The 247,703-nt window shown below is 49.8% G+C and overlaps 5 protein-coding genes and 1 long non-coding RNA gene across 17 annotated transcripts; 3 read left to right on the forward strand and 3 right to left on the reverse strand.

Moving 5' to 3' along the window:
* Positions 1 to 9,919: 9,919 nt before the first annotated feature.
* Positions 9,920 to 19,521, reverse strand: AP2S1 (adaptor related protein complex 2 subunit sigma 1). Its single transcript, XM_027978526.3, has 5 exons — positions 19,234 to 19,521; positions 16,681 to 16,830; positions 10,994 to 11,107; positions 10,484 to 10,543; positions 9,920 to 10,293 (listed from the first exon to the last, which is right to left on the reverse strand). Exons 1-5 carry the CDS (start codon positions 19,504 to 19,506, stop codon positions 10,192 to 10,194), a joined length of 699 nt encoding a protein of 232 aa, XP_027834327.2. The 5' UTR covers positions 19,507 to 19,521; the 3' UTR covers positions 9,920 to 10,191.
* An 11,040-nt stretch (positions 19,522 to 30,561) lies between these two features.
* ARHGAP35 (Rho GTPase activating protein 35) lies at positions 30,562 to 145,593 on the forward strand. 5 transcript variants are annotated; one of them, XR_003591585.3, is made up of 8 exons: positions 30,562 to 30,660; positions 69,593 to 73,469; positions 86,365 to 86,509; positions 132,235 to 132,312; positions 133,814 to 133,945; positions 140,539 to 140,644; positions 141,235 to 143,381; positions 145,220 to 145,593. XR_003591585.3 is itself a non-coding variant. In XM_004015332.6 (7 exons), the coding sequence occupies exons 2-7, from the start codon at positions 69,786 to 69,788 to the stop codon at positions 141,590 to 141,592; spliced, it is 4,503 nt and encodes a 1,500-aa protein (XP_004015381.1). In that variant the 5' UTR covers positions 30,562 to 30,660; positions 69,593 to 69,785; the 3' UTR covers positions 141,593 to 145,593. The 5 variants fall into 5 exon arrangements, 3 of the variants coding, with proteins under 3 accessions (XP_004015381.1, XP_060254125.1, XP_060254124.1); XM_004015332.6 differs by having other exon boundaries at positions 141,235 to 145,593; XR_009596227.1 differs by lacking the exons at positions 140,539 to 140,644; positions 141,235 to 143,381; positions 145,220 to 145,593 and having other exon boundaries at positions 86,365 to 86,567; positions 133,814 to 133,927.
* A 14,926-nt stretch (positions 145,594 to 160,519) lies between these two features.
* Positions 160,520 to 178,422, forward strand: NPAS1 (neuronal PAS domain protein 1). Of its 2 annotated transcripts, none has more exons than XM_060398143.1 (12): positions 160,520 to 160,651; positions 161,700 to 161,861; positions 162,333 to 162,568; positions 170,388 to 170,461; positions 170,780 to 170,869; positions 172,759 to 172,933; positions 174,313 to 174,428; positions 174,608 to 174,765; positions 175,433 to 175,539; positions 176,012 to 176,112; positions 177,143 to 177,237; positions 177,839 to 177,949. In XM_060398143.1, exons 2-11 carry the CDS (start codon positions 161,761 to 161,763, stop codon positions 177,203 to 177,205), a joined length of 1,221 nt encoding a protein of 406 aa, XP_060254126.1. In that variant the 5' UTR covers positions 160,520 to 160,651; positions 161,700 to 161,760; the 3' UTR covers positions 177,206 to 177,237; positions 177,839 to 177,949. The 2 variants fall into 2 exon arrangements, with proteins under 2 accessions (XP_060254126.1, XP_027833743.2); XM_027977942.3 differs by having other exon boundaries at positions 160,521 to 160,651; positions 175,965 to 176,112; positions 177,839 to 178,422.
* A 103-nt stretch (positions 178,423 to 178,525) lies between these two features.
* TMEM160 (transmembrane protein 160) lies at positions 178,526 to 180,995 on the reverse strand. Its single transcript, XM_027977587.2, has 3 exons — positions 180,769 to 180,995; positions 179,358 to 179,450; positions 178,526 to 178,872 (listed from the first exon to the last, which is right to left on the reverse strand). Exons 1-3 carry the CDS (start codon positions 180,974 to 180,976, stop codon positions 178,607 to 178,609), a joined length of 567 nt encoding a protein of 188 aa, XP_027833388.1. The 5' UTR covers positions 180,977 to 180,995; the 3' UTR covers positions 178,526 to 178,606.
* Positions 180,996 to 193,491: 12,496 nt separating this feature from the next.
* On the reverse strand, positions 193,492 to 232,339 carry ZC3H4 (zinc finger CCCH-type containing 4). Of its 7 annotated transcripts, none has more exons than XM_042232222.2 (15): positions 232,263 to 232,339; positions 230,968 to 231,130; positions 216,266 to 216,485; positions 215,875 to 215,985; positions 213,515 to 213,737; positions 211,961 to 212,115; positions 211,224 to 211,320; positions 210,970 to 211,109; positions 210,382 to 210,489; positions 208,693 to 208,804; positions 207,760 to 207,869; positions 201,969 to 202,333; positions 201,499 to 201,842; positions 198,395 to 198,643; positions 193,492 to 197,307 (listed from the first exon to the last, which is right to left on the reverse strand). In XM_042232222.2, the coding sequence occupies exons 1-15, from the start codon at positions 232,336 to 232,338 to the stop codon at positions 195,788 to 195,790; spliced, it is 3,993 nt and encodes a 1,330-aa protein (XP_042088156.1). In that variant the 5' UTR covers position 232,339; the 3' UTR covers positions 193,492 to 195,787. The 7 variants fall into 7 exon arrangements, with proteins under 7 accessions (XP_042088156.1, XP_042088157.1, XP_042088160.1 ...); XM_042232223.2 differs by lacking the exon at positions 232,263 to 232,339 and adding an exon at positions 231,256 to 231,670; XM_042232226.2 differs by lacking the exon at positions 232,263 to 232,339 and adding an exon at positions 229,474 to 229,535 and having other exon boundaries at positions 230,968 to 231,099.
* On the forward strand, positions 231,062 to 234,915 carry LOC114118012 (uncharacterized). Its single transcript, XR_003591586.3, has 2 exons — positions 231,062 to 232,015; positions 234,612 to 234,915. It is a non-coding gene; the product is annotated as an uncharacterized LOC114118012 (long non-coding RNA).
* Positions 234,916 to 247,703: the final 12,788 nt, after the last annotated feature.

Raw genomic sequence — 247,703 nt, forward strand, 5'->3', positions numbered from 1 at the left:
GATAAATGGTGATACCATGGAGGAAGAAAAAGATAGCTATTTTCTTTGGTGAGGTCAGGAAGGCCCAACTGAGGAGGTGATGTCTGAGCAGAGACCTGAAGGAGGTGAGGAAATGAGCCACACGGAAGTCTGGGGAAGAAGGGGTCCCAGGCAGAGAAACAGCAAGTGCAAAGGTCCTGAGGCAGGACTGGGCCTGGTAAGGTCAGAGCAGAGCAAAGAGGCCAGTGTCTGGGATAGAAAAAGCAAGGGGGAGAAGGAGGGAAATGAGCTTAGAAATGGGATGGGGGCCTCGTGGGTCCAGCTGAGTGAGGCAGAAGCCACAGGAGGAATTTGAAGAGGGAAGTGACATCATTCACTTCCTGTAAAAGGATTCAGCTAGCAGGCAAGGAAGGACCTTTCTGTTGGCGGCAAGGGCAGAAACAAGTGAGGAAGGGAATGCAGCAGTCTGGGTGGGAGATGCTGGCAGCTGGACCAGCGTGTAGTGTGGCAGTCAGACTTTGGACACACACTGAAGTTCAACCCAACGGGATCTCCTGCTTGCTAAGATGTGGGCTGTGAGAAGCAGAGAAGGGGCATGAATCCCTTCAAAGTCCCTCCAGCCAGAGCAGCTGGAAGGATGGTAGTTTGTATGTTGCGGAAGGAAATAGGGTACTCAAAGCGCCTAGCACACAGCCACACCTGGGAACATGCCTGACCTGTACTAAGTCAGTTTAAGAGGATGTTGTCAGCCAAGTGTTGGATTGCATCACAGGGAAGGCAAGGCAAGGCTGACCCAACCTCGACAAGACTCCTCGGGCAGGTGTCAGGCACAGAGCCAATTTTCCACCCTAACCCTCTCCCTCTGGGCTGGGCCAGCCTCTCCCTTCCCTGGGCCACAGAGAAATAAGCTCTCCCATCTCCACCTTGAATTCACTCTCAGCCAGGTTACTGAGACTCCTTCTTCTTTCTGCCAGGCCTGTCTTCACTCAGGCCACTGATAGCTACTACTAATAGCCCACACTGCAGCTGTTTCGTGTGTGTGTGTGCGTGTGTGCACGTGCGTGTGTGTGTGTGTGTGTGTGTGTGTGTGTGTGTGTGTGTGTGTGTAGCTAGAGACAGCGATTCAGTCTCCCGCCCCAGGCACATGACCTGCCCCCATCCCTCTCTTTCAGGACTCCTGAAACTGTTTTCTCCTCCTTCTTTTGCACATTTTCCTCTTCCGCTTTCTTGTTTTTTGACCACTCTCCCACTCCAGTACTCTTGCCTAGAAAATCCCATGAATGGAGGAGACTGATGGGGTGCAGTCCATGGGGTCGCTGAGAGTTGGACATGACTCAGTGACTTCACTTTCACCTTTCACTTTCATGCATTGGAGAAGGAAATGGCAACCCACTCCAGTGTTCTTGCCTGGAGAATCCTGGGGACGGTGGAGCCTGGTGGGCTGCCGTCTATGGGGCCTCACAGAGTCAGACACGACTGAAGCGACTTAACAGCAGCAGCAGCAGCAGCAGCAGCCACAGCAAGTGGGATCTTAGTTCCCTGACCCGGGATCAAACCCACATCCCCAGCACTGGAAGCACTGGACCCCTTCAGGGAAACCTCTCTTTGTCTTTTTCTCTTTTCTTTTATAATAATTTACTGTTTAAAAGATTGATTGATTGATTTTTGGCTGTGGCGGGTCTTCATTGCTGCGCACGGCCTTTCTCTAGTTGCAGGGAGCTGGGGCTACTCTTTAGTTGCAGAGCACAGGCTTCTCATTGGTGTGGCTTCTCTTGTTGCAGTTCCCAGGTTCTAGGCACTCGGGCTTCAGTCGTTGCAGCCTATGGGCTAGGTTTTCTGACTCTAGAGCGCCGGCTCAGTAGCTGTGATGCACAGTCTTAGTTGCTCCCAGGCATGTGGGATCTTCCCAGGTCTGGGATTGAAGCAGTGTTCCTTGCATTGCCAGGCAGCATCGTAACCTCTGGAGCATCAGGGACGTCCTTATTTGCATTTTTCTCATTGATTTGTAGGAGCTCTTTATATACTGTGGATATAACACCCTTTGTCAGTCACATGTGTCCCAAACATCTTCTCACAACTTGCAGTTCATCTTTCCGTTTTGTTGATGGGATCTTTTGATGCCCAGAGATTTTACTTTTAATGTAAAGTCAATGGTTAGTACTTTTTGTATCCTAAGAAATCTTTCTCTACCTCACACACTGCCATAAAAAGGAGTAACAGAGGATTTTCACATACTCCTTGGGAATCGTCTCCAAGGTGAAGAAACTGTGTGATCAACAAGCCATTGTTTGCATTAAGAGAGAGGGAGAGCGGAGGGGCGGGAGGGTCAAAAAAAAAAAGTGAGAGGGAGAGGGGTGGGTGTGTGTGTGGGGGTGGGGGGGTTTATATTGCTTCTCCAGGCATAAGGTATATCAGCAAGATAACAAGTAATTAGTTATACCAGTTGACTCCAAGGAAGGGAACAAGGTAGTTGGGGGAATCAAGGTTGAGGAGGCATAAATCTTGAAATATAGGAAAGCATTCTTTAAAAACGGAACCAATTACAATTTTTTGGACCACATGGCATGTGGAATATTAGTTCCCTGACTGGGTTTGGAACCCATGCCCCTCCAGGCGAAGCACAGAGCCCTAACTGCTGGATTGTCTGGGAAGTCCCATAATTACAACTAGTCTAAATGCAGAATCCTTCTTAACCTCAGGGTCATAAAACTATTCTCCCATGTTTTCCTCTAAGCATTTTGTCTCGCAGCCTACTGGGGATGACTTTTGCGTATGAAGACACACCCTGCCCCATGACCTGCAAGACAACCTCTTTTTTGTATCCAATATCCCCGGATTCGTGGGTCTGTTTCTGGGCTCTCTGTACTTTTTGGTTAATCTGCTCGTCTAATCTTATGTAAATATCATGTTCCCTTAGTTGGTAAGGTTGAATAAAACTTATCTGGATGACTGCTGAGGCCAGCCCTCTTGTATTCCTCCTCAAGATCCTTTTGCCTTTTCTTGTCTCTCTGTTTCCCAACATGAAATCGTTACCTAGGGCTGCTTGAGGGAAGTCCCACAAACTGGGAGCTTACACAACAGAAATGTGTTGACTCATGGTTCTGGAGGTTAGACGTTCAAGGTCAAGATGTGGCAGGATCGGATGTCTCTGGTGGTCCAGTGGTTGAGACTCCACACTTCCACTGCAGGGGGCACTTTGGCCACCTGATGTGAAGAACTGACTCATTGGAAAAGACCCTGATGCTGGGAAAGATTGAGGGCAGGAAAAGAAGAGGTCGACAGAGAATGAGATGGTTGGATGGCATCACCACACTATGGACATGAGCAAGCTCTGGGAGCTGGTGATGGACAGGGATGCCTAATGTGATCCCTGGCTGGGGAATTTCAACAAACTGTGCAATGTGGCAAAAATAATAATAATAGTAATAATAACGAGGGCTGGAAGGGAGAATCTGTTTCAAGCCTTTCTCCTTGGCTTGTATATGGCCATCTTTCCCCTGCGTCTCTTCACTTCATCTTTCCTCTCAGCCTGTCTCCCCTTCTTTTTGGGGGGGGGGGCTGGATACAGCGCTTGCAGGATCTTAGTTGCCTGAACCGGGTCACAGCAGTGAAATCGCTGAGTCCTAACCACTGGACTGCTAGGGAACTCCCCAAATCTTCCCTTCTTAAAGGATACCTGTCCTATTGAATTAGGGCCCACCCTAATGGCCTCATCTTAACTTAATCACCTCTGTAAAGACCTGATGTCCAGGACTTCCCTGGTGGTCCAGTGGTTAAGAATTCTTCTTCTACTGCAAGAGGGCGTGGGTGCCATCTCCGGTTGGGTAACAAAGACCCTACATGCCACTGTCGTGGTTCTTCAGTCGCTCAGTTGTGTCCAAATCTTTGAGACCCTATGGACTGCAGCACCCCAGGCTTCCCTGTCCTTCACTATCTCCCAGAATTTGCTCAAACTCATGTCCATTCTGTCGGTGATGCCATCCAATCATCTCATCCTCTGTTGTCCCCTTCTCCTCAGTTGGGAAAAAAAAAAAAAAAAACAAGAGAAAAGAAACCAGAACCCCCAAAATCTAAAAATAAAGTTATATTCTGAAGTGTTGGTGGGGAGGACTTATGTTTTGAAGGGGGGACACAATCCAACCCGCAACACTACGTAAACTTGATAATCAGTTTCACAAGCATGGAAAGTTTTTTTTTTTTTGGCGAGGGGTGGGGTGGCTACTGAGCGGAATTACATTCTCACTGCATCTCCTAAATTGTTTCCTACTTCATTTCTTACCTTTTGGGGGATCCCTCACGAACATCTGTCCCCTTAAAAAGAACAGAAGCATCCTGCCTCCAGCATTCCAATCTCATCTCACTGTGTGTCTTTGGGCAAGCGGTCTTCCCTCAGGGAACCAGAATTTCCTTATCTGCATAGAGAAGCTCTTCCTGGCAGCAGCAGTGATAACGCCGGCATCTACTGGGTAGCCTTGTTCTGAACATTATAGGAGGATGTCTTTAAAAACGTTGGAACCTATGGGGGTCAAGAGCAGGCCAATCACATTTCATCAGCTTGCTTTCCTGACTTTTCTCAAGTTCCTCTTTGTTTTCGTTAAACACTAGACTTCCTCAAAAGCCCATGGTTGCTTCAGTCCACTCGCACCAGGGACTGCAAACACGTGGCTCTGACCAGTCTGACCGCTGGACGTGTTTTCTTTGACCTAGTGTATTAAAAAAAAATTTTTTTTAAGCAAACAGTAAAACAGAGAGGACTTCACATTCAAATTAAAAAAAAACAACTCTAGGTTGTCATAAATCAATTATACTTCAGTTTAAATTTTTTTAATTAAAAAAAAACAAACACCTCTAGGGACTTCTTGGCAGTCTGGTGGTTAAGACTCCACAGTGCCAATGCAGGGGCACAGGTTCGATCCCTGGTCGGGGAACTAAGATCCCACCCGCCAAGTGGCATGGCCTCCCACCCCCAAAAAACAAAACAAAGAAACGAAACACAAAATCCTCTAGACTGTCAATGTCCCTTGAAAAAGCAGATACAGCCACACTAGGCCCACATTTCCACATGGCAACAAAGAGCCTCTGTGCCTGGCTTCTTTCACTTGCTGCTACTGCTGCTAAGTCACTTCAGTCGTGTCCGACTCTGTGTGACCCCATAGACAGCAGCCCACCAGGCTCCCCCGTCCCTGGGATTCTCCAGGCAAGAACACTGGAGTGGGTTGCCATTTCCTTCTCCAATGCAGGAAAGCGAAAAGTGAAAGTGAAGTAGCTCAGTCATGTCCGACTCTTAGCGACCCCGTGGACTGCAGCCTACCAGGCTCCTCTGTCCACTGGATTTTCCAGGCAAGAGTACTGGAGTGGGTTGCCATTTCCTTCTCCAATGCATGAAAGTGAAAAGTGAAAGTGAAATCATTTAGTGGTGTCCGACTCTTTGCCATCCCATGGACTGCAGCCTACCAGGCTCCTCCGTCCATGGGATTTTCCAGGCAAGAGTACTAGAGTGCCATCGCCTTCTCCAGCACCTTCTAGCTATCAACCCCCAAATACCAATACCTCAACCATTCTCAATCATTAATCTACTCTTGTCTACATGGATTGGCCTAGGGCTTCCCGGGTGGTCGAGTGGATGAAAATCCACCTGCCATTGCAGGGGATACAGGTTTGACCCCTAGTCGGGGAAGATCCCACATGACACAGGGCAACGAAGCCCGTGAGCCACAACTGCCGAGCCCTCTCTCGAGAGCCTGTGCTCCGCCACAAGAGAAGCCATTGCAACGGGAAGCCCCTCCACCACAACTAGAGAGCGGCCCTTGCTCCCTGCACCTGGAAAAACCCTCACACAGCTACGAAGAGCCAGTGCAGCCAAAAATAAATAAATAAACACACACAGGAGTTTCAAAACAAAACATGGCCTATTCTGGAAATTTCCTATGATACAGAATCGTGTAATATGTGGTCTACCACTGTCTTCTCTCAGTCATCATACATTTTTAGAGTTCATCCATCGTGCAGTACGTATCAATGTTTCATTCTTTTTACACAGTTAATAATCATCCAGGTAGACACAGAATATCTTATTTATCCCTTCATCGGTTGACAAGTCTCTGGTTCGTCTCCATCTTTTGGCTAAGGCGAGTAATGCTGCAGGCTTCAGCAATACGTGAACCGTGAACTTCCAGATGTTCAAGCTGGTTTTAGAAAAGGCAGGGGAACCAGAGATCAAATTGCCAACATCTGCTGAATCATCGAAAAAGCAAGAGACTTCCAGAAAAACATCTATTTCCGCTTTATTGACTGTGCCAAAGCCTTTGACTGGGTGGATCACAATAAGCTGTGGAAAATTCTGAAAGAGACAGGAATACCAGACCACCTGACCTGCCTCTTGAGAAACCTACATGCAGGTCAGGAAGCAACAGTTAGAACTGGGCATGGAACAACAGACTGGTTCTAAATAGGAAAAGGAGTACGTCAAGGCTGTATTGTCACCCTGCTTATTTAACTTATATGCAGAGTACATCATGAGAAACGCTGGGCTGGAAGAAGCACAAGCTGGAATCAAGATTGCCGGGAGAAATATCAATAACCTCAGATATGCAGATGACACCACCCTTATAGCAGAAAGTGAAGAGGAACTCAAAAGCCTCTTGATGAAAATGAAAGAGGAGAGTGAAAAAGTTGGCTTAAAGTTCAACATTCAGAAAACGAAGATCATGGCATCTGGTCCCATCACTTCATGGCAAATAGATGGGGAAACAGTGGAAACAGTGTCAGACTTTACTTTTTGGGGCTCCAAAATCACTGCAGATGGTGACTGCAGCCATGAAATTAAAAGACGCTTACTCCTTGGAAGGAAAGTTATGACCAACCTAGATAGCATATTCAAAAGCAGAGACGTTACTTTGGCAACAAATATGCGTCTAGTCAAGGCTATGGTTTTTCCTGTGGTCATATATGGATGTGAGAGTTGGACTGTGAAGAAAGCTGAGCACCGAAGAATTGATGCTTTTGAACTGTGGTGTTGGAGAAGACTCTTGAGAGTCCCTTGGGCTACAAGGAGATCCAACCAGTTCATTCTGAAGGAGATCAGCCCTGGGATTTCTTTGGAGGGAATGATGCTGAAGCTGAAACTCCAGTACTTTGGCCACCTCATGCGAAGAGTTGACTCATTGGAAAAGACTCTGATGCTGGGAGGGATTGGGGGCAGGAGGAGAAGGGGACGACAGAGGATCAGATGGCTGGGTGGCATCACTGACTCGATGGATGTGAGTCTGAGTGAACTCCGGGAGTTGGTGATGGACAGGGAGGCCTGGCATGCTGCGATTCATGGGGTCACGAAGAGTCGGACACGACTAAGCGACTGAACTGAACCGAATGCTGCTATGAACATTCACGGACAAGTTTCTGCATGAATCTACATCTTCATTTAACTTGGGTTCATGTAGAAATTTTGTACATCAGTTTTTATTTCCCTTGGGCAAACAATTAGGAGATTGCTGAGTCATAAAGTAAATGTAATGTTTAACTTTATAAGAACATGCCAGATCCTTCCAGAGAACCCGCCCTGTTTTCCATTCCAAGCAGCAATGTACAAGAGTTCTGGTTGCTCTGCAAGCTTGCCTGGCACACTCTGCATTCTTTTTAAGTATCTATTTTTTATTTAACTATGCCAGGTCTTCGTTACAGCATGCAAACACTTCAATTGCGGCGTGTGGGATCTAGTTTCCTGACCAGGGATCGAATCTGAGCCCCCTGCATTGGGAGCTTGGAGTCTTAACCACCACACCACCAGGTAAGTTCCTTTGCACTTGGTATATTTAATGAGCCATTCTCATAGAGCTGTGGTGACCTCAACAGCATTTAACGTGTGAATACTCTTCCTGAGCACGCTTTTTTCTCTGATTCCAGGGTGCTGCAGTCCATGAGGTCGCGAAGAGTCAGACATGACTGAGCAACTTCACTTTCACTTTTCACTTTCATGTATTGGAGAAGGAAATGGCAACCCACTCCAGGGTTCTTGACTTGAGAATCCCAGGGACGGGGGAGCCTGGTGGGCTGCCGTGTATGGGGTCACAGAGTCGGACACGACTGAATCGACTTAGCAGCAGCAGCAGCAGCAGCAGGTTGACTCAGGGCTGGGGCGGGGGGAGGAGGGGATGGAGGGATTGAGGGGTGATAGCTAAGGGTACAGGTTTCTTTTGGGGTGATGAAATGTTCTGGAAAATATTTTTAATTTTATTATTCACTTATTTAGGCTGTGCTGGGTCTTCCGTTGTGGCTCTTGGAAATGACCTCATCTCCCACCCTGTATCACCCAGCTGCAGATCCAAGCCACAGCTGGCTGCCCCCCACCCATGCTCTCACACCTCACGAGTGATCAGAGTCCTGTTGGTTTAAGCCACTCAGCTCGTGATAGCATTACAGCAGCAACAGGAAACAAATACACTGCTGGAACAATTTATCTATAAAAAGAATTCACCTCCCCAAGCCTCAGTGTCCCAAGTGAAATGAGGATGGTTATGTGTTCACCATCCACGTTTATAGACGTCTTGTCTCTCATAGGGCTGTGCACACAGAAGGCACTTAACGTCTGTGCAGTGAATGCGTGCCGACCGATGCTAGGTACTACCCAGCATTAATTCATTTACTCTTCAGGGACACTCCATGAGAGTAAAAACTATAGTCGACCCACTTGCCAGGTGAAGAAACAGAGGCAAGAGTACAGCGTGCAGCGTGTACAGCGTGCTTGTGACTGAGCTGGGACATGCCTGCCCCCTGCAGGTGGGACAATGACATGAGGCTGGGTCACAGTAGTAGGAGTGGGTGCCGCAAGCCTGCCGTTCTCAGCTCTACCAAGGCTGGCGGCCATGGCTGCAGCTGGCGGCCACCACTCTGTTCTCAATGGGCATGGGGGGAGGGGGCACAGCTGCTCCAGAGGGCACTAGAAACAGGTGCGGGGGAGTTCCCTGGTGATCCGGTGGTTAGGACTTGGCACTTTCACTGTCATGAGCCCGGGTTTAATTCCTGGTCGGGGAACTAGGATCCTGCAAGCTGAGCGAGGTGGCCAAAAGCAAACAAAATGCGCAGGAGTGCCTCCTGTTGCCAGAAGGGCTGAGGGCCACTTGCTGCTGGCACCTGGCAGCCGGGGGCGGGCAGGCCGGCCACGCCCGGGACAGCCCCACACAGTGAAGGCCTGAGGGCCGGCCGCGGCTGGGAGCCACTGAACACGGACCCGGAGCCTGCACCTCAGGCCTCGTTTCTGAGAACCAGGATTCTGCAGCCGCCTGCCTGGGCTCAAAACCATCCTGGTTCAGGACGTCCCTGGTGGTCTAGTGGTTAAGAATCCACCTGCCAATGCAGGGGACACAAATTCGATCCCTGGTCTGGGAAGATGCCACGTGCTGTGGGGCAACTAACGCTGTCATGAGGACTGAGCCTGAGCCTCATGGCGAGAGAAGCCACTGCGGTGAGAAGCCGGTGCCCCCCACTTGCTGCAAGTCCCTGCGTAGCCACGAAGACCCAGCATAGCCAAAAATAAAATAAACAAGTAGAATTTTTTTAAAAAAGAAAAAAACCTGGTTCAGCTGCAGACTCGCTCTGTGATCGTCTGAGTTGAGTGAGCCCCTCTAACCATCCCTTCCGCATCCTCTTTTGAGGGTTAACAAAGGCACGTCACGGCTTAGAACGGCCTGAGCGATGTCGGCGTTGGCTCTGAGTGTCATTATTTTAGGAGCGAGAGCTCAGTGTCTAAATCTGTCACCCTTCCCAGTCCCCCGGGGCCGTCTGCGGGCAGCAGCAGGTATGAACCCCGCTCCCCCCACCCCGCTCCCTCACTCAGCCCGAGGTGTGCTTGTTGACTGACTACCTGACGTACCAACGGCAGGGCCCCTGGAGCTGCCCGCGGTTCCCAGGCAGGACAGGCAGAGGCGCAAGGACACAAGGCCAGGCGGGGACCACAGGTTTATTGGGGGCTCCACGCGCACGCTCACGGCATCACACGAGGACGGCACGGTTACACGGTACACTCGAGGCAGCCTCCGCCCACAGCTGGGGCCCCGAGGCCGTGGGATGTGGCCTCCTCCCCTCCGCCCAGACCCAGCTGGGTGCCTTCCTCCTGGCCAGCTGAGGGAGGGGGCCGCTGGGGCGGACCCCGGGCCAGAAAGGGGAAGCGAGCAGGCTAGTCCGGGGAGGGACTGGGGCAGGAGGGCACGGCCGCCCTCACTCCAGGGACTGCAACATCAGCAACTGTTTGAGCACCTTCGTCTGGCTGGTCTCACGGATCTCGCCGGCCAGGAACATCTCATCCACGACCGTGTAAACCTGAGGGAAGGGAGGGCATGGGGAGACCCTGGGGTGAGCAGTGGGGGGGACCCCCGGGGAGCTGGGGAGTTCTGATGCCCAAGAACCAGCAAACAGACCCCAGCGGAGGCACCAGGGTGGCTGCGGGCTTCTGGCCCCCTACTGACCCCCTCCTCTGGCTCCCTCCTCCTCATCTTCCCCAGGAGCCCACCTTATAGAAGTTGAACACCAGGTCCAGTTCACAGACGTTATGGAAATATTCATTTAAGACCTAGGAGAAGACAGAGGTGCTGCAAGATGAGCAAGGACACACACACACACACACATACACACCCACACGCAGAGGCATCAGAAAGAGGTGGCACAAAAATGAGGCAGAGGGGACTTCCCTGGTCCAGTGGCTAAGATGCCATGCTCCCAAGGCAGGGGGCCCGGGTTCGATCCCTGGTCAGGGAATCAGAAGCCACACACCACAACTAGGGATCCTGCATGCTGCAATGAAGATCGAGGATCCCAAGCACTGCGACTAAGGCCCAGTGCAGGCAAAATAAATAAGTAAATAAAGAAACAAGGCAGAGGGAAAGTGAAGGGAACAGACACCGGAGGAAACACCAATGTGGGCAGAGAAAGACAGTGTCCCCTCCCCCAGGCTGAGGGCCCCGCACCCTAACAGACGGGATCCGGGCAGCGCCCGCCGCCCACCTGCCCCCAGCCCATGCACCTCCACAAAGTTGTGGATGGCCTCCAGGTAGGCCAGGTTGTTGTCGTTGACGTCCACGCAGATGCAGAAGTAGAGGCCGGCATAGCGTCGGTAAATGATCTTGAAGTTCCGGAACTGCGGGGCAGAGAGGCGGGAGGTCAGTGACAGGGCGTGCCCAGGACCACACATACTGGGCAGGATGGCACCAACATGTGCAGTCCTGCGTTCCACACTTGGTCCCAGAGGCCCTGCTCTGTTGTCTGACTCTGCGCTGGGGACAGAGGGGTGGCCTGGCTCTCCCTGCCTCGGGCTCACAGTCCAATGGAGCATGATCCTTAGTTACCCCCTGAGTGGGCAGCGAGGGGCTGTGGGTGCTCAGAGGGGACAAGAGGCTGACCCACCCTGGGAGTCCAGGAGGGCTTCCTGGAAGAGGGGGCATCTGCACTGAGATCTGGAGGATGAGCAGGAGTGATCAGGCAGGAGTGCTTTAGGCAGAGGGAATAGTACCGGGCAAAAGCCCAGAGTCAAGAGGTGGGGGTGCTCCAGGGTATCCATCTCCCCCTTTCCGTGACCCGCTGTTGCCTCTGGAAGGAGTCGAACTCCTCAGCCTGGAACTAAGCTAGCAAATTCTTCCACAAACACTGCCTGAGCACATGCTGTGTGGCAGGATTTGTGCTGAGCAGTACAGGCTCACCGCCTCCTGTAACCAAGACAATCCTAGCCCTGCCCTTAACTGAACCGTAAGATAAATATTCCTACCATAACGCATAAATACAACCCAGGAATAAATATTCATGAGCCAGGGATGCAGACTCTAATTTTATACCGTGTGTAAGTAGATAAAGCCATAGACAGAGATCCATGATGTCCCGGCGGGCAAAGCAGCTGAAAAGTCCAGTCCAGCGTGTGTGTGTGGCGCCATCTGCTGGCAACTGCAAGAGCCAACTCAAGCCCCTGATTTTTCTTGATTTCCCCCCTCCCAGCTTATCTTTGTGAATGCCTATACTTTTGATCTTCACCACCAAGATAATCATGATGGTGCGATCACTCACCTAGAGCCAGACATCCTGGAATGTGAAGTCAAGTGGGGCTTAGAAAGCATCACTACGAACAAAGGTAGTGGAGGTGATGGAATTCCAGTTGAGCTATTTCAAGTCCTGGAAGATGATGCTGTGAAAGCGCTGCACTCAATATGCCAGCAAATTTGGAAAACTCAGCAGTGGCCACAGGACTGGAAAAGGTCAGTTTTCATTCCAATCCCAAAGAAAGGCAATGCCAAAGAATGCTCAAACTACCGCACAATTGCACTCATCTCATACGCTAGTAAAGTAATGCTCAAAATTCTCCAAACCAGGCTTCAGCAATACACGAACCGTGAACTTCCAGATGTTCAAGCTGGTTTTGGAAAAGGCAGAGGAACCAGAGATCAAATTGCCAACATCTGCTGGATCATCGAAAAAGCAAGAGAGTTCCAGAAAAACATCTATTTCTGCATTATTGACTATGCCAAAGCCTTTGACTGGGTGGATCACAATAAACTGTGGAAAATTCTGAAGGAGACGGGAATACCAGACCACCTGACCTGCCTCTTGAGAAACCTACATGCAGGTCAGGAAGCAACAGTTAGAACTGGACATGGAACAACAGACTGGTTCCAAATAGGAAAAGGAGTACGTCAAGGCTGTATTGTCACCCTGCTTATTTAACTTATATGCAGAGTACATCATGAGAAACGCTGGGCTGGAAGAGGCACAAGCTGGAATCAAGATTGCTGGGAGAAATATCAATAACCTCAGATATGCAGATGACACCACCATTGTGGCAGAAAGTGAAGAAGAACTAAAGAGCCTCTTGATGAAAGTGAAAGAGGAGAGTGAAAAAGTTGGCTTAAAGCTCAACATTCAGAAAACGAAGATCATGGCATCCGGTCCCATCACTTCATGAGAAATAGATGGGGAAACAGCGGAAACAGTGTTAGACTTTATTTTTGGGGTCTCCAAAATCACTGCAGATGGTGACTGCAGCCATGAAACTAAAAGACACTTACTCCCTGGAAGGAAAGTTATGACCAACCTAGATAGCATATTCAAAAGCAGAGACATTACTTTGGCAACAAAGGTCCGTCTAGTCAAGGCTGTGGTTTTTCCAGTGGTCATGTATGGATGTAAGAGTTGGACTGTGAAGAAAGCTGAGTGCCAAAGAATTGATGCTTTGGAACTGTGGTGTTGGAGAAGACTCCTGAGAGTCCCTTGGACTGCAAGGAGATCCAACCAGTCCATTCTGAAGGAGATCAGTCCTGGGTGTTCATTGGAAGGACTGATGCTAAAGCTGAAACTGCAATACTTTGGCCACCTCATGTGAAGAGTTGACTCATTGGAAAAGACTCTGATGCTGGGAGAGATTGGGGGCAGGAAGAGAAGGGGACAATAGAGGATGAGATGGCTGGATGGCATCACCGACTCGATGGACGTTTGAGTTTGAGTGAACTCCGGGACTTGGTGATGGACAGGGAGGCCTGGTGTGCTGTGATTCATGGGGTCGCAGAGTCGGACACGACTGAAACGACTGAACTGAACTGACTGAACTGATACCTTTGCGGAGAAGGCAATGGCACCCCACTCCAGTACTCTTGCCTGGAAAATCCCATGGACTGAGGAGCCTGGTGGGCTGCAGTCCATGGGGCCACGAAGAGTCGGACACTACTGAGTGACTTCCCTTTCACTTTTCTCTTTCATGCATTGGAGAAGGCAATGGCAACCCACTCCAGTGTTCTTGCCTGGAGAATCCCGGGGACGGGGGAGCCTGGTGGGCTGCCGTCTATGGGGGCACACAGAGTCGGACACGACTGAAGCGACTTAGCAGCAGCAGCATATTGAGGTGTTGTTTAGTCCTTTAGTCCCTAAGTTGTGTCCAATTCTTTTGAGACCCCAGAGACTACAGCCCGCCGGGCTCCTTTGTCCATGGGATTTCCCAGGCAAGAATACTGGAGCAGGTTGCCATTTCCTTTCCTTTTCCTGCTGGGCGGGATCTTCTCTGCCCATCGAACCCCCATCTCCTGCATTGGCAGGCAGATTCTTTACCGCTGAGTCACCAAGGAAGCCCAATATTATTACAGTAGCTCCTGCACATAATCCATGGATTAGAATATATCAGGATGTTAACTCTACTTAAAAAAAAAAAAAAAAAAGGTTCACGATCAAATGATTGAAGGCCCCTGCTCTGGAGGGGCGGATTCGAGACAAGAACCCACGAAGGCAGGAAGACTTGAGCTGGAGAAGTTACCCACCGGCCGTCACAGCTGGTGTGGCCTTGGCAGGCTCTGACCCTCAACAGTGCTCTTTTCTCTCCTGCTATCTCCTGCCTGGCTCCTTCCTGTCACCGCTGTGTCACCAGTGATGCCCTGCACAGGGCTCCAGTCTGGAGTGGGCCTGGGTCGGGAGCAATCTAAGATGGTCCGGCCCCCTTGTGACGTTCTCACCTGGCATCAAACCTTTCTGGGTCCTCCTAATCCGCCTCCCTGCCCACTCCCGGTCCCTCAGCTGCTGTCATTTCCAGCACTCAGTGTGGGGCCGGCCCTGCGCTGGCAGCATGGTGCCCCGGGAGAGCCGACATCCCTTATGCTCCGGCTCCCCTCCCTTCATCATCCCGCCCCCCACGTCTCCACTGGGCTGGGAATGGACACTCCACTGCTGATCTTCCCCTCCACCTGTTCTTTGCTAAATCAGCCCATCTGGGAAAATGACAGCGCCCCCTACTGGTGGCTCCATTCTCTTTCCCATACCTCCTCCAATCTTTGGCCCTTCAGTTGGCTCTCCTTTCAAAATGCTTCTCGCCACCCTCACTGTTTCCATGACTGTGAAAGTCACGAGCATCTCTCACCTGGGCTGCAGTGGTCACCTCCTGAGCAGTCCTCTGCTTCTGCTCCTGCCCCTTAGAGAGGGATCCCTAAAGCCTAAGCTAGCCTACCTCCCTCCTCAGCTCAAAAGCCTCCTGTGGCTCCTTCCTTGCTCAGAGTAAAGGCCCAAGTCCTCATGACAGGTCACAAGGCCCTGAACCTCCTACTTCTGTTATATCTTCAATCTCATCTGCTCCCACCTTCCTCCCTGGCTTACTCCACCTCAGGTACACTGGCTTTCTTGCTATTCCAGGAATGCCCTTGTACGCCCTGCTGCCTCAGGGGCCTTTGCACTTATTGTCAGATATCATCTCCTTCCACTTCTCCATTCCTTCAGGTCTGGGTTCAAACGTCCCCTGTTAAACGAAGACTTCCTGATCAAACCATTTAAACCCACGATCCACTCCCCACCCCCCACTGTATACATCCTAGCCATTCCATCCCCCACAGCTGCTTCCTTTTTCTCCCTGGCATCTATCATTCCTGATACACTATATCTTCATTATAATAACAACCTCCCATCGACTAAAACTAAAAACGTCAGCGGTCAGCTCTCCGAGGGAAGGGGCTGGGTCTGTTTCATTTCCTGCTGTATCACCAGTGCCTAGAACAGTACTCGGCACATAGTGAGCCACCAATAAGTATCTCTTGAACTCCACATGGATAGAGGAGCCTGGCGGGCCACAGTCAACGGGGTCACAGAGAGTCAGACACGACTAAGCGCGCATACACACACACAGGACAATCAACCTGGTCTCTTGAAAGGCTAATACCGTGGGAATTAAAGCTAGAAGCATCTTAATAAAGAGACCAAAACCAATGCCAAGATCCTTGACTGGCTTTGGACAATCAGTTTTGATGATCTGTGCTATGCTAAGTTGCTTTAGTCATGTTTGACTCTTTGTGACCCCCTGGACTGTAGCCTGCCAGGCTCCTCAGTCTGTGGGATTCTTCAGGCAAGAATGCTGCAATGGGTTGCCATGCCCTCCTCCAGGGGATCTTCCTGACCTAGGGATCGAACTTGCATCTCTTATGTCCCCTGCATTGGCAGGTGGGTTCTTTACCACTAGGGTCACCTGGGAAGCCCTCTGATCATCCGGGGGAAATTTAGATATTGATCAGGTTTAGAGTACTATTAGTAAGGAAGTATGACTCCTTTTATCAGGCCTGATGATACTGTGGTCATGGAAGGCAGTGTCTTTTTTTTCTGAGATGTACCCTGAAATATTTAGAGATGAAATGTCATTATCTCTATACCTTTTTGTGACTGCAATACATGGCTTATGCAATCTTAGTTCCTCAACCAGGGACTGAATCTGCACCTTTGGGAGTGACAGCACGCAATCCTACCCTCCAGACTGCCAGGGGATTCCCCCATGATCGCTCTAACTGAACTGAAAACACGACCGCCAGGGATGGTTCGGTACACCATTCTCTACGCTTATGTGTTTGAGCATTTTTGTAGTAAGTTTTTAAAAGGCATCAGGGAAAAAAAAAAAAAAAGGTTATTTGGCCAAAAAAAAAAAAAAAGAAGAGAGAAAAAAAGAACAAAAATGCAAACTCTTAATACTGATGAAATCTGGGGGAATTTTCAGTTGATGTCTCATTGTACTAACCTGTATGTCGGAAAATGTTCACCCTGAAAAGTAACCCACTCTCCTCAAAGGAAGAGGATGGCAGGCAAGTTGAATAAATGAATGGCAGGGAGGAAGGAGAGTCTGAGAGGTTATCGCCATCTGAGGCTGGGAAGGGGGGCATCAGAACAAAGCGGGGGAGTGTGGGAGGCACTGGCAGGGGTGGGGGTAGCTGTCACCTCCACAAAGTTGGTGTGTTTGGCGTCTCGGACAGTGACCACAGCATGCACCTCCTCGATCAGCTTCTGTTTCTCGTCATCATCGAACTGCATGTACCACTTGGCCAGGCGCGTCTTGCCTGCTCGGTTCTGGATGAGAATGAAGCGGATCTGGGGATGGCAAGAGGAGGAGGCAGGGAGAGAGGTGGGGTGGGCGAGCCAGTGCAGGGCGGCCCTGCCCAACAGCCCCACCCTGCCCCATGGGGAAGATAGGGTCCATGTGTCCCGGCTGCCTGCCTTCCAAGGGTCTCCGCCACTCCCCTGAGCCCAGCCAGGCTGACCTGGCCACCTGCTCTGGTCCCAGGTCCCTCCAACACCCCGTGGAGTGATCTCTCATCCACTGGCCAACTCTGCAGTCATTTCTAGGGCGCTGAGTCCCAAGCTCCACCAAGTCTTGTCTCCCTGACCTTGGACAAAAGATCCGCCCTTCTACGCCTCAGTTTCCCCACGGTGAAACAAGTTTTCCTTAGAAGACTCACCTTGTCAGGGTGTTTTGAAGGTTAAATAAGTTTATAAATTTAGTCAGTGGCTGGCACTAACAGGCAAGCCAGGTGTCAGCTGCAATTATCATCAGTGATGCCTAGGAGACCTGAGGTGTTTTTAAGATTTTGAAACGCCAGCTCAACTGTCACAGGGCTACTGTGAACACCGAACAAGTTGATCTCAGAAGTGTTTTGTATAGTCCCATTTATATACTGAGTGTTCAATAAAATTAACTATTATGACTGATGCATTTGACCAAGTGGCTAAAAACACAGACTCTAGAGCCCATATGAATCCTGGCACTGTTGGCTGTGAGTCTGTAGGCAAGTTACTTCACCTCTCTGGACCTCAGTTTCACTGTCTGCACAATGGGTATAATGAGAGCACCTCCCTCATGAGACTGTTGCACGAGTTCATGAACACAGCAGGGATAAAACAGTGACCAGCACATACTAAGCATTATACAAATATTAGTTCTTAGCGATATAATTCATTGTTATTTGACTTTAAGAAAATCATGGGCCAAGTGCATGCAGCTAGGAAGTCTGTCTTTGAGCCCAGTTCTGTTGGAGATGGGTGTGCTCATGTCCATTTTATAGATGAAGAAATCGAGGCTCAGAGAATGGAAGTCTCACAGCCAGAAAGCAGAGCTGGGAATCCAAAGGCTTTGCTCTGAATCTCCTTATCCTGACTTGTGGAAGCCTCCACCGGGTCATGAGGGGTTGCTCTCTTTCGTAAGCCTCATTCTCCACACACTCCATCCCTCCTCCCGCAACTCATCTGAGCTGGACGGGAACAGGATATTACACTCTCCTTCCAAGAACCCCTTCTGCTGAGCCAGGGAAAACCACTTCCTAGCAAGGCAGGGGTCCTGGCAGGCAGGCAAAGGGCATGGGGTGGGGGTGGGACTCACACCAGGCAGCCGCAGCCTGGGGGCCAGAGCCAGAGATAGATGGAGGAGATCGGAGGAGAGATGGGAGCAAGGCTATAGAACTAAGGGAGAGCTCTGTCTCTGAGTCCTGAACTCCCTCATACACTTCTTCCTGTTTCTCCTTCCAACCAGAGTCTCTCCATCCCAGGGAATCCACACTGAGAAGTCCCATCCTTTCTGTATCCTCGCCCCTCTGATGTCCCCTCTCAGTGCCCACCTCCCCCCCGGCCCCCCGCCAGCCTTCTCTACCTCCAAGTTCCCCCGGCCCCCCCGGAGTTGCTTTGACTCCTGCTTTCCCAGTTTCAGGGCTCTCTGTCAGGGTGCCCCATCCCTGGGGATTGGCGCCAGCTCCAATGCCCAGTCCTTGTTCCCCAAACCCCCTCTCCACCTCTCACTTCCATGCTTACTCCCTACCCTGTGAGAACCCTCCTCTTGCAGAGACCTGTTCCATTGCTCCCCATTCATGTGTAGTATTCACTGCCTACTCCAAGCCTTCTTCCCTCTTACAGCACACTTTTCCTAACTCTAAAGCCCCATTCCCTACAGTACTTCCTGTCTCCAGGGTCCAGTCTCTTATCCTTGAGACTCTCTCACCAGCAGTATCCCACCCAGTTCCAACACCCTCTCTCCGCCTGCAACATCGGCTTCCTGCCCCTAGAGACCCCCTCTCTCCTATCTCAACGTCTCCCATTTTTCTCCAGCTCTTCTGACGCACTCCCGGAAAGCCCTCCGCTTGGGACGCCCCCTCCCCACCTCCAGTTCCTTCTCCCAGCTTCTGAGATCCTGCCTCATGAGTAGCCTCCCAGTTTCAAAACCCTCCAACCATCTCGAATATCTCCCTCCCGTACAGGCCTCTCCCCTGGCACCTGGTCTTCAAAAGCTCCCCCCTAGCCTCGAGAACCCCAGTACACACTCGCGCCCAGAACCACCCCCAGTTGCCTCCTTCGCCGGCCTTTGATCGGCCCCAATCCCGAGAGCCCGCGCCCGGCCCAGACCATCGCACCGCTGCAGGGGCGGCTTGTCAGTATCCCACCGAGCCTGGAGTACCTGCACGTGGACCCACCCTTCGCCCGTCCCCAGCGTAGGCGCGCCCTCGTTACCATGGCGACCCCCGTCCGGACCCCAGTGGCCCCGGTCCCGCGGCTTCTGTGTGGCTCCGGCTCCGGCAGCTGTTGGGGGACCCAAGCGTAGAAGCGGACTTCCGGCAGAAGAACTCGCCCGCCCTCTCGCGCACAGCCCACTGGGAATTGTAGTCCTGAAAAAAAAATAGGCTCGCTCGTCGGGGAGGCAACCCGGGAAAAGAGCCGGTCGCGCTTCCCAGCATGCCGCGCGACTGGGCTTTTCCTACGCCAAGGTTCAGGCTCCAAATGCATGTTGGGAGCCACGGGTTATTATCTCCTCAGAGGACTACAGTTTCCGACATGCCTGACAGCCAGCGAGACGAGAGTTGCATCCTGGGAAAAGTAGTTCCGTCAGCCCTCCCTCCACCTCCCAGCCTAGGCGAGAAGGACATGCTGGGAATAACTGTTTTAAATAAAACAGCGTTGGGAAATGTAATTATGTTTCCGTGCTTACCTAGTGCTCTGTTTAAAATGTGTTGAGTGTTTCTCTGGGAGACAGACAGTGGTTTAATAGCATCAATTTGGAAGTCAGAACTGTGTGCAAATCCTGCCGTCGCATTCCCTAGCTCTGTGACTTTGGGCGAGCAGTTTCACCTCTTAACTCAATTTCTTCATCTGTTAAAGAGAAGTGGTCAAGGGGTCACCTCACTGGGGTGGCTTTAAAGCTTCGGCCAGTTTCCCAAGTACTTAGCATAGTGCTCAACACATGGTAAGCGCTCAATAAACGTGAGTTAAAATCATGAATGTTCACTGTTTATATCATGTAATAGGGGTCTTCTTGCTTCCTATTCACAGGTACACCTGTCTTCTTACACGGCCCAGCTGTTGGGGACCCCTTACTAGAACACGGTGGCACATAGTAAGCACTCAATAAAGGTATTGCTACTGAGGGCAGACTTGCCATAATAAAAACAAAACATATCCTGGATGTAAATTAAAAGTGTGGTATTCGCAGAAGAACTAACACATAGGTGTTGAATAACTGTAGGGGCAAAAAGAGGTAAGAGATCATTTTCAGTTCTTGCACTCCTCTATCATCTACAGGGTTGGGACCAGGATAAAGTAAGCAATGTGCCCAAGGTACAAAAATTTAAAAGGCACTCACTCTTAGATGTTGACCCTTGCAAGGGCCTGAAAGTGAGCAGCTGGCTTGCCTCCCCTTGGTCCAGCCCTGTTCTCTAGCACTCAGCTAAGTGCCTGGCACAAGTCTGGTGTTTGACAAGTTTCCTGAATGAATGAATAGGAATCAAGGAAACAGACACCCTTAAGGCTAAGTAAAAGAAGTTTTACAGGAATGAGTAGTTAGTATGTAATTTGTTTGAATGACCATGAAGACCAAAGTTGGTAAAATTGATCTATGATGTAAAAACAGGAGCAGTGATTATCTCTTTGGACAGGGGGCTAGGAGGCACGGGTTATGCTGGATTTGGCATAGTAATATGCTGTATCTTGAAAGAGGTTTTAGTTACATAGATGTAGATACACACCAAAAATCAACAAACAATACACAGGATTTGTGCATTTCATATTACATAAAATTTACCTAAGGGGTTTCCCTGGACTGCGACCCCACCCCAGAATTTTTTAACTGAACAAAAAAAGTCAAAAATATTGAACCGTAGTTGATGATATGCATGCTGTTTTGTTTTTTGTATTTTGGCTGTGCTGCACAGCATGAGGGTCTTAGTTCTCAGACCAGGAATTGGAACCATAGACCCCCACAGTGCAAGCGCCGATTCTTAATCACTGGACTGCCAGGAAAGTCCCTGCAATTAACCTTTAAATACATCAGAAAAAGAAGTCAGGTTAGTGGATAGAGAGATTAAAGAATAGAGAGGTGAAAAATAACCAAAATTATAGACTCTAGACGCTGAGTATATGGGTATACACTGTGTAAAGCGCCTTGGAAGGAAACTTATGACCAACCTAGACAGCATATTAAAAAGCAGAGACATTACTTTGCCAGCAAAGGTCCGTCTAGTCAAGACTATGGTTTTTCCAGTAGTCATGTATGGATGTGAGAGTTGGACTATAAAGAAAGCTGAGCGCAGAAGAATTGATGCTTTTGAACTGTGGTGTTGGAGAAGACTCTTGAGAGTCCCTTGGACTGCAAGGAGATCCAACCAGTCCACCCTAAAGGAGATCAGTCCTGGGTGTTCATTGGAGGGACTGATGTTGAAGCTAAAACTCCAATACTTTGGCCACATGATGCGAAGAGCTGACTCATTTGAAAAGACCCTGATGCTGGGAAAGATTGAGGGCAGGAGGAAAAGGGGACGACAGAGGATGAGATGGTTGGATGGCATCACCAACACAATGGACATGGGTTTGGGTGGACTCTGGGAGTTGGTGATGGACAGGGAGGCCTGGCGTGCTGCAATTCATGGGGTCACAAAGAGTTGGACACGACTTAGCGACTTAACTGAACTGAACTGCGTACAGCTTTCAAACTTTATGCTTGGAAATTGCCATAATAAAAAAAGGAAAAGAAAAGAAAACAGACACCGTCCCCAGCCCAACAGCATTCATGGTCTAGCAGAGGAAATAGACATATGCAGTAGACTTACGCATATAGATTTACATGACAATATGCGATAGACTTGAATGACATATGCAAACAAACAAACAATTGCTGAGCAAACAACGATAGATATTTCTTATCTTCCGTGGATTGGGAATTTGGAAGCTGCTTACCTAGGTGATTCCGGGCGGTGTCTCTCCCAAGGTTGCAGTCACGACGTCAGCGGGGTTTGCAGTCATTTGAAGACTCGACTGGCACTGAAGCATCTCCCTCCCAGGGGCTCCCTAACAGCGTTGGCTGATTGATGCTGGCTGTTGGCAGGAGGCTTCAGTTCCTCGCCAGGTGGCCCTCTCCATTAGGACACATGAGTGTCCTCACGTGACAGTGGTTTTCCCCCAGAGTGAATGAGCCAAGAAGGGACAGGTCAATAGCTGCCCTATTTTTTATGACCTGGCCTCAAAGTCACACCCTGTGATTTCCACAATATCTTATCAGTACACGGAACTGCCCTATCCAATGTAAAAGGGGACCCGAATACCAGTGAGAATCAGTAGGGGCCGTCTTGGAGGCCCAGCTACCACAATCGTTTCAAGTAGAAGCACCTGGCCCAGATGGGGTGTTAGGGCCAAAGCCAGGTGAGTGTGCAGGGAGGGAACAGACTTTGTCTCTGCTCTCAAGAATCTCATGGCTTGGGTGGTTTGGAGTGTGAGTCTGTCTATATGTATATAATATGTGTGTATGTGTGTGCATATATATGTATACATATATCTGTATGTATACATACGTATACATTTATACATATATAACAACATATGGGGGCTTCCCTCATGGCTCAGTTGGTAAAGAACCCACCTGCAATGCAGAAGACACTGGAGACTTGGGTTCGATCCCTGGGTCAGGATGATTCCCGTGGAGAAGGAAATGGTAACCTGCTCCAGTATTCTTGCCTGGAAAATCCCATGGACAGAGGGGCCTGGGGGCTACAGTCCATGGAGTTGCAAAGAGCCGAACACAACTGAGTGACTAAGCACAAGCACATAACAATATATATGTGTATATATTACTATATATAACAGGCATCTAACAATATATCTATGTATTCTGTAAATATAGACAGAAATCTGTCTAGAATATATATCTATACTCTTTTAATCTTTTTTTTCTTCTGCACCTCACAGCATCTGACATCTTAGTTCCCCAACCAAGGGTTGAACCTGCACCCCCTGCGGTGGAAGCATGCAGTCTTAACCACTGGGAAGTCCCTATCTATTTTCTATAGCTATAGACAGAAAGGGCCAGTCCCAGCCCTTCCTCTTTAGAACCGAGAAGGATCCTCTCCTTTTGATCCCATTACAACGTGCTTGCCATAGAGAGAAACTGGAAAGAGACAGAATGCACGTTGATGGGGGGGAGTCAACCAGTGCATATGCGGTCACAACAAAATACTCGCATTCAGGCAAATATATAGAGAAGTCTAGAAGACAACACATTTTGGGAGAGGCAAGAGGATGGGGTTGGGTTGCCCAAGGAGCTTCCATCTTAGCTGGAGTACTTTTTTCAAGGATGAGAAATTCATGTATTATTAGGTATTAAAAATAATTAAAAGTATACAGCAACAGTAAAATGGGCAAAGATTTGAATAGCAGTTCACAAAAGCTGCTATTCAGATGGTTCATGTATATAGGAAATGATGTTCAACCTCATTAATCACTGGGGAAAGACAAATTAAGATCACAACGACACCACTACACAGCCATTAGAATGGCCAACGTTAAAAAGATTGGACAGTATCAAGTGTTTGGGGAAACATGGAGCAGCTGAAATTTTTCTAAATGTCTCTAGGAATATAAATAGCATCCACTTTGGGAAACTGGTTAGAGTACTCACGTACACCTTATGACTAGCAATTCCACTCTTCAGCACGTACCTAGCAGGAATGAGTGCACATATTTACCAAAAGACATGCACTATTCATAATAGCCAAAAAGTGGGAACTACTCACCAACAGTAGAATGAGTAAGTACATTTTGTGTGTGTGTGTGTGGGGGGGTGCGTGTTCACGCACATGTGCTTGCGCTCAGTCATGTCTGACTCTGCGACCCCATGGACTGTATGGCCTACCAGGCACCTCTGCTCATGGAATTTTCCAGTCGAGAATACTGGAGTAGGTTGCCATTTCCTTCTCCAGGAGATCTTCCTGACCCAGGGTTTGAATCCGTGTCTCTTGTGTCTCCTGCATGGACAGGTGGATTCTTTACTAGCTGAGCTACCGGGGAAGCAAATACATACTGGAGCCTTCGTTCTGTGGAATAGTACACAGCACCAAGAATGAACAATCTCCATTTATTTAAAATAATATGGGTAAATCCAACGAGCTATGTTGATCAAAAGAGGTAACTTAATTCACTTTAAGTAAAATATTAAAACAGGCAAAACTAAAAAAGGCATAGAAATCAATGACTGGAGAGGGACATGGAGGGAGGTCTTCTCAGAGATTGGTCATATTCTTTTTTTTTTTTTAACCTCGGTGCTGGTTACAGGGGCGTGTTCTTTTGGAATATTCATTGAACTGTACACTTGTGATTTGTGTTCTTCTTAGTATGCGTGTTATCAGTTCAGTTGCTCAGTCGTGTCCAACTCTGCCACCCCATGAACCACAGCATGCCAAGACTCCCTGTCCATCACCAACTCCCAGAGTCCACCCAAACCCATGTCCATTGAGTTGGTAATGCCATCCAACCATCTCATCCTTTGTTGTCCCCTTCTCCTCCTGCCCTCAATCTTTCCCAACATCGGGGTCTTTTCAAATGAGTCAGCTCTTCGTATCATGTGGCCAAAGCACTGGAGTTTTAGCTTCAACATCATTCCTTCCAATGAACACCCAGGACTGATCTCCTTTAGGATGGACTGGTTGGATCTCCTTGCAGTCCAAGGGACTCTCAAGAGTCTTCTCCAACACCACAGTTCAAAAGCATCAATTCTTCTGCTGCGCTCAGCTTTCTTTATAGTCCAACTCTCACATCCATACATGACCACTGGAAAAACCATAGTCTTGACTAGACGGACCTTTGTTGACAAAGTAATGTCTCTGCTTTTTAATATGCTGTCTAGGTTGGTCATATTGGAGAAGGAAATGGCAATCCACTCCAGTGTTCTTGCCTGGAGAATCCCAGGGATGGGGAAGCCTGGTGGGCTGCCGTCTATGGGGTCGCACAGAGTCGGACACGACTGAAGCAACTTAGCAGCAGCAGCAGCAGCAGGTTGGTCATAACTTTCCTTTCAAAGAGTATGCGTCTTTTAATTTCATGGCTGCAGTCACCATCTGCAGTGATTTTGGAGCCCAGAAAAATAAAGTCAGCCACTGTTTCCACTGTTTTCCCATCTATTTCCCATGAAGTGATGGGACCGGATGCCATGATCTTCGTTTTCTGAATGTTGAGCTTTAAGCCAACTTTTTCACTCTCCATTTTCACTTTCATCAAGAGGCTCTTTAGTTCTTCTTCACTTTCTGCCATAAGGGTGGTGTCATCTGCATATCTGAGGTGATTGATATTTCTCCTGGCAATCTTGATTCCAGCTTGTGCTTCATCCAGCCCAGCGTTTCTCATGATGTACTCTGCATATAAGTTAAATAAGCAAGGTGACAATATACAGCCTTGATGTACTCCCTTTCTTATTTGGAACCAGTCTGTTGTTCCATGTGTGTTATATTTCCATTTTAAAACATAGTATCTATCAAGACTTTCCCTGCAGGGTGCGCTGGTCTGGAACATGCCATGCCTCAGGACTAAAATAAATTGATTAATTAAAAGAGAAAGACTTTTAATAAGAAAAAAATAGGATCAATCTTTTCTTTCTATTTTTTGGCCACGCTGTGTGGCATGTGGTATCTTAGTTCTCTGACCAGAGATCGAAGCGGCGCCCCCTGTAGTGGAAACGTGGAATCTTAACCACTGGACTGACAGGAAAGTCCAGGATCTGTCTCTTTTTAATTTTATTTTTTAAGTTTTAAAAATTTATTTTATTTTCTTGGTCCAGCGGAACGGCTTGTGGGATCTTAGTTCCCTTATCAGGGATTGAGAGCGCCAGGGAATTCCCTCCATTGTAAAGCTGATAGAAATTGGGATGTTCATCATCGATCTTTCCATCAGACGTTTATCTTGTACCCACCATGCTGGGATTTTGCAGTGAATCCCTGCATCCCCGCTTCCTGTTCCTTCCTCGTTATTGGCTGCTCTTCCGGCCAATGGCAGAAGAGTTCACCCTTCTCGGACATCCCTAGAAGCATCCGCTAGCTGCAGCTTCCCCAGTTCGGTTTGTAGGCGGCGCTGTGAGCTCACTGACTCTTTGGTCAATCTGAGACCTGGTCCCCACCCTTTGATTCTTTCAGACTCGGAGGAATGGAGAGAATATGCCCTAGCATTTACACTCTGCGCAAAACTCTTTTGCAGACTTTTCTATCTGTGCATCTCTTGAATGCGGATCTAGATTCTCGGGTCCCTCTTCTGACCTACTCCAGCTCCACGATTAGTGAATCCAATCCCAGCTATTTGGGCCTCTAGAGCCATGCTGGGTAAATTTTGACAACTTGACAACGGCCTGCGTTGACAGTCGGCACCTCTGTCAGCTAAATGTTTTCTCGCTTATCTGTTTATCCTGCAGTGGAGGTTAGCTGGGTGCGCGGGAGGCGACTGCCCCCAGGGAAACCCGCTTCCGGTGGTTGGCTTGCTTAGCTAACACCCGCTCTCTTGTGCACTGGAAAGAAATGCAGAGCTGGGAAGGCCCTCCTTGATGGTTCTCTTCCTTCATCCACAGAAACACTGCCTGAGCCCCTGCCTTGTGCCTGGACAGGTGCTAGGAACATTAGCATCAATTGAGACAGCCTCAATTGAGTCCTGTCCTCGTGGGGCTCACAGTCTGGTGGGAAACACCTATCAGTATATTGGAAACCCAAGGTGGTCAGGGCTTGGTTGGAGGACCCAAAGGTGCTGTGCAAGCCTAGTTCAGTGGCTCAGTGGTGTCTGACTCTTTGCGACCCCATGGACTACAGCACATGGGTTTGCCCTGTCCATCACCAACTCCTAGAGCTTGCTCAAACTCATGTCCATCGAGTAGATGATGCCATCCAACCATCTCATCCTCTGTCATCCCCTTCTCCTCCTGCCTTCAATCTTTCCCAGCATCAGGGACTTTTGTAATGAGTCAGTTCTTCACATCAGGTGGCCAAAGTATTGAAGCTTCAGCTTCAGCATCGGTCCTTCCAATGAATATTCAAGACTGATTTCCTCTAGGATTAACTGGTTTGATCTCCTTGCAGTCCAAGGGACTCTCAAGAGACTTCTCCAACACCACAGTTCAAAAGCATCATTCTTTGGTGCTCAGCTTTCTTTATGGTCCAACTCTCACATCCATACATGACTACTGGAAAAACCATAGCTTTGACTACATAGACCTTTCTTGGCAAAGTAATATCTCTGCTTTTTTTTTTTTTTTTTCCAGTAAACAACTTAGTCTTTCATTTGCCCAAGGCCAGTTGTTGCAGGCACTGAGGCCCCAAGACTTCCAGGAGGGATGGGGGAGGGGGCGAGCCATCCTGCCTCCCAGGTGCTGCCTGCCTCATCCTGCTTCTTGCAGGAGATGGGAGAGTAGATAAAGTGTACCCTTGCACCATCAAGCATCTCCTCAACTTTGTGTATGTATCAGTCATTCAGTTGTGTCTGACTCTGGGACCCCATGGACTGTAGCCCACCAGGCTCCTCTGTCCAAGGGATTCTCCAGCCAAGACTACTGGAGTGAGTTGCCATTTCCTTCTCCAATGTCTCTGCTTTTTAATATGCTGTCCAGGTTTGTCATAGCTTTTCTTCCAAGGAGCAAGCGTCTTTTAATTTCATGGCTGCAGTCACTGTCGGCGGTGATTTCATAGCCCGAGAAAATAAAGTCTCTCTCTTCCAGTGTTTCCCCATCTATTTGCCATGAAGTGATGTGACCTGATGCCATGATCTTAGTTATTTGAATGTTGAGTTTCAAGCCAGCTTTTTCCACTCTCCTCTTTCACTTTCATCAAGAGACTCTTCAGTTCCTCTTCGCTTTCTGTCATAAGGGTGGTATCATCTGAATATCTGAGGTTATTGATATTTCTCCTGCCAATCCTAATTCCAACTTGTGCTTCATCCAGGCAGCATTCTGCATGATGTAGTCTGCATATAAGTTAAATAAGCACGGTGACAATATACAACCTTGACTACTCCTTTCCCAATTTGGAAACAGTCTGTGGGAGGGCGTCTTGGAAGAGGGGACATCTGAACTAGTATCTGAAAGAGGATTAGAGTTAGTTATAAAACAAGGATTGTGTCTTGGCTACCATGCCCTCAGTGCCGGCCATCACTCCCTTTGTTCACCACTGGATTCATTCATTTATTCATAAGCAAGTATTTAGTGTGGGTCATCTTTCAGACTGAGAATCTAGCCAGAGTTCCTGGTTTCAGAGGGTTCCCACATAATATGGTGATGCCAATACAGAACTTCAACCCCTGATGGAGTGCTATGAAAAAGAACAAAGTGTGTGACTATCTGACCCCTGTTGTCTGAGTTTAAATCTCACATTTGCCACTCACTAGCTGTGTAACCTCTCTGTGCCTTAGTTTAGTAGAATAATAACAACCCCAAACTACTTGTAAAGTGTGAGGATTAAGTGAGTTAATGTTTGAAGTGCTTTAGAATGTTGCCTGCATAAAGTGCCCATTTTTATAAAGTATGAGGGGTCAGGTCAAATCTGGGAGGCCACCCAGAGGAAGTGACCTCAAGCAAGACTTGAATAAGGCAGAGTTGATAGGCTCCAAAAGAAGGGAGGAGGGGCATCTGGATCCAGAGTGAGCCCAGGCTTCTCTCTTCTCTAGGTGCTGCCAGTTCAAAAATTTCCCAATATTCAAAGGACCTAGAACACTGCATTGGAGTTATAAACACATATTAATTTGAGGTAGGGGAATCCGATGTCCCTTCTCCCCAGGTTTTTCTGGTTTTCTCAAGTAATAGATTTCAAAATCGCTTACAAATCAGGGCTTGCAGTGACATGTAGAGAAAATCTGGCCCAGGCACTGGATTTGTTTCGCCCACAATGCTAGAAAACAAACTTCCACTAATCAGAAAATCTTTATTTAGTGAGATGCTTTAAAATTTGAGCGCATCTAGCACAACATTGTAAATTAACTATACTTCAATTTTTAAAAAGCAATGACCTCCAAAAAAAAAACACCCCACCGAAAAACAAAATTTGACCGCATGTAATTTTATCAATGTTTATAGAGCAAGGCATGATTTTCAGCACAAGTAGAATTCATTCAATTCTCCCAACAAATCTTACTAAGAGATAAGATTGTCATTCTACTTTTAAGATGAAGAGACTGAGCAAAGAAACGAAAAATGCAATAAGAAACATAGCTTTTCTTCATGCATTCCTTAAATATTGACTGGGTTCCCAGAACACTCATCTTCCACGATCCGTACTTCCGGAGGGCTCCCAGAGGAACCCCTCTTCAGTTCAGAGGAAGGAACTCAGGGGTTACAGCGGTGCCCCTTCCCATCACTACTATTTCCCCTCTGGGCGCCCAAACTGACATTTGATTTGCAGTCATTGGCACAATGTTGACTTGGAGGCCAGGGATGTATGCGGGACCAGGCCCTCTCCCGTCTCCCGAGATTTGGGGATCACGGAACCCAAAGCAACTTGTAATAATGCGCGCGTTGCCTGCAAATTTTCTTCGCTGCCAGGGAAAAGAGCACGCGCTTCGCAGCCCCGCCCCTTCTTCCGGAACGACGAATTTCGAGGCTCCTATTGGGCTGGGGAGGGCCACGCCTCCCCGTGTCCCCCAATCAGCTCCCCACTGGGTGCACTCCCTCCTCCTCAGCCCCGCCTCACCGCCCCACGTTACGTCGCTCCTTCTCTCCTCCTCCGTTATCCCGGGGGCTGCGCTCGCGCGGCAAACCCACCTCCCCTTGCCTCTTATTGGCTGGTCAGGTCCCGCGCGAGCGGGATCGCGCCCTTCGCCCCCGCCCCCAAAGCCGGGCCATGCCTCTCCCCTCCCGCTTTCTCCAAGAGCCGGCGCGAGAAGGGTTTTGGTTGCTTCTGGTGCGCGCAAGGGTGCGCGCGCCTCTCGAGGACCACTCCCTCCGCCTCGCGCGAGTAGCCGCAGCGGCTGGCAGTCCTACCCGCGCACGCGCTCTTGTCCACTCCAGTCCTCTGCTCAGTCGCGGGTCTCGCGCTCTGTCTGGCGCTGCAGCCACCGCAGTAGCGGCATTTTGTGTGTGTGTGTTGCGGGGGGGGGGGGTGCGGGGGGGAAGAGAGCGCACGCGCACTGCGCCCTCCGCGCCGGTTCCCTGGACGCGGCCGCTGCGGTGGCAGTGAGTCCCTCGGGCGCGCACGCGCTCTCGCTTCTCCCCGCCACGCGCCGGTTATCCCCTCGCGGCGCGCGCTTCAGGGGCCGTTATCCCCCTGCAACGGTCCCCGCGCCACGCACGCGCAGTAGAGAGGGGGAGCGCGCGCGGGAGCGGCGGCCGCAGGAAGGAGGCGCCGCCGCCGCCATTGCGAGGGAGGGAGGGAGCGAGCGAGAGAGGCTGGTCCGCCCTCCCCCTGGTTCCCGCCCCTCCCCCCTTCCCCTCCCCGCCCCCCCGCCCCGAGGGAGAGCCGCGGAGCGGCGGGAGGAGGTGGAGGAGGCGGAGGAGGGAGCCCGCGAGGGAGGGTCCGCCCGGCCCCCCGCCGCCGGAGCCGCCGCCGCCGCCGCCGCCGCCTCAGCCGCCGCTGGACGAGGAGCAGCAGAACATGGCGCCGGGGCCGCCGTCGCCGCTGCCGGGATCCCGAAGGCCAGGGCGGCGCTGAGGGCGCCCAGCTGGTGAGTGCGCGAGCTCGCGGGCCCGGGCGGCGAGGCCGGGCGCCGCCCCACTGCGGGGTCCAGGGGGAGGCGGGGACGGCGGGGCCCGGAGCCCGCGAACAATGGAGGAGCCGGAGGGGGAGGGGAGGGAGCGGCCCCCCAGCCCCCGGGCTCCGTCGGCCCCGCCGCCTCGCGCTGCGGCCCGGCCAGCCGGGGCCCGCCTGCCCTTCGGACTTGCCCCTGCCCGCCGCAGCCCTGCTGTCGCCGCGTCTGCCCCCACCCTCCAATCCATTGAGATCTCCGTGTCTGCCTCGGCTTCCCCCCACCCCCCGACTCCAGCCACTCTGCTCCCAATTCTGCGCCTCCGCCTTCTCTCTTCCGCCCCTCAGTAATGCCTTTCGCCCCCCCCCCCCACCCCTAGACTCTGCAGTGCTCTTGGGACCCTCCCGCATCCCTGAATTCTGGACCCCCACGTTCAGATTCGTGACCCTTCTGCCTCCTCCGATCCCGCTCTCAGCACCCTGGGTCCGTCCCCTATGTCCTGTTCCCCTCCGCTGCTGCACCCCCAGGAGCTGTCCGTCTAGGACCTGCGGTTCCACCTCCTCGGTGATTCATCCGAGACCCTGTTCATCTTGGCACTACTGCCCCCAGGTCTTCTCCTTGGGCTTAATTCCACGTCCCTCTTGGGCCCTACTGCCCACTGACAAAACCTGCCGCCTCCTCCCGGCCCCGCTCCCCATGGGATACCCCTGGACTCTGACCCCTGCCGATCTCGATGCAGTCCCCTGCCCCCTCTTGGACTCCAACGCGCCATGCTCGCCTCCTCCCCTCCGATCTTACTCCATTTTTTGCCATTCAGATCCTTGCCTCTCTTCCAGACCCTTTTGCCTCCCCACTCTGCCCCTCGTCCAGTCTAAGATCTTGCGGTGCCCTCCAGCCTGCTTGCTTTCTGACTTGGCTTTCCTTGAAGCAGCCTCCACCCCCTTCTCCGACCCTGCAGCTCTCTCGTTCCTGCCGTTCAGTTCTCTGACCTTTCTCCCTAACTCAGCCTCGCCGCAGCCTGACGCCCTGCAGTCCTCGGTTGAGGTTTCTTCTCTCCCCCACCTCCTTATTGGCCCTCTTTGGAGCCGTTGCATTCATTTGTTCCCGCTTCCTTTGCCCTGTCTCCCCTTTATTTCTTCTTTGCTGAAGACCTGCTTGCAGCCTGTTTCTCCAAGGCATGTCCTCTCTATTTGGGCCCTTACTGAAAGACTGGGAATTTCTCTCTGATCCATCACCTCCCTTCCCTTCCCATTCTGCATCCCAGACCTGCCCCAGATCCTTTTTACACCTGCTCTTGGCACTTGTTCAATTCCACCCCATCCCCTCTAATGTTTTCCTCCCAGCTCTGCCCCTTTGGGAGCTGTCCACAGTTGTCCACCTATGTTTTGGACCCATTTTAATTTTCCTACTGCTGTCTCCTCTTGAAGTGGTCCCCTTTAAGTCTGGTCATCTTGTGACTGCCTCGCCTCTCTGTTGCCTCTCAATTCTAAGTTTTCCCCCTGATCTTCTCCCCCCACCCCATTTTGATTCAGCCCTCAATCTCCACTCTCTCCTTTCTTGAATGGGTCCTCCCCCTTTTACCCTGCCTCTTACCTGGTTTTTTGAGTCTCCTTCCTCTGGGTCTGCTCAGTATAGAGATGTTTCCCCAAGCCTTCCTACCTGTCACTCCCCTCAGCCCAGCTTCCTCTTGAAGCTGTCTCAGTTCTTGACTAGAATCTCCGTCCCTTTTGTGATCCCTCTCGCAGTTCTGGTCTTCATTGCCTGGGTTTCTCCCTCATCTTTTCTTTCCTGTTGTATCTTGCTAGACTGCTTCTCTTCCCTTGTAGTTCCTATCAGATTTGCTTCTCCCAGCTCCTCTCTTGACCTGCCTGTTCCCCACCGGGTTACTTCACCTCTTCAGGTATGCCTTTCTGTAGTCTCCATCTCACAGCTTTGGGGAGGAAGGGACTGGGTTGGGCCTAGGATGCTTATGTTCACATTTAGACTACAGATTCGCTCAGCACTCTGACTCTGAGGGTTTTATCTCCAGGGATCCTGTGAGATCTGGGTAAATAGCTGGGGTTGGTTGATTAACAAGTGCTCTCTCGAGTCGGGGAGTGTCGCCCCTATTTCCCCCACTTTGACCAAGCGAAGTGATGGTGGAGGTAGTTCTCTTTCCATTGCCCCGCTTTTCTTTCCCACTCCCATTTTGCTTCCCCGCCCCTTTGAGTCCTGAGGCTTTGCAGTTTTGTGTCCTTTGGAAAAGGAGAATGCAGCTGCTCACAGGTCAGTCTTCTCTCTCTCACTTTGCCTCCCTCCTCTTCTCAGCTATCATAAAGAGGCAGTTGTACCCTCTCCCCCTTTCACCTCCAAGCCAGCATCTTTTAGGAGAACTTAGTGTGTTTTTTTGTTTGTTTGTGTTTTCCAGCTGACAAGTCCTATTTTTATTTCGCCTTTAGCTGGAGAAATGCCAGTTCTCAACTTCTCCCCAGCCCCACAGAGGTTATGGCCACACTTGGTGATTACTGTTCTGGGTCTGCAGAAGCTGCCAGTCTTGCTTGGCTTCCTTGATGGCCTCTGGTTTGCTCTGTGACCTTTGGGAAGGGTTGAAGGAAGGTGGGCTTGTTTCTTTTTCACCTCTGCCCCAGGAAGGATTCAGCTTCCTGGTCTTCAAAATGGTGAGGGCCTGGCTTTGGAAAGCTCTTTGCGGTTGTTTGTTGAAACAGAGAGTGCCAAGTGTCACTCAGATTTCTGCCCTCTGGTATTGCAGGCGCTTCCAGCTGCAGAAGCTGAATTCCTCTATGTAGCTGCATGCTTGGGAGAAGGAGGGAACTCATTGGTGAACCAGGAGTATGTGGATGGGCCCTGACACTCCCAGGCCTTTTGACCGCCGTGATTTGGTAGAGAAATGAGTGCCAGGGACGGGCTGATATGATTGGATTTTTGGTTTATTACCTGAAAAATGTACCTTGCTGCCTTTCCCTGAGCTGTTTTCTCCAGTGATCTTCTGTCGGAGGTGGAATATAGGAAATTCATTCAGAGGAAGAGGTGGTTTCACAGAAAACCATCCAAGCATTCTCCTTCCTTAATTTGGAAGAGGGAACCTTTTGCATGTTCTAGGTTCATTTATTTTATTTCTTAAGTAGATCAGAAGCCTGATTTTTTTTCCCCCCTGTGCCCTAGGGCAATTGCATATTAAAGCAGCCATCCAGCTGTGAAGGAGCATTTACTGGAAGGACTTTCTTAACTGAGCTATGATCAAACTTTGTTTACTTCACCGCTTAAATTTAGAAATAGTTCTGTATGAATACATGTGAAATAAAAACCATTCGTTGTCATCTACAGAATTAGACCACTGACTCATCAAACATTAGGGCATTTGTATATGAGACAGTGAGAGGGAATGAATAGTAGATCCTTATGGCTCCTTTTGCCTAAGTTCTCAGGACTTTAAATTTTGTGACAAGCAGAATCTGGTAAATTATCTTTGACATTTGTTTTCACCATTATTGACTTGAAGGTTTTGGTTCATTTTTGTTCATTTCTGTTCGTTTGAGGAAAAGAATTCTGATGAATTCTCTGAATTTATTTGAGTTTTTATGTTGCCTATGTTGGTATAAATAGTTGTTTTGGTTTTTATTCTTAATGTGCAAGTGACAGCTGATTAAGAATAAAAACAACTGTGTATGCAATACTGCTTAAATTTGTGTTCCAGGTTTTCACTTCACTGGCAGCATAGGAAGTTTCTGCGTGCCCAGAGCCTAAGTTTACATAATAGGAGGAGAGGAGACAGAAGAACAAAGAGCTGTTTTTCTTCTGAGACTGGGAACTGATGTTCCAGAGATTGTCAGATTTCTCTGATGGTGACAGAGGCTCCAACCCCTGTATCAGCATTTGTTTTCATGATGGAATTGGGTGCTGCAGAAATCTGAGGTGATAGCCTTGGCCTTCTGGAACATTTAATGTGCCAGTTGGGGGTGGGGTGTGGAGTGGGGGCAGGCAGTAGGTGACTGTTTTCAACCTAGTAATGTGTCTTCAAGGGCTCTTGCCCTGCTTAGAAAATCTTTGTTATTACTGGCCTGATTAGGATTGTCTTCATTTTTTTATACTAGCCTTAATTTTTGGCTATGTCCGCCCTCCCTTATCTGTTGCCCCTTTTTTCTTGCCATGATGAAGGCCAAAGATTTAGGACAATAAAAGGATGATAAAATAGTCATTCCTGGGATTCCCTGGCAGCCCAGGGGTTGGGATTCCACACTTCCACTGCAGAGGGGTGCAGACCCCTGGTTGGGGAACTAAGATTTCATAGGCTATAAGGCCTGTGGCCACACACACAAAAACAATCATTTTTCTTGATCCTAGACGCATGGAAGGAGTTGTCTGTGTGCATATCCATGGACCTGATGGTGACTTGTTGACAAAGGACAGTCTGGGGAGTGTGAGGGTTGTATAGGTGACTGTGACCTACAGCCTCACAGGTGTGGTCAGTCTGTATATAAGGAGGAAATGCACTGGGCCAGTGCAGTTGGAGATCGAAAAGGTGAGCCTGGTCATCTCCCTCTAGTCTTGCCTGCTTTCCCCTCCTCCATCTGCTGTGCTGTTCTGAGAGGTGCTGGGCCTCCTGTAGGGCCTTTTGGTGGTAATGTGCTCTGACTATTGTCATTCACCCACTGACAGTGTAAACAGTGTGTTAATATACCCAGTCTCTGTGACAGTTCATTGACCTTCCAGTTCAGTCACTTAAAATTGCTTTTCCACACTATATGAAATAACCTTGGAGAGTCTCTGTTTGAAGAGGGAAGTGACCAGCAGAAACCCTTGGCTTTGAAACAGCAGTTTGAAGATCAGTGCCTAGTCTAGCCTCCTCAGTTATATTGGGGAAATGGAAAGCTTGCAAGGGGCATGATGACAAGGCTTCCTGTCGTAGCTGAAAGAGTATCAGACATACAGGTAGGAGACCTGGTCTAGGCTCCAACCTGTTAGATGGACTCTTGGACAAAGTGCTTTACCTCTCTGGGCTTCTCATTCCCAGCCTGAAGTCTTGTGTGCCAACCAGCTCTAATTGTAGATTCTTGTTCTGGATCACAGACGACAGGACACCTGGGATTGTCCTCTTGGTACTACTCTTAACCCCCCCACCCCCAACCCCGTCCTGCCCCCATCAAATCCTGTGACCCAGAATGGGCCAGGCAGTGGTGGGGCAGGGGGCTCTTTCCCCAGGGGATACCGTAAAATGAATTGCGTTATCTCTGTTGTATGCTTTTTCTTCTTCTTTTTTTTTTTTTTTAATATTTATTTGTTTTTGTTTGTTTATTTATTTGGGTGCATTGGGTCTCAGTCACGACGTGTGGGATCTAGTTCCCTGACCAGGAATTGAACCTCTGGCCCCCTGCATTCAGAGCTTGGAGCCTTAGCCATTGGACCACCAGGGAAGTCCCCTGTTGTATGTTTTTTCAAATATAAAATAAACACTTGCCTCTTTTTCAGCCATTCGCATGAAGGTAGTTTATAATTTGGGGAGAAAGGAGCATCCAGATTGTATTAACTACATAACTGAAACCATATACCTCCTAAAAAACAGTATGAAAATTTTCAAGCTGAGTCATTGTTGACCTAGGCTCTCAAATAGCAGTGGTTTGAATAGCACTTGAATTGCTGGTATTAAGAAATGCAAACAAATCTTTCATGTTCATCTTCTCCCAAATTTATTTCTTTTTAATTTTTGATAGAATGCTTTATCAGACTTGGTCTATGAGGAGTTCTTGAAAATAGTATTGGGCATCTGTCAGGCTCATCTTCATTGCTTTGCTTTGCTGATGTTCAGAGACACCATTAACTTGATGTACTAGCAGAGAACCAGCCGTGAAGCATCCTCACAGGAAAGTGATATTTGTTTTAGTCAAAAGTAGGCAGCCTTGCCTGTGTGCTTTATCTTCCTTTGTTGGGATGGACACGTTGTCGTTTTGTGAAATTTGCAGCAGTTGTGAGGTGCATTGTGCATCTGTAGGTGCTTCAGACTGTTTCTGCTTCCTTAGTGTCTGCATTCTTTTTTGGAAACTGTTCTCTTGCTGGTCACCATTGTAATACTTGTGCTTGGTAATCAAACTTGAATAATTGAAAGACAGCTTCCTATGGTAAAGAATGTTGAACTGATCATGAAGAAACCTGGGTCCTAGCCCTGGCTCTGCCGCTTACCAGCTGTGTGACTGTGGCCAAGTCATTTCACTTCTGGGCTGCAGTTTTTTCATGAGGAAAATGAAGGGATTATACTAGTTGGTTTCCATCATTTCCAGTCTTACCTAAATACCTGTGCCCTCACTACTGCTGACTGAAGCCATGCTGCTGCCAAAGACTTTTTTCTTTTTGGGGGGCATGCCTGCCGCTTAAAGAGTTTCAAGCCTAAAAGTGGCCGTTACGGTTAGTATACACATCTCCCCGACGTTTTTGACATGCCCTCCTGCTCAGCACTTAATCCCTATACACACACACACACACACACAGCCACACACATGCACACATATCATAAATGTCTTGACCAGGGCTACGCAACTAATATATGATCTAATTTATGGTAAGCTCATGTTACGAATCCATATCTGTCTGACTCTAAAATCTGTCTTTACTTTATTAGACTGTCTTGCCTCTCTGGGCTATAAGAATAAGCTGTAGTTCAATTCCTTGAGGAATTGTAGTCAGTTATAAACAATTAACTATATATGTAATATGGGGTGGGGTGAGGGAAGTAAATGTTGAATAGACTATTCTTACTAATTTCTAGCTGTTCCGGAGGCGGTCCCATAGTAATCTGAAAGATTCTCATATTCAGAGACTGAGCAGCATCAGGTTCCATATCCCAATATTTTAAAAGGAATCCCAGCCACAAGTACCAGCTTATCTTTGTAGTCAGTATTGAAGAAGTTGAGCATTTTATTTCTGACCTGGATTCACACCTGAGGTAGCAAAACTATAAGTAAATTTATCTAACAGAAATAAGGTAGAAATGTTTGGTTATGGAGTGGCCTTAAATCCGTTTTTTCTTTGGCAAATAGAAAAGTGTCTGAATAGCTCCTAATTGAGAGATTTTATTCTGAGAAAACTGTCTGTGCAGCTAGAAATGTATATATGAAAATATGCTTTGCCCCTTGACTTAGTTGTATGGAGCTCCCTATAATATATATTTTTTTAAATTCCAATTCAAAAAGTTCTTAAACAATGTTGAGGTGCAAGAATGTTTCCCAGCTACAGCTAATAGCCCCCTGAAGTGTAAAATACTATTGTTGCATGGTACTTCTTCCTGTCTCCATTTAGAGATAGAAAGGTCAAAACCAAGGCTTCTCTATTTCAGCCTGCTCTACTTAAGAGTAAGATAAAGGAAAATGAGTACTGTTAATTGCCACGGGCAATTAAAAAGGATTCTTTGTTCAGTACCAAATTGATTGTGTACAAATGAAAGTCAGCACTGCATTAATACAAGATTATTAGATTCTTGAAATCAGCATCTTCAGCCGGAGTGGCTTTCACTTCAAGGGAATTGTTTCACTGGGAATAGTGTACCTAAATGCTTGGTCATTTAAAGTATCACTAGGTCTTTAGTTTTCAAAAATGCTTATTAAGTTTGTTGGTGGAAGACTGATGGGTGCCTCTCTTGTAATACTATTTTTAATGGACTGATATCATTAAATACTTTAATGCTACTGACATATAGGGAATTTATTCCACTTTGGGCAGTCAGTTGAAGAATGCAGATAAAACCTTTGATAGATGAGGAAAAGGGCCTCTTAACTGCTGCGGGAGTGGGCTGTTGGCATATGCCTGGTGTTAGTAGCCACAAGGCTTAAAAATGGCCACTTTAGCTAAAGTGGTTATAATTTGACGTGTATACAAGGAAGATATATTTTCTTACATACATGTTGTGGGCTTCCCTGGTGGCTCAGACTGTAACTCGTCTGCCTGCAATGCGGGAGACCCGGGTTCGATTCCTGGGTCTGGAAGATCCCCTGGAGGAGGAAATGGCATTCCACTCCATACATGTTGTACAGACCCCTTTTTCATATGCTGAGGCATAATTTTCTTTTTCACAGATTTTCTTTTCCCCTATTCAGTTCTTCTTTTTTAATTTTATTTTCTCCCACACAGTTCTTAATAAATTGAAAACTATTTGAGAGTCTCTATCTATAAGGTACTTCTCAGGACTTTAATATACAAATGTGAATGTGTGGGATCATATTTTTAACTTGTACAAGTTTGTTCACAGTCACATACCTGATGATGAATGGGTTACTAGTGATCTCATACAAATTAGAAGTGTCAGAAGCATCTTGTACTTACAGATCTCTTCTATGTGTGTTATAATTGCAGATTTTTGGGGTCTCTGTTTACTTGGAATTAAAAGAAAATAGGTATGGTCACTGCTCTGCCTTCACGATGGGACTGGCAGACAGGCAGACTGGGGCAAACTTTCTGGAAAACAGTTTGGCAAGAGATACAATCCTTGGTCTGGTTATAGGTATCTGTATTGACCAAGAACTGGAGATGAGGACCAAAATTTGATATGAATATGTTAATTATAGTGATGCCTATTGGGGGAAAAAAGAAACAATCTAAATGTTTTAACTTTATGGGAATGGTCACTTTATGGAAAAGTCTGGAGTCATAAAAAAGGATGCTTTTGGAGAATTCTTGACATGGGAAAGTACACGCAAAATGAAGTTAAGTATGAGAGAAAAGCAGGATATAGAACTATAAACAGCATGATTCCAGTTATTTTAAAACATATATGGGAAAAAGTGGAAGAAGCCTGCCTGCGTGCTATTAGTATTTGTCTCTGTGTTGCAGAAATTTGAGTGATTGATTTTTTTCTGAGTTTTCCCAACTTTTCTAAAATGATTTGCTATTTTTGATTCAGAGAAAAAAATTAAAAATATTTTTTGCAATGTGTTTGTATTATATTTGGTTTTTCTTGAAAACATGAAAGAAAAATTGAGCTGAAAAGCAGGAACTTAGTAATCATGGGATCTGTTGGAGTTTAGTACCTTTGAGGGTAAAGGCAGATACACATCTTAGAGCAGTAATTGAGTTAATGATAGCAGTATAGCCTTCCTGGGTGCACTAGTGTTGAAGAACCCACCTGCCAATGCGAGAGATGCGGGTTTGATCCCCGGGTCAGGAAGATCCCCTGGAGGAGGAAATGGCAACCCACTCCAGTATTCTTGCCTGGGAAATCCTGTGAACAGAGGAGCCTGGCGGGCTACGGTCCATAGGGTCACAAAGAGTTGGACACGACTGAAGCAACTTAGCAGGCATGCATGCATAGCAGCATTACCACGCAGTAGCAACAGTTGCTTCCTGAGTGCCAGGAGGTTCCTGTGTGTTCCCTCATGTCCTCCTCACCATAATCCTCTGCCCTGAGGTAGGTGGTAGAACAGTGCGGGGACTGAGGCTCCTAAGGGCACTTAAGGCCACCAGGCTGACAGGTCAGCAGTCTGGTTCAGAGCTTTTGCTTGGAGCCCTTACATTCTAGCACTTTCTCTGGTGTGCCATATACTTTACAGAACTGATTTCATCCCAGAGATGAGAAGAATAAAAGTCTTACTTCCTTACTGATAGCTATACGCTAGTCACTCAGTCGTGTCCACCTCTTTGCAACCCCATGAACTATAGCCTGCCAGGTTCCTCTGTCCATGGAATTCCCCAGGTAAGAATCCTGGAGTGGGTTGCCATTTCCTCCTCCAGGGGATCTTCTTAACCCAAGGATCTAATCCAGGTCTCCCGCACTGCAGGCAGACTCTACCATCTGAGCCACCAGGGAGGCGCTGTTCTCTTCAGCATGATATCCCCCTGCCCTCAGCCATGCTTGTTTTAAAGGAGCCATTTTCTCGGTCACAATCAGAAATGGACATGGAGCTAGTTATGTCCTCCTCTTTATGGGCCAAAAATCTTTAAGAGTTAAATTATTTCACATTTGATTAATTGTACTATTAAATTAAGGACTGTAAAGCAGAAGAGGAAAAGAAGAGGGAACATACTAATTCTTTGTAGCTCCAGCGGGTAGAGGTGTAGGGAGACAAGTAGTTTTCCTTTATCCTCCCCGTTGGATTTATACCATGTAGAGTACCAGTTGTACAGAACAAGTCTTCTCTCTGAGAGTTGACACACCGTTTATAAAACAAAAGCAGTTTTTCCCTTATAGGTAACACAAGGAACACCCTGTTTCTGTACCAGAAAGTAAAAAATGTAGAAGACCAGTGGCCTAATTTTTTTTTTTTTTTTTTTGATCTTGAGGAATTAAGTGTGACTGAACATTCAAACACAAGAATGCATTGACCAGGAAGGTAGATGTCATCTTATTATGAGAAAGAAAGTGATCTAAGTTCATGTTTTGTTTTGAATAGGGAATAATTTGGAAATTTAAATTCTCACCTTCTTTGTATTGTTGTTACCAACAAGACATTTGCACACAAGACACCACCCTTATGGCAGAAAGTGAAGAGGAACTCAAAAGCCTCTTGATGAAAGTGAAAGAGGAGAATGAAAAAGTTGGCTTAAAGCTCAACATTCAGAAAACTAAGATCATGGCATCTGGTCCCGTCACTTCATGGGAAATAGATGGGGAAACAGTGTCAGGCTTTATTTTTGGGGGCTCCAAAATCACTGCAGATAGTGATGGCAGCCATGAAATTAAAAGATACTTACTCCTTGGAAGAAAAGTTATGACCAACCTAGATAGCATATTGAAAAGCAGAGAGATTACTTTGCCAACAAAGGTCCATCTAGTCAAGGCTATGGTTTTTCCTGTGGTCATGTATGGATGTGAGAGTTGGACTGTGAAGAAAGCTGAGCGCCGAAGAATTGATGCATTTGAACTGTGGTGTTGGAAAAGACTCTTGAGAGTCCCTTGGACTGCAAGGGGATCCAACCAGCCCATCCTAAAGGAGATCAGTCCTGGGTGTTCATTGGAAGGACTGATGCTGAAGCTGAAACTCTCAATACTTTGGACACCTCATGCGAAGAGTTGACTTACTGGAAAAGACCCCGATGCTGGGAGGGATTGAGGGCAGGAGAAGGGGACGACAGAGGATGAAATGGCTGGCTGGCATCACCGACTCGATGGACGTGAGTCTGAGTGAACTCCGGGAGTTGGTGATGGACAGGGAGGCCTGGCGTCCTGCGATTCATGGGGTTGCAGAGTCGGACACGATTGAGCGACTGAACTGAACTATACTGAACCTATATTTTCACTGGCTGTTCTTTGTTTCACCAGGGAGAGCACTGAAGACCTGATGTGCGTTTGTAGTGGGGGGGTTGATGGTTAGGTATCAGGAAGAAATTGGAAAACAGCTCGGAAGCGCCACAGGACTTTTCCTTTTGTTCTCTCATTTATCCTGTGAACCCATCGCTTTTATCCTAGAACAAACACATCAATAGGAGCACGGTATTTGTTGAATTAAAGATAGGACTTTTGAGAGAAACCAGGAAAACTAAAGCCTCTGAAGTCTTTCAGTCCTTAGACTCTTGGGTTTCCTCTAGTGACGTAAAGAACCCTTTCTTTTCATTTTGCTTCTTACCAGCTTTTGACCTTGGACGTCATTTATCTCGCGTTCTTATGTGTAAAATGGGCCTCAGTACTATTCTGCCTGCTGCAGAGACTTTTTGTGTTCAGATTTTTTTTTTTTTTTTTGAGTGCTAAATGCCAGCAGTGGATGTGGAAATTCTGTCACATTGGACAGCCTTTCAGTTTTCTGGGAGGATGAAAAGGAGCAGTGTGATTAATGAAGCTGCTTAGGTAAGCCAGCATGTTCGAGTGCCTCAACGAGAGCCTGGAGATGTTTTTGGATCCGTGGAGCAGCAGTGCTGTCGATGGGCATCTTGTAATTGCGACCGCAGCAGCCAGTTTTGGGGTCTTCCCAGGGTCTCACCCATCTCCATGCTGTAGGTCACAGGCCACAGAGCAGCATTAGGACTGAAGCCGCAGCTGCTCCTCCCGTGGTGACGCGTGACGGCGGCTGCACCCCAGTCCTGCCTCCTGGCAGCTCTGACCCCCTGACATTGTTGCCTTCGGGCACCTCGTCCGTAAGAAGGGGGAGCAGTGTCTGCTCACAGGTTCACTGTGCAAATGAAACAGTGCCTGGCCACAGTAAACGCTTTGTAATGTCATTATTTGTGCCGTGGTCTTGACTTTTACAGGTCAGTTGACAATATGGTGGTGAGGCAGAAAAAGTGTTAATTTACCAATTTTTAGTTTTGCCAAGGAGGACGTTTTAAAAACGGGCAGGGGGGAGCTACTCACTATATTTTGTTAAAAGAAAAGGGTCCACTGTCAGAGTAAAAGAGTGCCATTTTCCTTTTTTGGCGGGAGGCACACTTCTGGCTTGCAGGATCTTAGTTCCCCGACCAGGGATCAAACCCTGGTCTGCCTGCAGTGGAAGCATGGACCTCTATCCCCTGGACCACCAAGATTGCCCAAAAGATAGCCTTTCTCAAGGAAGTTGGCAGCTTTATACAGACACACAGGTGTATGTTTCTAATTCTCAGTTTTACATAGACTGGGAAAACTGCCACAGGCCAGCACCAGTTGTATGTAGACAGGCATTAGGTAGATTCCTGTCCTAGTTCGTCCATTTATTGTCACCTTAAATAAGCTCTTTGACTTCTCTGAGCCTTCTTTTTCTCGTGTAAAATAAAGATACCAATTGCTATCTCACAGGGTTGTAAGAAGCCAGGGGAACTTATGAAAAACGTGTGGCATATGGTAAGTGTTGAGTTGATAGAGACTGTCACTCTCAAATGGTTGGTTAAGTATTAAGCCAGGTAAGCGAAATCCCCTGTGCTTTGTGCCACTGGGAATTCCAAGAAGTAGGGTGTCAGGCTCGATGGCAGAAACGTCTGCAGGGGTGTCTGTCTCTCCATTCTTCCCTCTCTCGTTTATTCTCAGCAAGCCTCTGGAGACGCTAAGCAGAACCTGACTGTTAAGTAAGTCCAGATCACTGGTGTGGTCTTGTGTATTCCTCTACGGTTTGGCCATCCTGCCTTCCCAGCCTGGTCACTCCTGGTCTCCTGTTCTTTCTCTGCCTCTGTTTTTGGTGAAGCTGGTTCCTCTTGAGAGTTCTTTACCTTTCCTCCAGTTGGTGAATTTCCTGTTCACCCTTCCACATCCTCTCAGGTGTCCACTATTCTGAGGCCTTTCTTCCAGGGGTTTTCCTCAGCTCTGTTCCATTAGCACTTTGCTGGTGACGTTAGACACATCCCTTGTTTCGTGTAGTGATGTGTTTGTGCAGTTCTGAGTCAGCAGTCGCAGAACACCCCTGTTGTTTCCTTATCCCTGCGCCGCCCCCAGCCCAGCCATACAGTTGTTCTCTTTGGAGACATCAGTTTTCTACCAGGGTTTTCTTTTCCCTTCCAGAGTTGCTTTTTGCGCACGTAAACAAGCAAATAGAAATGATACATGCATTCCAATAAAAGCATACTGTGATTACTGTTCTGCGTCTTCCTTTTTTTCACTTAATATTTTGGGAGATGGTCAGTGTTAACACAAAGGAAGCTTCCTTGTTCTTTTTCAACAGCTTCATGGTATTCCAGCATACAGATACACTAATCAGCTAATCTCCTAGTGATGGACATTGGATTTGTTTCCAGTTCTTTGCTCTTGCAATCAGTGCCGTAGGGGAAACTTGAAAATAATTTGCACAAGTGAGATTATTCCTGGAGGTGAAATTCCTAGAAGTAGAAAAGTTCTTCTCTTTTGGCTGAATGGCTTGTGAGATCTTAGTTCCCTGACCAGTGATTGAACCCAGGTCACCGCAGTGAAAGCGCTGAGTCTTAAACACTAGACCGCCAGGGAATTCCCGTCTCCTACCTCTTCCTTTTTTAAGAAATTTCTATTTTTGGCTGTGTTGGGTCTTTGTTGCTGTTGCTGCGCGGGCTTTTCTCTAGTTCGATGAGTGGGGGGCTTCTCATTACGGTTGCTTCTCTCGTTGTGCAGCACGGTCTCTAGGGCACACAGGTTTCAGTAGTTGCTGGTAAGCCAAGATGGATTTTTGAAAACCATTTTGATACCCTGAGTCCTGATGTCGGGGATGTGTGGCTAGATCCTAAAGCTTGCTGAAGTTCTGGCGGCAGTCCCCTGTGGCTTTGTGTATTCTGATGGCCCATAGGACACGGTTGGAAGATGACTGTGTAGCTCACTCAGCTTGGGACAGATTGGACTTTTCAAAAGCCCCCTCCCCACATGACAGTTAGTGCAACATCCCTTTCCCCTGTGAGCTCACTCCTGGGGAAATCCTTTTACCCTTCACCAAGTGAAACTAGCTCCTCGGAGACTCCTGCACTAATAATAGCCAGTACTTCCTTAGTCTTGTGTATTCTAAGCACTGTCTTATGCATTTTATGTGTGTTAACTCAAGGAATCCACCTAACAACGCTCAGAAATAGGTGCTGGTAATATCCTTGGCCCGTTTTACAGATGAGGAAACTGAGGCATCTTGTGTTTAGGTAATGTAGGTAGATTCGGAGAAAAGAGAGTAGGAAAACACCTGCCTTTAAAAAGTGCCCAGTTGCACTTCAGTTTTACCAGACTGGTTTTGTGTGTGTGCTGTTTTCTCTGTCTCTGCAATTTCACCTTAATTGTTGACCTTGATTATTGGGAAATGTTTTTCCCACTGAAGGGTATTTGGATGAGCATAGTGCATTCTTTTGTTTGTCCCCTTGATCCCTAGTTTAACTTACCTGTTAAAGATTTCCAGAATGATCTAGCAGTTAATTCCACTTCCGTTTCCCACTCCTTTTTAGTGAGGTCCTAACTGGACTTTATAATCCAGTTTTTTCATCAAAGCTTATCTTAGCAAACTACAGCCAAAGCTTGTTATTACTCAATTCTTTCGGTAATGCCGTCTTGAAACACTTTGCTTTTGGTTTTGGGGGAATAGCCCTGGAAATTCTGATATTGCATGATGCTTAAGGGGAGGGCCAGCGGCATGTGTTGTGTGTCATCAGCCAGCCTGGAATGCTCACTTTAATAACCATGTCAGATGCCTGTCTCCCCAGAAACCTTTCCCCGATCCTTCCTCTGCTTCCAGGATCTGAATTAGCATCAGGTCTTCTTTTAGATCAGCCCTGTCTAGCCAGCTTTGTCCTTTACGACAGCTCCTAGCCGCATGTTTCTACTTGACATGTAACTAGGGGGACCAAGAAACTGAATTGTTAATTTTACTTAATTTTGATTAAACTTTAAATAGAAAAAGTATCAGGGAGTGCAGATGTAGACAGTATCCTCCACAAGGGAGAGGTTTTTCTTTTTCTACTTTTAATTCTGACACAAAATTTGACGAACGTTTGATCAATAGCCCTCAGTGGCTGAAATACACAAGGGAAGTTAAAATATTCCTTAAATTCTACTTCCTAGGGATAGCCATTTTTACAAATTGTGTTTTAGTTGTATAAAAAATTGCCAGTTTTCATTGACATTTCAATGATTTTTGCACAGGATTGATCCTTACTTCTAGTAATTGACATTAATCAGGGTTGTTTTAGGTTTAGGAATTTTAGGAGATGGAGGCTTAGAATAAATGTAATAGATTGGGTCATAAGTTTAATAGAAATATGACTAATATTGGTCAGGTAGCTTTATGAAGATTGTTGTGATATAATGGAATTCTGTCCTCAGAATTCTGTGATTCAGGTCCTTAGTGAAAGTCTAAGAGGATAAATCATCAGTCATCTTTCCACTTCCACTTTCTACATGATTTTGCTGGCATTTTGTTTTAAGGATAAATTGGATGTTTAGGTGTTCTGGCTTGACTCCTTGGGGTGGTTGGGCTCTTTAGAGAGAAAGGTTAAAGGGTCCATGACTTGGTAGCAAGGCTAGAGAAGCAGAGGTGGGTCTGCTAGAATTTCTCCTGTCTTTCATAGTGGGAGCAGCACCGCAGGCCAGGTTCTTTTTGTAAAGGGGAGGATGGAATGTGCTTCTTGCCCGTGTAAAGCTGTCACTGATTTAGTTTTTTATTACATTTCTTTGATTCCCTAATAGTTTTCTCTAAATGATTTGTTTTTGAGAACTTCTCTTCTGAAATGATGTTGTATTTACATTCTAAGTGGGCTGGTGATGTTCTGGCATAGCAAGGCATAGATAAAAACGAGTAATGAAAAATGGCGAACTGTGGTGCTCAGAAGTAAAGGAAGGAATTTTATAAAAGTCTTTGAGTTAATGGAATATGGCATTGAATCCTGGAACAGAAAGGAGAATTAATGGAAAACTGAAATGCAAATAAAGTCTGCAGTTTAATGTTTTTGTACCAAAGATGATTTCTTTGTTTTGACACGTGTACCTTGGTTATATTAACGTTAGGGGAAGCTGGGCGAGGGCATATGAGAACTCTAATATCTGAAGTTTTTCTAAAATTATTCCAGACTAAGTTGTTTTTTTTTAAGAAGCCCGGAAGAGCTTGAGCATTTAGGGCTGTGACTTCATTAAGGGGGTGGGGTCTGTATAAATTTAGATTATATAAGGGCCCTCTGGGAGCTCTGCTTGTCTCCCCACTTCCCTCCTTAAACTCCGTGTTGCAGCCACGTTGGATGCCTGCAGCTCTCCCAGAGACCCTTGCTTCTGACTCTTTATGTACTGTTTTCTCTCTTATGGTATGTTTTCCTGCTACCCCCAACCCAACCAAAAATAAAATAATAAAAACAACTCCTAAAAACAAAAAAAAACCCAAAACAACCCACTTAACTAATTCCTGTTAATTCTTTAGGTCTGCCTTATTTTCCTCAGAAAGCTGCCCCTGACCTGCAGTGGTCAGCCTCTTGCCTGAGTTTATTCCTAACGTGGTACTTAGCATTCTGTATTCTAATTGCCTCTTTTTTTTTTCCCTTTATCCAGCTACATTTTAAACACCTTAAAAAGACAGGGGCTGGTATGACCCAGGAATATAGGCATCACTGATGTTCGGGAAATATTTCTTGAATAAATATCTTTACAATGAGAAGCAAGACACCTGCTCACATCCCCTCAGACCTCTTCAGTGAGGCAGTTTCCCTTGCTCCCTTAGGGAATGGTGGCTGTAGCTGGATGTATGCTGGCATGTATACCGGCATGTATACCATAGATGGCTAGATACCTGCCAGAAAGAGAAATTAGGACTATGGAGATGAGAAAGTCCTTTTTTAACAAACTTAGTCTTTTATTTCAAGCTCCCAGGAGTCCAATTTAGGAGAATATTTTGTTTTAAAATCTGCTAGTTATGTACCGTGTTATCTTTTCCTGTACTACATTAATTTATATCTCACTTTACAATAAGAAATAATGTGTAGGTTATTTTAAATCTGTTCTTTAAGTAAACCATTATCTAGATAATTAAGACTGTCAGATATGGACCCTGTTCTTGAGTTTTTTGCATTCTATTTGGAGGAGAATAAGCATGCTTATCTCACAGTTTATTGCTGTGGCGCAGTAACAAGACTCAGGTGGTGAGATGAGCAGGGGCCCTTGGTCGTGGTGGGCAGTGAGACAGTGCCAGGGTAAGCGGGTGCCTCTGTCTTCAGTTCCCTTATGTTGGTGTGACCTCTGATGGACAGAAAGGCTGATGAGTTGGGGTTGCCTCTGGCACAACTTCCCTGGGGGCTTCCGTGGGGGCTCAGATGGTCAAGCGTCTGCGTGCAATTCTGGAGACCTGGGTTCGATCCCTGGGTGGGGAAGATCCCCTGGAGAAGGAAATGGCACCCCACTCCAGTACTCTTGCCTGGAAAATCCCTTGGATGGAGGAATCTGGTAGGCTACAGTGCATGGGGTCGCAAAGAGTCGGACACGACTGAGCAACTTCACTTTTCTAGCACAACAGGGATTAGACATGCAGATTCTAAGGAAAAGTTATGAACTCAAGGGTCTATGGACCCTTAAGTGATTGAAATGGGGGAGTGTCCATGATAATGTCAAGAGTATGTGCTGAATTTGGTTCTGTTTATTTTCTGTGAAGAGAGGATCTGTAGCTTTCATTTAGTTCTCAGAGGACTCCATGACCCAAAAAAGATTAGAACCCTCACTGGTCTAGAGTAACAGAGACCCGTGACCTCATTTTGTCTCTCTTTTGTTTGACCATTTTAGCTGGAGCACTGCATTTTGTTTTTCCCTGAGAGTTATTTGGAGGAGTCAACTGTTGAACATCTAAGGGAGGCGTGTGTAAATTTTCTTTTTGGAAACTTGGCTTATGGCTCTTAAGCCTTCATCTGTTCTCTCATGGTTTAGTAAAAATGGCTTTGTATTTGAAATATGAGCACCGCTTTCCCGGCTCTGAGTAGCTGAGCAGTGGTCATGTGAAGATGAAAATGACTGGGCGTTCGGTGATGTACAGTGTCAGTGCTCTGAAATGGGAGCTGGTAGTCTCCTGGGAGCAACTCTCATAGTGTCACGGCCGCAGTCTTGGAAGATGTGCAGGGTAGAATAGGACATGCGGGAAAGGTTATCTTGACTTTGTTTCATTGAGATTTCACTGTTGATTTATTTCATTACCTCACTGGTATTTTGCAAACGTTTGCATGAGAGGCTGTAACGTAGCTGAGGTACATAGGGTCACTGACAAGCCGAAGAGGCCCAGTTGGAAATACAACAGTGACTGAGGTCCACATGGCAACACACACATTCATGTGGCACTCTTAAAGACTTTTGCCACCATTTCCCCCTTCTGTGCACAGGGCTCTCATCGCCCTTAGTCACTCAGCAGGTGCTTATTGGCCAGCCGCAGGGTGTGTAACGCTGGACTGGAACCTTGGACTGGACTGTTTACTTACCTGGAGATGGCAGTGTCTTCTGGTTGCTCCCTGTAATCAATATGGTGACAAGGTCCTTTTTGCTGGGAGGCAATATAGATGGACTTTGGAAGTCAAAATGCCAGAGTTTTAACCCTAACTTTGCCATTTTTCAGTTAAGTAGCCTTGAATCAGGTCAGTTGACCCCTCTGAGCTTCTGTTTCCTCATGTGTATACAGAAATATAACTATTATATAGGATTTTTTATTATATACTGCATATCAACTGTTTTACAGAGGACCTGTCATGTATCTGGGCCCAATAAGTGGAAGGTATATTGTTGGCTGATGGGCATTGTAAAACTGGAGAAATTCTCTCATTTTATTTAGTCAGTAAGGATAATTACTATGTCGTTCGAAAGAAAGATTCTGCATGTGTGAATAGGGAGAACTGGGTACTCCTGGTCAGTATTAGAAACAGTGGTGATGTCTGGTTTTTTTTTTTTTTTTTTTTGGTTGGTCTTGTTTATTCCATTATTTTTAGTAGGGAAAGGTTCTGGATTTGGGTTCCTGAATTTTTGTGTGTTAAATGCAGTTTTCTGAGAGAGGGTCCATGTTTTCATCAGATTGTCAAAGAGATCCTTAACTGTCAAGTGATTGAGAATTAGTTAATTGACCTAAGTCACAGTCAGTACCCTTGATCTGAAATTATCCATTAAAGTAAGAACTGAGAGAGAACTTCTCCACATAAAAAGAATGTCATGAGGCTACGTAGTGAATATGCAAAAGCTTTTATGTGCTGCTCTTTTTGATTTTTTAGGCTGGGAGGAAGTGGGACAAGTAGGGAGGGAAGAGAGGTGTCAGGGAGTAGTAAGGAACCCCCTGAGGAATTAAATGCCAGCCTCTTGCCCGCATATTCCCCAGACTGACTCTAGGTTGTCGCTCAGCCTCCTCTCCCGGTACTCTAACTTCCGATCAGACTGGATCACTTGTTTTCTTCTGAACGTGCTTTAAAGTTTTATCTCATGCTGGTCCCTCTGTCTAGACTTTCCGTTCTCCTATAATTCGCTGGTCCAGTTCTCTGTGCTTCAGAGCCTCTTTCTGACGCTGCCTTTCTTAATTGTCATCAACTTCTAAATCCCTTAAAAGCACTCACTCATTCATCTTTTGTCCATCAGAGGCACTGTTCTTTGCGTAGAGTTAGGCACTTAATAAAAGGGTGTGGAACTAAAGTGAAGAATGATGCCTAAGATGGAACTAAGTCTGTGACCCCCACGGACTGTAGCGTGATAGGCTCCTCTGTCCATGGGATTCTCCAGGCAAAAATACTGGACTGGGTTGCCATTTCCTTCTCCAGGGGATCTTCCCGACACGGATCAAACCCGGGTCTCCTGCAGATTCTTTACCATCTGAGCCACCAGGGAAGCCCATAGGTTAAAATGATTGAAAACAAACAAAAAAAATGATCAGACGCCAGTGTGAGTTCTGAGTTCTGGGAGAGAGTTTGGGGAACCTTTTTATAGTCTCAGTGACAGTCTGGCTACCCTGAATTAGGAAGCAGGAGTGTGCGGAACTAGTAGCCAGCATTATAGACTTGGCCAGGTGGTATTTTTATACTGGGGTTACCTTCCCTGGAAGGTGGGTTGGACTTTCTGAGTATGTAATAGCGATGATATTGATGAGCATCTGCTGTGTACCAGGTGCTGTGAGAGTATCATAGGGAACAACCAGGCAAGACCCCTGCTTCTATTCCAGGAGGGGATATTGGCTAGGCTAGTCCTTCATCAGCCTTTAAACTCTGTGATCTGGAGAATGGGGCACCAGCCCCTGCTTGGGATTGTTGTGAGGATTAAATGAGAAAGTGCTTTGAAGAGTATATAAAGTGCTCTTATTTATTTTGAGTACCCTCCACCTCCTCCCCCCATCTTTGAGCTATAACTTACACAGATTAAAAATGTTTAAAATGTGTATGAAGGTCATTGGCAGCATTTTTGCATTAGCCAATCCCCAGTGAGGTTTTCATGCCATATTGTAAGCACATTAGCATAGGAAGATTGGTAGAAGCTTTTTGCACCAGTAGGAGTATGAACTAATGATCCCAGGGTTTAAGTAGATTCAGACACTTAATTCTTTCCATTATAAGTGAATCCCTTAACAGGATTGAGGTACAGATTTGTAATACCATCTTCCCCCAACTCTGAGGAGTACATTTATTTATGAATGTTTTTGGCTGTCTCTTAAATTCTTAAATGCAATTTCATGCTGGTGAAGGCTGCGTGTTGGGGAAAACCAAACTTCTTTACTGATTTGGGGCTTTTTTGGACCATAAATGGGGGCTACAGTTATTCTGCTTCCATTTTGTGATTAGGATGAAAATTTTAAAACACACCTCCCTTGTCCCCAGAACCCTTCAACAAAGAGCAAGTGATGCAATTAGGACGCAATCCACTGCCTGTGGGTTTCAAGGGAAATTATTTTCTCCATAACTCGGAAGCTCATGCATAAAGTCACGCTTCCTTTTAGATGTGGTGAGTTTTGTCAAAACTGACCTGGTAAGGTGAGACTCCTACCTTGAGGTTAGAGTTCTTGAGTGTTAAGCAGTGCTGTGAAATTTCTAAGGTAGCTTTGATTGATGAATAAAGTGTCACTTCTGATTCCTTCTTTGAATTATTTTTATTCTTTTTTCCTTGAAACTGTAAATGGAACTGACTTTGTTCACACTGTATTCTGGTGTTCTCATTTCGGTAGAAGCAGAGGCTTCGCTCCCTTCCCGCTGCCTCCTGTGTTAGGCCTACTCTGCTGTTCTGTGAGTCTTGGGATTGAGGTAAAAGATGAATTTTTACCTACCCACTGGTTTTTAGTACAGGTATTTTAATTTCTTTAAATTTGAGACTGACTTTCTTTCCATAGAATTTAATTTGATGATTGTCTCTATTTGGGGCCGAACCCCTCAGGATCCATATGAACACTGCTCTCTGATCAGTAAGAGATACTTTTTCCAGAGTCTTGAAAGAGTATTTCTGTAATAGTGGAGTCACAATATTACTTTTTTTGGCGACTTTTCAGGTGTATTTTCTGTATGAGTAGAATTGAATTTTTACAGTGGGTTGAGGGAAAAAATGAGGTTAAATTTAAGGGCAGAAGCTTAAAGCATCTTCTCCCTTCGCTGGTTTGAGAACCAAAGAAAGGTGCAAGTTTGTGTTTTTTCACAATTTAATGCTCAGTTGACTGAAGTCATAGTAATTCTTAATTGCAAATTACTTAAGTTTCAAAGACAACATTTCCCATCAAATTTCATTTTGGAAATGGTCTTTGTGGTTAAAACCAAAGGAGACACTATTTCTGCTGTGTCTTGGGTGACATCTGTGTGCCCTTTGAGGAGACAGCATATTGAATCCTGACCTACCTTCCCTTCCCAGCTGGGTTTGAAGAGCTTTAAGACAAGATATGTAATAGTACTTTGAGCAGCTTAAGGCACACACACATTTTTATGGGGAGTATATTATTAAAGTTTTACCTCTAGGTAAATAAGTGACTGCCCCCCTTACCATGGAGAGCTCTGCTGAAAGAGGCCATGGATTACAGGGCGAGTCTGTTTTCTCCAGAAAACGCATGCTGCACCACTGGTTTTGTTCATTCTGTCTTTGCTGAGGGCAGCGCTGGGGGTAAACCATGGACTTAAGTTTCAGAAGCAGGCAGCTAGGGCCACATGAAGCTTGGGTGATCTAGAATGAGTCACTTGACCTCTCAGAGCCGGGTTTTTCTTATCTGTAAAATGAGGATTATAATAATACCTGACTTGGGTTATTGTGAAAAATGAAATGAAATCACATATGCATATTTTTTATTTGGTACCATGCCTGACTCATGAATATTTGCTATTATTACTTACATAAAAGAGATGACTAAATGGGAAAACAGCTAGCATAGGCGTGTGTGTGTGCGCGCGTGCGTGTGTGTGTTTGAAGCCAGCTCTAGGGCATCTTCTGTTTGGTCATTTACTTACTGTGCAGTGGGAAGGCTTTACGTTGGCATGGAACTCCTGCTCTGACAGGCCTCTCATTTCTCATCTGGCCCCAAGAAGACCTTCAGTAAATGTTAAATAAGGGATGTACTTGAAGCCCTTCCTTGAAAAGTGCTGGCTTATTTATCAGAGAAAGGTGCGGTTCTTATGGTACGTGCTAGATATATTTTTGTTTATTCCAGTTTGTTGAGAGTTGATTATCTATGAAACATTCAGCAAATCCCATCTTACCAGCCTTTGTCATTTTGCAGTCTCTGAATCTGTTGTGCCTGACACTTGGAAATGCCTCTCTTGGGTTGTGCAGCATGGTTTCCTGTGGCAAGGTTGTTAGAAGCAGTAATGGCCTAGCTAAGAGTGCTCAAGCATTTATCTGTGAGGCATATTGGCAAATGAAGTATGAAAATGGCAACAGCTGATGGCCCAGTTTCATCAGTCAGCCTGGAAATCAGTGAGACTCAAGCTTCTTTGTGCTCTGGTTGGAGGTTATATCTTCTCTAAGGTTTCCATTTCATGGAACTTTTTGTTGTTGTTGTTAATGGAAATCTGGGTCCCCAGATGATGTGATGAAGCGCCATAGGTGTGGTTTTCATAATCGTTAATCGCTGGAGTTACTGGGTTTTTCTTTAGCCTTTTAAAAAGTTTATACTCTGCAGCCCTTCTTATGCCTGCCCTTATCTAGGTTTAAAATAATACTTGAATTTGAATTTAAGAGAAGACTTAGAGATGTTTAAGTGATCTCTGAGCAGGTTGGAAACCCACACACTTTCAGGAGCCAGAGATTTGCATCTGTTCTAGATTGATTCAGTTCTTCTTTCTAAGAAAGGTATTTTCAGGATAGATGTTTAACAACAAAAAAAAATAGAGACCCTCATCACAAATACAAGTTCAGGGGTGGCTTCAGCAAGGAAGAGGTGAAAAATCCTGCCTCGTCTGCCAATTGAATTCCTCTACCTCCCCTCCTTAGTGGCTGCGTTTCAGGACTTGAAAGAGCTTTGGAATCCTTTCTTGAGTGCTTCAGATGAGATTTGTATTCAAGTTGCTTCTTAGAACTAGGCTGACTGTTTGCTTGGCCTTCATCCCCAATTTCTGAATTCCAGCGCTACATAACAGACATCAGTTTTAGACACCAGATACCTAAGAAGTACCTCCTGTGTGCGAGGTTCTGGGAAAACAGAAGCAAACACATAGAATAATTCTATTCCCTAGAAACTCAATGAGTCAAAGAGAGAAGCAATACTGACTTCCTTTAAAAAAAAAAAAAAAAGGCACAGCTAAACTACACCATAAATATACACCAAAGTAAACTAGCATTTTAATCTTGAGAACTCAAAAATGATGTTGTGTAATACACTTTAGGACACATTTTCTAGGATTTCATTGTATGAAATTAAAAGAAATGGTGGTCTTCATCTTGTGCTGTTTTATATTTTCATTTTTGTTTAGCTGCTATTACTATTTTTATTTCCTCATTATCTTCTGTTGTATCAGCTATTGTCCAATCCGGTGGACAATAATTGGTGGTCCAAGCGGAAACCACTCTAGATACTTCAAGGAGAGAGGGATTTAAATGCAAGAGATTTGTGCAGAAATAGAGACAGACAAACGTTTGGATACCAAGGGGGAAAGGAGGGGGTGGAAGGAATCGGAAGATTGGAATTGACATATATACACTATTGATACTATGTATAAAATAGATAATTAATGAGAGCCTATTGTGTAGCATGGGAAATTCTGTGGTTCTCAGTTCTCTGTGGTGACCTAAATAGGAAGGAAATCCAAAAAAGAGGGGATATATGTATAGCGAATGCATACATTTCACTTTGCTGAGCGGTTGAAACTAACACAACATCGTAAAGCAGCTATCTGCCAATAAAAAATTTTTTTTTGAATTAAAAAAAAAATGCAAGGGATATGTTATAGAGGTGGTAGGAGGGCTGAAGGAGCAAAACGAGGTATGGTATGTGTGGAGGAGCACAAGGGCGCCGGGAGTTCTAGCCAGAAATCAGAAAGCTGCCTTTGGGCTGAAGTCCAGGCGTCTGCGCTCACAGATGCGCTGGGAGCCACGTTGCCACGTTGCCACAGTTCAGCGGGAGCCCAGAGGGCTGTGCTCCACCAGTGCTGCGGGCCCATGGTGTGTGTAGTTGCCTGCGTCCTCCACGGTTGCTGGCAGCTGCTGCAGGTATGCCAGAAGCAGGAAAAACAGTGTTGCACCCCTCTTCCTGCAATCCAGCCTCCAGCAGAATCTCACCTGGAAGCTAGCTAGCAAAGGAGTCTGGGAGATGTATTTTGCAGGCTTTCAGTTCTGATGATGCAGAGAACAGTATAGGAAGTGCCAGGTGTGGCCAGTGAGTAGGGATGCACTGCTTGGGCATGATGAATTTGTCACGGGGCCCTGAGCGGAGAAGGCATTATTTTAATAAACTGATAACATTCAGACGGGTGGAGAAGTGGAATGGCATTCCAGCTGACGGGCATGGCCTGGGTAGAGGTGGGAAAGCAGGAATGCACATGACACGTTCAGGGAATAGTTTCTCCGGAGCTTGAAATTCTTAGTGAAGGAGAGTCGGAAACGAGGTTGGAAAGGTAGGTTAGAGTCAAGTTGGGGAGGAAGTACTGTGACAGGATTGTCTTAAAATTAACACGGAGCAGTGATTTGGCCTTGGAGAGACCATTGAGGAAGCCCACGGGATAGTTCCAAGCTTTGTGATGAAAAGGACGCAGCTAAGGCCACAGTAGTGCTGTTGGAGAGGAAAACGCAGTCCAAGGTAGGTAAACTTTCAACTGGTGTATCTGTCAGGGGCCTGGGGACAGCCATGGGAGTAAAAAAATGAATTCTGATCGTCTCAGTTTTTCCACATAAATTGATGGTGTTGATTGCTTCGCAATCATTGAAGGCCTCTGTTCTCTACTTGATATGCTTTTCCCTCCCTGGGATGATCCTTTAGTGAGTAAGGGTCTTCATAAGTTGTATGGATCTCTGTCAAAGTGGCACTTCATTAGTCATGACCAAAAGCTATATTAGTAAGTCTGAAACCTGTGTAACCTCTGCAGGGGCCTGGATAACTTGAGGGGACACTTTCATTACTTGGGGACAGCTTTTTGGCCTTTTCTTTAGACAGGAATTCACTTATCCCGTTTAGCCAGTAATTATTGAGCCCTCTGCTATATGTGGTGCTGAAATTGAATGAGGAGTGGGATGGATAGGACACTTGTCGCCCTCTTCTTGGAGTTAACAATTTTAACACACACTTTAAAGGGAAAATATTGCTCAGCCTTAGAGCCTTTGCATTTCCTGTTCACTCTGCCTAGAACACTCTCCTCTCAGCCTCCCACCTTGTTAACTCCCTCACTTTTTTGTTCTGTGATTTTTTTCCCCTTTGTTGGAATATGAACTCCATGAGGGCAAGGATCTTCGGCTCTTTTGTTCATTGCTGTATCCCTAGTGCCTAGTGTAGTGCCTGGCGCAACAGTAGGTGATTGACAAAGCCACAGTATTTATTTATTTATTTATTTATTTTAATTGGAGGCTAACTACTTTTACAATATTGTGGTGGTTTTTGCCATACATTCGCATGAATCAGCCATGGGTGTACATGTGTTCCCCATCCTGAACCCCCCTCCCACCTCCCTCCCCATCCCATCCCTCAGGGTCATCCCAGTGCACCAGCCCTGAGCGCCCTGTCTCATGCATCAGACCTGGACAGGGCTCAGTATCTTTTTTGTTGAGTGGTTGAAGAAGTGAATAGGGGCATCTCGGGAACTAAATAAAGGCCACAGTAGTTAGAGCCTAGTGAGAAAGAACTAGAATGGCAGGGATGAGATCCCACAGGGCTGGGTAAGACTTTGGGGTTTCATTAGAAGGGCGGAGGGACGTTCTGAGGGGTTGTAAGCAGGAGGTCAGCAGGGACAGATCTGTACTCTTAAAAAGGTAATCTGCCCCTCTGCAGAGTACGGGGTCGCACAGAGCAGTAGACTGGGAAGGGCATTTGAGGCCGTGGGGATCTAGCTTCCCTGCCAGCGGGTGTTTTCTTTCTCAGCTGTTGAATTGAGTGTCTGTTCCAAGGGTAGGGGTTGATCAATATCGGTCTGATTATGGTTGCATGCACTCAGGTTATCATTTGCCCCGAGAGGCCTGCCTGTCTCCTTGAAGAACGTCGTTGTCCAGTGAGCCTGCTGACAGACGAAAGCTGTCAGGATAGCTTGGTTGTGAGATGCCATTTAACTAGTTTGTATCTGTGTGCGCCTCCCCTTCCTTCTGTGAGATTTAATGACCTAGTTGGGGAGAAAGTCCAGGCCTCTTGGCTACTCTCCAAGTGTTCTACCTCTAAAATGTTGGTATCACCTTTCTCAGAATTCTTCTGAATCACTTGCAGGCATGGTAAGTGGTTTTCTAAACTTTGATTTTGCCGCTTTAAAGACTGTGTGTACTAGTACTTCTCGCTGTAGGAATTTGAGTTTCTTTGGTTACTGGAAGAAGGCCTTTTCACTTGCCTCTGCTGTTTAGAATGGAGTTGAGTAGCCCATGATAGGTAGGAATGTTTCTGCCTCCTGACACGGTAGTTGGCAAAGTAGGAGAGGCAGCTCTTTATAAAGGTCACTTTGGAAGAGTATTATTTAGGTACTTAGCATTCCTGGCATTCTTGTGGAATGATAAAGGTTTATGGCCTTTTTATTAAGTTCTTAAAATTGAATGATCTTTAATTAGAAGCAAGCACATACAAAACTTTGTGACTCCAGACAACACTGGCCTTACTGTATTAGCGTATAGAGTGAGGTTTGCGCCTGTAGAAATATGGGCTTTGGAGGAGGAATCAGAAGGGGTGTGAGAAGGGTATATTGAACACATCCTAGCCCTGTCCAGGCCATCAGCTCACTACAGCCTTGACTGTGTGGAATGTGGAACATATACCTTTAAAGCTCGATTGCCTTTTGATTGCTTCTGACTAGACTGTTAGCTCTCATGATTCAGCTGGTTGAGTTGAACTTTTGTTAATACTATGGAAAATGGCATTCAGTAGCTTAAAAAAAATTTTTTTTTAACTCATGTTACTATAAGACTTGACAAACCATGATACATAGATTTGAATCATCATCTTTGAAATGGTCTGCTCTTATGTTTTAAATAAGACAGTGGAGGAATATATAAATTCAAGGACTAAGTTATTACAACCCCCTTCCCACCCCTAGCACCGCCCCCTCCCCCCCAAAAAAAGAGACAACAGCAAGAGAAGTCCCACCATACTTTTGTGTAAGATTCTTCACTGGACAAAAAGGACTCAGAAAGTGTGTATCATTGCTTCATCCAAGTTTAGCTCAGGATGGTCCTTAATGAGGAGAACTGACCGGTTGGTGTATTTGGCAGAGCATTTTGGTCTAAACAAGTTGTGTATAAGTTTATCTACTGATTCCTGTGCTCTTTAGGGAAGTTGGTAGCCAGAAGGGGTCATCCTGTTGTGGACAACAAAATTAAGCCTTTGATGGGCTCTTTTAATGGTGGGTTTTCTGAGCAGAAAGTCGAAATAACAGTTGGATTGCAGGAGCGAGTGAGTGGTCTGAGGATTTGGGGAGAAAGCCCACTGGATGCTGAAAGTGAAGGGGCTGAGCTGAGTCGCATCTGCTCATCACCACACCCTCTCTTCCTTCTGCTGATTGCAGTAGTCACATAGCCGTGTCATAAACGTTTTCGTTTAAACATAGCTGGTGCTGTAGGTAGTTAAAGTAAGTCTACTGGTAGGATTGTAAAACGTTGCTATATTTTTCTATTTTGTTTTTTCAGGTGTGAGTTAAAAATCAGTAGCTATTTGTGGTACGTTGATTTTAAGACTTTTCTAGAGAAAGTAGCTGTGCTGTGTTCCCAGGGCCACCTGTAACCTGGGGAGTGGGAGGTGAAGTCAAGGAGCAGGGCGCTCAGCAGGTTTACGGTGCGATGGAGCAATGTGAGCCTTGTGTGCGCAGGCAACTGGGAAGGGTGTAGTGTCACCTAATGTGAGTATAGTTTTGATAATTTGAACTCAGGGACATGGTTTTCTGAGTAGCAGCCAAATCCATGAGGTCAGGTGATTTCCTCTTGTAGGTAGGACAGCCATCGTGGAAGAGTAGGCTGGACCTGTTTCCCTTCTGAAGTCCAAAGGCCGAAGCACTGGTTAGAGATGACTCATTGGCTTTCATGAAAGTTACTGGCCAAGGGCTTTCAAGGAATGGTGGTTGATAAGGAGGAACTAGGTACTATTCTGGTGTGTTATCTAAGGGAAACTCATGAAGCTAGCATTTTATAGAAAACGCCGTTAATTAAATTCTCATATGACCACAGTGTTTTCTTAGTTATTTCTGAACTCCCCAACAGGACATGTTACTTTTAGAGTTTGACGTTTATCTTGAAGTAATAGGTGCCGTATGGAACGTCCAGCAGAAGCTTATGAGAATACAGCTACGGTGACTGACGGACAGAGATTGTAGCTGCGATAAGCGGTGCTGACTAGAGGACACTCCTTTTTGTCCCCTTCCTGATCATCTTGATTCTAGGATTTGATTAACCCGCCCCTGGCAGAGAGCGGTGTGTAGAAACAGCCCTGGGCTGGGGGTGAGGTCAGGGAGGCCTCGCCTGGAGCTGGGCTGACCGCAGCCTTGGTGGCTTCCCTTTTCTTCAGCTTCCGCATCTGTTACCTGAAGGAGCCGGCTGCCAGCTGTCCGCAGATCAGTTCATCTAGACGAACTCTTAGTCGTTAATCTCAAGAAGAATCTTAGGAATTTTTTTTGGCCAGTTTTCTTCAGATTTTGCTTCTTATTTATCTGCCCTTTCCCCTTGGCCAGCTTCCTTGACAGTGAGACCACAGGGTCATCGGCTTAAGTATGGGAAGGAAATTATGGCCTTGAACACAGTCAGAAAGAATCTGGCTCTCAGGCACTTCCTGTGAGCCACCACTAAATTACAAAGACTGGGCCCTGACAAGGCTTTTCAAAGGGGCGTCTTACACTGCCACTGTGTCAGCAATTCCATCATAAGCAGTTGTTTTTCATGGTGCTTATTACGACCAGGTTTGAAGTGGCCTTTACACGGAAAGCATTTACCCAGTAGGGTGAGTGAGGGTAGAATAGCAGAGAGAGAGAGATGGAGGGAGGCAGAGAATACAAAGATTGCTTTCAGAATTCCCTCTTTCAGCCTGCACTGACTGTGCCATTCTTGCTCAGAATCCTGGGGCTTCCGTAGAGGGTGAAGTCCAGACTGTCCTTATTGTGACAGGGCCTGCCACGCAGGTTTGCCCCCACCTCTCCCGCCATCCATGCCTGTGCTCTCCGTTCCAGTTCTGTGACCAGGACAGTGTGGCAGAGTGGGGAGACGGGCCTGGGCGTCGGGATTTAGGGGTGGGGAGGTGGCAGAGCTGGGCCTGTCAGATGAGGCTGCACCCCTCGCTAGCCTCGTTACTTCCTTTCTCTGTGTGTCAGTAGCCACTCCTTTGCCCAGGCTTCCTGAATGAGTTCCACAAAAGGAGCCTTTGGGGACAGGCAAGAGACTCTTTTTGACCCTTGTTTCTTTGGTAGAATCTTGGAAATTAGGCCACCAAATGTCTGATCATTAGATGGGTTTTTGAACCATGAAGTGTTTTGAGCTTTAAAAAAGTTTTGAGCCTTTTTTTTAGATAAACAACTATAGAAGTTGAAAAATTTTTTTCTTTTTATGTGGAATCTTAGCATATGAAGTAGATCAAATTGAGCTGCTCTGCTTAAATGCTGGGAGGTCTGATGTTCCACCTGTTCAGCCTTCTCCGTGGCCCTGAAGAACTGCCAGTTGCATCTGGGGCCCTCCAGGGCACTGCTCCTCAACCCTTCTTCTCATTGATGCGTGAGGATTAGAGTCATCTGTTTGACAGGACCCCAGGAGAGGCCTAGTATAGAAGGGGGAAGATGCATCCCGGTGGTGGAGAGAGGGCCAGGTTCAGATTCCAGCTCGACTTGCTAGCTCAGTAAACCTGTGTTTCTTCATTTCTCCAAACTATATCCTTTTGTAAAAAAAACTGTAAAGAAAACTATATAAAGCACGTGCAGTTTGAACAGTTATGCAGTGAATGCGCTACCCATGTAACCAACCCAGGCCAGGACATAAAGCTCCGTTCCTGTCCTTCTCTTGCACCTCCTTTCCTAGCCTCAGATAATGAGGTGATAAATATTCAAATAAGAAATAATGTTTTTCATAATGCTTGTTTGTTAATAGTGCCTACATGTAACATTTTTCCATTAAAAAAGTCATTTTGTATTATATTGATTCATAAGTCCATCACCTCTAGAAGATTGGGATAAACACCTCAATTTAGAAGATTTTCAAAAATGATGAATTTAAGCCTAAGGCATGATTTTTGTGCCAATTCCAGGCTCCTTCCCATGTTCTGTCTTATAACTGTTCATTTTCCATTTCTCTCAGACCTCTGCTTTTAACTGTGTTTGGAAACAAGGCAAGTATATAAGTAACTGAAGCTTCTAGAAAATGGGAAGGAGAAATATAAATACTGGTTTTGTTAGTGTGAGTCCTAAATAAGTTTTTTTAACCTGTGAATTCTGATTGTTTTCTACTAAAATTTAGTGGATTTAGAAGTTCTTTTCTGTTTCTGTATGACCATTGTTCTTATCTTCAGTACAGAAGATAAAAATAAATAACAATAATAAAACCAACTGTTCTTATTTAAAAAGTTTATACATGTGCATAACATTACTAGCAGTGGTCTGTTCTAGGACTGGCAGTTTATAGAGGCATGCAAATAAGTAGTGAGGAATAATTAGAAATAATGGGTTGAAACCCTCCTGTCATCTTAAACTGCCACCAGGGGTACTGAATAGTGAGGCTTACTGTTGGACTTGGATAATTCGACCTATTTTCCCCAATTGAAGAAATGCCTGTTTCTCCCTCAGCAAGACAGATTTGGCTGGACGGTGCCTCCACTCTTGTATATTCAGATAAGTTTTTATGGAGAATGTTCCTTCAAAAAACTTTTTTTTTAACTGCTGAGTTTTGTTTTTTTTTTAACTAAATAGATCAGAAGTGCTCAGAAGCAACTGCTGAGATAAATTTATAGTTTTACCGTTTCAAAATCTAAATGTAAAATTGGCCTGAATATCAGGGAATTCAAAGGTAAGGCATGGCTGTAGTTTTGTGTCTTGGTTTGGTAAGAGTCTCAGCTCGCTCTGTTAGCGGCAGATAGGCGGTGACACCAGGGCGGGTCCGAGTGGTCTCAGTGTCCATTTGGTCTTGGTGTCGCGTTTCCTCTGGCATGCAGTGGTTTTGCAGGTTATTAGAAGCTGTGTGTTGTTGCTGTTGTTAGTGTAGGTAACTGGGAGAAACTGTGCTGCATCAGAGAAAAGGGTTTCTCAGCCTTTGGTTTTGTCTTTGTTTATAGTGGCTTTGATCAGAGCCTGATCAGAACTCCAGAATTACCTGAGAGAAAGCTGCTGAGGATAAAGTTTAAGGAAGTGCTTTTGCTGAAACCAACTCCCTTCATTCATCAGAGGAATTTGATTTCATCCTGTGAATTACTTGGCTTAGAAATTTTGTTTCTTTGGGGACGGGCTTGTAGAGTTCTGCATGAGAACTGTGTCATGGTGGAAAATGTGCTATTTGCTTTATTCTGTGTGGGCCGGCTCTGATGGTAAGATAGCATAGCTGTGTTTTTCTACCCTGGAACGTGGAGGTATCTTTACCAGGGTTTGTGGGGGATGGAAATGAGTCAAGAGGAGCATTAAGGGACATTGGTAAAAAATTATATATGTAATGTCACAGAATCTTTCATCACTGTTCTTTTAAAAAATTAACTTTGGGCCAGATTATTTTCAAAACAGACATCTGAATCATCAGTCCTTGAAAATTGTTTTCGGTCCCTTTGTGTTTTCCGTATTGCGCTCTCTGGAGAGTGCTGTCCGTGCGTCTGCGTGGGGCATAGGAAGAGCTGAGTGCACATGCCTACCCCGTGTCCAAGAATAGCCCATCTGTTGCATGAGATTACGTGCTTCAAGACCAGACTGTTGAAACACTTAACTTAGTTAGTCTTTCCAAAAACGCAGATGATTCCCTGTACCCGGAGCCCTGGGGGTAGATGGGTTGTGGTAGCCGTGAGGAAACCCTCCCCCTTCACTAACCAGGAGGCCTGTGGAGCACCGTCGAGTGGGAGCACCACTGAACTGTTGTGGGCTAATGTGTGCTCTCTGCTTCCTTTGTAAATCTGGCTTTCTGCCCCTTCCCCATCATACTATTTTAATTTTCATTGGCCTGAATGATAGAAATATAACTGCCAAATTCAAATGATGTTTTCTTTCATGTATTGATAAGATGATCAGTTCCTTAGACTGTGTGGACTTGTTGGGTGCAGCGTTGAGGTAGCAGTGTTACCAACAATAACTCACACTAGTGGAATAAAGGATTATTTTCCTGTTGGAGGCTCACAGGTGAAATACAGTCTGTCCGTTGTGTGAGCCCTGCTGCCCTTTCCTACCTCCCATGCCTGGAGAACTCTGTGCCGGACAGTCTGTCCACTTTGGTCACCATCACTCACGCCCTTCACGGCTTTAGAACGCCTGGGCCATCTCTCCCAGCCCTGCCAGTCTCTTCTCTGCCAGTTCCGATTTTACTTCTGCTCTGACACCATTCCCAGTCTACCCCAGATCTGAACGATCTCTTCTTTCTCTGGAGCCGCGGAAGTGGTCTGTGCCATTTACTGTCTGTGGTCTAGTTATTTTTTAAGTTTAAAATGGATGATTAGATTCCCACCAGCAAGTGCAGTCCCATTTCTGCTTTCTTTCATCACATTGTCTTAGAGGCAAGTATGTATTTGATTTGGTTGGTAGACAGGTTCTCAATTCTAAGAACTAGAGGCTAGAGTAATTAAAAAAAAAAAATGGTTCAGGTCTCTGAAATATTATGAAGGAAGGAGAGAATTTAGCTGCTGTGTAACAGGGGCCATCAAGTCGCCTACCTTTCTTTTATTCAGCCTTAAAGACTGTTGTGCTTACTGAGTTTGATGTAGTCATTTCAAAAGACACTTCTGCAGTAAAGAAAAGGGCATTACTTCGGGTTTTGACAGAAATCACACAGAGGAAACGAAGATTCACTCTGGTGGTCTGTATTTTGTCGTCAGGTTCATAGGATGATAATTCCTGTTTATAGTTAAATACTCTGATACATTATTTGTGCACATCACTAGCTTTAAGGTTCTGTAAATTTACCTGGATTTCACAGATGAATGAATTGAATAAACAAGAACCGTAGACCCTTCATTTCTTTTTGTAAAGAAAAACCCAACTAAAACATTTTACTTCAACACTTAATAATATGAAAATAGAAACACTGGGTTTTTTAAGACTGTTTTGTTTCAATTCAGTGGCTCAGTGAACAAGAGAGTAGTGCTTTCTTGTTATTGGAGCTTTTATAGCACATCCTTTCTGGCCTGATTGGAAAGTAAATTCCTCTGGAAAATTCTCCTTGAGGAATTTCTCTTACGGGGAAAATGCTTCCTGGTTAGGTCCCCTCTTTTTGTTCTCCGTCTCCCCTCTGTGGAACAATGAGTTTTACCATGTATCTCCTTAATACAGACATTTTAACCAGCTGCTGATGGTAATTCATAGCTTTGAAAATCCATTCAGAAATTTAACGTGGTGAGAAGTATGAGGTATTGAGGACATTTAGAAAATGCTCTGCTTTCTGTTAGATTACAGTGTGTATTTCCAATCCTTTCTCCTGTTGGAACTAAGAAAACTTCTGGTAACAAGCCACTTTGCTAGTGGCTCACTATGAAATTATTTCCTTATATTATTGTATAACGTGTAATTATTATACAGTGTTGTATTATTAGTTTTGGTGGTGTTCAGTATATGGTTGTTTAAAACGAAATGCCTCTGTTCTTTTCATAAGCAGAGAGCGCAGTTCTGGTTATGACTAGTGGAGGCACACCTGTGTTTTACAGGGCATTCCAGATCGCAGAGCGAGAAACGCTTCCTCTTGGGTGGGGGTAGGGAGTGTGGGGTCGGGGATTGGAGGGTGATGCGCACACCGACAGAGCTGTTGACAGCGTGAACTTGGGCAGTCGTGGCAGTGCTGGGTCACTGGCATTTCTGTGTCCTGTGAAATAGGTACTGTCTCGGGAATGTTACCACTTCTTGCCCTGGGTGTTTTGTAGAGGTGTTAAAAACGAGAACACCCTCCTCTTACCTTCCAGTTGAGATGCTCTTTGGGGAGCTAGTGTCTTGGTTAAACAAGTCATATAAACAACGCCAGAAGCTTGGTGACAGGTTCTAAAAGAGTTCTCAGAAGTTGGCATTATGTTTTAGGTCAGCATATATTTGTGACAGAGAATTGAGAATACTTTTGGAGTGTTTTCCTTTCTGAAGTAGTTGACCTATGTGAAGCTAAATGTTAGGTTCTGTGTTTTTATTTTTTCAGTACAAGTATCCCAGTAAAGCTTAAAGATAGGAGGAGTTACTGTTTAAAGGAATATTTTTTTTCTTCCTCTGCCATTAACTCTTCAGTTTTGAAAGGATTAGTATTGGCAAATTATTAGAATGAATGTTCAGATTGTGCTGTTTGAGTAGCTTAGTTGCCCACAAAGAACACTGGTTCCCAGATTTAAACTCTGAAGACATTGTGAAGTCTTGAGCATACCCTGTCTTCTACTTTCTCTTTCTTTGTGGCCTTCAGATCATTAAATTTAGTGACTCAGCTAATTCTTTTTACCCACCTCTTAGAAAAGTTGAACGTGTTTGTGACCAGGCACTTAAGGTTATTTCCTTTAAACCAAGTGTTGAGATGTTTTTAGATTTATAACAGTCTTTGTTTACCATGTAATTCAGTCCAATTGAGGAACTAGTAAAACTGTATTATCCAGACATCAAAGACAGACGTGTAAGAAGAGTATACTTGGACCAGGGAAACTATTAGGTTTCTAACAAGTGGAAAGTTACCAGATGTCCAAAAATTAACCACTCCTATGCCGGCTAATTCTCATTTCTTACAGCTTTTTTAGTTTAGCCAGCAGTATTCTGGGATAGCAGAATAGCAGTTGCTACATTCTTGAGAGTTTAGAGTGTTTTATTTTCTTTAGCATCATTCAGATAACTGAAACTTTGACTTGAATGGGCTAAACAGAAATCCTGCCATTAAAAAATTGTTAAGTGACAGGGCGTTGAATGAACTATAGTTTTTAATCTAGTTCAGAATTGAGCCACTGTCTTTATTTCTTGAGGTTTACAAGCAGGTTGTGGTTTTGTTTTCCTGTGATCATTCAGCCCACTTTCCAGAGGGTAAGTGGGATGATCGGCCAGCTGCATGTAGCATTTGCTTGAAGTTGGACCTGTGTCGCCAAGTTGCATTTCAAGACTGGTCAAGTGGGTGACCTTGAGTCCTGCCAGACCCTGTGAGGGATTATAGAGAAAGGCTCTGGTAGGGGAGCACCCTTGACTTCTTTAAACTTCCGTCAGCATTCCTACCTGAGGCTCTGTTGAACCTGAGTCTCCTCATTATGTGTGGTACCGAGTAATGTGCAAAAAGCAGTTTGATTTTGTACAAATCTTTCCTTTTCAGGTATTTCAGAGATGTATGTAAATATGCGTTAGATATTCATAAGCATCTTATAATTTTACTTAGGTAACAATCACCTAGGGAAGTGGAGGGTGGGGAGACTGGGTTTTTCTCTTTCCCAAAGATACTGTGCTTGCTCCTGCTGAAGTCTGGAGCTTAGCTTTTATAGGAGCAGGCCATTAGGTTATCTGGAGGCTGTTGCTTGCAGGCTCTGAGATTTCTTTTTTGAAAATGGTCAGTTTTTACATGCCATCTAGCAACATTTTGTCTCCAGTAGAGGGCTTGACTTTCTGGTTTATCAAAGGAAGACATGGATGTTTGGGAAAGGTCTTTGACCTTTCAAAGTTGTCATCACAGGGGCCAGCTGCTCTCCCATTTGTCACCCCCTGCTCTCCCATTTGTTACCCCCTTGTGTCAGTCAGAGTAACATGTGGTAGGTAGTCTGACTTCCTGTGGCATTTCTTGTGAGACAGGTTCACAGAAGTATATTAAGGTTGTAGAAATGCTGGGTTCCTACCAAGCATAAATGAGATTCAAAAGAAAATTGCTCTGTTTATTTTAAGATATTCTCTTTGGGAATGTGTCAGGAGCCTGTTTCTTTGGCTACAGGTTTGGCAGGTACAGTCGCATTACCTGTGTGAGTGGACGGCGGTGCGGTGTAAACTGTAGCAGCCGGAGCCCATTCATGTGCAGGTGGTCAGAGATCACGCGGCTTCCTGATCTCAGCTGGAAGGTTGCTGAAGACTTGGCAAGACATTAGCGTAACCTTTCATTACTTCAACTATTCAGACTTCAGGTCCTTTAAGGTGCCACTTCTCAGCCACACTCTGTGGCTCCCTGTAGCCTTTGGGGAAGAATCGGAGCTCTTTGAAAGTGGCTTCATCGGGTCCCTGCTTACCTGCTAATGCATCTCACCTGTCTCCCCCGACATGCTCTGTTTCGGTTGATTCTCCCATGGGCTGCGCCCTTTTCTGGGGAGAGAGGAGTCTTTGCACATCTCATCCCCTCTACATCTCACCTGAGGTGGAACTTCCTACAGCAAGGCTTTCCTAAATCTAAAAGGCTGAGTTTAGGGACTCTTTAATATGCTCTAAGAGTCATTTATTAATTCATTCCTTTAGTAAATATTTGTGTCAAACATGGCATCATAGCCTCAAGACACAGAAGTGAGCAGGTGGGGTGACAGGCTCTATCCTCACAGTTAATGTTCTTGTCAGGGAGACAAGCCCTATATTCACACTCTGCCCCCCCCCCCCACACACACAGCTTTGTTTTTTTAAAAAGCTTTTTATTTGGAGATAATTACAAACTTTTAAAAATGAAAACAGTACAAAGGAATATCCTGTGCATTTTACCCAGGTGCACCTATTGTTAATATTTTACTTCATTTGCATTATTCTTTCTCAATATATAGATGTAATTTTTTTTGAACCAGTCATGTCCATTATGGTCTTTTCCCTCTTAATACTTAAGTGTGCATTTCCTAAGAAAAGGGCTCTTCTCTCATGTGATAGTTATAAACTTGATAAATTGACTCTGATAAAATACTTTTAATCTAATTCCAGTCATAGTATAGTGTCATTAATTGATCTAATGATGTGCCATGTAGCCTTCCTCCTCCAGCCCCTCTACCCCCACCCCATACAGAATTCAGTCTAGGATCTGATAATCGCACCTACTTACAGTGTCTCTGTAGCCTCCTGTTGTCTGGAATATTTCTTTACAAAGCCATTCTTTGTCTAGTGTGACACTGAATTTTTTTTTTTTTTTAAACAGGACCCCCCCTGCCCATCACCTAAATGGAACCTTGGTCATTTTGTGTCTGTCTGGCGTTTCCCGGTGGTTAGGCTGAGGTGTAAGGCACTCCAGGCCATCACACTGTGCTGGGATGGCGTGACCTCCAGGGGCGTCACATCTGGAGGCCTCTTGGATGGTGGTCGTTTTCATTACTTGGAGTGTTGTCCAGTATCTCCACTGTATAATGAGCATTTGTTTTTCTTCTTCCCTTTGCGTCTATTAAGTGGTCTGTCAGGAGAAACCTCACTTCGGTACAAAATCCTGCTCGTAATCAAAATTTCCCCCCAGATTAGCGTTGAGTGGTGATTGTCTGATGCAGTAGTGTGAGCCCAGGCTCCTGTTTTTTGCACTGGGTTGTAATTCATGTTTGTACTTGATCATTTTGGTGTGCAGAGTGTCCCAGATCTGACCAGTTGGTACCCCTTCAGACCGGTTCCTGCGTCCCCGTGAGGTACCCTGTCAGCCTTTCAAGCACTTCTTCCCTCTCTTACAACACGCTGTTCCAGGCTCACACGGTGCCACTCCTGCCCTAGCCCGGCGTCAGCTGTGCCTCCGCGGAGCGCGCAGGCCTTGTTTAGTCCTCAGCACGCCGCTTCCTGGGGCGTCCTCCTCCAGTAGGTGGTACCGTACCTCTCGAAGGCACACAGATGTCAGTCTTACTTTACTTGCTCTTATGGCTTTCCCTAGCTTAAGGCCTGGTATACTTGATGTTTACTATAATTATTTATTTGTTGAAGAACAAAATTGGATTTTGCTCGTTTGGTGATTAAAATTGGGTTCAAAATTATAATACTGATTGGTTTTCTTTTTTTCTCTCCCTCCATCTAGGAAGAAATGTTGGCTATTCGGTGATGAGAAGTGGCAAAAACTGACCTCGTACTGGTATACAAACACTATGAGATCTGACAGTTTTGCTTCGTGGGCAGCCAGCCCCCACTGATAATGTGGGGAAGCCTTTGGGTCCACGGGAAAACACTAATCTGATCTTGGAAGTGGCGGATTGTGGCAGGATGTGTCGACGATGATGATGGCAAGAAAGCAAGATGTCCGCATCCCCACCTACAACATCAGCGTGGTGGGATTGTCTGGGACGGAGAAGGAGAAGGGCCAGTGCGGCATTGGGAAGTCTTGTTTGTGCAACCGCTTCGTGCGCCCGAGCGCAGACGAGTTTCATTTGGACCATACCTCTGTCCTTAGCACCAGTGACTTTGGTGGGCGAGTGGTCAATAATGACCACTTTCTCTACTGGGGAGAAGTCAGCCGTTCCCTGGAGGATTGTGTGGAATGTAAGATGCATGTTGTGGAGCAGACCGAATTCATTGATGATCAGACTTTTCAACCTCATCGGAGCACGACCCTGCAGCCGTATATCAAGAGAGCCGCTGCAACCAAGCTTGCATCAGCTGAAAAACTCATGTACTTTTGCACTGACCAGCTGGGGCTGGAGCAGGACTTTGAGCAGAAGCAAATGCCAGACGGAAAGCTGCTGATTGACGGTTTTCTTCTTGGTATTGATGTTAGCAGGGGCATGAATAGGAACTTTGATGACCAGCTCAAGTTCGTCTCTAATCTCTACAATCAGCTCGCAAAAACAAAAAAGCCCATAGTGGTTGTCCTGACAAAGTGTGATGAGGGTGTTGAGCGGTACATTAGAGATGCGCATACTTTTGCCTTAAGCAAAAAGAACCTCCAGGTTGTGGAAACCTCAGCAAGATCCAATGTAAATGTGGACTTAGCTTTCAGCACCTTAGTGCAACTCATTGACAAGAGTCGGGGAAAGACAAAAATCATTCCATACTTTGAAGCTCTCAAGCAGCAGAGCCAACAGATAGCTACAGCAAAAGACAAATATGAGTGGCTGGTGAGTCGCATTGTGAAAAACCACAACGAGAACTGGTTGAGTGTCAGCCGAAAGATGCAGGCCTCTCCCGAGTACCAGGACTACGTCTACCTGGAAGGGACTCAGAAAGCCAAGAAGCTGTTTCTCCAGCACATCCATCGCCTCAAGCATGAGCACATTGAGCGCAGGAGGAAGCTCTACCTGGCAGCCCTGCCCTTAGCTTTTGAAGCTCTTATCCCCAACCTAGATGAAATAGACCACCTAAGCTGCATAAAAGCCAAAAAGCTGCTGGAGACCAAGCCAGAATTCTTGAAGTGGTTTGTTGTGCTTGAGGAGACACCGTGGGATGCCACCAGCCACATTGACAACATGGAGAATGAGCGGATTCCCTTCGACTTAATGGACACCGTCCCCGCAGAGCAGCTGTACGAGGCCCACTTAGAGAAGCTACGGAACGAGAGGAAACGAGCTGAGATGAGAAGGGCATTTAAAGAAAACCTGGAGACCTCTCCTTTCATCACTCCAGGCAAGCCTTGGGAAGAGGCCCGCAGTTTTATTATGAACGAAGATTTCTACCAGTGGCTAGAGGAATCTGTGTACATGGATATTTATGGCAAACACCAAAAGCAGATTATAGACAAAGCGAAGGAAGAGTTTCAGGAGCTGCTGCTGGAATATTCAGAGTTGTTTTATGAGCTGGAGCTGGATGCTAAGCCCAGCAAGGAGAAGATGGGTGTCATCCAGGATGTGCTTGGGGAGGAACAGCGGTTTAAAGCGTTGCAGAAGCTCCAAGCAGAGCGGGATGCCCTTATTCTGAAGCACATTCATTTCGTGTACCACCCAACCAAGGAGACGTGTCCTAGCTGCCCCGCCTGCGTGGACGCTAAGATTGAGCACTTGGTTAGTTCTCGGTTTATCCGACCATCTGACCGGAATCAAAAGAATTCACTCTCTGACCCCAACATTGATAGAATCAACTTGGTGATCTTGGGCAAGGACGGCCTTGCCCGGGAGTTGGCCAATGAGATTCGAGCTCTTTGTACAAATGATGACAAGTATGTAATAGACGGGAAAATGTATGAGCTCTCCCTAAGGCCAATAGAAGGGAACGTTAGGCTTCCCGTGAACTCTTTCCAGACACCAACGTTTCAGCCCCACGGTTGTCTCTGCCTTTACAATTCAAAGGAGTCTCTGTCGTACGTGGTAGAGAGTATAGAGAAGAGCAGAGAGTCCACACTTGGCCGGCGAGATAATCACTTAGCCCATCTCCCCCTGACTTTAATTTTAGTTAACAAAAGAGGAGACACCAGTGGAGAGACCCTGCACAGCTTAATACAGCAGGGTCAGCAGATTGCTAGCAAACTTCAGTGTGTCTTTCTCGACCCTGCTTCCGCTGGCATCGGTTATGGGCGCAACATCAACGAGAAGCAGATCAGTCAGGTTTTGAAAGGTCTCCTGGACTCCAAGCGTAACTTAAACCTGGTCAGTTCCACCGCTAGCATCAAAGACCTGGCTGACGTCGACCTGCGGATTGTCATGTGTCTGATGTGTGGGGATCCTTTTAGTGCAGACGACATACTCTTTCCCGTCCTTCAGTCCCAGACCTGTAAGTCTTCCCACTGTGGAAGCAACAACTCTGTTTTACTTGAACTCCCAATCGGACTACACAAGAAGCGCATCGAACTGTCTATCCTTTCATACCATTCCTCATTTAGCATCCGAAAAAGCCGATTGGTCCATGGGTACATTGTTTTTTACTCAGCCAAACGTAAGGCCTCCTTGGCTATGTTACGTGCCTTTCTCTGTGAAGTGCAGGATATTATCCCCATTCAGCTGGTTGCACTCACTGACGGCGCTGTAGATGTCCTGGATAATGACTTAAGTCGGGAGCAGCTGACCGAGGGGGAGGAGATAGCTCAAGAAATTGACGGGAGGTTCACGAGTATCCCCTGTAGCCAACCCCAGCATAAACTTGAGATCTTCCACCCCTTTTTTAAAGATGTGGTGGACAAAAAGAACATCATTGAGGCTACGCATATGTACGACAATGCTGCTGAGGCCTGCAGCACCACCGAAGAGGTGTTTAACTCCCCCCGGGCAGGCTCCCCACTCTGCAACTCCAACCTGCAGGACTCAGAGGAGGACATCGAGACCCCGTCGTACAGCGTGTTTCGAGAAGACACACCGCTGCCGCCTCTGTCCAAAGACCATTCCAAGCTCTCTATGGAACTGGAGGGAAATGATGGGCTGTCCTTCATCATGAGCAACTTTGAGAGTAAACTGAACAACAAGGTACCTCCGCCAGTCAAACCAAAGCCTCCTGTCCATTTTGAAATCACCAAGGGGGATCTGTCTTACCTAGACCAGGGCCATAGAGATGGACAGAGGAAGTCCGTCTCGTCGAGCACCTGGCTACCTCCAGATGGGTTCGATCCTTCTGATTATGCTGAACCGATGGACGCTGTGGTCAAGCCAAGGAACGAAGAAGAAAACATATACTCGGTGCCCCATGACAGCACACAGGGCAAGATCATCACCATTCGGAACATCAACAAAGCCCAGTCCAACGGCAGTGGGAATGGTTCCGACAGCGAGATGGACACCAGCTCCTTGGAGCGGGGCCGCAAGGTATCCATCGTGAGCAAGCCAGTGCTGTACAGGACGAGATGCAGCCGGCTGGGGAGGTTTGCCAGTTACCGAACCAGCTTCAGCGTGGGGAGTGATGACGAGCTTGGGCCCATCCGAAAGAAAGAGGAGGATCAGGCATCCCAGGGTTATAAAGGAGACAACGCCGTCATTCCATATGAGACCGACGAAGACCCGAGGAGGAGGAATATTCTTCGCAGTCTAAGAAGAAACACTAAGGTAAGACATGACTTTAGAGCTCTTGGAGTGACTTGCACAGTGTCTTGGGGAGAGTTCATTGATGATGACAAAAGATTTTCAAGGACAGCTTAGCCTGGTTAAAAACCGCTCTGTGTGTGTTTCCTCCTTGACTTGCCTTAAAAAGTAAGCAGTGTTGAAATGATACGAATGAACTTACGAAACAGAGACAGATGCAGGGAAGGAGCTCACGGTTGGAGAATAGAAGGGGTATTTAGGGAGCTTGGGATCTACACATGCACACAGCTCTGTTTAACACGGATCACTAACAAGGATTCCGGTGCAGCGCGTGGAACTCTGCTTAAGGTTGCGTGGCGTCCTGGATGGAAGGGGAGTTTGGGGAAGAATGGGTGCATGTGTATATGCGGCTGAGTTTCTTCCTCGTTCACCTGAAAGTATCGCAGCGTTGCTAACTGGCTATGTCCCAATACAAAATAAAAAGTTGGAAAAAAGTAAGTAAAGAGTGTCTCGGAAAGCTACTACTGGTAGCTCTCAAGTGGTAAGGACTTTTTGGAGAGAGAACCTGAGAAGTCTGTCCAAAACAGTAGTTAGGTAATTACTGAAATGGGCAGATCACGTAGAACTTGTCAGTATCCGGACAAGCAGCCAAGCCGGTGACAACCGGCCTTTCTTCACTGAAACACCGGAATCCAGCATCACGGTCCTTAGTCTTTGACTGAGGAAGGAACATTTCATCCATGCATCTCTTAAATACTCCTTTTCCCCCTTGATGATCTGTAAAGGTTGCTGCATTTTAGGTAGGGAAAAATTGGATGATTATTTTATTTGTGCATGTAAATCATTGAAAGGTCTTCAGTTACATAAATGAAAAATAATCTTGCCTCTGCAGGTTATAAACCTGTCTCATGTTTGTAAAATCAAAGTGCCCTCCAGCTCTTCAAGTGAGTTGCTACTACTTGCAGATTTGATTCAGGGACCACAGGTGGGGCGGAAAGGGGGAAAGGTTGACCTGCTGCCGGATGCAGAGGAAACAGCCCCCAGCGCAGCGGCAGGCGGAAGTGCAGTGTAGAGGGCGGTGCGCTCTGTCCTCGTGGGCTTGACATTTCCCAACTTTATTTGTCCCTCCAGTTAGAGTAGGGGAAACAGCCTTTATTTCTCAGAGGAGGCATGTCAGTGAGACACCACAACAGAACTCTTACACACAGGCCCTCCGCCAGCACTGTGTATGCAGGGGTCCCAGTGTCCAGGCTGCCAGCTGGTACCTCCCGTCAGATCTGCGGCGACATTGGATTAGAAATAAAGTGCACCCTAACGGTAATGTGCGTGAATCATCTGGAAACCATCTCCACCTCCTTCCCAGTCCGTGGAAAAATTATCTTACACAAAATCAGTCCCTGGTGCCAAAAAGGTTGGGGACCGCTGGTGTACAGGATGGTATCTCTTCATTGAAAGCTTTTGCTCCTCTCCCTGCTGTGAAATGGCAGAGAACAAAGTCACGTATCTGAAAGTGTTTCAGGGAGCTTTGGAAGAAAGGTTGTCCCAAACTTTCATCATTGCAAGATAGACCAAACCAGAGGGCTCTTGAGTCCAGGCTGTTTTGAGAGCTGACAGTTCTGATGTAGAATGCTGTCTGGTGGCCAGTTCTGCAGCTCATATTGGCTGAGAGGGCCCTTGGAGACGGAGGAGCGTGGTGCCGTGGCCCTCACAGGGAAAGCCTGTCCACACCCTGCCTGTTCCCGGAGAGCGCACAGCCTGCTCCTCTGTCGCCCTGGCCAGAGCTTCCAGAGCCCTCTGGCCTGTTGAGCGTCAGAGGGCCAGGGCAGTAGCGTTGTGCGTTCTGTTCCCCTCCCGTTCTGCGCTGAAAGTTGATAAATAACGTGGACATTCTTCTGTGTGCTCTCCCCATGCTTTGCTTTTACTTTTGCCAACCTTCATCTGCCATCAGTTTTTTGTTCTCTAAAAGCTGGTAGTGGGCAGGCCAGTGGAAAGCAGTTGTTATTTCAGAAGACAGAAAGTAGCCTGAGCAGCCTGCCAGTGTTTCCCCGGAGCTCTCCTGTGTGATGATCCTGGAATCCAAACATTTTGAACGCTGTGACTTTCCTCTCCTCCTCCCGGGGAAGACTGTTGCCAGCACAGCTTAGCGAAATGCTGGCAGTCTTCTAATTGGGGGGCTGTTTGCACACCTGGGAATGAGGAAGTTGGTATAGTACCATACTGTGGATCGGAACTGTTTTTCTGACTTCTAGCCACATTTATAATACTGTTGAAAATAATGCTTGTAAAATGCATCCCGAAACAAGCTGTGCTCTAAAGAGTAGGTTCTGCAGAGAACCGCTGGCTACAGAGACCTCTGAGATAGCCTCCTCCGTGCTGGTCACGCGCATCTCCTCACCTAGAACTGCCTCATATTGGGTTGCTGGGTCAGCGTGCAAGGAGTGACCAGCTTCCCGTCCCTCCTGGTTATCTGGGCCCCACCTCTTCAAGTCAAACAGAAACGATTACCTCTGGCCCCAGAGCAGTAGCGTGCCAGAAGTCATTTAGGAGTATCCTTTGGAAAGAGTGAGTAAAAGGTGAAAATGTCTTTTCCTGCCTTGGAAAATGGTGCCTTAAAAGGAGCCTCGCAGCTTTGTCATCCTAATGCAGAGAGAAGCGGAGTCTTGATTCTGTTCCTGATTGGCACAAACCTTCTATTAAAATCTGCTGCCATTAAGGAATCAGACTGACACTTGTTCTACTGGAAAAGCAAGATCCCATGGGGCCGAGAGGGCCAAACCCCCTACACGGGGGAGCCTGGTCTCTGACTGTCTCTGAGCAGTACAGCCTTCTTTTGAAGTGAGGGGAGAGCCAGGTGGTAATGGGGAACAGCGCACGTAGTCCCTCCCGCACGCCAGACACCACTGGGGAAATGGCACAGGTCGCTCTCGCCCACGCTGCAGCACCCGGGGAGGCAGCGAGACGCGCGCAGCTTCTGAAAATAGGTGGCCTGCCTTGGAGGGCGAGGGGAGCAGGCATCCTGTGCTGCGGCTGGTTAAGGCCATGCAGTGTGCGGTGATGGGGAGCTCGGGCTCTGGGAGGCGGGGGCCCTCCATCAGATGCCAGTTCCACCAGTTCCTCCTCGTCCCGGCTGGGCCTTTGGGGATGTGACTCACCTTCCACGTCCCTCCAGCAAGAGGAGCCAAGCAGTAGCACTTTTCTCGTAGGGTGCGAGCAGTGGAATGAGACTGTGCGTGTAAAACACAGCCTACTGCGTGCCGGATGAGCATTCGTTGCTGTTATTATTTAACTTGACCTTGAAGAATGAGTAGAACTGAAGAAGTGCTGTGAGGAAAGGAAAGACTTAACGGTGAAAATAAGCATGTTGAATTCAAGGACAGGAGAACACTGGTCTGGTCTTGCTGAGAGCTTTAGGGACCCAACACTGTCCCTCCCTTTTCTGTAAGTTTTAACCCTGTATGTCACTTAGCTGCTTTCTTAGCCCTTACCTTAGCAACAAGCCTAACGACAGCCAAAAAAGCTATGCTCTGGGCACCTGTGTCATGTGGAGAAAGAAAAACTGCTCAGTGCCCTTGGCTGATATGCTGGATTAGCTCTTTACTGTAAAACTGGAGTTGGAGTTCAGGGAATGGCTTTCGTTTCTAATAATGAAAGTGCAGACTGTGAAGCTCACTCTCATTCCAGGTCCTTTTCCCAGCTGAACCATTTAGCAACCCACCCTCATAGCGGGAGCCTTCCGCACTCAGCTGAATGAAACTGAAAATCTACGATTGCACTTCGGTGGGGCCCATGAATGGACGCTTTGTCCGTAGGGATTGTCGTTGCACATGGTCTCTGTCCCCCAGCACCGTGCGTTTGCAAAGAGGAGACCAGGAGCAGCGGGGTCTTATTTTAAAGCCAAAAAACAGGCTAGGGTGCCTTGGTCCACAAATGTACTGTTTGGGCAAGCTCAAATTGCTGAATTCAGTGTACTTGACCACGGATTTAAAGAGAAGACATTATTGGCTATTTACCCTTCTGTCTGGTGTGCTCTTATTTTGTGTTTAAAAAAAAATAGACAAAACAGAATCATAAAGAAAATCTTTCAGTCACTCTAGCTACCACATGACAAGACACCTATTGAAAAGCAAACCAATTCAATCACGCATTGTTTGGTCTATAAGGCACCAAGTAACCAGTTTGACAGTTTGTGTCCCCCCCGGTGAATTGGCTTATTTCATCGGATTCAGTGAATTGGCTGGTTGTTGTGGCTTTGTGTGGACACAGCTCTCATTTTGTGAGGCCTAGAACGGAGTTAAAGTTTCTAGTGTGAATAAAAACCAGCTGGGGAATTGGACTGCTCCCTCGACCGGGAGGGATGTTGCATTTTGACAGGCTGAATGGTGTGAAATACGAGCTCTTTGTAACCTACCCGGGAAAGACTCCCAGTGTGTGCTTCAGAAGAGGCTGGCCCTACTCTGAGCTCTCTAAGGCCAGATGAATACCTTGATCTTAAAAATGGTATTGGGATGCCGACTGGACCTTGGATTTTCTGATTCCTGAAAGAATTTTTTCTTTGAAAAGAAATGCTCTTGCTCCAAGGGCCTCCCAGATGCCGCTAGTGGTGAAAAAAAAAAAAAACCCCGCCTGCCAATGCATGAAACATAAGCGATGCAGATTTGACCCCTGGGTCAGGAAGGTCCCCTGGAGAAGGGCATAGCAACCCACTCCAGTATTCTTGCCTGGAGAATCCCATGGGATTCTCTGAGGGGCCTGACGGGCTGTAGTCCACAGGGTCGCAAACAGCTGGACACGACTGAAGCGACTTAGCACGCATGCACGCTTGCTCCAAAGCACATGTCCATTCATTCTTTTAGGAAAGAAGCATTCGACTCCATGCATGGGCGTTCCCTGAGCACTTGTATGCCTGGCGTTGTGCTGAGTATCATACGTGTGGTAGTTGTGTTTGTGTTCGTTTAGCTTACCATAACAGAGAAAGATGGATTTTTATCCGTGTATTTACATGCACTTTGGATGTGGCCAGAGTGAAGGGACAGGGTGCTAAGGAATCGTATAGCAAGAAACTTTACCCTCAGCTAGGGCAAGCTATCCAGGAAAGCTCCCTGAGGAAACGATACATAAAGCTGAGACTTATTTTTTCTTCATAATTTATCTTTGGCTGTACTGGGTCTTGGTTGGCACACGCAGGGCTTTTTCTGGTTGCAGCAAGAGGGGCCGCTCTTCATTGCAGTGCGTGGGCCTCTCGTGGTGGTGGCTTCTCTGGTTGGGGAGCACGGGCTCCAGGTACGTGCGCCCCGCAGCTGTGTTGCACAGGTGTGGTGGCTCCGAGGCATGTGGAATCTTCCCGGACTGGGGATCAAACCTGTGTCCCCTGCACTGGTAGGCAGATTCTTAACCACCCTGGGAGTCCTGAGACTGAGATTTAAGGAGTACAGCAGGCAAAAGTCTGGAGAAGGCGATGGCACCCCACTCCAGTGCTCCTGCCTGGAAAATCCCATGGGCGGAGGAGCCTGGTGGGCTGCAGTCTACGGGGTCGCGAAGAGTCAGACACGACTGAGCGACTTCGCTTTCACTTTTCACTTTTCATGCACTGGAGAAGGAAATGGCAACCCACTCCAGTGTTCTTGCCTGGAGAATCCCAGGGACGGGGGATCCTGGTGGGCTGCCGTCTCTGGGGTCATGCAGAGTTGGACCCGACTGAAGCGACGTAGTAGCAGCAGTAGCAGGCAAAAGTCAGTGAACATGGAGGCTTCTTGGGGTAAAAGTTTTGAGAAAAAGGTGTGGAACTTGGAGCTGAGAAAACGTGGCATGCGCAGAGTGAGAGAGAACCAGGCAGAACAGCAGAGGCTGTGGGCCTGTGGCAGGCTCTGCATGTGCTTCCCTGCATTCGCTGGGCACCTCCTGTGTGCCAGGCCCAGTGCCAGGCATTCTCACATCCATTGTTTCACCATCTGTTTCTCTTACCAGTCTTAAGGAAGTGATTTTTTTTTAAATCCAGGTGTTAGAGATGAGAACGCTGAGGCTCATTTAGTGCCCCCAAGTTAGTATGGTTACTAAGCGGAGGAGTTGAGATTTGGGAACCCCAGTCTTCTGGCTTCTGTTTTCTGTGGGTTTTTAGAGTCCAGTAAGATGGTAATATTCAATAGCCAGGCACACACTTGGAGCACTCAGTCAACCCAGTCAGCTTGTTCATTTCAGACAAAGGACTCTGGTTATTATCTAGAAACATCTATTTCCCCACACTGCCCCTAAGAACAGCGTGATGGTTTGTTTCTAGCCTCAGTGTCTGCTTGAATAGAGGACAAAAAAGGCATGGAGACGCTGAAATAGCAACTGGAACTTGGAGAAATTGTTTTGAACTGGTGTCACTCGGTTCTCAGTTTATTTTAAGCCCAAAGAACTGCTGTAGTTTGTTTTTGGTGACAAAAATAGGCTATCTTTAACTGTCTGCTTTAGCTTAGCACACCTGTTCTTCAAAAAGAAAAGTGACAATAGGCAACCTAAATCTATTTTCCACAGAACAGAAAATTGCTCTCGTCTTCACTGAGTCAACTTGTTCTTCTCTACTGCCTAGTGACACTGACACATCTTTGTAGAAACTCAGGTTGTTTCAGCTCGAGTCAGGGAATCACCTCTACTTCCATAGAGAAAGGCCTTCTGAATACTTTTTATCCAGTATTTGAGAGGAGGCTAGCAGGTAAAATCCGAGCCCCACAACTCTGAGAAGTCTAGACTCAGTGAGTGGCGAATCGGCAAGAATGTTTATGAACATTTCCTGAAACTAGTGGACCCTCCTCTCTGCTTAGCCTCCTGTCGCATCGGCCATTCAGCAGGGATTGACCCAGATTCACGCCCACGTGGAGCAAAAAGCTATGGTCTCTAAGTTTATCTGGGGCCTTTGAGGGGTGATGTGCCTTTCTTTCCTTCCCCATCTTGCGAGGCTTGGGGCTGCTGGGAGACTTTGGGCTGCTCGGTGGTTCATCCCTAAATGAAGTGCTCCAGGTTTGAAGGAGGCAAGGCTTAGCATTTGTGCTTTCATAATAGGGTTTGCCAGTAAGAACAATTCCATCCTTGGGTTTTCTGTTAAACTTGGGCTTAGATTTTTTTCAGAGCCAGAAGCGGGAGCAGCAGCCAGCCGAGAATACATCTGGGGCATGAACGAATAACTTAATTGAAAAGGTCGTTTGGAAGTTGTGTTGGAAATATGCAAGAATCATCACCAGTCAGAAAGCTGTAATATTGGATATGGAATGCAAGAGAACACTTTGGGAAAACCTGGGGTAATGTAGTTTACAGCATCTCTAGGTTTTTCTAAGATTTCGCCCACTTTGCAGTCTGTTCAGGGTGGGCCACTGTACAGCTTGGCAAACCATATGGGTGACCCTCTCGGGCTTCGCTTATTGTATCACTTTCGCTCTCGAGGGGAGAATTGCTCCATTCAGAGGACACTGTCCCAATTCCAGACTATGTTCTGTATATGACATTCCTCCTCAAAAATGAAAGACACAGGCTGGATTCTGTTTTTTACTTACTTTCTTAGGTAGGTTACCAAGCATTTAGAAGGTTGTGTTAGGTGTTACAACTCCAGTGACCATATTTTCTGACCTTAAAATCTAGATAAGTAATTTGACATGGATAAGGGTATTTATGGAGACCGGGAGAGAATATTTGAAGTTGACAGTTTCAGATCACTACACAGCTTCCTGCTGTTTCCGTGGAAGATAGAATATTCTTTATCCAGTAATGGTGGTTGAACTCCCATTGAAGCAGTGGGAGACTGGTTTTCCTTTGTGATTCAGTTGGTATTTATCTGGTGTCTAGACCACCTTTGCTTGCTGTAGATACACATCTTCTCTGATGCAAGTAGATTATAAATTCATCGAGGGTGAGAGAGGACTTTGGTCTTAATGTTAGCTCTGCTGCTAGTCTGTTATGTGACTTTGGGTATAATTCATTGAAAAGGAAAGGTAGGGGCTTCCCTGGTGGTGCAGTGGATGAGAATCTGCTTGCCAGTGCAGGAGACACGGGCCTGATCCCTCGTCCGGGAAGATGCCACGTGCTGCGGAGCAGCTAAACTCGTGCGGAGCAGCTGCTTAGCCTGAGCCCTAGAGCCCGTGCTCTGCGGTTCGAGAGGCCGCTACAGTGAGAGGAGCTCGTGCCCTGCAGCGAAGGGCTGCCCCTGCGCCCCGCAGCCAGAGAACCCCACAGGCAGCAACGAAGGCCCAGCACAGCTGGAAAGAAAATAAATGAGTTTCTTTGAAAAAAGGAAGATTGTGTAGATTCCTGTGTGCTAGGAACTTAGCCCGTTAGGAAGCCGGTCCTGTGTGTGTGTGGACGCCTGTTGCCTGTGCAGTGCACACAGGCTGACACGGGGAGTTGGTTCCCTCACGTGTTTCTTGAAGCGGAGTCTGTGGTGCAGCACTGTCAGTATGAACAAGACGCTCTGAGCCTCAGTCCCTCACATCCTAGGAAGAGCAGCACCATGTCGGAAGAAGAAAAATACTCTGCCCACAGAGAGGGTCCTCATCTCAGCTAAACTTGAAAAACTGTGAAGAAACATTGGCCTTGTGCTTCATTGGAAACGGTTTTTATTCATGTGTCAGCTGCGCATGTGGCTCTAGAACCCAGTCATCTTACAGATGGGTGGAAGGGCACCTTCTCTTGGCTTTTCCTTGCTGTTTGGCGGGCATTCTAATCTTCTTGCCCTGTGAGCTTGGAGGAGCTGTGGGTTGGGCTTACTGTCCCATAAGCAGGAGTTTCCCCTTTACACTCTTGTTTCGGGAGGGCCGAGAGGCCAGGGGCAGATTCCAACCACTATTTCTCCGCGCTGCAACACTGGCATAAACTGTTGGTTTCTTTCTTTCTTTGCTACTTGGTTAGTATCAGGCCTAAGAGTCAGGCATTAAGGAAACTTCTTTTAAGGAAAAAAGTTTTTTCCTTAAAAAAACAACAACAACAAACAACTTCACAGGTTTTTAAGGAAACTGTGAAATGAAGAACAATGGACCATGTTATTTATTCGAAAAATGCCTATCTGTAGGACAAAGTGAAGAGGTTTTGAGCTGACCCAGTCCCTCGTTTTTGTCAGTGGCGTTTCATCATGGAGGTAGGTCACAAAGGAGAGAGGACAGGAGGCTTTGACGTTCGTAGGTCACTGGCCTCTGAACCCTGGCTCTCTCAGTGCTGAGTGTGAATCTCTCTGAGCCCCTGATTTCATATCTGTAGAAAGGGGTTAATAACCCTTACCTTGAAGGGTGTGTGTGAGCTTTCAGATAAGTGCAGAGCGCCTAACACAGCGTGTCCAGCACACGGCCACTCCTGATAAATGCCTCTTATTTTCCCATTTTGCACCCAGTCCGACTCTAAACTTAGACACGCAGATGTGTAGCTTATTCTCAGGGCTTGGTTTCCTCTAGCTGGCTGCTTTTCAGTCCAGCCCACTAATGAGCGAGCCCAGAGGAAGATAGCTGTTGGGATGGTGTTATTTTCTTCTCTCCGAGGACCTGCTGCTGAGAGCACTCTGCCGACGCCCTGATGAGCGACACATGTCTGACCTGGGACTGAGACATCTGGCAGACCACTCAGAAGAATGGCATTTCCATCTCGACATGTGCCCAGTAACCCTTCATGCCTGCGGTGTTGCCTGTCATAGCAACAGTCCTGCCCGACTCTTGGCCTGTACCGCAGTCTTGATTTCCTTCCTCAGAAGGTTTGGAATTAGTTGCGCAAGAATCCCTGCCTGATTTTGTGACACCCTAGAGAGCCTTCAGTTATTTCAAGGGAATATTTTGGCGTTCTGTAAAGCAGAGTTTGTTTAAATCTTAGAGAGAATGAGAGTGAACATCGGGTCATTCAACAAGGGGAGCTGATGCTGTTGCCAGAGCTCACGTTCCATTTGTAATTTGGAGTGCTGAGCTTGATTAGATCTTATTAGACTCTGAGGTGAGAGGGTAAGAGCAGCTCTCTAATTTAGCCTTCCATCTGACGGCAGGGTCTCCTTGACAATGAGTGTTGCCTGTCGGTTGCAGCCTCTGCTCTGAACATTAACAGAGCAGTCTTTCCTTTTTAAAGCTGGGGCGGAGGGGTTGTTTGTTCTTTAAACTTCTCTGGCCAAAATTGCCTCTTTGTCTTTGTCTCATCTCTCCCAACATGACTGTACAAGATAATCTGCTCTCTTTCCATGAAATAGCCCTGGTAGCTGTTTGAAATAGCTGTCATCATGCCCCATTCTTTCTTTGAGCAGCTTAAACATCCCTGGTGCATTTTATGTGAGACTTCATTTCCTTTAGAAGTTCAGGTTGTCAGTGTGCCCTCAGTCACTTATTTGGTCACCCGTGTGTTCGCTGCATCCCAAGGACTCTCAGGGGAAGGTAACGAACCGTAGTGGTTACGAGTGCAGGTTTTGTAGCCAGAACTGACTGGGGCAAGTAACTGAATTTTTCTGGGATTCAGCTTCTTCATCTGTGAAATAGAGTTTTAAACACCCGTACCCACAGATCTATTGTGAATCTGGAATGAAATATACATATAAAGAATTTAAAACAGAATCCGGTACTTAGTTCAGGTGATGGAAGTTAAACTTTCTAGCTAACTTAAACTGTTAGAACACACTTCATCAGCTCGAGTATTGAGAGGGTGGAGGAAGTATGACATTAAGGTTTACTGTCTGTTTACTAGAACTGTGGTCAGAGGCGTTATAGTGATTAGAAATAGCTTCCTGGCAGCTCTCTTGAAGTTTTTTTTTCCATTCCATAACAGCAGTTTATTTGGAAGCCTCAAGGTTTTACTGAAGAACAATGGTATTGTTGTGGTAGTTTCGACTGGCAGATTCTGCCGGATTGGGGTTGGCCAAAAGAATGCCACTTAAATCCAGATGGTCTTCCTTGTGTGTTCAGACCCTGCAGCTTATCGTTTAAATGCTGCGGCCTTAAGAGAGAGCCTCAGTTGACTCATTGTTGTCCGGTTGCTGCTGTGTGTAATGATGGAAAACGCTCAGTCCTCCTCTTTTAGTAACAGCTCACACTCTTGGGCGACTGTGTCCTCTGGGCACCGAGCCACTTCCAGTACATCATATCACTTCACCCTCAGGACCGCCTTGTGAGGAGGGTACTGTCCCCGGGGTGCTAAGCAGCTTGACCACATAGAACCTGTCACCTGGGAGTCAAACCCAAATTCTGTTAGATTTGGAAGCTTAAATCCTTTATGTTATGTTGTACTTCATGTAAGTAGAAGATGCTGGAGAGAGGCCAGGTTGGTTAAGTTATTTCATGTGAAGATAAATTGTAAGTCACTTTCTTTTCCATACTTCTTTGATAAAAAGTGTGAAGTCAGGGCCTGTTTGCCTCAGGCAGTCTGAACGGGGAGCTAGCAGCAGCCACGCCCCACAAGCTGAGAGACTGTGGCAGTGGTTTCACCGGGAATGGGCGTCTTGCAGCGACAGGGATGGGTAGGCTGTGTGGAGAGCAGGTTCTTCTCTGGGACCCTTGGACCCATTCACATGGCATTACCGTTCTCCAGATCAGTTGGCGAGATGTATGCGGGTTGGACCGCTTGGCCTTTGGTCTGTCATATGAGATAGTATCAGCCAGCAACCCAGAGTAGCCTTGTTCTTTTGAGTGCATTTTATTCTCACCTGTTTTTGTTTTTTGTTTTTTTTTTTTTTGCCACATGTTTGCAGAGGAAGTCCTCAGCGAATCTCAGACTAAATAGGAAGTGATTTATTCCCATGTAAAGGGGATACGAAAAGGAATGAGGATGAGCAGGATGAGGAAAGGGAATGATTGATACCGACCTATTTAAGCTAGTTAGCTGTCCCTTTTAGTGGACTTTATCCAAAGATCCCTAAGTACTTTTAAAAGTTGGACATATTGGTAAATAAACCTGCCCTTCTGGTGTCATAAATTTGTTAATAAAACTGAATTGCTAGAGATATACCTGGGTACCTTTACCTTGATCCTATTTGGTTATCCTCCTCTTCAGTAGGTACTTTAACAACAGGCCAAAATTTCAGGTATATTTCTGTAGCTTTAGAAAACTTAGCATTGGTCTAGAGCATTTTTTTTTTCCTCGTGTAATCTTCAAAATAAAAGATTTGAATAATTTTGGAGCGAAATATCTCAGTAATGTTTATGAGCATGGACTTTGGAGACAGACCCTCCTGAGTCTGAATCCTCGCACTGTCGCTTACTTGCTAGGTCCTGTGAGACATTTTCCTTGGTTAAGTGGAACGCCGCAAGGTTGAATAGAAACGGTATCTGGAACTTCCTTGGTACGTAGTAAGCTCTCCAGTAGCTGTTGCTGCTTCTCCTACTCCTACTGCTTGAGCGAGGTGACTTCTAGGAAGGAACGAAGGATCATCTTATTTGTCTTGTCTGATTAGTTGGTTTCACCCTCTCCCAGTGCAGAAGCCATTGGGAATTAACCCCAGAATGATAGATGAGAGCGAGTTCTTCCTGGGAATTTGCAGCAGAACGTGTGCTCTCTTGTCTGGAAGGAGGAAATTACTAGTTTTCAATTCCACTTTTTAATCTTTTAAAAAGATTTTAGCTATCTTTTGAGTGTATAGTATCTATTATCTGTGTGGAATGTTTGGAATATTTCCTGTTTACTCCATTGCATGCCTGATAAAGGATGTTGGCCAGTCCTCTCATTGTTGTTAAATAAACATGGCCTGTTTCTTGTAAACACCTTTGTTCTGATAATGCAGTTTCACACTCAAGGTGTGACTACTTGGCAACTTGCCAGCGTCTTATGTGATACTTGGAGGAATGAGATGAGTAGGTGAGTCTCTTTATCCCGCTTGAAGTCTCTTTTCTAAGTTTCCATGCCACTGTGAGTTCCCCTCTGGAAGCCTTACTGATGTCTGACGTGTGTGTTGAGACTCACTTTGTTTTCCTGTTTTTTTTCCCTCTTTCCTGGACAGAAACCAAAGCCCAAGCCCCGGCCGTCGATCGCAAAGGCAGCCTGGGAGAGTAACTATTTCGGGGTGCCCTTGACGACCGTGGTGACTCCGGAGAAGCCGATTCCCGTGTTCATCGAGCGATGCATCGAGTACATTGAAGCCACAGGTAAATGTCACCTCAGAGAAGCGGCCGTTTCCACTGTCTGCGGGCTGCTTGCTAGAGGGTAAGCCATCTGGAGATTCTGGAATCCTGTCTCGTTTCCGTGAGATGCTTTCCGAGAAGGTGCTGAGTAATCCCAACAGCTGTTGGACTTGGGGCTCCTCCGTCTTTGTGTAGTTGCGAGGCCTTTGGGTGCACGGGAGGAGAGCAGCCGTGCCGTCAGGACCGCAGCTGAAGCTGGTTAGAATACCCGCGCCCCCAGCCCCCTGTCTAGCGTGCGGCCTGTCTGTCCCTCTAGGTCTCTCAGCAGGGAAAGAAGCTCATTTATCAGTGACCTCGACGCTGTTCTGGACACAAATAGTAACACATTTTGGTTGAACAGAAGAAATGTGTAGTTGGCCATCAGTCAGGTGCCTGAGATTCATATATTGATAGTTTTTTTCCTGCAGTAAGAAAATGAATCCTTAGATACCATCTTATCAAGCAGCTACATTTCCAATTCCATTAACACCTTGGTGTTATCCCAAATGCTGAGTGTCTTAAAATTTTCTGTGTTGCTCTTGAAGTGATAAAGTTCTACCTGTTTTAAAAAAACGTATTTTGTTCGTTTAGAGCTCCTCTAATGTAACGTGTCTCCTTGTCGTTTCTCCCTTCCGCCCCCCACACACTTTTTTTTCCTTTTTGGCCATGTCCCATGACTTATGAGATCTTAGTTCCCCGACCAGGGATTGAATTCAGTCCCCGGCAGTGAAAGCACAGAGCCCTAACCATTGGACCTCCAGGGAGCTCCCATCCTTGGCATTTCTTTTGTAATCCCTGGAGCTTCCTTGTGTCCCTTGATTTTCTCCTGGATACTGTGAAAGCTGATGAGCTTTGAGGAGGAAGTATAGTGGGCACATGGTTATGTGGATTCTCGAGCTTTAGGAGTTGAGCTCAAGAATATTATAGGTTTGTACTAATTTGAAACCAAGGTAGAGATTATAATCTCTCTCTGTGTTCTTTCTAATTTTGGTATTACCTGTAATGATATTAAGTATTGTGTGGTATGGACAGCCTGCTGATAATTTCAGTAGCATATTAAGCTGAGTGATGGTGTTAATATTTACTCAGGTTGTGCCAAATCAGGGGAACTGGATTTCAAATTACGTGCTCCGTAGACTTTGAGTTGTTACCAGGGTTTCCTCGGTCACCCCAGGATTGACTTCGCATAATTATGACAGATCTGCAGTTTTGTCCTGTACCCAGAACCTTTTGTCAGGGTCCACTTTCTTGACCTTGGTTTTATATCAGCTTCTTCCTGCACCTCTGCCTTGGGCAGGGAGGAAGTGTGCAGGAAGCAAGTTTGGGTAATTCAAGCCTCTCCTTGTTGACCCAACACTTGAGAGAGATAGTTTGTATCATTTAGAGGGGTTGTTCCCTAACTTTATTTTGAAGTAATTTCAGATTTATAAGAAAGTTACCAAAATGTAAGCCATAAGAAATTTAAAAGTTGCAATTCCAGGTTCCTTAAACGGTAACATGTTACCACATTGCCTGTCTCATGGGTCCCTGCCCTGCATTGTCTGTGTGTCTTTTTTCTGAAATGGTTGAAAGCCACAGACATGATACACCTTTACTTCTAAACACTTCAGTGGATGTTCCCTGAAAGCATTCTCTTTATGTAACCACCATGCAGTTATCAAAATTATGACGTTAATACCCAGTACTAACCTATTCATTTCATTAGTTGCCACATCGACATCCTGTAATAGCAAAAGGCAGAGCCTTTTTTGGTGCAGAAGCTGATCTCAGGCCACACGGTGCATTCAGTCATGGGGTCTCTTCAGTCTCCTTTAATCTTGAACAGTTCCGTTGGTCTGTTTTTCATGGTCTCGATGATTTTTAAAAGCACAGATTAGTCATTTGGAGCTTCCTCAACTTGGGTTTTTTTTTATGTTTCCTTACGATTAGGCTCATGGTTGCCCTTTTGGAAGAAACGTCAGGGAAGCGAGGCTGTGTCCTCAGAGCATCATACCAAGTGGCGTGTGTTGTCAGTGTGTCCCGTCACTGGAGATCTTCTCGTTGATCCCTTGATTAAGGTGGTGGTGTCTGCTGAGCTTCTTTACTGTAAAGCTACTCTTTCTCCAGTTACCTGAATAAGTACTTTGTAGGGAGATGCTTTGAGACTGTGTAAATACCTGTTTTCTCCTACTGTTTTCACCTTTCTTGGTGGCTCAGACAGTAAAGAATCCTCCTGCCAATGCAGGAGACCCGGGTTCAGTCCCTGAGTCGGGAAGATCCCCTGGAGGAGGGCATGGCAACCCACTCCAATATTCTCGCCTGGAGAATCCCATGGACAGAGAAGCGTGGGGTCCTCTACAGTCCATGGGGTTGCAAAGAGTCAGACATGACTGAGCGACTAACACACACACATAATTTTAGCATCCATTGATGCTTCTTCCCTGAGACAACGATCGCTCTAATTCCTTCTTTATTTATTGGTTAGGATTCCAGGGGAGCCTCCTAGGACTGGGCTACTGGACTGGCTCGCCTGTGGTAGCAACAAATGCTTGAAGTCATCCGCTAGGGGAGCGCCCCCTAGCTTAGCACCTCAGTGGGCTCAATCTATCGTTCCCATCCTGGTTCTCCCGACTCTTAGACTGGGCTTAGCTTTTTTTCCATCCAGCACTTCTCAATACTGTTTCTCACCCGAGAGTCCTTTCAGGCGTGATCTCTTCAGGCGTGACCTCTTCAGCCCTGCCCCCAGGTCACCAGCAGCCCCCACTGAGCCTCTGCTTCTCTTAAAGTTCCATTAGATGCCCCATTGCTCACCCTGACACCCCAGAGCTTGGAACTTGAGCGTCCTCTCTGACTCATTGCATCAGTTCCCAAGTATGTCTCTCCCCTCCGTCATCGCTTGGCTCTGTCTCCTCCACTTCGTTTCTCCTGCTCCACCATCACGCTCCTCCTCGGTCCATCCCAGTTCTGTGATAGTCCCTCTCCTGCAAACCTCTTGCTTCCTCATTGCCTCCCAGATGCCGACTCCTCCCTCCTGCACACAGTCCTGCCGTGGTTGTCTGCCTGCCTTCTTCCCTCAGTCCTTTCCTCTTTCGCTCCCTCCCTCCCCCTTCTTTGCTTTATATGACTGCAGGCATTAATTTAAAAATTGTTTTACAAGAATACACAGTGTATTAGAAGGGTGTGACCAGGGCAGAATTTCTCTGCCCTGCTTATGTCCTCTGTGTGGTTTGAAATGTGTCCCACATCCCTCCTTGCCTCTGGAACTTGTCCTCATTCTTCAAGACTCTTCCACCCCCAGGAGCCCCTGGAGTGTAACCTCCCTGGCAGCTTTGCTCAGCACGTTTCAGTCCTGAGAACAGGATTCTCTGTCCTCTGGACTCTGAGAGCCCAGCACACAATGTCCGCTAGTTGGTGGAGTGATTGGTTTTCAACCTAGAATACCGTAATTCCATTGTTTTCTTCTTTCTTACCTTCTCCCCTTAAATTCTAGTCACAAATTGTAGTCACATGCTTCCCTTCATTGGCATTAATTTCTATTTTTATAGAATTTCAAGAAAAATTTTAGATGTGGTATCTGTGAGCTTAATGTGCGCTGGAAGCAGATGTCCTTGAGTACTCAGTTTCCTAAAAGAACTTGTTTTCGGCTTCCTAAAATCTAAGCGTGTTTGTTGTAAAAATTCAACAGAAGGCAGAAACTGTGAAAAAGAATTTAAAGATTCATTGATCTTCCACTTAATGGGAACCACTGTGGGTGTTCTGATGGGTCACCTTATAGTCTCATTTCCCTGCCTGTGTGTGTGCTTAGTCACTCAGTCGTCTCTGACTCTCTGTGACCCTTGGACTGGAGCTCTCCAGACTCCTCTGTCCATGGCGATTCTCCAGGCAAGAATGTTGGAGTGGGTTGCCGTGCCCCTCTCCAGGGGATCGTCTCAACCCAGGGATCAAACCCAGGTCTCCCACATCGCAGGCGGATCCTTTACCGTCTCAGCTACCAGGGAAGCCCAAGAACGCTGGAGTGGGTGGCCTCTCCCTTCACCAGGGAATCTTCCCGACCCAGGGATCGAACCGGGGTCTCCGCACTGCAGGCGGACTTGTTGGCAGCTGAGCTAGCAGGGGGTCCCCTGTGCCTGTGATAGGTGTTTGATTTGACATCACTCGGATTATGTGGTAGTATAGTTCTCCAGAACTGTGCAGCATAACCCAGATGACGCTGAAGAGCTCTGAGGTTACCAGCTTCCTCCTGTGTCCCTGCAGAAAAAAGACCTCAGTAACTAAGAGTTGTATCAAAGGACCATTGTTTGAGATCCATTGTTGTTTAAACCACACATTGTTTTGTGAGCATGTTCCCCTGTCGTTAAGCACCCTGTGAAAATACGACTTTTAACTGCTGTACAGTGTTCCGTTACATGGCTGTATCACCGATAGTTCAGCCGTTCCTCTGTTGTCCGGCCCCTGTAGCATTTTCTCCTGCTGGGAGAGGCATTTGGGAAGAGTGAGACATCGCTTCAGATTTGCAGTTAGACCGCGTTCAGATCTCCGCTCTGCCGCCCGCTCATCTGTGAACTGAAGGTGATGGCGGGACTGGCCCCCTGGCTGCTGGGGCTCAGGGGGCCTTGTGCGTCGGGCAGTGCGTGTGGCGCCTGGCCCGAGGAAGTGCTCCGTGTGGGCTGCTCGTCATGCTCAGCTTCACCCGGAGTGTGTTTGGTCTTCCTGTTGCTGGTCAGCTTTACCGAGTTATGACTCTTCTCTTTCCTCCCTGACTTTTAAATTTGAAAATGATAAAATCCACGGAAAGAATAGTACAGTAATCTCCCAGTATTCACCAGTGGTTACCATTTTGCCCCTTTAACCTTTTCTCCCCGCAATTTGTATTGTTGTTAAGCCATTTGAAAGTGAGGTGCAGATACCATGTCACTTTACTCCCAGAAAATCTCAGGATATATCCCTAAGCTTAAGAACTTTTCCCCCCATAACTTCAGTAACATTATCAATTTTAAGAATTGTTCAGTTAGTTGTGTCTGACTCTGTGACCCCATGGACTGCAGCACGCCAGGCTTCCCCATCCGTCACCAACTCCCAGAGCTTGCTCAAACTCATGTCCATCGAGTCGGTGATGCCATCCAACCATCTCATCCTCTGTCGCCCCCTTCTCTTCCTGTGTTCAGTCTTTCCCAGCATCAGGGTCTTTTCCAATGAATGAGCTCTTCATGTCAGGTGGCCAGAGTATTGGAGCTTCAGCGTTAGTCCTTCCAATGAATATTCAGGATTGATTTTCTTTAGGATTGACTGGTTTGATCTCCTTGCAATCCAAGGGACTCAAGAGTGTTCTCCAACACCACAGTTCAAAAGCATCAATTCTTTGGCGCTCAGACTTCTTTAAGAATATTAACATTAATTCAAGAGCATTTCTAATGCTGTCTGTGTTGACTCAGATGTACTCAGTTGACTTAAAACTGCCTCTTAGCTGAATTTTTTGTGCTAGAATCCTATCAGTATTCACAGTGCAATTAGCAATTGCCTCCTTAGTCCCTTCCGGTTGAGAACGGTTCTCTCTGCCTTCCTTCTTTTAATGCTGACTCTTTGTGAAGAGTCTAGACAGTTGTCCTGTGGACTGCCCCCTTCTGCGATGCGCTATCTGTGCCTCTCCAGTGTCCTTGGCCCGCTTCTGACACCCGGGCCACCGCCTCATCGTCACGTGGCTCCTGCGTGAGCTGAAGGCCAGGCCGCAGACACGGTGGCGGGCAGCAGTGCCACCTACTCCCTCCCTGGACAGAGCACAGCTGTGAAGTGGGCGCAGGGACTCGCTTACATTTTGGAGAATGAATAAATTATGGATCAGGTTTTTTCCCTAGCCTGGACTGATTTATACTGAACTTATGCTTCCTCTTTAAACTTTTTGTTTTATATTAGAGTATAGCTAATTACCAGTGTTGTGATAGTTTCAGCCGGACAGCAAGGGGACTCAGCCGTACATAACACGCGCACCCATTCTCCCGCAAGCCCTCGCCCTCCAGGCTGCCGTATAACACCGAGCAGAGCTCCCTGTGCTGCTCCAGGCTGCCGTATAACACCGAGCAGAGCTCCCTGTGCTGCTCCAGGCTGCCGTATAACACCGAGCAGAGCTCCCTGTGCTGCTCCAGGCTGCCGTATAACACCGAGCAGAGCCCCCTGTGCTGCTCCAGGCTGCCGTATAACACCGAGCAGAGCTCCCTGTGCTGCGCAGTAGTCCTTGGTGGTTGTCCAGTTTAAATTCAGCCCTGAGTGAATGTCCATCCCATACTCCCTGCTGTCCCTGAGTGAATGTCCATCCCATACTCCCTGCTGTCCCTTCCTCCATCCCTCCCCCTGGCAGCCATGTCTGTAAGTCTTGAACTTGCACTTTCTTGGGGGAAGTCTGCGCTGCCACCTGACCACCCCCCCACCCCGCCTTACTCATGGTAGACATTGTTACCACACGACCCCATTTCTACATGGTAGTCCGGGCAGTCACTTGCAGCCGATTCAGATGTATTCCAGATGAAGCTTGTTTGTCAGGCTGGTCCGTGCGGTTCAGAGTCAGACGTCACTGTGTCCCGTTTCTGTGTCCATCTCCTGCGTCTCGGCACTGTGCTCATCCAGGCAAATAAAACACTGCATGGTGACTTTGAGGGGCAGTGCCTGGGAGCTGGCGTTCCGCCAGCCACAGGGAGGCCTTCCGTACCCCAGAGTCTCTGTGGCTACTCGCTTGCTGCTTCACAGCCAGTGTCACAGTGGGAGCCCAGGCAGAGCCTTGCAGTAGAGGAACTGGTGTGAACGTTGTGAGTGGGGACCACTTCAGCCATCCTGTCACCTTAACAGTATTTTTTTGGGGTCCAAGGCAGGGGGCTTGGGTTCATTCCCTGGTCAGGGAACTAAGATCCTGCAAGCTGTGCAGCACGGCCAAAAAAAAAAAGTATGAGAGCAATACACTTGTTCACTATAAAATAATTAATTATTATAAACAGGTACTGTGTAGGTATGTAACAGAAAGTCCCTTATAATCCCAGCTCTCCAGAAGTAATCTGCATTAATAGTTGGATTATATTTTCTGCTAATGCTGTCCCCAAAAATGTTTAAAAACATGAGGTCACATTGCTGTTCGACAGCTTGTTTTTTGTTTTAAACACTATGTTTCTTGTGCATCATCTTTTAAGATTTAATCTCCAAGCTGACTGTGTTTTAACCTTTGACCTGAGAAAGGGTGGCAAGAGTTGGGCACACGGGGGTCCCTGGGAAAATGGGGAGAGGAGCTTTGCAGCCAGTCCCGTCTTCCTGGGACTGCTGGACCGCGATCCCACACTGTGTGAGCAGTTTGTCTGCTCTTGCTGGATGCGAACCAGGAAGAAAGGGCTGCTGCCTTCTCGCCTCCAGGTGCGCTGCCCCGAGTTCCCAGGGCTCTGTTGGAGCGCCTCCTCCGTATCCTTAGGTCAGCTTGTCACGTTGTGGGTGGAGATTGGCTCTGGTTTGCACCTGGTTTTTTCCCTGAGCTTTCTGACCAGTTCATTTATCCTTGTTCCATATTTTCTAAAATTGGAATGTGTTCAAGAAAGGGCCAGCGGGTAGAAAAGTGTTCAGATCAACCTGCACTTTAGCCCAGCCCAGCCCAGGGCCAGCCCTTGCGCTCCCCGTGCTCGTGGGATGTTAGGCTCTCCGTCTCCCAGCTCTGGTCGCATAGCGGGCTGGGAAAGGCACCTCCTCCTGCAGCCTTTCTGGGGTCCGCCCAGAAGTGGGCGGAGGCACTGGCTGTGGGTCGGACTGGCCTTTTTTTTTTTTTTTTTTGGTAGGGAACTTTTTCTTCCAGTTTTCACCCATGTGAGAAATTGGTCGGGGCCGTGGGGTCCCTGCTTCCCTTCCACAGCAGTGTGACTTCTCAGTGCAAGGGCGCCTCGGCCCAGCTGACCTCACGTCTCTGTGCCGGGCAGGGAGTGGGAATATTCACTTCTAGACAGTTTATCTCCCTGGAGTTGGGGGGAGGACTCACTTGGAGAGCCTGTTCACCATCCTGAGACTAGTTTCTGAGGATAAGGATGCTGTCTTTACACCTCACAAAACTGAGGCTTTAAATCCCGAGTCTCTGGGCCAGTTTTGAGTCAAGGCTCCCTTCCCCAAGTTGGGAGAAACAGCCCCGTGACACAGATGCTCGCTCCCCAAGGGAGCTTCCAGGGGTCACCCCTCCCCGTCCCGGAAGGGCTAATGCACTGCAGAAGGGGTCGCCCCTCCCCGTCCCGGAGGGGCTAACGCACTGCAGACTGAGAGCCCCGGGCCTGCTCGTCCGTGCTCTGCGGCACGGGCTCCCCAGGCCCTCAGCCTCGTGTGTGGGCCATTTCACTAAAAATAGCATTCTCTAGGAATGAGTTCTTTGAATGGTGTGTAAGGTCAAATCTTCTTGCTCTCTCTGTGACTTCTAATCTTTTTCTTTGGGCAGTGGGAGGAGGGGACAGGGTCGCAGTGGCAGACTTCCTTGGCATCCAGCAGTCCTTTTCCTCATCACTTTGCTTACTGAGAGGTGAGCAGTCCACAGCGCCTGCAGCGGGTGCCACAGGCAGCTGAGAAGAATTGTTCCGAGGGAGAAGCAGCTTCATTTGGACACAAGGCCCCTCCCTCTTTGCATCTTGAATTATAATGTATTCAGACTGTACCGTGTAAATAACTGGTAGGCCCTGGTATGGTTAATTTCTGTTGGTCTGTATGGAGTGAGAAACTCCATGTAGTCAAGGAGGCCTGCAGCTGTGTAGAATAATAATGCCAAAGATGGCCTGACATCATGTTAACTCTCCCCGTCTTCTATCCCTGACACATTTATTCGTTGAGTGCTTGCCGTGTTCCAGGTGCTGTACTGGGCACTTGGCATCCGTGATCTCATCTCACTCAAGATTGTTTTCTTGCTGTAAGAACCCACATGAGGGAAGGTGACTCTCGGGAGGTGCAGTCAGGGGTCAGCATGGTCTTTTATCATTGCAGGGAGGACCTCAGTGTCAATAAAGTGCAGGGTTAGCTTGGCTGGAGAGAAGGCGGCAGCATTTGTATTCTCTTCCCCTGCTCTCTGGGAGGAGTCCTACCTCCAAATCTGGTAAGAGCTCCAGCACTCTGCCTTTCAAGGTAGCACTGCCTGGGCACAGCATTGCCCCTGAAATTCACATTTATTTTCAAAAGCTCTTTGTGGGAGGGTCTGGCATTGAACCACACTACCCTGTGTTGGGGTTTCAGTTCCTGTACAAAACAGGCTGTGTAATACAAGAGGTTTTTTTCCTATCTGACTTCCAGGGGCACTCCTTGATAGTCAAGCTTGACATTTCATTTCTGATGGAGTAGAAAAATCCAGATAGAGTCCCAAGTGGTTGTAGAAAGACAGAAATGTCCTGATAATTCATTAATAGGTTTAAAAATATTTAGCTTACCATCTTGTGGTGGTGGAGGATGGCAGATTCCCTTTAGTCAGCAGATATTTATTGGATTAATCCATTACTATATTCATTAATGCTAGGCACTGTGTTGAACTAAAGTTGGCCTCATGATATCCAGGGGTGGAGGAGATAGGCATAATTACACGAATGAATAATTAATTCAAGCAAGGAACGTGATTGGATTTTAAAGTCACTGGAGAATAACACAACTGACAGGACCAGGTGACGATAGGGAGCAGTCAGAACCCTCACCTCTGCTGTTCAGGTGAATAAACAAACCACCACCCCTTGGAGTACTACTCGGAAGCCAAAAGGGATGAGTTACTGCTACACCGGCTACACTGTCAGGCCTCAGGATCATTAGATGCTGAGAGGGATGGAAGCCAGACCAAAAGACTGCGAATTATGGTTCCATTTCTAGACGGCTCTGGAAAGTGCACACTAATCTGTAGTGACAGGAGGCGGATCAGCGGTTGCCTGGGAGCTGGGGGTGACAAGAACGATTGATTGCAAAGGGCCATGGGAGACCTTCTGGGGTGATGGTCTGTGATGCCGATTTTACTCGCGTGTATGAATTCCAGGATCACGAGATCGTGTGCCTTTGGCTGCGTGCGGTCCTGGCTGTGGCGCTTCCTGCAGCACACGGGCTCTCTAGTTGTAGTGCGGATCTAGTTGCCCTACCACACGTGGAGTCTTAGTTCCCCAACCGGGGATCGAACCCGTGTCCCCCGCATCAGAAGGCAGACTCTTAGCACTCTACCACCAGGCAAGTCCCTTAAGCTGTACACTTCTAATGTGTACTGTTTATTATATGTAAATTATGCCTCAATGGTTAGTCACTGAGAAAAAGTGCAGAGGGAACTTGATGTTTGCATGGTCTCAAAATAGCAACCAATGCATTACTAATTGTAAAGGAAAAATATACCTTTAAATGGAGAGATGTGGGGGGTTACCACTTAATCAAAAAGTAATCAGGACTGGCACCCCAGAAGCAGTTCATCCTAACATTGTGTGCCTCCTTGCCAGAAGCACTTAGTCTGAATCTTAACGTGAGGAAATAATCAGACAGAATCTGAGTGTGATACAGTTTACAAGACAGTTGGCCTGGACTCAATAAAAAGGTCAGTGTCATGAAAAAGAAAAATGGGGGCACAGTGCAGTTTCTGTGCTTATAATGTGAACCCCTTTCCCATTCAGGTAGCCAAGGGTTAAGTCCGTGAGCTTTTGAGTCACCTCTGGTGTCCTGACTTTCCCAAGCAGTAGCTGACCTTAAGCTGTCTAAGCCTCGTTCCTGTTCCTTCAAGTTGGGAATAAAAATAATAGCTCTTTGAAGGGGAATTTTTTAGAAGGAAATGAACTTGTGTGTGTAATGTTCTTAGCATAGTGCCTGGTGTGCAGTATTCAGTCTGTGCTGGCCATCGTTTTGTGGCTCCTGTTACTGAGCTCCTGTGGTTGTGGAGGGCCCCACAGTACACTCCCCAAAACAGTAATGGATGAGGTTGGACAGCGGCTATAGGCAGTTGTGGTTGTTTAATTTTTTGTTTTTAATTTGTAAATTTTTTTTAATGGGAAAGGAGGAGGTGGCAGAATCGTGTTTTTATTTAGTTGTTTGTTTATTTATTTACTAGCCACGTAGACTTGTGGGATCTTACTTCCCCAACCAGGGATTGAACCCATGCCGTCTGCAGTAGCAGCACAGAGTCCTAATCACTGAACCACCAGGGAATTCCCCGTAAGCAGTTTTTTTAAAACTTTCCATTAAAGTATATATCACTGACTCAATGGACAGGAGCTTGAGCAAACTCGAGGAGATAGTGAAGGACAGGGAAGCCTGGCATACCGCAGTCCACGGGGTTGCAAAGAGTTGGATACAGCTTAGCAGCTGAACAGCAAGGAACAGCACACTATAGTATCCATTAAGAAAAGGGCCCTCGTGCTGAGTACAGCTCAGTGAATAACCACTGACTGCATACACCTGTATAACCAGTACCCAGTACCGAAGATGACCAACTCCCTCCCAAACTTAGCACGGTCACCACTGCCCTGGCTTCTGGCAGTTACAGAGCAGTTCTGCCTGCTTTTATACTTCACTGATGGCCTCATCCCAAATGCATCGCTGTGGCCTCGCTTCTTTGACTCAGCATTATGTCTGCGATTTATCTGTGGGTGGATCTGTAAACTCACTCATGACTGCGTGACTCACTCATTCTTATTGCTGTATATTGTTCCATCATGTGACTCGCCCACTACTGATTTATTCATTCTGTTCTTCATGGATATTTGGGCACTTGCCAGTTGGGGCTGTTATGAATAGTGCTGCTGTGAACACTCTTGTCTCTGAAATTTGGTGCATGTATGTACACTCATGTACTGCGATTGTATACCGAGGGGTGAGGGCGTTTTTAATCATGATTTTTAGTGTGTTGAACACGTTGGTTTAGAAGCTGTCTTGAAGCACATATCCGTTCTTGAAGAGGCAATAAGTCAGTGAGGCTGAGAGCTAAAGCAGTAAGGGGATCTCTGCTACCTATTTATGGCTTTGTGTTTCCCATCTTTTGAGGGGTAGGGGGTAGTTCTGGCAGAAGTGGCTGTGGGTACACACAGCTGTGTCATACATTGTTTTAGCAGCTAGATCATTCCTATTGCAGAGTGTGCCTGGCTGGACGAATCTTGAATTCTTCCAGTACCTTGTGGTGTAGCTCTCTGCTGGGGCTCTCCTTGTGGTTCTGAGCTGAGACTGTGGTTAGCACAGATCCTGATAATCCCGTGGGTTTTACTTGACAGGCCATCATGGGGCATTGCGCAGATTCAGTTTTAGCCATTTGTGGTGCAGATAAGTAGGTGTTCCTGTTGACACCTTCCAGTGAGACTCTGCAATGAAAGGTTCAACCCCGAGGGCAGTTTGTGAGGGGAGGAAGGGTGAGGCAGAGTCTGAAAGCGAGGCTCTTCCCCCAGAGTCTCCAGGGGTGAGCGTGGAGCCCTGCAGCCGGGGCTGGAGATCAGCTTGTCTGCTTTGTTCGCAGGTCAGAGGTGGTCCATGGCTCCTCTGTGCAAATGGAAGGCCTCTGTAAAATGCTCTTTGACAAATACTTAGAGCTGTGACCTTCCTCCTTATTGAGCTTGTTTGCCTGGGTAAATGAGCAGAGTGCTGTCTGCATGGCAGATTTAAATTTCACCACTAATTGAGGGGAGCATCTTTGGGGAGAAACGCTTGCCATTAGATCAGGGGCCTTTGGGAAACAGCCTGGCAACAAGCGCATCAGGGCAGATGAAGGCAGGGGGTGGAGACGGGGAGAGGACAGATTGCAGCTGTTATTAGTAACTGGGGGCGGGCCGTGGCGAAGCCATGGGAGAGCTTCGCTGTGTGCCTGTGGGGACGGTGCGCGTGGGCACATTCGTGGCGCATGTGCTTTGATGACCTTTCCCCCCCTTTTTTTTCGCTACTGCCTAATCTGTACAGTATGAACCTGGAGCCAGGCTGCCTGGATCCAAATCTCTGTTTTGCTTCTTGTGAACTAGTGTTAACCTCTCTGTGACTCAGTTTCCTTGACTGTAAGATGAGGACAATGGTACTACTTTGAATCACTGAGGGCATTCAGTATGTTAAAAAAAACCCTTACAATAGTACCTGGCAGGTTGTAAGTGGTCAGATAGCTTTTGTCGCTCCTGCTCTTAGTTCTGACGCCACAGTGTGTCTTCGCTCCCACTGGGCCTCTCAGCTTGCCAAACCCTCTCCTTCACTGGGCTTTGTTCCCCTCCCCCCTGCAGAGGTACCTCACTTCCAGGTCCAGCCCAGGCCTCTCCCTCCAGGAAGAGCAGCCCCTTGACTCACTTTCTGAGTTTCAAAGGGCTTGCGAGCCAGGCGGGTCAAGCATGGACTTTGGAACTGGTCATACCTGGTTCTCAAGCCCAGCTCGGCTGCATTTCTTAGTTAAACTGCTTCACATCTCTGAGGTCTGTGCTTCCTCTGTCAAATGCAGCTAATGAGAATACCCACCTTATTAGGGTTATAAGGACTGAATGAGATCATGTGTATAAGGTACTTGGTCTGGCACATCCTAAACACTCAGAAAAGGGGAGACCTTGTCATTTTGTGGAGAAATTTTCAGTAGTGACTTCTTGCTTGACTGAAGTCATTTCTTGGATTGGTTTTTGATCCCTCTGTAGGTGTTCACCCCTTACAATCAGGACGTTTGTTACGTGTCCTTGGGGATCTTTTTTTCTGCAGAGCCGTCTTCAGCTCTGTATTACCTCACTCGTTAGATAACTCTGTACATTTATTGCTCTGCCTGGTTCCAGAGTGCCAGAGGACTGGAGTGCGTGAGGATCCTGTCCTTTCTCATTCATTCAGCACACTGATCCCGAGCACCGCCTGTACTGTGTGCCATGTGCTGCGGAAGATGCTGATGGTACAGCATTGGACAAACGATACGAGACCCTTGCCCTCGTGCGGCATGCAGTGCGTTCTGGTGGAGGAGACAGTGACAAACAGAGTATAAAGAATCTTCATGATTAGTGCTTGAGAGGAGAAAAATGAAGCAGGAGAGTGGTATGCGAAGTGTCCGGGGTGAGTGTTAAAACTTTAGATGGGGGGCTGGGTGAGAGAGCCTTGTGATGAGAGCCTGAAGTCAGTGAGGAAGAGAGACATGCAGTTACCCAGGAAGAACCTTCCAGACAGCATCAAGTGTAAAATTCCTGAGGCCGAAGCGTTCCTGGTTAAGGACCTTGGCTTTGATTCTGAGTGAGGTAAGAAGCCATTGGAGGATTTTAAGTGAAGGGACAGTAATTGGCCTTTGTTTAATGAAACAACCTTGGGTACTGTGTGGAGAACAGTTCTGACCCTTGAAGACTTGAAAGCACTTGATCTTAAACAGTTGCAGTTGATCTAGCTGCCTTTCTGCAAATCTTCCTCCGTGCGGGGCTTCCTTTCTCTACATATGTGCCCAGTCTCTCATAATGCTAATGGGTTCACCTAAACCTCTAGACCTGAAAGGCTGGAGGTGTGTATGTAATTCAGCATGTTGGGGGGAGGGGGCTGGATTAAGGCCAGAAGTGGAAAAATGCCAGAAATGGTGAGCAGATGGGTCACTTGCCGGTCCTGGCAGCCATTCCAGCCTCATCTCTCTTCCCCCTTTGCCATTTCATGCCCCGAGGTCTCCCCTCATCACTGTTCCTGCTGCCTCATATGTTGTTTCCCCTCCCACATGGCAGATCCCCACTTTTCGTAACCTTCCCTCTCTAGACATGCCTCTGTGGCTGGTTTTCCCTCTATTGAGGTTAATTGAAGTCATATGGGTGGGGCCCTGGTCTAAGAGGATTAGTGTCCTTACAAGAGGAGACTTGAGAGATCTCTCGCCAGAAACCAGAGTGGCCAGCGCCTGGGTCTTGGACTGCCCAGGCCGTGACGTTTTGTCTGGCAGCTTGAGCAGAAGAGTAGAGAGGGCAGGGTGGTTGCCTCAGATATTACACCCCTGAGGCTCCTGAGGGCCGGCTTTCTCCACTTACGCCTCCCCTGGGGCCTAGCTCTCCAGAGACCGCAGCCAGGGGTCTTCGTGTTCACTTGACCAGAACAGAGCAATTGGGTCAGTAGGAGTGGGAACTGAGGCAACAGAAAGCCAGGAGGCCTGAGGCTGGTAGAAGAAGACGTGGAAGAGTATCGCTTGAGAATCCTGGTCTGAAAAGATCAGTTCACTCTTTTGTGGTGAATCAGGTGCTCAGGTGGTTTATTTGTTTGAAATGTAAGATTACTTGGGTATCAGACAATTGAATCCACTTTTTCAAACAGAGATGGTACAAGGCCTTGTGATTTCACCCCAGTTTGCATTCTTTCCCTCTTGGCTGGACTCCCTTGTCTATTTAAATTCGGTGGCCTCCCAGCAGTTTAAAAACAAACTCACACAGTTTATCTTTTCAGGTGAGCTGCAGTTTGTTTGAAACGAGACATTTCTAGTGTGTAGCTTCTGATAACTGCACCTACAGTGTTCCTGTTTTGTGTTTCAAAAGCCACAACAAAAAACTCTTTCTTCTTTTGCGGTTGTCAGGAGCTGGCATTTGGGTTGTGGCAGCCAGAGAGTGTTTTTGTGGAAACTTAATCTGTAATGAGGTATTTCACTTCCTACCCTGGGCTTTCTGTGAAAAGCGTGTGTTCCTTCATCACCCATGAAGGGGGCGAAGGACCCCCGAATCTGAGTAAACTCAGAGATCTTCTGAGCTCTGAAAAATCTAGGTTATGTAGTTGTTGTGGTTGTTTTAATGTCTGAGACTACGTGACGAAAAACAAGGTGAAAACAGCCAATCTGAATTGGATATAAGGATTTGGGGTTCTAAGAAGCCCCTCGGTTCTAAGCTGCCCCCATCTGTGTGGTAACAGCTACTGGGGGAAGGATTGTGGGGCAGTACAGAAAGTGTGGGTGTTAGTGGTAAGGTGGCCTCGTGTGGCAGACGTGAAAATGGGCCGAGGGAAGGCATGTGGTAGTGGCTGTTGTGATGGCAGTTGGGATGAGGGTAATTAATGAGGCCCAGTCCTAAGCTCTTTATCAGCATCATTTCCCTCCATCCTCACTGTGAAGAGTTGTCCTTGGCCTGCACACAGCTAGCCTTTCAACAGCCTTCTTGGCGGCAGTTATGTAAGGCTGACGATATCTTCCTAATCTGAACATCACTATTTCATATTTCCTATGTTTGGGGTAAGGAAGCCCTATCTTTAGAGTGATCTTTGAAGGGAAGGACTGACACAACATTTAAATAATATAAGCAAGATTATCGGGGAACCCCTTAAACCATTTAGGGAAAAAACGGTTGTCTTTTTTACAAAATGGAAATTGCTTTATTACTGTCATAATTTTATCCTCAAAGGATCTAAAGAAGAAAGTAAAAATGAGCCTTAATGCTGCCACCCAGTTATAATCCTCGTTTAACAGGAGAGAGAACACAGCAGAGTGGTTAAGAACAGCCTCCTGGAGTCTGCCTGTTTGGATGCCAGGCTTAGTCCTGCCGCCTCACTGGATCTGTGATCTGGGGCGGGTTACTTCCTCAGGCTCAGCCCTAGTTGCCTCATCTGTTAAATGCAGGCGCTGATGAAAACACTTATTTTGATATATTCAAACATTTTCTTAGATTTGACCAACTATATCTGAGCATTTGAGAAGTACTTTCTAATAGCTCTCAACATGCTAATCACAGGTGACTTTTGCTTGTTTTGGAAACAGGCCTTCTAATACTGCTGTTCAGATAGTACCGTCCTTCATCTCCCCCCCGACCCCACCCCAAAGTCTGATTTAAACTACTAAATTTGTAAGTAAGTAAGTGAAGTCGCTCAGTCGTGTCCGACTCTTTGCGACCCCGTGGACTGTAGCCCACCAGGCTCCTCCGTCCATGGGATTCTCCAGGCAAGAATACTGGAGTGGGTTGCCATTTCCTTCTCCAGATTAAATTTGTAGCTTAGGTGTTTTATTCATCCAAGTAGGCTTTCTCAGTTACTTCAGATTTGTGAAGTTGGGTGTGGTGACCATTTTGGTATGATGACAAGGTGACAGATGGCAGGCATCAGAACATCTGACTCAAGTTCCGGATCTGTTGCTCACTCATTCAGGCCGTGAGGGTGTTTGGTGAGCATCTTCAGCAACCCAGAAGACAGTGAACAGAACATGAGTTAGGAAATGAGAACGGGGGAGGGATACGCCCACATTCAAGACCACGAGCCCCCAGAGCCAGGGCTGGAGTCCTCTCGTCTCTCTGATCCTTCATTTCTCCGGTGCAGGATGGAGGTAGTGTCTGCCTTACCTGTGCTGCGTGGTGTGATGGAAGAGCAAAGAAGAGACACAGAAATGTTTTTAAATGATGAAACTTCGCAGCTATCCTTGCCTTGGGGGATGTTGGTCGCAATTTGAAAGGTAGCAGTAAGACCTTCTGTTCCTCTTGAATAGGCATGTGCTGGGTGCCGTATCTCATCTCATCAGCCATGATGAGATCTCATCTCATCTCTACAGCAGCCGTGTGAGGTGGACCATCTGGTAATGCCATAAAAGTTAGAGATGATTGGCAGCTGTGCCTTCCCAAAAGGTAGGGCGCAGACGCACCGCAGCGTTGGGCTGACAGCTTGTACCAGTCCAGTTCAGTCCGGTCGCTCAGTCGTGTCTGCTAAGAGGCGGTCGGTTCAGTTGTGGCTGCTGCTGCTGCAGCGCCCAGACTCTGAGTTGGTGGGCTAGTGCTGGGGATGACAGAGGGTTGCCAGCCAGCTTTTTTATTGTTCCTTCTGGCTTCAGTCTACCCTAGCTTTTCCCTACTGTTTTATGGTTTTATCTGAAATGTGTTTTGTGGAGGCTGCAGCATTATTTCAGATGTGACAGCATTATTTACTGCATCTTCTGTCTTCTACTGATTTGAAAGCCACTTGTATATGTTACGTACACACTACCGAATTCTAGTATTGGAGTATCTGTTTGAACCCTCTCATCTCTCTGATCTAGCTAGCTAGCTAGCCATCCATTTTGTCCCAGAGCTATACTGTTTTAGTGTCTGAGTTTTCTAGGTAGGCACTTTGGAACTATCTCGGCTTTTTTTGCTTGTTTAATTTTCTGTATGAACTTTAGAATCTGTTTAATTTTTAAAATAAGCCTTTTGTAATCCTGCTGGGATCATATTAAATCATACATTAACTGTTGACATCTTTATGATGTTATGGGTTTTTTTTTGTCTCTCGGTAGTATTTTAAACTTCATGTAACTCTTGGCTTTTCTTGTGGGGGAGCATATGTATAAAAAGGGACTAATATGTGTGTTTATTTAGATAAAGACTTTTGATTTCTGCATATTAACGGTGTATTCAGACTCCTTACTGAATATTTTATTGCTCTTAATGGTGTTTCAAGTGATTCATTTGGGTTTATTGAGATATAATTTACATATAATAAAACTCACCAATTTTAAGTTTACACCCAATGAATTTTGACGAAATGTGTATAGTTTTGCAATGCTCACCACAGTCAAGATATAAAACTTCTTGGGGTTTGTTTTTTTTTTTAGGTAAATAAGTAATAGCACTTGTAAATAATTATTATTTGACTTCTTTTCCTCATGTTTATTCCTCTGATTTTACCCCCCTTTGAACTAATTATATTGGCCAATAGTACCTCCAAGACAATATCACATAATGCCAGTTAGTAATAGTGGATATTCTTGCCTTGTTCCTTGTTGCCTTGGGATGAAATAATCTTTTCTTTTTTTTTTTTTTCATTTTTAAAAACTTACCATCCATCCTTTTTCACTAAGAGTTTTTGTTTATTTTTAGTTTTTATAAAGATGCAGTCATTTTTCACTTTTGATCTATTTAGGAATATATTGGAGAAGGCAGTGGCACCCCACTCTAGTACCTTTGCCTGGAAAGTCCCATGGATGGGGGAGCCTGGTGGGCTTCAGTCCATGGGTCACTAAGAGTCGGACACAACTGAGCATCTTTACTTTCACTTTTCACTTTCATGCATTGGAGAAGGAAATGGCAACCCACTCCAGTGTTCTTCCCCAGGGATGGGGGAGCCTGGTGGGCTGCCATCTGTGGGGTTGCACAGAGTCGGACACGATTGAAACGAATTAGCAGCAGCAGTAGCAGCAGGAATATATTAATAATTTTCTATTGTTGACCCACTCCAGCAGTCCTAGAATGAGTCATACTTGGTGTACTGGGAAATAGATTCTTTGGTCTTTGTTTCCAGGTTCTGACTCACAGGATCTCAGGTGAGTGCCTTTTATCGGCTAATGAAATGACTGGTGACTTAGGGCCCCTAGAGAGCTTCAGGATGGGACTGGTCACCAGAAAGACCAAGGCACGATTAGAAGGTTGGACAGTTTAGCCCCACCACCCCCGCCAACCTCTGTGGAGAGGCAGGTGGCTGGAGGCGGAGCTCACTCACCAGCGCCAGTGCCTTAAGCCGTCACACCTATGTCATGAAGCCTCTACAGAAACCCCTAAACGATGAAGTTCAAAGAGCTTTCTGGTTGAGGTGTCAGGTGCTCAGAGAGGGCATAGAGGCTCCATGCCTCTCTCCCCACCCGTTGCCTTGTGCGTCTTGTCCACTTGCCTGTTCCTGAGTCATTTCCCTCACGTCCTTACACGCTGTCACTTCAGTGGTGTCCAGCTCTGTGCCACCCGGACGATAGCCCACCAGGTTCCTCTGACCATGGGATTCTCTAAGCAGGAATACTGGAGTGGGTTGCCGTGTCTTGCTCCAGGGACCTTCCCGATCCGGGGGTCAAGCTGGCACCCCTTACGCCTCCCGCATTGGCAGGCGAGTTCTTTACCATTGGTGCCACCTGGGACACCTTGTATCCTTCATTATAAACCAGCAATATTATTAAGCAAAAATGTGCTCTTGAGTTTGCCAGCTGTTTTGGCAAGTTATCAAACCTGAAAAGGGGGTCATGGGAACTCCTGACTTGCAGTCTGTCAGCCAGAAGTACAGGAGGCCTGGGACTTGTGACCGGTGCCCAAAGTGGGGGCCAGTCCTATGGAACTGAACCCTTAACCTTGGGATCTGCCCTGACTCCAGGGCAGTTTGTGTCAGAACCCAGTTGTTTTGGACATCCAGCTGGTCTCCGCAGAGCTGGAGAATTAGTCGGTATGAGGAAAAGACCCACACACGTTTGGTGTCAGAAGTGTGAGTAAAAACAGATGCCTTGGTTATAGAGTATTATTTTTAAATGTGCTGCTGATTGCTAGTTTTTACATCAGTGTGCATAAATGCGGTTATTCTGTAGAGATTTGTTTTTCCTCTTGAACATTGAGAGATGTTTATTGTCTTTATATTTAAATGGCAGTCTTGCTGTGTATAAGATTGGGTTAGCCTTTCTCTTCTCGAGGCCTTTCTAGGCATGCTTTGCTATCTTCTAGTGTGGGCTCTGCAGCAGAGCAGTCTGAAGCCTGCCTGTGTTTCGCCTCAGTGCCTTGAAGACTGCCTTTCTTCACTCTCTCTTTTTAAAGTTTAATAAGTTTACCGGGACATATCTTGTTAATTGAATTAAGTCAGTTTTTCCTGGAAGAGTGAGCCACTTTAATCTGTAGATTGAAGTCGTCCTGACTTCTGTTCTACGCATCCCTTCCCGGTTTTTCAGCAGTGTCCTTTCTTTTCCATGTGTTTTTGGTTTCTGTAATGGAAAAAGGTTTATTTTTCTCTCCTACTTCCCTAGCTCTGTCCTTAAATGTTTTATCTACTTTTTGTTGTCTCATATCTTTTCTAAGTATATCTCTGCTTTACACATTGTTTCACAGAGGAGATTGCATTGTTCCTTTGTCTTTTATTTCATGGGAATATGTTTTTATTTACTGATGACAGCATTTTTGGATGAATGTTCTTTGCAGTTGGTTTTTCTTGTGGGCTTTCTTGTTTTGTTTGATTTTTGCTAGTAGTCTTGTGCTGGTTCCTTTTTTTAAAATTGTGATTAAAATGTGCAGAACAGAGTTTACCATCAACCGTTTTTGAAATGCACAGCTCAGTACATGCTAGATCATTTTATAAAATTGTCCTCCATCCTTGAATGGGGTGATTCCTTCCAGTCTAGCAATCTGTAGAAAATTCTTTTGGGAAGGGACTAGCCTAGCAGGGGGTTTTCTTGAATATTCTACCAGCCTTTCTTGCCTTCAGACATCTGGAAATGGCAGTTGTAATGCCCCAGGCAATCTCACTCTTGTCACCCTACCCCCTTGACAGACTGCTTCCTGTAGATTTGACTTGTGTGTGTGATTCTTCATGCTGGACTGGGTCTGAGGAAGCCTCAGTCACCAATCCCTGAGCCAGTTCCCACTATTAGAAACAATGGCTTGCTGGTCTTGCCCGCCTTAGAAAGAAGCGTTTACTTTTTACAAGAGGACTTGCCCACTTTGTCCGACATCTGTAACAAGCGTCCTCTCTCATCGCTTTCCCACAGCCTTGTTTGACCTTCACAGCATTTGATGGTTCTTAACTCGTGTGTTGGGGTTTGGGGTCACAGAGTCTCTAGTTTTGTCAAAGACGTGCTATTTCTGTTTCTCATTCGTCTGGTTGCTTTTGTGTGGTTCTTTAGTGGAGAAAGGGGTCAAGTCTCTATTCTGCCATTTGAAAACCAAGTACAGTCTTTTAACTTTAGTAAATTTAGCATTCTGAAAAACTCATTTTTTTTACAGTCCTTAGTTTTTGCTCACTGATGAGAACTTCCACTAGCACTGGTAAGGAAGTGGCTGCTTCTGTGTCACTTAAAGGTAATCTGATCTTGTTCAAGGTTTAGAGAGTTTGAAGGTTTAGAGAGCTTGAGGGTTTAGAGAGAGGGATGTATTTAGACCCTCTCCTGCCATCTCTCCATTGCTCGTTTCTGTCTCCCTCTGATTTTATTAGCATTTCGGTTAGGTCTCTGTCCTCAGTTGTGTGTCTGTGTGTCTGTGTGTCTGTGTCTGTGTGTCTGTGTGTGTCTGTGTCACTCTGCCGAGAAACGTAAGAAGGATGCGCCTCCCGTATGATCTGACAGTGTGTAGGGCGGGAGTAAATGCAGTCCGTCACAGGAACAGGAAGCTCTTTGTGAGTCTGTGGATAAGAGCTGCACAGACCCTGTGGCTTCCTTAGGTCAGTGGAGAATTTCACAGGTTTTCATTCTTTAATCTACATAAAGAAAGATCCTTTCTAGAGAATAGATTTTATTTTTCACCCCAACCTTAATTATTACTGTCATTTCTTTAGCTGAATTTTTCTTTCCCGCTGGCCATAGTATATCATTCAGATGTGGCCAGATTAAAATCTCAGTGCCTTAAAAGAGCAAAGATTCCCCCCCCCCCCCATTCATAATGGTTTTTCTGGCTCCTGTGCTTTGCGTTGTCATCACTCAAGGACCCAGCCGATGGAGCAGGCACCCTCTTGAATGATGCTAGGTGCAAAGGGAAAGAAATTTTGGGGGAAATTCATTCTAGCAATTAAATATTTCAGCCTCACCTCACTTACACTCAGGAGTCATTGGTCAGAACTGGTCACGTGGCCTTCCCCAGCCACAGTAGAGCAAAGGAGCTGACTCTTCCTTGTTCCCAGGAAAGGAGAGTGGGACGCTGGAGAAGCACACAGGACGGCCACGGCTGCCTGTCCGTCGTTTCAGCAGAGTTGGCAAGTATTCCGTTCAGAATTCCTGGTGTTTGTGCATTTTTCTTTTAGCATCCCAGTGGATCGGAATGTCTGTGCCCAGCTCTGCAGAGAACTTCCTGAGTGGTTTTACAGAGGAAAAAAGTTCTCAGCTCTTTTCTCTTCTGCATGATCTTACTTAATCCCCACGCACTCTTATGAGGCAGAGGCTATTAGTTTCCTATTGCAATGATGAGCTAGTATTGAGAAAAATTAAGTCATTTGCCTAAAAGTAGCTTAAACTTACAAGTAGCAGATTCAGCTCAAATGTAGATCTATCTAATTCCAGAATTCAAGCTCTTAATCTTCATTATTTATATCTTAAGACCCGAGTATCCTCAACTTTTAAATGGAAGGCTTGTTAGACCAGCCTGTATATGACGATGGCCTTGCTGACTTAAAAATGTGCCTACCTTCCTATAACTAGCATAACAGCCCTGGTTGTCTGTGCTTTGAAATCCTAGCCCTTAACAACAATTGGCATTTCCTAAAAGCAGGGAGCCAAAACCCAAGTCATTTTAAAAGGAAGTCTTGACAGGGCAGAGAAACACAATTTTCATGGCAACACAAACAGTACTTCTCTTGTCTGATTGTCACATGGACCTCGGCAGCCAGCAAGTGTGGCGGCCTGATGGCTTCTGGTCATAATGTCCAGGGCCAGCCTTCTTTGTGGGTGGGGATATATGCGTAGCAGCAAGTCAGGTGCTTTCTTTGGCCTTCTAAGTAAATCTGGCAGGTGGGAGACCAGCTTTTAAAACAGGTTAAACTTAAGACTTTTTTTGCTAGCTCCTAAACCTAAAGGTTTCTATTCCTTTTTATTATGGCACTTGTTGTTCCTATTGTAAGATAGGTACTGCTTGTTCAAAAATATAATCAAAGGCAGAATGTTTAGAATTTGGTGTACTTGTGTACTGTTGGTGGGAATATAATAGTCATAACCTTTTAAAAAGATAATTTGGTACCATCTGTTAAAATTTTAGAACTTACTTTCTCAATCCCAGTCATGGGCCCTTCTGGGAATTTGTCCTATGGAAGTGGTTGCGTGTGTCCTCAAAAGACGTGTACAAGGGTGTCTGTTAATAGAACAGCACATCTGTACAGGGGAGCTCTAGGCCGATGTTAAAAAGATAAGGTTTATCTAACCAGTATGGGGTTGTGTGTCCAAGATTGATTGTAAGGTGGGAAAAGCAAGTTGCAAAATAGAGCGTGTGGTATGATCTCATGATCAGGTAGAGTGAACCTATGTGTATATGCTTGTGACGTGATGTGAAACTGTTTGAAAATAGCAAAGGTTTCAGGAGTTCCTCCCAGACAGCTCTGGATGAGGAGAGAGATTTTCAGTAGGGGTAGTGCTGAAAAATAGGGCTTTTTATCTATTTACTTCTATATGTAATTGCTATATTGTATGAAAAGAAGTTAAACAACATGTGTATATTACTTAAAAAAAAATAAACTATAGACACTGTTTGAAGTGGAAAAGTAAAGTTGCCTCTCACTCCTCGTAGTTACCTGCTGTTGGGAGTCTGAGAGGTTCTCTTGCAGAGTTGTTTTGTGCGCGCGCGCACACACACACACACACTTCCCACACATCACATGCACGCTGCGTTCACACACAGCTGCAGCAGCACGAAGTGTGCTGTTGTGCAACTCACTGCTTTTCCACCTGAAGAATACATTGGGCACATCTTCCCGTGTTGGTGAGTATGAATTACTGCTATGACTTCTTTTTCCTCTTCCGCTTCTGCTTCCTCCCCCTCCTCCCTTTGACTGCATAGGATTTCTTGGCCTGGACGTGTCATAATTTATTTGCCGTTGAGGGACATTGTTTCTAGTCTTTTATTATAAACAGCACTGCAGTGGATGTCTGTCTATAGGCAGGTGTATTCAGACACATACGGGTGTACAAATACATCTGAAGGAGAAATACACTTAATAAAACGTCTGCTAAGTGGATGTTTTATGTTTCGATGGATATTGCCAAAATACCGTTCGATGTGTAAGGGCAGCACGGTGTCTTTAAAATGGCAATACATTAGAATTGCAAGATGCCTTAAAAATCATCTTGTTCAACTCTCCTCCATATTGGTGAATTTCACGAACACAAGGAACAGAAGCAGCCAGAGACAAAAGAACGCATATACTATATGATTCTGTTTATATAAAGGAGACAAGCAGGAGAAACTTCCCCACGCTCTCGTAAGGCAGCACAGTGGTTATCCTTGGTGAGGAATAGAGACGACAAGGGGCTTCTGGAAGACTGGAAATGCTCTGCGTCTTGGTCTGGATGCTGTTCCACACGTCCATGAACTTGACCAACACTGTAGAGAGCTGAACAAGATGATTTTTTTTTAATCATTCTATCATTTACGTTCATCATTGTACACTTCTTTATAAATTTACAAATGTGTATGATGAGAGTTTTAATGTATAAATGAGAGTGTTCGGGTTTTTTAGGCATCTGGCCCAACTCTTTGGTTTTTATTAACTAAGACCTCAAGAGTTGAAGAGTTTCCTGCCCCTCCTGCCAGACGCAGCTGAGGCTTCCTGAGAGCTTCTCCCTGGAAGCTGAGCCTCAGCCTGTCTTGCCAAGATTGGACTAGTGATGCTGTTGGCACTCAGGAAGGCTGTGAATGTGTGACAGCGTCTCTCACCTCCAGGCCCTTGAAGAATAATGGTGTGTCTGAGAGCCAGCTGAGGTGTCAAATGGGAGTTTCTGGTCTTATAGCTTACATCGCTTTGTTTGGGAAAACCCCAGCACAGGCCTCACACACCCAGTCAGTAAGCTCAGAAGGTCTGCAGTTCTCTGTCATTCCCGCCGGCCTCTCATTTCTTTTTCTTGAGACTTCTCATTGTATCCTAATCTGTCCTTTCCACTGCTGATTGTTGGTTGCTTTCAGGACACTCCCTATTTCAGATAGTTGTATCTTTTTCAGTAAAATTGTTTGTTCAGAGTGAAAAGGAAACAGATTTCCGTATTATCCTTCCTGGCCTGCTTTAGGAGAGTGGTGGGTTCCAAGGAATCGTTTGCATGCTGTGTGACTCCCAAGGTAGGTGATTTTCAGCATCCAGGAGTCCTTTATTTTGCTATGGAGATTGTATCTGGAAACCTTCTGTGAGTCAAACCATAGCTGGTTATTCAAGCATTTCCTGTGGTCAGAAATTTTCCTTGTGGTCAAGAAATTGATCGGAGATCAAGATGGATTCTGAGCGTTTGCTGGCATGAGCACACCTGCCGACTTTGCTAGTGCTAGCAGTACATCTGTGTCGGATGTCCCGTTCGATCATGAGTTAGAGATAGTGGCCAAATTTCACAGCCCTGTTAACGAAAGACAGCCTTATCATGGTCTAGTCCATGTCCTGACAATACCAAGAGATTTGTACAAACTTTAGCGAAGTCCAGACTGGCCGCCTCTTAAATCGTAAACATCTGTGACACATGGAGGAAGTGTGAAAGACAGTTCCTGATCTAGTCTAAAGAGCACTGGCAGATACAGAGCTGGGGGAAGACATTCTGGGTATGAAACTGAAGGGACACCAAATTGAAAAGTCCTGATTTTGAACCACAGGGGCCCTTCTGTAAGTGGGCACTCTCAGTAGAAAATTCCCATGTGGGACCTCACTCCAGGCCCCTAGCCCACCTCATTGCTTTCACCCCTTTTGCTTGCCTTCGCCCTCTGCCCTCCTCCACTCTGGCCTCAGCAGATCAGTCTGTCACCTACCAGAGAAGAGGCTTGGCTCACGCCTTCTCACTGACTGGTCACCCTGACTCCTGTTGGCCTCCCTCTCCCTCCTCTGGGCTTCTCTACCGACGCTGTCTGTGTGCCCTGCTTAGCAGGCGCCGTGCTGCGCCTTATTTGTTGTTACTCACTGGCTCGATCGTGTCTGGCTCTTTGTGACCCCATGGACTGCAGCACGCCAGGCTTCCCTGTCCTTCACCATCTCCCAGAGTTTGATCAAACTCATGTCCATTCAGTTGGTGATGCCATCCAACCATCTCATCCTCTGTCATCCCCTTTTCCTCCTGCCTTCAATCTTTCCTGGCGTCAGGGTCTTTTCCAGTGAGTTGGCTCTTCGCATCAGCCTGTAAGGCCAAAGGATTGGAGCTTCAGTGTCAGTCCTTCCAACGAATATTTAGGGTTGATCTCCTTTAGGGTTGACTGGTTTACTCTCCTTGCATTCCAAGGGACTCCCGAGAGTCTTCTCCAACACCACAGTTCAAAAGCATCAATTCTTCTGCACTCAGCTTTCTCTCACATCCATACATGACTACTGAAAAAACCATAGCTTTGACTGTATGGACCTTTGGCAGCAAAGTAATGTCTCTGCTTTTTAATATACTGTCTAGGTTGGTCATAGCTTTCCTTCCAAGGAGTAGGTGTCTGTTAATTTCATGGCTGCAGTCACTGTCCTCAGATCTGCCTTATGGCTTATTATCTTGTATTGTCTTCAATTTGATTACGCTTTTCACATCTTTACCTTGTCTTCCTAGATTGTTGCCTTCTGAAAGGATATGACGGTGTTGGTGATTTTTCTGTCCCCACTGCACATGGAATTTAGTGTACTGTCGCTGAGGTAGTGTGATTTCAAATAGTGATTTGTTGCTCTGATACGCTGTTGCCCAGATACTGCTGTGTGTCATGTCATCAGAGATGAGATTACTATAAATAGAAGATTCAACTGCTAATTTATTTCGCGAACTTGCGAGGCTGGCATCTTTCTTTGTCTTCCTTTGCACCGTTAGTCAATCTTTGTTGAAAAAGTGTGCCAAAATTATTTTCAAGTTCTGTCTGACTTAACTGACCCTCTGGATTTAGGGTAATATATGACTGTCAGGGCAGTTTCCATTCAGCACAAGAGTTGATGTGGCTTGTTGGAGTTTAGTGGAAGAAGATTTTCCCGTATTTATTCAATATGTGAATTCTTTGAAAGGAATGAATAGGCAGGCATAAGCAACATGAGCCCAAGGTGAGACTTTAAAAGACTCACAAACTTTTTGCAGAAATGCATAGTCCTGGTAAGTCTGGTAGCCTGTTCAAATCTGAAGCATTGATCTAAGTTTTTATTCAGTTATCGTAGTACCAACTTTTAATCCTTCCCCTGTATCTTGTGATAATTACCGTGAAATCCTAAAAATTGGTTCTTTTCTAAGTTTTTGTTTTGTTTTTACAGATTTCACTTTCTTGTTTTTATACCAGAATTGTGTGTCCTAAATTCTTATTTTATCATGCGTTCTAATAACTGGTAGAATTCATCATTTTCAGCTCTTTACCAGAATGTTCTGTAGCCTCATACTGTCCTAAAAATGAAAAGGCTTTTTATGTGCCAGGTCCCCCATAGGTGCTGCAGGTTCAGAGATCATAAGACAGTTGATGTTGCCCTCACAGGGGTCTCAGTAAAGGAAGTAGTTGGCGGCAAAGCTTCCATTTTTCTCCAGCCCCGGTGCCTGGCTGCTTCTGCCTGCCTGACAACCACCAGGGTCTACAGGGCAGCCTTCCAACCAGCCTCTATGTGGTATTTTTCAATTGGATCTTTTAAAGTTAGTTTTGCTACTTTTTTTTCTTTTGGCAAAGTGTCTTAAGTGATTTGTTGAATTATTTTTCTTTGGTGTATTTAGCTATTCCGTTGAGATTTTAATTTGGTTTATGTTTGATATGCAGTTGAACATCTTTGTTTAGTAAACGCGCTTTGAATCTAAGATCATGATATCTCTGTATTTTTTCTCTTCATTTTACTCATAGTTAGTCTTTGTATTTGTTTGTCTTCACTTTCTAAGGTTGATGAGGTGGTTTGAGTGTAACAAATCAGTTTGTCAGCCTGTAAGTATCTGGGCCTAAGGAGTAATTTCAGTGCTGAGGAGATCCTGAGCCTGAGGCCAAGTCCCATTGAAAACAGCTACATGGAAAAGGAAATTAATAGTTTAAGGTGTGAAAGTGAAGTCGCTAAGTCATGTCTGACTCTTTGCGACCCCATGGACTGTAGCCTACTGGGCTCCTCAGTCCATGAAATTTTCCAGGCAAGAGTACCAGAGTGGGTTGCCGTTTCCTTCTCCAGGGGATCTTCCCAACCCAGGGATCGAACTCATGTTCAAGGTATGAGTTTGCCTTAAGTCTGTGATGCTTAAGCTTTAGGTGGAGTCAGGATTAGAAGAAAATCCCTTGAGCTGGCTTGTTAGTGTCAGGGCTGGGGGCTTGGCCTGAAAGAAAGTTGGATTCTGTAACAAAGAAAGGATGGGAAAGAACCTTGTGGGTAGGGAAGGTGGCCTGAAGGAGATTCAGGTGTAGAGGGGAAAGGTGCTGTTGGCCACATAGCTGTGTTGCCTAGCATCTTTGAACATCAGGCTCAGCGTTCATGATTGGCCGGGGGATTTCAGACGCGCTGTCCTGGTTCCCTAGGATTCTAAGGGTGTGCTTCTGTGTGGAAACCAGAGGGCAGGCCACTAGGACTTCTGGGTCCTTCACCCGTAAGGTGCTTTAAAATTTTATTGGGAAGAAATATTTTGATGCCCCTGAGAAGGTTTATTAGCCCTTGTCTCATCAGTGGGAAGGCAGGGTTCAGAGGTTTTTCTCTGAGAGAATTTGCGGAAGCTCCCAGAGGTCGTTCCCTTGTAACCTCCCCACATCACTCAGCCCAGTCAGTCGATCCTGTTGTTGTTCCCACTTAAGTGGTCTCGAATCTGGCCGCTGCTGCTGCTGCTAGCCTCATTCTCGTCCTGGTTCATGACCACAGCCTCTTGGTAACTGGGCTTTCTCCTTCTGGTCTCAGATCCGCTCAGCCCTTTACCCACACTGCTGTGAATATCTCCCTAAAATGGGCACGATCACGCCACCTCCCTTGTCTAAAGCTCTTCAGTGGCTCTCCGTTACCTGCAGGGTAAAATCGAATACCACTGCCAGCAGAATCTGGCGTCTAGCCTCACCTCTTGCCATTTCCATCCCCAGTGATGACCTTCAGCCGCACAGGTTGGAGCAGCCTTCAGCTGGTGAGCTGTTTCTCACCCTCAGTGCCTTTGCTTGCTGGTGGCTCCCAGGAGTCCCCTCTGGAGTCCTTCTCTGGCCTGTCCTCTGGGCCAGTGCCCACCACCCCGTGCTCTGCAGTGCTCTGTGAGCATGTCCACGCGGGGCCCTAACTGTCCTCCGGCCTCAATAGAGCCTAAGTTCCTTGAGGCAATGGACTGGGTCTTCATCATTGTATTCTCCAAACCAAGGACACAGGGCTCTCATAAGTGATTCTGAATGCATGAACAGTGTCGAGACATTCAGAAGACCTCTTTCCTCAAAAGTGCCATTCAGTGGAAACGTGGGATTGTGTCTAAAGAAAGGGAGAAGTAAAAAGATGCATAAAATAGTAAGGTCTTGAGCACAGTTGCAGCCTCTCAGTGGGAACTAGTTTCCCTGCGTTCTTAGTGTGAAGGGTAGAGGGTGTATTGCTAACAGTCCAGGAACCTGTGAAACTTTTCAGGTGGGATGTTGCAACAGAGGGGCTCCGAAGGAAGGGAGGTGTGCGCCGGCAGAGCAGGGGAAGGAGAGCCAGCAGCCAGGGCTGGTGGAGACACGGTGTCCCCGGGGCGCAGCTCGCCGTGAAGATTCAGGGGCACCTTTCCTGAGCTGGGAGACGTGTGCGTAAATGACTTTAGAATTTAGAGTTCCAGAATAAGGGACTTGCCTAGCAGTCCAGCAGTTAAGACTCCATGCTCCCAACGCAGGAGGCCTGGGTTCAGTCTCTGGTCTGGGAACTGGGATCCCGCGTGCCGCCCAAGTGTGGCCAGAATAGTAATAACCATAATAACATGGAGACACAGCTTTATTCATTATCGGCAAAGAGAGTGGTAACAGCCCAGATGCCCAGCAGCTGAGTGGGTAAACAAGCTATGGTTTGTCCATACAATGGAATGTTATTCCACCATAAAAAAAGAATGATGTACCTATGCATATTACAACAGGATGACCTTTGAAAACAGTGTACTGAGTGAAAGAAGTCAGTCACGAAAGACCAAATAATTTAGGATCCCGTTTACATGAAACGTCCAGAGTAGACAGATGTGCAGAGACAGGAAGTAGACAGTAGTTGCCAGCGGTGTGCAGGCGGGAGAGTCGGAAGTTTCTTTTGGGATTGATGAAAGTGTTCTAAAAGTGATTGTGGGTGATGGTTACACAGTTCTGTAAAATTTACAATCATTGAATTGTATACTTTCAGTGGGTGAATTATGTGGTGTGTGAATTGTATTTCAGTAAAGCTTATTGCAGGAAATTCCCTGGTGGCCCAGTGCTCAGGACTCAGTGCTTTCCCTGCCGTGACCAAGTCCCTGGTCAGGAAACTTAAGACCCTGCAAGCTGTGTGGCATGTCCCGCTCCCCCAAAAAAGCTGTTATAATAATAATGCTGATGGTAATAAATGGAGGCTAAATGGATAGATGTTTTATCCCAGGGGATTTGGTGCTTAAAATTTTTCAGTCCCCTGCAGTCTGTCTGAATTCAGAGGTCCTTAGAGAAGAGACCTGCTCTGACAAAGACTCCTCATTCCCTTATGATGTCTCTTCTCCCAGATGCACTCAGGGAGGTGGTGTTCAACCACCTGGAGCAAGGGCGGAGACAGCCTTGGAGGCTCCATGACTAAGTGAACGTTTACATCCAGGCTAATCTGAGCAGCAACAGGCAGATGGTTAGGGAAGACTTCCCTTCAAGGATGTAAAGACAGGACAGAGAGCTTGACCTTCCTGTCCTAACTAACAGCTGAATGAATTGTCTGTGGGGTATTGTCAGCCTCAAAGAAAGCAATCCATTTTCCCTCCTTGCCCTCTGAAAAAGATGTGCTCACGCCATTGTTAGATCTCTTTGCTACAAGTCCTCTTGGGTTGGGTTAGGTTAGGCTTCTGAGGTTACCTCCATTTTCAGGACTCCTGCCCTGAATGCCCGCCCTTGCAGCTGCCCCCGGTGAGGGAGGTGTGGCTGCTGGCAGAGCCGGTCGGCTCTCTGCCGCCAGCGCAGCCTGCGGTCACCACTCTGCGTCGTCCTTGTCACTTTCCTTCCTGCAACGCTGAGATTAGAGGGCGGGGAAGTAGACTTGTTAGGACTTCAGGGATGAGCAGCACTGAAGTGATCAAGACCAGATCACATCGTTTTCACAGCTCTCCACTGAGGACCTCAAGAGCAGAGACTGTCTCTTCTTTGCCGTCACCTGGCATAGCACCTGACATCCTGTAGGCCCCTGGTGTTTACTGAAGGAATAAGTGATATCTTCTGTCCTGTGATAGATTAGGGGAGATAACGAAATAATCGCTGGATACAGGATGAATTCTTGAGGCTTGATCCTTAAAGATTTCTCACTGGTGAGTCTGTCTACACTTGCGCTTTTTTCACTGCTCTTTTTCTTTGCCCAGGTGAAACAAAACGCACAAATTTCACCCTACAGCAGCTGCAGGGTGCTGCTGCCACAGGAGCCATCTTTGGAGTTTGCTTAAGCGTTTGTTGTCTGAGGGACAGTTGGAGCAGGGAGCTTGGGGGAGAGCAGATTTTCAAACCCCTGGAATCTATGACCTGAAGGACTGCAGATTTATTTTTACTTAGAGGTGCATAACCTGGAGACTATAGATACATTTCTTGGAGGTCTGTAAACCCCTGAAATTCAGTGTAGAGATTGTACATGTGTGCGTGCGTGTGCAGTGGGGCTGGACCATAAGCTACAGTCTTCATCAAGTGATCAAAGTGAGAGGAGTCTCCTCCTCCCAAAAGGTTAAAGGCTCTGGTGCAGCCCAGTGGAATACCTACGGTAGCAGCTATAGTATATTCAGTTCAGTTCACTTACTCAGTCATGTCCCACTCTTTGCGATCCCTTTGACTGCAGCATGCCAGGCCTCCCTGTCGATCACCAACTCCCAGAGCTTACTCAAACTCATGTCCATTGAGTCGGTGTTGTCATCCAACCATATCATCCTCTGTCTTCCCCTTCTCCCACCTTCAGTCTTTCCCTGCATCAGGGTCTTTTCAAATGAGTCAGTTGTTCGCATCAGGTGACCAAAGTATTGGAGTTTCAGCTTCAGCATCAGTCCTTCCAAAGAATATTCAGGACTGATTTCCTTTAGGATGGACTGGTTGGATCTCTTTGCAGTCCAAGGGACTCTCAAGAGTCTTTTCCAACACCACAGTTCAAAAGCATCAGTTCTTCTGCACTCAGCTTTCTCTATAGTCCAACTCTCACATCCATACATGACTACTGGAAAAACCATAGTTTTGACTGTATGGACCTTTGTTGGCAAAGTAATGTCTCTGCTTTTTAATATGCTGTCTAGGTTGGTCATAACTTTTCTTCCAAGGAGCAAGCGTCTTTTAATTTCATGGCTGCAGTCACCATCTGCAGTGATTTTGGAGCCCCCCAAAATAAAGTCTGTCACTCTTTCCACTGTTTCCCCATCTGTTTGTCATCAAGTGATGGGACCAGATGTCGTGATCTTAGTTTTCTGAATGCTGAGTTTTAAGCCAACTTTTTCACTCTCCTCTTTCAATTTTCATCAAGAGGCTTTTTAGTTCCTCTTCACTTTCTGCTGTAAGTGGTGTCATCTGCATATCTGAGGTTATTGATATTTCTCCCAGCAATCTAGATTCCAGCTTGTGCTTCATCCATCCCAGCATTTCTCATGAGGTACTCTGTATATAAGTTAAATAAGCAGGGTGACAATATATAGCCTCGACATACTCTTTTCCTGATTTGGAACCAGTCTGTTGTTCCATGTCCAGTTCTAACTGTTGCTTCTTGACCTGCATACAGATTTCTTAAGAGGCAGGTAAGGTGTTCTGGTATTCCCATCTGTTTAAGAATTTTCCACAGTTTGCTGTGATCCACACAGTCAAAGGCTTTGGCGTAGTAAATAGAGCAGAAGTAGATGCTTCTCTGGAACTCTCTTGCTTTTTTGATGATCCAGCGGATGTTGGCAATTTGATCTCTGGTTCCTCTGCCTTTTCTAAATTCAGCTTCAACATCTGGAAGTTCACAGTTCATGTACTGTTGAAGCCTGGCTTGGAGAATTTTGAGCATCACTTTGCTAGTGTGTGAGATGAGTGCAGTTGTGAGGTAGCTTGAGCATTCTTTGGCATTGCTTTTCCTTGAGATTGGAGTGAACACTGAACTTTTCCAGTCCTGTGGCCACTGCTGAGTTTTCCAAGTTTGCTGGCATATTGAGTGCGGCACTTTCACAGCATCATCTTTTAGAATTTGAAATAGCTCAGTTGGAATTTTATCACCTCCACTAGTTTATTCATAGTGATGCTTCCTAAGGCCCACTTGACTTCACATTCCAGGATGTCTGGTTTTAGGTGAGTGATCACGTTTTCAGCGTCTCACCTCCATATTATGGATTGAATATAGACAACCCTCCTGGGTGCTGGAGTTTAATAACTCCCCCGGATTTGCCCGTCTCCTCAGGGAGATGGCGTAGCATTCATCTGTCCCCGCTAGGCCCAGACACCCGTGTCAGGGAACACTTGCCTGGTGGTGCACAGTCCCTCAGAAGACACCACCTGGGCTTTGCTGGAGCTGCCTCCAAAACCCCACCAAACAGTAAGCAGAAAATGGCTGCTGAGTGCTCGAGATAAGTGCTGGACATCTGTCTTCAGCTTTGTAGCCAACTCAGAGCACCTTACAGTGCCGCCCCGACAGGACACAGCAGGACTGAAGGCCAGACTCTCACTGGAGCCGGTTTCCTACAGCTGCTGGGGAACTCCCAGGTTGCTTGATCTAATTGGGAAATGGTCTTTATTTAGCCCTGGCCTTTGGCACAGAGCCTCGCACAGAGAGGGGCCAAAGCGGCACCTGTGGGCCGCGGGGCAGGTGTGACCCTGAGCGCCTTCCTTCACTTCTCCGAGTCTCCGTTTCCGCGGCTGTGAGATGAAGATGCAGATTGCTTCCTTGAGAGTTGTGCGTGGGCATGCCACCCACCCAGCACCTCGGTGTGTTCACCAGCCTGGAAGCTCTCCAAACCCTGCTTGGGGTTTACGTAGAGGTTCCATTACATAGGCATGACTGATTCCTTATTGACCTTTGGTGACTGAGTTCAATCTCCAGCCCCTGTACCCTGCTGGAGGTGGGGCGTGGGGCTGAAAGTTCTAACTCTTATAAGCAAGGTTTGGTCTTTCTGGTGACTAGCCCCCATCCTGAAGCCATATAGGTTCCCCCCTCAAAAGTCACCTCATTATTATAAACTCAGGTTTCAGGTAACAAGGGGCTTGTTATGGATAGCAGAAGACGCAGAAGAGGAAATTCCAAGGGTTTTAGGAGCTCTGTGTCAGGAGCCGGGGACGAGGCCGAGCAGGCGCCTCCCGTGGCTCCTCGGGCTGCGCAGGCCCCTGCTGCTCTCTGCCCTGCTCTCTGCAGCCGCGGCGCAGGGCTGCTCTTTGTGCAGCGCTCGGTTGTGGAGCGCAGGCTCTAGGTGCTCGGGCTTAGTTGCTCCGCAGCGTGTGGGGCCTTCCAGGACCAGGAGTTGAGCTGCCCCCTGCACTGGCAGGCAGGTTCTTAGCCACTGTGCCGCCAGGGAAGCTGCATTTCGTTTTATGCCACACTGCCCCTGCCCTCGGCTCCCCACAGGGTTCCTGCGTTTAAGACCTTGCCAGGGGGTTTCCTCTGCCCTCTGTGGACGCTGAGGGCTGGCCTGGCCAGTGGCCTCAGGCTGGGAAGGAGCAGGAGGGGGAGCCCAGCCCCGGGCCAGCGCCTCTCACCAGGGTGGGGAGCACTCTGCTCTGTCTCCCTGGGGCACCTTACGCTCTCAGCTTTCCTCCCATGACTTAGAGGACAGTGATCATCGCACAGAAGAGAGGAAACAGAAACCCTGGAGGCCTCTGGGCAGAGGCCACCTAGAGCCGTCAGTGGAAAGGACCCATGTTCCAGCCCGTCTGTGCTCGGGCGGGCAAAGCTGTGAGCTTTACAGCATCAGACCGACAGATTCACGTTTTACCAAGTTCTTCCCACTTGGGAAACAGCTGCCCTAAAAAAGCCTCCGTATTTCCCTTCATATTTATCATAGACACTTTCTCCAGCTCTCGTGGAAGAGAATTGGCGGGTCTAGAGCTGTTAAATCTAGTTGTTTCGCTGCAGTCAGCCTGGATCTCTGTAATTCTGCCTTGCAGAAAAGGCTGCTAATATCAGCAGAGATCCTCCCATCTATCACTATAACAGTTTAATAGGTGCAGTTACAGCTTGAACACACCAACAGGCTTTATGTGAGTAATTGCCATATTTATGCTGCTTTGAATTGATGATAAAGTGCTAAAATATGAGGTATGTGGTTGCATGTGCTGTGATTTTATGGGGGTTCTGTGTTCCTCAACCCCGCCCCTGCCCCAATAACTCCAGGTTTGTTGGTTATGCTTTCTCATTATCCAGATAGTTCTAAGACGAAGCTTTCGCCATGACTGTTCCCCATGTGCCCGTGTCTCACCACCCTCCTGGTTTCTCCTTGCTTAAAGTTAAACACAAGTCATTTGCATTCCAAAAATGCCTCCTCGCCATAAAGGCAGGCAGTCAGCTCCACTTTGGGCTCTTCCAGATAAGCAGAGTTCACGTGGCTGTGACTCGGCAGTGCTCGCGGATTTCCTCGGGACCCAGTGCCCTGATCGGAACAGCGTGCCCTGGCAAGCTGCCTGGGGAGCCAGGCAGTCAAAGAGAAGCAAAGCCTGTTTCACAGAGTTAGTCCTGCCCTTCCATCCAAGACAGAAATGATCTGGGTGGAAGCCCAGCTCCCCGAGACAGTTCCAGCAGGCCTGCCTTGCCTGGCTGTTCCCACCGCCCTTTCCCTCCACTCAGCGGTGCACCTCGGTGGCCAGGCCCCTCTGCCCTCACCAGGAGGCGGCGGGACGAGTCGAGGCGTGTGTGCCAGCAGGCCGTGCCGAGGGCGGCCCTGGGAGCAGCACTCGCTACCTCTCTCCCCCTGCTCCCCTAGTGGTGCATGGGTGTGCGTGGCACGGGGCGTGTGCGTGGCGGGGGGCGGGGGGCTTCTGTTTAGCTTCCAGGAGGATGCGCAGCCCTGTTGTGGGGGTCTCAGCCAAAGCCATGCCACTGACCTGATCTGTAAAAGTGAGCCACCCAGATGGGGAGACCACACCTAGAACAGCCGGTGGCTTACACTGGAGAGCACAGGAATTCACTCGGTCCCCTCAGCTTCTCTAGGGAGTGGCAGAGGGGAGAACCAGTCCACAAGGGAAGGCAGGAGCTGGGCGTCCTGGTTTGTGCCGCACTTCTCCGTGCTGGCCAGGCCTCAGAGTTTCTCTTTCCTGTATTCTATGAGCAAGGAGGGCCTGGCCAGGATGCCTTGAAGCATGGGGCTGGTCGAGAGCAAACAACTTTAGTCCATTCCTCCCTCTCTTCAGCCAGAGAAACTGCGCTTTTATTATCAGGCAGGTTTCCCTCCTTCCCTCCTTCCCTCCTTTGGATAGTTACCGAATGCCTTCTCCAGGCACGAGTTACTGTGCCAAGTCCAGGAGCATAGAAGGGTAACTGAAGCACATGCCCCCTCTCTCCTCAGGGGGCCGCCATTCAGCCGCCACGCAGCTGCCGAGTGACCTTCAGGTTGAGCCCAGTGCTGTAGAGGGGAAGTGTGCGGCAGTAGCTGCGGTGGTTGGCCCTGGGCTCTGAGCCGGATGGGAGCGGGCGGGACGGTAGGGTGCAGCTCACAGGGCCACTGTGAGGGTCGCAGAGACCGCGTGAGTGAAATGCTGGGCATGGCCTGGCCCAGTGTGTGTGTTGCATAGATACAAGCAGTCTTATTCTCCTAACTGACTTAGTCTTGGGGTCAGGGCAGACCTCTGAGGGAGCAGGGTTTAGCCAGTCCAAAAAGTGGAGGCAGAAGCAAGGCAGTCTCCAAGGCAGTTGCGGGGGGGGGGTCACACTAGGAGGCCTGGAAAGGCCAGTGTGATGGGCGTTGGGTGGGGGCAGCAGAGTCAGGTGTGGTGCGGGCCCCCCAGGCCACGTGTGGACAGCTTTGTGTTGTATCCTAGACACAGAGTGCGAGGACTGTAGGCTGGCGGGATCCCGATCAGATTCTCTGCCAGTGCTACATATAGGCTTCTAACCTGTGAAGTGTCCTTTCTTAGTGAGGAAAGAGGCCAGGAAAGGAGGGCCGCTGGGCTGTGATGGGTGCCATCTTTGAACCTTTCATGACTTGGTGAGAATCAGGAACCCGAAAGAAGCTCACCTGTGCCCTCGGTAACGCTCACGAGGAATCTGCCGGGGGCCCCGCTGTGGAGGGGGAGCTGGCACTGTTGGCATGGAGGTGGAGGTGGTGGTGGGTTGTATGTACCTGTTTGTTAGCACAACTGTTTCTTTGTTGGTGGCTTGGGGTTCGGTCAGTGAGGACCCCCGCCCCACCCGCAGCCCCAGCTCCGCACTGGGGCGGCACTGCCTCGCCTCCGAGTCACGCTGCCGTCCTCCACGCCACTGGGCTCGAGTGTGCTGGGGCTCCCAGCTGCTCCTGGCTTTGAATACCAGCGGCTGCCTTGCAGAGTCCACTCTGCTCCCCTCAGTTCTAGGTCACACTCCTCTCCCCCTCCATCCTAGGCTACCCAGAACCAGCAGCATCCACTCTGGGCTGGCCTAAGGCTGACTTCGTCACGGTGGTTTTCTAAAACACATCTTTTGGGGTATGCGTCTTCTTGAAAGTCAGGGACCGAGCCCCTTGGCGGGCTCAGAGCAGGGCGCAGAAGCCCTCCCTCACAGTGACTGACAGTAAGTGCCCGGACAGCTTACAGAGGATCAGCCAGAGGCTAGAGCCATATGATGCCCCAGACCTGGTGTGATATTTTCATCTTTCCCCTCCAGGTCTCTTCTCTCCCTTCTTCCTCAGCCTCGAGATTTATGACGCGGCTGCGTGTACATACAGTGGCGCTGGAAATTAATAGCGCCGCAGTGCCCGGCTGTGGGGCTAACGCCCGGTCAGGCTGTCACAGTAGAGGGCTGGAGGCATTCTGTCAGGGGGAGAAAGGAGGGGTGGCATTGCCAGAAACAGATCTTGATTGACGAGGGAATTACCCAGGGAAGACAGCTAACAAAGAGGCACTGGAGGGGCCAGAGTGACCTTAGTGTCGAAGGAACAGAAGAGCCAGAAAAGCATTCCGGGCACATCCGAAACAGGAAGGCGGCAGGGGACCTCGCGGGGCTGCCTCACTGTGATCAGCAGTAGAACTTCAGAAGGAAGAGAGCGCCGACTCTGTCCACTGGCTGCCGTCGGTTAGAGAGAGGCAGCGTCTCTTCCCTGGCTCTCCCTGCTCCTCCGGCTGACAGATGAGAACGCTGAGGGGTGTGAGGGAGGAGATGAATGCGCCTGAGTGAACAAGGGAGGAACAGGAATGAACCCGGCATTTACAGGGTGAAGCCAACACGTGATATTTAAAGGGTAAGGGAATAGGGAGTTAACATGGAAGGGAGGAGCCCAGCATTTAAACGCACAGTCAGGCGAGAGGGAGCCAGCGCAGAGCTGACGCCCACTGCACACCCAGCTCTCTGGCCTTGGACTTGGCCTCTCTGAGCTGCTATCTGCTCTCTGTAAACTGGGGATAAAAATAATACTATTTACCTCAGAGAATTACTGGGTGGATTCACTGTGATGATTCTAGTGAAGAGCTGAAGAAAGAGCCTGGCACATAGTAAGCCCTCAGCAAAAGTTAACTGTTACTGTTTTATTATCATCATCATTATTTCAGTGTGCCAGCCATTTGTATTACTTGCTCTTCATACCTGTAATCTGAGTATGCACAACATCTCAGTTCGGTTCAGTTCAGCCGCTCAGTCGTGTCCAACTCTGCGACCCCATGAATCGCAGCACACCAGGCCTCCCTGTCCATCACCATCTCCCGGAGTTCACTCAGACTTACGTCCATCGAGTCCGTGATGCCATCCAGCCATCTGATCCTCTGTCGTCCCCTTCTCCTCCTGCCACCAATCCCTCCCAGCATCAGAGTCTTTTCCAATGAGTCAACTCTTCGCATGAGGTGGCCAAAGTACTGGAGTTTCAGCTTTAGCATCAGTCCTTCCAATGAACACCCAGGACTGGTCTCCTTTAGAATGGACTGGTTGGATCTCCTTGCAGTCCAGGGGATTCTCAAGAGTCTTCTCCAACACCACAGTTCAAAAGCATCAATTCTTCGGCGCTCAGCTGTCTTCACAGTCCAACTCTCACATCCATACATGACCACTGGAAAAACCACAGCCTTGACTAGACGGACATTTGTTGCCAAAGTAATGTCTCTGCTTTTCAATATGCTATCTAGGTTGGTCATAACTTTTCTTCCAAGAAGTAAGCGTCTTTTAATTTCATGGCTGCAGTCACCATCTGCAGTGATTTTGGAGCCCCCAAAAATAAAGTCTGACACTGTTTCCACTGTTTCCCCATCTATTTGCCATGAAGCATAGTCATTCGTAAACAGCCCCATTTTTGATGAGGAACCCGAGGCTGAGAGAGGTCGAACGGTTTTTCCCAGTCGCCCAGCAGCTATGAGAGAGCCAGGATCAAAACTGAGATCACATGCGTAGAGACTGTTACACAGAATGAAGTAAACCAGAAAGACAAAACCAAATATCGTGTATTTATGTGTATATTGAGTCTAGAAAAATGGTACGGATGAACCTATTTGCACAGTGGAAACAGAGACACGGATGTAAAGAACAGGGGCATGGACACCACGGGGAACAGACTGGGGTGAACTGGGAGATCGGGACTGACGTGTGCAACCACTGCATATAAAATAGATGATCAATAAAAAGTACTAGATATCGAAACTTCAACTAAAAATCTTAATTTCTCTACTAAAAAAAACAATTATATAGTGAAACTGCGTGTAACTTTGTGCTATTACAAAAATTCTATTTAAATATTTAAAGGAAAAATACTTGAAGTAAAAATGAAGCCAGTGCATGTTTTATTACTGTCTGCCGACTGGCCTGTTTTGACTGGGTCCTTAGAGCAGGCAATGCCTACAGACAGGTGCTGCTGTTGCAGCTTGTTAAAAGGTAAAGAAAAAAAAAAAAGGCAGGCGTTATACAGTGGGCTTTCCATAAGTTATCTTATTTATTCCTTGCAGTAGTCTCCGAAGGTGAAGTTAATCCATCATAGACTCAGGGGAGCAGAAGTTAAGAGTCGGCATCCAGGATCCCCCCGATGGCACAACTCAGGTGTCCTCCACTTGCCAGCTTGCTTTTCCACTTAGGTCGTTAGGACCATAGCTCCTCCCTTAGCCCTGTGCCAAGACTTCATTACACTCACCTGTGCGGTGCAGAGAAGGCAATGGAAGCATAGACACCCAGGGTCTCACCGCTAGTAAGTGGCTTCCAGCCTAGATGCTCAGCCTCACCCCAGCCCTTTCACCCTCCATCGTGGAGGGGGTGCTGCAGTGGGGGCCTCAAAAGGAGATGGGCTGTAGAGATGCTGTTGGCAGTTGACCCAGAGTGGGGGCTCCTTACTCTGGTTCGAGAGGTCAGCCCTCTTCAAGACAGTTTGGACTTGATGCTCGAGAGGGGTTCCTTTCTCTCCCTGAGCTCTCAGCAGCCCTCTGGCCTTGAAACTTAGCCTGCCCAAGGCTTACCTCTTGGACACGTGAAAGAAAAGGAGAATGGTCTATTGGCCGCATTTCCTTAAAAGTCGACTTGTCCTCTAGTAGTTAAAGCCTGTCTGCTGTGGGGTATTTTAGAGCATTGGCAACACCGATTAATTTTTTTTTTTTTAAGTACTAAAGTGCTGAGTTTTATTTCTAAATATAGAAAGTGAAAAATAAACAAGTTAGAGTTTGTCTTGGAGGAAGTATTGATTTGTTGCTAGAAAGGAAATTCAGGAGGAACTGAGTCCTGGGGTGTGTGAGCAGGGCTGAAAGCCTGGCTGGGGGGAGTGTGGCAAGACTGGAGGCCCAGAGTGCCGGTGCTGAGCAGAAGTACTTGGAATGAAGAGTTGTTTGCCCATTTCAGAAAACGGGACACATACCAGAGCAGAAGGTGGAGTCTCCCCGCCATCTCCAAGCTCTTGCGAGTCCCTTGTCCACTCTGCTGGAGCTCCTAGCGTGCCACATGCCGCAGGCACCTCAGCCACCGGGACGGGGCGGTAAGGAGTAAAAGAGGCCAGGTCTTAGCCTGTGGGGAACGCCTCATGGCTGCCGCTGGTGCGTCCTCTAGAAGGTTGTGTGGCATCACTGACTCGGACATGAGTTTGTGTAGGATCCAGGAGTTGGTGATGGACAGGGAAGCCTGGCGTGCAGCAGTCCACAGGGTCACAAAGAGCTGGACACGACTGAGCTACTGAGCAGAACTAGCCTTTTGTCGGTGAGGAGGACCACAGCTTGCAGCTCTGTGAAGGATCTCACCTGCCAGACTGGGTGCTCAGTAAATGCTGAAAGAGAAAAATAAGGCCTCTTTGCTGTTTTTCTCTTTACTTTTTTAACATTCTTTTGAAAACTCACACGTGGCCATAGTTTAAATGTGTAAAAACCTTGCTTACGAATAAAAGGCGCTAATTTTAATACTTTTTGGAAATGCTTCATTCCTAGTCTCTGGTATTTATTTTTCCTTGTTCTCCCCCCCACCAAATATTCTTGAATCATAGAATTTTTTAAGAGTCGGGGGAACTTGGAGACCTGTCCCGTCTTCTAGAGCAACAGGGGTCCTCTGAGCACGAGTCCCTGGCCAGCAGCAGCAGCATCACCTGGGAACATGTCAGCAGTGCAGATTCTTGGGTCCTGCCCCCAACCAACAGAATCCGAAACCCCTGGAGGTGCAGCAGCCTTGTAATCCAGATTATAGCAAGCCCTGATTCTGCTGCATGCTCCAGTTTGAAAGTGCGTGATTTTAAACTCCATGGTAAAAGAACTCAGGCTCCGGAAGCAGGTGGGCTTCAGACGGTAATTCTCTGGCTCTCTGACCTTGCAAGTATTACGTTACCTCTTAGCCTCTGCATTGCCATCTGTAAAATGAGGTTAGTAGTGATCTCTCTGAAGGGGATGTGGTGAGAACCCATGTAGAAGCGCATGGGAAGGACTCAGCATCATGTGCCTCACATGTAGTAAGCACTGAGTAAATGGTTGGTCAGGTATTAATCTTTCTAAAAAGAAAAGTAGCATCCCAAACAGATGGCTGTCCGATGAGGGAGTTCCGAAGCTCTGGCCCTTCATAATGAGTGACAGCTGTAGCTAAGACTGTGCACTGAGAGACTGTTGCCTTCCTGTCGTTCCCATTCTGGTCGTAGCTCTGTTCTCTAGAGTCATTAGAACAAAACTGTTCTTCATAGAAATTGTTAGATTTTTGAAGACAGCAACCTTGGCGGTTCCGAACTTCCTCTTGTTTTATTCACACAAGATTAAAAGATTCCCAAAGAAACCAGTGGAGCTCAGTTTAAAAAGAAGAAGAAAGAAGCAGGGCCTGTTCCCGAGATACTGGGTCTTTGGAGATGCCTGGTATATAGAGATGCCTCAGAGCTTACGGCTGAAGCTTTCTCAGTTGTACCTCTGGCCGTGGACCAGGCCTGTGACAAGGAGGCACTGCTCTCTGCTGGCAGAGCCAGCCCTGGAGCGTTTCTGGGTGTACGCTGCTCGGGACCCAGCATCTCCGTGTGGGGGTCTGCTCCAGGCCCTAGCCCTTCTCCTGCTCTGGCCTTGGGGTCCTCGGCGAGCTGCCTCACTGTGCCCAGCCTCCAGGTTCTCACCCGTGTCGCTTGCCCTCTGTTTCACTGGCAGTTGGCCGCCTGCCCTAAGGTTTCTGTTTTTATTTTATTGATGTCTAATGAATAGCTGTGAACAACTGTTCTGGCCAAGCAAATGATACCTTTCCTCAATTATGCCGTGTTGTATAGGTCGGTGGCAGAATTGCTGTTTTAAAGTGGGGTTTCGTAACAGAAGCGTGCATCCAGATTACAGGAGATACTGAGGTGGTGATGAGCTGGTGCTGAGGGGCTGGCCTTGCGCTTTCGGATGGTCTCCAGATAGCTCATTTGATGTGTGTTTTCAGCCCTGTGATACCGGGCAGGTGGCCATTAGGAGACAGTGCCGAGGATTCCTGTGTGGAGGCTGCCAGAGATTGTAAGTGCACTGAGGCTGTCAGGATCTTGTCGCTGCCGTTCAGAGAGCCCCTCTCCACGCTGGGGCGCAGGCACTGTCCACGCTGGGGCGCAGGCACTGTGGACATGTCCATGAGGACTTCTGAGGCTCCTGTGTTTGTACTGTTGTTTTCTTTGTGTTCGAGAGGGGCTGATATTCAGATAAAGGGAAAAGTATAGTGATTCTTGCCAACCTAGAGGGCGAGATTCGGATCTGTTGACGCATGCCCAGGGCTTGTCAGAATGTGGGTGATTTCATGTTGAAGCGTGTGATGTGTGTTACCTGAGATGTGCAATAGGTAGAGAGTGTAAGTATCTGAGAATAGTGTAGAAAAGTCACCAAGGAAAGAGAATTACTGTAGAATTACTAACTGTGGATGGTGAGCAGGGGCCATGCTGACCTCTGACTTCTGGAGGGCATGGGCCATCTCAAAAGCTGCCCAGAATACTGAGGGCCTGTGGACTTCACAGAGATGTGGTGTTTCTCCGGGGGTGGGGGCAGAGGCGGCTGTGGTCTGGACGCCAGCCTGACGGGGGTTAAACGGCAAGCCCCTTCTGAATAGTGTGGGGGCCCTGGACTGAGACCATGCTGCAGCCTCTTTGCAGCTGTGCAGTTTAGGCCAAGGACTTCCCCTTTCCGAACCCCGCTTCCCTCATCTGTGTTCTCTCTTCATCCAGTGGCTCCCACGATAAAGGGCTGAGGATTCGATGGCGCCATCATTAAATGAGTGGTGGCTGCGGGGAGCATGTAGCCGGTGCACAGCATGGCGACCACGCGGAAATGTCGCCTCCCAGAGGGAGGCGTGCAGTGATGGGGCTTCTTGGTGGCAAGTCGTTGCACGGTAGGGTGTCCTTGAGGCCGGTCCGTTAATGCCCTTGTCTTTGGGGTGAAAGGGCCCATGTGCAGTTAACAGCTTTTAGGCCAAGGAATGATGGCTTTTGTTTCGATGATCTTCAGAGTTCACCTGCCGCCAGTCTAGGGCCCCAGAAACTGACTGACTGCTTTCGTCTCGCCCAGCGGGTGCCTCTCCGGCGGCGTCAGTTACGGCGATGACTGCGAGGCCGGGTCCGCTCTGCGCTGCCTGCTGGCGTGCAGCCCTGGCTCTAGGGCGCTTCCACAGTGCCCCGCCAGCTCGTCAGGGTCGCTCGAAACCATGAGCTCCAGCCAGGACCCCAGGCTGGTTTGACCGTTGTCCTTTAGACCACGGTCTCGGGGGTGCAGAGTGGACTTTCCTTCCTGGAGAGAGGGAGAGCCAAGCTGACCAGCAGCGCCTGGCGTCCACTGCAAGGGGCACAGCGCTTCCTGCAGAGGGGTGGAGCGAGGCCAGTCTCCCTTGGAACTTTATCGCTTCCCACATTGTTACGTAGTTGAATTTTACTGGTCTTTTTTTTTTTCTCTTACCTAACACTGTACACCAAGTAAGTTCCAGAAGGAAAAGGAAAACCCACTCTAACCATAAAAAGAAATGAAGACATAAAGAAGCAGATTGGTCTTGAAAACCTAACATTTTTGAATTATGTACGTCAAAGAAAATTCAGTACACAAAGTTAGAAGACAGATAATGAAAGGGAAATGTAAAGCTATATAACATTAACATAGTTCCTTAATATTAAGTGCAAAATGAGGAGAACCACTCCATTTGAAAATGATCAAAAACATGAATAGAAAATTCACAAAGTAAGAAATACACACTGGACTTCAGGAAAAACCTAAAGGATTAACAGTAGATGATTTTTAAGTTGTTGTATACTGTGTTATCTTTAAAATTATGTTATACAAGAATATTTAATGGTTAGGTTCACAATATAGTTTGTAAGTGAAAAGGGTGGGTTAAAACATAGTATTCTCTCTTTTATTAAAATTAAAATTACAAGGTATATATCAAAATGTGGACAGATGTTACCTTTGTCTGATGTGTTTCTATATTATTTTAGTTTTTACAAAAAACAAATATTTGTAAACTTCGAAGTGAGAAAGGAAATGGGCAGGAGTGGGCTGAGGCACCGAGGCAAGACGAGTGCCCTCGCCCCAGGGGGCCTTGTGGACCCCCTGCTTCTCCCCTCAAACCTGTCTCCCTCCTGCTCTGCTCTCCACTTCCTGCTCCTAAGGCTCACACCTGTCTCTCCCCAGGGCTGAGCACTGAAGGCATCTACCGGGTCAGCGGGAACAAGTCAGAGATGGAGAGTCTGCAGAGACAGTTTGACCAAGGTAAGGCCACAGCCACTCAAGGCAGACACCACTGCCGGTGGAGCCCCCTGGGGTGCTCCTGCCACACAGCCCCAGAGCCAAGGGTGCTGGATGGGTGGCTGAGGAGGAGAGAGTGTTTGGCTCCTGTCAGTAAACAGAAGCATCTGCCCCGCAAACCTGCTTCAGCCAGGCTGCTCCCCTCTCCACCATCCAGAGGCACCATTGCAGCCCCTAGCACGGGCCTCATTCGCTGAGACCCAGGCCTCACTTCCCTCAGGCTGGGCCATGCAGAGGTCATGGCGGGCACATGACTCAAGGTTGGGTTGAGATGACAGTCCTGTGTTGGCAGCGCCTCTCCACCATAACTGCCCTCCTCACAGAGTCCTGCAGGAGAGAAACAAAGCACGGGGGAGCATCTTATGATGTGCTGGGCCTGGGGCCCGGGGCTCCGCAAGCTTAACGCTCTGCCTCCTAAGCTAGGTCAGATCTGAGAGGCCGAGGGCCACATGGCCACATCCGTTCCACCCTAAGCCAGTTCAGTTAGGGCTGAACGCACTGGGGTGAGAGGTCACACCACCAGTGTCAGACGCAAAGGAGCCAAAGAGTAAAACTTGACAGATGCCACTGGCCAGAAAGGAAGGTGAGCAGAAGGTCAAAGTGGGGTCCGGCTTAGCATGTGACTGGGCCTCGGGAGAGCCAACCAGGCGGCCTGTGCAAGCCTGCAGGCCCAAGCCACTACCCAGTGCGTGGTGGGAGCAGACACTGCCCCTAACCCCCAGCACCCAGCTCCACAGTCTCCACTAGCTGGCAGCATGAAGGGAAACTTGTGAGTCTTGAAGGATCGGAAGCACAAGGTCAGGATGCGGGCAGAGCCACGGTAGGTTAGACACTTATGTATATGCCAGGATCTGCAACCCAGGGTATACTCCCAAGCGGAAACAGTTGAGATCTATCAGTAGATGATCTGTTATAAATCAGAAATGCAGTAAAGTATGGAAAGAAAAATTAGAGGCAGAAGTTGGTGGTATCATAAGCTAGATGGGACCAGCAAGAGGAAAGTGAGTCTGGTTGCCTGACCACCACAAGGAGCAGGGTGGAGACAGCAGTCAGAGTTGCTGGCGCCATTTCTGTAACCTTCCAGGAAAAGTGACACAGCCTTAGGGGGAAGCCTCCTCCTGTCTCTCCGAGTGGGGGTGTGAGGAAAGGCAGCAGCATGTCCAGGGCAGACGAGGGGGCTTCGGCCGCAGAATGGAGGCGCAGCTCCTCTGCTCAGAGGCTGATCTGGGCAGGATGCATGTCAGCGTGTCTGTGAGTCTCAGAACTTTTTTTTTTTTTTTTAGCACCCAGGGGTGCCACCTTCTGTCCAGTCTGTGATGACCCTGAGTCCCTGCCCAGGCTCCAGGCCAGCCCCCAGCAGCACCCCTGGTTCTGCAAGTTTCTCTTGCTTGTTCGCAGCGCCAAGTGTTCCTTGCTTTGGCACAGCCTCGCTTGGCCTGGCCTCACTCTCCCAACTTCCTTTCAGATCACAACCTGGATTTGGCAGAGAAGGACTTCACGGTGAACACCGTGGCGGGGGCCATGAAGAGCTTTTTCTCAGAACTGCCAGACCCCCTGGTCCCATACAATATGCAGATCGACCTGGTGGAGGCCCACAGTGAGTACTGGCAGCCCGCCTGGCTCGTGGGCCCCTGGTGGCGCCCCAGGCTGACTCTGCTGGGCAAATGGCGGGGCCGGGGGTGGGGGCTGGTGCAGCAACACGAGAACAGGTCCTGCCCTCAGAGCTGACGCTCTGGCTCTTGGAGCTGAGACTGAAGGACACAGGAAAGAGAACTAGCAAGATGACACCAGAGGGGCTCACAGATTAGACCCCGGCCTTGTCGACCAGAGGGGCTTCGTTCTGTCAGGAAAATTGCAGGCTGCCCCAAAGCTCCGTGGTTGAGAGCCTGGTTTTTATGCCAGACTTGGGGCAGAGCCTCGCTCCTTTGCTTGTTCACAGTGGAACCTTCCTGGCCCTGAGTGTTCTAGGTTGCCATCCCTGCTTGCATTTATGAAAAGATACTCGGAGAGGCCTGGAGGCGCGGCTGAGTCACGGACCTGTTCGGTGGAAGGCTGTGCTGGCCTCTCCCTCCTGACTCTGTCTCCTCCCAGCTCTCCTGAAAGGAAGTGCACGCGTGGTCTGGGCCAGAGAGCCTCTGGAGGGGCGGGGGCAGCTGCAGAGGAGCGCCTCGGCTTTCGTGGTCCTGCCCGCTCCAAGGACTCCCTTCTGTCCTGGCCTGCCTCTCCCTGGGGCCTCTCCCACGGTGGGAACCCTGCCGTTGGGCATCCGTCCCTGGACTTCATGTAGTGCTGCAGGGGGCCTGACCTCTCAGAGTTTTTTCACAGACTGACAGTCCAGACTTTTTTAGCCAGAGGCAGCTGCTGCTGTGCAGCCGCAAGAGGGAGCTGTGTCCCTCAGACCCCAGGACCCTAGTCTTACCCTGCCACTGTCCAACTCCAAAGACGGAGCTCTAAGCACACACGGTCTACTCACAAAGCTGATGGTGTGGACAAAAACTGAGGGGAGGCCACAGATTTGCAGGACTTCAAGTCATGGGTTGTAGACTCTTGGCGGCTTTGGGAAATACAGGTGCTGATGGAAGCCCAGCCCTGAGCTGTGGGAGGGGTCCCCGTCAGAATCTGACTGCTGTCAGGGCTGAGGGCCCCAGAGTCGCTGTGCTCTGATCTGCCTTTCCCATGATGTTTGTTTCCACAGTCCCTTCGTAGTTTATGCACACCATTCTTAGCTGCTTGAAATGCTTCACAGCCATCATCTTACCCAGGCCCACAGGGATGGGGCAGACGCCCTGGCAGAACAGTCATGGTGTCTCCTGGCCTGCTCACCGATCTGCCTGCTCAGGACAGGGGCTGGATCTCCCAGATGAGTTAGGGCGTGGGGACAAGTGCCAGCTTCTGCCTTGGTCCTGCCTTCCAGAGATGGAGGTCCTCCCAGCACTCACTTCTCTAGCAGGCTCCAGGCTGGCTCAGATGTGAGACGCATGGGAGGCCTATGTCCAGAGCCAGCTTTCTTTGCCCCTCAGCCAAGCCTCCTTGGGCCGCAGGTAGGAAGAGGTGTGGGCCAGCACCCAGCTTGCCGGGAGCCTGGAGGTTGCCAGCAGCGTTTGTCTTGACTTGGCGCCATCTAGAGGCTCGTGACATCCTAGCACCCCGCAGAAAGAATTCCATTGTTTGTGCGGGAATTGCTGACATGGCATCTTTTTGTTTTTAGAGGGTCGCAGGGGGCAGGAGAGGAAGGTGTCACTGATGGGGAGTCAGCTGCCTTCCTCCAGCAGCTTCCGCCGGCATCCACTCTGCGGAAGGGAGCTGCTTGCCGCTCCTGCAGCCTGGAAGAGGGTGGAGATTTTCCGCTTCCTCTTCCCATTGTGTGCTTCCTGTGCCCCGCTCGTCAGCTGGAGCTCGGTTATCTTGAACCTGGCAGAGAGGAGCGTCTCTCACTGACATGGCACCTCACAGCCCGAGCTGAGTGAGCAGTGGGGCTGTGTGTATAAGAGCGTAACACCAACCGGGCAGTGCTAGAGTTGGTGGTGAGGGACATGAGGGAACAAAGATTCTCAGCCCCCAGAGTAGCTCAGCTCAGCCTGGCTGGGTTTCCATGGCAACATCAACTTGACCAGCTCTTTCCACTTCCTACCTGAGCGCTGTCGTGTCCGGGTGCATTCAGGGCTGGAGATGGTTTCAGATCCTATCACAGCAAATATCAAGGTCACCATCAAATTGCTTTGTGCACTCCACAATTTCATAGCAGTGTGAATATCGCTGAAATTGTGGCTACAAATGCAAGACTTTTGTAATTATTCACCAGCTATCTTCCTGCCACATACAGGATGCCATGTGGGAGATTGAGAAGTGACTGGCAGCCACAGCCCGCGCTGCCAGGGAGTGGCAAGCCGGGTGTGACCTTCTGTGCCAAGACGTTTTTCCTGCCTCCCCAGTGCTCATTTAAGCTCTCTGCCCGACGGCGAGAAGCGAGCCAAGTTGGAAGGGCAGAAAGCGCAGAGAGGAAGGAGGAAGGAGCTGGGTCATAGTAGAAGAGATGGCCGCTGAGCGTGGCTTCAGAGAGGACCGAGCGTTCAGGAGGCAGCTAGAGGAGCCTTGAATCCTCCGTCTATCTCGCCTTCACAGTTCAGCCCAGCCTTCAAGAAACAGTATCATTTATTCCTGCCCCACAGTCTCTCCTTTTCGTCTCACGACCACTCCGACACCCCTGTCCCGTGTCTGGAATCCCTCTGGTCCAACCAGTCCCCACGCCCCGTGTCCTCTGTGTCTTCTGTGCTGGCAGAGACCCTCGTGCTGACTCTGTCTCAGGCCAAGAGGCTCTGAGCTTAAGGGTTCTTGGCCTCCGGGCCTCATTATCCAGCATAACTGCTTATGAGTTCTGTGTGTACATTATAGTCTATGGAGACCAGTATTCTTCAGCGACTGTCCAAGGGACAAGGGCTCTCTAGCAGCCAGTGGTTAGGACTCCATGCCTTCTCTGCCAGGGGCCCAGGTGTGATCCCTGTTCAGGGAACTAAGAGTCCACCAAGAAAAAAAGGGGGGAGGGTCAAGATATATGACCCCAGAGGGCTCCGGATGCTGGCATGTCATCTCACTGTTTCCACCTGAGGGCTGGAGGTGCATAAACGCCTGCCTTGCGTGGCCGCTGGACGGGTCAGCCTGGCTGCTCGCCGGCCAGTGCTCAGGTGCTGCCTTGGGATCGTGCTGATGCCAGGGCCCTGTTTCTGCTCGCCTGTCCAGACAGCAGCTTGCGAGCCTGGGGCGCTCTCACCCCTAGTGTACGCCAGGCCCCGTGTGGGGCAGGGGCAGGCGGCAGCAGGCAGACACGTGTGCAGGCCCTGCCTCGTCTGATGGGTCAGAGACCGTTGGACAGGTTACTGGACAGGCAGGGTCACACCTCCAGAGAAGGGCACCCTGACGCTTCCATTCTGGGCCCAGCAGAGTGAGGGTTCGGCCTCAGAGTGGTTTGGTGCCGGGGGTGCCCGCGTGTGTCATGGGGTGGGGCTCAAGCCGGTGGTTTGCCTTCTTGATGGTGTGGATGTGCTGGGTGGCCAGAGTCCATCGGGGGTTTCCCTTGAGGACTGAGCTGAGATTCCAGCTGGGAGCCTGGCTGGCAGCCAGAGGTGGCAGTGGGGTGACACGGCCAGGGCGCCAACAGTGTCTGGGATTGGGCCCCCGACGCCAGTTCGTGCGACCTTGGACCTACTATTCTTATTCATTGGAGCCTAGGTTTATCTGTATACCTCGAAGGGTGCGGCCCCTGGCTCTGCCCTCCTCTTCCTCCTGAGTTATTGGGGCCTGGGTTCCACATTGCCTGGTCTCTGTCCAGACTTTGTCTTGATTCAGCTGACCGCAGAACGCCTCTCCTGATGCCGTCTCAGTTGATAGACACCTAATTTCAGAACTACGATGTGTTAGCTGAGGAGGCGGAAGCCCTGCAGAGCCCCTCACCCCTCTGGAAGAGGATTGTTGAGGTTGGTGAGGGCTCCGAGCCTAGGGGCAGGCAGCTGATCAGAGCAGGGATGCTGAACTTGGAGACGGAACTGGGTGCCCCCCTCCCCATCACTAGCCCCGTGGCCTGGCTGCCACCTCCTGAGTGGGCTTTCTCAGGGGGGGCACACCGGCGCCACCTCTGCTCGGCTGGGGCTGCCCAGAGGGCACCCGTGAAACGTTGCCCCGCTGACATTCTGGCCCTCGGGCGACGTGCTGCTGGTGTTGGGGCTGCCGTGAAAAGACTGCCAGGTGGAGCCCACGGTGGGTCCCCGGCACTGCTGGGCTTTGCTTGCACGCGGGAAGCAAGTCAGGACAGGTCAGAAGGCCGTCCTTGAGGGGGCCATGTTCCGCAGGGCAGACACAGGGCCTGGCCCTGCACTGGGAAGCCCCTCATTGCTCCCCTTGCCGTCCTCCCTGTCTCCTGCCAGGGTCTCGGTGCTCCCCAGCTCTCAGAGCACCTGCCCCGCGCAGCCAGCAGGGAGAGCAAGACGGTCTGTCTCCCTCCACGCTCCCAGGGTGCATGGCCATCCGGGTCCTGCTGAGGCACTGTGCCAGGAGGTGGAGGGAGGCTGGCATGCCTGAGGGTGGTCCTCGAATTTCCATCCGAGCAGGTGTTGTAATCTCCACTTCCCCCACCCCTGTGAGGAAGAGAGAGAAGGGGCGGCTGTCCTGTTGCCCAGTGGTTAGGAAGGAGAGGGAACATCCTGGGCAGGCAGTGACATTATCAGCCCCATTTCCTGCTTCCAGCCGGAAGGACGGGTGAGGCCGGGCTCTTACATGAAGGTGCTGCTGCTCAAATGCTTGATTAAAACAAACACAGCTGTGTGTTTGTCGTGCAGGCACCTAGGAGAGGCCCGTGCCAAGCTCGCATCTGGAAGAGGGCACAGTCGGTTCATGAAGTGAGACTCTGCGCCACGCACGCGTGCTTCTCGTGTTCTCCGGGACAGTTCTTCATCCTCCCAGCCCCGCTCCTACCCTGAGCAGTTTACTTCTTTCCTTTTTATTGAAACTTAACAGTGAAGGGTTTTGAAACTCAAGGCCAAACAAAAAAAAAGTGTGCCCCTGACGTTGAGCCCTTAAAACAAATCTTGGGTTCAGAGAAATGACGCTGATGATGGCAGCACATAGTTCCTGTGGGTCTAGGTCACCAAAGCACTGTTTCATCAAGCCGCACTCTCAAGTCTGAACGTTTGCCGGTTTCCTGCTGCCGGTGGCTGTCCTGGCCGTCTTTGCAGCCTCCTCTCCCCCTGGTCCCTGAGTCTCAGCCTTGCTCCCAGGTGCTGAGTGTGCGTCTGGCTGTGAGTGCTGCATTTCAGGGTGTGGTGTCGCCAAGTGAAGGCGGCGCTGTCCTGAGCCTCTTAGAGACGAGACGGCCACTCAGAGTCATGTCCCCGAAGCCTCACAGCTGGCTGGTGTCACAGACAGGACCCAGACCGCATGACCCTTCCTCCCACTGCTCCCGCCACCATTGATGTTCCATCTGTCCTTCTCAGTCTAGTTTGAGGCTCCTCATACCCACTTGCCTAAACAGTGACCCTCTGGGGCATGTCACTTTCCACTGGAGTCCTTAACTAGGAGGCCACAGGCTTCCTGAAGAACACATGGGTTTGGAGAGTCTGGGAAGCTCCAGGGATGTAGGCAGACCTGTACACGGTTTATCTGTGGAAGAGGATCCGGAGTGTTCATCCACCCACAGGAGCCTGTGCCCTAAAGCAGTTAGGCGCCACTGTATTTGTTAATGAACGCCTTGTCCCCCCACCCACCTGCACCATCTCTTCACGCGGTCCTCCTGTGATCTTCACAAGCCCTGGGGTCCTAGAGATAAGCCTCAGCTCCGACAAGTGGCCGTACTCAGATCTCAACCCGGTCGGCCCCAGACCATTCTCGTCTTGCTAGCCCAGGCCAACTCTCACCTCCAGGGCAGGCCAGGTCCACTCAAGAAGGGGCTGCCAGGACCCCAGGAAGCACAGTGGTCCCCACCCAGACTCGCAGCCATTTGGGCAGGGTCTGATTCCCAGACCAAAAGCCTGATTGCTGCCACCTCCCTGAGCCTCAGATTCCTTATCCTGGAAGTGAGGTGATCCAAGCCTCCTACGATTGTGAGGACTTGGCCGAAGCAGGCCTGGCTTGAATGAAGCGTTTCATTTGGGCTAGCTTTTCCCTGTCTCAGGACACTAGGGGACACGTAGTCCTTTTGATGAACTCTGTAAGAATTCCCTACCGTTTCCACCAGCTCTTCCAAAGGGCAGATGCGCGGAGGGTCCCTGACTCTAGGGAAAGGACAGAGCCTTGGTCTCGTGATCCCCCCCTCCCGAGACTGTTGGCGCGGGTAGGCGGTGGCGCCCACCCGTCTGCTCAGGAGGCAGCAGGCGCTATGCATCGGGATGCCCGTCTCCAGGGGCAACCAGATGAGCAAAGAATGGTACCCTTCATGGAACAGTCTCTGGATGGTGGGGGCCAGGAAGCTCTGGGTGTACAGTGCCCCTCTTCAGGAGCAGGGGCCTGGGGCACGGAGGTGGACCTGGCCCTGGCCCCACACCACTGCCAGGTGTGCCTGCCCGGGGCACGGCTTGTGGGGCGAGGATAGGGTTGGGCTGCCTTCAGAGCAGGCAGCACGGCCCTTCCCCCCACTGCCCAGGACCAGTAGCTAATCTGAGCCCCAGGCCCACCAGCCTTGATCTTGGTTTTCTCTTTCCTCAGAAATCAATGACCGGGAGCAGAAGTTACACGCCCTTAAGGAGGTACTCAAGAAGTTTCCAAAAGAGAACCATGAAGTCTTCAAATACGTCATCTCTCACCTGAACAGGTATGTTGCAGGGCTTGCTGTTTGTCTTCCCCTCCTTGGAAACCCTCCAGTTAGGGCCAGTGGGCTGCGGGAGGAAGCTGAGCGGGGCTCTGTCCTCAGCTCGTCGGGTGCCGGCTCCTCGTCCTCAGGCTCTGTCCTGCTTCCGTCTGAGAGAGGCCTGCTCGGCCCCCAGCCCCACCGAAGAAGCTCGCTCTCCAGGACCCATGCTCCCTGACGCCTGTGACCACGTGCTGCACCCAGACAGGCGTCCTGTGGGAAAGAGCGAACGGGAGCCAGGGAAACCCGTGCAGGGAGCTGCAGCCCTGCCCGCCGTTACTCCCACGCAGTAGGGTTGCTTTCCAGCCAGACCTGTTCCTCTCCCGACAGAGTGGTGTTCCGTGAGCGCTGCTGTGGGACACACACGCTGCCTTTCTGCACAGCCAGAGCAGTGCCCCCCACTTCGGGGGCCTCAGAGGACAGGCCCAGGGGGCTCGGGCCTCTTCGGTTCTCAGCTTGCAGGGCGGCGGTGGGGGCAGGAGAGCAGCCGGGGGGACCGTGACTGTGAGCACAGGGGGCTGGAGCTCTGACCTCAAGCCTGGTGTCGCCCGCAGAGTCAGCCACAACAACAAGGTGAACCTCATGACCAGCGAGAACCTGTCCATCTGCTTCTGGCCCACCCTGATGAGGCCAGACTTCAGCACCATGGACGCCCTCACGGCCACGCGCACCTACCAGACAATCATCGAGCTCTTCATCCAGCAGTGCCCCTTCTTCTTCCACAACCGGCCCATCAGCGAGCCCCCTGGTGCCACGCCCAGCTCCCCCTCTGCCCTGGCCTCCACCGTGCCCTTCCTCACCTCCACGCCCGTCACAAGTCAGCCGTCGCCGCCCCAGTCGCCTCCGCCCACCCCCCAGTCCCCAATGCAGCCGCTGCTCCCCTCCCAACTTCAAGCCGAACACACGCTGTGAGCCCCCGAGGCCTCGGGCTGAAGGAGACAAGGTCTTCTCTCTTGACAGGGTGGCACTGGGCCTTGAACAGAACCAGGCCTGCTGGGGTGGGGCGGGGAGGGTCCCCTCTCCTCTCGCCTTCTCCAGCCCGCAGCACTAGCAGCTGCCAACAGAAGGCGCAGGCTGGGCCGGCCGCTGCCCTGAGCCCAGCACTACAGACCTGGGGTTGGCCGCAGGCCATGGCAGGAGCCCTGCTCTGTGGCATGGACCCTTTTGCGGACTGAACGAGGCAGGCAGGGGCCCTCCACACCCTCACTGCTCCCTGGACCCCTCCCCGCCATCTGTGCACACCAGCCTCAGGGCCGCCGCCCGCTGGGCAGAGCCTGGCGTCGGCCGGGAGGAGGAGATCCTGAGGTCCGACTGCCCCAGGGCAGGGCCAGCAGCCCCTCACGAGGACACGTCCCTCTGCTGCGCCCGGCACTCCCCACCCTTGGCGGGTGCAGCCTGCCCGGCAGCCTCCTTGGGAACATGTAGGCCAGCTCTGCCACCCTAAGGTACAGTCCCATCTGAGGGCGTTGGCCCAGCAGGTCAGGACAGAGGAGGCCAGCTCCTCCTGGACCAGGGAGCGTGGGTGCATCCACCCCCATGCACCCTGCCCCACTTCACAGGCTTTGGGGATCCATTCTCTTTAAAACAAAGGAACACTGGAAGAAAAATGGAGACATCCCTCCCCCAATAATTCTTAAAAAGGAAGAAAAACTACAGGAAGAAAACTACAGACCTCAAGATGAAGCTCTCTCCCCACCTCTGCCAAGAGGCACGCAAGTGGAGGGCAACCCGTCTTTGTGACAGCAAGACCGGGGTGCCCAGGGGTGGCAGCCTGAGAGCCTGTTGGGGTCCCACTTAGGTCCTGTCACTAGATCCCCCTCCCCCGCCCCAGGTGTATGGCTCGAGCCCCTTGGCAGAGCTGGGGGCCCGCCCAGCACCTGTCTGCCTTGGAGTGCTGTGGTGCTGCGGGGACACTGCCCCTCATGCGCAGGGAGGGAGTGGGGCGGCGGGAGGTGCCCGCAGGCACGTGGGGATTGGTTCCGTGTGTTTGGTGTTGAAGTAGAATCATTTTCCTCCTGGGCCAGCAGGGCTGTCCATGGGAAGTGGGCTGTGTCAGGGGACTCCGAGGGTATGACGGTTGCCGGTGCGTGCAGGGCCGGCCTTCCTGCTCCCCAGCCATCAGTGCCCAGAGGAGCTGCCGGTACAGAGGCGGTCAGTCAGGACGGGGCGGCGTGCCTGCCTGTCAGCATTCTCCATGGGCTTCCCCGCCCTTCCTGGCCTTTCCACTGGCCTCTGGGAGAAGCTTCCTCATCGTGCCCCCCTTTGCCCCACCCCACCCCCAAACAGCGACCCTGCTAAGGCTGCTACAGATACGGCTGCCCCCATCCCGTGGCTGGGCCATGCCTCCGCAGTGGAGAAGCCACTAAGGTACCCTGGGCGTGGGGGCGTGGGGTGGAGGCCCACCTGCCACACAGTCCTCCGGGGGTCTCTTTGCACTTTAAGAAGCAGCACCTGTGGTATGTTCGAGGCCGCCTGACAAAGTGAGAGACGCCTCAGAACAGTCTCGGCCACCCCGGCCCCAGACGCTTCCCACTGGCTGTTGGAGGGCGGGCCAGGCCCTGTGCTCACCGACTCTTCCTCTGGATAAGCTGGATGTCGCACTGTCTCTAGTTCTTGTACAGCAAAATAAGGTGCTTGGAAAAACTACATGTCCCCTGCACGCTTCACCGCCTCCTTAAGGACACAAGTCAGAAAACCTAAGGTACATGAGCGTCTTACTGTCAGATGCCAGATCTTCCCTCCTGGCAGGTGTGTGTCTGATGCTTTCTCAGCTGGGGCTTGGCTGGAGGGGAACAGTGCTTAGTTTTGACTTGAGGTCGGCAGACTCCTGCTTCTCAAGCCCTGCAGCTGCCCCAGTGCTGAGTCCCAGGCAGGTGTGCACGTGACTCCATTGACTAATCAGCCCTTTTCTAGGTCATGCTCGCTTATTCCCAGGCAGCCCGTCAAGGTATTGGGTGGGGGTGGAAAGGAAGCCTGGAGAGTGGCCTGGGAACACTGTCCCACGTGTCAGCTAAAGCAGAAGCTTGCTCTCCTCCCACCTCTGTTGGCACCCTGGACCACACTGCCACCTGCAACCTGGGCTCTGCACCAGGAACTTCACAAGCCCCCAACTGTCCTGCCTTCCCACGCCACCCCCTCCCTGAGACCGCAGTTCTCTAAGTGGTAGGTGACTTTTCTGGAAGAAGAAAGGGCACAGTAAGGGTGGGAACCTGTGCTTTGCACCCTTAACCCTTGTGGGAGTAGCGGAGACCAGGCTTCCGCGGCTCCACAGGGTCGCTGCTGGTCCCACAGCGCCCCCTGCTAGCCAGCCCGACAGCTGCAGGGGTCCCTGGGCCTGCACCCGGAATCCTGCCAGGGCTTTAACCGCAGGTGGGGACTAGTGGCTCGTTCCCTAGAGAGCCACAGTTGGACAGGAAGTTCCAGGGGTTCCTCTCTATTTCCTTTGCTAATTCTTCTCATTTTCTGCTTCTCAGGCTGGCTTGGGCTTGGAGGACATTTCTCGATCGTTCCGAGTTGGCATTCCCACCATCAGCAGTGCTAGTTAGGGGGCAGAGTGTGTTGGTATTTGGACCAAATGGACACTCAGAGGGGGACCCATGAAGGAGAGTGGGTGTGTGCGGGGGCAGGCCGACCTTAACTGGAACTCTGCCCACCCCACCCATGTATCTAGTGTGCTAAGCTCTAGAAAGTTCTTCCGCAGGTCATTCTCATGCGAGTGGCACCACAACTCTAGGAGTTGAGGGCGGCGAGGATGTTACTAGCCTTGGCCAAACTGGGAAAGCCTTGCAGTGGAGACGCGGGGCTTATGAAATAGTGGGGCGCCCGGAAGCTCTTCCCCGTCCAGATCCCCGAAGGTGCAGACCCCAAGGCCAGAAGTAGACAGCCCTGGCTGAGTGTCAGGCTGGCTCTGGAGGGAGGCTTCACGGAAGGAAGTGGTCCACGGGTAGGGCCGTGGCTTGCGAGCTCGCCTCAGTCCTTGGCTGTGTTGCACGTGGTTATCACAGTGCACTGGTCCCTGCATTCGGTCGAGTTCTTCCCAGCACTTGCCCTTTCGAGGAGGAATGCTAAAGTGCTTTCCCCGGCTTTCCTCCAGGCTGAACGTGTGCTGCAGGTGCGGTTCTTCTGGCCGGCTGTATCTTGGTCAGGGTGGGCAGAGGGTGACCTCGGAGCAGCACGCTGGCCAGAAGGGGCTGGAGAGCTCGCCTCCACTCGTCCCCGTGCCTCAGTTTCCTGGGGAGGGGCGGCCCTGGCGGGCTGCCTGCCCCCAGGCCGGGAGGCCCAGCCAGTTCCCTGCAGCACTTGTGATCCGAGCTGCTCTCCACTCTCACCCTCCCCCGTCCCCTCCTACAAGGAGATCCACACTGCTTGGGGGCTGTCTCAGGTGGCGGCTCTGTTCTGCTCGGCCAGTGGCTGCCTTCCCAGGAGGAGGAGGCTCCAGGGACTTGGGCTAGCCGCTGGGGACAGCCGCGGCGCTCACCCCCAGGGCCTCCAGTTCCCGCAGACGGTGGACAGAGGTCTTGCCCTCCTGTTGCTTGGCAGGTTCAAGCCGCGCATTCATGCTTAGGTGAAAGGACGACTGAGTCGTGTGTGCTGGAAACCTAGGTCACATCTGGTGATCCTATGGCAGAAGGCCTGGGGCCAGGAGGGGCCTGCACCAATGTCCTGTCAGCTCCTCCCGGAACCGTCTTTCCACCGGCTGTTGACTGCAGACTCCTCGAGGCTCCGGGGTGACTGCCCGCGCCTCCTGCCCAAGAGCCCGCCTCGGCCAGCTCCAGCAGCAGTGATGTTACACCTCAGTGTAGTCGAGACAGGGCGTAAATTATTGTTTGCATTAAGAAGAATCATGTTCCCTGTGTACATTTTTAAAAAAAGTCTGAATTGTATGGGAATAAAACTTGTTTGAAAATTTGGAATAGTGCTGCTGCCAGCTTATTTTTCTGGTACTTGTATTTTCACATGTTAAATGATCTTTATATATGTTGGATTAACAAATATTTTGAGTTTCCTGAGGGTGGGGAGGGGAACATTAATGGTATTGAAATGTGTTAGTAGTCTGGCTGTGTGCCCAAAATTCTGTTTCGCAGCAAAAGTGGAGAACTGTATGTAAAGAAAGTATAACAGTTATTTCTTTGTATTTTAGGGGCTTTAACCAGGACATCCTCTAGTTGGCGTTAGGAATGTTTGCTTAATTTGCAGACTTTTTTTTTTTTAACACATCGTGGGTTTTTTGAGGCTCCAACCTGATTAGTGCATGGTCAGCCGTCAACAGAGGCTCAGCATCTCTGACTGAGGTGTTCTCCGTCTGGCTTTGTTTTTTAAAATCATGTATTTGCTACAAAGTATTGTACTTGTCTCAGTGGGAATGGTGTACAAAACTGAAAAGGCCTTACGTGATATGTATCATAGTTAATAAATCAATCTTGTAAAAAACCAAACCTGAGAGAGAGATGAAGGCGGCCCCTCCCCGGCCCCTGGGCGCCCACCCACCGGGCAGGCCCCGTGGGGGCGCTGGCTGCAGCCTCGGCCCATAAGGAGGAGCGTGGGGGCCTCTGGACCACAGGCAAGAGGGTTCCCCCAGCGCCCCAGGGAGAAGGCTTAACAGCAGAGCTGAGGCCCGTGGGAGCTGCCCGCACCTTCCCCCTCCACCCCCAGGACTGCTGCCGAGAACCCCCGCCAGCCCTGGCCTCCTTGCCTTGCCTTTCCAGCAGAGTGATCCAGGCTTCCCGCGTGGCACAGTGGTAAAGAGCTCGCCTTCCCTGAGTCGTGAAGATTCCCTGGAGGAGGGAATGGCAGCCTACTCTAGTATTCTTGCCTGGAGAATCCATGGACGGAGGAGCCTGGTGGGCCCCAGTCCGTGGGATCATAAAGACCTGGGCACAGCTTGAGGGATCTGCGAGCTCAGGGATCTGTCTTCCCCAGGTCGTCTTGCCGCTGGTTGCTCCCGCAGTTTATTCTAGGTCATCAGGCCAAGCACTCACTACCCACAGAGTCTTGTGGTCACGGGGGCACCCAGCAGGTCACACACCAGCACCTGCAGCTGATGCCCTTCCCGGTCGTCTGAGCTGAGGCCACGCTGGTGGCTCTGGGATGGGACCCAGGGAAGTGAACCTCAGGACAGTGCCTCAGAGATGCCTCAGCCACTCAGGCACGCTCTGCCCCATGCTCTCCCCTCCATGGCCCCCTCAGTCACCTCCCAGGTGCCACCTTCAGCCACCACGTCCATTCTGGCCCAGGTACTAATTCTGGCTCCCCTGGCCTCCGACGGACACTCCCACACTCTAAGTGGCTCCCGGCCCTCAGTCTTTAAACCAAGAAGTTCCCCCTGAAGACCCAGCTTTGCTTTACCTACGGCAGTAGTGAGGACTAGTCACCCTGAGAGATGCCTCTCCCCTCCCCTGCCTGAGGCAGGCACAGTCCTGGATCACACCTCCTGCCCCAGCGCTCTGGCCCCAGGCTGCCAGTCAGCAGGAGCCAGCAGGCCCCTGAGCGCAGGCCAGCCAGGGGCGCCCCCTCTGGCCCCAGCCCGCCCTCTCCCCGTCCTCCAGTCAGACTCCAGCTTCTGTCTGAGTCATTCGCATTCTCCCAAAGCACTTGGTTGCTTCCGACCTGCAAGGTTTTGCTTGCACTGTTTCCTCTGCCTGAAATGCCTTCTCTTCCTCACGCCCCCAAATCTCAGCACAGCCCATCACATCCTCACCCGTCCTTCAAAGCCAGTCTTCCTCTGGAAATTATTCCCAGGCCCTTTCACCCATTGATGGACCCAACGACTACTGACCTGCTATGGCGATTTATGTGACTCCCAGAAAGTCTTCAACATTTGTTCTTTATTTTTTTGGCCACGCCAGACGGCAGGCGAGATTTTAGCTCCCCCGCCAGGATCAATCCTGTGTCCCCTGCAGTGGAAGCATGGTCCCAGAATTTGCTTTTTAAAAAAAGTTTCTACAGTATACAGTTGGCACTCAGTATGCGCACTGACATCGTAAGCCCGTCTTTGTCTCTGGTTTTTGATGTTCAAGTGCCACGTACTTGCATAGTTAACACCTCTCAGCCATCATCCACCCAAAGTGGAGAGCTTTGGGGGGCAGGGCCTGTGGCTTCCCCATATGTCTCAGCATCAAGCAGGTGCCTTGAACATAACAGGACTTCCATCTGCAGAACTCAGTGGTCAGTTTCAACCTTGCCCTTGCTTATGCTTATGCGCACTCAGTCATGACTGACTCTGTGACCCGATGGACTGTATGTAGCCCACCAGCCTCTCTGTCCATGGGATTTTTCAGGCAAGAATACCGGAGTGGGTTGCCATTTCCTCCTCCACAGTATGTTCCAAACCAAGGGACAGAACCCATGTCTCCTGCATTGGCAGGCAGGTTCTTTACCACTGGTGCCACCTGGGACGCCTTGCCCTTGGTCTCTTTAAGCCAGCCTCTCCCACGTGGTGGTGATCAGTCGTTCCGTCGTATCCAACTCTGCGACCCCATGGACTGCAACACACTAGGCCCCCCTGTCCTTCACCATCTCCCGGAGCTTGCTCAAACTCATGTCCATCGAGTCGGTGTTGCCATCCAACCATCTCACCCTCTGTCATCCCCTTCTGCCTTCAGTCTTTCCCAGCATCAGGGTCTTTTCCTATGAGTTGACTCTTTGCATCAGGTGGCCAAAGTATTGGAGCTTCAGCTTTGGAATATTGGAATATTCCTTCCAATGAATATTCAGGACTGATTTCCTTTAGGATGGACTGGTTTGATCTTGCAGTCCAGGGGACTCTCGAGAGTCTTCTCCAACACCACAGTTCTAGACCATCAATTCTTTGGTGCTCAGCCAACTCCAGTGCAAACCTCTGCTCTGAGAACCACATTCCTGCCCACCTGCCTGTGACACTCTGCTCGCTGACTCTGCTGTGCATAACCACAGCCAGACTCCCAATCCCTTTCTCCAAACCTGTTCATCCCCACCCCCGCTCCCCTCACAAGCCAGAGACCCTGGAGACCTCCACAGGGAATTACTCTCTCCCATCAAGCGCCCCAAGTTCTGTTTCACCTTCTGCATGGCTCTCACCCTACCACTTGCCTCCTCATTTCCTGCCACCATCCTGATTGAATCTCACCAGCCCCCTCCTTGACCTCCTCCCTGGTCTCCCAGCCTCCAGTTTCACCCCTTCCCTTCCATCTCTCTGTGGCAGCCAGAGCGAGCTTTCAAAACGCATCTGTCCCTGCCACCCCTCTCTTGACACCTTCTGGGGCTCCCCAGCACCGTCCAAAGACAACTCTTCAGCAGGTCCAGGGAGGGCCCTTGCCAACCTCCCAAGGAGGCTCACCTTGCAGCCTGCAGTCCAGCCTTCTGACTCCTCAGGGGCCTGCCTACCACGGGTGCTATTCCCTCCAGACACTCTGTCCACCCTTCCTTGCTAACTCCCTCCGTAACCTTTAGATTTCAGTTCCCGGGACTCTTCCTTGGGAAAGTCACCCCTCCCCCACCCAAACCAAGATGAACTCCTTTGCTTTCAAAGAAAAAAGCATTCTCTTCAACAGCGTTTTTCTGTCTGTTACTCCTTTACGTTGTATTCACCCGTTTAACACACATTCCCTGAGCGTTTACTCTGTGCCAGTCCCTCAGGGACAAAGCTGGGATCTGACCCCTAGTGGAACAGACAGAAAACATTCCAAGAAATGAACGTATGCCTTAATGTCGGGCACAGATAAGACATTAAGGAGGATGTGAATTTGGGGGAGCAGAGCTGTTATTTGGGATGGTTGAGAAGACCTCCCTGGGAACGTGATATCAAACCGGGATGAGGTGAGTCAGGCATTTGCCTCAGAAACAAAACCTAAAGGGACAAGGGATCAGAGATCAAGATAAAAAATTATTTCAATTCATGTTTTAAAAAATCAAAGTCAGCCTCCCAAAATACATGCTGACCAAAATTTTAAGTAAAAATAAATAAATAAATAAATAAATAGGACTTCCCTGGTAGTCCAGTGGTTAAGATTCTGCCCTTCTAATGCAGGAGGCATAGGTTCAATCCCTGGTTGGGAAAGTTCCACAGGCAGTGCGGCCAAAAATAAAACCCTTTCTTAAGGCAAAAAGAAACAGATTCAGTAACAGTGCTGTGAAGCCTGAGTCAAAAGGAGAAATCGATAAGACAGCCTGGAACGGGGAGAAAAGTGATGGTGGATGAGAAAAAACCTAGGACAGGGAAAGTGGAAAGAAGAGCTCCGAACATCTTAAGAGTCAGGGCAACAAGATGGCGCAGTCTGCTCAAGATTGCCCCAGGAGGTGAGAGGACTCCAGGGCTGACACAAAGTCTATCTAGTCAGCGTCGGTTCCAGAAGCTGCAGCCAGCACGGAGCGTGTACTAGGCGCTCGCTAGCTCCAAGCCAATGGCACCCCACTCCAGTACTCTTGCCTGGAAAATCCCATGGACGGAGGAGCCGGGAAGGCTGCAGTCCATGGGGTCGCTGAGGTCGGACACGACTGAGCGACTTCACTTTCATGCATTGGAGAAGGAAATGGCAACCCACTCCAGTGTTCTTGCCTGGAGAATCCCAGGGACAGGGGAGCCTGGTGGGCTGCCGTCTATGGGGTCTCACAGAGTCGGACACGACTGAAGTGACTTAGCAGCAGTAGCAGCAGCAGCTCCAAGCCAACCGCCCGGAAGTGGGAAGGCGGCGTGTTACTCCTTGCAGCCACCAGGGGTCAGCAGAGCGCCGCCCTGCCCAGCCGTGGTCTGGCCTGGGACGTGTTGGAAGCCCAGGGGGTGACGTTATTCAAAGGAGGGTGAGACACGACCGACTGAACTGAACTGAGAACGGGGCTGGAGGTGTCTCGGGAGCAGGCTGAGAATCAGGGGTGAGCTACTCTTCCTGGCATTTCACCCAACCATCCCTCCATTTATTCACTCAGGGGGCCAGGCCACACAGTCTCATGGGGTGAGCTGATAAGCTCCAAGTTTGTCCTGAGGTCACTGGAGGAGCCTCTGGGTCCGATTTGCAGGAGCTGAGGAAGTGGGAGAAGCAGCTGGGGATTCCAGAGATACCGCTCACAGGAGCGCTGCCTCCACGGTGAGGATTAAAGAGCACGCAGTTGCCATATATGTCAGCAAGACAAAGCAACTAATAGAGCTCACAGGGACTTCCCTGATGGTGCAGTGATTAGGATTCCCTGCTTTCACTTCAGGGGACCAGGGTTCAATCCCTGACCGGGGAACTAAGATCCTGCAAGCTCTGTGGTGTAGAAAAAAAAAAAAAAAAAGCTAACCATTTTTGGATACTTACAAAGTATCATGCCCTTTTAAAATAATCTTTCATGTACCAACTCAATTTTCACATGAAAATTCTATGAAGCAGGTATTATCATTGTCCCCACGTTCCAGATGAGGAGACTGAGGCATGAAAGGGATGTCCAACAGCACAAGCTAGTAAGTGGGAGCCAGGATTTGAACCCCAAAGCCCATGGCTCTTTTTGTGGCTGCTGTAACAAATGGCCGCAGACGGGCTGGCAACAGAAATTTATTCCTTCATGGTTCTACTGGCTGGAAGCCCCAAATCAGGGTGTCAGCAGGGCCCTGCTCCTCTGAAGGCTCTAGAGAAGAGCTGTTTTCCAGCGTTCAGATGTTCCTTGGCATCCGTCTAGTCTCGGCCTCTGTTTTCACGGGGCCTCCTCTTCTTTCTCCCTATGTACTTGTATTTTTCCTGTGCATCACCTCTTCTGCTGTGTTTTGTTTTTTTGGCTGCATGGCGGCTTTCAGGATCTTAGTTCCTGAACCAGGAATCGAACCCGAGCCAACCCTCGGCCACGAAAAGCAAGGGAGTCCCAACCACTGGACCACCAGGGGATTCCCTCCTCCCTGTCTCTTATAAAGACACTTGTCACTGGGGTTAGGGCCTGTCCAGATAATCCAGGATGATCTCATCTCAGAGCCCTTAATTACACCTGCAAAGACTCTTTCACCAAATAAGGTCACATTCAGAAGTCCCAGGGTTAGGACACAGACATATATCTCTTGGGGTCGGAGAAGGGGCAATATTCAACCCCCTACAACTCCTCCCCATGATCCTATTATTATCATTGCGGTCATTGGTATTATGCTATGAACCTGAAGGGCAGCCTGGGGCTGGAATTAAGTTAGCCAAGTGGGCGATGGGGAAGTCAGGCACAGCAAGGAGCAAGCATGTGGAATAATTTCAGGGACTTCCCTGGCAGTTCAGTGGTTAAGACTCCACGTTTCTACTGCAGGGCGGGGGGCAGGGGTTCGATCCCTAGTCGGGGAACTAAGGTCCCACATGTTGCCTGGTGCAGCCAAAAATAATGATTGCAACCGTGTCCTGTCATTGCCCCACCTTCCCCTGCTGCCTCCGCAGCCGATGCTCGGCTTCTTGCTGAGTCCCCCTCTGCAGGGTCAGTTGTGGGGAGAGAGTCCCTTTGTCTCTGGCAGGAGCAGCCCCTGGACAGGAAGAGCAGTCAGCCCACCTCCATGAGCATGCCCACACCTCCCTCCTTGGTGGGCAGGACCACAGGCTCACCATCCCCGGCTCTGGCCGCCCCCTCAGGGGGCACACCAGCTAGTTTGCTGCTTGCCACTCATTTAGTTCTCCACCTGGGCCCATGGTCTCACCCGGTGTCACTTGGGGGGTCAGGGAACCAGCCCAGTGATGCTGACCCTCCCGCTGTGAGCTGTGCTGTAACGAGCATCTGTTCCCGGAGGCTTGCTGTCTTCTTTTGGCACCTACCAACAGGTGACAGTCAGGCCTGGATGTCCTCTGGAGGCTAGAGTCTTTCCCTGACATCTTGGGTGGCTTGAAGGGGACAAGACGGGGCTGGAAGATGGGAGGCAACCAGAACACCCAAGTGTCAGGCCGGGTGACACTTAATGTGGGGTCATTTATCCAGTTGGTGGGTGGTGTTTTCATTCCCCACTTTAAAAAGAAAATTTTTAAAAATTTCTTTGATGACAGCAGGTCTTAGCTGTGGCGCTCGGGACCTTCGATCTTTGTTGTGGCATGTGGGACCTTTCATTGCGGCATGTGGGATCAAACCCCGGCCCCCTGCATTGGGAGCCCGGAGTCTTAGCCAGTGGACCACCAGGGAAGTCCTCCCCACTTCCTTTATTCTTCCCATTAATTGTCAGTAGTCTACTAGGCTACCTGGGGCTTCCCTGGTAGCTCAGAGGGTAAAGAATCTGACTGCAGTGCAAGAGAACCAGGTTCGATCCTTGGGTCAGGAAGATCCCCTGCAGAAGGGAATGGCTACCCACTGCAGTATTCTTGCCTGGAGAATTCTATGGACAGAGGAACCTGGCAGGCTACAATCCATAGAATCGAAAAGAATCGGACACGACTGAGTAGCTAACACACACTAGGCTACCTAAAACTACTCGTGTAGCACATCCCCTTGCCTTATTTCTCTCCAGCATTTAGCTCCATCTGATGTGGATATTTTCTTGTTTAATCTATTGTGACATCCCACCTGCATGTGAGCTCCAGTGACAAGAATCTCTGCCCGTTTCTTCCCTTCCCTTCCCTTCCCTTCCCTAGATCCTTGGAGCTTCTGGCACACAGGAGGTGCTCAAAACATGTTTGCTGGCTAGCTGGCTCAAAACCAAAAACAGGACAACTCTGGGGCCAGGTTGGTCTGCCCAGGTCTCCCAATGACCCTTCATCATTCACTGCATGTGCTTTAAATGAAGAGTCTTACTCTCAGAACTCAGTACAAAACTGTCTGTTCAAGGAATACATTCTTTGGGGGTGCGGTACCCCACTAGTACCCCCTGGTGGTCAGAGGAATCAGCTCCTTGAGAACCTGACTATTGGAACCCTGGCCTTGAACAGGGCCTGGTCCAGGGACTCCTACTATAAGTTTGTGAAGTGCAGAAGTGAAAGCAGAAAAGATGAAGATTAGACATGTATAAGGACTTCCCAGGAAGTGAACGCCCGGGGTATGTTAGCGACTCCACGAGTCACAGGTCTGTCCCAGGAGGTCTCAAGGGCAGGGTTTCGCCCACATCTTGGACAAATCCCCTCCCTCCCCCCGGGAGTTTAGACCCAGCACCTGCTCCCTCAGCCATTTCTGCCTCATCTGGTTCAAGGACAGCTCCATCCTCCAGGCCGTGGTGCCAAAACCGCTGCATTTCCGGACTCCTCCTCCCTCTCTGTCACCCTCACATCTGGTCGCCAGCCAATCCCTCAGCTCGGCCTTTGAAATATCCCCAGAATCCCACCACTTCCCCCCACGCCCTGGTTGGACCACCATCACCTCATCTCTGACTTTCCTTTCCTTTTTTTTTCTTTTATCTCTCTGACTTTTCCAGTCGCCTCCTCAGCTGGGCTCCAGGCTTCTGCTTTCACGCCTTAAATTCCTTCTCCAGCCAGCGGTCCAAATTTCAGAAATAGGAATTAGAGGGACGTCCCGGTGGCTCAGATGGTGAAGAATCTCTCTGCAATGCAGGAGACCTGGGTTTGACCCCTGGGTCGCGAAGATCCCCCGGAGACAGAAATGGCAACCCACTCCAGTATCCTTGTCTGGAGAATCCCATGGACAGAGGAGCCTGGTGGGCTACAGTCCGTGGGCTCACAAAGAGTCGGACACAACTGACTGACTATAACACTTTCACTTTCAACACTTCCCTTGGTGGTCCAGTGGCTGAGACTCCCCAACGCTTCCATGGAAGGGAGCGTGGTTTCGATTCCTGGTGGGGGGTACGTGCCCTGTGGTGCCGCTAAAAATAAAAATATACGAATCAGATCAGGCCCCTCCCCAACCTAACACCCTCTAAGCCCGTGGAAGCCAAACTCCTCCCCGCAAGGCCCCGCCCACTGCAGCTGGCCCCGCCCACTCCCTGCCAGACACGCTGAGGCTCTTTTCCTCCCTAGCTCCTCCATCCCACCTCAGGGCCTTTGCGCTTGCCAGTCCTCCTGCCTTTTCCCGTAGATTCATCTCATCCCTCAGGTTTCCCAGCAAATGTCACTTCCCCTGAGAGGGCTTCCTGCCATCATAACCACTCTCCGGTAGTTTTATTTCTCTTGCCTCGCTCTTTTCTCTCTTTCACAGCTCAGTATGAGCAGAAATCATCTTTTTCATGTACTTGTTTCCTTGCTTGCCCCCCACATACACACGTAAGGACCTTGTTTGCTTTGTTCACTGATGTCTCCCAGCCCCTGGCACACAGGGAGAAGTCATAAAATTTTTAGGACTGAAGAATTGCATCAATTTTATTTATATAATATTCTCATTGAAAGCAAACACGGTTTAAAATTCAATAATTCTTAAATCTGTAAGATGCAAACTAAATCTCCCTTGACCACGTTGCCGTTTTTTTATAAGGACCCATTTCCTCACACTTTCACTAAATCTGGAGATCTACAGTGTTTTGTTGTTTTTTTTTTAGTTTTGCTTTGCTTTTTAATATTCTGGCTGTGTGGTGCAGGGCACGTGGGATCATAGTACCCTTACCAGGGATTGAACCTGGGGCCCCTACCTTTGAAGGGCTGAGTCCTAACCACCGGATGATCAGGGAAGTCCCACCACCACTACTGTGTTTTCAAGTCTGTCTACAGGCAAAGGACAGCTTGTTGCCTTTTTAATTTCAATTTCTTGATTATCATGACAGTTGAGCACTTTCCCATGTGTTTATGTGTCAGACACATTTCTTCTGTGATTTGCCTTTGTACATCTGGACCATTTTCCCCATTGAGTTCTCTGTAATGGGTCATCTGCCTTTTTCTTATTGATTGGTAGGAGCTCTTTATTTATGATGTATGTCAATCCATTGTCTCTTAATTTTTTGTCCACCCTGGCACTAATCTTTTAACATTGTTTACAGTATCTTTACTACTGCAGAGTCATTTGCCTTTGTGCGGGGGTGGGGATTGGGGAGCACAGTTCAACCCACAACACCTCCCTTCCCCATTTCCTATCATTTGATATTATGAACGAGATCATACAAGCAAAAGACTACACAAAGCAACCTGCCAAGTTTATGCAATAACGATAATTAAATGGTCACCTGGGTACTCACCAGCCACAATGAGACTTCTGCTGCAGCCCCTTGGCCCCCGCCCTCCAGCCCACAGCATCTTCCTCCTTCACCCCCAGACTCAACCTCTCTCCTAAATCTCAGGTTAACCATTCTCTTGATTTATTACCTATTATTCATCATTCTCGCATCACCCAGGCTCACATCCCTAAGTAATAGATTGTTTATTGTGCCTGTGTTCAGACTTTTAAAAAATAGGTTATTTCTGTACTCCCTCTAGTACTTATTTCTTTCACAAAGGTGAAATGGGGGAAGCCTGTGGATGTGGGGGAGAAGTTCATTTATTTGGGGAGTATTGTTATATTCTCCCCATCTTACAGATGAGGGGAGTGAGACACAGAGAGGTGAAGGAAACTGCTCAAGGTCACACAAGTCACGTCAGAATTACAATGAGCCCATTGAGTCCCCTTCCTAAAACTCTGCTCTCTTAGTAGAGAAGAGTGAGATTAAGAAGTCACTGGAACCCTCCAAACACACAAACACGCACACACCCGTGCTCTTACAGCCTACCAAAATCCGTGCGCCTCTCCTTTTTTTTTTTAAGATTTACTTATTTATTATTAGTTTTTTGACTGCACTGGATCTTCGTTGCTGCAGTGAGCTTTCTTACCTGTGGTGAGCGGGGGCTACTCTTCATTGTGGTGCGTGGGCTTGTCATCGCAATAGCGTCTCTTGTTGAGCATGGGCTGTAGGCATGCGGGCTTCAGTAGTTGTGGCACACGGGTCCTCGCCCCTCTCCTTGATTTCCCCTGATTACAGGGACCTCACCACCTCTCAAGGACACATACTATTCTTTCCCATCTCTTCCACCCCAAGAGAGGTCTCCATGTTTTGGTGAGAAACATCTCCTAAGCTGAGGAAGGCCAAGGAGAGCTGAATGTGGCTGAGAGACTGAGAAGCTAGGGCAAGACGTGTCAGGGATGAGACCAAGAGGGCCTCAACTGCCACTGTCTCTAGATTCTCTAACAGGCCCCGGGTGGTAATGGCTCAGTGCTTTGCCTGCCCTGGGGGTGGCACAGCTGTCCTAGATGTTCCCCAAACCTTTGTCAAGAGTCCTTTCAGGGACTTCCTTGGTGGTACAGTGGTTAAGAATTCGCCTTGCAATGTAGGGGACACGGGTTTGATCCCTGGTCAGGGAACTAAGATCCCACATGCCTGCACTCCATGCCCACGCATGGCCATGAAGATCCTGCTTGCAGCAACTAGGACTGCATTCAGTTAAATAAATATAAATACTTTTTAAATGAAATAAAATAAACCCTGGGAGATTCACAGAAAACCCTCTGACCCCTGACTGCTTAAAAAAAAATTCTTTTATGAAAGCTATCTCGGTTCCCGGTTAGAGGGTCCCAGCTCTTCCCCACAGGGTCCCACCTGATGCATATACTCTGCCCCAGAAGCGATCCTATTTCTTCCCAGCTCTATGACCAGAGCTGCCAAAGGGCATGGACATCACAGAACAGCCCACCCATTTCACAGATGGGAAAACTGAGACCCCAAATGGTTGTGTTTATCAGTCACTCTGTGAGTGGAGTCAAGGGCACATGAGGGTAAATGTGTCTTTGGATGGGCATGTATATCTTGCAGATTTAATGCCTGGCTCTATTCTCAGTTTTGAGGCTTCCCAGGCGATGCTAGTGGTAAAGAACCCACCTACCAATGCAGGAGACATAAGAGACGTGGGTTCAATCCCTGGGTCGGGAAGATCCCCTGGAGGAGGGCATGGCAACCCGCTCCAGTATTCTTGCCTGGAGGATCCCATGGACAGAGGAACTTGGTGGGCTACAGTCCATAGGGTTGCAAAGAGTCAGAAAGGACTGAAGTGACACAGTAACACATTCTCAGCTTTAAGTGGCTTAACTCGGCAGTTTTCAGACTTTTTGTTCTCTTTACATTGTTGGAGAAGGAAATGGCAACCCACTCCAGTACTCTTACCTGGAATATCCCATGGACTGAGAAGCCTGGTAGGCTACAGTCCATGGGGTTGCAAAGAGTCGGACACCAATGAGTGACTTCACTTCACTTACATTTTTAGGGAAGACCAAAGAGCTTTTATTTCTGTTTCATAAGTCATATCAGAATAAAACTGGAAATTCTTGAAAAGGATTCGGAAGGCATTTTTAAATAGCAATAATAAATGCATTACAGGCTTATATAAATAACCTATTTTAAGAAAAATTTTAGTGAAAGGAGTGTCATTATTTTACACTTTTGCAAAGCTCCTTAAAGTCCAGCCTCACAGAAAACAGCTGGACACTCCTGCTGCTTATGCCTGGGGTCTGCTGTGATATCACAGGCCAGGGAGCCTCTGAAACCTCCCCCATCACTGGATGCTCATGGAGAAGGAAGTGGAAAGGCAGAAAATGTCTCGGTATGAAAATGTGACCTCATAGACCCCCTGAGATGGTCTCAGGAACGAGTGCCCACGTCACACATAAAAGATTAGCTCTCAAATTGTTCAGTGTGGTTGTCCTGATTGAACCTACGGACCTCCCAAGGACTGGGGTACAGGTATCCAAGGAACTTCAGTGACCAGGATCCTGGTGTCTTAGCTCCACCACTGCTCCAATGGGAACCCCAACATCAGTTTCCCACTAGCCCATAAATGAGCACTAAGGGATTATAGCGCCTCCCACATATCTTGGAGCAGCTAACCCTGTGCCCCACAACTACTGAGGCTGTGCTCTAGAGCCTGTGCTCCACAACAAGGGAAGCCACCCACCGCAAGAAGCCTGTGCACTGCAGCGGGAGAGCGAGCAGGCCCTGCTCAGCACAGCTAGAGAAAGCCTGCGTGCAGCAATGAAGACCCAGCACAGACAAAAATAAACTAAATAAATGAATTTTGTATTGTTGTCCAGGCACTCAGTCGTATCTGACTCTTTGCAACCCCAAGGACTGCAGCATGCCAGGCTTCCCGGTCCTTCACCATCTCTCGGAGTTTGCCCAGATTCATGTCCCTTGAGCTGATGATGCCACCCAACCATCTCATCCTCTGTTGTCCCCTTCTCCTCCTGCCTTCAATCTTTCCCAGCATCAGCGTCTTTGCCAATGAGTTGGCTCTTTGCATCAGGTGGCCAAAGTATTGGAGCTTCAGCATCAGTTCTTGCAATGAATATTCAAGATTGATCAACCTTATTCAAAGTTGATCTCCTTTAGGATTGACTAGTTTGATCCCCTTGCAGTCCAAAGGACTCTCAAGAGTCTTCTCTAGCACCACAGTTCAAAAGCATCAACTCTTTGGTGCTCAGCCTTCTTTAAATGAATATTAAAAATAATTTTTTTTTAAAAAAAGAGTGTTCCTATCAGCCCGTGTACATGAGGGTGCAGAGATGTGTGCCTTGGTTCCTCTGTCCAACCTGAGGAAGACCCTAGCTCTCTGCCAGCCCTGCCCACCCGCCTCCCCTAAGACTTCCAGCCCACCTTCATCAGTTGCACTGCGGTCTCCTAGGAGTACTTCATGCTCACATGTTCAGCTGGTCCCACTCTTCTCAACCGCATGGACTGTAGCCTGCCAGGCTCCTCTGTCCATGGGATCCTCCAGGCAAGAATACTGGAGTGGGTTGCCATACTCTCCTCCAGAGGATCTTCCAAACCCCGGGACTGAACCCGGGTGTCATGTCTCCTGCATTGGCAGGTGGGTTCTTTACCACTGAGTCACCTGGGAAGCCCCCTAGCAGCACTTAAGCACCTGGAAACCCCCATGCCAGGCTGCTGAAGGGGCTTGGGAGGGAGAGATTTTGTATTTTCTACCAGAGTGGAAAAGAACTGGCTGGATCACCTGGGTCTCCAGATCTCTATGGGAGGTACTATAATCCCTTAGTTCCCATTTATGGTCTAATGGGAAGCTCCAAAGTTAGGGTTCCCGCAGGAGTAGTGGTGGAACTAAGACCCCAGGATCCTGATCTCTGAAGTTCCTTGGACACCTGTGTCCCAGTCCCTGGGAAGTCTAGATGTCAAATCCTGGTCTTATAAGGTGGGGGGTGGGGGGTGGGGTTGGGGGGGCGCGGGCGGGGGGGGGGGTTGTTGAGCCCAAGGTCCCCTTCTTGTCCAGATGGCCTCGCTGACATTCTTAAGTTCTCTCCTGGTAAAGGGTCTCTAACGCCTGGATTTGCTCCCCTAGAGGGGACGCTGACGTCTGGGTCTCCACCCCTACAGGAGCGGGCGCAGGGTGCCTTCCTTGTCTTGAGGAGCTGCTGGGTGCTGAGTATTCTTAGGGAACATGGGGTGATAGTTCCTTCCAGTGGGGTATATAGAGATAGAGCCTGGACTCCGGTGTTCCCCTCTTGGGGTGGGGAAGCCGACTTCGAGGTTCCCGTTCTGGTGGGCTAAGGGGGCTCAGACATCTGAGCAGCCCAGGACTCCCTTGCTTGGAACCCCCTACCTGAATATTCATTGGAGGGACTGAGGCTGAGGCTGAAGCTCCAATACTTTGGCCACCTGATGCGAAGAGCCGACTCATTGGAAAAGACCCTGATTGATGCTGGCAAAGATTGAAGGCAGAAGAGGAAGAGAGAAGACCAGACGGTTGGATGGCCTCATCGACTCAATGGACATGAGTTTGAGCAAACTCCGGGAGATGGTGAGGGACAGGGAGGCCTGGCGTGCTGCGGTCCATGGGGTCGCAAACAGTCGGACACGACGGAGCCACTGAACAACAACCGCGGAAAAGATCAGAGTGGCTGACGCGCGGCAGGACCGAAGGGAGGAGGCTCCGTGGGCGGGGCTCCAGCAGGCCCCGCCCCAGCCCGCCGGCGCTGTCTCCACGCATCCAAGTCTGCGAGGCCTCGGCGGGCGCGGAGAACCTAGCGACACAGCCCGCGCGCCCCGCCGAGCCTGGCCCGCCCCGGGGTCTATGGGGCCGCTCCTCTGCGCCGCCCGGCCGGCCCCACGCCGCGCCCGGAGACTGCCCTCGCGGTCAGATAACGAGGCGGTGGGTCTTGCAGGTAGGGGACGCCAGGGGGCAGGTATGAGAGGACAGGGAACTCCTGAGTCCTGGAGGTGAAGGGGACCGGGACTCCAGTGTCCTGGGGGCTAGGGCAGCGGAACGCCTGTCTCCCGGGGCTGAGAGTAGGGGCGCACGGAGGTTGAGTCTTGGAGAATTAGGGGCCTGGGGGATCTGAACGCCAAGATCTAGGGCATCGGGGGACCTGGCTGGGAAGGCTTGGGGGCGGCGTGGATGTGGGGAGCGGGGCTGGACCCTGAATGCCTAGCCCTGGAGGAATGAAGACCTAATTGAACATGTTTCCGGTTCTGGGGAATCTGAATACCAGGACACCTGGGCTCAGAATTCTGGATCCATCCTGAGGGCTACCTGGGGCTGAGGAGCTGGCCGCTGCATCGGGGGTCTTCAGGGAGGAAGTTGTGGTTGCGGAGATTTGGCGGCCCAGACACGTGGCATCACCCCCAGGGTTTGAGGGGTGGTCCCTGGGAAAAGCATTGGGTGGGGTCCCTAGTTTCTGCCTCCCCCCCGCCCCTGTCTCTTTAACCGAGCCTGGGAAATAGGCGTACCGCAGATGCAAAAACCAGACTCCCGGGATGGGCTTGTGGTGGGAGCAGGTCCCCGGGGTAGAGGGCTCTGGGGGCTGGAGCCGGTCTTGCCTGGGCCCCGGCGAGGCGCCCGCCCCCCGCCCGGCTTTGGGCATGCTTGGCACGCAGCGCGCGGGCCGGTCGGATCCGTATGCGCGCCGCGTGCGCCTATTGGTATGCGGGAGCCGGCCCGGCGCGGGCGTGAGGCGGGCGCGCTGGCGGGCGGCGCGGGGGAGGCGGCGGCGGGGCACGTCCTCACCCTGAGTGAGCTTCGCCCGGAGCCCGGCACGGTGAGAGCTGCGGGCTGTGTAACCTGGCCTCCGGGTAGGAGAAACTGAGGCCACCTCCCGCGGCAGCTCCTCGCCGGGACCCTGCACCCAACCCCGCGGACCTTGGTTTGCCTACCAGGTGTCCCACGCGCCCCCTCGGGCGCTGAGCGTTGCCTCCCGCTCCTTCCCGCTGCAGGAGACGCGGCTCTCGAGTCCCACAGGCCGCTCTGAGCCCGCCTGAGCGGGTCCCCACGGAGATGGCGGCCCCCTACCCCAGCGGTGGCGGGGGAGGTCGCGGCGGCAGCGTCCCTTGGGACTTTCTGCCGGGGTTCGTGGTCAAGGCCCCGCCGGGACCCTGGTGAGCAAAGCCCTGCCCCTCGGGCCGTGGCCCCGCCCCAAGGCGGGATCCGACGAGGATTCACATTCACCTTCGCCCCGCCCCTCGGGCCGTGGCCCCGCCCCAAGGCGGGATCCGAAGAGAATTCACACTCACCTTCCGCCCCGCCCCTCGGGCTAGACTTTCTTACCCGGAGTTGCTCTACCGAGGTTCCGCAACTCACCGCACACTGGGCGTTCGGTTCCTAGCCCCCTTTTTCGGGACTCCTACCCAACATTCTTACCGCTCCCCTCTCCTTCCTCCTCCCCCTCAGCCTTTACACCCCCAAGTCCTGCCCCACGGCTGGGCAGAGAAGTCACTCTCAGGCTCTGTCCCGACCTCCAGAGTCCTGAACCCACTTCCAACGTCCCGTTCCCCCCGTTCCCGAGGCCCCCGCCCCCGAACCCGGAGTCCCCGGCCCCCGCTGACGCTCCCTCCGCGCCGCCCGCCCAGCCTGCAGGCGCAGCGCAAGGAGAAGTCCCGTAACGCTGCGCGCTCGCGGCGCGGAAAGGAGAACCTGGAGTTCTTCGAGCTGGCCAAGCTACTCCCTCTGCCCGGAGCCATCTCCAGCCAGCTGGACAAGGCGTCCATCGTGCGCCTCAGCGTCACCTACCTCCGCCTGCGCCGCTTTGCCGCGCTCGGGGCGCCGCCCTGGGGGCTGCGGTCTTCGGTGCCGCCGGCGGGCCTAGGTGAGTGCGCATGCGCGGGGGCGGGGTCCTGGCGCGCTCGCGCAGGGCAGGGCACCCCGGGTCTGAGCTGTGAGCTAGCTGTGGCCAGTCTCCTCCACCCGAAAGGAAGGGAGTACAGAATTTGGAGTCAGACCTTTTGGGTGTTGCTATCAGACGGCTTCTGCTGTCCAGGCCTCAGTTTATTCATCTGTAAAATGGGCTCACCAGGTAGGGACGGTTTCATGAATTCTGCCCTGGCCGTACCAGCGGTCATGCCACTAGTAAGGGCTATTATTTTTATTAGAGGAAATGATTCATGATTTTCACAAAGGAGACCCGCAGCTGCATGAGCAGGACAGAGAGGACCCAGCCCGGGCCTCCCATCCGCTAATGAGCAAGAAACACCCCGCACTCAGATCGGAGGGACCCCAAAGGAAACACAAGGACTCTGGCGTCTGAATTCCCAGCCTGGGATGCGGGAGGGGGACGGGATAACATGGCAGGTAAGATGGCGAGCTTCAGTAAGACAGAGGTCCCTGTCCTCGCTTGGCCATTCCCCAGCATTGTGATCCCCGGGCAGGTCGCCTCACCTCTCTGTGCCTCATTTGTGAAGTGGAAATCATGATGAAGCCCCTCCCCTCCCAGGGCTGAGAAGAGAAAAAGGTCTACCAGGTAATAAAGACCCTAAACACACCTGGTTCAGAGTAAACAGCCAATGTGTAGCGATTACTGTTATCAATGGTTGTTTAGTCGTTCAGTCGCGTCTGACTCTTTGCGACCCCATGGCTGTAGCCCACCAGGCTCCCTCTGTCCACTGAATTTCTCCAGGCAAGAATACTGGAGTGGGTTGCCATTTCCTTCTCCAGGGGATATTCCCGACCCGGAGATCGAACCGCGTCTCCTACATTGGCAGGAGGATTTTATTTTTTACCGCTGAGCCACCAGGGAAGCCTTTATCAACGGGTACCTGCAGGTTTATCGAGCGTCTGCTGTGTGCCTGCTACTGTTCTGAGCCCTCTGGACCCAGCCGGAAACAAACTGAATAAAAGTGTCTGCCCTGGACAGGCTGACATCCTACTCCCCAAGACATGATAACGAAATACAGTCTATAATATGTTAAAATATAGAACATGTAAAAATCAGATATATATAGATAGATATCTACTTTCATTATTATTCAGACTTCATTACACAGAAGTGTTACGTTATTGTTGTTACTTCTATTTATGTTTTATTGCTTTACTCTTATTACTAGAAGTGTGCGAATCGTGTTCTTCAGAGGTCTCAGGTAACAGGGACAGGGGACCCTAGGCAACTGCGCCCCCCCACCCCCTCCCCAAGATGGATTGTCCTTAGGGTGGGGTTGGAGGGGCTCCAATTCCCCTCCTGCCCTGGTCTCGGGGGGAGGGGGGGGAGAGAAAATAGCATTGATTAAGTTCGCAATAAATCACCATTTAAATTTAAATAATCCGGCTTCCCAGGCGGTAATTAGGCGAATTGACTGGCGCGGAGAGAATGCGGCATTAGCGCCGCTGATTACTGTCATTACCGCGAACAACATGTGCGCCGGCGGGGGATAAACATCTTGTCTATTGTCCCCAAGCCCCGGGGAGAGAAAGCGTGCGGGGGGATGCTGAGAGCCCCGCCGGCGGCCAGACTCCCCCCTCCCCGCTTGCCGGGATGGGTCATTCGAGGGGGCAGACCACCGACCTTAGCAACCCCCTTGCCTGTAGGTGGGAAGGCGGGTCAGGGCAGTGTGCTGGGGAGGAGCTGCGTGGATTCCCCCCAAAATTAAGAAATGGAGGCATCTGTTCTCCCGGGGTCTTCAGCAAGAGACCAAGAACCTGCCTCAACAGTTCAGATGGGGAAGCTGAGGCCAGTGCCTTAGTTGCCATCAGAGAAAAGCACAATGTAGGCTCTCTAAAGGAGGGGGGACTCCCATGTTCTTCTCAAAAACACTAGTAATAATATATGCCGCAGACACTGGGTTGAGCACTGGATCCAAATTCACTTGCTTAATTCTCTCAGAAATCTTCAGAGGGAGGCAGTGTTTTGATCCCTGTTTTATAGAACTGGAAAACTGAGACCCAGAGAGGTGATGCTCTTTGCCCAAGGTCACACAGCCAACAAGGGACTCAGATGAGATTCAGACTCAAGTAGCCTGGCTCTGACGCCCACCTTCTCTATCACCATACTTGGCATATGTGTGGGTCTCCAGGGATGGGTTCTGGGTTGCTGGGCTTGGCCTCTCTCTGGGCCTCACACTACCATCTGTAAAATGGGATCACGAATGTTGAAGTCTAGCCTAGGGGCTCTAAGTCTGAAGAGAAGGCAGCTTTGATCTATCAGTCATTCATTGTTATTGATTCAACTGTGCCAGGCAGTGTTCTAGGGACTGGGGACATCACAGAGAACAGGAAAAAAGTTCCTGCCCTGGGAGGTGGGCTGCAAACCTGGTCCCCTGCCCTCTACCTCCCTAATGTCACCTTTCTACCTCTCTAATGAGTTCAAGCCCTTGCCCCACGTTGGCTGCCTTGCTGTTCAGAGAAGCCTGCTCCCACCCCAGGGCCTTTGCACCTGCTATGCTTCCACCAGGAACCCTCATTCCCTTTGAATGTGGGCTTTTCAGTCAGGCTTTTCCCAACCACACTATTAAAAATAAAAGGGACTTCTTTAGTGGTCCAGTGGCTAAGAGTCTGCACTCCTGTTGCAGGGGGCCTGGGTTCAATCCCTGGTCAGGGAACTAGATCCCACATGCTGCAACAAAAAGTTCACATGTCACAGCTAAGACCCGGTGAAGCCAAATAAAAATAACAACCCCCTGCTCCCGGCACGTCTTGTCTCCCTTTCTCCCTTTCCTGTCTTTTTCCTTTCCATAGTACTTATTGTTTATTTAATTTTTAAAAATATTTATTAATTTAGTTGGCTGTGCCAGTTTTTAGTTGCAGCATGTGGGATCTAGTTCCTTGACCAGGGATGGAACCCAGGCCCCCTGCATTGGGAGCTGGAGTCTTAGTTCCTGGACATCAGGGAAGTCCCTTCTCTTGTTTATTGTGTTTCTCCCCTACAACACCTTGTTTGCTGAGCCTAGAACAGACCCTGCACACAGTGAGGGATCACTAAATATTTGCTGGGCGGCTATGGAACTGGGTGGGGGCTTCCCATGTGGTGCAGCGGTGGAGAATCCACCTGCCAGTACAGGAGACACAAGAGACGTGGGTTCAGTCCCTGGGTTGGGAAGATTCCCTGGAGGAGGAAATGGCAGCCCACTTCAACTATTCTTGCCTGGAAATCCAGGGGACAGAGGAGCCTAGTGGGCTACAGTCCATGGGGTCACAAAGAGTCAGACGTGACTGAGTGACGGAGCAGTTAGAACTAGGTGTTGGGGGGATGCACATATCAGGCGTGACCTCTCTAAGGAAGTGACCTTTGAGCTGAGACTGGGAGGAGGTGAGGGAGCGAGCTCTGAGGAAAGCCAGAAGAAGAGTGTTCCAGGCAGAGGGAACAGCAAGTGCCACGGCCCTGAGGCAGGCAGCAAGCAGTTTGGTGGGTGCAGGCCACAGCAGTGAGGTCAGGAGCTCCAGAGAGGAAGGGAGGAGTAAATGGAGGGGCAGTGGTCAGCGGGTCGGGGCCAGCTCCTGCAGGGCCTCTTGGGCCATGGTGAGGACTTTTGCGGCTACTCCGAGTGAGATGGGAGCCACAGAGGGGATGGACGTGAGGGTAGAAGCAGGGAGCCCAGTAAGCAGGCAAGTGAGGTGATCCAGCTGGACATGCGGCAGCTAGGCCAGGGTGGGGGCGGTGGGATGAGAGGTGGTGGATCCAGGAGATGCAGTGACCATCCAGCCTTGGGACTTACAGAACAGGGGTGCGGGTGTGAGGAAAGAGAGCGTCAAGGTGGACAGCAAGGTACCCCCCAGAAGGTGCCTGCCGTGGAGCTTATCCGTAGAAATGCCTAGAAGAATAACCCAGACTCACCTACTGTATGGGCTTCCAAAGTGGCTCAGCGGTAAAGAATCCGCCTGCCAATGCAGGAGACACAGGAGACATGGGTTCGATCCCTGGATTGGGGAAATCCCTTGAAGAAGCAAATGGCAACACACTCCAGTATTCTTTCTGGGAAGATCCCATGGACAGAGGAGCCTGGCAGACTGCAGTCCATGAGGTCAAGAGGAGTGGGATGCGATGGAGTGAGCTGCAGCAGCAGCTGGCTGTGCCAAGTGCATGCGTGAACCCACCCAGCTCCAACCCTAGACCCATTTCACAGGTGCAGCCAGGGAAAGCGCAGGCAGGAATGCACCTGCTCCAGCCCCTCAGGCTTGCTTCCAGGGAGCAAGGCACTCTGGTGAAGGCAGGGGGGCTCCTTCTCCCAGACTGCTATAAGTTCCTGAAGTCCCACCCCTTCATCCCCACTAGTCTGGGACAGCAAAGCCCCCAGGGCAGTTGAGGATGGACTGTGGGGGCAGGACCCCTGGGTGAGGCCTTAGCTTCTCCCCTCGGCCCCTCAGCGCCCCCTCCGGTTTGGAGGGAAGATGACAACTGGGGCAGTTTTATTCCAGGGGAGGCTGACTTGATAGGAAACGCAGCAAATGTTTGTTGAGTGAATGATGGCTGAGGTTTGGACGTGAACAAGGAGCAGATCTGAGAGGGATAGGGGTTGAGGTATTTCTGGGAGAGAAGGGGGGCGGGGAGAAGGAGGAAGCGGGGAGTCGGTGGACTTGGGGCGGGGTGGGGCTAGGAGCCATAAGACCCCTCAAAGACCCTTCAGTCAGGGATGGGGAGAGACCCAGGGGACAGGATAGGGGAAGAGCGAGTGGCTGAGCCCTCCCCGCTACACGCACCCCCATCCCGACGTGCCCATTAACGCTGTTAATTGCAGCCGTTCAGTCTGACCTGGGCTGATCCTGTGAGAGGGAAAATGAAGGAATTAGCAAAAATGACAGGGGAAAATTGCGACAATTAGCAGCCGGCATTGTTCCCGCCTGTCACCCGGCTGGTTCCTGCTGCATCTCGGGGGAGGGGTCTCCATCACCACCACCACCCCTCAGCTAATGTCCCTGGAACTCCAGGGGCGGGTGGGGGGTGGAGAAAGGGTGTGAACAGCCTGAGGGTGTCGGGGGTCGCTCCTGGAGGGAGGAGGCGTGGCCAAGCTGGGGTGGAGCTTGGGGGTTGCGTCCTGATGGGAGGGGGGGTGGCGTTCCGCCGCCTGGTGTTTTGATGGTCTGGAAATCACAATAGTAATCAGGCTATTAATACTGATCCGAGGTTGTTTCGGGAGCACCTGCTGCGTGCCCGCCCCTGGTAGGCCCTCTCTGTTCCCTAGGCGGAATGAATGCTCAACATTCCCTAACGGATCAGCCAGTCCTCTTAGCAAACCCATTTAACAGAGGAGGCACAGAGAAGTGAAAGCGCTGGTCCCTGGGGAGGACAGTGACTGACACCAGACCTGGATCCTCAGGCCAGCAGGAGCCGGGTGCTTGGAGACCCTCGAGGTCACTGACTCCCCAATCTGGGCACAGGCCCCTTGGGGAGTCATTCTCTGCAAGGTCTGGCCTGGATGTCTGGAGTCCTCTGCTCTTGACTGTTGCGGGGATGGACGGCCTGTGTCTCTCCCTCCGTCTCCTTCACCATCTGTATCTTCTGCCACTTTCCCTGTATGTCTCTCTGTGCATTTCTTTCCCTCCGTCCCTCCGTCTCTTTATTTTTATTTTTAAAATGTTCTGTGCTGGTGGTGGTGCTGCAGGATCCTAGCTCCCCAACCAAGGATCGAACCCATGCTGCCTGCATTGGACATGGGCAGTCCTATCCACCGGACCTCAGGGGAGGTCCCTGTCCTTCCATCTCATCACGTCTCTCTGTCTTTGTCTATCTCTGTCTCAATTTCTGTATCTATATATTGCTCTATCTCTCTTTTTAAAAATTTTATTGGGGTAAAATGTATGTAACATGACATTCACCATTTTAAAGTGTGCAGCCGCGCATCTATCTGGTTCATGCTCGTCACTCTGCTAAAGCCCTGTACGGTTCACAGTCTCTCCCAGCTTCTCCTGCCCCTCCCTCCAGCCCCTGGCGACCACCAATCTGCTTCTTGTCCCTGGATTTGCCTGTTCTGGATGTTTCATATAAATGGAATCCTACACTATGTAGCCTCCTGTGTTCGGTTGCTTTCACTTAGCGTAATTGTTCTCAAAGTTGCTTTCTGCTCAGCATGGATAGGGACTCCATTTGTTTTTATGGCCGAATGACATTCCACTGTATGAATTTAGCACGTTTTACTTATTCATTCAGCAGTTAGTAGACATTTGCGCTGTTTCCACCTTTTGGCTATTAGGAATAATGCTGCTATGAACATGCACATCCAAGTATTTGTTAGAGCACCTGTTTTCCGTTCTTTGGGATATGTACCTAGGAGTGCAATCGCTGGGTTATATGGTCATTCTTTGGGGAAGAAAAGGGCAACCCACTCCAATATTCTTGCCTGGGAAATCCCATGGACAGAGGAGCCTGGAGGTCTACAGTCCGGGGTCGCAAAAGACTGAAATGACTGAGCAGCTAGCTAAACAACAAATAGTAATTCTATATTTAACTTATTGAGGAATCGCCCAGCTACTTTTCCAGAGTGGCTGAATCGTTTCCCATTCCCACCAGCAACACACAGGGCTTCTGATTTCTCCACATCCTTGCCAACACTTCTTTTCTTTTTCTTTTTTTAAATTCTAGCCATCCTAGTGGGTGTGAAATGATCTCTCATTGTGGTTTTCATTTGCATTTTGCTAATGACTAATGATGCTGAACATCTTTTCAAGCGCTTATCGGCCGTTTGTGTACCGTCTTTGGATGACTGTCTATTCAAATCCTTTACCCGATTTTTATTTTGGCTGTGCTGTGCAGCTTGAAGGATCTTAGTTCCTTGACCAGGCATCGAACCCAGACCCTCAGCAGTGAAAGCGCTGAGTCCAAACCACTAGACTACCAGGGAATTCCTCTTTGGCCCGTTTTTTAAAATTTATTTTTATTATTAAAGGATAATTGCTTTACAGAATTTTGTTGTTTTCTGTCAAACCTCAACATGAATCAGCCATCGATGTACATATATCCCCTCCCTTTTGAACCTCCCTCCCATCTCCCTTCCCATCCCACCCCTCTAGGTTGATACAGAGCCCCTGTTTGAGTTTCCTGATTTGGCCCATTTTTTAACTGGACTCCTCATCCTTTTGTTGTTGAGCTGTAAAGTCCTCATCTCTTTCTCTATTCCTTTGTATCTCTGTCCATCTATTTGTATCTTTGTCTCTCAGGGTCTCTCTATGTCCCTATCTCTCTGTCTTTTTTTTCTGGTTCCTTTCTGCTGCATTCTCATCCTTCAGGTCTGAGCTCAAAGGCCCCTCCTTCAACAGGCCCTACCCCATTTTTCTTTATTTCATGCCACCTATTCAGTTCTCCCTAGCAGTGGTCACGAATGATAGTCTGTATTTGTTAGTTTCTTGCTCATTGAAATCTGCCCTGACTTGGGTATCCTGCGAGGGCAGGGGTGGGTGTCCTGGTCACCTCCCACTCTGTCTCTAGCACTGCCCAGTGAAGGGCAGATGCTCAGGGCGTTTGCTGGAGGACTGAAGGGGTGAATGGGTGAATGAATCCCTTTCTGTATCTCCTGGTATCTCTCTGTCTCTGTGTGTCTCAGTCTGCCCCTCCTCACACCCTGGGTCTCTCCCTGACAAGGCTCCCCAGTGCCTCAAGACTGGGGACGAGAGAGGGAGATATGTAGCCTGCTTTCCTGGGGGGGGTCTTCCCAGAGGTCAGGGGTCAAACCAGCAGGCTCTAGCCTTACCCCTCACTCTCCCCCCAGCCCCAGGCCGCAGGGGTCCCGTGGCGCTGGTCTCCGAAGTCTTTGAGCAGCACCTGGGTGGACACATCCTGCAGGTGAGGCCCCTTCCCCGCCTGCTGCTCCTTGCTGCCACCTGGTGGCTGACTTGGGAGAAAGGCACTCTCCTCTCCAGCCTCAGCCCCGGCCCGGGAGGAGCGGGGGTGGGGGGGGGGGGGGGGGGGGGGGGTGTGTGCCGGCAGCCCAGAACTGGGAGGCAGGCTGCTGGGGCTCCCCTTTCTTCCTCCTCCTCCCTAGGGCCGCTGAAACTCTTTACCCCTGATTAACCCATCGCAAGCAGAGATCCAGATTTTAGAACCTCTTGTAGATGCCCTCTCCTCCTCTCCCCACGCCCCCCCTCTCTCTCCCCACTCTAGTCCCTGGATGGCTTCGTGTTTGCCTTGAACCAGGAAGGGAAGTTCCTCTACATCTCAGAGACAGTCTCCATTTATCTGGGTCTCTCACAGGTAAGGGGCCCGCAGCAGGCTGCCTGGCCCAGCTCAGCTGCCATCTCCCTTGCCCGCCCTCCTCTCTCCTGGCCTCACCAAAGCAGCATGAAAAAAAAAAAAAGGATGGGCTCCTAGGGTCCCAAAGTGTGTTCCTTGGGACCCAACATGACACCAAATGCAGAGGAGAGTTTTTAAAGTAGTAGGTTGATTTGAAGAAAGCAAATCAGCAGAAAGCTAAGTTTGCCTGTGAGTGGTCACCCTTTGCACTGATATTTACCAAAACGTGTTTCTTCTTAACACTTTTAACACATAACTTTATTTACTGATATATTTTTGGCCGTGCTGGGTCTTCATGTCTGGGCTTCCCCCTAGTTGTGGGGAGCGGGGCTGCAAGGGCTTCATGGCGGTTGCTTCCCTTGTTGTGGAGCAGAGGGTCTAGGGCGTGTGGAGCTCAGTAGCTGTGATCCTCAGGATGTAGAGCCTAGGCTCAATAGTTGTGGTGAACCTCTGGCGAATAGTACAGGTTGTGGCGCACAGGCTTACCTGCTTTGCAGCATGTAGGATCTTCTTGGACCGGGGATCGAACCTGAGTCTCTTGCATTGGCAGGCAGATTCTTTACCACTGAGCCACAAGGGAAGCCTTATTCTTAACACTTGTAAAGGATTCCAGCCATTCGTATTGGGAGGACTCGGGTTTTGCCAGCTTGGAGGATTTGGGGTGGCATCTTAGTTGACTGGTTTGCATTTTGCCTTGATTTCAACCCACTGTTTCTGCTCCAGCTCCTGAAGCTGGTGTCTGAGAGGGAAAGGAGGGCAAAGAGAAGTCCAAAGTCCCTATCCCTGGAGTCCTGGCTCCTTTCGGCATCTTAGGTCTTGCCAATCCAATCAATGCATTGTTGCCAACTTTTAGCATTTTTACAGAGATTTTGACAAATGGCAAATTTAGAAAATTCAGTGCATTGGTTTTTGACATTTGTGAGCAGCTCTCCAGTGAGTTGTTGGAGGGAGATTCCTGGAAGAGGAAGACCTTGAACGGGGAATATGGACAAGCAGAAGGAAAGGATACGAGTGGAGGGAAGGCTGGAAGCTTGTGTGGGGGAGCTTAATAAGAACAGAGGGAAGCATGTGACCCCCAAACCCAGGGGCAGTGGGAGCATGGGAGGTTTCTGAGCAGAGGAGGGCCATGGTCCGAGCAGTACTTTATGGAGGGGTATGTGTGTGAGGACTGAAGGGAAGAAAACCAGGGAGGACTCTTGGGAGGAACACACAGGGAGATGGTGGCTGCTGGCTCTGGGACTGTGTGGAGATGAGGGGACTGCTGCGAGAAATCTGAGGGTTGAACTGAATGTAAAAATCTAATTTAAAGGTTCTAACACTTTAAAGAGTTTGAAAGCCATTCCACTGCTTGTGTTCTGATTTCCATTCCTGCTGGGACAGCCTGTGAGTCATTTCAGGGCGCAGTTGTTTGCTGTATGGGGATGAGAGTGAGTAAGCAGGAACTGGGTAAACAGAGGCTACGACACCCCCGTTCCAAACCCCTCCCCCAGCTTCTTTTATTTGGTTGCACTGGGTCTTATCTGTGGCACGTGGGATCTAGTTCCCTGACCGGGGAATGAACCTGGGTGCCCCGCACTGGGCGCGCAGTCTCAGCTACTGGACAACCGGGGAAGTCCGTTCCCCCCAGCTTCTTCATAGCGGAGGTAGGGGCAGAAAATCCGTAATAATCTCTGGGTTTGAAGTGAGAGGGCACGGGAAGAGCCTAAGCTTATGTTCTCCTTTTAAAAAGTTTAAGTAATTTTTATTTTTCTAATGAAAACACAAGACTGGCATGAGACACCTGCTTGTCAGGCGGGCTAGCGACGGCGCTCTCCTCACCGGTCCCCTGCACTCCCCGCCTTCGCCGGCAGGTGGAGCTGACGGGCAGCAGCGTCTTCGACTACATCCATCCTGGGGACCACTCCGAGGTGCTGGAGCAACTGGGGCTGCGGGCCCCGACCCCCGGACCCCCCACCCCGCCTTCCGTCCCCTCCTCTTCCTCCTCCTCCTCATCTTCCTCTTCGCTTGCGGATACGCCTGAGATCGGTAATTCCCAGGGCCCCCAAAAAAAGAGGGCTGAGGGACACTGGGTACGTCTCCAAATATGTCTTCTTTAAACAAAAACACTCTTGTTAAGAGTTGTGCAAAGCAAGTTTTAATAGAATGAGTCAGAGTCTAAATTGAAGCAGTGAGACGTGGCTCCCTAAAATTACCTAAGCTCCCTAAGCATGCCTGAATCCCCAAGATTGGAGCTTTACGAAGACCCCCTCTGACTGCAGAGTGGAGGGGGGTGCCTGTGGGTTGTAATTATTATTTACAATGCGTGCTTATTGGGCATTTACACGTGCCTTGCCCTTAAGGACATAATTTTATTAAATCCCAACCACAAACTCATGAAGCAGAAACTGATGATCTCCATGTTACAAAGGAGGAACCTGGGGCGCAGAGAGGTTGAGTTAAGTGTCCCAGGTCACACAGATGTAAGTGGTTGAGCTGGACTCTGGCCCAGGTTTGTCTGACTGCAGAGTCTGTGCTTCTAACCCTTCTCTCCAGTGGAAGATTCCACTCCATGTTGGGGAGGGAAGGGTGTTGGAGACTACCCTGCAAGTTTCCTTTAGCTCTGAGATATTGGGGGACTGAGGTTGTCTTTCTCGTGAATAGGCTTCTCTTGTGTGGCATTTGCTTTAAAGGAGATTCATGTGAACTATTAGCAGTGCTTGCAAACTTGGGAGATGTTTGTGACTCGTGTGGGACTGTTGGCAAGCGTGATTATATTTACACCTGAGTTTGAGGCCCAGACAGGGTTATCTGGGTGTGAGCCTATTTATAAGACTGCTTCACGGGGGTCTATGGAATAATCTGTATTTGTGAGGCTTATTTGTTCCGATAGCCGGAACCCCACTCTGTGCTTAGCCCTTTGTTGGGTAGGGCTGGAGACACAGCAGTGGCTAGAGCCCCAGCCCCACCCTCCCGAGGCTCACAGTCCAGTGGAGGAGACTGAACGGTCCCCAGGCAGTGATGACCCAGAGTGGGCAGGGCTGGGGTAGGAGAGACCCCAGAGGGGCAGCTGACCCAGCCTGGGGGTCAGGGAGGACTTCCTGGAGGCGAAGATGTCTGAACTGAAACCTGGAGGTTGTGGCTAGAGATGATGTCATTAGAAGGCAGTGCTTGCCGGTCTTAGGCCATGGTGAGGAGCTGGGCTTTCTCCCAAGGGTACTAGGGAGCCATGGCAGGCTCAGAGCAGAGGTATAGGGTCAGATCCGAGCTTTAGAAAGAGGGGGCTGGCTGCCGGTGAGGAGGGGAGCTTAGTACACGGATACAGTGTCACAGTGATTGTGGTCATGACCCTCTGTCTGCAGAGGGCGGGGGTGGCCTGTGTGTGTCCGCTTCCGGACCCCATAACCTTCCTTCACGCTCCGCCCCAGAGGGTAGCCCCGCCGAGATATCCCCGTCCTCCCGGGTCCAGGAGCGCTCCTTCTTCATCCGCATGAAATCCACCCTCACCAAGAGGGGGCTGCATGTCAAGGCTTCGGGGTACAAGGTGGGTGTGAGCACTCCGCGCCCAGCGTCTGTCTCCCGCGTCCCCTACCCCATCCCGTGTTCCTGCCAGCTATTTCCCGGGGCCCCAGGGCCTGGGGACAACGGTCAGAGCCAGGCTCTGTGGCCAGGTTGTGGTCCCGGCGCCCCATGGGCCCCGCCTTGACCCCGCCTCCGACACAGGTCATCCACGTGACCGGCCGCCTTCGGGCCCGCGCCCTGGGCCTCGTGGCCCTCGGCCACACGTTGCCGCCAGCTCCACTGGCTGAGCTGCCGCTGCACGGACACATGATCGTCTTCCGACTCAGCCTGGGTCTCACCATCCTTGCTTGTGAGAGCAGGTACCGAGGTTGGGGTCAGAGGTGGGCCGATGGGAGCGCACGGGAGAGGGAGGTGGGCGGGGAGTCAGAGAGGCCAGGGGTCAGGAGGCTGCGGCCCTGGAGAGACGCGGGAAGCGAGAAAGCGGCGGAGGACCGCCTAGAAGGGGGGTGAAGGCGGGGCCTGCGGGGGTGGGGCGGGGCCTACAGGGACGAAGTGGGGCCTTGGGGCGGGGCTTGTGGAGTGGAGGCGGGGCCGTGTTCTGTTCCCGGGCCAAGTCCTCCCTTTGCGGAACCCTCCTGCAGAGCTCAGCTGTTCTTGATCCTATTTCTTTCTGCCTCACTGGTCTCTCATCCATTGGTCTCTCATCCACTTTGTTTCCCGCACCAGGCAGTGAGAGGGAAATTATCAATAGCGAAATCGTTTCCACAATTCAGGGGCCTCTGGCGTGCCCGGGGCCAACCCACACCCAGGAATGCCATCTGCTCGAATGCCCATAGCCACCCTAGACAGGGACACTATTATTTTAAATATTTTCCCGCCCATTTTAAGGGGGAAAAAACTAAGCCTGGAGCACTGCAGAGCCAGGGTTGGGGCGCTGAGTGACTCCGGAACCAACCCTGCCCCCTTCACCCCATCGCATGGTCACGGACCCCTTCTCCCCAGCTCTCTGTTGGTCCCTGCCCTCAGGGTCAGCGACCACATGGATCTGGGGCCCTCAGAGCTAGTGGGCCGCAGCTGCTACCAGTTTGTCCATGGACAGGATGCAACCAGGATCCGCCAAAGCCACCTGGACCGTGAGAACCCCTCACCCTAGACCTGAGCACCCCGCCGCCCTGCTCCCTGGAAGTCCTTCTTTGAGGCTGACCATGGTCTCTCCTGCTGCCAGCTCATCACAGGACGAGCAGCAAGGGAGTCGTCCCTGAGCAAAGTCTCAGGAATTGGGCGGGGGATGGGATTTGCAGGGACTGGGGTCTCTCTGACCCAGCCTTCAAACTCCAGGGGCCTCGATGCCAGATTCCCTCTCAGTCTTTCTGACTTGGGTTCTCTCTGTCCCCTCTCTGTGCTCTGCCTTTCTCTTTTCCCCACCATCTCACCCTTCCTGTTTCCCCGTCACCCGCCCCCTCTCTGCCCCTGTCTCCCTGTCCACCTGTCTCTCTCTCTGTCCATCCCACCCCACCCCATCCCTTCCGGTCTCTCCTGGTCCCTGGGCTGGGCCCAGTGCTGGACAAGGGCCAGGTGATGACCGGTTACTACCGTTGGCTGCAGCGCGCCGGGGGCTTCGTGTGGCTGCAGTCCGTGGCCACTGTGGCTGTGAGTGGGAAGAGCCCTGGAGAGCGCCACGTGCTCTGGGTCAGCTATGTGCTCAGGTGAGGGTTGCCTGCCCCCTCTCCCTATGAGCTCAGAACTCCTTCCAGAAGATTCTGCCAGCTCTTCCCACCTTTGGGTGGGAGCTCTCAGGGAGGGTTGCTAGACAAGTCTAGGGGGTGAGACAGTAAAAACATGAAGGGGAATGGAGTCCAGCGAGAGTGAAGGCCTGGAGGAGAAGAGACCTTGGTTGCAGGAGGCAGAGAGGAAGTGATGGTCTCTTCTAGGGAGAAACAGAGATGCCAAGTAGCCTCAGGCCTAGGTGGATTCTGGGACACTGGGGGGCCATGGCAGGCAATATCCAGGAGAGGGCCAGAACAACTGATGGAAAGAAACTAGAGGTGGGGAGGACATTCCGGGCCGAGCGCAGATAAGGCCCAGAGTCCCGGCTGACCCAGCTGAGGAACCAAAGGGAGCAAGTGCTCTGGGCTGGAGTAGAGTCCCTAGAAACAAAGCTGAGGATGGTGGTGGGGCACTAGGGAGCTGGGAAAGGGTTTAGAGCTGGAGGCAGTCACGGTCAAATCGGCTTTGTGAAAGGACCCTCTGCCTGCCATGAAGATGGAGGTCTGTCTGTAGGACAAGACAGGCTGGGAGCCTAGGGACAGGGAGATGCCAGGCAGCACGGGTGGAGGGGGGTGGTGGCCACCAGGCCATCTCTGGCTTTGCAGGGCCTGGGCCTGGGTCTCTGGGAGGAGCAGCAGGTTTGGAAGGAGGATGCTGAGGTCAGATGAGCATGCGGTGCCCAAGGGGATACCTAGGGTGACATCCAGGCTTCCACTGGCTGCAGAGGTTTGGCCTCAGGAAACAGGGCCAAGCTGGTCTAGACACCAACTTGGAATCTGGGGTCCAATGATGAGGCCTAAGTGCCTCGGGTCGGGGGGAGTCCCCAGTCACTGCAGTGGGGGTAGGTGCCTGCTCTCAGAGGGGAAGGGGAAGTCTCTACTCAAAAGACTTGTGGGCAGGAGGAAGGCTCTCTTCCCCAGAGGCCGGGTGGCCTGGGCCCCTAGCTCCCAATTTCATGTCTTGTCCCAGCCAAGCCGAGGGGGAGGAGACACCTCTGGACGCCTTCCAGCTTCCAGCCAGTGTGGCCCATGAGGACGCGTCCAGCCCAGAGCCAGAGCCCACAGGTGAGCCCCACCTCCCAGCCCAGCCCCTGGGAGGCCCTGAGTGGCCTCTGGAACCTGTGCTGTCCAGTGTGGAGGCTATTGACAGTAAAAGTACTGTTCAAATTCCAGGAGTTCCCTGGAGTTCCAGGAGTTAGGACTCTCGGGCCTAGGTGTAATACCCGCTTGGTGAACCCCACAGGCCACGCAGTGTGGCACAAAATCATCACAAATAGTTTCAGTTCCATTTCCTTAGTTGTACTCCCCACATTTGAAGAGCTCAGTAGCCTTAGGTGGCCAGTGCAGATATGGAGCACGTTCATCCTCATGGGAGGGCCTGTTGGATGGCCTGGGTCCAGACCGGGGCCTCTGGGGCCTGGTCACACTTTGTGGTGGGGGCCAGCCTGCCCCGCTGTACGGTACTTAGCAGCATCCCTGACATCCAACCCCTCGGATCCAGGTGCATCCTCCTCCCCAGTTGGGACAACCAAAAATGCCTCTAGACTAAACTGCCCCAGCGGAGACCCACGGGTCTGGACCATGGAGCGTGGCCCCATTCTACAGATGGGAAGGCTGAGGGCTGGGGATGAGTAGGACGGCATCCTTCCGAATCTTCCTCTTGCAGAGCCAGAGCCTCCAGTGGAAGGAAAGCGGGCCGCCCCCCCGGAGGAGGACGAGGCCCCCCAGCCCAGGGGCAAACCCATCAAAGTGGAGCCCACCCCCGGGGAGACAGAAGACCCAGAGGACAGTGAGGACGAGGAGCCGTCGGGCCACCTGGCCCCAACGAGGCCCGAGTTCACATCCGTTATCCGGGCGGGGGCCCTGAAGCAGGACTTGGTGGGGCCTTGGGGCCTGGCGCCTCCTGGGGACCCCCCGCCTTCCCTCCTGCACACTGGCTTCCTACCCCCAGTCCTGCGGGGCCTGTGCACGCCGGGCACCATCCGCTACGGCCCTGCCGAGCTGGGCCTGGCGTACCCACACCTGCAGAGGCTGGGCCCAGGCCCCGCCCTCCCGGAGGCCTTCTATCCTGCCCTGGGCCTGCCCTACCCGGGGGCCCTGGGCACCAGGGTGCAGCGGAAGGGGGACTGAGGACTGGGACAGCCCTCCACGTGGCTGGACCGGGAGGACGGGTGGGGACCCCAAGGGGACAGGGGGCAGGGCTCTCGGCCCCCGTGAATTAAACACCTGCTCCCACACTGTGGCCATGGAGCTCCTCTTCTCTCCTTCCTCCTTAATTATCTCCACGTGTCCCCACCCGCCCCGCCCCTCCCCCTTGGCTCAGCATCCCTGCCAAAGAAACCACCACTCGGAATCTGGAGCGCAGGAAGGGTCAGGTTTTAATGTCCCGGTCCTCCGGGCCAGGCTGGCCAGCGCCCGGCCGGTTCCCTGTGGCTCACTCGGGTGGAGGCCGGCCCGCCTCATCAGGCCCATCGGCCGCTGCGGTTCCGTCATCCTCGGGTACCAGTTCTACGTCCAGCTCCAGCTGGCCCATATAGAGGCCGACGGCACAAGCCCAGAGCAGGCCGGCGGCCAGCACGGCCCCCACGCCCGCGGCCGCGCCCCCCACCGAGAGCTGCATGGGCCCCCGCAGCGCCGCCAGGCCCACCACGTAGGAGGCGCCGCCCCACACCACGCATAGACCGCCTAGCAGGAAGAAGCCTGTGGAACAGAGAGGGGGACGGGGTCAGGGAGCCCAATCCTGGGGACCCAGGTGGGTTGGGGGCCAGAGGTGGCGTTAGAAAGGGAATGGGGCACACTCAAGGGCAGGGTGAGGGACGGTACAGAGCCAAGGTTGGGGACATGAGAGGGAATCAGAGGGGGTGGCTAGGGTTTGGAGGGGGGAGGCCTGTCTGAGAGCAAAGATAAGATGGGAGTGGGGGCAGCATGAGGGGCTGAGACAGGGACCCGCATCTTTGCTGAGAAGTCAGATTGGAAAGGGCACGGACCCACAGCCCTGCCCTGAGCCACCCCATCTGGTGGGTCCAGTGCCCATGACGTAGCGATGAGTTGGGGAGAAGGAGGACACTCACAAATGAAGGAGGCGCTTCTGGTGGGGGAAGCAGGAGGGGTTCATTTACTACGGCGGGTGACTGGGTGGGGCAGGACACAGTCTAACTTGCGGGGTGCGGGGAGTCTACACTCACCATAGGCGGCCTCCCGGCCCATGTCACTCTGCATGAAGGAGATGACCCCGATGCCCGATGCCAGGAGGCCATTGCGGAACCACGAGAGGAAGGCTGGGGGTGGCGGCAGGGCAGAAAAGTCAGCGTCAGCCCAAACCCTGTCCCCAACCCCCTAGCCTGGATAGTCCAACCAAGGGGTGCCTCTTCATCCGACCACCCTGTGCAGCCCTAAATCCCCACGTTGTCCGGGCGGCCCACCTACCAAAGTCTATCTGCCCAAAACCCTCTCACGACTCCATCTCCGAGTCCCTCCCCACCCCAAACTTTGCAACACCAAAGATGCAAGACATGAGTTGAGGAGGATTTAGGATCAAAATTGCAGAACCTATATCTGAGGATCTGATGCTGGGAAACATTGAGGGCAGGAGGAGAAGGGGGTGACAGAGGATGAGATGGTTGGATGGTATCACTGACTCAAAGGACATGAGTTTGAGCAAGCTTGGGGAGACGGTGAAGGACAGGGAAGCCTGGCCAGCTAGCAGTCCCATGGGGTCGCAAAGAGTCAGACATGATTGAGAGACTGAACAACAAATCTGAGAACAGAAAGATCCCAAGAGGTCATCTGGGCCAGCGTCGTTGCCACACGTGTATCCCCATGGGCTCGCCCCGCCCCACTTTTTTCTCAGATCCCCCAACAAATTGTTACCCCCCTACTTCCCAGGCCTCTCTCCAGCCTCCCCTTCAGCTTTCTGAAACCTCACTGCTAGTGGGTATGCTCCTCCTCGATGTCATTCACATCCATTCAAGTCCCTGGTGTGTCACTAGCCAGGACTGGTCGGGTTACAATCCCCCCACCCCTATCCCATCCTGTACCTAGAAGACCTCCTCTCCAATCAGGACCGCCAATGCCCACGTGAAGCCCCGCCCCCTACAACCAGGCACCACGCCCTCCAATCAGTCTAAAGGTTTTCTTCTATTGGTTGTTCCCTCTTCCAATCCGGAACTTCCCTCCTTTTCTGTGGGGCTCTACGCTCCCGCCTTATGCAGAGTGGTCCCCTAACCTGAACTGGCCCCTCCAACCAGGCCCCCTCTTGCATTCAATTCCCCCGCCCAAAGCCCTCTTTGGAAGCCTCTCCCATCTAGACAGCGCAGCTGGATAAGGCTCCCTGTCCTGGCCCGACCAACCTCTCCAATTCCTACTGCACCCCACAAACCAGACCCACCGTCCCATCCGCAAGCCCTTCTGTGCGCGCAGACTGCGCTCCTACGGCCAGCCACCTCCCTGCGCTTACACGGAAGCCCTTCTCCCTTCTAAGCTCGGGCCCAGTTTCCAGCAGAAATCCCACCCCCATCCTCCACTCGTGCGCGCGTGCAGGTTGGCTAGGCGGAACCCCGTCTCCCATCCAGGCTGACCCCAGCTCCAGCCCCAGACCTGTCTCATGAGCCTTCCGGAGGAGCCAGGCGTCTGCGCGGTCCAGCTCGGACACAGGCGGCGGCGAAGCCCCAGCGCGAGGGCCGTGGCCAGGGGCAAAGGACCCTCGGGCGCCCCCGCTCCGGGGCCGCGGAGGCGGCAGCAGCGCCCCCCGGAAGCGGAGTCGGGCAAGGCGGGCGGCTCGAGCCCACCACCAGCCGCCTCCCATGGTTCGCACTACGGCCGCCGAGGCCCGCCCCGCCCCATGGGCCGCCCGTAGGCTGAAGTACACGTCACTCAGGCTTAGCCGCTTACCTATTGGTTATCCGTGCGCCACTCAGGACCAGTGCGCACTGTCCACTGGTCGAAATGGTGGTGATCCCTCCTCTGTCATCTGTGCCGGTATTGTGCGTCCCACCTTGCTTCGGGGATGGACTGCGAATCCCAGCGTTCATTGCATCGGGGGAAGGCCTGTCTTCAGAAGTTGGAGGCGCAATGTCTGTCGGGACTTGTAGTTTTTACTAATAACAATGTTAACGACCAAAAAAATCAAAACTCGTGGTACTTAATGTAGAACGTTTGCAAAATCTCGAAGACTCCAAAGGAGAAAGTAAAGTTCATCACTGATCCCACCAATGAGCGGTTACTGGTAATATTTTGTTGTATTCCTATACCGTCTTTTTTCTAGACGGGTGTAAAAGATTGCCGTTTGACAACTTAATTTTTTTCATGTAACAGTCAATAACACTGACCAGTGGCACTGAATATTTTCCCACGGCATAACTTTTTTAATTTAAAAATATTATTTATTTTGAATACGTTATAAGATGCAGGTTACAACGTGCATCTAATGAAAATAAACACACAGAACCTCCGTGGGGATCTAGCGGTTAAGAATCCGCGCTGCAATGCAGGGGACGCAGGCTCGATCCCTGGTCAGGGAATGAGATCCCATATGCCACAATTAGGACCTCTTGCAGCCAAGTAAATTTAAATGATCTTCACATTTTGTATATAGTCACTCCGCACATCGAATCAGGACTGGTCTGTATGACCAGTTGAATGCTGTGGAAGTGACAGTGTGACTTCCAAGACTGGATATTTTAGGTCCTTTATGACTTCCACCTTGTTCTCTTGAATCACCTTTTCTGTGGGAAACCAGCTACTACATTTCGAGGATACTCAAGCAGCCTTGTGGAGAGGCTCACGTGGAGAGGAACTGAGGCTCCCTGCAAACATCCAGCAACAGCATGCCAGCCACAGGAGTGAACTTAATTGGAAGTGAACCCTCCCTCCCCCATCAAATCTTTGGGTGATCCCGGCCCCAGCCCAAGGTTGTGGGAGACCCTAAGCCCAAACCACCCAGTTAAGTCACTTCTGTAGGATTCCTCTTTTTTTTTCCCCCTCATCACACATGTGGGATCTTAGTTCCCCAATCAGAGACTGAACTTGAGTGTGTTGCATTGGAAGCAGGGAGTCTTAACCACTAGGCCACCTGGGAGTTCCCCAGATGTTTTAAATGAGCATCTAGTGATGTCTCTCCCAGCTTAAACCCTCCCATGAGGGGGAAGATCTTCCACAGCTTTCCATTGCCCCCCCTACCAAAACCATGACTACAAGACCTGCTGGGCCAGGCCCCTCTTGCCCTCTGCTCCTTCATCTCCCACTGGGAAGAGCTTGGATTTTATGGAGGGAGAGGCAGATTGGGGGTTAAACTAGGGGAGGGAGTTCAAATAGGCTGATAGTCTAAAAGATAGTCTGCCTGCTGGCAGTGAACAAGCATTAAATGGGCTTAAATGGGAACTGAAAATATTTGAAACACATTACTCACATTCTTGGCTGGTGAGATGGTTTAGGCAGATTGAGAGAGGGGGAGAAATTAAATACCAGAAAGGGTCAGAGCAGAGAAAACAAATCCTTTTTAAAGAGACAGAGCTGGCCAGTGGCCTCTGCACTTGTGATTAGATCGGTGGTTCTAATACGAATCATCCAGGAACTTTGTTAAGACAAGCATTAATGCTTCAGCCCCACTCAGGAGCCGCGCCACCAGGACCTGTGGACTGGAGGGTGGGACCAGGCACTGGTGGCCTTTTACAGTGAATATATTAATATTTTTATTCACCACAAGAAGAGAAATGATAATTACATAATGCGATGGAGGTGCTCCAAGATAGTGGTAGTAATCATACTGCAATGTGTAATTGTATGTACAGATCATTGTGTATCAAATTATCATAGTTACAACACAATCTCATACAGTATTCTATGTCAATTATAGCTCCATTTAAATATATATATATTATATATATATATATTATATATATATATATTTTGCTGCACCACTTGGCTTTAGGAATTTAGTTCCTGAACCAGGGATTGAACCCAGGCCCTCCTCAGCAGAGTCCTAACCAATGGACTACCGGGAATTCTCTTTAAATTAAAAAAAATAAATAATTGAATTTATTTTTGGCTGTGCTGGGTCTTTGATGCTCCTCAGGCTTTTCCTTGAGTTGTGGTGCTCAAGCTTCTCGTTGTGGTGGCTTCTCTTGTTGCAGAGCACAAACTTCGGGCATGTGGGCTCAGTAGTTGTAGCCCCCAGGCTCTAGAGCACAGGCCCAACAGTTGTGGCTTCTGGTCTTACTTGCTCCGCAGCATGTGGGATCAAACCCATGTCCCCTGCATTGGCAGGTGGATTCTTTACCCCCGAGCTACCAGGGAAGTCCTAAAATTTGTTTTAAAAGAATATATTTGTATCAAGAATTGATTAGACGTCAGAGACTGTTCCACCATCTCTGGACACAATAGTGAATTCAATGAACCAAAGAGATAAGCAAGAGATAAAGAATCAACTTTGCTGGCAGGCCATATCAGAACGTGGAGGCGGATTGCAATGGCATATTGTGAAGCCCTTAGATCAGCCATTTATTCAGGTCATCCTTGAACAAGATTTCAATATTTTGTCCAACCAGGTGTTCACGGCTCATCCCTCACCCTCTGCTTTGCTCTGAGCAAGCTTAAGTCTGGCTTCTCTTCTCCCCACTGGCCCTCAAATAGTTTCCCTCACCTCCTGGGAACTGAAAAGTGGGATGGGCCTCCTTGTCAGCTTCTCCTGAGAACCGCTGACCTGGAGAAGACACACTTCCTGAGTGTTTTGCCAACCACGGTGGTTACTTTTCCTCAACTAATCAACTTCCCCTTTATGGGGAACCCCTCTTACCCTAGACAAGCAAAGACTTTTTCTGGTTGATTCTGAGAAGCTTGCATATTTCTGAGCTGAGAGCATTCTCCTACTGCAAGCGGGCTTTTTGAATAAAGTTATCTCAGTCCAGGGCTGTTTTTATTTGACATCTCCATAAAGGTCTCTGGCATTCTTCATTTGCCTACTTCCTGGTTTTTTAATTGCTCTTGGGAAGCTTATCTGATTTTTCTGTTAATTTCCTGACTGGTTACTGCTGGTATATAGTATTTTTCTTGACTAAACGGCACCTCTCCACATTATATCCTCCCACACCTAGGTATTCTCTTCCTTGTAAAAATAACTTCAAGGATGTATTCCAGAAAGTGAAGAGACGAACCCAGAGAAGAGGAGGTGGTGGGTTGCGAGGGTTTTCTATATGAAGGATCAGGTCTCCCTGTGACAATCTGAATAATTTGGTTTATGAGATTCTGGGTAATTTTTTTCCTCTATCTTTTGGCCACGGAGGATCTTAGCTCCCCAACCAGGCATCAAACCCCGTGGCCCCTGCAGTAGAAGTGCAGTGTCTTAACCACTGAACTGCCAGGAAAGCCCCTATGAGATTCTGGATGATACTTATTTTCTTCTTCCCATTTTGGGGGGATTTTTCAAAAGATTTTACCATGAAGATTGCTTTTGTAAGCTGGGGTGGCTGAGTAGAAGGACAGAAGTGTCATTTGGGTTTCTTTTCCCCAGCTTTATTGAGATACAATTAGCATATAAGTTTGTGTTTAAGATGCACAAAGTGATGATTCGATATGTAATATATATTGAGAAGTGAGCACCTCATTATAAGGTTAGCTAACAGCTCCTTCACTTCACATGGGTACCATTGTTTCTTTTAACGTGTGGTGAGACCATTTAAGATCTACTGTCCTGGGACTTCCCTGGGGGTGCAGTGGCTAAGATTCCTCACTCCCAATGCAGAAGGGCCCGGGTTCAATCCCTGGTCAGGGAACTAGATCCCACATGCCGAAACTAAAGATCCCTCATGCCACAACAAAAATCAAAGATGCTGTGTGCCCCAACTAAGACCTGGTGCAGCCAAATAAGTAGATATTAAAAAAAAAATCTACCGTCTTAGCCATCTTCAAGTGTACCATACAGTGCTGTTACCCAGACTCACCATGCATTAGGCCCCCAGAACACATTCATCTTCTAACCGGAAGTTTGTGCCTGTTGAGGACCTTCACCTGTTTCCCAACAAATGTCACCCTGAAAGCAGAACTGTCTGGGCAGGCCAAGCCACAGGAGCAGCTGGGGCCCTTCCCAGCGTCCCCAGAGCTCTTCCGTTCCCTACAGCTTCAGTGTCCTATGCCTCTCTGAACCCGGATACCCCTGGGTGGACACTGACCTTCCGTCCACTTCTGGTGAAGCAGCTGTTGGAGTAAGAGATGGTGAGGAGACGAGATGGAGGGGTTTGAAAGCTCTGGATGGGACCTCTGTTCTCCCTGCCCCTCGGACCCCACTGAGCTGTACATCCATCTTTCTGCTGAAAGCAACTCCCTTTTCTGACCTCACGTCTATGCCACCAAACTGCCCCTCCCTCCACCTTTGTGTCTTCCTCTGGGATTCTTGGGGGTTCCCTCACACAGTCCCTTCCTTTCCCTCCCACTTCCTTGGCCTCCAGCCCACCAAGGATCAAGACTCTCCTTTACTGTGTCCATGCTCACGCTCAGTTGTTCAGTCATGTCCGACTCCTTGCAACCCCTTGGACTGTAGCCCACCAGGCTCCTCTGTCCATGGGATTGTCCAGGCAAGAATACTGGAGTGGGTTGCCATTTCCTTCTCCAGGGATATTCCCAACTCAGGGATTGAACTCAAGTCACCTGTGTCTCTTGCATTGGAAGGGGGATTCTTTACCACTGAGACACTGGGGGGATCTCCACTCACCTGAGAAACTGTCCTGCTACATTAATTTGGTTAGAACAAGAGACCTTTTCTGCCACTTGCTAGAAAACTGTCATTAGTTTACAAACCTATGATTTCCATGTAAATGACCCCCCTTTAGTTGTGATGTCCTTGTTCAGTGAGAGACCTGTACAACCGTACAAGGCAATCCTATGTCCTGTACACCTGGCAGGAGACCAGAGAGCTGTGTCTTTCCGGGGCACCCATGCATCCACTCACTCCCTCTCCAGGCCTGGGGCTCATCTCCCACGGGATATGGTCTGTGCTTTTGGCACTTAGATGCCCACTGGCATGGAGCACTGGCTATTTGTCTTAACAAGGCCCTTCATGAAGACACATCAGGTCTCCATGAGGTGTATGAGAAGCACAGACAGAAGACTGGATAAAGTGAGCTGTGTCAGGAAGAGTGAAGTAGAGTTCCTTCCAGGGAAGAGGCAGAGCCCGCTCTGATAATTCCTGGGACATGCCAGGAAGAAAGGGAGGGTTAAGCAGGGCTTAGGGGGAAGGAGTCATCTCCCCCTCTCCTCTACCAGCTCGTCCCATCTCCTCTTCACTGCTGAGCCTCCTCGATAGTTGGGTTGTGATTCTGAGGACAAAGCAAAGTGAGGGCTGGGTCCCCTCCAAGAGTGACAGCCCACACAGCAGAAGGCTTCACAGCAGCCCTCAAGGACAGCCCCAGGACATGAAGAAGACAGTCGGTGTGTCTTAGACCCACGCTTGCTTCTATGTTTCCTCTCTACATCTTGGGCCAGAAGCTGCAAACTATTTCTCTGTCTCCTTCGCCAGCTGATTTCCTGTTAGTTTCTGGCAGTTGAAAGGCAGTAAAAAAAATAAAAACTGGAGGAGGTAATGGGACAATCCACTCCAGTATTTTTGCCTGGAGAATTCCATGGACAGAGGAGCCTGGTGGGCTATAGTCCATGGGGTCACACAGAGACGGACATGACTGAAGTGACTTGGCGCACACACACACACAGAAGTTTTTTCCCCCTTGCCTTTGGCAGTGCCCTGAGGGAGGGCTGCCAAGCTGAGACTTCAGGAGTCCAGCCTGGTTCCTACTTCGGCAACAGAGCAGTTGCAGTCTCTAGGTGACACCACAGTACAGGATCTTAGATCCTTGATCAGGGATTGAACCCAGGCCCTCTGCAGTGAGAGCATGGAGTCCCAACCACTTGACCGCCAGGGAACTCCCTACCCCATCATTTTCTTGTCACGCCGACCCTAGGAATTCTAGCAGCTTCCTGCAGCTACTAATCAGTGGTAACCCGATTATGCCTCTTTTACCCTCCAGCCTTTCCAGCCTCTTGGTGTCCAATTCCCTAATTATATTTCCTCTAGCTTAAATGCCTGGAGTGGTTTCAGTTTTCCTGATCAGATACTGATCAAGAGGAAAGGAAGAGCATTGCTCTGGATTTCTCCGATGACCCTGGCGTCTCTTCCTTGGAGCTGCTCTCTCCCCAAGATGACTCTGGAGCCAGACTGTCTGTATTTGGAGCCTGACTTTGCCACTCAGTAGCTATCGATCTCCCACTCCAGTACTCTTGCCTGGAAAATTCCATGGATGGGGGAGCCTGGTAGGCTGCAGTCCATGAGGTCACTGAGGGTTAGACACGACTGAGCGACTTTACTTTCTCTTTTCACTTTCATGCATTGGAGAAGGAAATGGCAACCTACTCCAGTGTTCTTGCCTGGAGAATCCCAGGGACGGCGGAGCCTGGTGGGCTGCTGTCTATGGGGTCGCACAGAGTCGGACACAACTGAAGCAACTGAGCAGCAGCAGCAGCAGTAGCTATCGATCTAGGACAAGTTGCTTAGTTTTCCTGGGCCTCAGTTTCCTTATCTGTGAAATGGGAACATAATAAGACCGACTTCATGGAGCTGTGAAAAATTTTCAGTGCGTGCAAAGCCACCCAGCAGAGCCAGCACTGTCTCACATGCTGTGTGTGTATGTGTGTGTGTATGTGTGTTAGCGGTTATTGTTTTAGTACACATGATACGGTGTGAGGTCTTAAAACGATTTTGGCTGTCTGTTCTAAGACTGGTGGTGACCCCAGGTGAGTTAGCTTCCTGTCTGGTTTTCTTTCCATATAAAGTGAGGGGTTAGCATGGAATGTGTGTGTGTGTGTGCGTGTGTGTGTGCGTGTGTGCGTGTGTGTTTGTCACTCAGTCGTGTCCGACTTTTTGTGACCCCCACAGACTGCAGCCTGCCAGGCTCCTCTGTCCACAGAATTCTCCAGGCAAGAATACTGGAGTGGGTTGCCATGTCCTTCTCCAGGTGATCTTCCTGACTCAGGGACGGAACTCCAGTCTCCTGCACTGCATGCAGGTGGATTCTTTACCACTGAGCCACCGGGGAAGCCCCAAACTTAACTTATATTAACCAAAAAAGAAAATTTAGCGCCCCAGTTTTACTGGCCACAGTTTCAGTGCGCAGTGGCCACGTGTGCCCAGTGGCTGCCATGTTGGACGACATGGAGAAAGAGCATTTTCGTCACTGTGGAACATTCTATGGGGCAGAGCTGGTTGAGAGAATAAGACTCGGAGAATGAGATGTCATGGTATTTAAAATTCGAAGAGCAGCCTGAAAGTAAGGGGGAGGGAAGGGAGCAGGAAGTTGACAAGAAGTACCTAAAGTTGACGTATCTTGAGAGAAACAGAGTACCCACCAGAAGAAATAAAGAATGTGAAAGTTTTTGCCTTTCACTGCGCTACTGGAGATATACTAGAAGGGATACAGTGGGTGCTATGAACTGAATTGTCTTCCAAAAATTGATTTGCTGAGGCTCTTTTAAGGAAGTAATTAAGGTTCAATAAAGTCATAAAGTGGGGCCCTGATCCAATAGGATTACGGTCTTTAGATGAGATGCCAGTTTTCTCCCTCTCTCTGCCCAACCAACCCTCATCCCTGGGTCCTACCTGAAAGGTCAGGGCAAGGTCGGGCGTGTTGAGGCATGCCTGGGCATGCCCGGGCATGTCGGGACATGTCCCGACAGAGAGCCGCAGACAAGCCCCGGAGGCGGGCCGACAACCAAGCCGTCCAATCAGGAGCCAACACGGAGCCCTCACCGTCCAATCAGAAGCCGACATGGAGCCCTTGGACACCAATCACCGCGAAGCCCGCGTTTCCTTCCTTATATGGGAGCCCGGCCCGGGCTATAAAACCCTTCCCCACCCCTCATACCTCGCAGACTCCCTTTGCTTCGCAGACCCCACTTTGGGTTCGCAGACCCCCCCTTTGCTTCCTTGCTCACCCGCCCCCGGGAGTTCTGCCCGAGAGTGACCACCCAATAAAAGGCCCTGATCAACGGTCCATAGGGGTGGCTCTTTCTTCCCGCGGCATTTCTTACAATACCCTCTGCCCCTGTCAGCTCACTCACTGGCTGGAGCAGTCACCACAGATCTTAAGACAATGGCGCTCCCTGCAGTGAGGGATCCAGGCCACCATACCTCATCAGTTGGCGATGAAGCCCATGGCACGGCACCTGCAAACAATGAGGGATGCCTGGGAGCACTGGGGCTGGAGGGCTGGGGCTGAAGTGGAAAACAGGAGGCTGGGTCTCCAAGTATTTCCAACTCGCCATCTCCTAGACACACAGTGGAAACGCATCTCGTGATGGCCTTGAAAAAGCTGGCTTAAAACTCAACATTCAGAAAACTAAGATTATGGTCCCATCACAGTAGATGGGGAAACAGTGGAAACAGTGTCAGACTTTATTTTTTGGGGGCTCCAAAAATCACTGCAGATGGTGACTGCAGCCATGAAATTAAAAGACACTTGCTCCTTGGAAGAAAAGCTATGACCAACATAGATAGCATATTAAAAAGCAGAGATATTACTTTGCCGACAAAGGTCCGTCTAGTCAAAGCTATGGTTTTTCCACTAGTCATGTATGGATATGAGAGTTGGACCACAAAGAAAACTGAGCACCAAAGAATTGATGCTTTTGAACTGTGGTATTGGAGAAGACTCTTGAGTGTCCCTTGGACTGCAAGGAGAGCCAACCAGTCAATCCTAAAGAAAATCAGTCCTGAATACTCATTGGAAGGACTGATGCTGAAGCTGAAACTCCAATACTTTGGCCACTTGATGCGAAGAACTAACTCATCTGAAAGACCCTGATGCTGGGAAAGATTGAAAACAGGAGGAGAAGGGGACAGCAGAGGATGAGATGGTTAGATGGCATCACTGACAGGATGGATATGAGTTTGAGCAAGCTCCGGGAGTTGGTGATGTACAGGGGAGCCTGGTGTGCTGCAGTCCATGGGGTCACAAAGAGTCGGACACGACAGAGCAACTGAACTGAACTGACTGATGCCCTTGAAGTGAGGCTGGCTTCCGGACTTGCTTAGCTAAGGAAACAGCAGAACTGCAGTCCTTGACTGTGGGGAAGAAGCACTTAAGAGCTGGTGGGCTCTTCTCCACCTCCCCCACCATTGCCAAGTTGTTCCAGGGCTGGCGCTTCAGCCAATGCGGGTCCCTGGGTGGCTGTGACGGGCAGAGCCCCCTGCTGACCTGTGGATGAGCCACTGAGACCTGGGAGTCATTACCCAGTGGCTCAGCAGTAAAGAATCTGCCTGCAATGCAGGGGACCTGGGTTTGATCTCTGGGTTGGAAAGATCTCCTGGAGAAGGGAACAGCTACCCACTCCAGTATTCTTGCCTGGGAAATCCCATGGGCAGAGGAGCCTGGTGGGCTGCGGTCCATGGGGTCGCAAAATGTTGGACACAACTGAGCAACTAAACAGCAACTTGAATACAAGCTCTTCTCTGCCTGTATCTGGAACACAGCCTTCAAGGCTCTCCAGGGCCTGCCAACCTCCCAAGCCCCAGGTGCCATCTGCCTTCTCTTTGCAGACTTCACTCCAGCCTGTTAGAGCCTGGTGCCGACCACAAGATCTGGTCCGGAGAAGGCCCATGCCCTAACACTTGAATGATGCCTGTATCACCACTGCGGCTTCCAACTCCTGCACCACCTTCCCCCTGCACGAGCCCCACGAGCATGTTCACCTTCCGAGTAGCCACGTGCTTGGCCAAGGATGCTGGATCTTTGACGCGTAAGAACCAGACGTGAGACCTCTGTTGCCCTCTTGCTGTGGACCAAGGTAGGGAGGAGCACACAATCTGAGCCTGCCAAAGTGACTGAGAGGAAGCCTGAGGGACTTCTGGCAAGCAGTTCTTTGCCCCTTGTTGCTCACTCGGTAAGTCGTGTCCAACTCTTTGTGACCCCATGGACTGCAGCACATCACACTTCCTGCTCCTTCACCTGGAGTTTGCTCAAAGTCATGTCCAGTGATTCGATGATGCCATCCAACTATCTCATCCTCTGACGCCCCCCTCACCTCCTGCCCTCAACCCTTCCCAGCATCAGGGTCTTTTCCAATGAGTCAAGTCTTCAAATTAGGTGGCCAAAATACTGGAACTTCCGCTTCAGCATCAGTCCTTCCATTGAATACTCTGGGTTGATTTCCTTTAGGATTGACTGGTTTGATTACCTTGCAGTCCAAGGGACACTCAAGAGTCTCCTTTAGCATCACAATTGGAAAGCATCAATTCTTCAGCGCACAGCCTTCTTTATGGTCCAACTCTCACAGCCATACACAACTACTGGAAAAACCATAGGTTTGACTAGATGGACCTTTGTCAGCAAAGTGATGTCTCTGCTTTTTAATACACTGTCTAGGTTGGCCATAGCTTTCTTTCCAAGGAGTGAGTGTCTTTTAATTTCATGGCTGCAGTCACCATCTGTAGTGATTTTGGAGCCCAAGAAAATAACATCTGTCACTGTTTCCACTTTTTCCCCATCTATTAGCCATGAAGTGATGGGACTGGATGCCACGATCTTTGCTTTTTGTTGAGTTTCCAGCCAGCTTTTTCACTTCTCCTCTTTCACTCATCAGGAGGCTCTTTAGTTCCTTTGCTGTCTGCCATGAGAGTGGTTAAGATCTGCCTTCTGAGGCTGTTGACACCTCTGCAAATCTTGAGTCCAGCTTGCGATTCATCCTGCCCTTCATTCCGCATGATGTGCTCTGCATGTAACTTAAATAAGCGAGGTGACAATCAGCATACAGCTTCGTCATGCTCCTCAATTCTGAACCTGGCTGATACATGGGAAGGTTCTTTTCTGCTTCTGTGCTTGGCTGCATGAGGAGGTAAAGGCTGGAAGACCCTCTAGCTGTCTTGCCATCACAAGGGGTGCTGCGTCCCAGACCGGCAGTGTGGAAGAGGGGCTGAACGTGGGTGAATTCAGAGTTCACCTGGACTTTACCAAGCCTGGACCCGCCCTACCAGCCCTCTTACCTGGGATGATGGGTTCCTGCCTGTCGAAGGTAGCTGAGGGGGAGTCCTGAGTTACAGGTGAAATCGGCCATACTCAACGTGGATGAATGAGAAACACTCCAAATACTGGACCCCAGATTTATTTACTTCGGGCTGTGCTGGCTCTTCATTGTTGTAGAGGCTTGTCTCTAGCTGCAGCGAGCAGGGACTTCTCTCTCGTTTCAGTGCACAGGCTTCTCATTGCAGGGGCCCTTCTCGTGGTGGCGCACAGGTTCTGGGGCTCTAGGGCGCTTGGACTTCAGCAGTTGCAACTCCTGGGCTCTAGAGCAGTCTCAGTAATTTGTGGTGCACAGGTTTAGCTGCTCCTTGGCATGTGGGATTTTCCTGGATTGGGGATTGAACCGGTATCTCCTGGGTTGACAAGCAGAGTCTTTACCACTGAGCCACCAGGAAGCCCCAAGACAGTTTGATTTTAGCTGAGTGAGACTCATCTCACACTTCTGACTCCTAGAACTGTAAGGTATCAAGTTCCTGTTTTGTTTTTTTCTTTCACCAAGTTTCTGATTTAAACCACTTGGCTTGTATAATTTATATGGCAGTCATGGAAAACTAAGAGAGGCCCATCAAAGCACAGAAACCAAATTTAAGTTCCGAGAAGACGTGGCTACCCTCCAGGCTAAGTCCTGCTCCGGTCTCTCCCTCGCAGAGCATGGCTTTCTCAGGGCAGACCCCAGGTTAGCAAGAGGGGAGTCTCTGAGTCCACTAAAATCCACAGTTGTGGAGGCTGGAAGTCCAAGGTCAAGTGGCAGCAGACTCAGTGTTGGGCAAAGACCCTCTTGCCGGATGGCTATCTTCACGCCACACCTTCACACAATGGAAGGGGTGAGGATACTCTGTGGGGTTTCCTTTAAAATGGCACTAATCCCCTTCACAAAGGCTTCATCCTCCTGACCTCCCAAAGGCCCCACCTCCAAACCCCATTGTCTTGGGTGAACAGATTTCCACCCAGGAATTTTGAGGCAACACAAACGTTCCATCTACAGCAGTTAGGGCCCGTTTATGCCAGCCCCACGGTCCTGAGGTCATCCCTGGCCTCTTCTGTGATCCGCGTGGGTTGCCGGTGTCCAGAGCTGGAGCTGGAGCTGGGGGAGGTGGAGGCTGTCTGAAGGTGCCATCCCCACAGCGTCACTGCGACCGCCACCCGGGGACTGACAGGCCGCTGAGGACAGACTCTGGTTTCAAGGCTGCGCCCCCCACCCCCTTGTCATTTCTGGGGCAAGGGGTGCTGGGGTCAGCACACAGAGACAAGATCCGTAGATTAGTTGTGTTTTTTTTTAAAATAACTGCATCCTTTAATGGCAGTAATACAATTATTGGATTAAGAGACCACAGGAGAAAGGACAGGTGGTGTTTCTGGAAGACAGATATGGAGTACAAAAAGGGGGAGGAATAGTCATGCGACGATCATTGTAAAAATACAGTACGTTATATACATATTTGCACCGTCAACTTTCAACTCTGAAATAGTATTTACACTTTTGTTACAATCCTGGTTAGAGAACAATTTATTTTTTTCTTTAAAAGCTCGGCCTGATGGCAAATGAAAATTTTGGGTGAATTCATAGTCCCATGAGGTTCTTAGGCTGAATATTCCAAGAGGAGGGTTCCAGCTTCTAATTCATCCACAGATTTCAGTTTTAAAAAAGTATTTCATTTTGCTTCTACAAAATAAAATTCTCAAAGGAGGGAAAAAAAAAAACAAACAACCCAACACCCAACCACAGCCACACTGCGTATTCTTTCTTATATTACAAACCAGGGGCTGCAGCCCTCTGCTTCGAGGCCAACACTGGTGGCTGAAGAAAAATCTCATTAATGATTGTTTAAAAAAAAAAAAAAAAAACAGAAAAAGACACAAAGACAAACCAAACCACCCTGATCATGGCGCACTGACCGTGTGGGGGTGCCTCCCCCGCCCTTGCTTCTGGCACCAAACTCTAGGACTATTCCTTTTCTGGGGGAGGGGGTGTGGGACCTTCTTTAACCTCCCACCCCAGGGAGGTGGGAGGGGTAACCCTCTGGCTGGCTGGGACACCAGGCTTCCTCATTATTAGCAGGAAGAGTCAGGGCCCTTAAGTGAGGGGGCCGAGATGGCAGGATGAGGAGCGAGGCAGGAGAGAGCAGGCAGGTGCGGGCACAGACCATGTCCAGTTCCCGAGGTCACGGCATGGGCCTCTTCTGGGCTCCGTGGACAGGACGGGAGCCCAGCCAGGGTCCTGGGGGAGCTGCGGAGCCCAGGGCAGACCTTTCGGCTCCCTTCCCGGCTCAGCCGGATGGATGAGGAGAGCAGGATGCGGGCTGTGGGGTCCTTGCCCTGCTCACAGCGCGCCACCCTCCAGGCCCTGGCCAGCTTCCCACCATGTCCTCAGGGCCCCTGCCTGGACGTGGCCATAAAGCCAACACCGCACGTGCCTCTGAACCCATGCCCCCTTTGGTTTGGAAGAAAATCAAACACACCAAAACCACGGGCCCTGAAGGTACGCTGTGAGGGGGTGTGGAGAGAGGGTGATGCTTTGCTGACCACCACCCCGGCTCCCTCCGTCGGGAGCGTGGTGGCACGGCCACGCACGGATCCTTGAGCTGTCCCCAGAGGGGCCAGGGCCGGCACACCGGCACATGCTCTGCCTTCCAGGGCCCAGGACAGAGCCCAGCACGCGGGGAGAAAGGCATGGCCACAACAGGACAGGCTAATACTGACAGAAAGCACGCAGTCTGCGGGGCCGTCGCCCCGCACCAGCCCTGCTGACTCCAGGTCCATCTCTCACCCCGGAGTCTTCTGCCGCAGGCTGGTGGGCGCGGGTTCACGGGTGAACTCTGGACGGAGGGGGGCGGGGTGGGGGCAGGGGGCCCTGCGGGTGAATCCAGACGAGACAGCAGTGGGAAAGGACTGTTTCTCCTGGCCCAGGCAGCTTCCCAAGGCTCTTCTTTCTTGATACTTCCTCTCGTCCACTGGCCCCTGAAGCGGGTCATCATGGCCTGCATGCTGCAGAGGAGACGCAGAAATGCCGAGACTGCTTCCCCGCGGGGCCTGCCCACCGTCTCGGCTCCAGCTCTTCTTGCTCATGCAACACTTCGTGCCTTCTTGACGCCTGCTGCTCCCTTCGTCCTAGGGGGTGGGGTGGGGTGGGAGGAGGAGGAGGGGCCCCGCTTTGCCCAGAAAACCCACCAGACCCCCAGCCGCCAGACTGGGGCCCCAGCCTTTAAGGGAGTCCCTGAAAATCGGGCCTGGCCAGGCCAGGCGGAGTGCCAGCTGGGCTGAGGCCCAGGGGACTCGCAACTGCTCACGTGCACGTGGAGGTTTTGTCGGCGGGCACCTAGCAGCCCCGCAGCACTGACCAGAAGTTAAAGATGGTTATATACAATTCATATGTTTTAAAGAAGATACTACTTAAAAAAAGAGAGAGAGAGAGAGAGGAAAAAAGAAAACAATAGGAAGAAAGAAAAGAAAGAACACCCAAACCCCCTCCCCCCTCCCCCCAAGCCCCAACTCTGGTCTCTGCCCTTAAATATTGCCCTGGGAAGGGTAGGGTGCGGGGAGTGCTGGACTCCGGCTTAACACTACTGGCAGAAAGGGGAGGCGGTGGGGTCGAAGCCTTTAAACACATCTTTCAGGGACCCAGCGTCCTGCTCACCCTCTTGGGCTGGGCTGTTGCCAGCAAATGGGCTTCCGGAGCCCGTCTTGGGTGCCGGTTTCACGGTCCCGAAGAGGGTGGGCACAGGCAGGTTGTGCACGCCGGGCTGGGGCAGGCTGCCCTCTGCTGACGGGGCGCCCACGGCGGCAGCAGGGGCCGCGGCAGCCTTGGGCCGGGGCCGGTTGTAACTGTTGTATCTGTCCGTGGCCGTGGCCCCGTCGGCCCCGGGCTTCCCGGACTCAGGCTGTTCCAGGGCGGACTTGCGGACAAACGGGGGCTCCTTAGCCTTGGCGGCAGCAGAGCTCCTGCCGTTGCCCTCAGGGCCCTTGGGCGGGGTGCCCGCGTCGGCGGCCGGCTCTGCGGCTTTGCCCCCCGTGTTGGGAGTCCTGGGGTCGTAGAGGCTGATGCCGCTCAGCACGCTGCTCTGGCTGGCCCCGCCGCCCTGGCCTAGGCCGCCAGCTGCCAGCACGCGGGGGTCGTAGGGGGCGGTGGCCGGCGGGGAGGACTCCCCACTGGGGCTGGCAGCTGGAGAGGGCACCTCGCCAGGGCCGGGTTTGGCCGCCCGGGAGGAGGCAGTGGTGGAGTCTGTGGGTTTCTGCAGCCGGGGGTCGGTGGGCGTCTTCCGCACTCGGGGGTCACTGGGCTTGTCGCCGGAGCCAGGGGTGGCCAAGGGGCCAGTCACGTTGACAGTCTTGAGGATGCGCGAGAGGAGCTCAAAGTCAGGCAGGCTGGAGCCGGCCGCGCCGGCATCTGCAGAGTTGCCCGCACGCTGCCGGGGGTTGGGGGGCCCTGAGGCAGCGGCGCGGTGCAGCCTGGGATCCAGCGCCGGCAGGGACTGCAGGGCGGCGGGCACGGGGGGCGCCGCCTCCTGCTTGGGCAGGGGCAGCGGGATCAGGTCCTCGGGGCTCCAGAGCACAGTGCGGGCGAAGCTGGGCCGACTCAGGGTCACGTCCTTCTTGATGTGGCTGAACTGCTGCAGCTGTGACCGCGGGTCCCGCAGTGGGTGCCCAGGGAGCGGCTCCAGGGGAATGTTGACAGCCTTCTCCCGCAGGGCTCGTTCCCCTTCCTCTTCTTCCGCCGGGGGTGGCCCAGACCCCTTGGAGCCCCCGGGACAGGCAGGGCTGGAATGCAAGCCGCCGTCGGGCTTGGAGATGGGCAGGGAGCGAGCCAGTCGCGGGTCAGAGGGTCCGGTGTCACCTGGGCCTGACCCGCTGGAAGCCTCGGCATGGCGGGAGAGCCTGGGGTCCCGGCTGAGGCGGGGGTCAGCCAGTCGGCCTCCCGTGGGGTGTCCCTTCTGGAGGCGGGGGTCCCCCAGCCCACTGCCGCTCAGCTCTCCAACAGAAGCCTGGGGCCGGCTAGACGTCTGCTGCCTCAGCGTCTTCAGGATGGAGGTGACACTGCTCCCACCTTCATCCTCATCGCTTGAGTACCAGTTCCCAGTGTCACCTGCGAGCGAGCAGACAGGCGCAGGGAGCCGGTGAGTGGTCACCACACCGGCCACCAGCCCTCTTGGATCCCACGGTAGCCTGCTCCCCACCTCTTATCTCTCAGAACCTCTATTTCTCTCGCTTAAAACACCTGCTGCTCACCCTCCCCCCAACCACAGAATGGCACGAAGAGCCAGGGAGCTCAGGCAGGCCAAGCACGGAGCCTGGCAGGTCTCTGGCTGTCGCGGATGGACCCTTCCCTGTGTACCGGCACCGAGCTAAGGACTTTGCCTTATTTGCCACAACTACCCAGGATACAGCGCTGTCACCATGCCCATTTGACAGATGAGAAAACAGAGGCACCGACACAGCACCGAGATCGGGGACAAAGCCAGGCTGGGCTCCAGCACTGCCTTCTCACCTGGGCAGACTCAGACCCCTCCCACGGCAGACCCTACTCCGAGTGCCCGTGAGCAGCAGTCACTGCCTGGGCTCTCACTGAGCTTGGGCTCCCAGACCTGTGCCTCCCAGACCCCTCACAGTGCTCCCACGCCCCAGGGCAGGCAGTCACCAGCTGGTAAGAGGCGGGGCCAGGTGAGCAGACGCAGCTGGCCCATGTCCAACCTCCTCGGCAGGTGCAGTCGGAGACCTCAGGGAGGGGACTGTCCCCTGCTCTCACTGCCCCACTTGCTCCCCGGCTCCTGGCTGCAGGCTCTAGATGCCTTCTCTGTCTGCCCCGTTCCCCCCAGGGCGGATGCCACCAGGGCACCACTCGGCCCCACAAGACTCGGCAGCTGAGGCGGGGACTGTTAGTGGTCTGTGTCAGTGACTGGCTTTCATCTCTGGGCTTCCCAAGGACACGGTCTGGGGAGCAGGGGCTGGGCATCTCCCTCCAGCCTCCTCCACGAGGGTGCGGTCTCCTCCAGGGACCAGTCCACTGCCCTCCTCCACGGGACCAGGGTCTCGCCCTTCTCCGCAGGGGTCCTCCTGGCCACAGGCTCCTGTCTGACGCAGACCCCGGACCTAGGCACGCCCCACCGCTCCCCGCAGGGTGGCCATGGCCCACGCCCATCGGGGAGAGCCCTGCCCCGGGGGAGGACACATGCCTTCCTCATTCTCCCGGTCCTGCTTGCTGCTCTCAGCCAGCCTCCTCGCTCTCTCCTCCTCCTGCTGCTTCTGCTGGATCCTCAGGTACAGGGCCCTCTGAGCCGAGGGCAGGAAGTCGGGGACACCGGCGCCCGGCTTCGGCCGGCCTGGGGGCCCTCCCTCAGAGAAGCTGTCTGGCTCCAGAGGGTGCTCGGGGAAGAGGTGCTCCCCAGGCTCCCCCGGCAGCTCTTCGTAGTGCCCGTAGTCCTCTGTGGCAGGGAAGAACCAGCGTTCATGTCGGGAAGGGCCGTACGGCACCAACTCCGACCCACCCGTGTCATCAGCTGGAAAACCACCCCTGATGGCGATGGGTGAGAATGCACAGCCTACGCCCTCCTACCCTTCCCGGGAGGGGCCCTAGCAATAGGGGACGGAGCAGCCAAAAGGGGAGGGGGAGGTCCCAACTAGGACACAGCCACTGAGAATGGGATTCACGGTGAGGTTTAGTGACATGGGCAAATGCTCATGAGGTGAGAACAGGATGGAACGGCGTACGAATGTTTATAAAACGCAAAGAAAAGGCTTTGAAAAGACAGACAGAGAACAGGCCCTCTGGGAATGAGAGTGGGGGGAATGAGATTGGGGGAGGGGGTTGAGGCATCGTTCACTTTTTTACTCCACCCATTTCCCATCTGTTTTAAATACTTTGGATGGGCATTAATCTTATAGTCTCTTTAAATAAAGAAAGAAAAACACTCAATCTCACAGTAAGCTCATAATATGAGTTCAATCCCAGTAAACAAAGACCCATAAAGAAAAGAAGAAAATACACCAAAACGTTGCTATGGCTACAAGTCCACCCAGAGGCTGCCGGGCAAATCCTTCTCCTTCCACAAATGTTTCTGGGCAGCTGCTACGTTTAACAGGACGGGGTGGGTGGGGGTGTTTCTCCAACACAGCATCTAGGAAGCACCAGGCGGCAGGGCTTGCCATCTCTCCTGAAGGATGGGCAGCGTCCGGCACTAGCTGCCTCCCTTCACAAATGCTAAGGATAGATCCAGCCAAGGATGAGGGGAACAGCATGTGGAGGTCTGTGACGAAGCGCCTAGAGACTGTGTGTGTGTGTGTGTGTTGGAGACAGAGTCCAGTGAGCACTGCCCACAGGCCATTCTGCAATGATGAAATAGCCCCGATCTGCACCTTGCGTGCAGTGCCCCTACTGAGCAGCTGAAATGCAGCCAGCTCTACCAAGAAAGCGAGTCCGTAATTTAAACTTCCAGGAGTCAAACGCTTAAATTTTTTTAGAAAGATAAATACTTCCTACATAATCATATAAAGCAAAACGTGAAAAGCCACTTTCTTCCAGCCTCTGAACTTCAGAACATGGGAACTCGGTGGGCCAGGCTGCTCTGGGCCACAGCCTCACTCCTTAAACAACAGTCCCACCCAGGCCCCCTGCATCTGATGGTTTTACAACACTGAATATTATTAAAGGCAACTGAATAGCACTAAAAGGGTAGATTTCACAATATGGGCATTTGAGCCAATTACTCCAGAGATACCATCACCAGCTAGACAGACTTTTTGCTTCCCCACCTGGACCTTCATGCATCTCACATCCACTGTTTAAAGGGGGAGGAGACCCCTCCGGTCAGGGTCACCTGCTTTTCTCATGTGAGAGCGTGTCACTGTCCTGGCGCCCTGCCCCACACACCTGTTTTTATGTCTCCGCACACTATCTAGACACCAGCGAAAACTCTACCCCGACCTCCAGCCTGGTCAGCTCCCTGATACCCGATGTCGACTCCACGTGGTGTTAAATGGGCACCTCGTGCTTTCGGCAGCCAAAGCGCAAGTGCTGCCCTCCCTCCTCCCAGCCTGGCTCTATGCAGCATCTCCCGCCCCAGGGACAGCGTGGGCACCTGCCCAACGACTCTGCCCCCAACAGGCATCCGCGCGTGACCCTGCCGCCTTGACCCCTTGGCTCCATGGTGCCTCCACACCCAACCCTGCTGGCTCCCAGTCACCCTGGGTGCCCTTCACCTCACCTCTGCCCAGGGTGACTCCAGGGCAGCCTGCAAGCTTCCCAAATTCCCCTCCAGCTGCTATGAGCACCCGTGGGCCCATCATTCCTCTGCTTCCCTCATCCTTCTACGAGCATCCATGGCCCCCGTGTTCCTCTGCTATCCCCAACCTTCTTCCGCTGAGCACACCTCACCATAGCCCACAGAGTCTGGGGCTTCCTTCCCCTGTTCTCCTGTCCCAAGCCACACGAACACCTGGGGAGTCCACCAACAAGGTGACTGGCTGGAACCTCTACCTGCCGCAGCTCCCCCGAAGCCAAGCCTTCCTCCCGCTTCACATCCCTCTCCCATTTGCTTTTCACTTAGGCCTCGGACAGGCAGTGTCGCACCAGAGCAGAGCCACTCCCAGCCCGCCTCCACCCGTTACCCCAGACACTGCCCCGCTTCACTTCCAGCAACGACCGATGCCAACCTGAGCGGCACGCTTACTGACGTGTTTCCTGTCTGCTTCTCTAAACTGAAACGAAGTCCAGGCCTGCTCTGCCCCCAGGCCTGGAAGCAAGCCTGGCCCCCTGGATGCCTCCCATCCTCCTGAAGGCTACACACCGTCTCCTATGAAGCAGCACTGTCATCCAAGCACCCTGACAGCTGGACCTTCAGGTTGTTAACAACACGTGTTCTCATTTTAGCCAAGAAAGGAAGGAAAGGAGGAAGGAAGATGGTCAGTGTGAGGATAGAACGAGCACAGTCGCAAGGAAGCTCCAAGCCAAGAACAACCCAGAAGCAGGCCACTGGCGGAGAGCACCTCAGCCATAAAGTTCACACCATTCGGCATCCACCCCCTAACTTCCCACATTCCCAGTCCACACACACCCAGCAAACTTACAAGAAACTAAGTGAGTTATAGTGATGCTAACACCCCGCCCAGACTCAACAGGGTGGTGAATCCTACATCACTGAAAAGGTTCAGCCACTTATGGAACAGAGATGGAGCTGGATTTATGTTTTCAAAGACTAAGACCAAGGAAGGAAACCCCAATCTTCCTGATTACATTCCACTGTGCAGGCCCCAGCCAGCCCTCACCCTGAGCCCCGCATACCTGCGTCCCCAATGAGCCCCGGCTCCATCTCCATGCCCTCCTGCTGCTGGTAGAAGTTCTCATAGAAGTTCTGGGCTGGTGGGATGGGGGGCATCATTCCAGAGTGCGGGGAGTCTCCGGGACCGTAGGGCATCATGGGAGGGCCGCCGGGGCCCATGGGTGGGCCAGGGTTCATGCCGGGGCCCATCGGCATATCTGGGTGCATGTCGGGGTGCATGTCGGGGTGCATATCTGGGTGCATGTCGGGGTGCATGTCAGGATGCATCGGGCCCCCCATCGGCCCTGGGGGTCCCATGTTGGGCCCAGGGCCCATTGGCCCAGGGGGTCCTCCGGGTCCAGGGAACCTGGAAGGAGACAATGGTGCCTGTGAGAGGGGCTGCAGAGGATGGGGGGAGCTGCAGCCTGAGGAGGGCTCCGAACAGGCTCTGAAGGCTCCAAAGATGCCACATGCTGGCCAGCGGGGAACTCACCTCACGCCCAGCTTCTCAGCCAGCTGCCCTGTGGGCCGCACCACGATCTCAAACAAGGAGGGGATCTTCTTATTGTACATGTCCTGCTGCTGCTGCAGCTGCTGCGGGGACAGCGGCTCGTGCGTTGGCAGGGGCATCTGAGGGGGTCCGGGGGGCGGAGGCGGGGGCGGGGGTGGGGGCGGGGGGCCGCCCTGCATGGGCCGGCCATTCGGAGATGTGGGGGCCGGTGGGCCGGGCGGGCGGGGTGGGGTGGGCAGGAGGCCCACGCCCGGGGGTGGCTTGGGCAGGGGGTTGATGCCCTGCTTCTTCAGCTCCTCCACCTCCTTCTCATCCTCGGCGCCCGCCTCCGCATCGTCCGCCAGCATCTGCGGGCGAGAAGGACAAAGCCGTGCGAGTCACGACAGGGAGGGGCAGGTGGTAATGCAGCCCTCCAGGGCTGAGACCTGAATTCTCCAAGCAACGTGCTTCAGCCCCCGAGACCCTTACAGCGTAATGCCACCGACCACGAAAGCTCTCGGGAACATAAGTCATCGCCCCCGTACCACCTATGGATCCACTCCCAGTGACCAGCTGACAGGGCAGCCCTTCTTATTCTGCCGCAAAATATATGCAACATACCACGCACTCTTTCACCATTTCCAGGTAGACAATTCAGACATCAAGTACATTCTCAAGTGTTGTACAATCGCCACAATTATCTAATTCTGTCACCTCAGAAAAAACGCCACGCCCGTCAAGCGGCCACTCCCCTCACATGCCACGCCCATCAAGAGGCCACGCCCACATAAGACGCCATGTTGTCAAGAGGCCACTCACCTCTCTCCCCTTAGAAGATGCCAGGCCAACCAAGCGGCCACTACCCCAGAAGACGCCACGCCTGTCAAGCGGCCACTCCCCACTCCCTTCTCAGAAGATGCCACGCCCATCAAGAGGCCACTCCCCCATGAAGTCATCGCTCCCATCAAGGGCCCACGCCCCACTTTCCCTCCCCCAGCCCCTGGCAACCACCCACCTCCTGTCTGTCTACGGATTTGCCTGTTCTGGACATTTCCTATAGACAAAGCCCTATAATATGTGGCCTTTTGTGGCTGGCTTCTTCCACTGAGCATCGTGAAGTTTTCCAGGTTCACCCACGGTGCAGCTGTGTTATCTATTTTACAGCTAATAGCTCATGGTTCTGTTTGGATTTTAAGTGCCTCACCGCACTTGCAATCAAACCGCCAGCACTTATGAGGACCCGCAGGGCCTGATAGCAGGGCTGGTATCTGCGGAGGGCTTCGCAGTGCGCGGACTCCTCCAGCCTAAGCACCCAACCCTGTGTTTCAGTCCCGCCGACAGCTAAGCATTCCTCCCCGCAACCAGGCCCTCACTGGACCAGGCCTCTGTCTGCGCATTCATTTTCCCCTCCATGTATGGCTCCATGCCCCCCAATTGCTGAGGTCTCTTATTAAAAGGTCAGTTCAGAGTGACAGGCCTGGTCTCCTGTATTCACTATGGGAACACCATCAGCTCCCTCCAAAGCATTACCCAAGCTTTGTTTAGATTTTACATTTAGTTGTATCTCTTTATTCCTGGCCCGATGATTACCAATTCCACAAAGGCAAGACCCCCAGGCTCCACCTAAGGCCTATTACAGGGCAGAGGGACAGTTTCAAAAGTCTGGATTCAAGTGGAACATCCCACGGATTGAGATCCTGTACAGAAGTTGACACCGCGGATCTGCCTGCGTCTCTTGGAAGGCCAACGTGCAAATGGGGCCTCCAGCCTGGGCCCCAGCATCTCTGAAGGACCCAGCCCCAGCCTCCTCCCCACTCAGGCAGGGCCGCCTGTGGTTGCAGAGCCATTGGGCCCTGCACTGCTAGATCCTCACAGGGGCAACTGAGTGCCCTCAGGTGTGGGCAAAACCTATCAAGGTTACACTTCATTAAACAGGTACAAACTTGATGAGAGCTTCCTCCCCACCCGGGGAGGGGTACCACTGCCAGCCACTGAATGTGCCATACTCCCTTCACCCCCAAGACTGGGGCCACATGTCTCCTCACCACTCAGCACAGAACACCAGCACTCAGCAGGAACTCTGCTGGGGACCGAGGCCATGGAGATTTTTTCAGTGCTGCCCCCGGCCTGGACCGCGGTACTCAGCACTCAGGCCACACCGTGGACTCAACGACTAAATGAACCGCAGTGCTGGCCCCCAGGACAGCTTCCTGAAGGTACGGCTGATCCCCAGCATGATGGGCCCCCTTTCCCATGCTCACCTCCTGGGGCCACGTTCCTTTAGCTTTCCCACTGCGCTCTGCAGCTGGGGCTTCTGTGCCCACCCTGTGCTGGGGAGGGAGTCTTACCTCGCTGTGGCTCCCATTACAGGACTTCCCCCCCTCACCCCTCGTGCAGACCCCACAACACCCTGCTGGACTCCAGCTAGGGACACAGCCAGCCGCTTGCGCTCACCCCTGTCCCCACCACCCGCCCTGGGTCCCGAGTGCTGCTGAGGGCAGGCGCTGAACCACATCAGAGGCCCGGACACTGACACATAAGAGATGCTGTCCCTCCCCGTGAAACCCTGAACCCAAACCATCCAGGCTGTCCCTCGGTACATCTAGTCCTACAGACTCCCGGGCCTCTGTGCAACAAACAGGCCCTCACACCAGACCACCAGGCCCTGCCTGGGCACCACAACCCACCCCCACCCCCAGAACGGATTCTGAATGATCCTCGGGTTCCCAAAGTTCAGAGGTGTGCTGTCAGCGGAAAAGGACTGCCACACCGGCAGACACACAGACGTGTGGGGCAAGCTTCATCAGGCCAAATAAGCTCGTGTCTGTCTGTTAAAAATTCTAAGCGTCTGCCCCAAACTAGAAACAAATCAAACGTTCAACTGGTGACTAGATAACACAGTGTCTCACATCATCCATAGAGTGGGGTGGTACTCAGGAACTAATAGTGATGAACAGTAGTGATGAAGCACCAATACTTGCAACAACATGGATGAGAAGCCAGATTCAAAATCATACACACAGGTAGAAGCTACATCCCATATCATCTATTCATATGACTTCCTTGGAAAGCCAAAACTATGGGGACAGAAAACGGATCAGCAGTTACCAGGGGCTAGAAATAGGAGAGGTGCTGACTACAAAAGGGTGAGTCTTGAGGGTGAAAGTGACTTTTCTCTAGCTAGATTGTGAGGTGGTTACATGACTCTCTGTATCTGTCAAAACTCAAAGAGTTGTTTTTTTTTTTTAACTGGATACAAACTGCTGCTGCTGCTTAAGTCGCTTGAGTCGTGTCCAACTCTGTGCGACCCCATAGACGGTAGCCCACCAGGCTCCCGTCCCTGGGATTCTCCAGGCAAGAACACTGGAGTGGGTTGCCATTTCCTTCTCCAATGCAAAAGTGAAGTCGCTCAGTCGTGCCCGACTCTTAGCGACCCCATGGACTGCAGCCAAATAGGCTCCTCCGTCCATGGGATTTTCCAGGCAAGAGTAAACTATACCTTGACAAACCTGACTGTGAAAGTGTATGTATAAATCAATAACTGAGAGATTTAATGGTAAAGAACTGTAGTGTGTCCCACTTACTTTCAAGCGGCTCAAGAACAAAGGAGAGCAACTAATAAATGGGGCAAAATATGCTAATCAAGGGATCTCAGATGGAAGAATTCTTGCCGCTCACTCTCACAGAGCCATCACCAACAGCCCCAGGCATCATGTCTCAAACCTGGAGTGGACAGCTGGACGCTGATGTATCTGGACAGACAGAAATGTCCCTGAGATCTAAGAAAACAAGGCTGCAGAAAAGGGAGGGAGAGAGAACACAGAGGAGAGCGAGGTGAAGGCCCCATCCTCAGTGGCACCACAGCCGGGCCCCAAGGGTGGCCCAGGAGCCTCAGGTCCCACCCCTGGGGGCCAGGCTGCAACTCTGTCCAGGCGAGGAGGAGACGGCTGGCCTCCTGCCTTTATCGGGGTTATTACTCTGGGCCCGTTGTGAAGGTTGAAGTTTTACTTTCTGACCACCCAAATTCGATTCTGGAATGGTTTTTCCAGGTTCAACACTCGTTTTTTTAAAAAATATTTATCTGTTTTGGCTGCACTGGGTGGTCACTGCTGCATGGGGCTTTCTCTAGTTGTGGTAAGTGGGGACTACTCTCCAGTTGTGGTGTCAACACTCACTTTCAACCTACTGAGACCTGACTTGAGATAGGGCATGATACCGATGCTCTCAGAATGTTTATGGCCAGAAATGGAAATGTGCCACCATGATTTGCTCTGGTTTTTCATTAGAGTGTCTTGAGCCGTGCTGTCCAATATGGTGGTCACTGGTCACGTGTGGCTACCAGGTGCTTGAAATGGGGCTATAAGTAGAAAACAAGCACCAGATTCCTTAGACTTGGTATATATTAAAAAAAAATACAAAATATCACGATTTTTTTTCATATATTTATTCCTTGCTGAAATGGTACTCTGGACATGAATATACTGGATTAAATGAAATACATTAGTAACATTAATCTCATCTGTTACTTCTTACTTTTTTCTAACATGGCTACTAGAGAAATTTGCAGGTAGCTCTGCTGTGTTCTTCTTGGGCAGCACTGGTCTAGAGCGCAAACTCTAAACCTCCAGGAGGGGGCAGCCCTCAGTCAGAGATGACTCAGCTCTTCAAATGAGAAATGAAGCCACATTACTTTTTCCACTCCTTACCCTGAGAATGACTCACAGGTTCTAGACAGCTACCAGTTACAAAACCCTATTCCTAGGCTCACAGGCCAAAAGGAGTGCCGGAGATGAGGACTTTCTCCCTGATGCTCTCCCAGGGACGAGTGGACGTCCTCTTGCTCTGCCTGTTCAGGGCTTCCCCTCAACCCCTCAGGGAGCCCCGGGCCCCATCTAAACAGTGAAGCCACCACTGGGTGGATTCTTGGAAGCTGGCTAAGGCACTGATTCTTCCCATTATCAAAAAATAGCCCCAAACCTTCTGGGAACCAGACAGAAGGTGGGAAAGCCTTCACCTGGGAGAACACATTCTCTCACACCCAATCACCCTACTCACACCCATTCACCCAATGACGAAGTGAAGTGAAAGTCCATTCTACTCTTTGCAACCTACGGTCCATGGGATTCTCCAGGCCAGAATACTGGAGTGGGTAGCTGTTTCCTTCTCCAGGGGATCTTCCCAACCCAGGGATGGAACCCAGGTCTCCCACATGGCAGGCAGATTCTTTACCAGCTGAGCCACCAGGGAGGCCCCCCCCGCCCCATGACAGATGTTAGGAAACCAAGAACAGGGACCGGGGCCCCAAAGTCCTCAGTCTGATTCCCCAGGGAGAACAAAGGACATGAGAATGAGTTTCAGACGTCCTCTGGCTGGTAAGGAAGCCCTGATACCTCAGTGGAGGGGGCCCCCACCCTCAGAACTCCCAACGCCCTGTACCTTTTCTACTACATAAAAGACTTGGAAAAAAACATTTGACTTTTCCATCAAAACAGAAGCCATCCGAAGCCTCACTTCCTCTCCATGCTCCCTGGGCTCTCAGAAGGCCAGCTAGGAAATCACGAGGTGTGTTTGGAGACACACCAGGCCAAATTCCTTTCAGGGAGCCGCTCTCCAGTGAACACCGCCCCAGGCAGAGAGAAAACACACATGTGACCGTCCCCATCCTCCCTACAGAGCATATGGTCCCTACTCCCTCCTGAACTCGACCCAGCTCCAGGTCAACGCAGCTGGCATCTTGGTCCCGCACGGAGGCCAAGCCCCTGGCCGTCCCAGTCCCTGTCAGCCCGGGCATTACCTTGTCCAAGAGCTCTCGGGTCTCCTCGGTCAGGGGGTCGTGAGAGAACATGCAGTCATCACCGTTGATACAGTTTCCAGTCGTGTGGTACAGCTTACACGGGAAATCACGTACACCGCAAGTTAAGGCGAATGCCTCACCTCATGAAACTCACCCCAGGAGAGAAACCAAGCCCCTCTGTTTCAGAGAGGAGGAGACTGAAGCCCAGAGAGGTACAGTGACTGGTTCAGCTGTGCACAGCAGGTTGGCAACTGAGCCAAGAAGAGATGCCTGTCTGGAGTGCAGCCTGCTCCACCACACAGGCCTTGAGGCCCTGTCCTCAGATCCTCACTCAACAGGAAGAGGGTAAAAGTTCAATGATCTGCCCACGGATACTCAGCCATTTGGAAAAGTCTCAGAAAGACAGCGGGCAATGGCACGGTCTCGAGAATATACTTGATCCTTGAATGACATGGGGGTTGGGGCACTAACCCTCTGCCCAGTCAAATACAGGAGTATAATTTATAATCTGTCCTCCACACCCTCGGTTTTCCATCTGTACCAAGAATACGGAGGATAGATTATATATAAATTATACTCAGATTTTTGTGTCTTAAGATACAACCAACTGCAGATCCTGCAGTACTGTGGTATTTACTACCAAAAACAACCCACATGAGTGGACCTGCAGAGTTCAAACCCACGCCGCTCAGGGGTCAACTGTGTATGTATGGGGAACACATAACATGCGTGCCTCAGTTTACTCATCTGCAGAATGGCAAGAGCAGACCTGTCGCAGGGCAAAGGTGACGGCTGAAAGAGATGGAGACGGGCAGAGGGCTCTCGGCACCTCCTCGGTGCACAAATGGAGTGCGGTGAAGGCCAGCTGTTAACACCAGTAAGGAGAAAAGGTCTACACCCTCCATGCGCTCGAAGGCGGGCACCAAAGGATATCATGCATGTAGGGGCAGTTCTCGGCTCGGGCACAAAACCCAGTGATGTAAAACTTGCACAGTTCTCGCTTCTTTGGTAGCTCGATGTCGTGGCTAAAATTACAGTGGTCTCCCTGGAAGAGAACCAGTCAAAGGTAAGCTGTTCACCAAGGAAGTACTACTCTGTCACTGGGGAAGCACAGAGGGACCGATGACAAAAATGAACAGTCCCCTCCACACAGCCCCTGGCATTTATTCTGACCCATAATGCAGTTTCCCACCAGCCTGAAACTTCTGCCAAAGCCTGTGCCCCTTTCTCCTGCCCGTGCCCCCTCCCCCTTGTCCTCAGCTACCCCACCCCCGCCACTCTGCTGCCTCCACTGCTTCTAACCCCTCCTCCTGCCTCCCCCCCTCTTACCCACGTACTGCTTTCTGCATAACAGCCAGTGTTCAGTTTCACTCTTCCTTCTTCCTAACAGAACCCCAAGCTGGGGTTAAAATTACTCTATTTCCCAGCTTCCTATGCAGTTCTGCCCAATGAGATGTACATAAAGTCCCAGGGAAGACAATGCTGCCAAGGCATTTTTTTCCCCAACAATTCCTTCCCAGTTTTCTTCCTCTCAGCCCTAGATGTGACGGCACAGCAACCACTAAGCAACCATGAGGACGAAAGCCACATGCTTGAAGATGCCAGCAGAAGAACTAGGAAGGAACCTGGGTCTCCCATGGTGTTATTCATCACTGTACCTGCCCTGTAGTGCCCACTCCCAGACTCTGATCTTTTTATTTTTTGGTCATTTGACATGGCACACAGGATCTCAGTTCCCCAACCAGGCATCGAACCCGTGCCTGCTGCAGTGGAAGCACCGAGTCCTGTTAGGATTGGACAGCCCGGGAATTCCCACACTCTGTTCTGAGAGACAAACGTCTATGGGTTTCAGCCAGTGGAACTGAGCTTTCGGCTATTTGCAAACTGTACAATCCAAACAACAATATCCAGGTGAACAGAAGAAAGAAACTTGAATACCTGGGCCCTCTTTCTCTTCCTAATAGCTATTTATTTTTGTTTGTATGTATTTCAAGTTTCTAAAATGGCATGAATTGTAACTCTGAACAAGGAAAACTATGTATGCACGGGTGATGTGCCAACCTTTGCTTGAAACATAGTAACATTTTTCCCTGACACAGATACATAGGTACAGTATTCCCTGGGAACATGTTGGCCAATATCTGCCCACTGACTGAATCTGAATCTGTGGCTGAACTAACACTGGATTGTACTTGTTTCCTTCAGGACCCTGAGCTCACTGGCATGTCTCTTGGCATAACACTCTGCTGTGAAGGTCGAGGCGGGCCTGATCCCTTCCCACTCCCACCTCTTCGGCCTTGATGACTCCCTCTCCAACATTAAAGTTCACTAACTCGACCAGGCTACGTCACACCTTTGCATTAGCGACAGGTCCAACAGAACATCTGAGGCTCCGTGGATTGGGTGAAAATTTTGGCTAAAAAATCCCCCCAACCAAAATAACACAGGTATGTCACCAATCTCGTCCTGGCTCTTCAATCATTTCCAGGCCCCTGATGCATTTTTCAACCACTCCAAGCCCACCCAAACACTGCCCCAGAGAGTGTGGCCTCCAGAAAGAAAGGAGACCGCGAGGCCCGTGTGTCCCGGCTCCAGGCACCCTGGCCCCGGGACTGCCCTTACCCATGTGCACCGCCCCTCCACGAAGTATTTGCAGATGACTTTGCCTTTCTTGTCGGACTGCTGGTGGGGCTTGTCGTGGTCACTCCTCCGGTAGCTCCCGCCACCATCCTGTTGGGAACACAGAGTGGGAACGGAAAGGAGAATTAAAAGGAAGGGCGGGGAGGGTCTGTGCAGGCCAGGTGGAGTGGACCGTGAGGGTGAGAGGGGCTGACTGGCAGGGCTGACAGGGCACCGACCAGCCAGTTCCATCCGGGGCCCAGGTGGGTGGCTTAGAGCCCCACTGCTCGGAGCTGAGAACACGCATGCCACACACCAGCAGGAACGCATCCGCTCTGAGGCGGCGCCTTCCTGAAGAACTCAGAGAGCAGATGACTGCAGGTGCTACAAAGATGTGGCTTTAAAAACAGAGGGTCTCCCCTGAAGAACATCACCCAGGAGAGCTGATTAGTGCTGAGAGGCTCCCCGCTGGAACGGCTGATGGGAGCAAGGGGATGGGATCAGCCTCAGAAGACAACTCATTTAAAGAAAAAAATTTTCGAGGAGGAGCCTTGAGTAAGAGCATCACGAGGGGACGGAGGACCGACTTACGCCCATGTCGTCGTCGTAGAAGTCTTCGTCGTCGTTCATCCCGCCCTTGTTCATCCCACCTCGGCTGCCTCCTCGACCGCGTCCCCGGCCCATCCCTTTCCCTCGACCTCGGGAACCCCGGCCTCGGCCTCGACTTAACCCTGCAGAAGAGAGAGATGGCGTCCATCCGCAGCCTCTGCCCAGGACCTGAGCCCCGCAGCTGCCAGGGGAGCCCCCGCCCTCCCCGCCGCCTTGCCCTCGGAGCGCCGGCCCACCTCGCCCTCGGCCGTCCTTGGACCGGCGGTACTGGCTCAGCTCCTTGGAGTAGTCGTCGTAGTCCTCATCTCCCATCGGCTCCTCACTCTCCCCATACTGGAGCCCCAGGAGGAGGAAAGCAGGCGCGTGTCATTTGGGGAACAGTGAACCACGTCCTGAACTATACACGCAGCCTCTTTCCGCCTTTTTGTACGCTTGGGACACCACCAGACAGAGGTGGCCAGTGAGTGGCCCAGGACTCCTGCCTGCGCCCCTCTTCACCCGCCCCAGCCTGGGCAGTGTCTGGGTCCTGGTCCTTTCCCTGAGCTCTGTACGCTCAGGGCTCCCAGCCCCTGTCACTCCCAGCTCCCAGGGGACAGCGGTGCAGCTGGAACAAGCAGCGTGGCCAGGCTTCAGGCAGGGACAGAACACGAGTGTGGCAGCTCTCCTGTGTGTGTGTAGGGGGTGAGTAAACAGACGACTACAAAGGCTTCAAAAGCACCCTGGGGAACCCTTTCTTCAGGGATGAGGAACGGAGGCGCCAAGAGAAAGGAGCAGCTGAAGATGTTCGACAGCTCAGCCCTGGGAACTTTTTCAATTCTGAATCTCAGGAAGGTTCTCTCTATTCAAACAACAAAGGAACATTCGTAAACCTGCCATCTGATGCCTTCTTCCCAGCAGCCTCAGGGACCACCTCCAACAGAGCCTATGCCCACCAGCCACGCTCCCCCTGCCCCCGAGCTGGAGAAAGCCTTACGTCCATCTCCTCCTCGTAGAAGTCCTCTTCGTCCTCCGGGTGGTCTCCTCCCACGGAGCCTCTGCCTCTGCCTCGGCTGCCCCTGCCCATGCCTCGGCCTCGAGACCCTCCACGGCTGCCTCGGCCCCGGTAGCCCCTGCCTCGGCCCCGGCTGCCTGCATGGTGATGAGACAGTGAGCAAGGGAGAAGTCAACCCCCAGCCGCCAGAGGTCAATCACCTCCTCCTCCAAGAAGCCTTCCCAGATGCTCTGGGCTGACACAGTCCCTGGGCCTCTGGACAGGGCTGGCTCAGCACCATGGACACACAGCTGCTGCATGCTCCCCACAAGACCCTGACTGCTGCACTTTCCCACACGAGGGCACCAGGCACATGGGCCACCCAGCACCCAACACGGGGCTGACCAAACTAAGAGGCTTTGACACCAGAAGACCTACTGCCCTCTCCGGCATGAAGTGATTTTCAATAAATGTTTGCGGTTTTAAATGAAAGAAAAAAAGAAAATGCTGTGTGTATAAAGTGCACAGTGGATTTCAAAGACTTAGTTCAAAGAGATCGAGAGGTAATATATATTTATTTAAAAATCACATCTACTTTGATTACATGTTGAAATAAGATTTAGAATGTGTAAGCATCATAAAATGTGTTGTTAAAATTATTTCATGTTTTCTTTTGTTTTCAACGTGACCACTAGAAAATTTGTAATTAGACAGTGGCTTGCATTGTATTTCTGTTGGACAGGACAGTTCAGCGTCTCCCCAAAGAGCGGGGCCTATCTACAAAGAAGTACAAGAAAGACTGCTGAATGACCAGCCACTGAAACAAGCAGCGCTAAGAACTGCTGAGCTGGAAAATTCTGGAAGCCCTCTGGGGCTGGGAAATATGACTGGCAGATGGTTCTGAGAGGTCAGGCTGGGTCTCTGGTGCGCGGCCCTGCCCCATCCTCCTAATTGCCACAGGTTCAAGGTTCAGAGGTGTGGCAGTCCCGTGGGCTGCAGTCACACCTTGTCAGGTGACGGAGGCAGGCATCAGCCGTCAGTGACCCTCCCAAGCTGTGTGAAAAGTTGTCTATCTCTTCAGAACTGACCAGGAAATGAGTTTAAAGTACAACGCTTCAGAGGATTCCCCAGGGGTCCAGTAGTTGGTTAGCACTCAGCACTTTCACTGCCAGGCCTGAGTTCGATCCCTGGGAGGGGAGGCCCCCCTTCAAAAGCAACCTGAGCCACAAGAGCCCTCTCCTTGCCTTGACTACATGTTGAAATAAGATTTAGAATGTGTAAGCATCATAAAACGTGTTGTTAAAATTATTTCATGTTTTCTTTTGTTTTTAATGTGACCACTAGAAAATGCCGGCCTGGCTCCCTCCCAGCCGCAGCCTCAGCACAGACCCTCTACTCTGGTGGCGGAGCCCCGGTCTCTGGTGCTCGCAGGCAGCGCCCCGCCCAGCCCCGCCGTGCTCATCTCAGCACTGAACGACAGTCCCCCCTCTGGTCCTGGACCTGAGGCTGTGCGGCGCGGGGCCCAGTCCAGCAGGCCAGGGGAGCGGCAGGCCTCACCTCGGCCCCGGCTGCTGCCCTCCTTGGCGCGCCGGTACTGGTTGAGCTCTTTGGTGAAGTCGTCGTAGTCGTCCTTGCCCATGTCCTCCTCCTCCTCCCCCTCGTACTCCCCATACTGCTCGTTCTCATAGTCGTCGTACATGCCGTAGCCTTTGCTGTCCATCTTGGAGTAGGACTTCTTGGGCAGGGGCGTGGTGTGGGACGGAGGGTACTGCTGGTGGGACTGACGGGGAGAGGACAGTGAGCCCAGGGGCCTCCAGTTCGGACTGCCAAGAGCCCCGCTGTCCCCCAAACTGGCACGTCTGTCTGAGTGTCTCTGCTGGCCCTGGGGTGAGAGGCTAGCCCTGAGCCACGCTGGGTCCTGGCTCCCACCTGAATAAGAGCGGGGCTGTGGGCCCAGGTGTCTCTGTTCTTCAGAAAGAGCCACAGTTGTAAAGACTACTGAGAAACAGAGGCCCCGTGACCCCTGAAGAACGGAGTGGGAAAAGAAGGGTGTATTTCCCAGGAATCTAGAATAATCTCATTTGGGGAGGGGGGTTGCCAAGCAAGATGGATGCTCTCTAGTCAAAAATCTCCTGGGGCCTTGGAATTCAATTAATGACTACTTGGGACCCAAACCAGTGGCTTCCCTGGTAGCTGAGTTGGTAAAGAATCTGCCAGCAATGCAGGAGACCTGGATTCGATCCCTGGGTTGGGAAGATCCCCTGGAGAAGGTAATGGCAACCACTCCAGTCTTCTTGCCTGGAGAATTCCATGGACAGAGGAGCCTGGCAGGCTACAGTCCATGCGGTCACAAAGAGTCAAACACAGCTGAGTGACTTTCACTTTGACTTTTGGAGCCCAGGCTAGAAAACCACTTAAAATGATGCTTTCCAACTCTGCTAGTTCCAACAGATACTGGATGAAGTCTAAAAATATAGCACAAATGGAGGCCACCAAGATGTCCTTCAGTAGGTAATACAGGTAAACAAACTGTGGTACATTCAAATGGAGTATCCAACTCCAGTGGAGTATCCAACAATGAAAAGACATGGAAGGACCATAAAGACATCCTGTGGAGGGAAAGAAGTCAATCTGGAAAAGCTATATACGAGTCCAATTACATGACTTTCTGGAACTGGCAAAACTACAGCAACAGTAAAAAGACTGGTGAGTGTGAGGGGCCTGCAGAGAGGACTTTAAGGGAATTCAAACTACTTTATATGAGAGTATATGGTGAATACATAATAGGATATACCAATGGTGGCTAAACAATTACAACAAATGGACCACACTAATCTAAGACATTAAAAACAGGGGAATGATGATTACAGCAGGAGACATTAGTGTGAACTAATACTTAGCTTAACATAAATACAGATGGTAAAAAAAAAAAAAACAGGGGAATGGGGTGGGGTGGGGTGGGGAGGGGACTGGCCTATCTCCTCAATTTTCTCTAAACCTAAAACCGCTCTAAGAACAACAAGGTCCTACTGTATAACAGAGGAAACTATATTCAGCATCCTGTGACAAACCCTAATGGAAAAGAATACGAAAAGAACATATACACGTGTATAACTGAGTCAGTCTGCTGTACAGCAGAAATTAACACATTAATTAATACAGTTAATAAATTAACTGTATTCAGCAAAATTTTAAAAACTAAAATGGCTCTAATAGTGGATCTTAAAATGCCTTAACCCCTAGTTCCCAATCAAGCTTGGGGTGTTCCCTGCATTCCCTGCTACCCTCAAGTTTAGATTAACATCAGTTCGAGTATCTACAATATCTGCCACGATGGGTGATGCTGAACACCGGATACTTTTAAGAACTTAAAAAAATTTTTTTCAATGAAAACCTTAAATATCCATGCTAATTCATCGCTTACTGGTTTTGCCAGGGGAAAACAACACACAAACTGGGCAAATAATTTAAATTTATGCTTAAGCTCAGTGCTATATAACCTCAGACCCCACAACATCTGAGGTGATTTATTCCCATAACCATTTCACTCTCTTGCCCATTTTCTACAAAAGGTCATTTCAGAAGAGTGTTAAAGTCAGCTCTGACGGAGACAAATCAACATCTTTCTCAGGGACAGGGGACAGACACGATAAGTCCTGCCAAGGCCACCGCGGAGGTGGCCCAGAGAAGCACAGACTGGGCTCAACTCGGCTCCTGCCCCAGGAGCCTCAGCCTGGCTGAAGTGCTTGAAGTCTCAGTGTCCTCACCTATAAAGCGGGGGATAAAACCAACACCTAATCCTGCGGAATTAAAACCCATGTACAGGGCCATGCAAGAGTGCCCAGCACAGTGCCGGTGCTCAGGAAATGCCGGTGATTTCATGACCCCAGCTCGGGCCCGGGGCAGTAGGCACTCACCGGCGCGTAGGGCGGGCTATACTCTCGGTATTTGCGGTGCCCCTTCTCGCTGGGGCTGAAGTCCGAGTCATCGGAGAAGTCCGAGAAGTCATCGCTGGAGGAAGCGTGACGCTGCAGGGACAGAGCAGAAGGTTAGGGATCCTGCGGCGGGCAAGCCACGTGCCGGCCACAGCAGGGTGCCAGCCAGGCTGCGCGTGGAAGGCCTCACCTAGGGGCATCTAGCAGCAATGGAGCATGAGCTACCACTCTTCAGAAAAGGTCTTTAAACAGTTTGGGGAAAGGAAAACCAGCCTGATTAAGAGTGCCCTCTGGCCTGATGAGCTGAGCTCGGGCCCTGGGGCACTAGACCGGGCAGGGCGCCAGCAGGCCCAGCGCGCCCTCTGGGACCTACTTTATGCTTGGATTTCCTCCTCTTCTTGGCCCTCCTCTTCTCCTTCTCCCGCTCTTTCTTGCGCTTCCGCTTCAGCCTCCGGTGAGACTTCTCCTCGTCCGAGTCGCTGTGGTGCTTCTCCCCCTTCTCCTTCCGGCTCCTCTCGGGGCCCCCGGAGGTGTCCTGCGTCTCCTCGGCCCCGTCATCTTCCAGTTCGCCCTCTTCCAACTCACCATCTTCCCTGCAAACCAACCCCATGGCTGAGTGAGCGCAGGTTCTGAGGGGGGCCCGTGGGACTGTGGGCCAGAAGGGCCCAGGACTGAGGGCGTGAGGCCTGATCCCCGCTCCACGCTGTAGCCCCTGCCCCGACGCTGTTCTCTACTGTCTGCTGAGGTGGAGGACGGGGGGCCCGTGGAGAACAGGCTCAGGTCCCCGGATCTCAGGCCTGCCCTGCCCTGTCGGCTTCACGGCTCTGGGCCAGAGGTGGACGGGGGAAGGGCCCCAGACCCCTCCCTGGGGTCCCCGCATGACAGGGGCAGCAGTGCCCACAGAAGGGCTCCCCCCGCCTGCCGCTGGCCCCTTGTTTCCACCTGGGTCGCCTTATCCACAGCACCCCCCGGCTCCCTGTCCTACGACTTCCTGACTGTCAAATCCCCTACATGTCACCCCGATCTCCAGCACTTTAAGAAACAACCCTCCACATGGGACAGATGCTGCTGGCAGGACATTCTAAACATCTAAATATCTATGGGGTAGGGTGGGGTGGGGTGGGGAGTGAAGGGATAAATCAGGTTAAGAAAAAGAGCAGCTGGAAAAAGAATTCAGTTTTTGGAGCCAAACCCACAGACACAGTTCTCACAAATGCAGAAGTTGGTTTAAAAAAATAAACAAGTGTAAAAAAAAGTCCAAATCTCTCGAAGTTCATCATGCATGACGATTGCCAAGTATGTGTGTGAGCACAAAAAACTCCATTAACTAAGACCCGCAGAGAGAATGAAAAGATAAAAAAGAGTAACATGACAGGCCCAGGACCTAAAAGGCTAACCCCCAAAGGAACTAATCTCGGCAGAAAAGGCCCCTGCTGTTCAGAAGGGACCAGCTCAGTGTGGGAACAAGCTCATCGGGGGGGCTCAGCCCTTGGAGCCTCAAAGGTTCTAAGGGGCTTTGTGGAGAAACAACGGCTGACCTCTCTGAGGATCCTCCAGGGCCTTTTCACACACAAGGCTTCCTTTGGGCACCTCCATGCTGCCCGCCTCACCACCCATCAAGGGGACCCTCCCATTAATTCTCACTCTCAATTCAAAGGAGTTGGGGCGGCTTAAAACCCAAGGGTCCAGGCCAACGGTTACTCCGTCGGCAGAGGATGCAGAACCAAAAAACTCCTACTGATGTTTCAAGGGAAACAATACAGCGAGGTGACCCCGGAACCCGCCCGGCGGTCCTGGGCCAGCCGCGCAGGAAGAGTCAAGGCTGGAGAAGGCCGCATTCCTGACAAGTGAGGCACCTCCTGGCTTGGGTGTGGCCCACACGAGAGTTGCTCCATGGGAGCAAAGCTCTCCTGGGAAGAGGCAACTCTGCTGGAACGGCCTCACCCACAGTAAAGGGGCCACCTGACTGGGGAAACTGGTTCTGGCGAGCTCTGAGCTGAGGGAGAAGCTGTTATTCAGGGGCATGGCAAACTTCCCGCCGAGACCTGGAGTCCTGCAGGACACGGAGAGAGCAAACTTGTCCCTGCTGAGAACTTGGCTGGGCGGGCCAGGTCACCAAACCTCAGGAGAAAAAAACAGGGACAGACAAGACTAGACAGACAGACGCTTCAGGACTAGGGAAGGCCCACAGACCGACTGGAGAGGGTGGGGTTGGTGCCCTGTGAAGAAAAGCTAAAAGGAAAACAGAAGCACCACTCTCCATACTTTAGTCCGGAAAGGGAAAAGTTAAAAGCACCCAGAACCGCAGGGCAGGGAGGGAGGGAACCTGGGAAGACAGGGAGCTGTCTGGGGGCCCAGAAGCCTGGATGAGAAGTCAAAGGTCGCAAAGAGCAAAAGGCCCTCCTGGAGCCAGGAAAGGCCTGTCAGAGTGGAAGGAACGGTGGGATACCGTCAACCCTCTTGTTTTCAAACCAAAGGAGCTTAAAGGGATGGCAGGTGAAAGAGCGTGTTGAGGCCGGACAGACGGAGTGACATGGAAAAACTCAGAAACTGGTTCTTAGCTCCCCATTCCTTCCTTGATTGGTGAGGATAGAAAGGGAAGGGGGAGCAGCTCACTGGCCGCCGCCTCCGAAGCCGTGCACACTGAGCCTCTTCTCTGTGCTGGGTCTCTGAGCACACCCAGTTCTGCACGGCCCTTGAAGGAAAAGGTACAAATGACAAGAAGCCGAGTCCACAGGGCAGGGGAGCTGAGCTGGAGGGGCTGGCCCCTGCAGACACTCCTCCACCCCCACGCTCATGGACAAGGACGCCCAGGCGCCACGTCCTGCCCAGGGTCAGCTGAGACCTCCACCTGCGTCCTGCAGTCACACACACACCTCACACTCGCCCAGGGGGGCAAAGACCATCCCAGCAACTCCAAGAGCTTCAACCATCCTCAAGAGAGATTCCACGAGAATGCCTTTTCATTCCACAGGCTTTATCCAAGGCAGGGAATTTCAGCATTTAAATCACTCTACCAAGACTTCCTTTAGCCAAAGACAGCTTCTCTGTATCATCTCTACTAACAGCCCCAGGTAGATCTACAGCTTTTTACAAACTGGGGAGTGAATACCTGAAACTCTGTTCCCTGGGAGCTGATGCAAAATAAATAACATTAAAAAAATTTTCCTGGTGATTTCTGAAGGGGGAACAGGATACTAGAGGAGGTGTGGGAATGAATGCAGACACCTGACTGCCCACTGCTCTTTCTCTCTACTCTCTGGCCACGTTGTGCTCTCCAGCTTTTCCGAGGACTGGGCTCATCTCTGGTCACCTGAGGGGGTACCCCTGGGTAACACTGAGATTCCCAGCTAAATGTCCTGGATGAATACAGGGACTATTTTCTTCTATACCAGAAGGAAAAAAAGGGATGGGGGGCGGAAATCAAACCAACTGGGATGGAGGCAGAAATTCTGTGGGCCACTGACACTGACATGCACAAGGGCTGCCTCCACAAAACAGCAACGGGGTTTAAGTGGTGCCACTTAACAGACTGCCAGCAAAATCCGTGTCAGAGTGGCATTAAATACCGAGGGAGCATGCTTAATAGACTGTGACATAATCCCCCAAGCAGAGTGGGGGAAGCCCCACTGCGCTAATCATTTCAATCTAGACGTGCCAAACCCTCTTGAGACAAGCACACAGGAGAAAGCCTGAAGCACTGGCCTGGGCAGCGGACGCTTGATTTCCAGGGCCTGGGCTGGCAACACGCTGGGATGGCTGCACCATGGCCAGCCCGCCAGAGCCACTGGGGACCAGAAATCAACCATGCTAGGAGACCAACTTGAGATGGGCACCCGGGGGGAAAAAGGCCAAATCCCCGCATAGGGTCAATTCTGCCTGGTGCCTCTTGGACTGAGCATCCAGGGCACTTAAGTTTCCCCTTGCAGAGCTGGTGATGGCCATTTCCTCTTTTTGGGTCAAAGAAGAGATCTGGGTGCCCATTCTAAGGAATGCCTACCAGGCCAACTCCACAGGTTCACCACACATCATGGGCTTGGCAAAAACAGTAAAGAAACGTCATGCTTCAAAGGAAGCTGGCCTCACCTCCCCCAGTCTACAGAGGGAGCATCCCGCTTCCTTCTGCAGATCAAGTAACTCGGCCAGCTCTGAGTCTTCCCTAGCGTGTGCTCTGGTATGGAATCTGAGCCTTGGTTTTCTCATCTGCAGAATGGAGTAAGTGTAGCACCCCCCTCAAGGGGTTGTGAGGGTTAAATGAGATAACATGGATGAAACCCCTGATGTCCCTAGGGGGCAGGCAAAGAGTAAGTACTAGACACATAGTAACTACTGGTATTAAGAACCACTGGAGCAGGAGCACGACCATGTGGACTATCCTCAACAGCTGCCAATCCTTATGGGAAAGCACTTTCTCCATGGAGAAGCTACAGCCGACTCCCCTCAGGGACCGCTGCTAACCGCTGGCCAGCAAGCTCCTGCTTTCTTTTTGGTCGGTCTATGCATGCGCCATCCTCTGACGATGACACTGACAGGTCAACACCTCCCCTTCCTCAGCTCTCATCCAGGGGGTCCAACAAAGTAACCAAGTGGAGGACCAGGAGGGAAGAGGCCCAGGGAGCGCTGAGTCCAGGGAAAAGGGAACCAAGGTCCCTGACAGAGATGAGGTTTGGCAACATGGACAACCTCTAGATGAGAGAGCTGGATGGAAGCTGAGAGGGACCTGGGTTTATGCTTCGACCTCATTTATGAGAGAGAGAGGGGAGAGATGGACACAGAACAAAAAAGATGAAAACCCATGGGAGCAGTGGCTGTTACCTGAAGATCATGAGAGCCCTTGACAAGAGGCGGCTAGGTTAATGTGAAGGTCAGGGTCATGATCATTAACTGCCCAAACTCTCAACAAATTGCCTGGGTAGGCTCTGAATGACCCATTAACTAGGGACAAAATTACAAAAATTACAAGGAGGCTCCGCCTCTTCAAATGTTTAACGACAGGCCTAAATGCAGACGTCCGGGATCCCCAAGTCTGACCCGGGGGGACAGTCGGTTACTAAGAGCAAAGGCATGGAAACTTCTTCCTTTACAAAACTGACTCAGGGCACCTGCCTGAGGAAGGCCCCTGGAGACCTTCCCTCAATTTAGGCCATGGTGAAGCAGCCACAGGGAGGGGAACCTCACTGAGGGATTTTCAGAGGCTGGAAACTCTTGAAATAAGCCTCTGGGTCTTGCACGTGTTTTTCAGTGTCCTTACTACCTAGGTTCATCAACCACAAACCAGGAGCAAATAAGCACTGTGTTTGCCTGTCCCTCTACATTCTCAGGAGTGGTCATAACTGGCTCTGTGATGTCATAGCATTTCCATGGCAACAGGGCCACATCATAGACCCCACCCAAGCAGCAAGCACCAACCAGCCCTGGGAGATGAGAAACCAGAGCCATACCCTGAACCCCTCACTTCAACAGAAGTGAGACAGCCTGCCCAGTGCCAGGACCCTGCCAGAAACACACCAACAAGTCAACATGGGGGAAACTGGAGAACTCTGAGTCCAGATTGGGTATCTGAGATACTACATAATTACTGTTAATTTTGTTAGGCATGGTTAAAGTTTTGTAGTTATGTTAAAAAAAAAAAAATTAAGTTAAAGATTCATACTGAAGAATGTATGGGTGAAATGAGATGAGACCTGGGATGTGCTTCAAAATACTCAAGGGGGACAGAGGAGGTAGTGAGATGAACCAAAACTGGCAAAATGATGTTTAGAATTGTTAAAACTGGTGACGGGTACACAGCAGTCCATGATATTATTTCCTTGTCTCTTAAATACTGGTAGGTTAGAAAATGTCCCTAAGAAAACATGAACAGATTAAAAAAGATGCCCTGGGTGAGGACAATCTCTCAGTAAAGTGAACAGAGCTCATCAAGGTCCTCAAGACGTTCTTTCCTCCCAGCAAAGAGTTCAAGGGAAGGCCTCCACCAGCCCTCACCTCTCAGCGGTGGTTTCCCCAACTGAAAAACCTCCCTGGGCACCCCAGGGCCTCATAAAGTCCAAGAGCCATAGGAACTATTCATGACTAACATCCTGCAGCAGTGATTTCCAAGCCAGGTACCACACTGCTGAGCTCTGCAATCTGTCACCGAAACTCACGAACAAACCCATGAACAAACATATGCAGTAGTGACTCAGTATCCCCATTTTACAGACAAGTAAACTGAGGCTCAGAGATGGGAAGAAATACGCCCACAGGGTCACAGCAGGAAGCAGCAGAACGGGAATCCGAGTTCAGGACTTTCTGACTCCATGGCCAGCTCTTAAACTCAGCCCTTGAAACAATTAGAAATTATCCAAAAGAGAGTAATTTACTATACAGACCAACTAACCAAACAACTGCCACCCTGAAGTTTAAACTTGAGTTGGAAAAAAATAACACATAGGTGCAGAAAATAGATCAAATCAAACAGTACTGCAAAAAATGCCAAAGGGAGGCCCTAAGACACCAGACAAGCTCCTTCAACACTCTGCCCTGTTTCAACTGTAAAGCAAAGGCAGTAAAGGAACCTCTGAGATGGACATAGTAATACATCCTCCTGGGAAAAATCCCCCGACACCATGTAAATCAAGGATTTAGCATCAACCTGGCCCAAAATACAGGCTCAGGAGTAAATCTATCAACAGGAAAAGACACTATAAGCCCATCTCCCCAGGCCATCCCCACGTCAAACAAACGGAACTGGGACATTCCAAAATATGACCCAAAGAATCTGGATAGTTTAGGGAATAAGAGGTACTCAGAAAGGTCCAAGGAATCTTAGCAAAAAACAGGACTTCTCCCAACAGGGACAGAAAGCAGTATTAATCCAAGGAAAGAACAATCCAAAGTCCTCTAGAAGGACTGCTTCACCCCAAGTGTGTGGCACCCACAAGCCTCTGAAGCAGAACATTGCTGTAGAGCTGAAAACAAGCTGACCAAGTAAAAACCCAGCCTCCTGGAAAGATCTGAGTCAAAAGTATCCTTTTCTTGGCTTGAATAGCTATTCTCCTACTCCCACTTGCTCTGAAAACAGTCTTCTTGATAAAAGCATCTCTCTGATTCAAGTTTTTCCTGTCAGATGAACCTCTGAAATATGCTTCTCTTTCTAGCTACCTTCTCAGGACAACCACGCTTTGGATTGCTTAAAGCTGGAAAGATGCTGGCTCTCACCCAAAGAGAGCCGATTCCTGTTATTCCAGAAAGGAAAGCTGAATCACAATACCTGTGAACTAAGACTTCTCGTTGATAATTTTTTTTCAGAGGAATCAATTTGAGTCCATTTAGCCAAGACAACATATTAATATTTTCCTCTTACAAGAGATCTGGCCTTGGATGCCCAGATTTCTTGTTCATATACACAATTATCTGTTTACAATTATTTGTTAACTTCTGCTCAACTGTGGGCTCTGGAAGGGCAGAGAAGAGACTGATAGTCATCCCTGGGTTTCCAAGGGCTCAGAACAGGGCCAGGTATAGATGGGGTGGGTGCTTGGGATTCAGTCCACACAAATAGGCATCCATCTCAGCCATCCATGCCCACTGTCAATTTCATCAGCACAGTCAGTCATTGGACTATTTCCCAGGGAGCAACCTGGATCACTTAAAACTCTGTAATCAGCAGGTCACTGAGGGGTGACCTCTGACTGCAAACTCACTCACCAAGGTGTTTGCTGAGGGCTTCCTGACAGGCCAGAGGGTAAAGGACAGGAGCCCCTAAGTGACTGCTACATCAACCCAGCAGTTGAAAGCAGCTCCCGGTCAGTCACCTCGGGGCTGCAGCCAGGGCCCCGCCACGGCTGCAAAAAGGCTGTGCTTCCGGGGACTGCTCTGGTGCCCTGAGCGACGGCAGAGCCTGGAATCCCAAGGAAACCTAAGCCCTAGTGTCTGTTAGGAAAATGCAGAGGGCAATAATCCAAGCCACCTGCAGTGGACATTCAGCCAAATGACACTTGCGCCTGGGCCCAGGCTCCCTTGGGTCGGGCCACAGCAGGGATGGGTTAGCTGCCATCCGCGTTCACGCTGGACTTCAAGAGGGCTCCGGTTACTCCTAATGAATGAAAACCCCTTTGCTTCAAAAGGTTCAAAAGCCGGGGTATGGAACACAGCAATGATGGAACCCTCAGCAAGTCATAGAGGGGCAGGAGTACAGAGGACTCCTCCCTCAACAACTTTAGAGTTCCCTCCCACTCCCCACCCCCACAACAAAAATAAGCAATGGTGGCTGATGTGCAAGCCCTCCAGGCACCAGGCCCACAACCAGTGCAGAGGCCAGCAAACTTTTTCTTACAGAGCAAAGGAGTAAATGCTTTAGGCTTTGCAGGTCAGTCTATCTCCCAATTACTCCACTGTTTAGTGCAAAAGCAGCCACCACTGAGATAAAGGAATGCTTCAATAAAACTCAACATACAAACTTCCACAAAACCACATTTAATCTTCGCAGTACTCTGCTTTTTCTATCCTCTTTCATTTTATTTTCCCCCAAACACAGGAGGCAAATCAATAAATAAACTTCATATTCCACTAAAGCCTGCCTGCTGCAGTTTGAAAAATACTGTACTAGATCCAGGTTGGCCTCTGGGCACAGAGCTCAGGTCTGGGTACAGGCTGCCCAGGTTCTAACTGCGTCCACACCCAACTGCTCTCTGACCTTCAAAAAGCCAACTTCACCTGTGTTTCAGTTTCTCAGCGTAAGGCTGAAGTGAGCTAACGCAGGAGAGGCACTCAGCCGGCAGGGGCAGGTAACCTTTGACCTTCATATAACAATGCCCAATAGGTATCCGCATACCTTTAGGAAGGCCAGGAGACTGCCTTAAGAGTTGAGCAATTCATGAGGTATAATCAGACTGCCTGACTCCCACGGCCACCGCCACCCACCACTTCCCACCGTCTCCACCAGAACAGGGCCAGCCTGGCGTGGAGGGAGCAGGCAGCATCCAGGCTCCACAGAGCTTCCTGGCTCCGGAGTCTGGGGTTTCTGGGACCCCTCGACAGGGACAAAGGATCCAGCTTGAAATTTAGCTAGCCACCGAGCCAAGGTTTCTCTAATGGCTCTGCCTGGGATCTAGCCATTTAGCACAACCTTACCATTTATTTCCAAGGCATCTACTCTGCAGCCAGTACCAGAAGCTGCAGTCGCAGCAACCGGTTCACCGTGGCCAGAAGCCACAGAAGGCAGGGCAGACACAAGAAGGTAACATGAGCTCTGCTAAAAAGGCAGTGGCAACCTTTGCCCAACTCTAAATAAAGTCCCGAGGAGAGACGGGCTCCTTGAACACTGCGAGTGAACACTGTTCTCTGCTCCAAGAAAAGCACGGGACAAGCCTGGCTGCTAAATGAATAGAACCTGAACTGGCTTGGCCAAATCACCACAGGGTGGGAGAACCTTGGAGCTGGGGCGGGCCTTGTTTATTTTTCTCAGAGACTCTGGTGAGGGGGAAGGACTTGCTTAGGGGGATGTGACTAGTTAGCAGTGGGTGAACTGCCAGAGCTCTCTCAATCCCTTGCTCTCAGGAGGCTGGCCAAAGTTGTTAGCCTTAACTCAGACCTGAACTGCAAAAGATGAATAGGGGAAGAAGCCAGTATGAACTCAATTCAAGAATACTGCAGTGGGCAGCCATTCCCTTCTCCAGGGGATCTTCCTGACCCAGGGATCAAACCTAGGTCTCCTGCATAGCAGGCAGATTCTTTACTGTCTAAGCCACCAGAGAAGCCCATGTCTGTTTTAGCATCTTATAATAATGACACTGAGCAAGTAAGAAATGCTTTTTAAGATTGCTCCCACTCGGGTGCAACCCTAATGGGCTCCTTGCAATTTTTATGAGCTGACCATAAAGAAATCTAAGAGGTGAGAAATTGACTTCCTTCAAAGACACAGATGCTACTCTTACTTCTGTTTACACACCAGACTGCATATTCTATTTGGAGTTCTTCTCTAGCAGGGACAGCAGGAAGATAAAGAAGCCAAGATTCTCTGAATGCTAGGCATTGTGTGGGTGTCCTACATATGCCCATCTGACCACAATGCCCCTGAGGGGAAGGCATTATCCTCAGTGCCCACTGCACACTGCACACAAGCTTATCCATCTCCAAACCCACGCTGTTCCTTCACATCCTGTCGCCACCTCCAATGTTCAGAAGATGTCACCACTTGCCTTACAAATAGCGAGCTGAGTCACCAGTTCACACAGATGAGAAGTAACAAAAACAAGAGAAAGATCCTCAACCTGGAGCAATTTGGACAGCAGACGCAAACTATGCTCTGAGCAGAGAGCCGACATACTACTGAAAACGATTCCAACATGGGACCTAACTACAGCTACGCCAGCCCTAAAGTGGTGTGTCTTCCTCCTGCTCATCAACTGATTCAGAGTCAGAAATGTATTTAAGAAACTGCCCTTGTAACCTCATACTGTTACTAAAGCAAGATAAAAAGCTTTGCACAATGTCTTCAACACTGCCATCTTCATGAACTAACAAAAGTAAAAGGTCTACAGCAAAGACTTGGCCCATAAATTTGGAAGGTCAAATCCATGATACCCAACTTCCAGTTTCACCTTAACTTACCCAAATTAACCTTATATGCCACCCAAACAGCCAAGCCTTTTCCACTTTTCACCGGGTTTTGTCTCTGAAACGGACCTCAAGCCATGTAACAGGAGTCCCTCCACCAGTGAGCAGACTGCTCCTACATGTCTTTCAATCAGCTTATTAAATACCAACTGCCAGAAATCTCAGAAATCATCCTTTTTTTTCCTTTTCCCTTCCTATTATGTCAGTAGTTAACGTTACCAAGGTACAGGTGAGCACTGTGCTCAGCACAGCCACTTCACTGTTTGTGCTGAATTATTTTCTTCTAACGGCTTAAGCTGGGTTACAATCAGCTGCTCTGGTCCTAGAAGATATGGTCCACAGGGACCAAAATTAGGTTCTCTGGAATATGGTTTGACCTGAAGCTACCCACAAAGGCTTGGTAATAGTTTCATTAGCAATTTTCACCACAGAGGCTATTTACTGTAACTGGATCCGGCCTACACGATGGGATGTTCTAGGGACCTGACAACCACAAAAACGTAACATAAGTGAACAAGTAAGGCAACCCTGGGACACTCAATTTTCTCCCATCAGGGAAGGGAAAAGATCAAAGAAAAAGGAGTGGAGGTGGAGGCCTTATTCAACAAGCCTGACGGGAAACTCTCCACATTCAACCCGACCGGGAACATCCAAACTCAATCAACATCCATCTCTAACTTGCCAGTCAACAGCTGAGAAAGCCTTCATTTCTACAGGTGCAAAACAAGGTCCCCTTGGGATCAGCCTTCCTGGCTGACGATAAGTCAGAGTGGTGGTTTTCTAAAACAGCTAGCTCTACTTTAAAAAATTCTGGCTTGTCTGAGACTCAAAAATGTAAACCTTCAGAGCAAATTGAAACCTTATCTGGGAGACAGTTGCAGAAGGTGAATTAGAAAGCCCTTTTGGGGAATCACATTTTTTTTTTTCTTTTGAAGAGCAAATTTGAGAGGAGTTAAAAAAAATAAAGGAGTTTATGACCAGAATAACCATGTTTCCATGGTCACAGATGATTTTTGTTTCTACTGGGAGATTTTTTATTTGCTTTCAGATTAAACCTCTCCCCAAGAGAATATAAAAATTTTAAAGATTACAAGTGTGTAAGAGCTACTGTTAAATCAGAGATTCTGAGTGACACCCTTTTTTTTTTTTCTTTTTGCAACATCCATTAATTTGAACACTGGTACATCAGTTTGGGGGGAAAAGGTAGTACTGTGACATTTCAAAAACGAAGACTACTGAGATACAGTTTGACATGACTGGGGCTTCTTGGATTTGATAGGACTTCTTTGAGAAGGAAAAAACAACAAACCCTTGTGTTGATGTGCCTGAGCATTTCACAGTGTTTGAGGAGATAGTTTAACATTAATGACCGATAAAAAAATTCACTTAAAAAAGAAATCCAATTTCCTTCACATTTCATTTTAAAAGTAAAGTTTTTAAAAAAGCATCCTTCTACACTTGAGTAGCCCTTGACACTTGGTAAGGTCATCTATTAGCATCCAGTTTCTGCTCTTGACTCCTGGAGGAGGAATTTGACAAATGGGAAACTTCAAATGAATGCTAATTTTCAGCTGACCCTATGCACTAGAAAGTGTGTTCAGTTTGTGCTTCAGACTTTTTTTTGCAGGAATACTGGACTGTGTGGACATTTCTTCCTCCCACAAAGGCTTTTACATACCTAAGATCCTCACGGCACTTAAGTTGTGAACATATCGAGAGAAAGAACAAAATAAGTGGCCCACTGAACTGCACTTTACGTGTTTCCTCATCTAAATGTCAGTGAACTTATTTTCTCCTAAGAACGGAAAAAAGGAAACAGGATCTTTGGGAGGGGAAGAGGGCTGTGTGTTAAAAAGTTTTCTCTAACAGAGCAGTATGTCAGGGACCAAAAGTGGGCAAGAGGGAAACTGGAACTTCACCGTGTTTTGTCTTTTAACAGAACTTATGCTTGTAAAACATATCAGAAGGAGTGTTTGGTTATGCAAGTCATTTCTGTTGCTTTTTCCTTGTACATGTAGGAGAGAGGGGACTGGGGGCTGGAGGAAGTGTTCTCTCCACCATGGCTGGGCGTGTAACACGTTTGCATCAACTTTTCACGGTCAGGCATGTGCTTTCGAACAAAGGAACAGTGGAGATGGGGAGAGGAGACTGAGGCTTGACACACTTTACAGATTTTGGTGCTTAAACAGTACTTTACAAATGACTTGCTTAATTTAAACGTCCGTCACCATAAAGATATGAGAAAATAGGGTCTACTTGAACCACAATCTTTTGGGTCGGCTGGGAAAAGGGGAGGAAGAACATTAACTTGAACACAAATATCATAAACCAAATTCAGTAACTTTGTCTCCTACAAACGGATGTGAAGTATCCACTTTCTTCAAAGATGAAGGCTGGAGACAAAGCAATGGACTGAAATGGCAAGAGGGAGATCAAGGGCTTGGAAACATATGGGCCTCTTAGGTAGGTTTTTGACATGTTACAGTAATGCACCTTTTTTTTTTTTTTTTTTGGGAAAACTGTGTACATCAAATTAAAAAAAACTAAACATCGAAAGGATGTGCAAGTCTAAAAGGGCTCAACAGGGTTAGAATCCTGATTTGAACATATAAATTCACTCACTCAAGCATCACTTTGGTCTAAAGGCGAGGAGGAAGGCAGGCAGGAAAGGGACAAAAAGAGGGAGATAATTGAATTACTCAATAAAAGAGGCTACTTACCAGCCCAACCCATTGTAAGACATACACTTCTGACATAAGAGAACTCCTTAGAGGTCGAATAAAGCGTGTAAGCACCTTTGAGTAAAGCACCTGCCCCCAAGAGGGGGCCCGGAAGCCCGACGTGGGCTTAGCGAACAGACCTTTGCTAATCTGTTTATTTCCTTGAACTGGAGTCAGGCTGCGATGGGCTGCGATTCCCAGGACGATACATTTAATTAGAACAAAACAGAACAAAACAAAAAAAAATTTGTAAAAAGCTCACCAAACTGCTGCACTTGTGTCTCTGAATGTGGGTGGCATTTCTTTTAAAAGGCAAAGTATGGTCTGTGAAGGAGAAAGGGAAAAGGGGAGGTGGGAGTGGGGAGAAGGGGCCGTGGTGCCTGGCGGGGGAAGCCCTAGCTAAGACCCCAGTCTAAGGGAGGGTCCTCTGCGACTCCCCAGCCCCGGGCTGCGACCAGGCAGCCATCTGTCCAGCGCCCTCTTCCTCTCCCCACCCCCACTCCCTGCAAGACTCTCTCCAGCCGGCTGAAACCCTGCTATCATTTCCAAATCCACTCTCTAGCCATCTCTTCCCCTGCCCTACCAGGGAAGAGTGGGCGAACCCCGCACCCCAACCTTCTGCTGGCGCAGGGGAAATGGGGCCCCAACCTCGCGCTGAAACGCGCCGGGCTGGCCCCTTTATCACCCTCCAGAAAAGGGCATGGGGCGAGCCCATTTCGCACTTAATACAGGGGAGGGGGGCGCTCCCTTTCACCACTTGGCAAAGCACAAGGAAACCTCGTTTTTTTTCCCTCCCGGAAGGGATGGCGCCCCATGATAGCCCGAAAAGGGAGGGAACCCCACGAGAAAGAGGGGACCAACTTCCTCTCCTCTCCCAGGCAAGGAAACCAAACCTCAACAGCTTACCCCCCAACCCCGCGAGCCAATAAACGCCATCACCTACCTACGAAAAGCAGGACCCTTCCCTTAAAAAATAGCTTGGGGAAGGGTCTTCGCCCCAAAATGAGGCAGGGGCTTCCAAAGGAGCAAGGGATCACAACCCCCCGCAATGTTTGCCCCCCTAGGGAATAGCTAGGCAACAACTCCCGCCAAAAAGTGTAAAAGAGCCCCAACCGAAAGGACCCCCCCATTAGGATGGAGAAAGAAATGAACGAACCCCCACTTTCTGTCTCCCACGAAAGCTAGGGTACCTCTCCAAGTAGGGCAGGGCACACCTCCCCCAGGAGAAAGGATACTGCCGGGGGCTGGGAGACCCCGCCAACTCCCTAAGAGCGGGGCTCTGGCTCCAGATCCCCCCAAAGGGTCCGGGAGCCCCTCCCCCATTCCCTTCCCCGAAGCCAGGCGACAGGCAGGCGGGCCCGTGGCTGCCAGCTCCGGGCGCAGGGGCAGCCAGGACCCCCGTGGGCTTCCGAAGCCCCCCCCCCCGGCGCCCCCTCCCCAGGGCGGGCGCAGGGGGTCCGGGGGGCGCCTCCTCACCTTCCCCTCAGCATGGCGCCCAAAAAAGACAGAGCGAGAGCGAGGGAGAGCGGGCGAGCGCCGCGAGGGGGGGGAAACGCATGAGGCCAGGAGAGAAAGCAAGCGAGAAAGAGCGAGCGAGCGAGAGACACCCACCGACCCCGCCCTTCCTTCTTCTCCTCCTCCTCCTCCTCCTCCTCCGCGGCCCGGCCCAACATGGCCGCCGCCCCCCTTCCTCCTCCTCCTCCTCCTCCTCTACCTCCCCCCGGGGACGCCGCCCCAGCCGGGCCGGGGGCCTGACCTGTCGTCAGGGAGCGGGAGGCGGTGGAGGAGGTGCGGGGTAGCCAGGCAGGCGTCGGGGGGACACAGAGGAGGCGAAGGCGTTGATGGCGGTGGTGGCGATGGCGGCGGCGGCGACTCTGATGGCGGCGGCGGGGGGGTCCCGGGCGCAGCCTCCATAGTTCCTTTGGGGGGGGAGGGGATGTTAATGCACGAAAAAGGACTGCTTGGGCGTAGCGGGAGGGGCACACTTCAGCTCTTGAGGGCTCCTGATCGGAATGGGTATATATTTTTTCAATTTCGGAATCACCTCTGCGCCGACCTCCGCGTAGGCCGCGCGGCCTAGGCCTCCGGGGGCCGCTCGCCGCCTGCTTACTCCGCAGCCCGCCGCGGGGTCACTCGCTCACGGGCGCAGGGCCCTCATCGGGGCGAGAGGCGCCCCCGACACACACACACACACGCACCCCCGCGGGCCCGGGGGTGGGAGACCCGGGGGACACGGACACTGGTGGGTGGTTCGGTGTAATTAGCGCGGGCCGCGCGCGATGGAGCAAGCGAGGGGAAAGGGGAGAAGAGGAGAGCGAGCGAGGGCGGTTAAAAAAAAAAGGGGGGGTTTCAAAGAGAGGAAACGGGCCGCGGAGACGGGCCGACTGTCTGTCTGTCAGCCCGCCTAGGTGCCCCAGCTGCCCGGCCCCCGCCGCTGTCAGAAATTCACACAAAATGGCGGCCCGGCCTGGACGAGCCAGGAGGCTAAGGCGGGAGGAAAGGCGAGGTGGGAGGGGGAACTGGGAGGCGGAGGCCGTGTCACGTGTAGCAGAGAGGCAGAGACAGCTCTTCCGATGAGCGGCGGAAAGAGCCGAAGGGAGAGAGTAAGGCCGAGGCAAGGCGGAAAAAGCCGGAAGGAGCTGAGCTGAACTTCGCGAGAGGCGGGAAGAGCCGAAGTTGTCGATGGGGTGGGGCTAGGGAAAGAAAGGGAAGCCCCTCGGTGCCGGAAATAGCCGAAGCGAATCGGGAATGGGAAATAATAAGAAACTGAGGTGATCCGGAAAGAACCGAAGGCTGTGTCGTGGGTGAGTGGCAGGAGGCGGAAAGAGCCGAGTGACGCCCGGCGGCGGTAATAAGGTTTATAGACCGAAAGAGCTGAAGTGTGGGGCTGGTGAAGCGATTAATGACGAGAGTAAAGACTTTGAGGAATTCGCCCGAGAGCAAGCGAGAAGAACCTAAAATTGCTAGGTTTAAGGGAGGCGGGAAGAGTCGAAAGCCTTAGGTGGGAGAATGGGAGAGAAGGAATTCGGGATACAGAGAGAAAATAATAACCGAAAGCTGGAGATCGAGTGCCTGCAGTTGTAGGTTTCCGGAGGATGAAGCTGAACAGGCCCGGAGATGACGTCATTAGAGACCTCTGTCGCTAATGTTATTCTTGGGCGGTGCGGGAGGGCGGGTCTTAGTAATTCTTTGGGAGCTTAGTAGGTAGAAGATCTCAAAAGGTAGACTTGGGAACGCTGGCCGGGTTCGAACAGTATAAAAACGTAAAATCTTTTGACTATCACAACTCTTATAAGGGGAGCTACCATTATGCCCATTTGATGGATGTAGACTGAACCTCAGTATCTAGCTAATTGGCTCATGGTTATAGGATTAGCCGTAGGGAGCATACCAAATTTTTAATCATAGCTGTCATTCCATTGCTCCCCTGAAGAAATTCTGTTCAGTGCTATTTATAAGAGGAGCTTCGTTGGATGCTTTTATGAGCACCTTGTACAGGTCAAAGTCCTGTGATGGCCGAATGGAACATAGGTTCTTCTTAATAGAGCTTAGAAACCGATAATGCCACAGGGGAAAGAAACTGGAAGTTAAAGAGTAAATGAAGACTCTTATTGTATTGGCAGACAAGGTTGTTTGAGCTGAGACGAGAAGAGAGAATTCCAGGCAGAGGAAATAGATTCTTTCAGAATCTGACAAAGCAAGGACCAGTTAGATTCCAAGAACAGAGAAAAGCCTTGTGGCATTAAGAGAAAATCTGGAGGCAGAGGCTGTCAGATCGCCTGCTATATTAATCTTACTATAAAAATTGAAAATATCGCAAACCAGGTATGGGCCACAAGATCTTCAGGAGGGTAATTTGCAATCTCTAGTAGTTTGAAACTGTTTAGATTCTTATTCTTATAGTGTATTGCATTCTATAAACAGTGTGTTGCATTATATAAGGCATTAGATTATATTTGCATTCCATAGAGTCACAAATAGTTTTCTAGACCATTATGGATATAGTATCCTTAGTGGTACTGCACTGTGGAAAATAGCTTGCAGTTAATTAACACAGTGCTTTATATTTTTCAAAGTATTTTTTAAAAATATTTGTCTGTTTGAGGTTTTAGTTGTGGCTTGCAGGATTTCTCTGCACCATGTGAGATCTTTCATGCATTGGAGAAGGAAATGGCAACCCACTCCAGTGTTCTTGCCTGGAGAATCCCAGGGACGGGGGAGCCTTGGCTGCCGGTAGGACTATGAATTGTCTAACCAATCTATATTGCGATTTATATAAAAAAAAAGCATGTGTGGTTTTTGTCCTAGTACCTTGCACTGAGCTCCTAAAACCCTAGGAATGTCCAAAGTGATAAGAGCTATAGATAAAGGTTCATACAAGCCCCTTTTAACCACACCTTAGTTTATGTTAATGAAGTGACTTTTGGAAAGCCTCCAAGCTAGTCATCAGGGGAACCAATCAGGAGATTGCACTTTTTACTCCCCTTCCCCAGTCCCTGGTGGCTTCCCTGGTGGCTTAGACGGTAAAGCGTCTGCCTGCAATGCAGGAGACCTGGGTTCGATCCCTGGGTCTGGAAGATCCCCTGGAGAAGGAAATGGCAATCCACTCCAGCACTCTTGCCTGGAAAATCCCATGGACGGAGGAGCCTGATAGGCTATAGTCCACCGGGTCGCAAAGAGTCGGACACGACTGAGCGACTTCACTTTCACTTTCATTTCCCAATCCCTAGAAGGAAGAGGAGCTGGAGATTAGCTTAATCACCAATGGCCAATGATTTAACCAATTATACCTACATAGTGGGGCTTCCCAAGTGGCTCAGTGGTAAAGAATTCACCTACCAATGCAGGAGACTCGGTTTCCATCCCCAGGTAGGGAAGATCCCCTAGAGTAGTAAAGGGCAACCCACTCCAGTATTCTTGCCTGGAAAAATCCTATGGACAGAGGAGCATGGTGGGCTACAGTCCATGGGGTTGCAAAGAGTCAGACACAACTTAGCGACTGAGTACATACACACACAAACACACACACTCCTACGTAGCAACACCTTCCTAAAAATCCCTAGCCTATGGGGTTTGGAAGAGCATGGCAAAGGATGAGATGGTTAAATAGCATCACCAACTCAATGGACTTGAGTTTGAGCAAACTCCAGGAGATAGTAGAGGACAAAGAAGCCTGTTTCTAGTAGAGTAGAAACACAGGTGTTCCCCTCGAGGCACTTTAAAAACTAGCCCGGCAGTTATCAAATACAGGCTAGTTGATTTGGTGTAGGAACGTACTCCTACACCAAAATACAGCAATTCTAACCCGTGAGTTAAAATTCATGTTTTATGGCAAGATCAGAAAAATTTAAACCTATTTCTTTTCTCTCCCCTGTACTGTGCTTTGTGTATCTGCATTAGAAGTCGACCAGACCTCCCCCAGTCCAAAGAAAGACCTGCTCAACCGTAAAGAGAAATATTCTCTCAGCATCAACAAGACAACTCCTTAAAAGATAACATCTTGATTTTGTAAGGGACCACGTGACCCACCACTCTGTACCCCAGATTTGAATTGTGCAAACTTTCTACATTATTAAATGTACAGTCTTCTGTCTCAAAAACCTAAATAACTGTGCTTTGGCCTCTAACAGGTGGAAGAGTCTCAGAACTTTCTGAGGTTATAATCCTCCATTTGACTCAAATAAAATTTTCCATTTCTTTCCTAGATTGAGCAACTCATTTTTTTTTTATTGACAACCCCCAAAGTATATATCCCGCAAGTACATATAAAGGCACAAAGGAGATTGGGGATAGTAAGTAGGTAATGCGGGATTGATCCCTGGTCAGGGACCAAAGATCGCACAGGTGTCAGAGCTAAAAAACAAAACCAAAAATAGAAGCAATATTGTAACAAATTCAATAAAGACTTTAAAAATGGTCCACATTAAAAAAAATCTTAAAATGGTGTGGCCAAAATTAAAATAATAATAACAGTTATAAAAATATATGTATAAACACCTTTTTTTCTAACTTACTACCTGAAACCAAACTTTGTTTAAATTCCTTACTAAGAAAGCACTCAAATCTAAGTTTATCTTGTCAATTTCTCACCAAATTATTGTATCTTTTTTCCTACAAGAAATATGTTTTTTACAAAAAAAATTTATTTTTGACTGTGCTGGGTCTTTGTTGTTGCTTTGGCTTCTCCCAAGTTTCAGCGAGTGGAGGCTTCTTTTGATGTAGTGTGCAGGCTTCTCCTTGCTATAACTTCTCTTGTGGAGCACAGGCTCTAGGGTGCACCTGCTCAGCAGTTGCAGCTCCCAGGCTCTAGAGCACCAGCTCAATAGTTGGGGTCCATGGGCTTAGTTGCTCTATGGCACATGGGATCCTCCCAGATCAGGGCTCCAACCTGTGTCTCCTGCATTGGCAGGCGGATTCTTTACCACTAAGCCACCAGGGAAACCCACTAAAAGAGACAAGTTTTGTCTACTGCCTGTTTTGCCCACTTCTTAGATTTCAGTTCTTTTTCTCCTGTTAATCTGCCTTATTTCAATTTTATTACGAATCTAGCCACAAGAATTCAAGAAGGGTGAAGAGGGAAATTTCCCACTCCCTTATGGCATCACCAACTCAACGGACATGAGTTTGAGCAAACTCCAGGGGACAGTGAAGGAAGGGAAGCGTGGTGTGCCGCAGTCCATGGGGTCGCAAAGAGTCAGACATGACTGAACAACTGAACAACACACTATATCTTGGAGCATCTAGAGAACCTCCTCTTGCATAGGGCCCAGAAGCCCTAGGATGTCCTTTGGTGATGTCTTCCAATCATGATACAAATTGCTGCTAAAACTCCTAGAGGGCCCCCCAAACATTTTGGCTTTCTGGTAGTAGGGGTGGGAGGAAATACAAGTTTTAGCAACTTTCCCTTTGTTTTGGGATAAAAAAAAAAAAAGTCCATTCCAACATATCTCTTCTTCTGAAACTCCAAAACATCTTTGACCTGGCAGGTGCCCATATTTTTCTGAGACAGAACCTTCTATAATGTGCATAAATCTATAATCAATGAATCCATGGCACCTGTTTCACTGTCCATTTGGTGTTGGTGGTTTAGTTGCTCAGTTGTATCCGATTCTTTGCAACCCTGTGGACTGTAGCCCACCAGGCTCCTCTGTCCATGGGTTTCCCAGGCAAGAATACTGGAGTGGGTTGCCATTTCCTTCTCCAGGGCATCTTCCTGACCCAGGGCTTGAACTGGGTCTTCTGCATTGCAAGTGGATTCATTACTGAATGAGCCACCAGGTATTCTTGGAAAATCATAATTCTGGAAAAGGATGTGATTTTTCTAATTCCTGGGATGGCTTTAGGGTGGGTTCTTTGTGCCACCGGTGAGCAGTCCTTTAGAGAGGAGACATCACAGAGTCTGGATGCAGTGCCAGCTTCAACTTCTGGAAACCCTGGGGAAGAAAGGAGACCATTGGTCAAAGAGAGACATTATGGTGTATTGGATCCTACTGACTACCAACCCAATCATTATTCCCACATTCTTTTTTGCTAATCCGATCTTGGATTTATTGGGAAGGTTGGAGGTAAAGAAGTTCAGTTTATGAAGTGAACCCGTGTCTAACTAGTTCTTAAGGAGATGATGTCTTCTCTGGGGCTGAGATTGTAGCAGCCCCTTGCCTTCCAGCTCTAGCTGTCCAAGCCTGCCTCTCTGCCCCCGGGCAGAGAGGGGCCTGTATGCCCTTATGGCAGAAAGTGAAGAAGAATTAAAGAGCCTGTTGATGAAAGTGAACAACAAGACTGAAAAGGCTGGCTTAAAACTCAACATTCAGAAAACTAAGATCATGGCATCTGGTGCCATCATTTCATGGCAAATAGATGGGGAAACAGTGGAAACAGTAACAGACTTCATTTTCTTAGGCTCCAAAATCACTGCAGATTGTGACTGCAGCCATCTTTTAATGAAATTAAAAGACACTTGCTCCTTGGAAGAACAGCAATGATCAACCGAGATAGCATATTAAAAAGCAGAAATAGGTCCAACAAAGGTCCATCTAGTCAAAACCATGGTTTTTCCAGTAGTCATGTATGGATGTGCTGCTACTGCTAAGTCACTTCAGTCATGTCCGACTCTGTGTGACCCCATAGACGGCAGCCCACCAGGCTCCCCCGTCCCTGGGATTCTCCAGGCAAGAACACTGGAGTGGGTTGCCATTTCCTTCTCCAATGCATGAAAGTGAAAAGTGAAAGTGAAGTTTCCCAGTCGTGTCCGACTCTTCGCGACTCCATGGACCGCAGCCTACCAGGCTCCTCTGTCCATGGGATTTTCCAAGCAAGAGTACTGGAGTGGGGTGCCATCGCCTTCTCTGGTATGGATGTGAGGGTTGGACTAAAAAGAAAGCTGCGTGCCAAAGAATTGATGCTTTTGAATTGTGGTGTTGGAGAAGACTCTTGAGAGTCCCTTGGACTGCAAAGAGATCAAATCAGTCAATCTTAAAGGAAATCAGTCCTGAATATTCATTGGAAGGACTGATGATGAAGCTGAAACTCCAATATTTTGGTCACCTGATGCGAAGAACCGACTCATTGGAAAAGACCCTGATGCTTGGAAAGGTTGAAGACGGGAGGAGAAGGGGACAACAGAGAATGAGATGGGACGTGATGGACATGACTTTGAGTAAACTCGGGGAGTTGGTGATGGACAGGGAAGCCTGGCTGCAGTCCATGGGTTCGCAAGAGTCCTACACGACTGAGTGACTGAACTGAACTGAAGGAGATGATGTCGCCCCCTAGAGGACATTTTGGAAATTATGGAGGGAAATTATTTTTGCTTGTCAATTCTCAAGGGGACAATATTGCTCCCTTGGGGACGTTTTGGAAATTTTCGTGGACTTTTGAGGCATCACAATAATGAGAGGGCTGTTACCAGATCTAGAAGGTAGAGGTGGGGATGATAGAATGTTCTGCCACATTAGTTTGTGAATAATGGGAAAAACTGTTTATTCTGTTATATTAAGCTGTCATGCTGAACTTTTCCAGCTCTTTAGGAATTTTGTACATAGAAAAGTCATGGTAGACTCTTGGAGATAAACGCATACCAACACTTTTGGAATAAGAGAAGTGTTTTGGAACTCAATAGAAGTGGTGGTTGCCAGTGGTGGCTGCACTAAATGTCACTGAATTGGTCACTTTATTTATTTTTTTAATTTGTATTTTAGATTAAACTATAGCTGACTTACAACGTTGTGTTGGTTTCAGATATACAACAAAGTGATTCAGTTATACGTATACATTTTAAAATTTTTTTCAAATTCTTTTTCCAATTAGGTTATTACAAGTATTAAGCAGAATTCCTTGAGCTACATAATAGATCTTTGTTGATTTTCTATTTTGAATATAGTGGTGTATATATGTTCAGTCCCAAACCTTCAATTTATCCCTCCTCCACCAAATTAGTCTCTTTAAAATGGTTAATTTGGGGTATTCCTTGGCAGTCCAAAATATTTTATGTTATGTGAATTTCACATGAGTATAATTTCACTCAGGACATAATGCAAATAAGTACATGCCCTGGATCTTTAAGGTCAATTTCAAGATCAATATATTAACAAATCGTTCAAAGTTCCGAGTCTGTTTTTGCAACTCAAAAAAGTTTCACTTAGAATTTCCTGGTGGTACAGAGGATAAGAGATCTTGCTCACCTCAAATGGAGAAAGTCTGCATGGAGCAATGAAGACATAGTGCCACCAAAAATCCATAAATTTAAAAAAAGAGTTTGATTCCTTTATTTTCCTATGATCCATGTGTGTGTGTGTGTTTAGTCAGTCATGTTTTACTCTTTGCGACCCCATGGACTGTAGCCCTCCAGGCTCCTCTGTCCATGGGGATTCTCCAGGCAAGAATATTGGAATGGGTTGCCGTGCCCTCCTCCAGGGGATCTTCCCTACCCAGGGATAGAACCCAGGTCTCCCGCATTGCAGACAGATTCTTTGTTCACTTGAATAACACAAGGCAACTCAGCAAAAGTGTTTATTTCCAAAGGCTTATCCAAAAGATACTTGATATAGCCCTTTGCTGCCCAGTCATTCCATGACTTCTAAACATCTTTACTGAGCAGAGGTTGTTTGATCCTGTCTTTGGCATTTTCCCCACAGAGGTTATTTGATCCTGTCATTGATATTTTCCCCTTTGATTGGAAAATAGTAACACAGCCGAGTGCAATAGCTTTGAATTTAGAGCTTAAAAAACAAGGTTCAAAAAAAGAAAAAAAACACAGTTTTATTTTGGAAAAATTCAAAGATACACAAAAATAGAGGGAAGAATAAAGTGAAAGTCATATATATATCATCCAAATTAAACAATTATAATCTCATAGCCAGATAACCAACAAGGATTTACCATATAGCAGAAGACCTGTGCTCATCATTTTGTAATAACCAATAAGGGAAAAGAGTGTGAAATAAGTAGTTTATGTGTATGTGAAAAGTGATACAAACGAACTAATTTACAAAACAAAAAGAGATGCACACATAGAAAACAAATTTATGGTTACCAAAAGGGAATGGAGAGGAGGGCTAAATTAGGAGTTTGGGATTAACACATACCCTGTGGTAAAGAATCTGTCTGCCAGTGCTGGAGACACAAGAGTCTCAGGTTTGACCTCTGGGTGGGGAAGATCTCCTGAAGAAGGAAATGGCAACCCATTCCAGTATTCCTGCCTGGAGAACCCCATGGACAGAGAAGCCTGGTGGGCTACAGTCCATGGAGTCACAAAGAGTCAGACACGATTGAGCAGGTGCGCATGCATGCACATAATATAATACAGTACATACATTACATTATACAGACTGATGAATTTACATCTGTACAAAGTGTTACGGGTCAAATCGCGTCTCCAAGAAGGTATGTTCAAATCTCAATCCCTACTACCTATGAATGTGAGCTTATTTAGAAACAGGATAGGATTCTTTACCACTGTGCCACCTGGGAAGCCTATGCTTATTATAGTATACTTTTATTAAAATGTATTTGTTTTCAAGACTCCACTTATCCTTTGACTTTCATAGTTTCTACTCTAAACAGCAGAAACTGTGTCTACAGAATGGCTTAGAAAGCGTGATTAAAAGCTGTACAGACCCATGAGAGATGCCAAGTCACTTCAGTCGTGTCCGACTCTGTGAGACCTCATAGATGGCAGCCCACCAGGCTCCCCCGTCCCTGGAATTCTCCAGGCAAGAACACTGGAGTGGGTTGCCATTTCCTTCTCCAATGCATGAAAGTGAAAAGTGAAAGTGAAGTCGCTCAGTCGTGTCCGACCCTTAGTGACCCCATGGACTGCAGCCTACCAGGCTCCTCCGTCCATGGGATTTTCCAGGCAAGAGTACTGGAGTGGGGTGCCATTGTCTTCTCTGCCATGAGAGATACCCAGAGCTTAATCCAATGTCATTTTTTAAAAATTGAAGCATAGTTGGCTAACGATGTTGTGTTAGTATCAGGTGTACAGCAAAGTGATTCAGTCATACATACTCTTCAAAGTCTTTTCTTCTACAGATTATTACAAGGTGTTGAGTATAGTTCCCTGTACTATACAGGGAGTCCTTGTTGGTTATCTAGTTTATATTCAGTAGCATGTATGTGTTAACCCCAAACTCCTAATCTGTCTCTCCATCTGTTGTCTTTTATTTATTTATGGCTGAACCACCAGGCATGTGGGATCTTCCTTGGCCAGAGATTGAATGTGTGCCCCTCTGCAGTGGAAGTGCAGAGTCCTAACCACTGGACGGCCAGGGAATTCCACCCCTTCCCCATGTCTTTTATCTATTTTTTTTTTAAGTTTAAAAAAATTTTATTTTGTATTGGGGTATGGCCGATTAACAATGTTGTGATAGCTTTGGGTGAACAGTGAAGGGACTCAGCCATACACATACCTCCCCTCCATGTCTTTTAAATACCCCTAAGAGTCACATGGTTCTAACAGGAAGAGGAGGAAAAGAATTCAGACTAGAATGAAACAAGACACAGACCTTTGTTCCACAGTTCTCCACACTGACTGCCTTTTAGAATCATCTGGGGAGCATTTGGTAAAAATCCCAAGGTCTCAGCTCCACCCCGAACCAATTAAGCCGTCTCTGAAGGTAGGCTTTGGGCACGTCTTCACTAAAAAGCTCTCCAGACAATCCTAATGTACAGGTGGGATTGAGAACCACTGCCTTGGTGAATGGTGAGCAGTCACCTGGGTGGAGGTAATTATGTAATCCTTAAACCCAGGAGCCTGATGTATTGAATAACCGATCTCCTCCCCCTTTGAGTTACGCTGTCACAGTTTGGGCAGCTGTTCTGATGAGGTGTTGCTAAAAAGCAAATTGCCCCATGGGTATCTACCCAAGAGAAATGAAAACTGTGTCACAAAGAGATATTTGTACGCCACTGTTCACAGCTGCATTATTTACTATAGTTGAAATGGTAGAAACAAACCAAATGTCTATTGATGGATGAATGGATAAGCAAAATGTGGTATATGCTCACAATGGAATATACTCAGTCTTAAAGAGTCTCCGCCTGCAATGCGGAGCTCTCCTGGGTTCAATCCCTGTACTGGCGACTAAGCACACGCAATGATCACATATTACAATTTACAAATAGATTTCCAGGCTCTAAAAAAAAAAGTACACACTTTAATCCAATGTTGTATGTCAATTATACGTCAGTTAAAAACAAAACAAATCATCATTTTGCCTCTTGATTGATGCTTTGTCCCCTGGGGTCACCGTGGCTCAGTCTCCTGACTTCTCTTCCTTTGTCTCCTGTTTACTTGGTTATCACTTCCTTTAAGAAATGTTCCCTAAGCCTACAGTACAAAACACTCCCCCTGCAGGTTATCTATTGCCTAGCATGGGGCTGGGCATTGAGGAGTTAGTGGCTTAGTGTTAGCCCCTCAGTCGTGTCCGACTCTTTGCAACCCCATGGACCGTAGCCCTCCAGGCTCCTCTGTTCATGGGATTCTCCAGGCAAGAATACTGGAGTGGGTTGCCATGCCCTTCTCCAGGGCATCTTCCCCACCCAGCGATCAAACCTGGGTCTCCAACAGTGCAGGTAGATTCTTTACCATCTGAGCCACCAGGGAAGCAGGCATTGAAGATGTCCCCAGGGAAATGTAAATGAATGAACCCATCAGAGAGACTAAATTCAGAAAGATGGAGAGTGAGTTCACATTCTCAGAATACTCTTTCCTGACTCCTACACTAAATCAGACACTATTGTAGCTCCTTCTTTCCCTTGACAGCACTGGTCAAAGTTTCTATTTATTTTTATATCACTTTCAGCAGAGAAGGAGAACTAGAGTTAGAAAGAGAAAGGAAGCTGGGGTTGGGCAATAAGGGAGAGGGTAAGAAGGGAGAGAATTGGGTGGGGAGAATATTCAGGTTTTCTAATGCTCTGTAACAAGTGTCAGCAAACTTGTGCCAAAGGGCTTTCTGGTTCTTAGTTCCTGGACCAGGAACTGAACTCATGACCCGGCACTGCAAGCTGCCGAGTCTTAACCACTGGACAGCCAGGGAATTCACAGTAAACATTTATTTTACTTACAGCTCAGTACTTTGGGCAGAGCTTGGCAAGAATAGCTTCTCTCTGCTCCCTCTGGGGTGATTTTCTGCCAGAGGATCAAATCTCCTTTCAAGATGGCGCACTCACATGGCCAGAAAGATGGTGCTGGATGTTGGCTGGAGCTGTTGGCCTGGCCGAGGGTCAGAAGCTTTGGTCTCTTTCCATGTAAGACTTCTCCGTAGGCTGTTTTGGCTTCTACTAGCGTGGAAGCTGGGGTTAAGAACAAGCGTCCCAAGAAACACATAGTGGAAGTTGACCACTTCCTTTTTTAAAAACAGCTTCACTGAGATATTCACACACTATGCAATTCACTCATTGGAAGTGTACAATTCAGGGACTTCCCTGGTGGTCCAATGGCTAAGATTCTGCACTCCCAATGCAAGAGGCCAGAGTTCAATCCCTGGTCAGGGAAATAGATCCCCAATGCCACAGCTAAGACTTGACGCAGCCAAATACATAAATTTTTTTTTTAAGTGTACAATTCAGTCTTTTTGGGTATATTACATTATTAATTAAAAAAATTTTACCCATTTTTTATTTTAAATCATTTTCAAATGTACAATTCAATGGAATTAAGTACGTTAAGTGTCACACAGCCATCACCACTGCCGAATTCTTCTTTCGTCACCTTTTGTATCTGAGTTCTTTCACTTAGCATAATATTCTCAAGGTTCATCCAAGCCTGTATCAGTGCTTCATCCTTTTTATGGGTGACTATTTTTTCATTGTATTGTTTTACCACATTTTTTTTTTAATCCACTCATCACTTGATGGATGGATTGGGTTGTTTCACATTTGGCTTTCGTGAATAATTGTTGTCATAAAGATTGGCATACAAATATCTGTTCGAGTCTCTGCAAATGGAAATGCTGGGTCCTATGACAATACAAAGTTTCGCTTTTTCGAAGGGAGGTTGCCCATTTCTTAGGGGCTGGACTCAAACACTGGCCTAGCATTCACTTCTATCATATATGATTAATCAAGCAGCCATAGAGCACAGATTCAAGGACAGGAGATCTAGATTCCTTCCCTCCCTCCCAATACAAATGAAGAATATCAAAAGATTTGCGGACATGTTTTACCCCTCCCACAGAAAGTCTGGGAGGGAGAGGCAGCGGTAAGGGCCAAGGAGAGACTCTCAGGGAGTCAGACAAAGAGAATTAACTCAGACTCTGGGTCTTGACAGGGGAACCCATGCTCTCAGCTTGGGGTTCTTCCTCTGGTTTGGTAGTTTCAGTCTTTATTGACTGCAAATCTCAGCTGAAAGTTTACACTCTCAAAATATCTTTTCCTGACTCCTACATTAAGTCAGATACTGTCATATCTCCCTTTTCTTTTCTCTTTCTCAAAGTTCTATTTCTTTTACTTTTTTAGTTAAAAAATACATTTAATTGTTTTTGGCCATGCTGGGTCTTTGTTCCTGTGAGGGTTATTCTCTAGTCGCAGTGAGCTGGGGTCACTCTGTAGCTACAGTGAGTGGGCTTCTCACTGCAGCAGCTTCCCTTGTGGCAGAGCACCAGCTCTAGGGTGCGAGGCTTCAGCAGTTGCAGCTCGCAGGCGCTAGAGCACAGGCTTAGTAGTTGTGGTGACCGGGCTTAGTTGCTCCAACGCATATGGGATCTTCCCAGATCAAGGCTCGAACCCGTGTCCCCTGCATTGGCAGGTGGATTCTTTACAACTGAGCCACCAGGGAAGCCCTACATTTTTAATTTTTTTTTTGCCATACCACAAGGCTTGTGGGATCGTAGTTCCCCAGACAGCAATCGCAGAATCCTAACCACTGGAGCTCCCTGGAGTGTGTCCAAGTTTATCATGATTGTATCCCCAGGGCCTGGCCCAAAGTTGAATACATAGTTGGAATTTGGTAAATAGTTGTTGAGTAGTTGCATTAGTGAATGCCTTTGATGAAGTACTGTCTGTCCTCCCTACTAGAGTGTCAGCACAAGACAGGGCAGGTGTTTCCTTTGTTCACTCTATTTTCACAGGGAAAGATGTGTAGTCAGTGGAGTAACTTGCCTCCAGGATGGTCCCCAAATGATGTTTGCCCTCTAGTATTCACACCCTTGTATAACCCCCTCCCACAATGAACCGAGCTGGCCAGTACGTGGCCAATAGCATACTGGTGAGAGCGCGTGGCTTTCAAAGTGGCTCTGAGGATCACTTGCTCTGGGGTATGCCAGTCAGCATGTCATGAAGACACTCTAGCAGGCTGGTGGATAGTCCCAGGGGGAGAGGAATTGAGGTCCCCAGCCATCAGCCAACATCAACTTGCCAGCCACATGAGTGAGTCATTTTGGAAGGAGATCTCCCCCCACCCCAAGCCATCAGAAAGTTGTAGCCCCAGCTGCCATCTGACTTCGTCCCTATGAAAAACCTTGAGCCAGAACTACTCCTCCAAACTGCTCCTGAATTCCTGATTCACAGAAACTCTAAGAGATAACAAATATCTACTGTTGTTGGAAGTCCTTAAACGTTTATAAAATTTGTTCCATAACCACAACCAACAGTAGGTATTGCTACCCTTTTCTGAATCCCAGAGTCATATTGCAAAAGGGGAAGAAATATCTATCTCTGAGGTTCATAGAGAATGTACCTCACTGGGCAAGGTCATAGAACACGTGTGTGCATGTGACTGTGTGCTAGGCTGCTTCAGTTGTCTGACTCTTTGAGACCCAGTGGACAGTAGCCCCAGGCTCCTCTGTCCATAGGATTCTCCAGGCAATAATACTGGAGTGGGTTGCCATGCCCTCCTCCAAGGGATTTTCCCGACCCAGGGATTGATCCCACGTCTCCTATGTCTCCTGGATTGGCAGGCAGTTTCTTTAGCACTAGGTCAGAGAACATGCTGCTGCTGCTGCTAAGTCGCTTCAGTCGTGTCCGACTCTGTGTGACCCCATAGACAGCAGCCCACCAGGCTCCCCCGTCCCTGGGATTCTCCAGGCAAGAACACTGGAGTGGGCTGCCATTTCCTTCTCCAATGCATTAAAGTGAAAAGTGAAAGTGAAGTCGTTCAGTGATCTCCAACTCTTCACGACCCCATGGACTGCAGCCTACCAGGCTCCTCCGTCCATGGGATTTTCCAGGCAAGAGTACTGGAGTGGGTTGCCATTGCCTTCTCCGAGGTCAGAGAACATAGTAAGAGCTTAATGTACCACCAGAAGTGTAACTTTCTGAGGAAGCATGTGGGTCTGGGTTTGAATCCTAGCTTCACTACTCCTAAGATATTAATACTTTGTTTGGGCCACTAATACTTAACTTTGCTGGATCTCACACTCTTCAGCTAAGAAATGGGAATATTAAAGAATGTATCTACTCTTCCAAGGGTTAGAGAAATAATCCATGTAAAGCCCATTTAAGCTCCATGAGAGGGCAGATACTGTTTTTTCTTTTTCACTGTTCTATCCCTAGCACAAAGATTGGTGGTTGACAACTTATTAATCAATATTTGTAGAATGAGCAATAAAAAGGCGATCTTCCTAAGTACACATTAGCTATTACTAGCCTATAAGGTCCTACATGGGGCTTTCCAGGTGGCTAAATGCTAAAGAATCCGCCTGCCAATGCATGAGACATAGGTTCAATCCTTGGGTTGGGAAGATCCCCTGGAGAAGGAAATGGCAACCCACTTCAGAATTCTTGACTGGAAAATTCCACCGACAGAGGAGACTAGTAGGTTACATTCCTTGGGGTTGCAAAGAGCCACGCACAACTTAGCGGTGGTAGTGGTTTAGTTGCTCAGTCGTGTCCCACTCTTGCAACCCCATGGACTGTAACCTACCAGGCTTCTCTGTCCATGGAATTCTCTAGGCAAGAATACTGGAGTGGGCTGCCATTTCCTTTTCCAGGGGATCTTCCCAACCCAGGAATCGAACCCTGGTCTCCTGCATTGCAGGCAGATTCTTTACCGACTGAGCTTGGAGGGAAGCCCCACAACTTGGTGACTAAACAACGAAAAAAGGTCCTAGTGATTTCCCACCTGCTTCATTTTATGATTTAATCTCGTGCCATTTGCCACCCTCTCACTCTGCTCCATCTGCCCTCCCCTCTCCATGCTGCTGCTGCTGCTGCCAAGCCACTTCACTCGTGTCCGACTCTGTGTGACCCATAGACAGCAGCCCACCAGGCTTCCCCGTCCCTGGGATTCTCCAGGCAAGAACACTGGAGTGGGTTGCCATTTCCTTCTCCAATGCATGAAAGTGAAAAGTGAAAGCGAAGTTGCTCAGTCGTGTCCGACCCTCAGCGACCCCATGGACTGCAGCCCACCAGGCTCCTCCATCCATGGGATTCTCCAGGCAAGAGTACTGGAATGGGGGGCCATCGCCTTCTCCCCCCCTCTCCATAGCTCCTCAAATGTCACATGTGCCAGCTTCAGGGCTTGTGCACCTGCTGGCCTCACCACCCCAAGAAATACTCCATCTACATAGCTTGTTATTGCAGCTCCTTCAGCTCTCTGCTCAATGTCACCTTTTCTGAGAGACCTCCTCTGGCCACTCCTGTCACCCTCTAGTCTCATATCCTGTTTTACTTTTCTCCAAAACATTTACTGCCTGACTTCCCCTCCCCCTTCCCCCCCTTTGGGCTCTCTTCAGTGTAATGCAAGCTCCATGAGGGCAGGGCTTAGTCTATTTTACTCACCACTCTATTTCACAACGCCCGCGCTGCCAGGATTTAGCAGATTTAATTATATTTGCTGGATTTACAGCCATATAAACGACCACCTCGGAGAAGGCAATGGCACCCCACTCCAGTACTCTTGCCTGGAAAATCCCATGGACGGGGGAGCCTGGAGGGCTGCAGTCCATGGGATCGCTAAGAGTCGGACACGACTAAGCGACTTCACTTTTACTTTTCACTTTTACGCATTGGAGAAGGAAATGGCAACCCACTCCAGTGTTCTTGCCTGGAGAATCC

This window comes from Ovis aries, chromosome 14, assembly GCF_016772045.2.
Source record: "Ovis aries strain OAR_USU_Benz2616 breed Rambouillet chromosome 14, ARS-UI_Ramb_v3.0, whole genome shotgun sequence".
Taxonomy (NCBI): Eukaryota; Metazoa; Chordata; class Mammalia; order Artiodactyla; family Bovidae; genus Ovis; species Ovis aries.

What these genes read in the sequence shown, in the direction of transcription:
- AP2S1 (XM_027978526.3), bottom strand. Translation starts at nt 19,506, where the DNA reads ATGCATTTGGAGCCTGAACCTTGGCGTAGGAAAAGCCCAGTCGCGCGG. An exon ending in TCCGGACGGGGGTCGCCATG is followed by an intron (nt 16,831 to 19,233) that starts GTAACGAGGGCG and finishes TGCCATCCCCAG; the next exon opens with ATCCGCTTCATTCTCATCCA. An exon ending in CCATCCACAACTTTGTGGAG is followed by an intron (nt 10,544 to 10,993) that starts GTGCATGGGCTG and finishes GTCTTCTCCTAG; the next exon opens with GTCTTAAATGAATATTTCCA.
- TMEM160 (XM_027977587.2), bottom strand. Translation starts at nt 180,976, where the DNA reads ATGGGAGGCGGCTGGTGGTGGGCTCGAGCCGCCCGCCTTGCCCGACTC. An exon ending in CCGGAAGGCTCATGAGACAG is followed by an intron (nt 179,451 to 180,768) that starts GTCTGGGGCTGG and finishes CGCCACCCCCAG; the next exon opens with CCTTCCTCTCGTGGTTCCGC. An exon ending in GGGCCGGGAGGCCGCCTATG is followed by an intron (nt 178,873 to 179,357) that starts GTGAGTGTAGAC and finishes TCTGTTCCACAG; the next exon opens with GCTTCTTCCTGCTAGGCGGT.
- ARHGAP35 (XM_004015332.6), top strand. Translation starts at nt 69,786, where the DNA reads ATGATGATGGCAAGAAAGCAAGATGTCCGCATCCCCACCTACAACATC. An exon ending in GTCTAAGAAGAAACACTAAG is followed by an intron (nt 73,470 to 86,364) that starts GTAAGACATGAC and finishes TTTCCTGGACAG; the next exon opens with AAACCAAAGCCCAAGCCCCG. An exon ending in GTCATCTCTCACCTGAACAG is followed by an intron (nt 140,645 to 141,234) that starts GTATGTTGCAGG and finishes TGTCGCCCGCAG; the next exon opens with AGTCAGCCACAACAACAAGG.
- NPAS1 (XM_027977942.3), top strand. Translation starts at nt 161,761, where the DNA reads ATGGCGGCCCCCTACCCCAGCGGTGGCGGGGGAGGTCGCGGCGGCAGC. An exon ending in TTTATCTGGGTCTCTCACAG is followed by an intron (nt 170,870 to 172,758) that starts GTAAGGGGCCCG and finishes CTTCGCCGGCAG; the next exon opens with GTGGAGCTGACGGGCAGCAG. An exon ending in CCCAGAGCCAGAGCCCACAG is followed by an intron (nt 177,238 to 177,838) that starts GTGAGCCCCACC and finishes TTCCTCTTGCAG; the next exon opens with AGCCAGAGCCTCCAGTGGAA.
- ZC3H4 (XM_042232222.2), bottom strand. Translation starts at nt 232,338, where the DNA reads ATGACGTCATCTCCGGGCCTGTTCAGCTTCATCCTCCGGAAACCTACA. An exon ending in CTCCCGCTCCCTGACGACAG is followed by an intron (nt 216,486 to 230,967) that starts GTCAGGCCCCCG and finishes GTTGGTTTGCAG; the next exon opens with GGAAGATGGTGAGTTGGAAG. An exon ending in CCCGAGAGCTCTTGGACAAG is followed by an intron (nt 202,334 to 207,759) that starts GTAATGCCCGGG and finishes TCTCGCCCGCAG; the next exon opens with ATGCTGGCGGACGATGCGGA.